The 288,358-nt window shown below is 42.2% G+C and overlaps 2 protein-coding genes across 4 annotated transcripts in view; one reads left to right on the top strand and one right to left on the bottom strand.

Moving 5' to 3' along the window:
• Nucleotides 1-46,968: 46,968 nt before the first annotated feature.
• On the top strand, nucleotides 46,969-276,327 carry MAST4 (microtubule associated serine/threonine kinase family member 4). 3 transcript variants are annotated; one of them, XM_056847860.1, is made up of 29 exons: nucleotides 46,969-47,097; nucleotides 77,987-78,061; nucleotides 101,015-101,046; nucleotides 199,699-199,787; nucleotides 205,522-205,591; nucleotides 208,661-208,681; nucleotides 211,476-211,554; nucleotides 219,677-219,834; nucleotides 222,468-222,543; nucleotides 224,726-224,935; nucleotides 231,315-231,416; nucleotides 234,257-234,389; nucleotides 240,440-240,507; nucleotides 241,327-241,412; nucleotides 249,868-250,076; nucleotides 251,080-251,218; nucleotides 253,112-253,244; nucleotides 253,997-254,162; nucleotides 257,930-258,031; nucleotides 260,298-260,420; nucleotides 260,660-260,772; nucleotides 262,035-262,147; nucleotides 262,497-262,729; nucleotides 265,454-265,654; nucleotides 266,950-267,179; nucleotides 268,093-268,215; nucleotides 269,903-270,039; nucleotides 270,786-270,967; nucleotides 272,288-276,327. In XM_056847860.1, the coding sequence occupies exons 1-29, from the start codon at nucleotides 47,047-47,049 to the stop codon at nucleotides 276,151-276,153; spliced, it is 7,320 nt and encodes a 2,439-aa protein (XP_056703838.1). In that variant the 5' UTR covers nucleotides 46,969-47,046; the 3' UTR covers nucleotides 276,154-276,327. The 3 variants fall into 3 exon arrangements, with proteins under 3 accessions (XP_056703838.1, XP_056703839.1, XP_056703840.1); XM_056847861.1 differs by lacking the exons at nucleotides 46,969-47,097; nucleotides 77,987-78,061; nucleotides 101,015-101,046; nucleotides 208,661-208,681 and adding exons at nucleotides 140,636-140,744; nucleotides 144,060-144,140; XM_056847862.1 differs by lacking the exons at nucleotides 46,969-47,097; nucleotides 77,987-78,061; nucleotides 101,015-101,046; nucleotides 208,661-208,681 and adding an exon at nucleotides 162,409-162,502.
• A 10,350-nt stretch (nucleotides 276,328-286,677) lies between these two features.
• Nucleotides 286,678-288,358, bottom strand: part of CD180 (CD180 molecule) — an 8,905-nt gene continuing 7,224 nt past the window's right edge. Inside the window, exon 3 of the mRNA XM_056848896.1 lies at nucleotides 286,678-288,358. This exon is cut by the window's right edge and continues 51 nt beyond it. Within this exon, the coding sequence (XP_056704874.1) occupies nucleotides 286,678-288,358 (1,681 nt within the window).

Genomic DNA, 288,358 nt, shown 5'->3' with positions numbered 1-288,358 from the left:
AGAAATGAATTTTGCCCTAGAGATTTTGCTTCATTAAAAAGGGTTAGACATATTTATGGAGCAAATGTTTGTGGATAGTTTTTGGGGAGCCTACATGTTCAGAGGAACTATATCTTTCAATATCAGTTGCTGGGAAATAAATCCTGAGCAGACCATATGCTGCCTCCCTACCATGCTTGTGGGCATTCTGGTAATGGGACCCAGTTCTGCATCCAGCATTTTGGACTGATCAGTAGAACTACTTTTAAATTATAGTCCTTTAAAGATGTTGCTGCTAAATGACTGGTTAACTTCTTGCCTCTTCATTACTTTAATACTACAATTGAGCTGGTAGGAAAATATTCTTATTTGGGGCAGAAATGGAGCATTACAACCAAGTTAAATTCTGTTGTCTGAAAATATTCTAAAATAGTCAAGGCAAATGTAATTCTTCTGAGAGAGAGAGTTATCTGGAAAAAAATGTTTTTGTTCTATGCTGCTGTTAATTTTAAATTAACTAGCTTTAAGACATGTACAATTGTTTTTTAATTATAGTATAGTGCCATCTGGTGGCTTTTCTACTTCTTCCACAATGCAGTTAAAATGGAAATCTGTGGAAGATCTTCATGTGTGCCGACAGTGTCTCTTTACAGATTTTTTATTTTGTCTTTGGTACTGATGGTTTCCCTCCTAGACCCAGCGTCTGAGTAAATATGATCAATATCTTGAACTGCCTATAAATGACTAAAGCAAGTATTTTCTGCATGGGTGACTGTATGGTTAATTTTAACTGCAGTATAGAGATACTGGAGCAGTTAATATTTCTTTATATGGGTGTGTGGACATAATATTGCATACATTATGAGTCTAATAAGTATTTTGAGACACTGTGCTGTTCGTGTCAAGAATTTTCTAAATTTCGGTCCATAAAAGTACACTGATGTTCAAGGTAAAGGAAATACTTTAAATGGTGAAGTTTTTACCTGTATTTGAGACCTGTATTTGAATCAGAGTTATGAGAAGGCATGTTTCCCAACCTGACGCTACCCATTTCTTGCCTCAGGTTGGGAAAATGTGAAGGATGCTTAACACCCCCTACCCATGTTCCATAGTCCCAGTACCAATGAGGATCCTGTGCACTTGAAAATTGCTGGAAGCACTGGACTCCAGACTCCCCGTGCACATCAAGTGCAGCTCTAAGACCTGGGCATTAAGGACTTTTTGCAAATAAGTCCACAAACATCTGTGAAACATTTAACTGCCTACTTGCCCATGCAGATCTACGTTAGACATTTGTGGCCTAAATGTACCAAAGATACAGTAGTTTTTAATCAACAAGGCTGAGAATCGAGGCTGTTTATAGGCGGGTTCTGAGAATTGTGACCCTTGGATGTGTTTTGCTTATTCTTCAAAAACCATTATATATTTTTTCCATGTGATTGCTGTTCCTCAAAGCAGCCATAATGTGGTCTGGCTTTATGTATGTTTGATCTGCTCAGCCACTATGCCATTCCATAGGGTAGGGGTCTCCAACATGGTCCCATGGGCGCCATGGTGCCCACAACACCTTTTCTGGTGTCCGCCAAGTGTTTTTAGGAAGTGGGTAGGGCCAAGAAGGGCTTTGGCCCAGCAAGGATTTGAATGGCTATTGGAGATTTAATTGGCTATACGGATTTTTTTTAAATGTTGCTTTGGCAGCAGCTGCCACCACAGCACAAGAATCTTCACTGTGTGACTGAAGTAAAGCTATGGGAAGCATTTTGCGGCTAGCTCTGCCTCCTGTGGCAGCCATTTTGTGGCTGCTGTGCCCACCATGCCGTTTCAAAATTCCTGGAGGCTCAAAAAGGTTGGGTACCCCTAGCTTAGGGAGTCTCCATGTCACCACAGTTTGTGATCTGAATAATCTGTATTTTGCATATAACTGTAGATTTGTGGAGCATCTTTCAAGCAGCCTTGTAAAAGCGAGTCACGATGTAAACAAGAAATTATTGTGATTCAGAATGGCAGTGTCTCAACAGTCTTACAAATCAATATCTTAAAGTTCTCCACACATGTGGCTCATAAAAAATACCTCAAAATCTGGAAAGCCCTGTAATCTCAGACCCCTTGATTTTTTCTTAAATCATAGCTATTGTGGAGTTGAAAACTGAAAAAAAGAGAGGAAAGGTTGGGAAGGAACTTGGCAGCTACAAAAGGAGTGGGCATAAGGAGGAAACCCACAGTAAAATTATGGCCACACTTCCATTGTTGGCATCCCTTCATTATAAATAGGGATGAAAGAGGAATACGGAAAAATGGTGATGCTCTTCTTATATCACTGGCTTCATTTGACACAGCTCACCAGTACCAGTTTTCATATCAGAGCTCAGCTTACAAACATCTGAAGTGGGAGCCTCTGAGCAAGCAATTACTTTATATGTTGAATAAGCATAGATAACTGCTACCCATCTGGAGCAGAACCATCTGTGGGGGGGGGGGAACCCCTCTTGAAAATTACTGATTAAAAAAAGAAAACAAAAGCCATGTCAAAAAATTATCCATTTATACTCCACCTTTCTCCCCAGTGGGGACCCAAAACAGCTTACATCATTCTCCTCTCCTTTGTTTTTCTTTTCTTTACAACAACCCTGTGAGTTAGGTTACGGTGAGAGTGTGTGACAGGTCCAGGGTCACCCAGCGGGCTTCCGTAGCATAATGGGCATTCAAAACTTGGTCTCCCAGTTCCTAGTCTGACTCTCTAATCACTGTACCAGCTGTCTCTTAGGAATGCATGCTCCTCTACAGGTTCCAGACACAGACAGACCCACCTAGCCTCTTTATCGTGACAAATGAAGAAGTAAACTATGGCTTTGCAGCTGAATTCTTCTCTTCATCTTTCACTAACAAGACATGCCTCATTAGTCTAATATTCAGAATTAGTTTAACTGCACATTCTTGTTTCTTTTGGTGTTGGCATTCAGTCCAAAAGGTAGCTGAGCATTTATGCTTGTAACACTGAATGGCTATCCTTAGTTCTAACAATAACCTTACAAAACCTGAAGGTTTTAACTAGTGGGAATAGAAGAGAAAATTGTAACTAACAGCCATTGACAAACCAAATCAAGGAGCTTTCGGTGGGTCTGTATTCCACAGTGAAAGCATATCCCTGTGCTGAACATATAGAGTTTATTTTTAAAGGACATTATTCACATAGGAGACTAATGCAATTCAGAGGCTTTAACCCAGCTACTCACCTGGAGGGTAACATTTATTTATTTGCTTATTTACAAGACTGCATTGGTGTAGTTTCTTTTTTATCAGAGTGATGAGATTGGGGTAGATGTCTTCCTCTGTCACCCTCCATTCTAATATTTCATGTTGGATTTGGTGAGTGCAAATTCCATGTTGAAAGATCAGCTACAGCAAAAGAACCAACAAGTCTCTGTCATAATCCCATAGGAGTTGGATGTCAGTATGTATAGGTGCTGGATAGAATTCCAGGTGCAAACATAGTGAAAGCCTGTTTGATTTAGCCTTAAATACCAATTACAATACTTGCCAATGCAGAGAGCTTTTATAATTAGCCTAAGCAGAATGAAAATTGTTTGAAAAACAGCCCTATCCATGTTCAGGTAAATGAAAAGCATTCTAAACAAAAGCACTACCCTTCAGGAGAGTTCAGGGTGGTTGGAGAAGCTCTTTCCACAGTGCGTGTGCACTGTGCATACACACTTATTGCCTCACAATCACCTCTTATCAAACAGATAAAAAAACTTTTGAAACCCCATTCATCCAAGGCAATAATTGACCTCTCTTTTAAACTGAAAGAGGAAAACACTCTGAAAAAGGAAAACCCTGTTTCCAGCTAAAGGTTCTGACAACATTATCCCCTTTTCCCTTCCTTCTTCTAGTAATACCTGGACACTTGTCTTGGTATCTTTTATAAGGTTAAGAAGAACTGTTTCATGCAAACTGTTTTCAAGTAAAAATGCATTCTAAACACCATCATCTTTATGTTTTTTTTAAACAGCTTGACAGCATATTGTCCCCTCCACCAATGCCATTTCGAAAATCAAGCAACCCTGAGGTTTCTTCTGGCCCTGGCAAATCACTGAAATTTAAAAGGCAGCTGAGTGAAGATGGAAGACCTTTTAGAAGAGGAAGCCTTGGAGGAGCTCTGACAGGTGGGTATAATGAAAACAGCAGTGAAGAGTTTGGTGTAGGAGCGCATACTTATCCTTAAAAATAGAGAGCTGTATTTCAAACATGCATTATTTAAAAGCCCATAAAATTGATGCTCAGATTCAGGCCACTGTTCTAGCTTGATATTTCGTCTCTTGTAATATAGCCATTGAGATGCCTTGCGGAAGGTATTTCCATGATTCTTTGTGAATCTCCAGGATATGGAAGAGGCATATTGTCTTTGAGGGCACAAGTAGGTGAGATGTTGGAGATCCATGACTGGTTCCTCCATACATCTGTTTTCTTGAAAAAGCAGTATTGGATGGCCCTGATTTGGATTGGGGCTGTAATGACATTGGGGTGGGTCCCCCCCCGAATCTCCCTGCCCCTTGAACTATTATGTTTAACGTTAGGAGCCACTTCTAGATCATGCCCTGCACACTAACATGGCTTCCCTTCTGCAGTACTCTTGTAAGTCGATCTTCACTATGGCTACTAAGAGCATTTTTGGGCAAGACACGCCATAGTCTTTGCTTTTTGTTTGGTAAAATTTGTTGCCAGTAAACGGCTGACGTTTTTGCATTTTGAGTGAACTGTTTTTTCAGGTTCACATTCTCCAAATCATTCATGACACAAAGCACTAATAACTGAAAGCACAAATCCTTATGCTCTCCATTCAATTTTTTGTATGTCTAAAAAGCAACATAGTTTTCTTAATTAAAATGATGATCTTCCAATAGATCATTTTAATTAGCTTTTTTCTCGGAGGTGGGGCAACTAGAATTATATAAAGTATTCAAATTGTGGATGTTCTGTAGGTGAATATATATAGCATTTTAAAGATGTTTCTGGTAAGTCAAAACATATTTTTCAACTGTATTGCAGCAGATGTTTTCATAAACCTTTCATTTGATTGATGTATGTCCTTCTCTAAAAGGGTGGAAGGAGCATATGAATCTAGTTCAATATATTATAACATTTGCAAGCGGAACTCCCTACCTTTACATTAATGCAAAATAAAGACAAAGTGGGTACCCTCAAGAAACTTGTGGGAATAGCTATCCCATTCCCTCCAACTTTGCTTCCTCCCTACTCCCCCTACTTCTCTCATTCTCTCCCTCCTGCTCCCTCCTGCCACCCCTTTTTCTTACTCTCTCCCCTCCATGCCTGTCACTTTATCTCCCTTTCTGCCCCCCAACCCATCACTCTCTCTTTCTGCACCCTATCACCCTCCCTGCTTCCCACCTGCTTCCTCTCGCCTTCCCACAGCAGCAGTGGTGGCACTCCCAGCCAACCACCTGCTTCCTCCCCCCACAGCAGTAGTGGTGGCAGCAGCTCCCCTGGAATCACAACAGATCTCCCAACTACAGATATCACTTCCCCTTAGGGTTACCAGCTCCAGGTTGGAAAATTCCTGGAGATTTGGTGGTGCAGGAGGGGAAGGGAGAGGGAAGCAACCTCAGCAGGGTGTAATGCTATAGACCTCAACTACCAAAACAGTCATTTTCTCCAGGGGAACTGATCTCTGTCATCTGGAGATTAGTTAAAATTCTGGTTGATATCCAGCCCTCACCTGGAGGTTGGCAATGCAAGTTCCCTTGGAGGAAATGGCTGCTTTTAATGGTGGAGTCGATGGCATTAGACCCTTCTGAGGACCCTCCCCTCCTTAAACCCCATCCTTCCCAGGGTCCATCCCTCAAGTCTCAAGGAATTTCCCAACCTGGAGTTGGCAACCCTATTGTTATCTGCCCTTCTGTCTTAAGCTTTCCGTCGTCTTCCCTTCTGTGGTCTTTCTCCACAGTGGGGACCAAAACAACTTACATTAAATAGTCTGGATAGCCCAGGCTAACGTGATCTTGGCAGATCTTGGCAGCTAAGCAGGGTTAGCTGTGGTTAGTCTTTTTATAGGAAGCCACCAAGGACGTCCAGGATTGCTACGCAGAGACCAGCAGTGGCAAACTACCTCTGAATGTCTCTTGCCTTGAAAACCCTATGGGGTCTCCGTAAGTTGGCTTCAACTTGATATACAAAAAACCAAAACTTTTGGAGTTGATGATGGTGCAAATGTGTTGAGTAGTAGCCACGAGAAGGCTGCTCACTTGAGTGGCTTGAACCTCCCCCTATTTGCAGGGTCTGTCTTAGTTAGTATGTTTTTTTTAATCCCACCTTTCTTCCAAGGAGCTCAGGGTAGCTCTTTACTCCTCCATTTTATCCTCACAATGATCTTGTTAGGTAGATAAGCGGAGAGAGAGTGACTGACCAAGCTCACCCAGTAAATTTCAGGTCCTAGTCCAGCATTCTAACTACAATGCCATACTGATGTAGTGTCTTGCAATCTTCCACAGGCTGTACTCTCCTGAACTGCTCCCCTCCAGGTTTTTAATGCTGCCACCAGTCTTCTCCTTCAAAAGAGGGGTATAATTTTTGCAGGCATGTTAGGGGAGGGTAGTTTTTGGGAACTGTCTGGGTACTAGGTCCAGCCTGCTTTCCTTTTGCCCTGGCCCCCATATATCAGTAATCAGTAAATAATTAAGCATCAAACTAAAACCAGGAGTCTGGTGTTGCCTTATTCCAGCACAAGCTTTTGTGACTCAGAGCTTGCTTCATCAGGCGTCATGTAGATGGGCTTTTAGAATGTATAAGTAATACTAGCTAGAGCGTTTGAATACAGGCTTACTGGAGTAACTGTCCTTAGGAATGCACTGTAAGCCTTCTCCATACCAAACTGCATTAGGGTAATTATTCAGAGATACACATTTCGAAAGACTGAACATGTGATTCTAACAGCCTGCCTGCATAGAGGAAGTTTGATTTCAAATAATGTTTATATTAACACAACAAAATGCCTGTTCTGTTGCAGCCCAGTGACCTGGAGCAATGGGTTGCCAACTCTGGCTTGGGGAATTCCTGGAGACTTCGGCATGGTACCTGGGGAGGAGAGAGAGCTCAGTGGGGGTGTTTATTCCATAGGAGAAACAATGCTAGAGCATCCACCCTTTGTAGCCATTTTAGAATTTCTGTTTCTTATAGATTCCATCCTCTGAAGCTGTCATTTTGTCCTGGTCACTGTTCTCTGAATAGTGTGTATTGGAGGTGGGGTCTGATTTGTAGGACGTTGACCAAGAAGGAGAGGGGAGTTACAGTCACAATAGCTAAATATAGCCTGTCCTCATCCTTCCACTTCTACCAGGAGAATTGTGTGGACAGAAATGGCTGTGTTGGGCCATTGATAAGTAGAATCATGTACAGAGTTGAGGACTAACCCTCCCGAATCCCCTAATGTGCAGCATAAATTGGAGGTATACAGATAATAAAGTAATATGTATAATAGGATCTAATGCCCTATGAAAATTTATAGGCAGGAGTTTGTAGAGTAAAACTTTAGTTTTCTCATAGAATATAATATGTTCACGTACATGAGTGATTTCTTATTAGAGGAAATTATCATTTTTAGCAAACAGATAAATTGGTTCCACCTTTAGCTTTCTTCCCTCAGTTGTTTCAATGGGGAAAGTTGTCTGTTCTCTGATAGTGGTGGAAGAATAGAAAAATTCTAGAGTCAAATTCCATATATTCTTCATTTAGATACACTCTCTGATATATTTAGCTGTCTGCCTATCTTGAAGCCAGCATTACTCTCTGGAGAGGAACTTGTCAATCATGTTACTATGTAATATTCATACATCCTAAATTCAAGAGTATTGGGAGACTGACAGCAATATTTAATGCACAGCGTGGGCAGCCATTTTGCTTTTGCTTTCTGCATTGCTGTTATTTTTTTTTACATTTGGCTTTATATGAACAGCAGATTCCAGTTTGAAATTAAGTACATTAACAGTAATTGATATAATCATGCTAATATATTATTATCCATGATTGAGCCAGGTTAAAATCAGATTCTTAATTTGTCTTTTATCAGCCTAAATACAGAAAATGAAACTACTGAACCCTTTCCCTCCCTGCCATGGAGGAGCAAAATTGGTTAAATGCAAAGCTCCTCTGCTGCAGTGAATGGGTTTCATGAGTTGAAGTTACTTCAAAGAGCGTTATACAATCGTTTGGGCTTGGGCTTAAATTGACAGAATCAAGAATACTCTACAGGCTTAGTTAGCTGTGCAGAGAGTGGAATTCATGATAGAAAATAATAGCTTTTTAAATGTGCTTGAAATGAAAGGCATGTGTCTAACCAGGCTGAGAAAGTGAACTGAAACTATGAATTTTCTTTCTTTCTAGTACTCATTGTAGATAATTATTTGAAATTGTTAAATTATTTTTGTGTTACACAAAGAATTGCCAACCTCCAGGTGGCGGTTGGAGATCTCCTGCTATTACAACTGTTCTCCAGGTGACAGAGATCAGTTCACCTGGAGAAAATGGCTGTTTTGGAAGGTGGACTCTATGGCATAGAACCCCATTGAAGTACTTCCTCTCCCGAAACCCTAACCCCTCAGGCTCCACTCCCCCCCCAAAAAAAATCTCCAGGTATTTCCCAACACATAGCTGATAACCCTAGTTACACACGTTTTTTTGTTTTACTTGCTCAGGTATTCCAGGCTAGACTTTTACTTGACCTTACATGGTTTCTGTTCTCCTGGAATTACAAGTGATCTCCAGACTACAGAGATGACTGTCCCTGGAGAAAACGATTGCTTTGGAGGGTGGACTCCATGGCATTATACTCTGCTAAGCCCCCCCCCCAAAAAAAATCCCACTTCCCCAGGCTTCACCAAATCTGCAGAGATTTCCCAATGGAGTTGGCAACCCTACTTAATAATGTTAATGGTGTATAGTGATTTTAGATAATCTGTTCTTGAAATAAGGTACAGACGTCTTGCTGAATCCTTTGTTGTCTGCATTCAAGAGCTGGGATCTTAAGAGTTTTATACATTAATCTTTTTGGTCAGAGTTCAGTCTCACATAGGCCTGCTACATGAGAAGAATTCCGAAGCTCTTAAAAGTGCTTAAAGTGCTCTCCTGCCTCCTTGCACTAAGATTTCCTGCTCTTTTCCCTGTGCGAGAGTGCCTTCCCTGAATTCTTTCTTTGCCTCTGGGGAGAGTTGACACCTTCTCAGTCTCTTTACGTACCACAGTTTTGTTCTTTTCACGGAGCATGTCCTCTATGCTCACAGCCCTCTGTAGAGAAAGGAAAAGGCAAAAGTAGTTAAGGAGAAAACATAAGAAATTTTATATTGTCGATTTATTTTAAGGCATGTTAAAGTGTGTGTGTGTGGAGGAGGTAGATTCTGTGAGCCTTTGGAATCTTTTAGCTGACAGGAATTAGGGTTGTAGCCCTGCTGCTGTTATCCCCTCATGGCTCAGCAAGTGTTCTGTAAGAAATATACCGTGTGTTGTAAATGCCTCAAACCTATGATCATTTGCTCTGCCTCCTTTGTTTGGGTATAGAGCATGAGGTGTCTGAATGCCTCAGATGTCACCAGTTTACACCAAAGGGCATCCAGACTGAAAGCTGTGTTTTTGGAGAAGGCACTGTTGGCTCCAACTAACAAAAAAGTGTCTTCGCTCATCTGCTTCTCCTCACCATGGAGAAGAGCAAGGTCTACTTCAGTTCCACCGGATCTGGCTTCAGTTCCTCATTGGCCTTTGGATCTATCACCTCTTGCACTCCCCACCATTCCATACCAATGTAGTAGTTCGGAGCCTCCTGCTAAAAAGGTGAAACCAAATATGACTATTCGAAACGCTCTTATGGTTTCGAATGGAAGCACAGGTGTTCACAATCCAAGGATTCACATAGGTCTACTAACTCGTCCAATTCTCTGTTGGAGACTTCCACGCTAGTTCTGAGGACTTCATCTTCATACCATGTCTGTGGTCCTATTTCTGATTTCTGTATCCAGTGGGGAGAGGCTCAAATCTGATATGCTTGTGAGGAATCCAGCATCAGCCGGTTCTGAGGGTTTTCATATTTCTCTTGTTCTATCCCCTAGGCCTGTAAGTTGCAGCTTGTCCTCGGCAGGTAGCAGGATGGGTTAAGGACCAGGCTGTGGTTCATTGTCTGGCTCGCCTAGATCTATGTGTTATGGCTGGCCTTACCCACGTTTCAGCCCTTTGATGGAGGACGCTTATCCTTGGGGCCCTCCTCTTCATTGTGATGTCAATTCATGCAGGGGTCATTGGCCTTCCCATGTGTCGCCATTCCAGTATGATCCTCAGTCCAGCACTGTCAAAGGTCCTGCAATTCTGGCATGACACAGACAGATGCTTTGGAGGGTGGCGAGTCTCTTGTTTGCAAACCAGCAGATCATTTGGATTCAGATGAGACCATAGCTTCTTAACTATCCCTGAGGGATAGTGCATAAACAATAAGTCTAAAATCTCTCTTCTTTGGCTTTTCTTCAAGTAGCTGAGCTGTATTGTGATTTTCTCACTTCATTCAGATGATGGAATCTCATCAGTTGTTTAATTTAACTGAGAATTTAGGGCTGAAGCATTTCATACAAGTTTTTTCCCCTTCAAAAATGAAAGACAGGCTAGGAATAACTGTAAGGATTTTTGCAGAGCATTGGGAAGATATTAAATCCTGCTCTGGAATTAAATGCCATAAGCTGTCACAGTGTAAACTCAAGGGTTGAAAGAAAAGGAGTAATGATGTGCTTATGCTAAAGTAAGGTTGCCAGCTTCCTCTTCGCCACTGGCGGGAGGTTTTTGAGGCAGAGCCTGAGGAGGGCGGGGTTTGGGGAGGGACAGACTTCAATGCCATAGAGTCCAATGGCCAAAGCGGCCATTTTCTCCAGGGGAACTGATCTCTATCGGCTGGAGATCAGTTGTAATAGCAGGAGATCTCCAGCTAGTACCTGGAGGTTGGTTACCCTATGCTAAAGCCCTGTTGCACATTTACAGGGATATGAAATATACAGTACTAGCCATTTTATGATAGTTAAATATAACCACATGTAAACGGTGGCCTGTCTGTTTAGGTTACTGTGTTATTTCTCGCTTGTCGGTCTGAATACCATTCTGACATAAATCAGGTTTATGGTAAATGTATTTTAATTTGCCATTGTAAGCTATCTTTGGGCCTGATTCTTAGCAAAAAGGTGATTTGGAATATTTAAAAAAATATGCTTATTTTATGTAGTTTACAGTGTAGCTATTGTTTTTCTATATACACACATGGATTGGTTTGTTTTAATAGGTTTGATTTTTATTTAGAGAATTTATAGCCTGTCTCTCGAGTCCTGCTCAAGACATTTTAAAAGTAAAAACATATACCATAAAATCATAATAAATATAATAACCATTATATAACCATTGAGCACCTTACAATTTCCATAAAATACACCCTAGTAAAAAGTTGCCTCCCCCTTAGTTACCGTATATACTCGCGTATAAGCCGAGTTTTTCAGCCCCAAAAATGGGCTGAAAAAGCCGGCCTCGGCTTATACGCGGGTCAATACGGGGGGAGGGAGGGAGGAGGGAGGAGGGAGGGGGGAAACTTACTGCCGCCGCCGCCGGGCCCGTGCCGCTTACTGCCGCCGGGAGCGGCCTGGGGCAGCCTCCTGCAGCCGCAGGATGGCTGCCCCGGCCCTTCCCGCACCCCCGCCATTTTTCCCGGGCGGGAGGGGCCTTGGGCAGCCTCCTGCAGCCGCAGGATGGCTGCCCCGGCCCTTCCCGCCCCCCCCGCCATTTTTCCCGGGCAGGAGGGGCCTTGGGCAGCCTCCTGCAGCTGCAGGATGGCTGCCCCGGCCCTTCCCGCCCCTTCCGCCATTTTTCCCGGGCGGGAGGGGCCTTGGGCATCCTCCTGCAGCCGCAGAAAGGCTGCCCCGGCCCCCCCGGCCCCCGCCGCCATTTTTCCTGGGCGGGAGGGGCCTTGGGCAGCCTCCTGCAGTTGCAGGATGGCTGCCCCGGCCCTTCCCGCCCCCCCCCCCCGCCATTTTTCCCGGGCGGGAGGGGCCTTGGGCAGCCTCCTGCAGCCGCAGGAAGGCTGCTCCGGGTCCCCCTGGGCCTCGCCGCCGCTTCCTCCCGCCGGGAGCGGCCTGGGGCAGCCTCCTGCAGCCGCAGGAAGGCTGCCCAGCCCCCCCCCCCGGGCTGCGCCGCCGCCGGACCCTCGCCGCTGGAGAGCCCTGTCAGGTAAGCCTGCGGGGGGGGGGGTGAGGGTTTATAAGCCGACCCTCGGCTTTAACACGGGTGCCTAATTTTTCCCCATTTTTGGGGAGAAATTAGGCACCTCGGCTTATACGCGGTTCGGCTTATACATGGGTATATACGGTATTCACACTGCTGGTCATGTTGGTCTTAAAAGTGAAACTGAAATTAAAACAGGTCACCATTCCAATTTATTGCTTTTATAAATTTTCTTGCCCTGATCTGGATGGCCCAGGCTAGCCTGATCATGTCAGACCTCAGAAGCTAAGCAGCATTGGTCCTGGTTAGTTTGGATGGGATTCCACCAAAGAATACCAGGGTTATTATGCAGAGGAAGGCCTCTGTTAGCCTCTTGCCTTGAAAACCCTACTGGGTTGCCATAAGTTGCCTGTGATTTGATGGCACTTTATATATACATACACACAGACAGACACAGGCTTTCTTGTCACTAAATCATTTGTCTTTGTTCCAAGAAATTTAGCGTTGGCAGACTCTCACTTTCTCCTACCCCTTGCCCTCCAGCACAGCTTATCTTACTGCTAACCGTCTCTGCTGCTCTTTCTTTTGGAACTGAAGCAAGCAGATTGTTACCCTTACAATTCCACCTTTACCCCAAGGATTTCAGAGTGATTGTTTTACTCAAAATAACCCTGTGAGTTAAGTTAGGCTGAATGTTGATGGCTAGCCCCTGGCCACAAATGAAAGCGGATTCTAGCAACAGCCTTTACAGAAATACTTTAGGCACTATCTTGTGATCTCTTGCAGCCCTTTTCTTATGGAAGATATGCTATATGGAAGATATCTTATGGAAGATATGCCATATACATATTATAGTATATGAGAGGTAGTTGTGAGTTTCCAGCATTGTGCAGGGGGTTGGACTAGGTGACCCTGGTGGTCCCTTCCAACTCTATGATTCTAGAGTAGCAGAATTATTATTTTAGAATACCATTCTACTGTACTGTCACTACATAAACATAAGTAACTTATGTAGGACTTGGCAAGATGCCTTGCCTGCAGTATAGGAAAAAGCTATGTACACTTAAATCCTACTGAAAACGGGGGGACTTCAATTGTGGCCCGGTGTAAAGACTTTGTAATGTATTGTTACTACAATAAATGTGTTTATTACATAATTTTATTCTTAAGAGTATATTTATTTAGAAAATTAGTATGGTGCTTCTCCAGACCTGCTCAAAGTGGCTCACAATAAAACAAAACCAAGAAAACACACTATCAAAACACACCATGCATTTAATATAAATAAAAACTCAGCTAAAAAGATGGAGCCTGGGTAAATAGGAACATTTTGGCCTGGGGGCTAAAGGAAAGTGGGTGCTCCAAGTCAGACCCTCTTCTCAGTCCTCAAGTGCTTTGTTGCTGACCAGCAGTGACACAGTTTTGTCTGGACTGAGCTTTGGCCCTCATCCATCCTGTTACGTTCTCCAGATATCTATTTAGCACTCCACAAACCCACCTGGCTCAGCTACTAAAAAGAAAAAGAGCTGGATGTCATAGTCACGTTTGGGATATCACATTCAAAATTTTAAAATAGTCGCAGCAGCTTGTCCATTTTGTCAGGCTGCACCAACTGGAATTCATCTATGCAACTAGGATTGGACTGCGCTCCAAATAGCATCCTGAGATTTAACCAAATAAACCATAGCATTACGTTGCACCGGGTATGATTCATTTGAGTCATAGAGGGCCTTCATGTTTTCTTTGTCAAAATCCTCAGGCCTGGGATAAGATCCACCAGCAGTTCTGAAAAGCTCTGCTGGATGATATTATGTGAATGCAATGGTGGCATTGAAGTGAATTTAGAAGAATTATTTTTCTCTGTTGTTTCATAAGCTACTGTTTTGTGCCTGAGTTTATTTCCAAGGAGATTAATCTGGGCTGTGCAATGCTTTTGATAGTGTATGGGTTTCTTTCCTCATTGCACAGCTTAATTGAATCAACAAGGCATCTAGTTACAATGCAACAGAACCAGGATTCCAGAAATTAGGAAACAGTGCAATCAGAAAACTGCCTGTAGCATGACATACCATAAACAATGCTGAAAGTGGATCACAAAGGTACAAGATAGTGCAGAAAAAGCAAGATAATTCAATAAACTAAAACCCTGTCAATATGTCTAACATAGGGAGCTGTGACTCTTGAAAGCTTATGCCCCAAAATCTTATTGGTGTCCCTGGTGCTACTGCACTTGAATCTAGCTGTCCTACCAATACATGTAATCCTCAAAAATGTCCTAGGTTTGTAGAAAAATCTGAAACAAAATGATAAAAAGGAGCTCCTGTAGCTTTAAGAAATTGATACCCTCAGAGGCTGTTGCTAGGTAACTAGGCAGCCATAACAGTATGGTTAGCCTTCAAGACCTGGTTTCTGTCAGTAAAAGGCAGGGCTCTTTCCAGGGCTGTTTTGACCTTTGAGGGAGAATTTACCAGGCTAGGCCTGGCAGCTGCTGCTTAGTAACTTAATACCATGCAACATGCATCACTGCCCCAGGACTGGCTGTTTGCTACTGCTTAACAGCAGCCACTCTATAGAAGCCAATGTGGTCTAGTAGTTAGAGTTTCAGACTAACATCTGGGGGAGCCAGTTATGAATTTACACTCTGTCATGGAAAGTCACTGGATGACCTGGGCCAGTCACACATTATCAGCCTAACTTACCTCACATAGTTGTTGTGAAAATACAGTGAAACTGAGGGGAATTATATAAGTTGCTTTGGATTCCCATTGGAGAGAAAGGTGGGGTATAAATGAAGTAAATAACAAAAGTAGGTGAAGATGATGGACAGTTAAAAGGTAGGTGGGTGGAATGGAGGGAGGGAAGCAGGGAAAGGTTAGGATAAGAAATACTGTGGGGGGATACAGGGGAAAGCTAGGTGTCTCCTGCAAGTCCTTGTAGATTCCCTACCATGACAAATGAGCCATAGTTTTGCTGAATAGAGGCTGCTTGGGAGGAGGGGAGAAAAAGTTGAAGATGGGTTAGATAAAGGTAAGTTAGCTAGTGGGTGGGAAGGAGAGAAGGAGCAGGAAAAGGGGAAAGTCTAAAAGGGCTTTCAAGGAAGAGGAAATAGTGAGGGATGACATGACAAGATGACATGATCCTCACTGTCAAAAACCTGTTGATAAATACAGTATGACTAAAAAGGCACAGCCCTCGTATACATTCAAAACAGAGATTGTCACAAGCCACTGACTCCATCCCATAGTTGCATCTGAAACCATACTGAAAGTGATTCTGGAGCAGATGGTATTGGAGGTCTTCCCCCTGTTTTTATTCCTTTGGCAGCCCATTCCTGAGCCTCCTGGCGGCTGGGGACGGTGTAGGAGAAGCTCTGCTGCGGTGCCTCTTAAGCGGTTCCCCGGCCACCAGGAGGCTTCAAAAAGCCTTTAAAAAAATTATCCTGAAAATGGGGCTCCCCCCCTGTAGGAAACAGCGAGGCTGCGCCAGGAAAAACCTGGCACAGCAAAGCTGTTCCCAGAAGGGGCGTTCCCAGCCTGGAGGGGCTGTGGAAGCTGTCTAAAATCAGCTCTGCCCCCGGGGAACCTCCCCTCCCCATGCCGGGACTGCATGCCTCCGCCGGGATGTACGCCCTGGAGAGACTGCGCCACCAGGGGAGCGGCATGCAGCTCTGCAGCACTCAGGCGCTGACAGAGCTGCCCCTGCCACCAGCGTAAGTGCCTCTTATCATGGCTTAAGAGGCACTTATGCTGGTGGTGAGGTCACACCGCCTCCTGTGCCCAATTGGCCATAAAGCTCAGGAATGGGTTGTTCATCTTGGTTCTTCTGTGCAGTCCCACATTGGGACTGTGCATGTGCAGGCATGCCTTCAACGGTTTTTTCCAGCTTTTTCCAGTTCAAATCCTCACTTTGCTATGAAGCTCATTGGGTGACCTTGGGCCAAACGATCTCTTAGCCTAGCACACCCTCACAGGATTGTTGTGAGGGTAAAAAAAAAATGAGGATAGACTGCCGCCCCAAATTCCTTGGAAGAAAAGTGGGATAGAAATGTGCAAAATAAATCATGCCATATCAGTTTTGATTTCTTCAGCAGGAAAAGTTATTGCAAAAGACAGCCATCATGATCAAGGATGTGGAGCACCTTTCTACCAGGAATGTGTATGAAGCGTTTGAGTTCAGAAGAAAACTGACTTCTAAGGGGAACTATTAATTAGAAACTGGACAAATTGAGGCAGCAGAAAGAGATGAGTTCTTGCCAATGGCAAAGATAGTGCTAAAAGGGGTTTTATACAAGTTCATGGAGTATAGGTCTATCACATTAGCCATGATAACCATGTAGAAAGCCTTGTATACGATGACATCCATGAACAAAGAGAAACTTATAGAATAGGAATTTCCTGCAGCCCACTGAGCCCCTGATGCTTAGCTCCTGGGGGATTAGCAAACCCTCATGAATAGCCTAGGGTTTCTGCGGGGCTGTGGTGGAAAAGGGGTATTGATGGAAATCATCCCCTGCCCCCACAATGGAAGTAATCTTCCATTGTGGAAAACGGATGGTAGAATATAATGTGTTACTGCATAGAAGTACAGTGAGGGGAAAAAGTATTTGATCCCCTGCTAAATTTGCCCGTTTGCCCTCTGACGAAGAAATGACCAGTCCATAATTTTAATGGTAGGTTTATTGTAGCTGTGAGAGACAGAATAACAACAGGAAAAACCCCCAGAAACCCAGAAGACAAAAGTCAGAGATTCGTGTGTATTATAATGAGTGAAATAAGTATTTGATCCCCTATCAACCAGCTGGGTTCGGGTTCGGGTTCTGCTGTTGACCGAAGCAATCAATCCATCAGATTCCAAACGAGCCACCATGACCAAGACCAAAGAGCTGTCCAAGGATTTCAGGGACAAGATTGTAGACCTGCCCAAGGCTGGACTGGGCTACAAGACTATTGCCAAGCAGCTTGGTGAGAAGGTGACAACCCTAACCCTAACTGTCAACCTCCCTCGGTCTGGGGCTCCATGCAAGATCTCATCTCGTGGAGTTGCAATGATCATGAGAACAGGGATGAAGCAGCCCAGAACTACACGGGGGGAACTTGTCAATGATCTCAGGGCAGCTGGGACCACAGTCACCATGAAAACAGTTGGTAACACTTCACTGGCCGTGAAGGACTGAGATCTTGCAGAGCCCGCAAGGTCCCCTTTCTCAAGACAGCACATGTACAGGCCCATCTGCAGTTTGCCAATGCACATCTGAATGATCCAGAGGAGAACTGGGTGAAAGTGTTGTGGTCAGATGAGACCAAAATTGAGCTCTTTGGCATCAGCTCAACTCACTGTGTTTGGAGGAGGAGGAATGCTGCCTACGACCCCAAGAACACCATCCGCACCGTCAAACATGGAGGGGGACATAGTATGATTTGGGAGTGTTTTTCTGCTAAGGGGACAGGACACCTTCACCGCATCGAAGGGACGATGGACGGGACCATGTACTGTCAAATCTTGGGTGAGCACCTCCTTCCCTCAGCCAGGGCATTTAAAATGGGTCAAGGATGAGTATTCCAGCATGACAATGACCCAAAATACACGGCCAAGGCAACAAAGGAGTGGCTCAAGAAGAAGCACATTAAGGTCCTGGAGTGGCCTAGCCAGTCGCCAGACCTTAATCCCATCGAAAATCTGTGGAGGGAGCTGAAGGTTCGAGTAGCTACACATCAGCCTCGAAATCTTACTGACTTGGAGAGGATCTGCAAAGAGGAGTGGGACAAAATACCTCCTGAGATGTGTGCAAATCAGGTGGCCACCTACAAGAAACGACTGACCTCTGTAATTGCCAACAAGGGTTTTGCCACCAAGTACTAAGTCATCTTTTGCAAAGGGATCAAATACTTATTTCACTCATTATAATGCACATCAATCTCTGACTTTTGTCTTTTGGGTTTCTGGGGGTTTTCCTGTTTTTATTCTGTCTCTCACCGCTACAATAAACCTACCATTAAAATTATGGATTGGTCATTTCTTCATCAGAGGGCAAATGGGCAAATTCAGCAGGGGATCAAATACTTTTTTCCCTCACTGTACCATCAGATGAACAACAGTTACAGGTAAGTGAAACTCTGTTTTTGCCATCTTTGTTCAGCATACCTGATGCTGGAAGCAAATGGGGGATGGCTGCTGCATTCCTGTTTTGCTTGGGGGCTTCCCAGAGGCATCTGGATGGCTGATGGTGGAAACTGGATGCTATTCTAGATAAATCCTTAGTCTGATGCAGCAGAATCTTCTAATGTTCTTTTGCCTTAGGGACTGAGTGCCATTTGCTAAGCAGTCTGTTTTGTTTTAGTTAAACCTTGAGAAAGTTGAGAAGTACTTTATTGTGTTCTAAAAGGAAGGACAACAGAATAAAGGCCCACTTACTGTGAAACTAAAAAAAATGCTTCATATTTTTACATGTTGACGTGCTGTTTTAAAGCAGTTCAAAATTCTGAGTGGACTGTGGTGTGTTTTAGTAATCTGTAGAAATCTTCACAAAAGTGACGAGCTGTTTTAGGTATTGTTTGGTGATCTTCTGTGGATGTATCAAACAGCGATACCTTGTTTTAATACTCTTTGTCCAGAATTCAACATTTCAGCTGTTAGCTTGTAATAAGCCATTTCTGAAGTCCCCCCCCCCCACTGATTGACTTTTGACAGTAATTGCAATTTAAGGGTTGGACTGAATCTAATTTCTACGTTTATTACAGATCATATTGAAAAACTAGTAGTCATTCTTAAAGAGCAAAGAATTAAAATAACACTAATTGTAAATGTTAACTGGGCAATTATTCCAAACTGCTGTGAATATTTTAGTACCTCAATAATGTGTGCTAGATGGGTTTTATGTCTGCACAGGAAGGGGAAGGGGCAGAAAGTGCTGAATTGTGTTAATGGGGTTTTGTACAAATGTTTCTTCTGCAACAGCCAACGACAGCATAATTAAGACAGCTGTAATTCTAGCTTTGATTGAATTATATCAGGTTTAATGGACAGATTGGGGAGGGGAATGTTCCTCTCTATTTTAAATCTGGCAAAGAAAGTAGCATTGTCCGTTAATTTTAACCATATGCAGCTGAGTAATACACTTTGACAGATGCTAATTTCCTTAAGTTGTAAGCAGCAAATGATGCATGAATTAAACAGCAACATACTTTTTTGTGCCTGCTGGTATTCCTCCCAAATCGGATTTAAATAAAGTTTCTTGATGTAACCACAAAGAAATAAGGTAAAAACAATTAAGCGTTACATAATAATGGGTTTAAAACCAGCCTGTTCTTTTCTTCTTGTATTAAGGCTAATCGGTTCGATTGTATTAGTTCTCCATCCATTGGTGTGAGAAGAAATATTAAAATTATACTTTTCACACTGTTCCATCTGGGACTGCAACACTGAAAGATATGCAATAATAAAATATAATTCCCTGGGGCTGTTCCTGGTCAGACTGTAAAGCAATTTATCCTCTTACTGCCCAAATTAAATTTATTTTCCAAGAGCCATGGAACAGGTAAAAATAGGGCCTGATTCAGCTTAAATAATATTTTTGGATACAGTTTTTAACACATTATTATACTTAAATATATAAGGGACAATTCATTCAAAGCTAAGCACTCTTTGTTCCCCATTCATTTCAATGGAAGAGTGAAACTATTGTATTTATTTAACATATTTATATCCCGCCTTAGCTCCTTAGACTCAGGACTACTTCCAACAAGTTGTGAAGACAAACACGCATGCACAAATAATGCTCCAGTAACAAGATAAAAAGAGCACACAGATTGAAAACACAGCCAAATCGGCCAAAATATTTTACTGTCTGCCAAATGCGCTCTGAAATTAAACTGCCTTTTATGCCTTCCTGAATGCAGCAAATGAAGATGCCCTCTGCACCTGCTCTGTTAAGCCATTCCTGAGGACTAAATCTAACACAGAGAATACTGTGACCCAACGGTTGCCATAAGGACAATCCCAAGAGACTGGATGAGGCTGCCTAAAGAATATAGCATCCTTTAATTCTGCCATATTCAAAATAATAGGGTTTAAAAGGGGTTGGCTTGGCTTGGATCATGTCAAAATGGTGTATTATTAAAACAGAAGTACCAAAAAGTAATTTTGTTTTTTTCTAGGAGGAAGCAGGTAAATCTCCCTTCAGCATTCAGATGGTTAGTCTCTTTGGTATTAATAGAGCGTCTGTGACATCTTGATCTTGGGTAGTCCTCACAGCTCATAGGCTCTCTCAGCTGAGTGGTGATGGAGAAGTCATTTCAGCAGAACCATCCAGCCTTGTTGGGCAGTTTTATAAGCATGGTCACACAGTGTTCTCTCTAGAATTTATCCAGTTTTCTTTATAGACCCCTTCCAGCACTCTGTCCTTATACTCTGCCAAAGATGATATAACAAAAAACGTAATAAGGCAGTCTCTCTGTCTGTTTCCTTTTTGCTTATTTATATTGGCTTGATCCTGTGGCGCTGTTCTGTCAGCACAGGAGCAACTCTTCTGGCTGACCAACTGTTTCGTTTGCGGTAGAGGAGAGGATAATTTCTTTTCATTTCTCCCTCTTGATTCTGCCTCCCTGCCCGTTCCTCTGGGTCCTTCAACCTGAAGGAGCAAGATTTTGGGGAGCAAAGAAAGCTGCAGTGAGAGAGGGGAGGCAGGGAAGTTTCACTTGTAGTAGAATCCAATCTACGGTGCCTAAAGTATACCATGAGTCTTTGCTCAAAGTGAGTCTTCGTTCAAAAAAATTCTAATTTGAAAAAGCAAGTAGCAAGAGGTATGAGAAGAAATGGGGAACAAGAATATGCTAATAGTAAAAGTACCCTAAGTGCCACAAACCTCTTAGGGCTACAAATCCAGTGTTCTGTTTTTATGAAGGCATTATGAAAATAATTGGAATTAAATGATAAAGCTGGAATCAAGTCCTAAATAAAAGAAAGCTACCTTAGTATCATCTAGCTGTTTTAAATTTCTGGATTGTATGGATGGGACAAGTCACTCCATATAAATGCACAACACTGGTCAGCTAAGTATACTTTACTTTCTCATCAGTTTCAGTGGTGGGTTTAATAAGCTACTTGCCCATTGGAAATTATTACTCTTGAGTATAGGAAAGGCTAACTTCAAGGCTACCAGAATTATCTTGGATTCAAAAGAATAGAAAGAGTGTGTGTTAAAGTGGCTTACATCCTGTTAAGTCAGTCCAAATTATTTACTTATTTTACAAAATGAATCCCCTACTTTTCTATCCTCATCAGGGCAACCAAGGCGGCTAACAAATGAAACAATAAATAAATAAAAGCACATCTTAAAAGCCATTAAAACCAACAAAAATACATAGTTAAAACAAAACCATAGCGAAAATACATACAAAAACATAAAAATAAAAACACTGGGCAAGAAGGAGGAATTACCAAAGAAAACAAAAAAGTCTTCACCCACTGGTGGAAGAGAGCAACAGAAGGGAGCAGATGAAAATCCCTGGAGAGTTCCAGAGTTTTGGTGCTACTACTGAGAAGGCCCTTTCCTGGTTGGATAGGTTCTTAAGGGAGGAGGTGGGTCCATTTTCTAATTAGTAGTTCAGTTTGCAGTGTGTTTCATTAACTGATATTGCAGCCTCTTAAATGTTACAGAATTCTGTGCCTTGATACTTTTTGAAAACTTCTTGACAGGTAGGTACTTGCTGCCAACTGCTGTTACTCAACCATCATGGCAGACTGGAGAAACTTCCAATCTTGTCCGAATGCGCAGTCAAGCTCTTGGGCAGTCCGCTCCTTCTCTAACAGCTAGTTTGGTGAGTTACATTTTCAAATATACGTTTGTTCAAGAAACTAATGTTAATATAACATTATGGCTAGGAGTTTATATGCACAAAAGTCAAATAATACAAAATGGTTTCCAAAAGCCACAATAATTCAGGGCCTTTTACATAACTGTAGTCGGTTACCGTATACAACGATACTAAACATGTTCAGTGTATCTGAATTATGTTTGCTGGGGGAGCTGTAACTTTGAATTGCCTTGCTTGTTTCCTATAAAATTTCAGCTGGAAGTATGCATTACAGTAAGCTTTTTCCCCCATTAAAGTAGTCTGTTTAAGAAAAAGAGGTAGGTCGTCAGGCTTTGTAGGGCATCCTATTATTCTTGTGAATAATTCTTGTGAGTTGCTTTTTGCATGTAACTGGTTTACTAAAGGAATGTGGTTTTACAGTGCATGGATTTGGAGCTCATTGAGTTAATGGGCAAAAGACAGCTGCATTGCAAGATTTTTTTTCTTAGTTTGGAATGCTTGAACACTAATAGGCCAAAGCAGGTCATGTGATAGGCCCAGAAGCTTCCAGATCCATTCCAGAGCCAGCGTGGTATAGTGGTTAAGAGCGGTGGTTTGGAGTGGTGGACTCTAATCTGGAGAACTGGGTTTGATTCCCCACTCCTACGCATGAAGCCAGCTGGGTGACCTTGGGCTAGTCACAGCTCTCTTCGAATTCTCTCAGCCCCACCTACCTCACAAGGGTGTCCGCTGTGGGGAGAGGAAGGGGAAGGTGATTGTAAGCCGGTTTAATTCTTCCTTAAGTGGTAGAGAAAGTCGGCACATAAAAACCAACTTGTATTCTTCTTCTTGTCTGCGTTTAAAGGGCATTTTGCCGCTGCTGCTTTTTCTGTCCCTTGCCCTTCCCCCGTGTTTGGCTAGTTCATTATTTTCACCCTGCTTGTGATGGTGGGTCAGTATGTGTACCTCACTTAATTTTTGCTTTCATGGTGCTGTTTTTGATTAAAATAAATTTGAAATTTGGCTGTCACATAAAATGCATTTTTTTGGTAATGACTTACTCTGTTACTATGTTGAAGAGCAGGCCTGGAGGTATATCCCTAAAAATCCTTGAAAAGTCTAGTTACTAGACCAAATAGCTTGACTTGATTTGACACAGTTGAGAAGTATTGATATTTATAACAATGGTTTGCTCATATTTATTTATTTATTCTAAATATTTCTATGTCGCCTTTCCATCCAATTCAGGGTTCCCAAGGTGGCAAACATTAAAACGTTTCAAGCATTAAAAAGCATTTAAAATCCAAGTATATGCATATTTAAAGCAAAACATAAACACATCAGAAATATAAACACATAAAACTCACCAATAGGGAGGAGGACTAATAAGAGTTTGTGAGGGAATGCCAAACAAAACAAAAAAAGTCTTTACCTGCTGGCAGAAGACTATGATAGAGGGAGGCAGAGGAATCTCTCTGGGGAGGGAGTTCCAAAGTTTTGGCACAGTGAGCAAGAAGGCACTTTTTTGGGTTACCACCTGTCTCGCCTCAGATGATAAAGGTACCCAAAGGTAGGTTCATATGAGTCTGGTAGGTTGATATGGGAGTAGGTGGTCCTTTAAGTATTACTGTAATGTATCTTTTAAGGTTTTAATGATGAAGATTTGGGAATAGGCAGCTGCATGTTTTACACTAAACAGTTAAAATATTGCAGACAATTAGAGTGGCAGGCATTGCTTTTTTCCAAGATGCATGTTTTTATTTACTTGTTAATTATAAACTACTTTATAACCAGGCACTGTTTAGCTGAGATTTATGCAGAATGGCAACTGGGAAGCTAATGGGCTTTTCAGGAGTCCCGCAACTTGTCATATGTGCTCTAGTAGTTTGCCATCGGTAAACCATTTGCTGTCTTGAGTCCCATGTATATCTTCCCTATCCCTCTCTTCTTGGATATATAGGCACCAGATCTGCATTCATCATCATTCATAGCATACAGGACACTAGCTTACCCCTCTAGTTTGCCAATATGACAAAGGCCAACCTTCCTACTTCAAAAATGTGTGGAAAGGAAAACTGCAGATAATCCTACACTAAGTACCTGAGAACTGATTCCCCAAGTACTCACACATATACACATACACCAGCAAGACAGTGCACCTTATTAGAGGGAGAAGAGAGGAAATGGAGAAGATTCAGGAGGGGGCATACAACCTTAAATAAGAGGGCTTGAGGTTTGAAGAGATCTGGGGATCAGTGCAGCTGAGGTCTGAGGAGCAGAGCAAGAAGCTGGCAAAGCAGGGAGATAAGCCTGCAGAATACATCAAGGGTTCTTAGAAGCAAGCCTGAGTTTTAACCAGCAGAGATCTGGACCGGAGATCTGAGAAACAGTTTCCTGGGGTTTGGGGGCCTTCTTTTATGGAAGACGGTCTCGGGTCCCGGTGGGGATTTGACAGTCCTGACTTTGAATTGGGTCAAGACGTTTGACTCTTACTTGCAGGTTAACTGCTGTCATACTTTGGCAGGAAAAATTGGGTAAATTACTTTGATTAGGCTACTGTGAGCCAGATCTGCATGGGCACAAATTCCCGGGAGGGGCAAAAGTGGTTTCTGAGATTAGGATTGAAGGCAAATTAAAGATTTAAGTGTCCTCCTTGACAGAGTCAACAACCTTTAGCTGGGCAGACATCTCCAGGTGTGTGAGGACATTGGGTGATGTTCTCACCATTGAAAAGTCTTTTGTCCTTGAGAAAGATATGCCACAGAGCTGGGGGAGATTGCACTTAATCCGCTTTAATTGCAGCAACACTCTCCCTCGTCCCTGGGACTCTCCAGTGTCATGGTTGAAGTCAGGAGCCTTTCTGAGACTCCCCAAGTTTTAGATACCCTGGTGCTTAGTCTCTAAAAGGGGGTGCCTAGTAAAACAACTAAGTCCAAATAAAAGGGGGGCTTCTTTCTGAGGGGTCTCGTCTGGAGGAGGGGGTGGGATCCTTACAATACAGCATATCAGAAATCAGCATACAGTTATCAGAAAAACTCCTGGAATTCTTTTTTTGTTCCAGAAGACCTCAGAAGAGCTTCTCTTCTTGTTCATTTATTCTATGTGTAAATAGACTGATTGAAATATCTAGAAACATTTGTTTGTGAACAGCCTGAGGAAAATGAAGGGTCTACAAGTAATCAACATGTCTTTATTCTACCATTTATTTATAATGATCTAGTTTCCTTCTTTAAAGTGTCTGGCTTTAGAGAGAATTCAGACAATTTCAGCCTTTCAAGTAATAACTCGAGGATGTGGGAGTCATTCACTCCTGTTCTGTTTTCCTGAGTTATTCCCCTTCTTCTTTTCTTTCTTTGAGTGTGTACTAGGGGCATGCAGCCCTCTCCAAAATCTGTATTTGTTGTATCTGGATATATTGGTATTCCTGATTTCCCGGATATATTGGTATTCCTGGATTCCAAATGCCGGCTCCTGAAATTCCCGATTAATCCCGAATATTTCTGAGATTGTTTGGGACCCATTTTTTCAATATCCCACCGATGTCCTTCTAGTGCAATTCCTTGCGCTGTTGTCCTGGGAGGCATTCCCAGGTCGTTCCGGGAGTGTGGGGTGTGTGGAGTTGCCTTTCAGCCTGGGAATGCCCCCTAAAGCAACGGTGATGCTGCACCACCTCTTTGGTGGTGCGCCATTGCTGTTTTCTATGGGGCTTCCCCCCACCATTTTCGAATTTTTAGAAATAACCCCCCTTTTTTCACCTCCCACCGGCCATTAAACCTCATGGGAGGCTCCACAGTGGTGCCATGGCCATGCCGTCCCGGTCCACTGCGGCTCTCAGGAATGGGCTGTAAGGGTTTTGCACCTTTCTGAAGCATTATGATACTTTGTTCTGCTTTCTATCACTTAGTTAACTGTTGCTGGACTTACATGCTTGCTATTATTATGACCTTGCTGTTTATGTGTCCTTGCTATTGATAGAAAGCTAAAATTGTGACATTCTGTTTTTAAAGAGGTACTCTTAGGTATTTCATTCTATACAAAATGATACTGGATGAATTTAATGCTGCTGTTTCGTGGAGTTTTCACTACTGGTTTAGGAGATATTAAATAATAGCACTTTTGAATATCTTATAAATAGCTGCTAAATTGTCATGTCTAGTCTAGAATGAAAATGTTTTCAAATGTAATGATGCTAATTAGATGGTAACTGCTAGTAATTGCATGTATTCCAGCATTATGTCAACATTGTCTTATTTTGTATTTCCCATTTAAAGAATCCATTATCTGCTTGACAAGTTACAAAATAATGGTGGTGGAGGAAAGTGCCATCAAATTGCAGCTGATTTATGGCAACCCCATAGGGATTTCAAGGCAAGAGTCGTACAGAGGTGGTTTGCCATTGCCTGCCTCTGTGTAGCAATCCTGGACTGCCTTGGTGATCTCCCATCCAAGTACTAACCAGAGCCATCTCTGCTTAGCTTCTGAGATCTGATGAGATCAGGCTACCCTGGGCCATCCAGGACAGGACACACACTAATAGCTTCAATATATTAGTACAAATATAACAATAGGTTTTTTTTCTTCTGGAAACATTAAATGTGAGATGTGTTAATTTTTATCACAATGTTAGCATGTAAAATATCATTTTCAGATATAGTGTTTGTTACAATCACTAACTACTACTATGTTTTTAAAAGTGTTTTAAATACTATTGAAAAACACTGAAAGTTAACAATGTCTGTGTATTCAACTGGGATCATTAAAATATTTACTGAAACCTTCTGAGTTTCATGACACTTTTTCCAAATTCTGTCTATGAAGCATGTGGTCCATTCATTCCTTTGGGACTTGTTGATGTTGTCATGATCTGTCAGAGTTGCTGAGAGCATCCTTTTGCTTATTAATCTGAGTCATTGAGACAAGGAACGTAGAAAAGTGAGGTCAGTGGCTTATACATGACTGGAATTCCTTTGAGACTCTTCAAAGCATCAGTGTAGTTTGACGATCAAATCAACAGAGTCTTTTAGACACCGTAAGACTAACATATTAGTTGAATAAGATATTGTGAGCTAAGATGCACTGCATCAGTTGCAAAATGCATCTTAATGAAAGCTTATGCCACAATAAATTCATTAATCTTTTAAAAGCACCACAACGTTCTTTTATTGTTTTAGTTGCGACAGATTAGCTTGGTTACTGCAGCAGAATTCGTATTTGCTGAAAGCGTTGCAAGGTTCAAGCTCAAATTTGGCTCCTTGCTTGTTGTTTTTAAAAATGCTTCATTTCTGTAGTTCATGGTGGCATACAAAGCATTGAAATAGCAACAGTTAAATATTAAAAATGTTTAACTCCTCCTCACACCTACAGAGCTGCTTCTCCTCACGGTCTGCCTGGTTAGAAGCCAACGGTTAGAAGTGATCATGTTTTTAAAACAAATTGAAAGTTTTCCAAGTTGACATTGGAAGATACCTTTTAACTTTCTTTTTTTTAAGATTATAGTTCTATGTTTGAAAATGAAAGTGGAGATTGTTAGGAATTTATAGTAATACGAGTTTTAAGAATTCAGCTGTTATGATGGAACTTTGTAATAATATAAAAAGACTTTTATATTGATTTGGTCGCAGAGTAGTGGGTTGGCAGGTGAGATCAAACTGTTTTCAGGAGCAGGGCTGGATTATTTTATTTAACCGATGTAGTAAATTACTACTGGAGTACAAATGTTGTGTGCAAATGGCATCCACTAGGTGGCATGAGAGCCAAGTCAGTTCCATATGTCATTTTATTGATGTTTGTTCTCCTTATTCTTTTACTAATTTTGTTTTTGCTTTTGTCAGATTGCAGTCAGGCTATAGTTACTGTAAAATACACAAAAGAGCTGCTCAATGTTGGAATTCTAAAAGTGTAGTTGTATTTTTTTGGGGGGGCAGTTGCATAAAATTATTTATAGAGTTTACAGGTGTACTAAAACATGTAGTGGCACAGTCAGTAGGAAAACTAAATATTCAATTTTATAGGTGCATTATAGAATCAAAATAAAAATGTAATTTAATATATACGTCGTTGGAACAGGTCATAAATTTAAATATGTTAGCTAATGAACACTGAAAGACGCTGCTTATTCAACTGGTTTTTTGTTCATTTTTAAATTTCTATTTTGATTATTAGAATTGTCCTAAATTATTCAAGGCAAGCCTACCGTCTGTGCAGAATCACCCAACTGCATTTTTCATAGATAAATGTATCTGTCTAATGCTAGCCTGATTGGTTTGAAGCACGCATATGATGCATATGCAAGATTTTTAAAAATTGTGTGTTTTCTCTCCCTGACCCGGTTCAGAATACTAAAGAAAAATACTAAAGAAAGAAATTTAATAATAAATGCCCACTTAAAAATAACAACCGCCCTGTTTAGATAGTATGATCTTTGGACTCAAATAAAATGAGTTGTGACAGTAAACATGGCTTCTGTGATCAGCCACTGTCAAGAACTGGTAAACAGGAAGCCTAATGAAGATAGAGCTCCTAGTGGAGAAAAGGGCATAGGGCCATATCTCTCATGACATTTCATAGTGCTAAACCAGTCTCTTTAGCTGTTCAAGTTGTTGACATATTTTATCTCTTACTTGTGATATAAAGGTCAACATATGTGATTTTTTTAAAAAAAGTGAATTTCATTACAGGGTTGTATTGTGGTGGTTAGGTTTGCAGAATTTCAAATGATAGCATCCTCTACTGTCTAGGTTCCAAGGGCCAAGCTAGATGTGATGGCAAGCTCGTGTCTGCCACAGGGACACTGCTGGCTTTTTAAAGCGGTTTAAAATGCCATGAGGAGTTGGCCCTTAGGTAGGGTTGCCAGGTCCCTCTTTGCCACCAGCGGGAGGTTTTTGGGGTGGAGCCTGAGGAGGGCGGGGTTTGGGGGGGAAGGACTTCAGTGCCATAGAGTCCAATTGCCAAAGCGGCCATTTTCTACAGGTGAACTGATCTCTGTCGGCTGGAGATCGGTTGTAATAGCAGGAGATCTCCAGCTAGTACCTGGAGGTTGGCAACCTTACCTGTAGGGCAGCAGGCTGAGGTGCCCTTGTTTCTCGGCTCAGAGGGACAAAGGGCATCTTCATGATGGGTGTTTCCTTTTCCTCTTAGCTCGGGAGGCAGGATCTAATATTTAAATTTTTCCTGGCTTCTGAGGGTAAATGCCCCCTTATGGCCAGTTCTGTTTCCTGCCTTGATCGGGAGAGCAGCCTTTCATAGCTCTTAGCTGCATGGGATTGGAAAAGCCTTATCTTTATTCTCTATTTCTCTCCTAATACTATTCCTTTTAGTTTTTTCTCTGTCCTTTAAGGTAAGAGTAGGAATAGTTTTAAGTAACAGAGCCCCTTCCCGCCAAAACAAAATGGCGGATCGGCAAGGAGATAATTTTATTGCCTTAGCCGATCGGGACCCTAGCCTACTAACGGCTACGCCTCAACCATCCGAGGCCATCCACCCCTCTACAAGTCAACAGATTGACTTGAGGGCAAAACCAAAAAAGAACATTGGCACAGGCAGCGGAGGAAAGCGCAAACGGGCTGTCTCGGCTGGCAACAAGCGCGCAAAACGCCTCGTAGAGGCAGCCCGCTCCGCAGCCGCGCCAAACGGAAACGGAAAAAAGCCTGCGGCGGCGGGCGGCACAAAGAGTCCAGCAGCGCCTGCTGCTTCCTCTGCCAAGCGTTTTCGGGCGCACAACTCGGAGACTGGCGGCTCGCCTTTGTCTCAAGATGCCCCGACTGTAGGCGCGGATCACGCAATGGCGCCGGACGCCCAATCGCAACAGCTGCTCAGGGAGCAGACCCAAGAGGCCGGCGGCTTGCACATGCCTCATGTCGTCTCGTCCTTAGGCGGCTCGCCTCTGAATCAAGGACGAGAAACATCAGCGGAGACTTCTTCTACTGGTAGGATCTCCCTTCCCCCATTACAAGACGGCGGGCTAACTTTTCTTAAAGCGGAGCTCTCTGCCCTTATTAGACTGCCTTCACCGAAGGTTTGAGAGCAGCTCAGCCAGTCCCTCATTTAACTCATGCCTACCCAATCCAGGGAATGACTAATCAGGGGGCTCTTAATCAGGCCTGTACCAACATGGGAACTCATTCAAGCCAAATCACTGCAGGGAATGAGGCTGGTTCCTCCTATGGGGAGACCAGATGGCCCACTAAGGCAGCCCTTAAGGACAGTTTTGTACAAAAAACTATGCAGGGGGAAGAGGAGGATGACTGTGTACTTAGCGGATGACAACAATGAAAGGGAAGATGAACAATTCAGTTCAGATGGGGAAGATATCATTGAACAGCCCAAGCAGTCCAGGGTTTTTAACACAGAGGAATTCCTTCTATTACTATCAAAGACACTGGCTGCACTTGATCTTTCAGATGACACTGAGTCAAGTACTCAGAGAAAAAAGGGAACAACAGAGTTTTTCCACATGCATGACACCCCTGATAAAGTAGTACCTGTACCAGAGTATTTTCTTTCCCTTATAAAGTCAGAATGGGAGAAACCTATGGCCTCCAAACAATGGCCTATAACATCAAAGAGGTTTTACAACCTAGATCAAAACACTTCAGATATACTTAAGGTCCCCCCGGTGGAAACACCGGTTACTATACTACACACATCAGACCTGGTTACAGAGGAAGACCAGACACTGATCAGGGATCCAGCTGACAGAAAGGCAGAGCTAGCCTGCAAAAAATCCCACGAGGCTTCAGCCTTAGCAATTAAGGCATCAGTGACTTCAGGACTGGTCTCCAGAGCCGCAATAATATGGGCTAGAAAATTAACACAGCTCATTCCACAGGAGGAAAAACAAGCCTGTGAGGGAGTGTCCAGAATTTTAAGAGCAGTATCATTCCTTGCTGACTCCACATTAGACACTATGACTTACGCAGCCAGAGCCATGGCAACCACAGCAGCCGCTAGGAGAGCCCGGTGGCTACGCCCATGGCAAGCGACACTCAGGTCAAAATCTGTTTTGATGGGTTTTCCCTATCAGGGAAAAAGACTCTTTGGAGACAAGTTAGACCCCATACTGGTGGAAACTAAAGATAAAAAGAAAGCAGTACCCAAGAGTCTCCAAAAAGAATTCAAAAATAACTCAGGTTACACTCCATTTCGGACTTACCACACACTGCAAAGATATAGACCAGACCAACGTAGAGGCCAATGGAACCAGAACCGTAACTCCTTTCGTAGAGGAGGAAGGTTTAATAGAGAAGCCAAATTCCACACATTCCAGGGCGACAAAGGGAATAAGCCCGGTCGCCAAACAAAACAATGACGCCACACTACAACCTGTGGGAGGAAGACTAAAAAATTATCAGACACAATGGTTAGCCTCACACCCAGACCAATGGGTGCTCAATATAATAACACAGAGCTACCAAATAGAATTCTCCCACATTCCAGCAAACAGACTGATTACTTCACCAACATCCAAAAACAAGGACAAACTTCAGAGAACCTCTCAATCAATACAACATCTGCTGGACATAGCGGCGATAGAGACAGTGCCTCTATCGGAACGCTCATTGGGAATCTATTCAGTATTCTTCACCGTTTCCAAGAAAGATGGAGGATGGAGAGCCATCCTAGATCTGAAGGTTCTGAACAGATTTATCCCACTGAGATGTTTCCGAATGGAGACACTAAAATCAATCACCGAGGCACTAAGGCCCAGGGACTTTTTAACGTCCATAGATCTTACTGAGGCTTATCTACATATCCTCATACATCCACAACATCGCCGATTCCTGAGGTTCCTATACCAAGGATCACACTACCAATTCAGGGCCCTCCCCTTCAGGTTAACATCAGCCCCAAGGGTATTCACCAAAGTGCTAGTTACTCTGGTAGCAGAACTACGCAAAGAGGGAATAAGAATACATCCCTATTTAGACGACATACTGATATGTGTGGATTCAAGACAGCAAAGCTCCCTACACACACAATTAGTGATAGAAAAATTGACAACACATGGATTCCTTATCAATTACAAAAAGAGCAAACTGGCCCCCTCTCAACGAGGGGGGCAGAAATAGACACTCAGCACAATACACTGTTTCTCACAAGAGAAAAAATCTCATCTCGTCCCTAGCCAAAAAGATCATCAAAACTCATGACCCTTGCCAAGTTACAGGGTCACATGGTGGCCTGCATTCCCACTGTCCAATGGGCTCGTCTCCATGCGAGACCATTATGGTGGTTTCTCAGACCCTACCAACAAGATATACAAAAGAAAAGGGATGTCAACATCCTTCTCTCCAAAGAAGCCAAGGACAGCCTAATATGGTGGTCGCACCAAGACAACCTGTCAAAGGGCCTCAAATACATCCTCCCTATTCCGGAACAGATTTACACCGACACTTGCACGACAGGGTGGGGGGCAACATTCCGCACACACATAGCCCAAGGCACCTGGACACTCCAGGAGCAGAAATTACTCATAAACGCCTTGGAGATCAGAGCGATCTACAGAACCCTGCAGAGCTTCAAACAACAAGCTCAAGGCAAGAACATACTGATCAGGACAGACAATGTAGCCGCCAAGGCACATTTAAACAAACAGGGGGGATCCAGATCGTCACTTCTTCACAAGGAAGTGTTACCAATTCTACAGTGGGCAGAGTCCAATCTAACATCAATTTCTGCAGAGCACATACAGGGAGTAACCAATGTGCAGGCAGATAGGCTCAGCAGGGAGACTCTCAGCGAGACGGAATGGTCTCTACACCCAGACATTTTCCACCTTATAACACAGAGATTCGGAACACCAATAGTAGACCTATTTGCAAACAGCTCAAACCACCAGATTCCACGTTATTTTTCCAGGTACAAACAAGCAGGGGAGGAACAGATGGATGCATTGACAGCACCCTGGCCCAAGGGAATGTTATACGCCTTCCCACCCCTTCCACTCATTCCAAGAGTGCTAAGGAGGATACAAACATTGAAGGCACATGTCTTGTTCATAGCACCATATTGGCCCAGATGCCCATGGTTCCCCACATTAATACAGATGTCACGCAACAATCTCTGGAGACTTCCAGACTCTCCGGGCCTACTGATACAGGGACCAGTTCGTCATCCTGAACCAGAATGGTTCAAAATGACCGCTTGGGTATTGGAAGGGGGAGATTGCACAGATTAGGTTACACCGAGGACATAATTAACACCATTCAGGCCGCACGCAGACTCTCAACACAGAGAATTTATAATTCAACCTGTAGGGCATTCACCAGGTGGTCCAGGCGCAAAAATATCAACCCTCTCAAACCTCGAAACCTAGGCATTCTCTCCTTTTTACAAGAGGGTCACAGAATCGGTTTAGCTACGTCCACACTGAAAAGACAGCTAGCGTCGATAGCTACTATCGTCCCAAGAGTAGCAGGGTATAAACTGGCAAAACATCCTCACATAAAATCATTCCTGAGAAACATGACTGTTATTGCTCCTCCTGTAAGACGCAGGTTCCCCACCTGGAGCCTACACACCGTACTGACTGCGCTCACAAAGCCGCCATTCGAATCTCTTGCAAAGGTCGGTTTGAAATGGTTAAGGATGAAAGTACTGTTTCTCACTGCTGTAACTTCGGCACATAGAGTCTCGGAGATAGGAGCTCTATCGGTTAGACCAGGATTGATCACATTTCACAAGGACAAGGTGGTTCTTAGGCACGACCACTCATTCGTTCCAAAGTGCAACACAAAGTTCCATAGAGAACAGGACATAGTACTCCCATCATTCTGTCCCAATCCAAAAACACCTATGGAAAAGACATGGCACTTGTTAGATCTCCGAAGAGCACTACATATATTCATATCTAGAACAGAGGACATCAGATCATCAGAATCACTGTTCATCAACATTTCACAACCAAGAAAGGGTAAACCCATGTCAAAGGCATCTATCAGTCGCACTATTGCCTCATGTATAAAGACCGCATATATGGAAAGCAAATTACCCGTTCCAGGAGGCATAACCGCCCACTTGGTTCGAAGCGCTGCCACCTCAACGACCTTCGACAGACAGGCTCCCATTGAGGAAATTTGTAAGGCGGCCACTTGGTCCTCCGTGTCTACCTTTGTAAGACACTACAAGTTAAACCTTTACTCGTCTGCAGATGCAGCATTTGGTAGACGAGTATTGCAAAGCATATTACAGGACGTCTAACCCTCCCAGGGTGAGGACAGCTCTTGTATGTCCCATCATGAAGATGCCCTTTGTCCCTCTGAGCCGAGAAAGAGCCTTGGCTACTTACCGTGAAGGCTTCTTCTGCTCAGAGGGACGAAGGGCATCTTGCCCTCCCAGACGTCAGTTAATAGTTGGGTTATAGCATTTCAATTAGTTGAAGTTCAAGTTTGTGTACTTAACATTACAGTTCATGAAAATACAGGTTACAATTTAATACCACATGTGTCTTAGCTTTTTCTACTAACCTCTAAGGCTTGGAAAGTTTGTAACTGGCCATAAGGGGGCGTTTACCCTCAGAAGCCAGGAAAAAATTTAAATATTAGATCCTGCCTCCCGAGCTAAGAGGAAAAGGAAACACCCATCATGAAGATGCCATTCGTCCCTCTGAGCAGAAGAAGCCTTCACGGTAAGTAGCCAAGACTCTTTCCCCTCCCCATACCTTTTAAAGTGCTGAAACATGCCCACCCACCCCATCCATGGCTGTTTCGGCATTTGAAAAGGTGTGGTGGTGAAACAAGAGCGTTTCAGCCTGCTGCACTGTGGGCCCCCCCATGACATTTTTAAAATCGCTTTAAAATGACAGCTGCATCCCCATGAGGATGCTGTCATATCTAGTTGGGCCCTGAGTAGCTAGCTTGAAAGGATGAGTCTGCGAGTGGTTGAAAGGAGAAATGGCTGGTGTGAGTGGCTGTGTGTGGTTTTTCAGTCACGCTACATTTTTTGCTATGAAGTAATAACCATAATCATCATTATTTCCCCTTTTTTTCATTCCCTGTCTTCCCCCCACTCTCCGTCTTTCAGTTTCTAGTACATGTTGTAGGATGTTGTGTCTAGTATGTTTAGTCATCTTGCAGGTGGCCACATACTTTGCCTTTTTCCCCTTCTTGAAGATGGGGTCAACAGTTGCTCGCCTCCAGTCTTCTGGTACCTCACTAGTTCTCCAAGGTTCTCCAATAACATTGGTCTCTCACATTGCTTCTTCCTGCTCCTAAATGCTTGACAGATATGTGAGAGCAGGGATCTCTTGCCCCTTTATTACCTGGAAGTAAGGTCCATTGGACATAGGGTTGCCAGCCAAGTGCTAGCAAACAGTGGGAACATTTGGGGAGTGGGGAACAGTGTTGTGTGACATCACAATGTCACTTCTAGAAGTGACACTCTAGAAATTGGCCCATTTCTAAGGTTTTTACCATAGATATAAACGAATTCCTAGAGTGTTGTGATGTCACTTCTAGGTATAATCTGGAAGTGATGTTGTGACTTTGTTTTCCATCTCTGCTTTTTGCTTCTGCCGGTGCGAAGAACCCCAGTAGGGTCTGCAGCCTGGGGAACGGAGTTTGCTTGCTGCCCCAAGGCAGATGGCTAGCCTATGAACACAGCTGGACTTATACAGGGTGAGTATCCCTTATCTGGACATCCAAAATATGGAAAGAAATACGAACATTTTGAACCGACATGCAGGCGATACTCACAGGCCCTCGCAGCGTGCCATGCTGTTTTCTGATGGTTCAGTGTAAACAAAATTATTAAAAATATTGTTTAAAATTACATTCAGGCTATGTGTATGAAGTGTATATAAAACATACATGAATTTTGTTTTTAGACTTGGGTCTCATTGCTAAGATATCTCACTAGGTATTTGCAAATATTCCAAAATATGGAAAGATCCAAAATGCAAATCACTTCTGGTCCCAAGAATTCCGGATAAGGGATACTCAACCTGTATCTGAGTAAACATGAATAGGATTGAAGTACAAGGCTATCTTTGTGACATCTCCTAGAGTTTGGTTGTAAGTGTGATGTCCCAACATAAATTAATTAATTAATTAATTTACTTACTTACTTTACTCTGCCGTGGAAGATTGCTGGATGACCTTGGACCAGTCATTCTTTTTTAGTCTCATCTACCTCACAGGGCTGTTGTGAGGATAAAATGGAGAAGAGGAGAATGATGGAAGCTGCTTTGGGTCCCCATTGGGGAGAGAGGTGTGGCATAAATGAGGTGAATAAATAATAAAGATTGTTTGGTGAGAGGGAAGGAAAGAAGGAAGCAAGGAAAGGGGAGAGGATTTGGGTCCTTTCAGGAGAGAAAGTGGATATAGGGAAAAATGAAATGATCCCCGCAAGTCCTTGTGGCTTCTCAGTTTGTACTGTTTATAATCTGAATTACCAGGCTAATCCCATTATTCCTGTGTGTGCATATAGTATAGCCTTCTGTGAGAAATTTCATGCCTGGGTGGTTTGGAAGGATCCAGGTGACAGTGAAAAGATTTTGTGTGGCTAATCATCTAAGTTTAGGGTGTAAATGTTCTTTGGATCTGTTGCATGTTTACTGTTCTGCTCCTACAGAGTCCTATTCACTATATAAAAAGGTAAAGGTCTCCTGTGCAAGCACCAGGTCATTCCTGACCCATGGGGTGATGTCACAACCCGACGTTTCCTAGGCAGACTTGTTTTACGGGGTGGTTTGCCAGTGCCTTCCCCAGTCATCTTCCCTTTACTCCCAGCAAGCTGGGTACTCATTTGACCGACCTCAGAAGGATGGAAGGCTGAGTCAACCTTGAGCTGGCTACCTGAAACTGACTCCTGTTGGGATCGAACTCAGGTCGTGAGCAGAGCTTAGACTGCAGTATTGCAGCTTACCACTCTGCGCCACGGGGCTCATATGCGCCACAGGGCTCATATATTCACTATATACAATGTCATGAATCATGAAAGAAAAAAAGTATGTCTATTTTACTTCTCCATGCTTTGGTTCTGCCTAAAGTACAGGGATCGATGTGAAGCTTCAGTAACTTTTTTGTTTGGTATGTGAGTTGTTGGAAGCAGGGTTAGGGGTACTGCAGGTAGCACATTACCTTACAGCTTTTAGGTAGAATTTAACCATAGTTCAGCGTTTAAGCTGTGTGTGTGTGTGTGTGCATGTGCGTACTTATGCTGTGAAACACTGTTACTTTGCCAAGATCAAAATTATTATTCTGTGCTGCACTTTTCGTTGGGAAGCAAGGTAATCTCTTAACTTCCAATTAAGGAAGACCATTTTAAATGTGGCACTTTCCAGTATTTTACAGATTTATGTGAACAGACAATCTCCCTGACCTTGTGATCTGTCCCTGGCTTGAAAGGCAGGACAAATGGCAGGATTGTGTAAATCTTATATGATTCAGGCCAGAATGGATGTTACGCTTTTTTACCAGCAAGGGAGAAAGAAGGGGTATTGTCACAGAAGGCTGAGACTGGCTGGTATAATAACACTGCTGATTTTTTCCTCAGAAAATGTAATGGCTAACCAGGCTGTAAGAATGGATAAAATAAAAACATTCAGGATTATTGCTGCTACACTGGCTATGACAGCCATAAATACAAACTTGGAGCTAGCCTGGATGAGAACTGTGTAAGCCATGTGCAGCCAGAGTAAAGGAACATCTTTCTGTGTGATTGATGGGATGATATATATGGAGACAGTTTACTGTATATCATATGTATAAGATTGTTAAACTGCTGCAACTAATGCAACAAACAATTTAAATTTTCCTGTTTTCTTTTTTCAAATGTAAATTATCAGTACCCTGATTCCCGTGACTCTTACATTATTTTGATGGATAACATTATACCAGTGATTAGATCAGGAAGAAATTTAACTCTCTGGTCAACAGGAAAAGATTAAAGAACACTTTGGCCGACTGAGTTTTAGTTTCAAACTGTGTATATATCATAATCCTCTGTAGACTAAAACCATAAACTTGGAATGATAAGTTGGAGCAAGTTGCTCACACATCCATCTGGTCTGTAATTTATTGTAAATATAATATGGTAAAAGGCCACTTTAGGAACTGAAATGCAGGACGGATAATAGTGGTGGTGGAGAAGCAAAAGCCGCCTTGTTGGATTAATTATATACTCTATTCAAGGGCAGTAATCTCTTTAATTCTAAAACATGCCTTGTAGCATTGTTATCTATGTCTGCTTTAGCATGGAGGAAGCCACTTCTAAGTGCAAAAATAGGACAAGAGCTTTCCTGTGACACATGATGTGGTAAATAGAGAGGCCACACAGAGGCCTGCTAAGCATGTAATTACAGTTCTTGCAGTAGTGGTCCTTACCCATGTTGTGAGGAGTACTGCCGACTTGTATTTGGTCCACATGTTAGGAGCAGGCCAGGCTATCCAATAAATTTAGATTCGGGTAACCTTTATATGGCTGTTTGCCACATTGTCCAGGCACAGGAACTACTTGAACACCACGGCATGTGCTTGGGTAAAATGTATGTGTAAGAAAGAAGCTATCATAACAGCTGGGCTGGCTCAAAGGGTATTCTGGCCTTGAGAGGTTCACGCCCTAGGGAATTACAGCTGGGATGGTATTGGGAACACCTGAAAATAATGAGGCCCAGGGTGTGAAAGAGGGAGGGTTTTTCCATGGAGATAAGCTCCTTTCGAGTTATCGTCTTGGGCTACGGGAACTGGCAGTAAGACCATATGCGATCAGTTTTGTTTTGTGAGTAGTTAGCACGGCTAGTTAATTGTTTTAAGTTTCTTTTTTATTGCCTGTGTTGGAATGAGAGTTTGCCTTTTTTTTTTACTCTCTATTCAATAAATTCTGTTGATTGGTTTGAGCAAAGGTGTGAGGCAAGTTTGTGCGTGGCTCTTACCCTCCCAGAAACGAACCTCAGGGCTGGAGTAGTAAAGCCTGAGTCCAGGCCCCTCTGTTTTGTCTGCAGAGGCTGGAACCCCCATACAGTATGCAACAGTGTACATTGCACCTGTACACAGGAAAGTACACAAAAGTACTCAAAAGTTGTATAGACTTAGGGCAAAAATGCATGATTGCTTTAGCCTCCTTTATTCCCTGTTTCAGCCAGGATTCAGCCAGGATCGAACGCATGTGTTTTCGCCGAACATGCGTTCCATCCTGGCTGAATCCTGGCTGAAACAGGGAATAAAGGAGGCTAAAGCGACCATGCGTTTTCGCCCTTAGAGTGGTTGATTGTAGCACTAATGACCAATATAAGGAAGAAGTTCGATAATAAGTGCTCAGTTTGTCTGAGGATTTGGCATATCTCATTGTGTTCATAATTCAGTAGAATTTTAAAGTAGCTGATTATTCACTGTAGCCTGTGTTACCCTTATGTGATATGTTAGGAATCTAATTTTCGCAGACAGTTGAACGTGGCACTTTCAGATAATATATTTGCAGAATAATTCCATGCGAAGATATGCTAGTCCAAGTTTACTGATTTTAGTAGCCTTAGACTGGAGTAACTCTACATAGGATGGCAATGTAAAGCATTTGTTTCTCTTTGTTCATTTGGCAAAGTTTTGGGCATCTTTTTGTAGCCTAGGACTTGATATTGTATTTCAGAACGATGGTTTAGCTGATTTTGTTCATATTTTTTAAAAATGCTCTCATACCTGGTCAGAATACATACGTATGTAGCTAAGACAGTAATTTTATTTTACTCTTTCCTCAATAGATGTAGGTTGCTCAGAGCTGTTCTTTTAACAGCTTCTTATTTCGTCCCACGTGTTTTTGCCTCCAGCAGGTACTTTTTTTTAAATGTATGTGCACTGCTTCTCAAAGTGATTCATTCTGACAGCAAATCAATACTTTTCCCTACTAGATTTGATGGTGTGATTGTCATAATCCACATCGTAGACTTTGTTAATGGCCAAATACTAACCTGTAGTTTTATCTCTTTCTATGGCCTTTGGTAAGAGATGTACCTTTCACCTCTACTGCAGAGTGTCTCCCACCCCCCTAGCGCTGAAGAAAAATGCATTGAATAGCTAGAGTTTCAAACACCAATTGTTATGCTACGGAATACTTTAATATACTCCTGCAATTACAACTAATGGAGAGTTTCAGCATCTACCAATTTCTTTAAGTTGCACATGCTTCTTTTACACTATTGAGCATTCTTCATGAGAGGTGACCCCTCAGGCATTCTTAGGCTGCAGTTCTGGGGGTGGGGGAGTGAAGCTCCTTATGAGCCAGTGTGTCCCTGTGCTAGCTTAAGTGCCCATTTAACCCAGGATAAGTGGCACTTATGCCATCACGGGTGACATTCATGCTGGTGCTGGGACACAATGCAGTGGTGTTGGGCTCAGGCACTGGTGCTGCCTCCTGGCAGTGTTCCAGTGGCGCAAGTCCCCGCGCTGGCATCTTGGGAGGTGTTCACCCAGGGAACACCCCCTCGCGCTTCATTGTTGCTTTATCACCTTTTTTGGTGGAACAGCCTCGCTGTAGTCAATGGGGGCATTTTCCTTTGTTTATTTTTTAAAGGGTTTAAATTTCTGTTTGGCAGCTGGGAAGCCTAAAGAAAGCGTATCTCTCCCCCTGCCCCGCCCAGGATTGTGCTGTTGTTTAGCCATCACCCTGTTATGGTGCCCATAATTTGATCACTGTAGACTGAAAAACCAGCATATGTGCTTTGACCATGATCCTAGCGTATTTGGTGAGATCTTAAATGACGTACACTTGTATGTTAAGCAATAACGTTAGATCCTTTTAGGCTGCAGTCCTGACTGTGCTTACCTGAGAATTCTGGGAGTTCTGAGAGAGCTGTGACTGGCCCAAGGTCACCCAGCAGGCTTCATGTGGAGGAGTGGGGAATCGAACCCAGTTCTCCAGATTAGAGGCCACCGTTCTTAACCACTACACCACACTGGCTCACATGCTTGTGTATAGGGGGAATATAAAACTGTGGCATTCTCATAAGCAACATGAGGATGCCTGCTAGAACTTTAGTGGAAAAAATTCCAGCACGTGGGCTGGTAGTAAATCACCTTTTCATTACATCAATATATCATACATTCCAAATTCTTCAAACAATTCAAACATTTGTCAAAAGCTCAAACATTCTTTAAACCTTCACCTCTTACTAAATCTTCAAACATTCTCAGTCTGACCTCTTACTAAATAGCTTGAACTGCAACCAAAAAGCCTATTAGAACACAGTCCAACTGCTGATGAGAACTGCTGTTCTCATCAGGTATGTTACATTTGACTGTTAAACAAAATGTAGACTTCCTTTTTCAACCAGAGGGGGCCACAATTAAGATAACTAAAAGTAACTGAAGCTCTGGCTGGACAAGTAATGCTTGATTATCTGTTAGACTAACAATCCAGTTAATATGTCAAAGGTCAGGCAGCATACTTAGGATGAATGTTTTGGTTGCCTTCCAGCATTATGGGAATTTTTTTGGAGGGAATAATACTTTTGGTAGTGGCTTAGTAAGTAGGGAAAGATCCAACATCACTGGTTGAAGACTTTATTTCTGATTTACTGTTACTAAGAGAGGACACTTATGGGGGTGTGTGATAATTTCAACTGGCTTGGTAGTTAGGTACATGGGATTTCCCTGAACATGGGTTTTGCAGACTGCAGTAATAACTAATAGTGGACAAATTCCCTGTAGCTTGAATTCTAATTGTGTTACCATTTATGAGCAACACCTGTGAATTTCTTCAAAAATTATTCTTCATTGAGTGGTCAAAATGGCTTGTTGGGGGGGATGTACACATCTTTACACTGCTGCTTGGCAATTGTAGTGTGGGTAACTGTGTGAATTTCCCCTTTCTTCTGTGTGTCTCATACATCACCAGATTTCTTGTTGTTGCCTCCTATTTACCAGTATGGAACTCCTCTGGGAGGTGGTGGGAGTACCTCTGGCAGCTTTAACATTTACAACATTTGACTTAGGAGCACTGTGCAGGTACAACAATAGTGTGTAATCTGCATTTTGGTTGACAATGAAATTATACATTCAGGGCCAAAATATATACTGTGAGCAAGAGAAATTGACCTATTTGGGGGGTCTGCTATCAACCGCCAAACCAGGCAGAGGACTTGGATGGGACGCTCCTAGACCAGATCACAAAGTTCTCAAAGAGACGGGACATGGTGGTCATGGGAGATTTTAATTACCCGGATATCTGTTGGAAGTCCAAAGCTGCTAAAAATGCAAGATCCAATAAATTCCTGACTTGTCTTGCTGACAACTTCCTATTCCAGAAGGAGGACAGGGAAACAAGGGGGTCTGCTATCTTAGACTTGATTCTCACCAACAGGGAAGAACTGGTCGATGAGGTTAAAGTAGTAGGCACCCTGGGTAGTAGTGACCACGTACTCTTGGAATTTACAATCTTGGGGAGAGGAAAACCTGTACGTAGTCAGACATGTAGGTTGGACTTCAAAAGAGCAAATTTTAACAAACTTAAACTTATGCTAGGTAGAATCCCATGGTCAGAAATACTTAAGGAGAAGGGAGTTCAAGAAGGGTGGGCGTTCCTTAAAAATAAAATACTGAAGGCGCAATCCCAAACCATTCCTATGAGAAGGAAAAATGGGAGGAGCCTAAAGAGGCCAGGGTGGCTCCATAAACAGCTTTTTAAAGAGTTGAGAAATAAAGGAGGGCCTTATAACCAAAGAGGAATATAAGCAAGTAACTAGTGCTTGTAGGGAGAGTGTTAGGAAAGCTAAAGCTCAGTATGAACTTAGGCTAGCAAGAGATACTAAACGCAATAAAAAAGGGTTCTTTTCCTATGTACAGAGTAAGAGTAAGAACAAGGACAAGATAAGCCCATTGTGTGGACCGGAAAGTGAAATTGTAACAGGAGATGAAGAGAGGGCAGAACTCCTCTACTTTTCCTCAGTTTTTTCTCGTGAGGGAAGTGGTTCTCAACATGGCATAAACAGAACATGTGATGAGGGAAGGGATTTGCAGCCTAGAATTGGCATTGGGGTAGTGCACAAACACTTGGTTTCTTTAAGTGAAACAAAATCCTCTGGGCCAGACGAATTGCACCCAAGGGTACTCAAAGAACTTACAGATGTAATTTCGGAACCTCTGTCCATTATTTTTGAAAAGTCTTGGCAAACAGGTGAGGTGCCAGACGATTGGAGGTGGGCAAATGTTGTCTCCATCTTCAAGAAGGGGAAAAGGGAGGATCCAGGTAACTACCGACCCATCAGTTTGATTTCTATACCAGGAAAAGTGTTCGAACAAGTCATCAAACAGTCCATCCTTGAGCATTTAGAAAGGATGGATCTGATCACTAAGAGCCAGCATGGGTTTCTCAAGAATAAGTCATGTCAGACTAATCTTATCTCCTTTTTTGAGAAAGTTACTACCTTGCTGGATCAGGGGAATGCTGTAGACATAGTTTATCTAGATTTCAGTAAGGCTTTTGATAAGGTTTCACATAGTATTCTAGTTGACAAATTGGGAAAATGTTGGTTAGATCCTATTATTGTTAGATGGATCTGCAACTGGTTGACAGATCGTACCCAAAGAGTGCTAGTAAATGGTTCCTTGTCCACTTGGAGAGAAGTGACTAGTGGAGTTCTCAGGGATCTGTGCTGGGCCCTGTGTTGTTCAACATCTTTATAAATGATTTGGATGATTAAATTTGCAGATGATACTAAATTGGGAGGGGTAGCAAATACGGTAGAATGCAGGATGATCTTGACAGGCTGGACAAATGGGCTAGAACTAATAAAATGCACTTCAACAAAGACAAATGTAAAGTTCTGCATTTAGGTAGGAAAAATCAAATGCATAATTATAGGATGGGGGAGACTTGTTTGAGCAGTAGTGTGTGTGGAAAGGATCTTGGGGTCTTAGTAGACCAAACACTGAACATGAGTCAGCAGTGTGATGCTGTATCTAAAAAGGCAAATGCAGTCTTGGGCTGCATCAACAGAAGTATAGTGTCCAGATCACGTGAAGTGGTGGTATCGCTTTACTCTGCTGTGGTGAGACCTCACCTAGAGTACTGTGTTCAGTTTTGGGCACCACAATTTCAGAAAGATGTAGACAAGCTGGAACGTGTCCAGAGAAGGGCAACAAAGATGGTGAGGGGTCTGGAGACCAAGCCCTATGAGGAAAGGTTGAAGGAGCTGGGTATGTTTAGCCTGAAGAGGAGAAGACTGAGAGGGGATATGATAACCATGTTCAAGTACTTGAAGGGCTGTCATATAGAGGAGGGTGCGGAGTTGTTTTCTGTTGCTCAAGACGGTCGGACCAGAACCAACAGGTTGAAATTAAATCAAAAGAGTTTCCGTCTAGACATTAGGAAGAATTTTCTAACAGTTAGAGCAGTTCTTCAGTGGAACAGGCTTCCTCGGGAGGTGGTAAGCTCTCCTTCCCTGGAGGTTTTTAAGAAGAGGTTAAATGGCCATCTGTCAGCAATGCTGATTCTGTGACCTTAGGCAGATGATGAGAGGGAGGGCATCTTGGCCATCCTCTGGTCACTAGAGGTGTGGAGGGGGGAGGTAGTTGTGAATTTCCTGCATTGTGCAGGGGGTTGGACTTGATGGCCCTGGTGGTCCCTTCCAACTCTATGATTCTATGATCTTATAAATGATCATTTTTGAACTCCATGGCATCATTTGGGGAGAGATGTGTTGTCACCTTCTGATTTAAGCTGTGGATTTTTGAGCCCCTAGCTTGGTTGCTCCAGACGAAAAAATTCCCACAGGAAATTTTGACAGTAACTTCTACGAAGTTTGTTGCACTAATAATTTTACTATAGCTCCCCACCCAGTAAGAATTAATTAAAAATATTAAACTTGTATGCAAGGCAAGTTTATTTAAATCATAGAAATAGTTGTCACATGGTACAGATAGCTATTTAATAGATACTTCAGTGCACCAAACGTTAATAATGGAAACAAATGTCTTTCACAATCTGATTCAGTAGACTGTGATTGATTTCAGCAGTTGATTGGAATCTAGACTGCTAAAGGGAAGCTTCTGGAAATGTCTAAAATGTGATACAGTGTGCACTATTCTTTTGGGAGCAAATCTAAACAGTAATTGGGAAGTCACAGTAACTGTTGCTAAAGTTTGCTTCTATGTAAGGGTTTCTTGGTTCCAGTCATAGAGCAGTTGTTGGAATATTTCTGTAACTGATATGTGTTGACTACATGTATTTAAAATTGTAATTTCTATACACACTTTCATATGGTGCTTGGAACCATCTTGTTCCACAGTGTTTTGCCCTACTCTGATAATCCAGTGGTAGTAGCGGGGGAATTTTGATAGTTGTCTGCTACATCTCCGCCTCTCATGCACCATTTTTTTCTCCACGTGCATTTCGCACTTTGTACTCAAATATTGTTTTGTCACCAGTGTGCTGTTTGATCTTAGTAACATCCATATAAAAGTGTGTATTCCCCTCTTACAGATGTGTGTACATTTTCATACTTGTTTAAAACAGTGCAAAGGCAGTATACTGGGAGTCATCTTAATGTGTGCATCAGACTGAAAACTATACTACCTATGTATACTAAACTATGCTAAATGTATACCACTCATAGTATGCTAGTAGTAAACTACTAGTTGTAATAGGGTACCATATTTGTCTTAAAAACTTGCTTGCTTTTTTCAGCACAAGTAGGGATACTTGTAGAGGGAAAGATATGTGAAGTAGCCCTTGAAATGGTATCAGAAGGGCAATCTTTAGGAAAGCTCATTAATATATTTGAAGGGATATCCTCTTGGTGGGGATTTAAATAAGTGATTCACCAGTGTTTGTTGTACAAATCTAGACAGATATGCTGAGCCCATTTTGAAGCACAAAATGCCATTGATTTAGTTGGTTCATAGATTCTTAAATCCCTAAGCAATTTTTAATGACATAGTCTAATCAATTGATATCAAGCCTAATAGCCAGATGACAGCTTTAAAAAAAAATCAATGATCGGGTTAACCTCAGCTGTACCGATAAGGCAAATCAAATACTATTCTCTCTTCTTTTTAAAATTCGTTTGTTCCAAAATCATGAAGCAAAAATGATGATATGGCTGTGACTTGACGGCATATTGCTTCTTGTTTTCTTTTTAAAAATACAATACACTTTCTCTGTTGAAACAGTAAAACATGGAAGCCTCTGAACGTATAAGCTGGTGGGGTAGGATGGTGTACTATTGCTGTGGTAATATACAAGCAACAAAAAAAACTTAATATTCATCTCCTGGCTGTCTTGAACTGAACTAAAATGAAAATGATCAGAGTAAATAAGTGGAAACAGAGTGTGAAATTATGCATGATGGTGGAAAATAGTATTTCTGTCTACTACTTCATCTCCTCCATATAGGTTAACTGTTTAACTAATGACTGCATTTTATCATATTTTATCAGATGTTAATACTGCTATGAATGTTATTAATATTTGAAATGCTTGATTATTTGTGGGCAAAGAATGTTTCCTAGGAAGTTAAACAAATTGGTATTCCGGTTGTTAAAAGGAATGCCAGTAGTGACTGGAAAGCTGCCTGTGGAGCTCCCGTGTTCTGCATTTTGTTTTCTTTGATGTCATTGAAACGATGAGAGCCAGACTTTGTTGTGCTGCTTGAATGACCAGCGTTGCTTCAGTTTTTCATGATTACTATCAGCTTCTACCTTCACCGAGATGTCATTGCTGATTTACTCAGACACTTTGACCTTCCAGTTTCCTCTCAAAGGCTTGACCTATAGTCCATGCTTGAAACTGTTTGCTGTCAGCACAGGATGCCGGGGGTTATTGTTTCTTGAGCGTAACAGCGCTCTTGCAGGATTTCCTCTTTTGAATAGCTACTCCTGCCTGGATAAGTGCGGTAGGTGTCTGGAGCCCACTTGCTGCTTTTGTATCACAGCACTGCAAGCATTCATGAGCTCAGAAGTTGCTGAGTGAATAACGGCAAAGTCAGCTGACTCTTCCTCTCCAATCAGATAAGCTGTGATGTAAGTGTTTAGCAGCTGCTAGGATCTGAATAAGTATACTGAAGTCTGAGGTAGTGCAGCATGGCTATATTGTTGTGGAAGGAATGAGGGAAGCAATGGACGAGTCCAGCATTCTGAGGAGGCGAGGGCTTCAGGTAGGATACGTACAATGAATTACGTTTTTTTCAGTGAAGAATTATGTTGTTTAAAAGTTTGCTTTTTGTGTAGCAAGCAAAAAAAAAAAAGGAACAAATTTGAAGTGCTGTGGCATGACACTGAAGTACAGGACTTATCAGAAAAGGTTCCCTTGTCAGAAAACTGTTTCCTTTCTCAGGTACCAGGAAATTTTTCTAGTAACATTTCCTTGAGTAAATTATTATTATTTTTTAATATAGTTGATGCTGAATATCTACAAGTGTGATACTAAGTTCAGTTTATTGATGGGACTGATCTATAAAGACATTTTCAAAGAAAATCTAAGTGTGGCACCATTCAGCATTGAAGCAAATATGAGCAGCTGTTCGTAATTCTCAGTTTTAAATAACACCCACTTCCCCCTGCCCCCTCCCACGATGTGAAGCTGGCAGTAATACTTGTTTCAAGAGGAAAGAACACACGATCTCGTGTCATTTATTTCCAGTTTATAGGTTGTGGAGGTATGTTCTGTTAAAATGGGACAAACTAGGCTACTGGGAATTTTCTGGGAATGTGAACAAAACTACTGCAAGCTTTGAATGTACTGCCAAAGTAATTAGTGTGCTTATCACTTAATATTTTTAAAGTGATTATATACTTTTTTGTTCAGGCATGTTGAGCTTTGCTGTTTGGACTTGTGAATGCCACAGGATTTTTTTCAAACTGTCTTAACAAGTTAGTGAATTGTAAAAACTCAACTCTGTATTTATATTAACTATTAATGGGTATAAAATTTTAAGCCAAAATTGAAATGCAGTTCTCCCAACTGAAGAGGGATGTAGTGCTACTTTTAAACTATTGTTAATGGAAGAATATTACTTAGGTCACTCATCTTTGCCTGCACTTCCTTCCCCATGTTTTCTATATATTGCTATTGTTTCAGTGTAGTACAAAGAGGTCTTGCATTTATCACCTTTGTTTCTATGCACGTCATTTGTGTGCTAGAGTTTTTAAACTTCACAACTTAAAACTGGTGTCTTTTTAACAAAAGATTTTTTCTTCTAAATATGAAGAGTGGCAGTTTTTACAGACGGACACAATCATCTCAAAGATAGTTGCTTAGCCATTTGAGGCTTTTTATTGACTATGTGATGCATTTAAAAACATTTTCTTTGTATTGGAGTTTTGGTACAGGAACAGTTCATAATAAAGACTGATTCTGGACTCTTGTATACCAAGTCATTGGTTTCCAGATAATTGTGGCAAAATTAAAACCTACTTACTCTATCATTAGGTATCAATAAGTTTCTTGAAAATAGGACTAAAGCATTTCAGGGGGATAGGTTTTTATATTAAATGAGTTTCTGCTCCGTGTAAGGTGTATTTCTGCATCTGATATATATTGAATACTTTTTAAAAAGACTTACAAAAACAATTTCTGTTACTAACTTGCTTTCGTAATAAGTTTCTACAATTGTATTCTTATTTTCCAAACATTATTGAATCTTTTTCTTGTATTTCTTTACAGCTGAGAATTTATCAAAATCAAGCAAATGTCAGCTGTCTTGTGCCTTGGGGAAGAAGGAGAAAAACTAACACCCCTAATATGTCTTCAGCACTTGCTCAAGTGTGATATTATTTTCTTCCTCATCTTTCATTCTTGCATCATATTCTGTGCATTCTGCCACCACCGTTCTTGTATTTAGCCCAAAGAGCTATGTGATTCCTTAAACTATTTAGGCATTAATGCCTAACATGTGATATTGACTTCACTGTACTCGATTGACTGGGGTAACGCTACCTTAAGAAGCCCTCCCACCTTGAAGTCTTACCATGTAGTCCCTTGTGGTTTAAAACTATTAATCTTAATAAGAACCTATTTGATAACCTATAAGATTTCTGCAGACAAAAGAGTGGATTGGCAACTGACCCTGATGGGCAGCAGTTAATTTTATGTGAGTTGGCAGGGCGGTCAGGACTAGTGTTATTAAGAGTTAGAAAGCTTGGGGACATTTGTAGTGCCCTGCCCATGTGAAATGTAACAGGAATTAAAGATGGAAGGGACGCTTGTGGATCAAACGTCTCTCCAAATATGAGCATAATGCTGTCAGGCAGAGGACAGAAGCAGACAGGCACACCTCCATCATGCCTGAATTGAGAGCCCCCCTCCAGTTTTCAACTAATACTATGTCTGATCCATCTGAGGGAGAACAGGGAACAGCTGGGCACCACCTTCACAATCCCTAAGTTCAACTTGGCTTAGAACCTTCTCTCTGAGGAACTCTTTGTAGTGAGCATTTTAATTTGTATTAGGTTTTGATTCTTGTGCGTAGCTTTGGAGGCCAATTTTGACTGAAAATGGGATGGAAATATAAACAATAAAATTAGACAGGTACCCTCGGAGTCTTGAGATAGTCATGTGCCTATATAATAAAGGTTGTCTGAAGACGCCAAACAGGAGGGCAGATGGTGAGAGTGCAAGATGAATTCATGCTGAAGCAGACACTGGAAAATTAGGGAGAGGGCTAAGCACCCAAACAACCAGAGTGGCCACATGGGTTTACAAAGCACTGGCAGAATCATTGTGGGAGGAGCCAGAAGGTGTGGCTTGTGCTTGATATCACCTCCGGCATTGCTACCATTAGGGGTCCATGGAAGTACTTTGTCTGTAGCCTTGGATTCTGCTAGGGCATTGCAGAAGGAAGACACTGAATAGGTTTGAAGTAAGTATGGTGGTTGAAGGGATGGTTGCTGCTGCTGCTGCACCTATATATGATGCTATCTGGTGGAACAGAAAACCTAGCAAACTGTGATTGTCTCAAGTCATAGTCTAGGTAATGTATTCCTGAGGGGTAGCTGTACAGGATGCATCTGAAGAAGTGGGCTCTAGACCATGAAAGCTTATGTTGGGGAAAATATTAGTTTTTAGGTGCTGTAAGATTCCTCTTTGCACTTTAGGTGTGGGAGATTCAGAACACACCTAAACAGTCCAGCACTTATATGCATCAGCCTCAGCCAGTGTTCTTGGGGATATGTGGCTAATGAGTTGCTAACTGAATCCAGTTGCAGAGCTGTCCAGGATAGAATGAGAGACTAGTTCTGGAGTTGTCTGGATGCTGTGCAAGAAACCATCTTGTTACACTAATTCTATGACTGGCTCCTATTCCATGTTCAAAATGCCCCTTTTGTATAAGGTTTTGGAATATATGCTGCCATTATGTGGGTTGCATCAGGGCTGTGTTTACCGTATAGGCGCAGTAGGTGAGTCCCTAGACTGAGCATCAGCCTCTAGGAGGTGCCAAGTTAGACAGAAGTTACTTTTTTTCTCCTCTTGAGGTGGTTGAGCAGCCTGTTGAATCCTGGTACCTTCTTCCCTTCAGAAGAAGGTAGCCTCATCCTCTCCTGGGGAGTGGGCTGGCTCATCATGGCAGGGTTGTATTTAGCCTCCTTCCTGGGACATCCTGTCAGCTCTGACATGGTAGCAGTGGCTCCCAAAAGAAGCAGCTGCTGCAGAAGCTCAGAAGAGGAGACATTGTGCTCCATTTTGGCTAGTTTGGAGTAGCTCCACTGGGGCAGCTGTGGTTGCTGCTGCTGGATTTCCCCACTGCTGTTCCTGTTGGGGTGGGTACATGCTGTTGAGGGCAACCAGAACAGCCTGGAGGGACTGGGGCAAGGCAAAGTGCAGGTAAGGTTGGCCTGGGCATGTTTGGCACTTCCTGGACATTGATTAATTTATGGAGTGCAGGCAAAGGGGAGAGGGACACCCAGGAATGGTTGGAGGAGGTGGTGGCAGGATGTGATCTGGCACTGGGGGCATAAGGAAGCCAGGGTGGGGTGTATGCAAGCTGAATTGGAGTTGGAAAATATGGAGCCTTTAGGACTGGCACAAAAAAATTAGAATGGATGCGTTTTATTTGATTATTGGAATTACCCACAAGGCTTCAAATAGAATGGAATTTGGGCAGAGGATAGGATCTTGTGGTTTCCTGTCATATTCTGGGATCGATACATTGCTCCTTTCAAAGCAAATCTGCAATTGGCTGAAAATTGTTTCACATAACCAGATGAGTAAGGAGTGAAGCTGCATGCTGTGTTTTATATAAATTCGAGTAATGATGACTATACTCCCTTTCACCCTTACAGCTTAAAAGAGATTCTGCAAAAATTTAGACAGCAAGGGCAGATTAAGATAATCAGTGGCTGAATACCAGTCATAGAACTTTTTCTCCATAATTTAGCACAACCTGAGCTGAGCCAGAATGAAACACTTTTTTTAAATTGAGAAAGCACTTCATGGCCAGGGATGATCAGGATTTTTTAAAATAGCTCTCCTATTAAGTTGAGCTTCTGAATAGCCCCAGTTGGCAGGAAAGAACAGGGTCCCGATTAACTCCAGAGTTGTTTTTGTAAGGATTCCCCAGGAAAATTACTAAAGTGACAGAGGTAGCCAGCAACTCTAAATACTTTTGAATTTGTAACTTTTGTGAACTTAACCTATAGAGATAGAGTGGCTTGCAAGTTTGAATTAACAAAAGGCATGAAGTTGTTATTGTGGTATAGCATCCTTAGCACAAGGTGTGGTGGTGGTTGTACTGGCGCTCTGGGGATGGGGGTGGTCTACTGTAATAAGGCAGGTGCTGCAGTCTTTTGCTGCCCATTGCTGTTGTACTTCCAGGCTGCTGCTGTTCCTATTAACCTATGAGCACACAGAAGCCTTTTATCAGTATTGGCTAACATGCCAGCTACGACCCTTCCTCAAAAAATGTGATCTGGCCTTGATGATTGCGTTAGATTACTGTAATGTGCTCTACCTGTGCCTGCCTTTGAAAACTGTCAAAAAAACCCTTTAGCTGATCCAAAATGAAGCAGTCAGGGTACTGTAGGATGCATTTGTGGTAGGGATTGTATTACTCTGGCACTTACTGCCTATTCACTACTGGGAACAGTTGAAAGTGCTGGTTCTTACTTAAATGACTTGGGGTCTGAGTACTCCGGCCATACTGTTCAGGCCACCAGCTAAGATCTTTCTCCCAATCCCTGTTCTGTGAGCCCTCTCCTTCAGTGGTGAGTTTGGTGGTGACCAGAGACAGCCTTTTCAAAAGTGGCCCCTGTCACATGGAATGCCTTTCCCCCCTTGAGGCTTGGCAGGTGCCTTATGCTACTCTCTTTCAGGCACCAGGTAAATGTTTCTTTTTAACCTGGGCATTTAATTAAGGGGAATTATCTTTTAAACACCCTGCTAGGCTGCTTTTATCCTGATAATTTAAACTATTCAATATTTTATGTCGGTTTCATGCTCTCGCTGGGTTTTCAGCACTGAGTTTTAATTGTTACCCATTATTGTGTGATTATGGTTTCATTATGTCTTATTTTTGTGAGCCACCTTGGGCAGGTTCCCTGGAAAGAGCCAGCACAGAAATTTTCTAAAAAGACAAATAAGTAAAACTGCACCCCTATTTTTCAGTGACTGTCATGGAATTCCTGTGGGCTCAGCATTGGCTGCCTCAGAGAGCAGAGCTGAGACTGGAACAGCAGCACCTTGATGTATTGGTTCATTTTTGGTATTTTTAATATCCCATTTGAACCAAGTGAATGTGGCCAGTTAAATACAGGCATCATTTTGAAATAATATATATGCATTGTCCACATGGCAAAAAAAAGGGGAAAAAAGAGAGAGGGACAAGCAGACCCAGGAGGAGGAGGAGGGAGGGGGGTTGGTTTTTATAAGCCGACTTTCTCTACCACTTAAGGGAGACTCAAACCAGCTTACCATCACCTTCCCTTCCCACAACAGACTCCCTGTGAGGTAGGTGAGGCTGAGAGAGCTCTAATAGAATTGTAGCTTGCCCGAGGTCACCCAGCTGGCTTCGTGTGTAGGAGTGGGGACACAAACCCAGTTCACCAGATTAGCCTCCGCCGCTCATGTGGAGGAGTGGGGAATCAAACCCAGTTCTCCAGATCAGAGTCCACCGCTCCAAACCACCGCTCTTAACCACTACATCAGCAGGTTCAGAAATCCAAACTGCACAGCCAGTGAGATATCATTATTCCTGGCAGAGTGGAGGAGGAAAATCGTGTTGAGTGACATCTGGTCTAAGATTGTTCTCCTCTTCCTGCAGGTATTAAAAGCCTGGGCTTGCAGCCTAGTGCCTGTGTTAGGCAGCGTCATCCATCAGGACCAGCCCAGTATTTGTGTGTGGTGTGCATGCTTTTGTTGTCTTGTATTATTTGTTGAAATTGATTGAATTTGGTGGTTTTGTGTGAACTGCTTTGGATTCCTCCCTGTGGGGGGGAAAGCACCATAGAAAACACTGTAAATAAACAAATGAATAAAATAAGCAAAATAAAACGTAAAGTTTTAATTTTGGCTTCCTGACACTTGTAGTGTTGACTTAGATGAGCACCGCACTCATCCTCTTCCTAAATGGATGACTCAACACAAAGTAAGCCAAGATGAATGCAGGGGCTGGGGGGACTGGTCTTCACCTGTTATATTCCCAGGGACTGGCAGCCATCATCAACCAACTGAACCCTTCAACCCATATAAGAATTTAACATGGTTGACTAATGATTCTTCATAAGTCTGGTGGTAGTTGGGAAGTTTATTTTCTTTCTGCCAGCTAGTTCTGTTCAGGGTAATTTGTATTTCTTGCTCTGGAAGAGGAGGTCATCTGTAAATTAGGTGTTTCCATTCCTCTTGCTTCTGGGAGGCAGGAACAAATTTTGACTTCCTGTCCCCTAGGGAAACGCCTCCTCATTCCCAGTTCTTTCCTACCTCGCATTGGGAGAGCAGGCTATGTCAGCAGCTCTCTGCTAATTCTTCCTTAAAAAGACTAATTTCTACTTTCTGCTTCTACTCTAAAATCTGATTCTATTTCTGTCATCCTCCTGTATCTGCTATCTGTTCTCCTGCTATTTAGATTGTGACTAGGCTGTTTAGTCAGGTTTCCCATCAAATCAAAATGGCAGACGTTCGTCCTGACGCCTTCATTGCGCAGGAGGATTTGGATACAGGCTTGCTTGTTCCAGCCCCACAAGCCCAGCATAAGCCCCCTGGCAGCCACTCCGGTGGCTCTAAGGGGAAGGGCAAGAAGAAGCAGGGAGACGGTTCTCTTAAGAGGAAAGGAGCCGACGCGGCTCAGGCTAAGGGCTCTAAAAGAACCCGCGTGCCTACCGCTCCCTGCTCTCTGGCCACGCTGGCTTTCGCCCACAACGAAGGGGTCAGAGGCCCCGACGGCCCCGGCAGCGCCACAAGCCGCACTCACGGAGAACACTACAGCCAGAAAGGCGCTGACTCCCTCCTCGGAGGGTAACACGCTTTTCTCTTTAGCCGCCATAGAAGCGGCGGGACTACTGTCCCTTAAAGCGGAGCTCTCTGCACTTATTAAGGACGCCTTCGTAGAAGGTATCAGAGCAGTGCAGCTCTCTTCCCCGACCTCCTCTATCCGCGACTCCTCTGAGCCTTCCGTCAGTGACCCTGGGGAGGGCCCCAGTTCCCAACCACCCCAAAGGGAGGGAGGGAGCCAGTGGCTTACCAAGGCAGCCCTTAAGGCCCCCCTGCCAAATCAGCCTCTGCCATGGTCACCTTTTCTCCTGCCTCCTTTGACGATGAGAGGGAGGCAGGCGAGTTTTTATCCGAAGGAGAGGACCTCGCCACTGAATTAAAACAACTTAGGTTATTTAGCCCTGATGACTATCAAGCATTACTATCTAAGACATTAGCAGCCCTTGATTTAAATGCAGCTCCTGACTCCCAGCCTCAAGAGAAGCAGCTAGGAGCCAAAGAGTTTTTCCACATGCACCTTGCCACTCCACATGTAGCCCCTGTCCCTGATTATTTTTTGACCCTTATTAATGCAGAGTGGGAAAAGCCCCTGGCTTCTCACCAACCCCCAGCAGTGGTTAAGAAGCTTTACAACATAGTTAGTAACTCCGCAGAAATATTCAAGATCCCCCTAGTGGAATCTGCGGTCATGGCTCTCCATACCTCTGACTTAGTCACAGAAAAGGGCCAGGGCCTTATTAGAGACCCGATCGACCGCAAGGCCGATCTGGCCTGCAAGAAGTCCCATCATGCAGCGGCTTGGGCCATCCAAGCATCCATTACTTGAGCCCTTGTCTCTTATGCGGCAATAGTCTGGACCAGAAAACTGGGACAACTTATCCCAGAGGATAACAGAAACGCTCTGGAGGGAGTTTCTAGAATTCTGAAAGCTGTGTCCTTTCTGGCAGACTCTTCTTTTGACACAATGGCCTTCGCAACTAGATCCATGGCAACTACGGCGGCGGCTTGAAGGGCACTGTGGATCCGCCCTTGGCAGGTGGAGCACAGATCTAAAACAGTTTTAATGGGGTTCCCCTTCCAGGGAAAGAAGCTTTTTTGGGAAAAGCTGGAAGAAATATTGGTCAAAACGAAGAACAAGAAGAAGGCCTTACCCAAGGTCTTCCGTAAGGAACAAAAAGGCTTTTCCTCCCAGGGTTCCTTTCGCACCTCCCACACCCTATCCCGATTTAGACCGGAACAAAGGAGAAATCAGTGGAGTTCCTTCAGGGGATCCTTTCGGAGAGGGGGCCGCTTCTCCAAGCCCCCCCGCTTCCCCAACTCGCAGGGAGAAAGAGGCGACAAACCTTTTCGTCCATCAAAACAGTGACACTTCCGTCCAGCCTGTGGGGGGCAGGCTAACTCAATCCCATCATCAGTGGAAAACCTCCCACCCAGATGCCTGGGTCTTCAACATCATCAATCAGGGCTCCAGTTGGAACTGGTCACCACTCCTCCAGACCGCCTGGTAGCATTGACACGCCCGTCAAACAGAGAAAAACAGCTCAGAATAGCAGAAGCCATCCGTCACCTGCTCGACATTCAGGCCATCGAGCCAGTGAGTCCACAGGAGTCCTCATTGGGAGTTTACTCTTATTTCTTCACAGTGCCAAAGAGAAACGGAGATTGGAGGGCTATCCTCGATCTCAAGTTCCTCAACAGACACATCCACAGGAGGCGCTTCAGGATGGAGACTCTTCGATCGATCGCAGAGGCTTTGCGACCGCAGGACTTCCTCACATCCATCGATTTGAAGGAAGCCTACCTGCATATCATGATCCATCCCCTCCATCGGAAATACCTCCGCTTCCGTTTTCAACACAGACACTACCAGTTCCGGGCACTCCCCTTCGGCTTGTCATCCGCCCCTCGGGTCTTCACAAAGGTCCTCGTGACCTTGATAGCTCGGGCATGGCAGAAGGGGATACGACTGCACCCCTACTTAGACGACATACTGATCTGTGCGTCATCAGGGGATCTTTGTCTCAGCCACACAATGATAGTCATGGAGCTTTTAGAATCCCATGGTTTTTTGATAAACAAGAAAAAGAGCCATCTTTCTCCTTCCCAACATCTGCTTCACCTGGGAGTCTACATAGATACAGTCTCCAATACTCTGTCGCTTCCAGAGGACAAGGTAACCAAGATCTCCTCTATGGCCAAGTTCACTCTTCTCTCCAAGTCATCTCACATTATCAACCTGGCAAAACTACAGGGACTTATGATTTCCACCATTCCAGCCGTACGGTGGGCCAGACTCCATGCCAGGACGTTGCAGTGGTTTCTTCGTCCGTACCAAAGGGAGATTTCATTCAGGTCTCACAAACGTCTGGTCCTTCCCAAAGCCGTCAAGTCGAGCCTTCAATGGTGGGCCTGCCCCAGCAGTCTTTCTCAGGGTCTTCAGTACATCATCCCTGCTCCAATCCAGCTGTTCACCGACGCATCCCTCACGGGTTGGGGAGCCACCCTTCTCAACCAGTCAGCTCAGGGACTCTGGAACTCGAAGGATCGGCTTATGAACATCAACGCCTTGGAAATCAGAGCCATCCGGATGGCCCTACAGCACTTTCATGCCCAGGTCAGAAACCAACACCTTCTCATCAGGACCGACAATGTGGCAGCGAAAGCGCACATAAACAAGCAGGGGGGGTCTCGGTTCTTGAACCTACACAGAGAAGCCAAGCTCATTCTATCCTGGGCGGAGGTCCATCTCGCCTCCATTTCCGCGGAGCATATCCGGGGGATAGTCAATACACAAGCGGACTGGCTGAGCAGACGGGCTCTGGACGAGTCAGAGTGGTCTCTGCATCCGGAAACCTTTCTTCTTCTTTCCTAGTGGCTGGGCTTCCCACAGGTAGACCTTTTCGCATCAGCTACCAACCACCAGCTCCCAAGATTCTTTACCCGTTACCAACATCCTCAAGCTGAAATGACGGATGCTCTACTATCTCCGTGGCCCAAGGTTCTCCTCTACGCTTTCCCTCCTCTTCCTCTCAACCCCAGAGTATTGAGACGAGTAACGCTTCTGAAAGCGTCAATCATGCTGATCGCCCCCTTCTGGTCAAGGTGTCCCTGGTTTCCACCCCTGTGGAAATGTCGGTCTGCGACCCCTGGCGACTCCCAGTGCGACAAGATCTACTCAAACAGGGTCCCATCTGCCACCCAGATCCAGGGTGGTATCGCTTAACCGCGTGGTCGTTGAGAGGGACCAGCTCTTACCCTTAGGCTATGACCCAGACATTGCGGATACCATAGTCGCGTCTCTACATCCATCCACGCGTTGCATCTATGGCACAACCTGGAAGACCTTCGTTAGATGGTGCAGACGCAAGCACGTGAACCCTCTAAAACCCCGAGTTTCTCGCTTGTTGTCTTTTCTCCAAGACGGACGTCTCCAGGGGCTCAAGCCAGCCACCCTATGCCGACAACTTGCTGCAATAGCCACCTTGGTCCCCAAGGTCTCAGGCATCCAGATCACTAGGCATCCACACGTAAAGGCCTTCCTCAGAGGGGTCAGTCTTTCCTCCCCAGCAGTGGCCCATAGATTCCCCACGTGGAGTCTCCATACGGTTTTATCCGCTCTCACCAAGACACCTTTCGAACCTTTACGATCTACCTACTTAAGGCATCTGAGAAAGAAGGTTTTATTCCTGACAGCCGTTACTTAGGCTCGAAGGGTCTCAGAACTTGGGGCTCTATTGGTTAGACCAGAATTATGTACCTTTCATAGGGATAGGGTGGTTCCTCGCCCAGATCCGTCCTTTCTCCCAAAGGTCAACACCAGATTCCATAGGGAACAAGACATAGTGCTACCCTCCTTCTGCCCCAACCCCCCAAAGAGAGAGAGTGGCACACTCTAGACCTCAGGAGGGCACTCAAAATTTACATCTCATGCACCGAAGACATTAGGACATCTGAGTCCCTGTTCATCAATTTGTCAGCCCCAAATAAAGGCAAACCCATGTCACGTGCGGCAATAAGTCGCATCATTAGATCCTGCATTTCTCAAGCCTATAGCTCTAACAGGTTGGCCGTGCCGCAGGGTATCATGGCCCACTCTGTTAGGAGTGCCGCTACCATGGCAGCCCTCCACCGACAGGCTTCCCTAGAGGAAATCTGCAAGGCGGCAACTTGGTCGTCCGTCTCCACGTTCGTTCGACATTATAAATTGAATGTGTTCGCTTCTGCAGACGCAGCCTTTGGCCGTAGGGTCCTTCAGAGCGTCCTACAAAATTCATAACCCACCTGGGCCGGGGACAGCTCTTGTAAGTCCCAGCTTACAGATAACCTCCTCTTCCAGAGCGAGAACGAGCCTTGGATACTCACTGTGAAGCCTCCTTCTGCTCTGGAATACGGAGGTCATCTGGCCCACCTCTTAAAATTTTGCATCTCAGATTAGGAATAGCTAGTTCGTTTGGGGATCTAGCAATTTTTTTCCTTATCCACAATTGAGCCACGGCTCTTAGTTGAATACTGTTACTAACACTTGCTGTTATTTCTTGCAGTTACTCTTGTTTTTTCTCTTGATACCTTCCTGTCTTAAAAAAAAAAGAGTTCAGGTGTGTTTTTATCCTGTTGCTCGGAAAGTTTTAAACTGAAAATGAGGAGGCGTTTCCCTAGGGGACAGGAAGTCAAAATTTGTTCTTGCCTCCCAGAAGCAAGAGGAACGGAAACACCCAGCTTACAGATGACCTCCGTATTCCAGAGCAGAAGGAGCCTTCACAGTGAGTATCCAAGGCTCAATTTCAGGCCCTCCGCATGGAGAACATTTAATCACTTCAAGTGTCAGTGTGCTTTCGGACATCACTGTGAACAGCAACAGAAGTGGTCAAATAGGAAGCATACAAAAGTGGTACTTCCTTCTGTGGGTTTAAATAGCATTAAAAGGTATTAGTTGCAAGTGAGATTATGCATTTCTAGTCGATCCTGCTAGACCGAGGACGTCAAGATTGCTTTGCCGGAGATTTAGTGCTAATACTGCAGATATTGTGAACAATGAGAGAGGGGGGGAGGGAGAGAGAGAGAGAGAGAGAGAGAGGTGGACTATAAATAACAAACGTCAATAAATATTGGGACCATCATTAAGTGTTCAGCTGTTGCAAAATGTGGTGGCTCATTTGTTATTGAGGGCTAGCCAGTAGGGCCATGTTACTCCTATCCTGACGTCATTTACTGGTCCAGTTCAGAGACCCCCTTCCTGAACTGGGGCCCACATACTTGAAGGATGACCTCTCTCTGCATATCTCTCTATGGCAGGTTCATTCTTCCCAGTAAGGTCTACTGCTAATGTCCCCTCTATCTAATGCACATTTTACAGTGGTCCAGGCGCAGGCTTTTCAGTGACTGCCCCATGCTTGAGGAACAGTCTCCCAGAAGAGGTTGGGGAGCTTCTACCCTCCCTTTTCCCATGGAAGCTGTAAAACAGAGTTATCCCAGAGAGGTTTGGCGGAGTCTGAATCAGAGACGTTTGGGGCAGTCTGCTTAGTGAGATATGAAGTGTTTTTAGATTGGTATTTTAGTTTGGTTGTAATGTATTTATATTTGTTGTTTCCATGTTTAATTATTTTATCTTATTTTTATATAATTGTTAACTACTTTGGGCCTGAGCTTTTCAGGAGAAAAATGGGAGTATAAATAGTTTTAATTACCGTATATACCCGTGTATAAGCCGACCCGCGTATAAGCCGAGGTGCCTAATTTCTCCCCAAAAATGGGGAAAAATTAGGCACCCGCGTATAAGCCGAGGGTCGGCTTATAACCCCTCCCCCCCCCGCAGACTTACCTGACCGGGCTCCCAGGAGCAAGCGACGCAGCCCTGGTGGCGGCGGCGGTGCACCCGGCAGGGGCTGGGGCAGCCTCCCTGCAGTTGCAGGAGGCTGCCCCAGGCCGCTCCCGGCCCCAGGAAGCGGCGGCGTGGCCGGGCGGGGGCCGAGGCAGCCTCTGTGCAGCCGCAGGAGGCCGCCCCAGACCCCAGGAAGCGGCGGCGTGGCTGGGCGGGGGCCGGGGCAGCCTCCGCGCAGCCACAGGAGGCCGCCCCAGGCCGCTCCCGGCCCCAGGAAGCGGCGGCGTGGCCGAGCAGGGGCCAGGGCAGCCTCCGCGCAGCCGCAGGAGGCCGCCCCAGGCCCCAGGAAGCGGCGGCGCGGCCGGGCGGGGGCCGGGGCAGCCTCCGCGCAGCCGCAGGAGGCCGCCCCAGGCCGCCCCAGACCCCAGGAAGCGGCGGCGCGGCCGGGCGGGGGCTGGGGCAGCCTCTGTGCAGCCGCAGGAGGCTGCCCCAGGCCGCTCCCGGCCCCAGGAAGCGGCGGCGCGGCCGGGCGGGGGCTGGGGCAGCCTCTGTGCAGCCGCAGGAGGCCGCCCCAGGCCGCCCCAGGCCCCAGGAAGCGGCGGCGCGGCCGGGCAGGGGCCGGGGCAGCCTCTGTGCAGCCGCAGGAGGCCGCTCTTGGCGGCAGGAAACGACGTGGGCCCAGCGGCGGCGGTAAGTTCCCCCCTCCCTCCTCCCTGTACCGTATTGACCCGCGTATTAGCCGAGGCTGGCTTTTTCAGCCCTTTTTTTGGGCTGAAAAACTCGGCTTATATGCGAGTATATACGGTAAATAAATGTTACTTCATGAAAATGGGATCAGTGGAGTCTTTTTGGGCACAGGATTCTCACAGCTCATTCCTGAGATTTCAGGGGCCAGGGACGGTGTGATTGAGGCGCCACTGTGGTGCCTCCAAAGCCGTTTCCCGGCTACTGAAATGTAAAAAAAAAGCAAAAAAGCCTTTTAGAGGCTTTTTTTTTTTAAATGGGACTTTTCGCAGAGATTTTTTCCATGAGAATTATAATTTGTAATACATTTGCATAGAAAGAGGTCTCAAATTACATATGCAAGCCTGTACTCAAAAGTAACATTTGTAGGTAGGGAAACTACATATGAAGCAAGATTTCCAACAACACTAGCCATTTTCATTCTGGGGTAAGGGCATCTTGCAAAGTGCTGGTATTTGGCAGGACCAAAATTCAATTTCCTGTCTCCCTGGGTGGGAAACCCACTAGTTCCAGTTTCCGTCCTGCCTCGTTTAGGGAGGCAGCTTCGTCGTTTGCTCCAACCTGTTTAGGACCTCATTTCTTCCTATCGATCCCTTCTTGAGATTTTTTCTGTTTAAAGTTGTCCTTTGTCTACTCTTCCTCCTCCGTCCTCTTTAATTACCCTGACTTCTCCCGAACTTTGTCTCTCATCTCCTCTTTTTCCTCCCTTCCCCGTTCCACTTCACCCCGCTGGGCAAGATGGCGGACGGAGACAGTCGAACTCTGACCTCCTCTCTGAGGAGGCCCGTGACATGGCCCTCATCGCCTCGACAGGGCGGAGTCGACGAGAAAGCTCCAACGGCTGCCTTTGTGGTACCGCGGAGCAGGGCGCCGAAGGACCCAGCCCGCCAAAAAAGGCGCGCTGTAGCCAGCTGCCCCAAAATGGCGCGAGGAGCAGTATGAGCCGTGGCAAGGGAGCGGAGCCTATGTGGCGCTCCGGGGACCATCTTGTTGAGAGTGCTGCGATTTCGGATCCAGACCACTCTACTGAGGGTAATGTAGTACATCCCGGGTCAAGGGAACCACTGTCCCGGCGGGAAGTACTTAACTTATTTAATGGGGTATTAGATAAGCAGGCTCAGATGATGCAGGCATTCAGGGATTCCATCTCCCCCCTTCTGCAGAGCGCAGAATGTAACTTGCCCTTAGTTCACCCAAACAGTGGGGAAGGTCAAACAAGGGGGGAACCTTCTGGCCCCCACTGGCGTACAAAGGCTGCCATGAAAGCCCATCCATGGGACCAGACACGTCTCCTCCATGATGACGCTTCATGTGGGGCGGCAGATTCCGAGGGGGAAAGCAGGGAAGAAGGAGAGTTTGATTCAGATGAGGAGTCTCTCATCTTGGAAGAGCAACAGCCCCTATTATTCTCAAATGAGGATTTTCAGGGACTGCTGAGCAAAGCCCTGATGGCACTGGACCTCAATGAGGATCCTGACGCTGCCTCAGAACCTAAGCCAAAATCGAGAAAAAAGAAAGATAAGGGATTCTTTCCTAGATCTAATACTCAAAGCTACGAAATACTTTTCCCAGAGTTTTTTGAGAACCTGGTACAGGCAGAGTTTGACAAACCTTTGGCCAACAGACAATTCCCCTCTAGCACCAAAAGACTGTATACCATGGTTCCATAAGCTATGTCGCTCTTTCAACTACCTTTGATAGACACCCCGGTGGCGGCGGTTCATTCACCCGATATTCCCGCTGAGGACGGGACGGGATCCATTAGGGACCCTCTAGACAGCAAAGCGGAAATCCTGTCAAAAAAGGTACATGAGGCCTCCTCATTGGCCATCCAGGCATCAGCAGCCACTTCCATCATGGCCAGAGCCTCCATCGTCTGGCTCAGGAAAATTGTTCAGCTTTACTCAGGCGAGAACAGAAAAATATCAGAAGGGCTTAATCAGCTCTTAAAGGCCGCTGCCTTCATGGCAGATGCCTCGCTGGACACCATGGCCTTCGCGGCCCGGGCAGCCTCATCTAATATAGCGGTCAGGAGGGCATTATGGATCCGTCCCTGGCAGAACAAATTTAAAACAAAAACCCTCACCATGTCCTACCCTTTTATGGGAGGAAGACTGTTTGGGGAAAGACTTGAAAAAATATTGATAGAAAACAAGGACAAGAAAAAGGTTCTCCCCAAGTCATAAAAAAAGGAGGGAAGACCATCATCTTCCTTTCCCAATTTCAGGTCATCCCATTCCCTTGCACGCTATAGGCCAGAAAAGTGCAGAGGTTCCTGGAACAACAGTAGAGGCTCCTTTCGCAGGGGAGGGAACAGGTTTTTTCGTCCCTCACAGGGACAACAACAGTTTGGCACAAACAAGGGCGACAAGTTCTCAAAATCCCCAAAACAGTGACGCCAGGCCATTGGCAGTGTGTGTGTGGGGGAGACTTCTGCTTTTTCATCACAAGTGGGCAAGGTCCTACACGGATGCTTGGGTCTCCCAGGTGGTCTCTTCAGGTTACCTGATAGATCTCACCAGCATGACAAAAGACAAATTGATAAAGTCACCAAGGCCCTTAAACAGGGAAAAACATCAAAGAACCATAAAAGCCATAAAAGAATTGATTCAGGTAAAAGCAATAGAAACAGTTTCTCACACGGAAGGGGGTCAGGAAACATATTCCATCTTTTTCACAGTCCCCAAGAAAAATGGGGACTGGAGAGCTATATTAGATCTGAAGCACCTAAAGAGATTTGTTCAGTACAGGAAGTTCCACATGGAAACCCTGCGGTCCATATTAGAGACCCTGCAAATAGGGGATTTCATGACATCCTTGGACCTAAAGGAGGCTTACCTTCATGTTCCTATTCACCACTCACACCACAGGTTCCTTAGGTTCTCCTATGCAGACAAACACTTTCAGTTCAGGGCGCTCCGCTTCGGTCTGGCATCGGCATCACGTGTCTTTACCGAGATCCTGGTGACCCTGATAGCTGTCCTCCGAAGGGAGGGAATCAGAATATTTCCATACCTGGACGACATTCTGATCTGCACCAGAAACGTTCAGGAAGCGAAGGCACACACGGACAGGACAATCCAGATCCTATCGGATCATGGTTTTCAAGTGACCCAAGAAAAAGCCACCTTACTCCAACAGAATTACAACACCTAGGAGTAATTCTGGACACACATGAGAATCTAGTAATTCTTCCATCAGACAGGTTGGCAAAGATCAGGTCCATGGTCCAGATCATTGTCAGATCCAAACAGGGCATAATCATGTTCCTGGCTAAAATGCTGGGTCTCATGGTTTCATGTTTGAGTTCCGTCCCCTATTCCATTCAAGGCCGCTTCAACAGCTTCTACAACCGTATCAAGCTCTCATTACGCAGAGCAAAGGCAAAACCATTCAATTAACACAGGAGTTCCGGCACAGCCTCCTGTGGTGGGACAATCACCGGAACCTCAACAAGGGCCTACAGTTTTCCATAGAGGATCAAATACAGATCCATACAGACGCCAGCCTAGAAGGTTGGGGAGCGACCTGCCACAACCACATGGCCTCTGGTCAGTCAGGGAGAAGAAGCTCCACATAAATCTATTGGAGTTCAGAGCCATACGTTTGGCCCTATTGTATTTCCAGAACATTATTCTCCACAGACATGTGCTAATACACACCGACAATGTGTCCGCGAAGGCACATGTCAACAAACAGGGAGGACCAAGATCCTCCAGGCTACACAGGGAAGCAGAGACTATTCTCTACTGGGCAGAGTCACACATAAAATCCCTATCGGTGGAACACATCTAGCAAGTCCTAGATGAGGGGGGAGTGGTCTCTCAACAGGTCTGTTTTCAAACAGATTGAGGTGAGGTTCGGCTCACCCACAGTGGACCTTTTTGCCTCAGAGACCAATCACCTCCTTCCCCGCTTCTTCACTCGGTACTTCCACCCGGAAGCAGAGTCCTTAGATGCTCTAATGTCTCCATGGCCGAGGGAAACTCTATTCGCCTTTCCTCCCGTTCCCATACTTCCAAGAGTGCTCAGGAAGATACAAAAAGAGAGAGCAACTGTCATACTCATTGCTCCCCTCTGGCCGAGGAGACCTTGGTTCCCCAGCCTAATAGAGCTGTCAGTACAGCTGCATTGGGAGTTACCAGCCATCCCAGACCTGTTTCACTAGGGTCCCCTGTTCCATCCCGACCCCCCTTGGCGTCGCTTAACCGCATGGAAATTGAGCGGAGGCGATTGCTAGACCAGGGTTACACTAAAGACATTGTTAACACCATGATTGAATCCAGGAAACCCTCAACCAGGAGGATTTATAATACTTCATGGAAAGCCTTTGTATTGTGGTGTAGGAGAAAGCACATAGACCCTCTTTCAACTGGGGATTTCCAAAATCTTGGAGTTCCTTCAAAATGGTGGGGAGCAAGGTCTTAAGGCCTTCACCCTACGCAGGCAAATGACGGCCCTTTCTACCATTCTAACCTCGGTAGATGGCACTTCACCATCTAGACACCCACACATTCTAGCCTTCCTCAAGGGAGTGGTACAAACAAAACCTCTACCGGTTCACCAGTTCCCTTCCTGGCGCCTCAACATAGTGCTTACGGCTCTCACTAGGCCACCATTCGAACCCATCTGGGAGATTCCCCTGAAGGTGCTGAGGATGAAGGCCATTTTCCTCACAGCGGTCACCTCTGCACCCTGAGTCTTGGAAATAGGGGCCCTTTCAGCACGCAAAGGATTTTGCATCTTCCACAGGGATAAGGTGGTCCTCAGACTAGACCCCACCTTCATTCCGAAGGTGAATTCTATTTTCCACCGCTCCCAGGAGATCCATCTCCCGTCCTTCTGCCCCAATCCCAGCCACCTTAAAGAGAAAGAATGGCACCACTTAGACCTAAGAAGGACACTCAAGGTGTACCTCAGACGCACGAAACCCATTAGGCGCTCCAACGCCTTATTCATTTCTCTGACCAATCCTTCAAAGGGGCAACAAATGTCCAGGGCTGCACTCAGCTACACGGTAAGACAATGTATTTCAGAGGCTTACAGGGCTAGTAAGATTCCAATACCAGCCGGGATCACTGCACACTCCTTGCGCAGCACAGCTACCTCAGCAGCCTTCGAAACGCAAGCCCCACTGGAGAAGATCTGTCGAGCGGCCTCCTGGTCCACGATCTCCACCATTATAAGACATTATAAAACAGACGATGCAGCCTTCGGCAGGAGGGTTCTGCAGCATGTCTTGGATCAATCTTAGAGCCCACCCGGGTGATCTAGCTCTTGGAGATCCCGCACTTTGCAAGATGCCCTTCCCCCAGAACGAGAACAGAGCCTTGTTACCATGAGGGCTCCTTCTGTTCTGGGGTCGAAGGGCATCTTGCCCGCCCAAATTCTAAATTTATATTATCCAAGACTCAATTGTTCTCAGTTCATAAGGGTGGGCAGGGCAAATGGATCGCTCCAAAGGGCGAGATTAGTAATTAGGCTCTCCTCTCGTCCGCCACCTTGCCATTAGTCTTCCGGTTTCTCCACATCTGGTTACATGTGGTTAATAGTTATTACTCTTTACAGTACCTGTTTACCCTGTTGTATTTTGTTGCTGTGGTTGTTATTATGCACTTACCTGTCTCCTTTAGCTCAGCGAGTCCGAAAACTGGAACTAGCGGGTTTCCCGCCCAGGGAGACAGGAAATTGAATTTTGGTCTTGCCTCCCTGGGCATGTGATGGTAATACCCGCACTTTGCAAGATGCCCTTCAACCCCAGAACAGAAGGAGCCCTCACAGTGAGTAACAAGGCTCCGTTCAGTTTTAAGAGTGGCTTGCTTCATTAGCTGCGAGCTACAGTAATACAATTACAAAGGGAGTACCAACGGGTGTGCTGTTATATACATTTCATTTGGATTGTGACCCAGTTTTTTAGTTTGTGAATAAGTACTCATTGAAAATAGCATCAAATGAAAATTGCTTTCTAAAAGCAACTTTATCACATACAAAAATATTGTCTAAAACAACAGCATTCTAGAATGGGTTTTGAAATAGGTTTAGCATGCCTGGTCTTAGTAATCTAGGGTAATTGCAAATCGAAACTCTTTCCTGGTGGGAAAGGAAGCTCTGCATCCTGTTGCTTGTAGTGAAATGAATTTTTATATGTTACTGGGAATACACCCATGATCTATGACTATATGCATCAGTGAAAAAAGGCTTTATATCTGAGGAAATGAGATAAGAGAAAATTCCAGTGCCTGTGTATGTAATTGTTCCTTTTGTTGATTTAATGCAGTATTGAGATTTTGTTGACTTAATCAGTATTTACCATGTTAATAGCTGGGTGAACAAAAATTGATGGAATAAGAAGGGAAATACTCATTAGACCTTTTAAAAAGGATAAAGATATTTTTACATGCAAGAAAATACTGAAATTTTTGGTAATGGCACAGAATAAAACTAAATGCTGTTTTCTCCTGCAGGCAAGAGGAAGGACTATTTAATAGAGATGTTCTGCATGGCTTTTTTTTTTGTAATGGGCTATACAACATTAATACTCTTACTTGAACATGCAAAAACTGATTGCATAGGCACATTCCGCAACAATAGTTGCATGTAAGAGTAAAGACTAATATTGTTCTAGTAAGTTGGATAAGTTCAATTTTCATTGTTTTATAGCTCTAACTTAGTTTAATTTTATATGATCCTATAGGCACTGTGCTAGTAGTGTAATAAAAGCATTTTATTTTGTCATGAAAATACCAACCTTCTGCATTACTTTGCTGTTATAACGCTTAAATAACAAAAGATTATTTACAAATACCTAAACAGATTAACATCGCAATCCTGAGGGGTCACGCCGGCTCCTATCCCCTTTCACCACCACCCCTTGTGGATTGCTCTGTAAATCGTTCCTTTCAGTTTACATTCCTGTGACCTCATCTCTAACTCCCCATAATCTTTAACCTGTGTTTGGTACTCACAGAATGAAAGCTATGACTCCTAGTTTATATTTTTCTAGCAAGGTGAGTCCATCTTCTTTCTGCATTTAAGGTGGCATATTGAGTTAATTAGTAATTTATTCCCTTTTTTTTGGCAGTTTCCCTATTCATGCTTCTTTTTGGCTCACTGCCTTTAGCATTAAAAAAAAAAGAACAGCATGCATATTGATATTTTTTTTTGCCTTGTAAGTTTAATCAGTTCTTTTTTAAATAGAAAAAACCGGGCAATGGCCTTGTGATGTCAGAAGGAGGCAGTCTTATCAGTGCTGAGTGCAGCTGGCTTCAGCTGGAAACTCCAACTAAAATAAAGAGAATGGGATTCCTATGAACTTGAAGATTATATATCTGAACAAAATACTATGAGTGCCTTTTCACAGTGGGCTCAACTGCTCAAATTATGTACATTGGATGCACTCTTATTTTCTGATTAGTTGCCTCTTCTGTTGGCATAACGCAGCACAGTGCATTTGCTTAATCTGTCTGTGTTTTCGAGGCATTTATCCATTGTTATGCCTGCCAAGCTATCTAAAAGGCCCTTTATTCTGTGAGAGTCTATCCTGCTGCTATTAAAGCTATAAAGTTGAATCTTCATGGAAGGGTTAACACCGTTTCCCATGGGGTCACTTGCCTCTATAGTCTGGTGGCCTCCTGTAGCAGACAAAAAAAAATCTGCCACATTATTAGCTAGAGTGTTTGGCATTTGGCCAAACTAAATGTCTGTAGCCCACATCGTACTTCTCATTAATGCCTTTTGATAATTGCACCAACATTTCTTGATAATGTTTTCAATATGTTACAAAGCTGACTGGTGTTATGTTTGGAAGGAGAGCATAAGCTTAATGTTCCTTCAGGTCAAATCCTTTAGCAAGCAATATGTCTCTCTAAAGAAATCCTGAAGACGGTTTGAATCAAAATCCATTGGATTCTTGGAGTCATAAAGAATACCATAGTTTGTTTCTTTTTGGTTATCCGCTTAATAGCTAGCTGTGCATTCTAAACAAATGAACCTGATCTTTGGAACTTAGCAATATTTTGATATGCACAATGACTATGCATATTGCTGTAGTGAAATTTCTCATGAGGGTCTGTAATTTCTTATAGTATTTATTTTATGGAAACTACTTAGATTGTTTTTGGTTTGGCAGGTTCTCAGAATGGGATAAATTTAAAAAGGGGCAGCCCATTCTTGAAGGAGGGTAGGGTTGCCAGGTCCCTCTTCGCCACCGGCGGGAGGTTTTTGGGGCAGAGCCTGAGGAGGGTGGGGTTTGGGGAGGGACATGACTGCCATATAGTCCAATTGCTGAAGCGGCCATTTTCTCCAGGTGAACTGATCTGTATCGGCTGGAGATCAGTTGTAATAGCAGGAGATCTTGTATTCGGGCTGTAAAAACGCGCATATTGGAGCACAGATCTAGGATCAGGCTACAGGTGGTTTCTGCCCCGGTTGTAGAACATTTTTTGCGCTTTCATCATAGTAAAAATGACCTCCGTTTTTTTGTGTTATGGAAGCTTAACCCCAAAAGGTTTAATAAGGAAGACAATGTTAGACTGTTAAGGCAAAAAGAATCATATTTTATTCACATTTTGAAAACAGTAGCCCCGTACGGCTTGAACTTAGAGAATGATCTTTCTTGTTTCCTGTAATTGGGTAATATGCCTTTAAGACGGGTCGATCTTGCAGCCGGCACAGCACAGATGTGTATTGTTAACGCTTAAGCCTTCTAGTGTGGATTGGTATTTAGGAAATAGGTTTCACTTTGCATACATGGCTGCCTTAAGGATAACTACCCTTCGTGGGAACTAACATGCATCCAGTATTTTGAAATTTAATCTTTAAGATGTGCAATATTAGAGGAATCTATATGTAAGTATTCTTATATTTATTGTATTTATTAAATGAACTATTTTTGTAATTTTATATTTGAAACATATTATATTTATTGCATTTTAAAATATTACATATTGGAATAGGAAGGACTGATGAAGAATTCTACCCATAAGAATTTGAAATGGCCGTATCCTCCATCACGTTACTCCTCTAAAATTGGTATTTCTGCTAGAATTGCACACTTACCTGCATGGGACTTATAGAAGAATGCAGCACCTTGCCAAAGACCTTGCATTTTTGTGAATTTTGTTAGTGTTTGTGTCACCATCCATGTGGACTTGTTTGGTTGTGCTTGTTATTTTTGTATGCTTGTACATAACACTGTATGTTTATATGTATAGTTGTATTTAAACACCATAGGATAAATATTGGTTGCACTTAACAGTAATTGTTATTGTACAATTTTGTCGCCCCTGTACTGATTTCCTAATCTCCTGATAGTAGTACAGTGGTGTCTTTTTCTCCTACTAGTACCTGGAGGTTGGCAACCCTGGTGGGGGAAAGCTCCTTTGGAGCCTTTGTGACCCTGCGCCGGCATAGGTGCCACCTTCTCACAGAATAAGGTGGCATCTATGCTGGCGCGAGAGCAAACATGCCGCTATCTGGCCGCCGCCGCCCCTGCCACCAGTACTGCCGCACCGGCAGGGCTTTCCCAGAAGAGAAAGGCTGTGCTGTTAGGGAGTGGCGTTCACGGGGTGGAGCTGCCTTTAGACTGCTTCCACAGTCCTCTTGCCCCAGGAATGCCCCCTTGAGCAGCGGCAGGGCTGTGCCACCTTTTTTGGTGGCACAGCCTCGCTGCTTTTAATGGGGCATTTCCCCCCTTTTTCCCTTTTTATATTAAAAAAATGCTTTTTACATTTCCATGGTGGCCAGGAAGCCTCTAAGGAGGTGGCTCTCAGCCGCTGCGGATCTAACCCCCCTTCAGGATTGCGCTCAAAGAGTAGTAAGTACACTCTGTTTCTATTACTTTCTATCTCCACAGGTAAACTCAAGACTAGGGTTGCCAGGTTCCTCTTCGTCACTGGTAGGAGATTTTTGGGGTGGAGCTTGAGGAGGGCGGGGTTTGGGGAGGGGAGGGACTTCAATACAATAGAGTGCAATTGCCAAAGCAGCCATTTTTCTCCAGGTGATCTGATCTCTATCGGCTGGAGATCAGTTGAATTAGCAGGAGATCTCCTGCTACTACCTGGCAGTTGAATATAAAGGCAGCACGTGGCTCAAAAAGATATATTTTTTAAAAGGAAAAATCCAAAAAGGATATTGCAATAACAATTATTTTAGTTATGAAAAACCAAAACCAAGCAACATAAAATAAATACGTGTTACATCACAAAATAGCCTTGCAGGGCTTAAGTCAATGCCTATAAAGGCAATAGCCTCGCAGGGCTTAAGGCAACGCCTGTAAAGGCAATCAGAATCAATGTAGCCAAACGGCTCAAATTGTTAAAAAATTCTCAATTAGAAATAATATTTTACAAATGGAACAAAGCCAATGGCTAACATCATAATAATCTACAATCATAAAGAATCACGAACAGTAGCAAAGCAAAATGGTGCAAAGTCCAAGAGCAGGGTCCGTCGCAAGGACGCGTTTCAAAAGATTCTTCTTCAGCTTGTCGACCCTAAAGTATTTAAAGGGACCATTGAAACGGTTCAAAAAGTTTTTTCTCATACAAACTGTTGTTCCAAAATAGTAATGTAAAAAAGAGCTTACCAATTTTTAAATAAAGAAATATTCACTGTCACGGGACTTCATTGCTAAATACATCCTGCAAGAAACAATATACTTTGGTAGGCTATATAAACATAGAGATGAACGGGATAGAACCATACAGAGAAATATGCCGGGTCTTACCCATTTTGAAATGTGAAAAGTTGAAGAAATTAACACTGTATGGAATTCAAATGAAGAGAACCTTCGGTGCTCAGTCTACACTCGTTCGAAATGGTAAGGTAAGGAAATACAGTCCTAAATACCTACAGCTGTGGTAGGTCCTGATAATTGGGAAAGTCATTAAAGGAACATGACAATTATAGGAAACAGGACAAATCGAATTTGGTGTTCAATCCGCTAGGGGTCATTGTTTTGAATAAGAAAATAAAGCGTCTTTCCTGACAGTTTAAAATCCTTTTGATGTCTTGGGTGTGAAAGGATCTGGGTTTAAATTGCCAAATGACAAAGAATTTGAGGTCCCGTTCACTATGTCCATGGCTTACAAAATGGCTGACTACGGGTGCCTCCATTGTCTTTAGTCTTATTCTTGTTCGATGTTCACCGATGCGAAGTCTGATTTGGCGAGTTGTACAACCAACGTACATTTTTGGCACTGGACAGGAACAAAGGAGGGCATATACGACACAAGATGAGGAGCAGTTGGAAAACTGCTTAAGAGTCATTTGAAAGACACTCTAGCTACCAATTAGATGCCGAGGTGCCAAAAGGGGTGGGAGCGAACGTGATAAATTCTTTGGAGCTGACGTCCTTCCAATTCAAGAAGGTCTTTCTGCCACGTATCTGTTTGGAGAATCTGAAGACAGCAAGGAAACACTCTCGCTGCTCTACCAAGCAAAACCATCGAGACTGAAGGGGAAAGACTACTCGTAGGATCAGAAGTGCGTCTCCCTTGTGCAACGGCCAAAACATTCCTATCACCTAGAATCAAACGAGAGGAGACGACGGATGGTCCGCGAATCAACAACACCCTGCTCGCTCCCTCTTTTACAGCCAAGCTAGAGTGCCAGTAAAACTTGATGGCTCTTTAAAACCACACTAATTGTTTTACAATGGAGAGAAGAATCTGCAGTCATTTAACCCCGGGAGGCTCCTGCCAATATATTTAAATAACACTTCTTCGATACTGGTGAATTTTTGGAATTTTTCAGAAATAAACATGGAAAAGGTCGATGAGAAGATACAGGAAATGCTAGCAAAACACACTGATGCCTTTACCAAACAATATGAGCAAGTATCTCAACAACTGGCTCAGCTAACCAGCATATTGACTAGTCTAACTCAAACCACTAACCAGTCTAGTCAGAAATTGGACATTTTGACAAGTGACATTAAAAATATGAAAGCTCAAGTTTCTACAGTGAAAACTGATATGGGAAAAATGGACATCTCAATTAAAAAGGCAGATCAAGAACAGAAAGATATCAAAAATAAACAGATGATTCAAGATAAACAAATCCAAGCTATGCATTCCCAACAAGAAAATGCCATGGACCAACTAGCTATGATGGAGATGAAACTAAGACAATCAAACGTACGTCTTCGTAATCTTCGAGAAGAACTGGGTGCTACCAGAACAACTATCATAAAATCATTGGCTGACCTGATTCATATAAATGAACAAGATCTGGACTATGCAATAAATAAAATATATAGGATTCCTTTACCCACTAGATTGGAGAAGACAAAGGCCAGGGACATTATGATCTCCTTCTATGACATCAGGATGAAAGATGACAAGATCCCTTGTCAGTGAAAGGAAACCCACTCATCATTCTTAAGGATATCCCACAGCATTTGATGTTGAAGAGAAATGACTACAAAGAATTTACTGGGACATTGAAGAAGAATAGAATAAGATTTTGTTGGATCTTTCCACAGGGACTTATTTTTACCTACAAAGAGGTCAGATTTACTATCACTTCACAGGAGGATGTGAAAAATTTTCTGAAAAATCATGAAAAGGATCTAGCTGGTCCTAACCATGAGCAACAACAACAAGAAGAGGAGAAAAAGGAGTTGGCCTTGACACTTGAGCAAAAAAGACCGGACTCTAAAAATACTAGAAGTGTTGGAAAAACAAAAACTCACAGCAAGAATAAAATTAAAAGGAAGCACGCGGTTCATGGGTGATAGAGAAATACGGAGGGCTAAACAGGGAATCAAATGATGCCTAGTGAATTTTGCTACTATTGATCTAATCCTTTTACTTTAAGAATATTTTAAATAGAAATTTGTTACTATATATTAAATTAATAGTAAATATGTATTAATTGTAATGAACTAGATAATTTAGTTTATTTAGTAACCAAGTTAGATGTATTTTTTGGATTAGAATTTTTACACAAAAGAGTAGATAAATTTATGGTAAGATGGAGGAAGTTGAGGGGGAAGTCTTATTTTAACATCTTTTTATTATTAGATAAAAATGCTTTTCTGCGATGCTGTTAAATTTTTCTTTGTATTATCTATGAAATGAATGTGTTGCTGAAAAGTTACCCAACAGTAAAAAATTGTGAAAATAATAAAAAAATTATGAAAAAAAGAGTGTAGGTAAATTTACCATCAATAGCTGTGACCTGTTTTGCTGGCATGCTAAAAGGACAAGCTGCACAGCCATGACATTTAAAATGGCCATGAGCCGAAATGCGGGATTTATCGGCCACCAAATCAGTTTTGATAAGTTGATCTCTTAGGGAGGAAGTTTTCCTTAAACCTAAAAGGGATGGCATGCTGCAGCCTGGTATGTGTTCAACAACATTCCAATGACGTTGTAAATTTTTTTTGATGTCATATGAGAGATGAGAATAAGTGAAAGATGCTGTCAAGCGCTGAGAGCCTTGTTTCGGTTTGGACTTGAGTAGGTCATGGCGATTGGAGGTGACTGCTCTCATATATGTGGAGGAAAGTACAGATTCAGGATTTGATCTAGAACGGAGTTCCTGTGTAAGGCTTTTAGCTGCTGGTATGAAGTCATCAAACGTGGTAGAATTGCGCATGAGGCGTAAATACTGGCTGTAAGGTGGGATGTAAAATGTAACCCACCGCCTTTGTCATATGGCTTTATAAGTATTGTATTCTGATCGGATCTAGATGTCAAGACATCAAGGAAAGGGATGGTGGTTCCATGAGATTGACCAGTGAATCTTAAGTGTGGATTCAAAGTGTTGATCCACTCAAGGATAATGGAAAAGGATTCCTGGGATTTGCATATTAAATACCAATCATCAACGTATCTACGGTAAAAAAGGACATGAGTGTGAAAGACTGAGTTGGAAGGGAAAATGTGATCATTCTCGAACTGCACCATATAAAGGTTAGCAACTGAGGGGGCACAAGCTGCCCCCATTGACACTCCTTTCACTTGTAGAAAAAATTGGTGATCATACCTAAAAAATTATGCTCAAAAATGATCTCAATTAATGAAAGCAAAAAATGAGTGGGTGTAGAAGGACTGGCACGAGTTGAAAGGCAAGTTTGAATAATAGTACGAGCTTCATCCAGAGGTATGTTTGTGTACAATGCTGCTATGTCCAAAGTAGCAAACACTGAGAGAGGAGAAATGGGTTGTCCTTCAACTTTGTTAATGAAATCCTTAGTATCTGCAATGTAGGAAGGAGTGTCAATGGAATAGGGATGCAAAAAAGATTCTATGTACTTTGAAGCTGGTTCAAAGATGGAACCTACTGCACTTAATGATTGGTCTCCCAGAGGGAGCAGAAAGAGATTTATGGATCTTAGGAAGCGAATGGAAAATTGGAATTCTGTACTGAGTAGGAACGAGAAAATCGGCAGTTTTTTTGTCTATATAATTCAATGCTAGACCGTCAGATACTGTAGTTTGTAGCAGAGATAGAATATGGGATGTGGGATCATTTTTGATTCTTTTGTAAAATGCAAGTTGCCTACGGTTCTCCTGATGGTAAGAGGAACAATCCAAAATAACCAAACTGCCACCCTTGCCAGCAGGTCTGAAAACAATGGAATGATCATTAGAAAGATCAGAAAGAATTTGTTGTTGTGCCTCTGAGAAGTTGTTATTTAATGGTCTGTTAGCCTTCCTCCTTTCCAATTTATCAATGTCTTTTAAGACGAGATGTTGAAATGTCAGGATATGGTGACTGGGATTTTTGGGAGAAAAAGTGGAAGGGGGCTTGAAAGAAGAAAAAACTGTAGAGGAATTTGGAAAAAATTATTTAAGCTTAATGATCCTGAAAAACTTGAACATATCTCTGCGGGTCTGGAATTTAGAATATTTAGGAGTAGGAACAAACCCAATCCCAAGGTTCAAGACTTGTTTTTCATCGGGCATGAGAATGCGACTAGACAAGTTCACAATTATGCTGGCTTCTTCTGATGGCCCCATGGACATGGAGCATAATAAAAATCCTTCCTGCCAGAGCGGAGGGAATAAGATGAGCCATAGGACCCCGAGGAAGCATTGGAGGAATCCCTGTCTGAAGCAGAGTCCTTTCTATACGATGGTTGGCGGAAGCCATCGCCACGGGGGCGGCGTGTGCCCTGTCCTATCCAATAATACACCCGATTCTGGGTGTAATCTTCTTGATCTCGGGAAAACTTCCTACTTTTATAAGATTCAATATTGTTAGCATAAGCATCCAGGTCTTGTTGTAATTTGGCAATCTGAGTGTTAAAAGTCTCATCTGGCGTAGACCCTCTAAGTTCTTCCTTCAGTTTGTCAGCATCAACCTTAGCAATTTCAGAAACATTTAATGATTCCTCTATGATAAGTGTCATCGAGTGAACATTTATTATCGCCCCCCCTTCAGCATTGCAGCCTTAGAGTTCTAGGAAGTGAAGCTAACTTCCAAGCCATATCCAGTGACTAGGAGTCAGGTGGCTGGCTTCCATTGCCCCTAAGTATATGCAATCCAGAAGGTAAAAAAAAACAGGAACAGGAATGTTTGTCTTATAGCAGAAGACATCACAAGACAGCTACACCATTCTGGATCTCATAGGCATTAGTCTCTCACCCCTTTTTAAAGGGCAAACTCCCCAGGGCTAGACAAAAAAGTATCCACCCCTTCCTTTGGGACATCAACAGTCACTGTCTTACTTGCAGGACTGGAAGATAGAAGACAAGGCATGAATGATGTCATACGCTGGAGCTGGGCACCTCTTCCTGAAGATAAATTTGATTAGCATTTAAGTTTAGATTCCTTGTTACAGTTGGGCAGACTTCCTGGAAAGGGCCTGGACAGCAGGGAAAGGTGTAACACACCTTTGAGGAAGAATTACACACAGAAAATATAAACTTTCTCAGACTTTGTTTAAAACTGGCTATTTGGCGAGCTTTACTAATTCCCCCCAAATGAAGTTTTGTCTTTTTGAAAATGGAAGATAGTCATGTTAAACTGGGCAAATATAAGCCTGGTTCATCATAGGGGATTCTTTGCTTTTGTAGGGTTGTGTCTATTTCTTGTCTGCATTCTGTTAAATGTTTTGTGCATCGGTAGGGTTGCCACTTACCCACTGGTGGTGGACAATTATCCACTGCCACAGCCTGGTGATGGGAGGGAAGGGGGTGGGCAGTGCTGTGTGTTCCACTATGTCTTTTCTGGCTGAAACCCAGAAATGAGTAACTTCTAGTTTTTGGCCAGAAATGACATCATAGTGTTGCATAATGCTATTTCTGCCTTTCCGCTTACCTCCCCCCCCCCCCCGCTCCTTGGCCATTTCGGTAAGCCTCCCACCAGTTGCCAGCCAAGCAATTCTATGCATGGGGGGGGGGGTAGGAGGGGAATGTGTTGCAGCACTGCATTGCTTTCCTCATTAATGTACTGGGAGGATGATGGAATGAGTCCACTTTCTAATTCAATTATTTTCATTAGGGGTACTGATGAGTGAAAAACAGCTCTAGTTTCTAGACTTCTGTCAAATCAGTCACACTGGGAAATTACATTTTGCCTGAGGGCTAAACATGAAGGATTTGTTGCTTTGTTTTGTTTCTTTGTTGGAAACAGCAGTAGTTTTATTTGTAGAGTCAAGTGCCAGTGATCACTTTGTTTATTTTTGAAGCCACCTTCTGCAACAAGCTATAGGAGGCTGTTGTGCATTAATTATGTGCAAGGATGCCCTTTAAATATTGAGCAAGGCTTGGTTAAAGAAGTATGGTTTATAAGATTTCCAGTATTTGCTGCTAAATAAAGTGTCAGAGTTAAGCGCTTAAATCACTCTCACTGAAACCAGTAAGATTCTTAACTCTGTATGGATTGTGCCCATAGTTATCTCTCTGTGATATTATAAACTGTGTATATATTTAGTATTAATAGTGAAAGTTTGTTTCATAACATTCTTATATATATAGTGCAAGTACACCAGTTAAATACTCTCCCTCTCCCTTCTCTGATCATTTCCCATTCCATCCCCTTGCCTCTTATATTCCATTTTCCCCTGTTTGTATTTTTCTTCCCTTTGCCATCTTGTGTTCACTGTCAGGAAGTGGCACCTCAGAAGAGTCATTTCAGCTCAAGTCGGCATCGCCAAAGGCTAGTGGAACCAGCAGCTACAAAAGTGAGTGGACTTAAGGGCTATTTGAAAATGCTGAATGGGTGGAAATTTCACACCTTTCATAATGTCTGCATATTTTACCTTAGCAAAAGTTACACTTATTTTCCTTGTTACTACATCACTGTTGTTCAGAAAAGGGTTTGATGTTGTATAAAGGTAAAGGTCCCCTGTGCAAGCACTGGGTCATTACTGACCCATGGGGTCACGTCACATCTCAACGTTTACTAGGCAGACTTTGTTTACGAGGTGGTTTGCCAGTGCCTTCCCCAGTCATCTTCCCTTTACCCCCAGCAAGCTGGGTACTCATTTGACCGACCTCGGAAGGATGGAAGGCTGATTCAACCTTGAGCCGGCTACCTGAAACCGACTTCCGTCGGGATCGAACTCAGGTCGTGAGCAGAGTTTGGACTACAGTACTGCAGCTTACCACTCTGCGCCACGGAATCTTTAAATTCAGAAAGCAAAGTAACTTCAGCGTTTTGGAAATAGAAAAACTGTGTCAGTGGAAGAAAAGTTTAAGTGTTTTGTAGCTTGTTTTCACTTCAGAACATACACTTTTTCTTTGGCAAACCAAATTTTTGAAATGGTAATTTCCATGTGAACAGTGCCAGTGTTGTGGAGTGGTGGGGGACATTGGGTCTGGCTTCAAGTCTACAATCAAAAGTATGAAGTTTTTAAAGGGCTGGCCTTTAGGAAGTCTTAACCTAAGCTTCCTCACAAAATAGTTGTGTTAGCTTCCCTGAGTTTCTAGGAGGAAGTGGAGGATGGAGGGCTGCAGAAAACCTGAATCGAAGGCCAATTTGCTGGGATTGTCCAGCTATAGGTGTCTGATTGAGGAGGGGGGCATGATTGCTCTCTTTAAGTATTTGAAGGTGTGAGGGTTCGTCTCCCCTGAACCACACAAATTTGCTGCCACCAATAAATATGAGGGTTTTTAATATTTCTTAAACCCCACGCCTTGTCACCTTTGTTTGTGTGAGGAGAAAGCTTCCCTTTCCTCCCCCCAAAATGAAATTGAGAGGCTTAGAGGCTGTAGCTGATTTTATAATAAGATAAATGGAAGTTTATTATTTATACAGAGGTAGATAGATTGATTGCTTTACTTCAAGAGAGGCACAAAGCTTTAATTGATTAGGAACAGTTCAAATCTTGAATGGTTACAGGCACAGTACTTAGTTTTCAGTACAGCCTCTTCAGGCTATTCAGTGAATATTCAGACTTTGTTCATTATACTCAGTGTGGACTTGGTTTACCCTAGCACAGACAACACCAGAGAGTGGAGGTTTATCCACAACCTTTCCCACTCCTCAGATTTGCCCACACCTTGTGGGAAACAAATCTCCCCCCCTGCCCAAAACATTGAATTAGGAGTCTCCCTATTTCAGGAGCCACCTCCCACTTTGTGACTGAAGAAAGGGTTTTCTCTCTCTACCCCAATCTTCCCTTTGTCACCACTCAGGTGTGGTTTATGTAAGCTAGGTAACATGTAAACACACAGGTTCTAAGAGTCTCAACACACAACTGAACAGTTTGGGAGCTCAGAGCCAAAAGATCAAGAACTTCTTTCTCCATCCAAGAAGCCTCCTGTCACCTCACCAGACTCCGCCCACTGCCTGCTGGCATTGGCTGACAGAATTCCTCAGCCTCAGAGTATACATTTAACCCTGTATCCTTCAAAGAAGGGCCATCACTTAGAGGAGGGTAGGGAGCTGTTCCTGTTGGCAGCAGAGGATAGGACTCGCAATAACAGGTTTAAATTGCAGGCGGAGAGGTACCGGCTGGACATTAGTAAGAGTTGTTCGACAGTGGAATCAACTACCTAGGGAGGTGGTGAGTTCCCCGTCACTGGCAGTCTTTAAGCAGAGGCTGGACAAACACTTGTCAGGGATGCTCTAGGCTGATCCTGCATTAAGCAGGGGGTTGAACTAGATAGCTTGTATGGCCCCTTCCAGCTCTATGATTCTATGATCAAATTAGAGTTTGTTCTGTCCCGGCAAATCAACCTTCTTTTTGGAAACATTCTTCTCACTGAATCACAGCACCTTCCTGCAACCAAAGTGAAACATGTGTAACTGAAATTAACTCACAGTCTTCCTTTGTTTATCTCTGGCCTTACCCTCCCTTTGTTTCATTTGTCTCAAATTTTAGATTATAAGTCCTGGGGAGGATCAGGGGAAAGGGAACAAATCAGATCAGCCATGTGTGTGACTTATCTGATCTACTCCCTTTCCCCTGGTGTGTATGGCCATTCTACCTTTCACAAAACCTTGTTGTGTACTAAGAGCCATTTTTCAGGTTGGTAATTTGTATGCTGTTTTGTGCACACTTGGTGAGATTTGGAAGAAACAAATTGAGTGTCTGTCATGATGAGCAAAATCCTTGTCAGCTGGAAGGGGAAAACCAATATTAGCAAAGCTTGCTGATAGCTCTCCCCCATCCCACTCCCCGTGCACCATACCATAGGCATAGTTTTGCACATACATGGTTAGCTTAACCTTTAGCTGGAATGAAGAGTAGGAAGCCTGATATTAAGATAGAACAAGCTATATACAACTCTGCATTTCTGAGCCATAAGGCATTACAGTTCCATGCTGAATTTTTTCTGTCAATATTTTAAAGGAAAGGTAACCTTTACTGATGCTAGTGTAATTTGGCATGTGTGTTAGAGTAGTACCTTAATAAGATGTGACCAGGATATGAAGGACTGTTAGTACATTTACAATGTGATCCTCTGCAGAGTTATTCTAATCTAAAGTCGCTGAAGTGCTAGTTTCTTAATGTTTTCCAGTGTAGAATACATTATAGTTGTGTAATTTGGATGTTCCAGAAACAGACCTATGGGAGCCAGTACTATATAGAAGTGTAATTCCAACCATTACTTGCCCTATCTAGTCTTAAATATCATAGTAAATTGGGGGAACACTATCCTAGAAAACTTCATCATCTGTTTTATCCTTTTAAAAGTCTTGGTTTCCATTTGCTGTAACTGAGTTCAAATAGGTGAATATTTTATCTAGATATTTATGTCTTAAATCATGTTGTAGATAGGAGTTATTGCTGGGAATGTGACCTGGCACAGTTTATGACTGTAAGATGTTGTCTTGATATCTTTTTGTGAAGTCAAAGCATAAATAATGAAGAATCTCTTGACTGGTTAAATTGGATTAGTCTAAGAAGATTTCTCACTGTCCTGTATTTTCCAGTCCACCTTGTCGTCTGTCATAGAAGGACACTGTAAGGTTATCGAGAAGCTTTAATTACTATAACTTTCTGGATTTGGAGACCTTGAGGAGAGGCCACACCGTCTCCTAGACTGCATTTTCCATCAGGTCATGAGAAATAAATGGATCTTTCCTCTGTTGGCTTGAAAATCCTTGCAGCAGCACAGATGTTTTATTTATTTAATTAATTAGAATATTTATAACCCGCCTTAACTCCATGGATTCAAGACAGCAAACAATGTAGTGACCAAGTTGCGAACACATAAATGTTTCAATTAATAATATACTAATTTTGAAGCGTTCACACTTAGATCACACAAGAGTAGAAATACACAGGATCACAAACTCGCAGTCAAATCTGCTGGGAAAAAATTCACCTGCCTCCAAATGCCCTCTGAAATAGGACTGCCTTACCAGTGGGAATTTGGTGGGCTGGGGAAATGGGGACTCTGTCGGCATGATGTAGGTCAGTTTTGAGGAAAACCTCTCTAAGAATGCTACTCTAAGAATCACCAGAAACTCTATGGTAAAATGTCTTTCTAAATATAGCAAGATAACCTTGCTGTGCGGTACCCAGTCCTTTGCAATGGCCTGCCAGAGTGGATGAGGAGGGCCCTCATGCACTCTGGTAGGCCATTGCACAGGACTGAGTACCCCATGGGAATGGCCTGTGAGCTCACTGGGGCTGCCTGAATAACGTAACTAGGGCTAGTGAGTATACTGGGAAAGGCAATTTGATAAGTATGAGGGTTCTCGGCAGTGACCTGTTGGAGCAATTGCTAAATAATACAACCTGCATGTTTTGAAGCAATAACCACAGTAGTTACTAATGTCTCAGTTTTATGTGTGTGTGTAAAGTGCCATAAGATGCAGCTGACTCGTGATGACCCCATAGGGGTTCAAAGCAAGGGACTAAGCAGAGGTGGTTTCCCATTGCCTACCTTTGCAAAATCTTGCTCGATGGTGTCCCAAGTGCCAACCCTTTTTAGTGCCCGAGATCTGACGAGATTGGACTATACTATACCACTCCACCTCCCGTCTCAGTTTTAGTTCAACCAGAATTATTTTTTTAAATTATGATTTCATGGGGAAGTCATTTTGAAGGCTTTCATATTCAGTTATTAAAAACAGTGGTGTATGAAATGTCTAGTTTGCACCACAGATTGAGGGAAAACTGATTTTGTTGTTGATGCTTTGTCTACTTATTTGTGTGTTAGAGTAGTTTTTTTTAACAAAAACATTCAGTGACTTGGACAAAAATAAACAAGAAAAAGGTAGAAACTATAAAATATTAATTCATTAATCACTTAAGATTACATGCCTGAAAATTATCTATTTGAATTAATAGCGTAAAGTGCTCATAAAATAGACTGTGAAGATTGCTGAGGATTTTCTTTTTATTGCTTGCTTGCACAAATTTAGTAAACTTGAGTATTTCAGCTATTTTCCCAGGATTTATTTAATCATTCTGACAGAGTTGGTGAATCGGAATAGGGGATTTTTTTTGTTATTTTCTATTCACATTTTGGCAGTTCTGTATAGGTTCCAACTTTCATAATGCTTAGATAATTCTGATCCCTCTAATGGTCCAAATACTATATGTTACAAGTGGGGAAACTCCAAGAACATGCTGAATCACTTCATTCCATCCTTTATCTCCTTCCCTACACTATTTCCTTTCTTTTCTTTTATTACTTGCTTTTCTTACTGAGACTCAAGGCCAGATTATACTATGTTAATCAAAGCAATCAATAGGATGATACATCTAATAAACAATGAATAAGACTAGAATTGCAGAAATTCGAAACAAGCTGTTGTCTGAACAAAACATGACATGTTAAACAATGGAGAACATGGTATTACATAAGTCAAAATCCAGTTCCTTTCCTAGACTAATCTGTTACGATGTAGCCTGTTAACATTATAAAAATGCTCTCCTGTTTTACAAAGTTTGCAAAATGCCGGGAGGAGGTCTTTCCACAGGATGCAGGTCACTACAGAAGGCCCACCTTTCTTCCCAGTGGGAACCCAAAGCAGCTTACATCATTGTCCTCTCCTCCATTTTAACCTAGGGTTGCCAACCCCCAGGTACTAGCAGAAGATCTCCTGCAATTACAACTGATCTCCAGCTGATAGAGATCAGTTCACCTGGAGAAAATGGCTGCTATAGCAATTGGACTCTATGGCAAATTATTTTTTAATTTGTTAGCTGCCTTGGTGGCCCTTGTGAGGGCTGAAAGACGTGGTAGAAATTTTGTTAAATAAAAATATTTTAGCAGCAATCTCTCTGCTTGGAGAGAAGTTGTTTTCCCAGCCTAGCTGATAGAATCCTCACCATTTGCTTCGAATAACTAGAGGCACATCTGCATGTCTTCCACATGTAGAAGAAGTCATCCTTATCTGCTCAACAAAACCAGCACTTACTACTCACAATTTAATAGATATTTCCTAACTTTAAAAAAGTTAAATGCCACCTTTCATGAAGTTTTCTCTAAAGGAAAGCTAGTTCCATAAGTAAATACATATTTACACTTTGTATCATCCTTATAATTACTTGTGTTTTTTTAACCATATCAACATGAAAATATAACAACTGATAGTTGATCAAATATGTGCCTGTTTTCCCCTGAGATTATTTGTGGACCACCAACTTGTAAAGGTATAATGGTACAAAGGCATTATGGTACAGAACAACTTTGTGCTTTCAAGAAGGATTGATGAAGGGAACAGATATAAATGAATCACAGTATGATAACTGGAAGGCACATCAGTTATCTCATGGCTGGTGTAACCACAGAAGCCCTGTGTAGATGTACCCATCTGCATGTTGAATCACTGCATGGTGAGGGAGAACCGGCAGAAGCATGCTTGTCCTGCCTGCTGTCTCCGCTGAGTTGTCTATGTGGTGAAAACTTGCAGGAAAGGAAGTTCCTCAGTATCCATGACAATGTAATTCTTTAAGGCTGCAATCCTAAAAAAACTTCCTTGGGAGTAAGGCCCATTGACTAAAATAATACAAAAATGATCCAGGCACTCCTGACTGGGACCAGGGCTCAGAGCTTGGTAGATAAAAGGACGGAACCAATATAGCATAGAATACAAGTACCGTATATACCCGTGTATAAGCCGACCCGCGTATAAGCCGAGGTGCCTAATTTTCCCCCCAAAATGGGGGGAAATTAGGCACCCGCGTATAAGCCGAGGGTCGGCTTATAACCCCTCCCCCCCGCAGGCTTACCTGACGGGCTCCTGGCGGCGAAAAGCGGTGCGGGCCCGGCGGGGGCGGCCTTCCTTCAGCCGCAGGAGGCCGCCCCAGGCTGCTCCCGGCAGCGGGAAGTGGCGCGGAGGCAGCGGTGCGGCCCGGTGGGGGCTGGGGCAGCCTTCCTGCAGCTGCAGGGAGGCTGCCCCGGCCCCCGCCAGGCTGCACCACCGCCTCCGCCGGGCCCGCGCCGCTTTCTGCCGCCGGGAGCGGCCTGGCGGCGGCCTGGGGCAGCCTCCTGCAGCTGCAGGGAGGCTGCCCCGGCCCCCGCCGGGCCACACCGCCGCCTCCGCCTGGCCCGCGCCGCTTTCTGCTGCCGGGAGCGGCCAGGGGCGGCCTCCTGCGAATCATTACTATGGCATCCGCCAAAGCGGCATTCGGCAGACGTATTTTACAGCACATGGTGGAAGATGATGAGGACTGAGTTCCCACCCATTATTTCATTGCTCTTGGAGATCCCAAAGATCAAGATGCCCTTCCTTCAGAGTGGGAAAGGTACATTGTTTACTCACTGAGAAGGTTCTTTCTGCTCTGAAGTAGAAGGGCATCTTGCCTACCCAGAGATGGCAACATCATCTTACAAGGGTGGACTGAAGCACGCCAAACTGGCCTATGGATTCGATCGGCCTAATAATATTGTAGCAATACATATAGAATGGTTCTAAGTTTGTGGACCCACGGGCAAGCGGCTCCAAGGGAAGGAGAAGTAACATTAAGTAAACACACATACACATGCTCTTTGGGTGTAAATGGCCACAGTTTTTATTGATCACAACAGAATGGAGCATTGGCGGAAAACATGGGGGCGGATCCAAGATATCGAGTCACCACCCTGTAACTCGATACACGTATCGAAAGCATCGATAAACAGCCCAACCACCAGTGGGCACAGCACCGGAGTAGCACTTATGAGGCCCCACCAGGACGGGCATCTCTGTGTGGAGCCAGTGCCACCTGGGATTGGAGCACCCACTGCAGGCCCCTTAGCTGGGCATTGTTGTTGTACTCCATCCCAAGACCCCTTATGGGGGTCCCCATAAACGGGAAGGAAAAGCACATCTTCCCTTCTTGGATCAGACCCCATGGAAAAACCCGCCCGAACAAACTGTGACAAAGAAAACAAACCACATAACCAGAACACAGGGAGGGTGGGTGGGTAACCTCGCTGTCCCGCTGCAAAGAGGATGGCAGCTGGGCTGCGCCGGCTTAAGTAGGCACAGGGAGGGGTGACGTCAGGACACCCCACCCGCCTTGGGAAGGGACTGGGAGAAACCGTGAGGCAAGCATGGCCTCGCGAGACGGCGGCAGCCCAACCCGAGGGACCATCTCTCCTTCCCCTGTATCCTGCCCGGTAAGTCCACAAGGGTGGGACCTGTTTATTCAGGTCCCCCTTTTTTGTGGACCCACGGGCAAGCGGCTCCAAGGGAAGGAGAAGTAACATTAAGTAAACACACATACACATGCTCTTTGGGTGTAAATGGCCACAGTTTTTATTGATCACAACAGAATGGAGCATTGGCGGAAAACATGGGGGCGGATCCAAGATATCGAGTCACCACCCTGTAACTCGATACACGTATCGAAAGCATCGATAAACAGCCCAACCACCAGTGGGCACAGCACCGGAGTAGCACTTATGAGGCCCCACCAGGACGGGCATCTCTGTGTGGAGCCAGTGCCACCTGGGATTGGAGCACCCACTGCAGGCCCCTTAGCTGGGCATTGTTGTTGTACTCCATCCCAAGACCCCTTATGGGGGTCCCCATAAACGGGAAGGAAAAGCACATCTTCCCTTCTTGGATCAGACCCCATGGAAAAACCCGCCAAAGAGCAGGGACTACCACCCTGCTCCCGCCAACGCTCCTACTGCTGTGACCAACAAAGTAGCGAGCCCCGAATATCGTGCAGCCACAGGTCCTGACCCCAGTCGGACAGGTGCACACCATCAGGGCGATACAGCACCGGCATCCTGAATGAAATTTCTGTATGGCGGATCACCACGCCTCCACACGTCTCCCACGGAGTCCACACAACGACAGCTTGCCGCACATATCACCTGGAGAAGCAGCTCTAGCTCCAAAATCCATTCCCGGGTTTTCCACCAAGGAAGCAGCTCTAGCTCCAAAACCCATTCCTGGGTTTTCCACCAAGTGACACCTGCCCACTGCCCAGAGGAAGGCAAAAACCCACAGGGCCCATGGCCAATTTGGCCTGTAGGAAAAATTCCTTCCTGACCCCAAAACGGCAGTCGGTGTTACCCTGGGCATATGAAACAGGAGCACTGCGTGATAGCATGTCACTGGGAGCCACCAGTAAAGCTGCAACCATACAGTTCCAGAGCCCGAGGCTGCACACAAGGGGTCCAGAACCTTCTCCAACTTAGAGCTGAAACGAGAGGACATGTTAGCGGATGCTTCCTGCAAGAGATGCGTCCCATAAACAGTGAGCACAGAGGATCCAACCATGGCAGCAGTATTCACCCTGGCAGAATGGAGCACCATCCACAGTCCAGGAAGGAAATCAGAAGGTTACATGACGGGAAAGGGTGTATGAGTGCTTGCCTGAAAAGACCATCCTGTTAAACCGTCAAAGGCCTAAGGTGGCACAAGATACTGAGGCCCATATTTAACGCCTTATCAACACCACAATCTGTTGAGCCCGAAGCTCAAGGCCAACGACCCCCATGTTCCCAACAGAACTGGTGGTCAGGTTCATGCCCATGTGCCGAACAGGGCACCCACCCCCACAGGCCCATAGGTCGCTAAGTGTGTGGTGGAAGGATGCATAACACCTGAACCAAATTAGCAGGAATGGTGTAGGATGACTGAGGAAACCCAGGGGTAAAACAGTAGGGCATATGTCTATAATCCACGGGAGCCTTAGGGAACCACACCCATGAGGGATACCCAAAGTTAGGCCATGCAGGGGGAGGAGAACCCAATAAGTTAAGTTTCCATGTCATCTACCATCGAAACCGCCCCATAAGTGGTGCTGCTAACATTTGGAAACTCAGGACTTGAAAGCCGTAATGCGTCCACCAGTATCATAGATGCCTGAGGTATGCCGAACTATAGAAGATAGGCTGTAAATAAGCCAAGCAATATTGACTAGCACTGAGGCTCGTGACCCACGCTTTACATACCCCACATAGAACATGTTAAAGGCCTTCAAGGCAGCCTGTAAAACGGAGATGCCCACAGGCACGGTCCTAGGAACCCGTTGAGTTTAAAAACAAGGGGGGGGGGTCGGTCCAAGACACACGGGGGTGAGGAATACGGAAAAAACCAGCTGCAGCTACAACAGAATTAAGTGAAACTGGTAATACCAGTTGCAGTGGGACAACCCCAAAGCAACAGGGAGAGGGCATCAATAGGTATGGGCTCAGGAACAGGATGGCCTAGGGTGGATGCGGCAACAAGTATTACAGTCATGCCCTTATCTGCCCCAAGTGCGGTGACACCTGCACTGGTTATAGTCCAGCAAAAACAACAACAAAAAACTCTCACCTGTTCAGCCCCCCCATGTCACCCCTGCCAGGCCTGCCAGTATACGTGTTGTCCCTAACCATGAGCCAACCCACAAAAGCCATAGCTTATTCCATTAAAGGTCCCACCAAGTGCACTCCTCATGTGAAACCCTAGCACTAAATGTTTCATCATAGTATCGAGTCACTTGCAGCTCACTTGCCCGTAGCCATTGCTCATGTGAATAGTGAGGTGCAATGCCCTTTACGGGCATGTGGTCTAAACCCTCCCCGTAAAGACAGTGTAGCCTGACAACCAACTAACTAAGGTACAGTCTGCAGTCTAACCATATCCTTGTTCTTACTTGGGCAAGAATCGGTTTCAATAGGAGTAAAAATTTACCTAGTCCCCTCTGGGCAAAATGAATGCCAGGTGGATCGGCAGCCATATAGGCCACTGCTGATGTTCTGAGGTGGAAGCTTGACTAGGAACCACGCTGCCCCATCACCATAGCCCCACATGTCCCTCCCTTCTCGCTGCCCATGCTGGCAAACCAGACACATAGGCCGCCGCTACGCAATGTCATCCCGATGTATGAGGGGGCGTTACCTGACTCCCTGGTCGTAGATGGGGGTGTGGCCAGCAAGGCCTCTAATGTCTCTCACGTGGCGGCTAGGCATGCCAGTTTGGTATAAGCCCCCAAAACACGGCTGCTGTGCGATGCTCATCTAAGGAAGTCCTTTGGACCGATTTGGAGGCATGTCCCCTAGCCCAAATTGCAAAGGACCCGAGACAACAATTAACCGCTCTTCTCAAGCCCAAATCATCCCGTCAAGGGAATGTGACTGGCCAACAGGTTACGGAAAAGTGGCTCTGCCCCCTTCTAATGTATCAGTTCTCAGGTCAGCAAATGCAGCACAGCAAAATGAAATAAACCAGCATTCTTCCCCTTTTTGTCCATCAATCCCAGTTCAGTTAATAGATCGCAGCAAAATCAAACAACCAGTGCTCACAGCAAAGTAAATCACTTACAATTCCCTTGCGATGGATGCAAGCACACGAGCGAAATGATGAAACAAAGGAGAGGGTTTCTTCTGTTTTCTGTTTGTTTTTTTTTTTTTGTTGTTTTTTTTTGTTAGTTAGTTTAAATGTCGGCTTTCTCTCCCACCTAAGGGAGAATCAAACTGAACCACAAATAGCTGCTTGTGTGGAGAATCATAGAAAAGTATAGTTGGAAGCGACCACCGAGGTCATCTAGTCCAACCCCTGCTCAATGCAGAAACTTCGCAACTCCCCCCCCCCCCAGCATCCCCTATTCCATACCTAGAAGATGGCCAATATGCCCTCCCTCACAGCATCCACTTAAGCTCACCGAATTTGTCATTGCCGACAGTCATCGCTGACAGATGGCCATCTAACCTCTGCTTAAAACCTTCGGGGAAGGGGAGCTTACCACACCCTGGGGTCCAAGAATGATGCATAGAAAAGACAGCATAGCAAAGTTAAAAGCTCACACCGTTGTGTTCAGAACTGCAGACTCTACAACCAAGAAAATACTGCCTATGATTGACAGTGGGGGGGGGGGAGGTTGCTGCCAGCAGCATAGCTTATTAACGCTCCCATTATGAATAATTTGCAGAGAAAACTGGAGACAGGACTGTATTAGCCTGTCTCCTACCATGTATCTGAAAAGAAGAACTGTAAAAAGTCATAACTCCCCTCCTGACGATTCATCCATGAGCGATCCCGGTACATCAGTTAAATAGGTTCCCCATTTCTCAGAGTTCAGTAATTACTAAGGTAGCAATGGTATGCACAGCCCAACTTCTACTACAAATAATAAAGGATTCAAAATCAAAGCAATCAAAACCCACACAAGCCACTCCTAAAATGTTCTCCTTAGTGGGCAAAACCTCAGAGCCAATAAATGCTCCGTAAACATCGGGCTGTTCAAGTATGAAAGCCAGCCCAGCAAAATTAAGCTGAATGCACCAGAGGACAAGCCAAGCTGTAACCCAAGAAAGTGAAGGCACCATACAAATTTTGGGGCAACGAATTAAGGACTGGCCTCCTGGATAGGCTAGAAGGAAAAATTGGCTCACGCCTCTGCATCATCTCCTGAATCCAAAGGCATAACCCATCCGCTCTTGGCCATCAGGCTGAGCCCCTAGTAAATATGTATAGTATTTTCATTATTTTATCTGGCCAAAGGCTGTAAATAAACTATCTATCTATATATATATCTATCAGTCTCAATATTTATTCATTCATATTTTAAACTCCCAAGCAATTGCACTATATTAGCAGATTGGATGAGTTGCCCAAATTAATACTTGATGCATGTGAGCCCCGAATAAATCTATATTGCTCTATTTGTTATCTATATTGTAAACTCCCATTTTTTAAAAATATATTTCATTTCACGTCACCTACTTGCCTGGTCCCTTTAACTGGAGATGCCGGGGACTGAACCTGGGAACTTCTGCATGCCAAGCAGATGCTCTACCACTGAGCCACAGCCCCTCTGGTATAAATCTGAGCCAAAATTCAGGGCAAGTGAGAATAAACCACTGTAGCAATGTTAAGTCCAAGGGAAGACTACTGCTGATGCAAACCTCCAACCCACTGCACTGAGATACAAATATAGAGGGGAGGGGGGAGTGTTTATGTCCAGCCCCCTCTTCGTAAGGGGATAGTAGCCAAGAGCCCTGAAAGAGCTCCACAGGTCCTCAATCTTAACAATTAGTGTCTCATATCCTGATGTATTTGGAACCCCACTGCGTGAAAACCTCCCCTTACAGAACATGAGAGGTGAGACGGGGAAAAAGGAGGGGGGCGGTTTTAACAGCCTGCCCGGAGAACAAAACAAAGCCAATGAAATTGCCCAGAGAGCAATCCCGCTCAGAAAATGGAAAAGAAAAAACATTAAGGAATTAGCAGCAACAAATGGGGGAGGGAGGCACACTGAACAAGCAAAATCCCAAGTAAATGCCCCGTATGCCCGGATTTCTAGGCGACCGGCTGGTCCCAGCGAAGTCTAGGCGACCGGGAGGGAGGTTTGCTAGGGGCTGGGTATGCATATGGCCGTTCACAACCCCGCGGCAGCTGCCTGGGATAGGAACGAAATCCCAGCCGGAAGGTGGACAACAAGCTGGAGAGAGCCCCCACAGAGAGAGAGAGAGAGGGGGGGGGGAAAAAGGGCGTGTGTGTGCAAAAAGGAACAAAATGGGAGGGGGGTGCCTGGAAGCTGCTCACCCGCACCGTGGCAACAACTCCGAAGGACCCCACTCCCTGCCAGAGACAGGGAACAAGCGGCCAAAATTATCCCCACCAAGAGGAGAGGAGGAGGGGGGGTGAGCCGGCCGCACGTGGCGGCAGTAGCCGGGCAAAAGAGAAAAGGGGGGGGGGCGAATTCCAGGCCAAAAACAAGAGTGGGTGAGGGGGGGGTTGCGTAAGGCCCCCTGCGCCGCCGCCGCTGTAGAAAAAGAAAGGGGGGGGGAACTAATCCCCTCAGAGTAAGGAAACCTGGACAGGAGGAACTGCTGGAAAGTCAGCTACTTGCCCAACCTTTTAACCTCGCTGTCCCGCTGCAAAGAGGATGGCAGCTGGGCTGCGCCGGCTTAAGTAGGCACAGGGAGGGGTGACGTCAGGACACCCCACCCGCCTTGGGAAGGGACTGGGAGAAACCGTGAGGCAAGCATGGCCTCGCGAGACGGCGGCAGCCCAACCCGAGGGACCATCTCTCCTTCCCCTGTATCCTGCCCGGTAAGTCCACAAGGGTGGGACCTGTTTATTCAGGTCCCCCTTTTTTATCGTTCAGTTTGTTGTTGTTTGTACTCCTTGTTTGTGAGTGCCTTTCCCTGTCTCTTGAGCTTGCTGCAGAATAACTGGAAGGGGAGGTGTTCCTCGCCAGGAGACAGGAAGTTGTTAGTTTAGTCCTACCTACCCCTAGCAATGGGTGAGAAACACCCAAAGATCAAGATGCCCTTCTACTTCAGAGCAGAAAGGACCTTCTCGGTGAGTAAACAATGTACCTTTCTGTTTGCAGAATGAAAGGATGGGAGAGGTCCGGGATCTTCAGTACTGGTTCTTGTGTTAGGGCATATTACAGCCTTTGAAGGCCTGCTCTGACTTGGGAAACCACTGGAGGTTGTTCGGCAACTGCTTCTGTGCCAGGTCTGTTAGAGGAGCTGCTATTGTAGCAAACCCTGCAATAGTACCCTACCAGAACAAAACCCTATTTGGAATAAAAAAATGTTACACTGTTTCAAAAATCAAAAATGTGAGAACATGCAAATTCTCACCAGTAAAGGTTGTTCTCATTTCTTTAAAAACATGTTCTTGGCTACTGCATGTTCTCTGTTTAGAAATCAGTGTGGCCCTGACATGCTGTATACTGGGTACAAGCTCCACTTACTTGGTGTTACTGTGATGATTGTGATAAACATCTGTGAAAGGTATAGTTTGAAACTAGCTCCAGTCAGGTTTTTAAAAGATTGAATTATTCCATGTAAGTGCTACTTATATGACTAATATTCTGTTCTGTGTTATGTTTAGATAATTGTAAGAAGGTTTTTGGATTAGACCACTAAATATTTGGGGGGGAAATATTCAGTATAACTGACAGAGCAATTTACAATGGATCTAAAAGCTTCCTCATATCCACATTAGCCATCTCTTTAGCTTTTTATGAACATTGTAGCTTTTATTGATTCCTGGGAATAGGACCCAGCAACAAGCAATAAAAGTCGATGGTACCTCTTCACTCCCATATAGTTTGTCTAGATCAGTGATGGCGAACCTTTTAGAGACCGAGTGCCCAAACTGCAACCAAAAACCCACTTATTTATCGCCGAGTGCCAATGCGGCAATTTAACCTGAATACCACCCCCAGAGGGGGCCCAGAGGGAGAGGCTAGGGTTGCCAAGTTCCTCTTTGCCATGAGTGGGAGGTTTTTGCGCCTGAGGAGGGCGGGGTTTGGGGAAGGACTTCAGTGCCATAGAGTCCAATTGCCAAAGTGGCAATTTTTTCCAGGGGAACTGATCTCTATTGGTTGGAGATCACTTGTAATAGGAGGAGATCTCCAGCTAGTATCTGGAGATTGGCAACTAGTTCCTTAGTGTTTTCTCTCTACATATCAAGACAAATGGAAAGGTGTTTGGAGGATGGCTTGTGGGCACTTCAAAGGTGGAATAGGACTGCACGCCCCTCCACCCGCACAGACCCAGAGGGCGCCGGAGAAGCCGCTGGAGGGAAAGAAGGAAGGAAGGAAAGAAGGGAAGGGAGAAGGAAAGGGAAGGGAGGGAGGGAGAGAAAGAAAGAAAAAGAGAGAGAAAGGGAGAAGGAAATGGAGCAAGGGAGAGAAAGAAAAGTAGGGAAAGAAAAGGACAGAGGGAGACAGAAAAAGAAAGAGGCCATTTATGTATGGGAGGTTTTGCCTTGGATTTGCCACTCGGTGGGGCGTGGCGGCGGCAGGCTAGTGAGAGGCGAGCAGGGTAGGGCAGAGGACGCCTCCTTTGCACCCACCGGCCAGCCACGCTCCTCCACCCGCACAGGCCCAGAGGGCGCCGGAGAAGCCGCCGGCCATGCCGAGTGTGGGCGCTCTGCTTCTGTTCCCCGCTCTCCCACCCACCTGGCCGGCCACGCACGCTCCAGTGGCGGCAATGTGGGAGAGTCCGGGGGCCACCGCCAATGATGTCGGAGGTTCCCCACCTCTGGGCTACAGCCTCCCCCATCCGGGGCAGGGCAGAGCCGGAAAGGCCAGTGGCTTGGAGGAACCACGCGTGCCGGCAGAGAGGGCTACGAGTGCCGGAAGTGGCACCCGTGCCATAGGTTCGCCAACACGGGTCTAGATCAATATTTGGAATTTACAGTAATTTACTGGTAATGGGCAAATGAATGGAAAGAATTACATTGCCTTATGGGTTACAGCTGTGGCTTATATCCTTTTCATCTGTAGTCTAGTAGGTGAAAGTCTTTCTTCTACCATCTATAAACACAAACTTAATAGCTATGCTGAAGTTCTGGTTTCTTAAAGGTAGAGAGTCCGTGGTGTTTTGAAATGTGTCAGATGTTGACACCTACTACATGATTTGTGTATACAAATACTCTTTTGTTTGTGAAATATTCTTGTAGCATTTAGGGAGCCAGACTGTGTGGCAGCTTGTCTGTACTTTATCACCTGTAGATATTTTCACAGAATTTTAAGAGAAATGTTGATGCATCCAGGTGCGCCTAATTTTAGTTGTGAATCTGCTGTGGAACAGATTCCCAGTATTTTGTGCACGCAAACAATCTTCTTCCCCCAGTCCAAGCTGAAAAAAAATATTCTACTCTTGTTTGAAAAAGCTGATTGAAAAACTGGGTCGGGTTTCTAACAGCGCACTCCCGTTGATTAAAATTGGAGTACATCTGCACAAGGTTTGCAGTGTAAAAGCAGCAGGGCCAAATATGTGTGGGGCCCCCTGATAAACAATCCCCTGATGCATGGGTGGAAAGAGAAAGAGGAAATAGCATTTGATTTGGAGAATGATTGTGCATCAACTGACATACAAAGTATGAAGGCAGTCAGGTTCTTTCCACAGCAGGGAAGAATCTCTTAAATATATAGGTAGATCTTAATATATTCTTGGTTTATCTTAAGGAAAGCATGTTAAACTCCAAGGTGCCTTGCTTTGTTAACTTCTGAAAAGTCAGCTCTATTAGTGGTTCTACTTAAGAATTTTTGAAGTGCGTGAATGGATGAACACACCATAGAGCAGTGCAAAAGTTGTCAAACTTTCCTTTAAGTTGTGTAGCTTGATTATTTGCATTTCAGATTTTTTAAAGTAAATTTGCATGCAATGCATTTAATATATTCAACACATACTATATATTATTGTTTATTTTGTTGCATGTATTTGGGTTTTGTGGCATTTTAGCAAATACCTGTTCCTTTTTGTGTCACAGTATCACAAGAGTCACTTCAGGTAGAACAAATACTTGAGATCATTTCAATGTGGTCTCTATGGCAAATGAAAAGTAGGTACATCACACACCTTTGATATAGGCTTATGTATTCTTAAAAGCCCCACAAGCTTTCATGTTACATATTAAATCCATACATATAATACATGTATGCAGGTAAGACTTCTGTTTAGTTTCGCATTCCTCACTGACCCCCCTCCTTCCTGTTCATGTTGCTGTGTTTTGTTTAATTGTTATTTTAATTTTTGTATGCACATGTATTAAAGCTGGTTTTAATTTATTTGATTGTTTGCCATTTTGGGGACCCTAAATTGAGTAGAAATGTGGCATAAAATATTTTAAATAAAGAACATTTAAAAATACAAATGTTATCACAATTTGCAATCAAGCTAGAACAACAGTAACTGAACAGAAATCAATGTATTCTTTGGTCACATTCTCAAAGAACCATCCAATTCTAATCAGTAGGGCTGTTGAATTAAAAAAAAATTCGGTATAGTTCGGATTCGGCTGAATTCGGCCCATTTAGATTCGGGATATGCCGAAGTCCGAACTCCCCCACTTCGGGTCCGTGCAATTCGGCGGGAATTCAAAGTTCGGGGAAAAAATTCGGCCGAATAAAGCCATTAAAAACACAACCGTGCCTTTCCGCTGCTCTGGGGGGGCATTTTTTGGGGTAGAGGTCCCAAACTTTCAGCGGAGCATCAAAGGACCCTTCTTGCCAGACCCCCCAAGTTTTGTAAAGATTGGGTCGGGGGGGCTGAGATATGGGCCCCGAAAGGGGTCCCCCCCCACCCTTAATGTGGATCTCTGAGCAGAGCTTGCTGCCCACGCACAAAGCTCCCAGCCCCAACAAACAGCTGATGAGAGCAAGGGCGGGGCAGGTGCTAAGATGTTTGCAAAGCAACACAACTGCAAAGCAACACAACCCTGCAAAGCAACACCTTTGCAACCGTGCAAAGCATGGAAAGGAACAGAGGCAGCTAGCTATGCATAAGGAGCAGGAGGGGGTGGAATTTCCCCTTTTGCATCGGACTGGGACCAGGCAAATGCATTCTTTAAGTCACCATTTGAAAACCAGTTTTGAGCAAGTATCAAAATAGACCTAACCGATCTTATGAATGAGGGAAAACCTGAGGACACACTGAAGCCCCCCCTCAAACCAGGGAGAGAGAGACTCGAGGGGACACATACCCCCAGGCAGAACGGGCGAAAGCCCCCTTTGGCTCCCCCACCCACCCACAGAAACTGCTCCCTCCCCACACACACACAGACTCTGCTTCCCCCCCACACACACACACAGGAGAAAAATTATAGATTAAAGCCCCCAGAGGGGTCTTACTGTGGCTGTCTTCTGTTCCATCAGGAGAGGTGGGAGGAGGACTGGGTAATCCAAGACGATTCCATTTAAGCACGGGACGTTTTGCTCTGGAGATGCATACAGGATCTGGTGATCCATTCATCCCAATAGGAAAAAGGGAAAAGGGGAAAGCCCATATCTCGGGGGGCCCTGACCCAATATTAACAAAACTTGGGGGGTCTCTTAAGAAGGCTTGTCTGAAGCTCCGCTGAAAGTTTGGGGTCTGTACCCCCAAAAATGCGCCCGCTGCAGCCACGGAAAGAGAAAAGGGGGGAGTCGACATTTCTGCCCCCACTGAACCCATCTTTACAAAACTTGGGGGGTCTCTTAAGAAGGCTGTCTGAAGATATCCTGAAGGTTTGGGGGCTGCACCCCCAAAAAAGCGCCCCCTGCAGCCACGGAAATGGAAAAGGGGGGAGGGAAAAGGGGTGGAGCCCATATCTCGGGACCCCCTGACCCAAAGTCTACAAAACTTGGGGGGTCTCTTAAGAAGGCTCGTCTAAAGCTCCGCTGAAAGTTTGGGGTCTGTACCCCTAAAATGCGCCCCCTGCAGCCACGGAAAGAGAAAAGGGGGGAGCCCATATCTCGGGACCCCCTGACCCAATGTTTACAAAACTTGGGGGGTCTCTTAAGAAGCCTTGTCTGAAGCTCCACTGAAAGTTTGGGGTCTTTACCCCCAAAAACGCGCTCCCTGCAGCCACGGAAAGGAGCGAATGTGCACAAGCACCCCCCCACACACGAGGATTTCTCTCACTCTCTCTCTCTCCCCGGCCCAGCTGCACATCAGCTGATTCCTCCAGTACTCAATCCTGACTGATTGGCCAGAAGAAGACCCAACTTGGCCACCGATTGGCCGGGGGAGGAGAATGCTGCTTACTGACGGCCCCGAATTTGCCGGATTTATTCGTGAACTCCCAAACTCGCTGAATTCGGCTCCCCGGTTTCCCGCCATTTTTTAGTTCAGTTCGTCCCGAACTAAAAACCGCCGAATCGGGAAATTCGGCTGTTTTTCAGTTTGGGCCGAACCGAATCGACAGCCCTACTAATCAGGGTTAGTGTTAGAGATTCTGGGGCCCTGCACAAATATTCAAGGATGAGCCTCCCTTCCCACACTCCATCTGTTCCTGTCTTCTGAACAAGATTAAAGGAAATTTCCAGCTTTCAAATACAACTGGGGTGTGTGTGTAGAAATAATATTTTTATTCTAAAATGAAGACATACAGCACTGAAGGATGCATGGATTTAAATAATGGTAAATACATTTTAAAGAACTTCATAATATGGCTATAAATACTGCAGGCTACAAGAGGCAAGACAATATTCATGTTCCTTCCTCAGAGACATTGATAAACATCTTGATACTCCTTGGAATGTTTTTAGCATACAAAGGGTATACATTTACTGAACAAATTAAACTTCTTTAGCTTAAAATGCATTATCTTACATTGAAGTAAATATGTTTAAAGTGGCACCTTAAAGACCAGCAAACATTATTTCAGCATACATAAGCTTTTGCAAGTCAGAGCTTGCTTCATCAGATGCATGGAATGACATCAACAGGACGCTATGCATGAAGCATATGTTCATTAGATGCAAGAGAAATCTGTTAATTTGTAAGATGCCAAAAATCTCTTGTAGTGTGCCCGGCCAGGCAAGCTACATTCTTGTCAACTGTCTAATCCTTACCAGAACAGATAAAGGTACTTGGCCAGTATCACTTGATACCACCAACCACATATCTCCTTCCATTTTCTTCCACCGCTACAGCAACTGTAGCTGAAATAGATCATGTACTTCTGTTTTCTCCTTCTTGGTCATACTATATCTTAGGAAGGATAAGCATTACTTTTCCCGCTATACATTGTCAGATATCTAGTGGAACTCTCTATAAGCATAATAACTCTTCCTTTCGCCTTGCAATCCTTAGTTTTCTACAGTTTAAACCAGTGGTGGGGAACCTTTTTTCCGCCAAGGGCCATTTGGATATTGATATCATCATTCACGGGCCATACAAATTTTTCAACTTAAAAAATAGCCAACCAAGCTCCAAGCAGGCAGCTGCACCAGATGACACCCACCCCCTGTGTGCGGGCAAGCAGGCAGGCATCCAGCCGGTGGCGCACTCTCCCACCTGGTGGCAGAGGATGGTCTGTTGCACCAGTTGGGCGTAGCCATTCAGCCGCATGCCGGAGTTGCTCCTGCTCTGCATGGTCGGGGCCGGATTCTACAGCCGGCTCCTGCTACCTCCGCCTGCAGGGATGAAATGAGGACACACTGGCTAAGAACTCGCCTCCCTGCGCATTCTGGCCCTGCCTCCTTTAACCCCTCCATTGTCGCCACTTTCGCCCCCAGCCCTCTTGTAGTACAGAACATTTCTCCATGGGAAAGGGTTAACACAGTTTCTTGGGCGGTCCTAGCAGCTCCATAGCTAAGGACTCTTCTGCAAGGGGGGGGAAGGTCCCTTTTCTCGGCAAAACAAACTCACATCTGCCTTGAATAGAGGCTATTCCTGTCTGCAGGAGGGGGGGCGGATCACCAGTCTTAGATCCTTCTGAGCTAGAGATCTGCCAGGAGCCATGAAGGACCAGACCAAATGATTTCGCGGGCCTTAAACTGCCCCTGGGCCTGACGTTCCCAATCCCTGGTTTAAACACAGTTCTGTGATTCTGCTGCCATGATAATAGGGTAACTTATCCAACCTGACTTCTTACACCTTGATGTAATAAAAACTTTGATAATATCTGGAGAGAGATATTTTAATTTCTGGACTGGGTATTTCACTGGTTGACTGAGCAAATCTAAAATAATACATTATGGGATCTTCAATACATCTAACAAAAACAGATTCAGATTAGTTTTATTTATTTTGCTGTCTTGTGTTTATTTTGTTGTTTGTACAATGTGAGTTTAAAACTAGGCTAAACATCTGGAAGGTTGCTTTAAGGAATATGAGGGGGACAAAAACATGAAATTAAAGAAATGTGCTTCTATCCTTGTAATCTTAGATTTGTGAAGACTGACATGACCTGAGAGTCCAGAAACAGTTAATGACGAAAGAATCATAGGCAAAATTTTGTATCTGTTTGCCATCTCCTCTTTCCTTGCTTCTTGAGACAAGATGAAATATGAGGAATAAATTATTAAAGATTGTTAAAAATAAGGATTTCTTCAAATATGCTAGAACCAGAAACTAAGCTAGAGAAACAACGGTAACACTGTGCAATACTGATATAAAAAGTATACAGAGAAACACAGACATAACAGAGAACTGAATTGTTCGCACTCAGCTTCACTACAGAAGGTGTTGGAGAGGGAGAGCCCTAATAGAATTGTATGTGTTGCGTTGGTGCAACTGAAGAACTATGTCATACCGGCACAGGATGCCATTTTAGCACTAATGGGAAAGAAATAGCAACAAGTCCTTTCCATGTCCTAGTTACATCTAGATTAGATTACTGCAATGCTCTCTACATGGGGCTACCTGTGAAAAGTGTCAGAAACTGGTACAGAATGTTGCAGCCAGGATGTTGACTGGAGTGGGTTGAAGGGACCATATCACTCCAGTCTTGTCCCATTCGCTGGCTCCCAGTTTGCTTCTGGGCACCATTCACGGTGCTGGCGTTGACCCTCAAAGCCCTGTATGGTTTGGGCCAACGTACCTGAAGGACCACCTACTCCCTTATGAATCCACCCAACCACTATGGTAATCTTTGAAGGCCCTGTTTCAGGTGCCCCCACCGTCTGACATTAGGCATGTGGCAGCCTGAGAGGGGGCCTTCTTGGTCATGGCACCAAAACCCAGGGAGAAAGTCCCCTTCTGTCACCATCTTCTAGTAGTGGGTTTGTTTTGTTTGGCATTCTTTCAGTGATTCCCTCCTTCCTAATATTTTAATTTTTGTGTTTATGTCTTTGTATATATATTTAGCTCTGTTTTTAATGGTTAATTGCTTTTAATTGCTTTAATGATGTGTGTGTTTTTGTTGGGGAGGTTGGTTCTAAATGGTGTTAAAATGGGATTTTATTATGTATGTTTGAATTTGTAAGCTGCCTTGGTGGTCCTTCTGGGGGCAGAAAGGCAGGGTATACATTTTGTAAATAAATAAATACTGTGATCTCTCAAACTTTCATGTGATATCAGTTGACATTCTCAGTTTTGGTAGAGGGGTTAATTAACCCCAATGTTTATGTGTTTGGATTTTTCTGCAAAAAAATAAAAATCAGCTGCAGAAAAAATCCTCTGTATCCATACATGGCCCTATCATGTGAATTGTTTGATCTGTACTCTTGAGCCATTATGCAGAATTAGATGTAAAGCTATTCTGACTGGGGACTGTTTTATGACAGCCTGACATTTCTTTCATAGGCTGGCTTTTTGAGTAGAATTTTCTAGCATGACTTGTAGCACATACCCACTGCCCATCCCTCTTATATATGGTAATCGGCAACCAGAAGTATTGCAAAATTCTCTGCGTGAAAATGGATATAGTCCATACAGTAAAAATATAAGAGGAAATGACCAAGGCAATCTGTGCTTTGGGTAACTACATCAAACTGTGCAGAAAAAAATAAACCGAATTTCCAGTAAATCTAAATCCATGAAAAAATGGATTATCCAGTAAATGAAAAATATTTTATTGCATGCTGTAAACTGATTATATAATTAATTACACTTTTCTTCATTTGCAGAAGGAGCTGAGTCTTCCAAGAAGAGGAAGTTTGTGAGTAGCTAATGTTTTTCTTTCATAGTGTTCAGTGCTCTGTGTGGAGCTTGACAGCTCTTCAATGTGTCTCTTTACTTTCAGTGGTTGATGAAATGAAGGTTAAATGTGGTAGTTGATTGGCTGTATGATGTTCACAAAGAAAGCTGTGATTGTAAATCTAAGCCCTTAGGTGCTTGTGCTCTGTGTAATGTTTCTATTGGTACTTCTTAGTGATCCTTTAGTAAAGGATGATTTGTGCTTTCAGGATACTATTAGCAAAGTAAATAAAAATATGCCTTGGGAGTATAAATTCTGTTATTTGAGTTTCATGAGTCATTGAATAAGTATCTGAATACTTTTGCACTTAGCTGGAGTTAATTTGATGTACATCTAGATGGCAATAGATTTTCAGGAAACGAAACATTTTGGATGATATAGATTACAATTTAATAGTTGATCAGTGAAATTATGGATTTTGCAAGCATGTTTTGTAAGCATGTTTTTTTAAATTGATTTGAAATAAGCGTATTTAGATGACCTCTTATCTTGCAGTTAGTTATATTGCATAGATGCATATGCTTTGTTTCCAAGGGCATTTTGAACTGGTATGTTTTAAAGTATGTGTTGCTTGTAAGTATTGTATCTTTCACCTCCTTAAGGATGTTTACGCAGAATAGTGTAGTCTTATATATTTATTTTTGGGATTATTTCTGTACCAACTTTCTATAGATCTGGTTCAAGGGGATTTAAAAAGTCATAACAATTGAAAAACACCAGTGATGAAATCAAAACTAAAAAGACTCAACTCATCACTGATGCATATTCTCTGCCTCTCTCTCTGTGACACCTAACCTTTTAATTAAAGTGGTAGTAGTTGTAATCTTACAGCTTTTTCCTGTATGGCAGTGGCCCTCTTTAGAACATTATACTGTTTGAAACAGTAAAGTTATCACTATTGTTTGAACTACCAACATTCTTGTCAGAAAATGAAATATTTGGGAGGGGGTACTGCAGACAAAGGCAGGGCAGGGGGTTGGACTACAAATATTAAAAACTGCATGCACATTTCAGAAACAGCAGCAAATAGAAGCAAGCTGTTGGTGTAAACAGCATTAAAATGAAATTTATGGATATGGGAATCTAAGTTACACGTGACAAAGAAATCCTTTTTGGAGTTCTTGTTTTGGAAATGAGTAATACTATATTTAGTACATTCGGCTAGTTTTTAGTAATTGTTCTTGTTATGTGTTAGAAGTAGAAAGTTCATCTTTGTATTTATGGGTATAGAATATCCTATTGAAGATGCCATTAGTGGGCTTCTTGATTTAGAAAGATGGTAAAAGGCTATTGTACTTGCGTTTTTGGTTTCAACAGATTCTCAAACTATCCTTCATTTCAATGAAAGGTGCCAAACGAAAAACTTCCCATGGCACTGTTTTGCTCTATTTCAATCTGTTTTCACACACTGAAAAATCAGGCTGTTGCAGCTTGGCCACATAATGATCATAAACCTCATTATGTGGTGGAAGGAAAGCAGCTGATATCATCAGATGAGGTGCTGAACAGAAGATTCCAGATGCATACAACTTAATAGGAATTGTTAAGCTTCTTTTTTGCTTAAGGCTTACTGTGACAGGTTGATAAGGGTTTGTAATTGGTCTCAATGATTTTGAGTGTGGATTATTGGATTACCTTAGGGAAGAAAAGATAAAGGTAGCAAATAGAATAGAATCTTGCTACAACCAAGCAATACAATAACAATGGGACAGTATTACATTTATGCAGAAGTCTGAATTTTCTATTGTTAACTATGTGTTCAGTTATAGAAGACTGACATCTATTTTAGAAGGAAGATTTGGCTCCAGGTTAAAAACAAATAACACATGCTTCAAGCAAATTGTCGAAAGAACATGGCAGATGTGTTTGACATTGCAGTATTGAAAACAGTGCTGAATAGTTCTCTCTGTCAGGTCTCTCTGTGTGTTAAGTGCCGTCAAGTCACTTCCAACATGGTGACCCTATGAATTAATGACTTCCAAAATGTCCTAATGTTAACAGCCTTGCTCAGATCTTGCAAACCGAGGACTGTGGCTTCCTTTATTGAGTCAATCCATCTCATGTTGGATCTTTCTCTCTTTCTGCTGCCTTCAACTTTTCCTAGCATTGTTGTCTTTTCCAGTGACTCTTGTATTCTTGTAATGTGACCAAAGTATGATAGCCTCAGTTTAATCATTTTAGCTTCTAGGGAGACCTGTCTAAAACCTGTTTTGTATTCTAGGAGGGCAGCAGTTAGCAAGACACCAGGTCCACTGTCTGGTATTTTTTATGCAAAGGAGCTGGTAACACAAATTTCAGAATGCTGAACTACACAACGTGGGTAGTATCTTCCTCTACAGATCAGGAGCCAAGTAACACCCCATAGAAGATAAATATTCTTTCATGTATTAAACAACCAATTATGGTTAAAATTTAAACATCTAATTTCAGAATATATAAAAAGGTGATTAAAGCCGTTTGTGAAAGAGTCACTGGAATGAATTTTATATCAGCTGACATTTCACTTGCTGCATTTCTGGGTTTGCCTGTTGGCCACCTAGTAATGTGTGGAAAAAAAGTTGAAGAGAATGAAGACTGCCCTTATTCGTATGGTTCTTGAACATAGCCTTGCCAACTTTCCATGAGTCACATGAGTAATATTCAGACTTTTCTTTTCCTGATGTGTTCTGTCTCTTTGTTGCCTGTATTTCACGCATAAGGAAAATATAACCAACTACTTCCCCATTTCAGAATAGATATGTGAATACTTAGATTCATGCAGAGATATTTCTCTGTGTTACTAAATGATTTTGGAGCTTAGGTAGATTGAAGAATGGATAACAAAAATTGAGAGAGGATTTCAAATGGAATGTCTACAAAATAAACCAGGGGTCCCCAACCTTTTTGAGCCTGTGGGCACCTCTGGAATTCTGATTCAGGGTGGTGGGTACAATCACAAAATGGCTGCCACAGGAGGACCACAAAAAGTCTGAGACGGAAGTCATACATAAGTCTAATTGTAACAATTTGATATTTCAGGCAAAAGTTCTATTTAACAGGATGCCTTTTAATTTTCACAGCCAACCAGAATCTCTGCTGGGCAAAAGCCCTACCTAGCCTCTCCACATTCTAAAAGCACTTGGCAGTAAGCCAACCTCCAGGTACTACCTGGAGATCTCCTGCTATTACAACTGATCTCCAGCCAATAGAGATCAGTTCACCTAGAGAAAATGGGTGCTTTGGCAATTGGATTCTATGGCATTGAAGTCCCTCCCCTCCCCAAACCCCACCCTCCCTAGGCTCCGCCCCTAAAACCTCCTGCCAGTGGTGAAGAGGGACCTGGCAACCCTACTTGGCAGGCACCAGGAAAGGAGTTGGCAGGTGCCATTGCGCTCACAGGCACCGCGTTGGGGACCCCTGAAATAGGCAATATATCTGACTATCAAGTGCTGAGAACAAGCCAAAGAGGACTGCTAGTACTTTTATACCCTAATTGTGAGCTTCCAGAAATGTCTGGGTGGTTGCTGGAGCTAGTGCTGAGCTTAATAGTCTTTGTTCTTAAATACTAAAAGAAAAAAAATGTTTTAGTTTTCCCAAGTGAATGAATGATGGAACTGTATTCTCTTCTACTTGTAAGTTTGAGTCTGGGCACCTTCAATTTAGTTATGTCAGATTTAGCAGCTAAAATACAGAAACAGACTTTGAAGATGAATCTCGTAGAAGAGTATCATTGCTTTTTGAACTAGCGCAGCCCATTTTTGTGCTAAGTAGTTTAGCAACAACACAAGGCTTTTCTTCTTATCAGCTTGATCTGCAGTTTATTTAATTAAAATGTTTGTATCCTGCTTTTCTCTTACAAAACTCAAAACCAAAAAAACCTAACGACTGTCTAAAGTCACCATATGACAATGAAAGAGAAGCAACAGCTGGGCTGGGGCTGAGCAGGTGGAAGAACTGAGGCCTTGGTGGAATTAGCCTCCCCTCTGTCAAACAGCAGCAATGAACTTCTTAAGCAGTTTTCTGGATTGGATTTTGAAAAGGGAGGAAGGGAAATTGACCTTGAAAATGCTTGCGTTCTATTCAAATGTGAGAGTTGATGGTCTGAGGACATACAAATTTTAAGTCTGGATATTTTGTAAATTCTTCTGCATAAGCATAATGTGTGTGCTCATGAGACACTTTGTAAGCTTTCCTCTAAGTGAACTTCTGTACAGCCCTGTGAACTGAGCTCCAGTGAACATATGAACATATGAAGCTGCCTTATACTGAATCAAGCCCTTGGTCCATCAAAGTTAGTACTGCCTACTCTGACTGGCAGCGGCTCTCCAGGGTCTCAGACAGAGGTCTTTCACATCACCTAGTTGCCTAGTCCCTTTAACTGGAGATGTCGGGGATTGAACCTGGGGCCTTCTGCATGCCAAACAGATGCTCTACCACTGAGCCGCAGCCCCTCCCAGTGGCAAAGGGTCTCCTCGGTCCTTCCTATCCTGTGCATTATAGTCCTTTACCTGAATTTGTATAGCAAAGGTTAAAGTTTTAAGGAGTGGCTGAGGAGACTATAACCTATATGACAGTTCTTGCAAATATTTTAGGTAAGATGGTTTTTATGCATATGTAGCTATGGTGAGGTAAAAATCAAATAATCATATTTACAGCTCCATTGCCTCACAACACACATAGAAATATAGCTGTACTGTGGCTGGAGCTGGCTGTTCAGTTTTCAAAGATCCGGGTTCCAGCAGAGATGATGTAGGTTTAAACTTTGAAAAGCACATACAATCGCATATACTTTGCAGCTGTGTGCTGTCAATTCCCATCTGCCAATTTCACCTCCTTCCAATGTTCTTCTTTAAGTAGCGGCTTGAAATACTCTGTGGCTGAACAAGCCATGGCTGCTTCTGTTAAATTGCTTTTTGTCAATTAAATGATACTTGAATTATTGTAATACTACAAATAACTCTTAGCAAAAAATGCACGGTGACAAAAGACATTTCTACTTTGGAACATACTGTCTAGCAATAAATTACACCCACCTGATTCTTTGGAGTAATATAGTCTGATCCAGAACATTCAAATTAACATGTCAGAAATTTCTGTCAGCCTGAAAGGGGCATCCTGGAAGCTAAAGAAAGAAGTGAATTTTTTTGGTACATATTCTGTATTTCTCAGTTAACTTCTTCCTTTTATGCAGTGTCCCTGGAGAAGTGAGTCATCATTAAGAAAGTACCCTGCGGGTAAAAGGTCTCCAGCAATCACTAACAAGACCCAATAGATGAACTTGACAAAAATTGAGCAGAAAACAGCAAGTGGGAAGAAGTCAAAAAGACTAAAGTGGACCACCTGCCGATCTTATTTTATATGGCACTTCAATTATGCTTTTTTTCAGTCTTGTTTTGTGTCTGGTAGACTGCTTCTACCTGTATACTTCTTGTCTTGTCCTCTGCCCTGACCTGTTGATCCTGCATTTTAAAAAATTTCAACTTTTCATTGTTTGGCTATCGCACTCAGAAGCAGTGAACAATAGAGCTACAGGAGAATTGGGTAGAACCGCATGTTTTATGGAAGGAAAGAGCAGCTGAAGTGATAAGTGAAGAGATTTTTGGTATGGGATTGTTTTCATGTTGAATAAATGAGTCTAGTAGTGTTTGGATTTGATACAATGAAACCGTTTAAATTCATTCAGACATCTTATGTAAGGATGTAATAATTTTACTAATTGTTTTTTATTTATATGTTGCCTTTATGTGGAAAGAACACTTGAGGCAGTGCTCCTAAGTCCTTGAAAGGCATAATACAATAATGCGTATGTGCCATGATTTCCCCAAGATTCTTATAGTTCTCATCTGTATGATATAGATAATTCTTCAGCATTGTCAGGTCTTGGCACCTTGCATGAGTTTTATTTTATAGACTATTTCTGATAGAAATATTTGTACTTCATCTAATATTATGTCAACCTTCGTGTTTATTTGTTTGTATTGTGTATTTCTTCTTGGTATTAATCCTAGCAAGTTATTATTTAAGTACTCCTTTAAAGCAAGGAGCACATTTATACAATATTGTCGAAGGCTTTCACGGTCAGAGTTCATTGGTTCTTGTAGGTTATCTGGGCTGTGTAACCGTGGTCTTGGTATTTTCTTTCCTGACGTTTCGCCCGCAGCTGTGGCAGGCATCTTCAGAGGAGTAACACAGACAGTGTTACTCCTCTGAAGATGCCTGCCACAGCTGCGGGCGAAACGTCAGGAAAGAAAATACCAAGACCACGGTTACACAGCCCAGATAACCTACAAGAACCAAGATTTATACAATGTTTAAAAATGAAGCAAAATGTGAATCATGTGTCTTATTGTTTTGGGGATATGTACTATAGTGAATATATTATTTGCATAGTACTATCAGTACGCGTGCTGCCTTTTTATTTACTTGATTTATACCCCACCTTTTTCCCCAACAGGGACCAAAGCAGCTTACATTTTAAATTAGGCAGTGACTCTTGACGTCTCATAATGTGACCAAAGTACGGTAGTCTCAGTTTAGTTATTTTAACTTCAAGAGAGAGTTCAGACTTGATTTGATGTAGAACCCACTTGTTTGTCTTTTTGGCGGTCCCCTGTATTCGTAAAACTCTCCTCCAACACCACATTTCAAATGAATCAGCTTTCTTCCTGTCAGCTTTCTTCATTGTCCAACTTTCACACCCATACATAGTTGTGGGTAATACTGTAGTATGGATTATTCTGATCTTGGTCACCAGCAACACATCCTTACACATGATAATAATTTCTAGTTCCTTCAGAGATACCCTTCCTAGTCTTAATCTCTTTTTGATTTATTGGATGCAGTCTTCCTTTTTGGTTGATGATGGAGCCCAGGAATAGAAAATCTGAACAATTTCAATTGCTTCATCATCAAATTTAAAGGTCTGTTATTCCTCAGTACTTTTGTCTTCTTTATGTTAATCTGGAATCCAGCTTTGGCACTTTCTGCTTTAACCTTCAGCAGTAGTTGTTTCAAGTCTTCACTGTTTTCTGCCAGTAATATGGTATCATCTGCACATCTCAAATTGTTAATGTTCTTTCCACCAATTTTCACTCCACCTTAATGTAAATCTAATTCAGCTGTCCTTATGATATGTTCTGCATATAGATTGAAAAGGTGGTGGTGTGGGGTGTGTGAAATACATCCTTGTTTAAAACTTTTGCAAATTGGAATTCATTCTGTTTCTCCATATTCTGTCCTAACATTAGCCTCTTGTCCGGAGTACAGGTTGTGCATCAAAACAATCAGATGTTGTGGCACACCCATTGCTTTTAAAACCTACCATAACTTTTCATGATTCACACAGTCAAAAATTTTGCTGAAGTCTATGAAACACATGAGAAATTAATGTGATGGTCTGATAGTTGCTGCAGTCTTTGGTGTCTCATTTTTTTGGGACTTGGGAAGTAGACTGAGCATTTCCAGTCTGTGGGCCATTGTTTTGTTTTCCATATTTGTTGGCATATTCATAAGATTTTGATGGACTCTGTTTCTGTGGCTTGGAATAGCTCTATTGCTATTCCATCAATATGTATCAAGAGTGCATTACAGTACTCTTAACTGGATGTGATCAGAGTATGGATCACCATGGCCAGATCACACTTTTTGAAGAAAGGCTGGAGCTGATAAAAGGTGCTGTGTGCCACAGAGGAGACTTGGTTCTTCAACCGTAGGCCAGGATCCAGTAGCACCCCCAAGCTACAAATCAGTTCCTTCAGGACAGGCTGACTTCGCAGTCCCTGAGCAGCTTCTCCATTGAACAACAGCATCTCAGTCTTGTCTGGATTGAGTCAGACCTGAGTCCAAATTGAAATCAGTCTAGATAATCCTATGAGCATCCCCCAGCACCACCTTCTGGAATTGGATGGTCAAGTAAGAGTGGAACCACTGAAGTACAGTGCCCCCTACTCCCTGTCTAGCAACAGGTCCAGAAGGATACCATGGCTGATGGTAATGAAAGCTGCTGAGGTCTATGAGAATCAACAGAGTCACTTCCCCTGCCACTCTCCTGGCAAAGATTATCAGGGCAACCAATGCTGTTTCCATCCCAAAGCCAGGCCTGGGTCCAAACTGAAATGGGTCTAGATAATCCTTGATAATCCTATGAGAATGATGAGATGGCAGGATTATTTTTGGTGGCAGAGTGCTGTATGGGTGTGTGTGGGGCATGAGAAGTCTAGAGAGTAGGAGATTGTAGTAGAGTGAGAGATGACCACAGCATTAACCAAGGGGGTGGACAGAAAAGGACATAATGTGCACTATTGTAACAAGGAAAGTAACCTACCTTGGCAGCAAGCTAAATATTGGGAGCAAAATAGAAAACATACAAAAACGAAGCTAGCAGCTCCCCAGACCCATGTGGCTGTTAGTCAGTATGGGCCCTTAGACCCAGAGAATCAACTGTTCCATTGTGGGTAAGGGAATGCAGGAAATGCTCCCTACCATCAGTGCCTGCTGCTGATTTGTGGGATCTAACCCAATAAATATAAAAGTTACTGGGTAAAACTTGACCAGAGAATATTCTTGATCACTGGAAAAGACAGTGGACATCAGCTTCAGCAGAAAAATTACATTATTGATAGTTATATGAATGTATATGAAGTTACATTAATTCACAAATCCCACATAGTACCAGTTCACCACAACTTGTGACCTACCAAGCTGAGCACAGCCCACCAGCTATTTATTGTTGTGTGATAGATTCTTGGCAACTGCCCATACTTTTACAGTTCTTGCTAGAAGCAAAAACAGATTATTGTGCTCCTAATGAGCCGCTGTATATGGCTGGTGGACTATGTTCACTTTGGTGGTCATACGTTCTGCAGGCCTGGATTGTGCAAAACTTCATTATGTTTCAATTTTATTCCAAACAAAATCTGATTAGAAAAGTGTTTTTAGTGTAGTTTTATAGCTTCAGAAAAAATAGGTTATCTCCGAAATCACCTTTTTACTTGTCATTTGTAAGCCATCTCAAGCAATGTGCATATTACAGTGAGATTTTTGTAGAGTTGGTGAAAATATTTCAAATATTAAAATTTAGAATGCAATAGCTAGAATTACAGGTGTAAGTAATTAGTTTGATAAGTAAGTTGACAGTTTAAAATTATACGGTAACTATTGCATTCTTCTCTTACTAAAGGAAAGCAGACGGAGATCACTGCTAGAAGACCTCTGTGAGCTGAAAGTTCTCATCCATTTTTATTGGATTGCTCATCCTTTTTAAAATGGAAATCAATGACATTAATAAACTCACTCATGGGTAGTTAATTTTCTTTCTGTTCAAAACATTGCCCTTTGGTAGAATAAGAATACCCTCAAGCCAGATGGTATATATCCCTTATATTTGCACTTCATTTTCAAATACGATCAGTTGTATATATTTTCCATTTTGAATATAGTGATGTTAACTATTCTGAGTACACTGCTTTATGACTTCAAAATATGCCCAATTATACAATTTTATGTCAATTGTGCCATAAACCTCCCACTATCTAAAACAAAGCTAAGCTTTATTTATTGTTTATTTCTAAATACAGACTATTCTCAGATTTTCTGAAATGCAAGCTTCCCCTTATCTATTCCTTCTCATTTTAATGTGTTTTCCCTGGGGATTACTATATTTCAGTTCATTTTTTGTCATAATTACTTGATTTATTTGCTAAAAACCATTGGTTTACTTGAAACCCTGCTCATCTGCTCATTGTGGCTTACTCCCAGGAAAGTGTTTGTAGGATGGCACTGAGAGTATCTTAACAGGTATGTATTCAAAAACTTTTATAAAGTCTTAAATATTAGTGTGAATAGGCAACAGCTGAATTATTAGGGATTTAAAAATACTATTTTGATGTGAATATTTGATTGAGATATTTCTTTAGCCTTTGGAATGTAGGACTCATCAGCATCTGGGTTATGACAGCCTCTAGCTAGTGTGAAGGAGTTTTTCAGTTTGAATTTGGGAGAGGGGGAAGAGAGAGTGACTAACTGGGATGCAGCAGTTATTTTCTGTGAAACTGGCAGGTTTAGAGGCTGTGATACTGTAGTAGAGCATATTTGCTTTCATCATATACTGTGCATATATTTGTAAATAAAGCAGATATTTCAAAGACGCTGTGTAATGTGATTTTTAAATGAATAATTGAGCAAAGTGAGTTGTCTGTATATATTCTCCATATAAATTAAGTGTCTGTAGCATAAGTTTTATTTTTAAAAAGCCTTTTAGGTGTCTTCTAAGCAGCTATCTCCCACAGTTTGGGGAAATATCTCAATATGGCATTAAATATTCACATTACTTAGACCAGCTGGCTGATTTGTGTCAGTTCCATCAAGCATTTTTGGGTAATCTATCATCTGACATGATACGGTCTAACCCAATATGTTGTTACTGCTGTAGTGGCCTGAGCTTTGACTGGAGGGTCTCACCTTCAGCATGCAGCAGTGCTTTTGGAACACCAGATGTAACACACAAATTAATTAAATACGAATTTTGATTGTCTCAAGAAACCTTGAGCTATCACAACCCACAACTTGGCCCAATGAGTCATTTAAGCAACAATTTAGCTGCCTAATTTTTTTTAGAATGGGTAGCTCCTACTTTTTCTGTAGGTAAAGCCCAGGGTTGCTTGAAGTTATTTATCTGATCAAGTTGAAAACTATTTAATGGGTGCTGCTTCTTTTTGGCTTTTTTCCAAAGGCAAACATCTTCATTTCTGTACAATTTAAAAAGAAGAAGAAGAGTTGGCTTTTATATGCCGACTTTCTCTTCCACTTAAGGGAGACTCAAACCGGCTTACAATCACCTTCCCTTCTCCTCCCCACAACAGATGCCCTGTGTGGTAGGTGGGACTGAGAGAGCTCTAACAGAGCTGTAACTTGCCCAAGGTCACCCAGCTGACTTCATGTGGAGGAGCGGAGAAACAAATCCAGTTCACCAGATTAGCCTCCGCCGCTCCTGTGGAGGAGTGGGGAATCAAACCTGGTTCTCCTGATCAGACTCCACTTCTCCAAGCCACCGCTCTTAACCACTACACTATGCTGGCTCTTAAAAGATATTTATTCTGGTAGTAGTAGGCAAAGAATAAGCAATTGTGCTGGTCCACAGAAATTCCAAGGCCAAATTTAAGTATCTTTTATTAGGACCAAACAAAGTATCACAAAACAGCAAGCAAGTTCTTGAGTTTTCCAGAATTTTTCATCATCCTGGGTGATCAAAACAAACAAGGAACCCAGAAGGAAATATACTTTAGGACCTGGTGGGGAATCCCTCAGAATTCAGCTTGTGGAATATTAAATACAATACTGGGTGTACTGCAGACTTATTCTGATTTGAAGTTGGTCCAAGTTTCATCTGGGGTAATGAAGCAAAAAAAAAAGGCATTCTTAATTTGAGGATATAAAAGCCAGCAGTTAATTAGTTGCCCCTCCAGTACTAAGCAATACAGGGTTTCTTCTATTTTACTTTGTAAGGAGCAGAAGAAAAATGGATAGTCATATCTTATTAGAGATGTGGTACTTTTATTCTTCCCTTGGTATCTTATTTCTCTCACAACTCAGATATATTTTGTTGAAGGAAACTGAGTTCTTAGAACTGTTGAAGTGCTGACTAAGAATATGTCTTGATTATCTTTCTCCTTTGATTCAAAATGGAGACTACCAATCATGGATGAAGGTGAATTGGATGAACCTGAATCCAGGCACATCAGAGATTATGTGAGTGTGTCACTTTTGGGCCCTGGAGTGGGCTTATTTTGAGAGCCAGCGTGGTGTAGTGGTTAAGAGCAGTAGACTCTAATCTGGAGAATCGGGTTTGATTCCCCACTCCTCCACATGAGTGGTTGATGCTAAACTGGTGAACTGGGTTGGTTTCCTCATTCCTACACATGAAGCCAGCTGGGTGACCTTGGGCTATTCACAGTTCTCTTAGAGCTCTCTCAGCCTCACCTACCTCACAAGGTGTCTGTTGTGGGAAGAGGAGGGGGAAACAATTGTAAGCTGATTAGTTTCTCCTTTAAAAAAAGGTAGATAAAACTGGCATGTAAAAACCAACTACTCCTATCTGAAGAGCTTGGAGCCTTGAAATTCTTCTGGAACTCACACTGTTTACTGATAAAAGGTTGAGGTGGCTAGAGGTGAAGTAAGAAATTGAGCAGGTCGTAATGGGCACAGAGTTAACATCTCTTGTGTTGAAATCCAAAGTGGTGTTTTTACTTCTAAAAGTTTTTTATATCTAATCCATATCCTGTAAAGAGATGATTTAACCATATGTTGCTGAAACAATGCATGCATTTTAACTTTATTGTACCACAAATAACCATGCCATCCACTTCTATTGTCATATCCTTCTAAATCCAATAAACAAATATTTTTCAAATCCATCCAATCTTTCAGCCATACTATAGCAGCCGCTTCAGCATATAACTTAAAATTTGGAAGTGAAAGTCTGCCTCTCTCTTTGGAGTCAATCAAGTACTTATATGCAATCCTTGGTTTCTTACCTTGCCAGATAAAATTTAATAAATCTTTTCTCCATGTATCAAAGTATTTAGCTTGGGATATAATAGGGAGATTTTGAAATAAAAACAATAGTCTTGGCAATATATTCATCTGAACCGTTGAAATTCATCCTAATAAAGATAAATGCTTGTTAGTCCAAATCATCATGTCTCTTTTTATTTCTCCCCACAATTTAATGTAATTGTTAAAGAGCATATCGGCATTTTTAGTAGAGATCCATATTCCCAAGTATTTCACTTTAGTCGCTTTCTGCCAATTTGTCAAAGTAGTAAAATGTTGTTGTTCTGAATCAGAAACATTCTTAAAAATTGTCTGTGTTTTCTCCTGATTGACTTTAAAACCTGAAACTTTACTATACGAATCCAGTATCTCTTTCAATTTAATTGCAGAGCGATTAGGATCATCCAAAATCAATAATAAGTCGTCAGCAAACGCTCTCAATTTATATTCCTGTTTACTTATTTTCAGACCGTTTATATCTTTAGAATCTCGAATCGTACAACAAAGACTCCAAAACCAAAACAAACAATAAAGGTGAAAGTGGACACCCTTGTCTCGTCCCTTTTTGTATTGTACAATCTCCTGACATTGATTCATTAACCAATATTTTCGCTTGCTGTTTGGTATATATAGCATCAATAGCTCTTCTAAATTTGCCTCCAAAATTCATTATTTCCAAAGTCTTTTTCATATAATCCCAAGATACCATGTCAAAAGCTTTTTCCGCATCTAGGAAGACAAAAGCTGCTTTCTGTTGAGGATTCTTTCATAATACTCCAAAGCATCTAAAAGTATCCTTACATTGTCCTTAATTTGCATTCCAGGAACAAAACCTGCTTGGTCCTCATGTATCAATTCCTTAATCATCTTTTTGATTCTAGATGATAAAACTGAAGCATAAATTTTGTAATCCACATTGAGTAACGAAATAGGTCTATAATTATTTACTTTTTCAGGGTCTCTGCCAGACTTGTGAATTAGTGAGATGAAAGCATGTGACCATGTTTCTGGTGCTATTCCCGTCTCCATAATAGTGTTGCATAACATCAAAAACGGATTCAATAGTTGATGCTTAAAGGTACGATAAAAAAAAGCAGTTATACCATCTGGTCCCGGAGTTTTATCTGTTTTTTGTTTGTTAAAAGCATCTTCTAGTTCCTCTAAAGAGATTGGCTCATCAAGGTGATTCTTTTGGGCTAATGATAATTTTTTAATATTTGTAGAGTTTAAAAAATTTTCCATCTTTTTTATTGATATTTCATCTTTTTGATATAACTTAGTATAGAATGAAACAAATTCTTTTTGAATGTACATAGTAGTGCACACCGGTCCATGTGCTGATTGTATTTTGGCTATTATCCTTTTTTGAAAAAAGTCTCGAAGTTGAGTTGCCAGAAGTTTGCCAGGTTTATTAGCCTGTTCAAAATGTCGTTGTTTCACGTATTTCAGGTTTTTATTCATTTCTTCAGAAACCACCATATTTAATTGGTGTTTTAGAGCCTTTATTTTTTCCAGAACTATATTTTTTTGGTCCACTTGTATTTCCAAAAATAAATCCTGTTCACGTTTTTGTAAATCCCAAAGTATACTGTTGGTATTCTATACAGATGTTGGTCATCTGTAGTTGCTGTTTCCGCCAGGCTGAGTTCTTCTGAATCATAAATCCTCTTACAACCGCTTTAAAAGCATCCCATACCGTATTTAAGGTGGTTTCTCCATTCATATTTATCTCAAAATAATCCTTAATCAGTTTAGACAAATCTTCTATAAGTTTCTGGTCTGTCAGTAATTTATCATTCAGTTTCCATCTAAATGCCTGTCGATTGTTCCACTCAAAAGTTAATGCATTATGATCAGAAAAAGTTCTTGGTACAATATGTATCTTACGTAATTGGGTAAAGATAGATTTACTTGCCCAAATCATATCAATCCTAGAATGTGAATCATGTCTTGCTGAATAAAAGGTAAATTCTTTAGATTTTGTATTCATTGTTCTCCAGATGTCCTGCAGGCCCAAATCTGTTATCATTTGAAAGAAGGTCTTTGGGAGAGTTCCTTCTCTTTCATTTTTGGCTTGAGTTTTCTTATCCAACAGAGGAGAAGTTATTCCATTAAAATCCCCCATCAACAAAATTTGATCTTGAGAGTATTGAAGCAAGATCTCATGCAATTGTTCATAAAAAGTAGTTTCCCCCTCATTAGGTGCATAAATTCCCACCACCAATGTTTTTTGACCCATTATTTTTGTCCTAATTATCATAATGCGTTCTTCTTCATCTTTATATACCAATTCTGGATTCAAACTAGCATGAGCATAAATAACTACCCCTTTAGTTTTAGTTTTGGACGATGTAATAAATGCTTGACCCAATGAGTTTCTTTCCAAATATTTTCTATCTTTTTTTGTAATATGAGTTTCTTGTAGACAAATCAAGGTATATTTCTGTTTTTGTAAAAATTTGAAAATCCTTCCTCTTTTTACCTTCTCATTTAAACCATTAACATTCCATGAAATTACTTTAGCCATGTTGATTCTCTAATATGAAATAAAAATTTTATAATCTGGTTCCTCCATCTGCTCCCTTCAGTGAAAGATCTTCTTGCTCTTCCTCCTTTTCAACCAATTCACTAGAAGGGACTTCAACAAAGTCTTTTTTATACTTCCTCCAAAACTTTCCGATGTCTTGTGGTGAAGTTATAGTTGTTTTAATTCCCTTATACATAAAAGTCAGGCCTTATGGCAGTATCCATCTGTATCTTATCCCATTTTTTCTTAATGTTGCTGTAAAGTCTTTAAAAATAGCTCTTTTGGCCATCAAATGTCTCGGTATATCTTTAAGTATTATCAGAGTTGTATCCCCTACTGTCATTGGCTTGTCATAATGAAGTTTCATAATGGCATCCTTCATCCTAATGTCATAAAAGGAAATCATCACATCTCTTGGTTTAGTTTTCTTTAGTCTTGCAGGTAATGGTATTCTGTAAATTCTATTCACTGCATGGTCCATCTCTTGCACATCAATTCCGATCAAATCAGCCAAGGTCCCTATCAATGTGTCTCTTGAATCTCCTAGGTCTTCATGGAGGTTGTGTAACGTAAATTAGATTCTCTAGCCTTCATATCCATTATGGCAAGTTGATCTTTCACTGTATCTTCCTGCATCAAGATTGCATCTATTTGTCTCTCATGGCTATCCACTTTTTTCTTGACATCCTTCTGATCTTCCATCACCTTCTTTAAAGAGCCATCCAATGTCTTCACATCTGTTTGAATAGTATTAACTTGAGTTTTCATTTCTTTAAGGTCTTCTGTCACTGCATCCATTTTTTGACTCATAGTCTGAGCCAAAGTGTTCATCATGGTAGTCAGGTGGTCCGTTTGTTTGGACATCTGCTCCTGTTGTTGTTTCAACAGCTGTTCATGTTGTTTAGCAATAGTCTCATTTTGTTTAGTAAACATGTCTTGTATTTTTTTATTTATAATTGTTTCCTGATGAGATTCTTTAGTTTTAGATAGTGCAGGCGATACTGTATGTAAAGAACCAGACCTTTGGCGAGTTGATGACATCTAAAACAGCTGATAATTTTTAGACCTTCAGCAGGATCCCTGGTAGTGGGTAAATTATTAGGGCATATCAACCAGATCCGCTGTAAAGTATTCAAAAAAAAAAACTTTTTTAAAAAGGTAGAATTTAAGTTTTAAAAATTTAAATACCAGTGAGTTTTTTTGGACGCTCTAGGTCGGCAAGTAGCAGGAAGTAGGAAGTAAACCGGATGTAGATAAGCCGCGGACCGTCTGTCGTCCTCTTTTTGTAGTTTGTACCTATTTGAATGGTACACAGGGACTCACTTCCGGTCCTATGGGCTTCTGATCTTTTTTTCTCCCGTCGACAGCAAGCTAGTCCTAGAGGTCTTCCGGAGCTATTTTAGCAGACGTGGCCGGCGGACCTTTCCAAGCCCGGAAGAGGTATGTGACCAAGGGGGAGGAGGGTTTTATTTCTCCTTTCCCCCTCAAACGTCACAGTATCTCATTGGTACTCGAAGTGTCCATCTGCAAACCCGATGTTATGTCTACCCAGAGATCAGTTTGATAAGGTCCTTGTTGTTTTATCTGATGAAATATCCAGACTGTAAGGTTTTCATTCAATGGGGGGGGGGGGGAGAGCGGCGAGGTTCCCAGTTATTTTCAATCCGCCAAGTTAAGCTTAATGCCCAGTAAAATCAAAAGCTTTCTCGTTACTCACAGAGACTTCGGAGAGTAAGGTACTTCTTATTAAATAGTTCATGAAGCGGTGATAGGTAAAGGAGGTCCAGGCTAGTAGCCAAAGAGGTGCTCACGGCGATGCTTTCTCCCCTCAAAGCCGAGCGGGACAGCGTCCACACCTCCAGGGAGGCTTAGAAAAGCTCCCTCGGAGAGTGCGGGAGTCACACCGCTATCTTCTGACAGCAGAGGAATTCCTGCACCCGATACACTGATTAGGGTCGGGTTGGAGTGTTTTTGACACCCCAAAAGAGCGGATCTTGGATTCCCTTGGGGAACTCTCCCAAGGGACTTGTGCCGGGACCAATGCAGTTACCGGAAGTCCCCTTACGCCGTCTTTCAGTGTACTAGGAGACCCAAATCAAAGTGGCAGTTTAAAGTCCTCTGTGGCTTGGAAACTGCTTTCTGCCTCGTACCACCTGTTCATCTATTATCAGTCTCTGCTTTGCATATGAACAATAAGTTACCTTGGATGATCCAGGGCTTGTGGGCCTATAAGGGTTAGAGATTTGCAGGTCTTAGCTGCATTTGAGGAGTTGCCCAATGTTCTTAATCTGACTTCTTGTTTAGCCTGTCTAAGCATTATGAACTGAGCTTGTATAAACTCTGCCTGTGCAAGTTCTGTGGAGCTAAATTAGGAATAGAACTTGCAAGATAGTGCAAGTTAATAAATTTCTTTGAGTAAAAACTGTCCAACATACAAACAACAAGATTTATATAACTATGCAGCAGATGTATTAGGATTCAGTTAAGTAACTGGTCATTGCTTGCTGCAACTTTGTGGTGAGCAAAGTCTTAACTTTTCTGGCCCACCAAATGCTGGAGTCTTCCAGTGCAGTCCTCTTTCTTAAAGGAATAAACTGGACATCACAGAAGCCAGGCTTTAGTTTGAAAAAAAAAAACACCCCTACAATAACAATACGAGTCCTTTAATAATACCATTCATCTTAAATTCCCTCCCTTCCAATTAACATTTCACTTGTATAAATTTCCCTTGCCTTATTTAATGTGATAAGAGCCCAGAATTTTATATGGCTCCCCAGAGGACAGACTCTCCTTGTGCTTCTAGCATCTATTCACAGACTTCACCCCTACAAGGCTAAACAAATAGCTTATAGGAGTTACACTAGCTTCTGTTGTTTATATATCTTGTGAGTGTTTATTGTGTTTAGCATTTTATTTTGCTCTTTGAAGTGGTTTGCAGTCTTGATGCAGATATACCTATGGGTTCATTGTTGGCACAGACGCAATTATTTTAGAGTACCCGCTGAGAAAGTGACACTCAAGTCCCCTTTCTCGAGGAAGTGTTGCCTCTCCGCATGTGGGGAGTGCATGTGGGGGTGGCAGGCACCTTCCTGCCAAATTCACTGCTCAGTTAGCAGCTTTACATTGATTCAGTTGTGACGTTATTTGTAATATCTTCTGGGGTCTGGTGTGTAGGATTAAACTTATCCAGTTAGCACATGGGAGACTCTGGCAGCTTCAGCAACAGGCTTCTTTATTTCTTCACAGTCACTTAGAACTACAGCCTACACATACAGAACTAGAATTCAGTGAGGCCCCTCTCATACAGATATTGATGCAGGAAACAAACTATTTTGTGAGGGGTCAGTTTAAAGGCATACATACATACATATGTGTGTGTAAAGTGCCGTCAAGTCACAGCTGACTTATGGCGACCCCTTATGGTGTTTTCAAGGCAAGAGACTAACAGAGGTGGTTTGCCAGTGCCTTCCTCTGCACAGCAACCCTGGCATTCCTTGATGGTCTCCCATCCAAATCCTAACCAGGGCTGACCCTGCTTACCTTCTGAGATCTGACGAGATCAGGCTAGCCTGGGCCATCCAGGTCAGGGCACAGACATAAATACATACATACAATACACACACAACTCAGCAATTTTACTGTCTTGAGAAAGAATACATGGGCTTGGTTGAATATTGGAACCTATAATGTGATACAGTGCAAAACACTTAATTTCTGTGTGATATGGTTGATTACCAGAAACAATCCACTATAAAAATGAAAGAATCCGTTGCAACTGCATAGTACTAGAATAAGGAATGGTGTGTGTTTATGCACACTCACAGTCTGGAATCATACATATGTTTTCCTGGCTGCTGCTCAAAAAATCTCCTATACTTGGGAAATTCCTGGAAATTTGGGGATGGAGCTTGGGGAGAGCAAGGTTTGGGGAAGGACTTAGGCACAGTATAATGCTGGAGAGTCCATCCTTGAACTGAGTAATTTTCTCCAGGGGAACTGATCCATGTAGTCTGTATATCACTTGTAATTCCGGGAGATCTCCAGCCCCCACCTGGTTGTTAGCACCCCTACTTATATTCAATTTAATTTATATGTGTGAAGAGGAAACATAGCCCATCACGCTATCTGATGCATGGTTTTGCTGGGCTTACTCTGAGCTGGAATTCTTACTTAGTAAGGAGTGTGTAAATAATTACCTTTAACATTTTGTGGTGTAACATGAGATATACATTTCTTTCAGCGACAGTAGTACCCATTTTCATGTCTTGGTTGCTTGCATTTTTTTCTACATCGTGTGCAATTACCTTAACTTTCATTCTCCTGTGTAAGTGGGTTAGTCAGGGAATGAGGCCAACTAGCCTTTCTTACATTGTGTGTATGTGTGACATCTTGCTTGGAATGCCTGTTGCTCTCTGCTTGTTCGAAAGTCAGTAGTTTAGCTGTGACCATATTTGGAGATTTCATAGTCCAAACAGTTCATACTACTTAAATGTAGATTCTTTATTACCATTACAGTTGATGTTACTTGTCTCAATAAGATGTTAAAAGTCTAACTTGAAGCTGCTCAAGTCTTTTAAAGCATTTACCATTCCCTTTAAAGTAATCAGATCCAAGCAGTTTCATTTCAGAGCTGTTCTTTAATGTTTCAGTGGAACCTCAGTTGGAGCTTATGTTCACTGAAAGCTTGCCAATATCCAGTTCTAGCTGGCAGTCAGGAACTAAGAATTTTGATTGCAAACTTGCTGTGTCTGACATTATACTACAGAATAAAGCACTTAACTAGGTGATGTCACCTGGAATTTCTGTGTGCAGATAAGTAAAAATAGTGTATTCCTACCAGGATAATTAAAACTCCAAATTCCTATTCAGATATCCTGAAATGTTGTTCCACATGCATATGCTCAATATATTGGGCATCTTCTTGTCTGGCACATTGTTGGACGGGGGAGACTTATCTTAGCAGTACTGTGTGCGAAAAGGATCTAGGGGTCTTAGTAGACAAACATTGAACAGTAGTCAGCAGTGTGATGCGATAGCTAAAAAGGCAAATGCAATCTTGGGCTGTATCAACAGAAGTATAGTATCCCAATCACGCAAAGTGATGGTATCACTTTATTCTCGCTTTGGGAGAGGAGGCCATCTTAAGAGTGGGTGTTTCCTCTTCCTCTTGTTCCGGGAGACAGGACCTAAATTTTTAACTGCCTATCACTGGAGGGAACGCCCCCACCCTTTTCATTCTTGTTCCTGCCTCATCCGGGAAGAACAGTGTAATCACAGCTCTCTTCCTCGAGCTATACAAGAACCTATCTAAACCTATTTTCTTATTCTTATTCCTATCTAATCTCTATTCTAACCTTGATCTATACTCTATCTTTATCTGTCTTCTGAGGCGGGGCAGAGAAAAGTTTTCCTTCCCGCCAAAACAAAATGGTGACGGATCGTCCCGATACCTATATCTCTGAGGGAGATTTGGACCCGGGCCTACTCCAGGCAATGCCAGTCGACCTGGATCCGCCTTCGGACAATCACTCCGGTGATTCAAAAGGTAGCAAACGTAAGAGAGGCTCATAATGGAAGCACAAAACGCCTCCTCTCTGCCGCTCGCACCCATGCGTCAGCTGCGGCTAAACCCGACAAGGGCAAAGATAAAGTCCTCCGGAACCGGGAACGGCCGGGGAAAAACAGCGGTTTCGGCCGTTATCCCATCTACAAGCGGACAATCCGCTGATCAGGCTGTAGGTGTCTCGCCACCAGAAAATCCCGGTTGGGCCGCGTCTGAAGCCGGTAACGTACTCCCCACCTTTCCCTCCCAGTCTGCCGCTGGCGAAATTGCTCTCTTGAGAGCGGAGTGGGCCTGTTCGGCTCCTCGGCTCCTCTGAGGTGTTATGACTTTCTCGCAGCTTCTCGCAGCTGCCTCGCTTGGTTGTTCTAACAGACACTTTATCTCGTGCATTCCTCTCCCGTGGGAAACTGAGTTACTATGCCAACCTGCCATATCAGCTATGCTAATATATATTACTGATTTGCGCCAGCCAGCTATTCTTGGCTTAGTTAGTTTGCAAGCACTGTTAACCCGTTTGTTTTTTCCAATAAAGTCAACTTGCCTTAGGACTACCTGTCTGGGTTTTTGCTTTTGGGGATTCTTAGGGCCAAGGGCTTACACTCGCGTTTCTAATCAAAGATGCATTTTCAGAGGGACTAAGAGCCGCACAGCTCCCTTCCCCGACTCCTTCTGTTAGCGGCATGCAAGCCCCTAATTAAGACCTTCGCGGTCTTCGGGGAAACGGTCAGGTGGGCGGCGGGGAACAGATCGGCCCACATACATCGCAGGAGGGCGGCAGTTGGCGTACGTTAGACCTCACCTAGAGTATTGTGTTCAGTATTTTGTGTTCAGATGCACACTTAGGTATAAGTTTGTTTTTATGGAAATTTCTGTATTCAGGAATGTGGAATGTCAGTTGGGTATCCTGCTTGACTATTTCTCTTGATCCATTTCAGAAGAAGGTGAAGAACTTTTTTAAAGCCAAGATTTTGCCAATGAAGACCTTTTTGAAGTGTTTTATTAATATCTGATTTGGTTTTGACAGATCTACTAATTTCAATATACTTTTAGAATTTTTATTGAGTTAAAATTCTCATTTGTACATTACCTTGAAAACTTCAAAGCATATATACATTTTGTATGGAGATTTTATTTATTTACAGTAGGGTTGCCAGGTCCCTCTTTGCCACCGGTGGGAGGTTTTGGGGGCAAAGCCTGAGGAAGGCGGGGTTTGGGGAGGGGAGGGACTTCAACGCCATCGAGTCCAATTTCCAAAGTGGCCATTTTTCTCCTGGTGAACTGATCTCTATCAGCTGGAGATCAGTTGTAATAGCAGGAGATCTCCAGCTAGTACCTGGAGGTTGGCAACCCTAATATACTGTGTTATAGTAATCTGAAAAATTGTTCCGGTGTACGGGCTCTGCCCTCCAGGACTCTTCCCAAGAGCCTCAACTCCTTTCCATTTCCCATGTCTCTGAAGAAATGGACAATACTATATGACATACATAGCATATTCAGACATTCACATACCACTGTCACCTGTGGCAGAGCTCGCACATATATTTCTGCCATTGCTTATTTCCTACATAGTTGGCACCTTTCTTTTCTTAAGACTATCATTCTTTAAGTCATTTGTCTATTTGTGTGTGCTTAGAATATATATATATATATATATTTACAAAAAAAACAGCGGATCTTATCTCTGTTCTCAGCCTTTGTATCACAGGCCAGTTGCTCAGCTTACATTACAGGGAAGTAGAAAAGAGCAAGAGTCCAGTAGCACCTTAAAGACTAACATAATATCTGAAAGGATATGAGCATTTGTGAGTCAAAGCTCAATACTTCTGATACAGCTAGAATGTGAATTCACTCAACCAATGGAAATAGCATGTAAATGTCAATACCAGGTAAATTACAATAGCAGGTATGATTGGATTAGGTGTGATATGCAGAAAACTAGTAGGCATGGAGAAATCAGCATTGGTAATGAGACAGGAATCCTAGGTCTCTATTCAATCCAGGATAATGCATTATCTTGAGCTTCATTATTAGTTGTAATTCAGTCTCTCTTTCTAATCTCCCTTTGAAATCTCTTTGTAAGAGAACTGCAACACTTAAGCCAGCAGGGAAGGTTGAGGAAGGAATAGCAGTTGCCTTGCTAGAGATGGGGAATTTGTCATTTTCTCCCTCCTAGGACAGCAAAGTGATTTTCTCTGGCATAGACATGCATGCTGTGCATTCATCAAGGATATTGTGGGACAATCCATCAGTACCACAAAAAGTAAACCCTCAGATGGTGGCTGATCTGGGCAAGTGTAGAGTGTCCAAAGGTGTTGAGAGTTGTACATAGCGCCTCTTTATTTTTACATGCCAGTGATGGCTTCTGCACTCCTTTATATGAAGATAGTATTGTGTAGTGGTTGAAGTAAGACCTGAGTTCAAATTTCTAATTTGCCATGAGGCATGTAAACCTTGGACCAGTTGTTCTTTCATGGCCTAACCTAAATCACAGGGCTTTCATGTGGATTAAATGGAGGAATGGGATAATGATGTATGCTGCTTTCTTAGAGGAAGTACAGAATAAAAATTACGAAAGAAATGAAATAAGTGATTTCTGGCATAGGTAACCCTCAGCACACATCCTTTAAGCCTGGTCTACATATGCAGCAGATTATGAGGTGGTAGAATGGACTGAACCACTTTAGATGGGGAGGGGGAGATTACGTTTTTCAAAGCTCTCCTACATTAAACTTTCTTTGTGAGTGGAAAACATGTGCTGCTTGCAGTGGGCTAGGCTAGAATATTTCTCCCTGATTTGTCAATGCAGGCAAAATAAGAACATAAGAAGAATTCTGCTGGATCTGGCCGGTGGTCCACCTGGTACAGCATTTCACACTCTGGTAAACTACTTGCCCTTGGGGTGGGGGGAGCAAAGAGGGCATAGAGACAAAAGCTTCCACTTGACATTGCCCCCTAGCACTAGTATTCAGAGGTTTACTGCCTCTGAATATGATATTCCTTTGGCTAGTAGCTGTTATGGATATATCATCCATGAATCCGTCTAATCTCCTCTTAAAGTCATCTGTGCTCCTGCCTATCACTACATCCTCTGGCAGTGAATTTTTCAATTTAATTACTCATTAAACTAAAGAACTGCTTCCTTTTGCCTGTCCTGAATCCACTGCATATCACCTTCATTGGGTACCCTAGTTCTAGTATTATGGGAGAGAGAGAAAAGGTTCTATCAACTTTCTCCAACCCATGAATAATTTTATAAATGTTTTGTTCTCTGTGTCATGTCTTTTTTTAACTGAAAAGCCTCAGATCTCTTTAGTCTTTCCTAATAGGCTGCCCTGTTCTTCTGTTTTTCCAGCTCTGCAGTATGCAATGAGCAGAACTCTACACAGTATTTTAAATGAGGGCTCATCATAGATCTGTTCAGGAGAATCACAGTATGGTGCTGTAGTATTTTCAGTATCTACGCCAGCATGGTGTAGTGGTTAAGAGTGGTGGACTCTCTGGAGAACCGGGTTTGATTTCCCCACTGCTCCACATGAAGCCTGCTTGGTGACCTTCAGCTAGTCACAGTTCTCTCTGAACTCTCTCAGCCCCACCTACCTCACAAGGTGCCTGTTGCAGGGTGGGGGAAGTGATTGTAAGCCGCTTTGAGTTTCTTTAAGGTAGAGAAAAGCGGGATATAAAAACCAACTCTTCTCTTTCTTCCTCTTCTTCTTCCCCTTCTTCCTCCTCCTCCTCCTTTCCCAGTGTGCAGTTTGCTTTTTTCAAGATGCCACACATTGAGTCAGCATTTTCATTGATTAATCTACTGCAACCCTAAATCATTTCCTCTCTGTGTCAGCCAGTTTACACCCCATTGTGAAGGCAGGAAAAGCCATTTAGTGTCAACTTTTGCTTAGCATCACTATTTTCCATTTTGAATGCTTAGAAAACCGTCGTTATAATTGTAGAGGCCTAGCAGAGACCATGAGAAACAAGGTGCACCTGCAGCCTGTTGCCAAGCAGATAAGGCTGTGCAAGGCCGAACCAGCATACCAGCCTAATTGGGAGATAGTTTTCATCTGTGAGAAATTGGGAGGGGGGAATGACTTCACTCTTCACTCCTGAACCCAATCCAGCTTGAACCGGCCAGAACCATCTAGAGGTTTCGGAGAATTACTGTTCCTGATTGGAAGTCAGGGGTCATCTGACTGGGATTCAGATTGCCATAAGTTTAGCCATGCTTATGCTATTCTAACTACTACTATCATCATCACCTGAACTGCTTTGGCACATTACTCTGCTCAGATACAACAATGCCGCAATGCAACTTCCGGTGCTGAGCTGGGCTGAGTGCTGCGTCTTCCCAGGGGCTCCTGGGGAGTATCCAAGTTTGCGTGTGATTTGGGGTGTTTTATTGCACCCCAACCCAGCCCTTGCAAGTGGGCTGAGAGGCAGGAATTCCCTGCAGCCATATATGCGGTTTGACCTCCTGAATACTCTGAGGTAGCTTTAATAAGCCCCCCGGAGTTTCAGACGTTTGGTCCCGTGGGCACGAAGGGATTGAAATCGCCAGCGCGCAACTTCGGCTTTAGACTCTACCCTCCAGCACCCTATAAACATCATAAGGACTACATTAAGATTAAAGCCTCACCTCCGGGCGCCCAAGTGAGTAGATAAGAATCCTTCGTCTTTCACTGGCGTCATCGAATAACAGGGGGTTGAAGAAAATATTCCTGGTAACCGTTTTTCTCCCTTAATTGAACTGGATGATTTTGTTGTATGAGATCCATCAGATAAAGCAGCAGGAGCCTTATCAAACTGATCAACTTAAATTAAAACAACGAGCTTGAATGATTGATGTAAGATCTGCCAATCCGACGCGTTCTTAAAGGAAGGGGAGGGAGGAACTTTTGAGAAGTTACATGAGGGAAAAAAAGGTCCTCCAGCCACGTGTACAACAAAGAGGATCCTTTGACCGGAAGACTCTGTGCTTTACCTCTCCACTGCTCTACAAATCAACAGGAAGAAGGTCGTAAGACCGGAAATTCGTCTTACTCGTGTTACACCAAAACCACTCCTGAAGGTAATAACCATAGAGAAGAGACGATAGAAGGTCTACGATTAGGTAATCCCTGGAATACTTCCTGGCTCAGCCGATCTAGAGCGTCTGGTAAAACTCGTTGGTATTTTTAACTTTAAAAAGTTTTTTTAAGTTTAAATACTTATTTTTTCAACCCGAAAAAGATATTAAGTTGGACAATAAAGTATTTTCTATTAACTACATGCTGGACTCCTGCTAGATGACCATCAAATTTTTAATAAAGTTACATACTCTGGAGCCTCTCCCTGATCTGGCTAACATAGCCCTGCTCTTATGAAATCAAAGGGAATTCTACTGAATTCAATCATGGAAAAAAAAGTACAGGACATGTTTGCTAAATATTCTGAGGCGACAATTAAACAATTAAAACAGATTTCTACACAGATGGCTCAATTGATTTCAGTGATGATGACTCTTGACCAATCATCACTGGTATGTAATCAGAAGTTGAATCTGGTTACAGAAGACATAAAAGTCTTGAAAATTCAAATGATGACTACAAATATGGACTTACAAGCAATGGATTCTTCTGCCCAAAAAGTCACGGAAGAATATCAGGATATAAAGAAGAAGACAGAAGTTCAAGAAAGTAACCAGCCGGCGACAAAGAGACCAGACATACAAGAAATGGACTTTTCATTTAAAAAAGACATGGAAGGACGTGTGGATACAAGGAAGAAGAGAGCAGATCAAGGAACACAGATTGAAGCCACGATGGGGATTAAGCCCAGAAAGAATTATTTTTGGATATGCACCTTGCCTGAGGAAATGAGAGAAAACAAAGAAATCTTGTTCCCATACCTGATTGACTTATTTCAGTTACAGAAGGAAGTATTAGACCATGGTTAAAGGATTGACTTAAATATGATTGCTGGATTGGAAGGCTTTGACAGTGTGGACGGGTGGCATGGCTATTTTAAATTTATGTTAAATGGAAAGGGACAAAGGTTTCAGAATAAAGGGATTAAATCATTTTAACGCTAGAACTGGTGGAGTTGGAGAAACTGGGGAAAAGGGGAGTATTGAAGGAATCATTGTGATAATGTACAAGATCTGGGAATAATGGAAGGCTACTTTTTATTTTGATCCAGAATGTAAAACTTTATAAAACATGAAACTTTAGAATGAAATTAATGTTAGGATCAGTATATGTTAACGAAGGCTAATAATACTTTATTAAGAGGTAGATGGAGGTGATGGGGAAGTTGTCATATTTTTTATGTTTAATGGTAATTAAGACAACAATCAATATAATTGCGATTGTGATATTATTTTTACGCTGTTGTCAAAATTATGGAGAATTTATAGCTTTAAAAAATCAATAAAAATTTATAAAAAAAAAAAAAACAATGCCGCAATGCAAGAAACTAAGGCCTGAACCAGCTTAGCTTAAGAGTGAGGAACTTCAGCTAAGTAGTAGAGTTGTAAGTATAACCAGCAAGACTTTGTTATTTTCTTTGCCAGTGTGTCTTTAAGATTACTGTACTCGCATTTTAATTATTTTCTTTTAAACTCTTAATAAACCTTTTCATTTAAGAGGTGGTTTGAGTTATTTGACCTGACTCGGTTATGTTACAACACGACTGGAGCTCTGGAGAGGGCGGCCAGTCGTGACCCATCAACATTTATTTAAAATTAGAATTTTTTGTTACCATGTGCGTCACCTTACACTTGCCAACACTGAACTTCATTTGACACATTGTTGCCCACTCACCCAATTTAGAGAGATCCTCCTGGAGCTCTTCACGATAGGGCTGTCAATTCGGTTCGGATGGAGCCGAACCGCAAAATGGCGGAAAACCTTGGTCCCAAACTTGGCAAGTTCGGGGGACCGCGGAAAGAATTCAGCAGGTTCGGGATTCCCCGAACCTGCCTTTTCCCGCCTTTAAAGAACTCTCTGGAAGTCAAGCAAGCTTGCCTTCCAGAGAGCTCAACCTGGCGGGGGACAGGATCGCCTTCCCTTTCCCCCCCAATCTCCCCCCCAATCTCCCGGGTGATCCTGGGAGCCCCGAGAAGGCGGGCGGGTGACTCTTTAAACTGATCCGCACTGCCAGCCATGGCAGCACGGATCAGTTTAAAGAGCCACCCACCCGTTTTCCAGGGAGCCCCGGGAAGGCGGGCGGGTGGCTCTTTAAACTGATCCGCACTGCCAGCCATGGCAGCACGGATCAGTTTAAAGAGCCATCCGCCCGCTTTCCTGGGAGCCCTGAGAAGGCGGGCGGGTGGCTGTTTAAACTGATCCACGCTGCCAGCCATGGGAGCTTCCCTGGGAGCCCCGAGAAGGGAGCCCTGGGAGCCCCGAGAAGGCGAGCGGGTCTTGGCAGCGCGGATCTGTTTAAAGAGCCACCCGCCCGCTTTCCTGGGAGCCCCGGGAAGGTGGGCGGGTGGGTCTTGGCAGCGCGGATCTGTTTAAAGAGCCACCCGCCCGCCTTCTCTGGGTTCCTTAGAAGGCGGGCCGGTGGCTCTTTAAACTGATCTCCACTGCCTTCTTTATTCGGCCGAATTTACTCGGGAACACGGAATTCCAAGCCGAATTCCACGAATCCGAATAGGGGAAGTTCGGAGTTTGGCATTGCCCAAATAAATACTGGACAAATTTTGCTGAATCTGAATTTTCCTGAATTTTTTTTTCAACAGCCCTACTTCACGACCCACTTTGGTTGTTACTGCCTTGAATATTTTGACATGATCTGTAGTCTTGGTCACTACGCTGCTCACTCCCAATTCCAGATCATTTATGAACAAATTAAATAGCACCAGCCCCTTGTGAGACTCTACTGCTTGCTTCTCTCCATTGTGAGAACTGTCCGTATATTCCTACTGTCTGCTTCATGGTGTTTAATCCATAAGAGGACTAGTCCTTTTACATCATGACCGCTCAGTTTACTCAGGAGGCTTTGGTGAGGTACCTTGTCAAAAGCCTTTTGGAAGTCTTAAGTATACAGATGTCTACCAGATTACTGTTATTTCTTGTTAACCTCTGAAAGAACTCTCGAAGACTAGTAAGATAGGACTTCCCTTTGCAAAAGGCATGCTGATTTTCCCTCAGCAGCTTTGTTCCTGTATTTGTTTAATTCTATCTTTAGTAACATTTTCTGCTAATTAACCTGGATTGATGTCATGGAAACTGGTCTGTAGTTTCCTGGATCCCCTCTGGACCTCCTTTTTAAAATCGGTGTAATACTAGCTCATTTCCAGTCATTTGGTACAAATGCTGATTCTGGCTGGTTTCCTCCTCTTGATATATTTGAAGAAATGCTTATTGTTCGTGTTGTTTTTAGCAATCTACTTCTTAAACTCTCTTTTGCTCGCCTTATTTTCAACCAACATTTATTTTGCTGGAATCTGTGTGGCACTCCCACCTGTAGTCTAAATTGGTACATCCCATTCTACCACCTTTCCATTATGTGATGTCCTCACCCCATGTTGATCTGTTCCTCTGCACAGCAAATCTGCAAGGCTGTGCACAGTATCAAGCATAACAAGGTAGGTTCACATGATGACTCATGTTTTCCGCAAGTTGACCTTTCATTGATTTCAATCCAGACTGCCCCTCCTGTGCTTTTTAAATGGTTCACTGTACATTTAGATCCTATTCACAATTAGGTCCTATTCACAAGACTGGGAGCATTTGTAACTAGTGCCATCTTATTGACTCTGATGGACTTAGAAGGCTATGACTCACTTTAGGGTGCAACAATGACTTAAATTTCTCTTTTTAAGAAAAAATATCAGGATAGTCTGCCTTCATTTCACCAGCCTAGGTTAAAAAATGTGTTTAAATGGCCTGGTTTAAATGGCCTCAAGTAGAAAGAAAGTCAACCTCCTTCAGTTATCACAGGGCAATAATTGACCCACTGCTAATTCTAATTTGTTTATATGTCCATGAGATTAATCAAATGTTGCGGGGGGGGGGGGGGATGAAAAAGAGAATCTGTATCCAAGCTAAGACTTTTGGCTGATTCAGTGTCTTTATCTGTAGAAATTGGCGCTGCCTGGTTTTGTGCAAAGTGTTTTGTGATCAAGAGGGCTGGAGAGATTTCTGTCAGTTCCCCATTATTGCTGCAGCTGTACATGCTGCTTCTGGTACCATTCCCAAAGCTTCTCCCCAGCCCTCAGGGGTAACTTTTTGAGGTGAGTAGGGGTGCTTCAGATTTTTCTTCTTTATTCATGACAGTAGTAGAGATGTAAATCTTCTGGACATTTTGAAGCCATGGAAAACCCTATTTAAAAAATGCTACTTACTAGCATCTTTATGGAATTTCAAAGTCTTCGTATTCTAGAAGCAAAGGTTGAATATACACAATACTTGAGAAAGAACTACAACCTGCTACAATTCGATGCTGCCTTAGAGCCTGTATCTTAAAGTATTGCCATCTGAGAGGTAAACAGGGTTGCCAGCCAAGCTCTGACAACTGGTGGGAGGTGCGGGGGGGGGGGGGGGAGCAGGGACAATGAAAGTGGATCATACTGGTGCTGCAATATCATTTCCAGTGCAAACCTGGAAGTGACATCACCATGTCAGGATGGCACTGTAGGTTTCACCTGAAACTCTATAGTTTACCATATATGGCACCATGTATGGTATGAGGCCTGGGGTGGAAGGTCACCTGTAGCATATTAATTGTTGTCTAAATTATTCACATGTAAACAACAAATATATCGTTGAATGTTCATTGCATATATCTACAATGTACATAGGAATTATCAAGCTGAAGTACTGCAGTCCCAAGCTCTGTTCACGGCCTGAGTTCGATCCCGACGGAAGTCGGTTTCAGGTAGCCGGCTCAAGGTTGACTCAGCCTTCCATCCTTCCGAGGTCGGTCAAATGAGTACCCAGCTTGCTGGGGGTAAAGAGAAGATGACTGGGGAAGGCACTGGCAAACCACCCCATATACAAAGTCTGCCGAGTAAACGTCGGGATGTGATGTCACCCCATGGGTCAGGAATGACCCGGTGCTTGCACAGATGCTCTTATGGAACTTTTTTTTTAATGCAATTTACATTTTGAGTGAGTAAAACTTCATTTTAAAAAGCTTTTCACTCAGGGTTTTTGTTTTGCTTTACATTTTAGGCTGTCAGCCCTAAGATGACCTCACACTTCAGGATATGTAGTGTTTGTAATGGTTTATGTTTACAAAATGTTAAGGATGATAGTTACATTGTCCTGTTTGTCTTCAGGGAGTGAGCGTGTTGTTCAGGGGATCGTTGAATATGGATACAAAGAGGCTGAGCTTTGCATGTAGTTCAGAAGTTGTGCGTTAAATGTGGAAAGTTTTGAGGTTATTCTTAAGACTGTCTTTTATCATTACCATCAACGTTTCTGAAGAATGAATCCCCCTCTTCTACTTTTCTAGCATCTTGCAAAAACAGGGGAAGTGCATAAGAAACATCTGATGTGCTGCACGTTTGGTATGCCAAACCACAACGCTTCTGAGGCTTGACATGTAGGTCTGTAGTAATTAAATGTTCCTGTGATATATCAATCATAGGTGTATTATTGACATCCTTTTGAATTGCACTGTGATGGGAGCATTACTTCCATGGCTTAGATTTTAGAGTGGACACTGAAGGCCAAATCATGTTGCTGCCTTGAAGGAGCACAAGGAATCACTGGCTTGACATCACAAGGCTGACTTTCTGGATATAGGAGGCTTTTATTCTATTATTTTAAAAATTATATCCATCTCTGAAACAGATCTATAGAGCTTAACATAAATCTCAGATATAGGCCATATTCTTGCTGTTTTTCATCCTGTTTAATTCTGTTTGATGTCAGTTATGTTTAGAGCTGGAATAATGCTAAAAGGTATGAGAGGCGGAATGTGACTGATGTATTGGCTGTTGAAGTCAGTGAAGCCTGACCTTTTAGGCAGGAAGGAAAACTGTAGCTCCTGAAGTCGCAGGGATTTGGGAGGGACTGAGGTCAGAGGGACTGAGCCCAATCTGTTATTTCTCTGTTACATGTCAGTTTACCCATTATGTCTCCTGTGTTCAGGCCTAGCTGGCAGACAAACAGAACATAAGTAAATACTGCTTATCAAGTACATTTTTAAAATGAGTATGCTGGTTGGTAGAGTTCAATCTTATTAAATCTTTCAGCTTTTCACTAGTTATGAAGACTAAATTTTTTGCCGAAACATTCTTTGTTTTTGTTGTACGGAGAGAAGCAAGATAGTAGCTAACACTCTTAGTGATACAGCCTAATTCCACTAAACCTCCTGACACAATGGCAGAATTATGATTACAGGTGGTAACAGATTATAGGTGGACTTTGGCTACCAAAGTTTCTGAAAGCAGGATGATAGATGGAAGCTGCTGTATGCATTGAAACTGTTTTTGAGACATTCCAGTCTCTGCTTTAACCTCACTGAATCACAACAGGTGACTGAAAGACCCCAGATATATCCATTCATTTGACTTGAATCAATAGAAAGGTGTACAGGTTGACATCCGATATATGGACTGACCCGAAAACCAGACTTTTTGAACTGACATGCAGGCATTACTCACAGGCCCTCAGCAGCATGCCAGTTTGCTTTCTGATGGTTCAATGTTCACAAAATTATTTAAAATGTTGTTTAAAATTACATTCAGGTTATGTGTATGAAGTGTATATAAAACATATATAAAACATAAATGATTTTTTTTGTTTAGACTTGGATTCCATCCCCAAGATATCTCATTATGTATATGCAAATATGCAAATATTCCAAATATTATGTATATGCAAATATTCCAAAATATGGAAAGATCCAAAATACGGACGACTTCTGGTCCCAAACACTCCAGATAAGGGATACTCAACCTGTATTAAAATTATGGGCTGAAATGCAGTAGAGGATTTCTGCAGATGGAAAGGGAAGGTGATTTTCTACTATTGCCCCAACCTGGTGCAGATTTCTGACACCCCTGCCCTTCAGAAACAGCGTGTATGGGACACTTTGGGCTGCAGCAGGTGAGGAAGTCTTGCTATGTAGGTAAAAATCTCTTTTGTCCATGGAAATAACTGGTGGATCTAAGCCATGATGTTGTTCCTGAGTTGAAAGAGTATAAAGGTGTTGCGAGAAACACTCTGTGGAGCAATTAGCACAGATTACCAAAATGCAATTAATGGCAAAAAAATACAGTTTACTTAGAAGTTTAATGTACACAGTTCTTTATAATCTGTAGTTTGTTTTAATTTTCAACATATTTGAACTATTCCTATTTTGTAGAAAGGGAATGTGGGTAATTTATTAAAGGTCACCCCTGGGTCTGTGCTTGAGGCAAAATTTAAACTCCAAGAGTCTTTATGCTGCATTGGCTGTCAATCTTCTAGTTTTGTGTAATTAATGGAATAGAACAGTGGTCGGCAAACTGCGGCTCGTGAGCCGCATGTGGCTCTTTGGCCCCTTGAGTGCCGCTCTGCCACTTGGTTCGAAGCCCCTGCTCTTGCGCCTGCTCGTGCCGGCAGCCGGGCTGCGCTTGCTCCCTTTGCGCCGGAGAGAGAGAGAGCGAGAGCGAGCGGAGGCGAGTTTCCTGTCCGGAGCCGGCGCGCCTGAGAGCGAGCGAGCGCGAGCGAGCGCAAGAGAGCAGGCAAGCAGGTGTGCTGTCTCCCCCCCCCCCCCCGTGGAGAATGGCCGGGGGGGAGCTCCAGGGCCCATCCATTGAAATGCGGGCCAGCACGGCTCTCTCCGAAACTGTTCTGGAAGCCGCAGCGTGCAGGAACGCTGTGGCGCCCTTTAAACCTCCTCTCGCCGCCTGTCAGCTGTTGGGCGGCGAGGGAGGGGGGAAGAGGAAGAAGCCAGCCATGGGCGTGCCTGCGTGAGGCGCGAAGCTTTCAGCCCTGCTGGGCCCCGCGCGTGCTCATGTGGGAGGGGAGAAAGGTGCTGTGTTGGCGCTCTTCCCTGCCACCCCCCTCGAAGGCCTGGGAGCCGCCTGAGGGGATCGGGGAGGAGGAAGGCGGCGAGGAGGAGCTGCTGCTGGAGCCTGGAGGCCTGGCCTTGTTGCCGCTGGCCTTGCCGCCCCCGCTGTCATCCCCCGGGCTGGGCTCGGTGCCACTGCCACTGGTGGGGGCCTTCGAGGGGGGCGGCAGGGAAGAGTGCCAACACAACACCTTTCCCCCCCACCGTGCGCACGTCAGCAGGGCTGAAGGCTTCGTGCCGCGCACGCACGCGGCTGGCTTCTTCCTCTTCCCCCCCTCTCACCCCCCAACAGCTGAAAGGGGGCAGGGAGGCCAGCAGCAACGAGGCGGGGCCTCCTCCTCCAGGCTCCAGCAGCAGCTCCTCCTCGCCGCCTTCCTCCTCCTCGTCCCCCTCAGGCGGCTCCCAAAAGTCCAGCTCCAGGCTGCCGCTGCCATCGTCCTCCTCCTCAGGTGCCTCTCCCCCGGCCGTTTTTGCCCGCCTCCTCCTCCTCCGGGCACTCGCGGAGGGCCAGGCGGCCCCTCAACAGCCGCGCGTCCGCCAGAGAAGGGCCTGCCGTCCCCCGCCGTCCTCCCTCTCTCCTTTTCCCCCCCTCTTCTTTCTTTCTTTCTTTCTTTCTTTCTTTCTTTCTTTCTTTCTTTCTTCCTTCCTTCCTTCCTTCCTTCCTTCCTTCCTTCCTTCCTTCCTTCCTTCCTTCCTTCCTTCCTTCCTTCCTTCCTTCCTTCCTTCCTTCCTTCCTTCCTTCCTTCCCCAGTTCCTTCCCCAGTTCCTTCCTTCCCCAGTTCCTTCCTTCTCTTTCCTTTCCCAGTTCCTTCCTTCCTCTTTCTTTCTTTGTGTCCCTCCCCCACCCTTCCTTCCTTCCTTCCTTCCTTCCTTCCTTCCTTCCTTCCTTCCTTCCTTCCTTCCTTCCTTCCTTCCTTCCTTCCTTCCTTCCTTCCTTCCTTCCTTCTCTTTCCTTTCCCAGTTCCTTCCTTCCTCTTTCTTTCTTTGTGACCCTCCCCCACCCTTCCTTCCTCCCTCCCTCCCTCCCTCCCTCCCTTCCATCCTTCCATCCTTCCATCCTTCCATCCTTTCTTCCCCAGTTCCTTCCTTCTCTTTCCTTTCCCAGTTCTTTCTTTCTTTCTTTCTTTCTTTCTTTCTTTCTTTCTTTCTTTCTTTCTTTCTTTCTTTCTTTCTTTCTTTCTTTCTTTCTTTCTTTCTTTCTTTCTTTCTCCGTCCCTCCCCTTCCTTCCTTCCTTCCTTCCTTCCTTCCTTCCTTCCTTCCTTCCTTCCTTCCTTCCTTCCTCAGTTCCTTCATTCTCTTTCCTTTCCCAGTTCCTTCCTTCCTTTCTCCATCCCTCCCACCTCCCTTCCTCTACTAGGGTTGCCAACCTCCAGGTGGTGGCTGAAGACCTGGCAACCCTAGCATCTCCCCCCCAGTGTACCTATAGTTTAATTAAGACTTAAAACTTTAATTAAAGTTTATTAAGTTAATAAACAGTGTACCTACCTATATAGTTTAAGTTTAAGAAATTTGGCTCTCAAAAGAAATTTGATATGGCCTCTTTTCCCCTGTGTTTGTTCCTCTCATATCTAAAGATATTTGGCTCTTTTGACATTTGGCTCTGTTGACTAATGAGTTTGCCGACCACTGGAATAGAAGATCTATACATTGTGACTTTGTTAGGTGATATGTTAACAAGATATTTTTAATAACAGGGAAATTATTATGCACTAATCACAATATGTGGTGCCAGATTAGAATTCCTCCTAGAATTCTTTTTGCTGTGGGGGACCATGGAAGTTCATAGCCACACATGTCTGTTAGATTTTGGTAGGGAAGATTTTAGTAAACTAAGAGGCATGATGAGAATCATTCCATGGGCAAGATTGCTGGAAGGGAAAAAGGAGCAAGTAAAGGGTGGGCTCTCCTAAAACAAAAGCTCTTGCAAGCTCAAGCTCTCCCTATTCCAACAAGAAGGAAACATGGTAGGATCCAAGAAGCCAATGTGGATAAACAAAGAAATCCATGTTGAGCTAAGGGAGAAAAAGGAAATGTTCAAGAAATGAAGCAAGGACATACCTTTACGGAAGAGTATCTGCGAGTTGCTAGGCACTGAAGGTCAGCCATCAGAGAGGCCAAAGTGAGCTGAGGGCGGCTTGGTACAGCAAGAAAAGCTTCTTTAGATATGGGAGGAGCAAACATAGGGGAAAAGAGGCCATAGGCCCACTGTTGGGTGAAAATGGAGAAACTGACAGAAGTTAGGGAGAAAGCAGAAAGTCTCAATGCCTAATTTGCCTCAGTTTTTCCCCTGAAAAAGAGAATGGGCTCATCTAGAAATGATAGAAGACAAGCCACAGCATCCGGGCTGCTGGTTGACATGAACAGAGAGGTAGTTGAGAAGCAGTTGGCTGCATTGTATGAGTACAAATCCCCTGGGCCAGACAGTATGTACCTGAGTGCTCAATGAACTTTGTAGAGAGCTTGCAGAGCTTTTGTCCATCATCTTCCAGACCTCTTGGAGGGCGGGAGATGTGCCACAAAATTGGAGGAGGGCTAACGTTATCCCAATTTTCAAAAAATGAGGAAGGATGACCCAGGAAACTACAGGCCAGTCAGTTTGACCTCTATTCCAGGGAAGATACTGGAGCAGATATTAAAGAGAGCCACAGATGAGCATCTGAAGGACAATTTAGTGATCCATGGAAGTCAGCATGGATTTGTCCCCAACTGGTCCTGCCAGACCAACCTTGTTTCCTTCTTTGATTGAGTGACGAGCTCACTGGATCGAGGGAATGTAGCTGATGTTGTTTACCTAGATTTCAGTAAGGCTTTTGACAGGGTTCCCCATGATGTTCTGATGGGTAAACAAGAGGACTGTGAACTGGACCCTAGGATAGTTAGGCTGATAGAGAACTGGTTGCAGAACTACACTCAAAGAGTAGTTGACAATGGCATTTCATCTGAATGGAGAGAGGTGTCCAGTGGGGTGTGCCACTCGAGAAGAGGAGCTTGAGGGGGGACATGATTGCTCTCTTTAAGTATTTGAAGGGCTGTCACTTAGAGGAGGGTAGGGAGCTGTTCCTGTTGGCAGCAGAGGATAGGACTCGCAATAATGGGTCTAAATTGCATGGGGGAAAGGTTGGATATTAGGGATTTTTTTTTTTTTTACAGTAAGAGTTGTTCGACAGTGGAATCAGCTACTAGGGAGATGGTGAGCCACCCTCACTGGCAGTCTTTAAGTAGAGGCTGGACTAGCATGTGTCAGGGATGCTCCAGGTTGATCCTGTATTAAGCAGGAGGTTGGACTAAATGTCCTGTATGGCCCCTTCCAATTCTATGATTCTATGATTATTGCCTCCCTTTATGTGCCACAGCCCTGACCTGGATGGCCCAGGCTAGCCTGATCTCGTCAGATCTCAGAAGCTAAGCAGGGTCAGCCCTGGTTAGTATTTGGATGGGAGACCACCAAGGAAGTCCAGGGTTGCTGTGCAGAGGAAGGCACTGGCAAACCACCTCTGTTAGTCTCTTGCCATGAAAACCCCAAAAAGGGGTCGCCATAAGTCGGCTGCGACTTGAAGGCACTTCACACACACATTATGTGCCACAAGCAAGGCATGGTTCTTAAAAGAAGACATTACATTTCATGGGTATCTGATGGCTAGGGTTGCCAGCTCTGGGTTGATAAATGCCTGGAGATTTTCTTTTATCCTTGTTTGTATGCTGCGTTTTGTGGTCCCGATGTAAACTTGTCCACAGCTGCAAGGTATACGATATACTCCTGCAGAGGTGAGGGGGTCTCTTTTGTCTTTTGCTGATCGTAGCATCTGTTGTATTTTCTTGGTGGGTTTAAACACCGTTTGTACGTTATGTTTTTTCAAAAGTTTCTCCATCCTATCAGTGATTCCTTTAATAAATGGCAAGATTTATTCCCATAGGAAAGGTAAAAGAACATGAAAGAAACTGCAGACTTGGCCAACCTGAGAAATCAGCAGTGGCTGAACATGGACTGACACAAACAGGACATAGGGTCTTATTCCAAGACACTGAAAGACTGGACGATTCTACCAACTATTTTGTCAGATTACACAGAGAAGCCATTGAAATTCATAAGCATCAGCACAACTTTAACGGAAGAGAGTTTAAGAGTGAATAAGGCTTGGCTTCCTGTCCTGAAAACCTCCAGACTAACAAAGACTACAGTCCACAATAGCCATGCAGATTAGCTTTGGATTTCACACATTAACAGATCACTTCAGGATACAATGGTTCCATATTAACATACCACACCCTCATTAGCACATTATCTTGATACTTACAGGACAATGATTAGCACATTACCTTTGATACTTTTTGCAGGACAATGATTCAGCTCAAACCCAACCCCTTTCTGACTATATATTACTCTTCCTACACACTTGACACTGAGAGACACTGTTCTTCAGTGTTACTCCTCTGAAGATGCCTGCCACAGCTACTAGTGAAACGTCGGGATACAAAATACCAAGACCACGGTCACACAGCCCGGATAACCTACAGGAACCCAGTGTTTCCCTTTATAAGGGGCAAGATAGCATGTCTGAAAGGGCATGGCCTAGGACAAATATTTACCTGCTTAGACAAACTTGTATCCAGCAAACTTGTGTGTTGTGACCTAGGGGGATTCTGCTTAATCCTATTCCTGACTCTCTTGTCCTCTCTCTTGTCCTTGGTCCTCTCTGCCAAGTTACTGAGTAAAATTTCATATAGTAAAATTTCAAGATGTGAGTGTTTGGGGGTTGGATGCTGGCAGACATAGTTGGATCTCTTATGCTTAGGAGTTAAGAGGCCAAACACTCTTTAAAACAGCATGTTGTGGCAGCTATTAGCCATTTTTTGTGTTTCAGAGTGAATTGAGTCCTAATGTAGAGCTGGAGTGGCTCATCTAATATGGTATGACATTCTGGGTTTCCTCTGGACACCACTTATCATAATCACAAAAGTCACAGTCACCAGTTCAGAAGAAAAGCTCTCTGTGTGTAAACTGTGTGTATATCACACCCCTCTCCCTGGGATGAAGGTGAAGATACTCCAAAGGAGTAAAGCAGGCTCAAATTCATAGAACTTCAGGGTCCAAGATGCAAATAAAACAGGACACTGAATGTGGATTTGTTAGTTGATCGTGTGTATACAGCCATGATGGCTGCAAAAGAGCAATAATCTCAGAGTATCTCCGGCTGCTTAATAATGTTCTGCATTAAAATATCTATGAATATTAAAAACAAACAAACTAAAAACCATGCTGCATAATTATACTGTGAAAAGCTTATTCGTTTCCCTTTCTTGCAGCTATCGTTCTTTGATAAAATATTTATAATATTTCCCTTTTTAGCAGTCAGCTACAAGCTTGCCCAAGTAAGGTGATTAACTTTCAATCATGAATTGGAGAACAGCAGTGCTTCAACGTCATCTGATCCTCTTTAAATCATAATAACATTTCCTGCATACAAGGGGAAGGAACACGTCTGATCTTGTGATTTTTCTGCAGAAAGAGAATAACGTTGTGGGAAAGGAGGATAGGTTGACCTAAACAGCTAAATCCTATTTGATGGGGTTGTAAAGGGTGGTGAATGTTAGGCATTTGCTAAGGAGTAACGTTTGAAATGTACATTGTTGCTGTTTTGTTTAATTTTATTCTAATAAGCCTGCATGGTGAGCGGACTTTTCATTCCTCAAAGTGAAAAGTCTGGGTGTCAGCAAGGCAAACTGCTTCTAAGGATATTGGAATTTATTAGCTTGATATGCAGACACGAAGCCTTCGTTCTGCTGGCAAAATCAGTGCAGTGAGCTTTGCGGCTAAACCTGGGGGAAAAGCAGCTGATATTTCTTCATGACAGCTAGAAGTGGAAGGACCCAAACTTGCAGCGCTCCCTCCCCAAGAGATTGTTAGTCCATTCCTTTATAGTGGCTCATTTGGGCTCTCTGTCATCACCAGGATGCTGCCACTGAGTGTGTGTCATGGTTACAGTAGAATGTGATAATGTAACAGCCATGAAAGCCCAACGGGAAAGGCTGCAAATTCCAGGGCTGACCTTGGAGTAAGTATTGTCTGCCTTTAATGTTTTAATGCTTTTCTGCATGGCACTAGCTTTTGTGCAAGCTGTGGTTATTTAACATGCGTTTGTGCTGACAGGCTCAGAGCACTGCAGCTTTTGGTTGCAGGAACATTTTCGAAATGTATTGCAGTTGCTTTCTGCAAACGTGTGAGTCTGAAGCCAGGAGATTGCAGCACATTTTAGATTAAACAATGCTTTGTATTTAAAGTTGCTGAATCTGAATGCATGAATCTAAGCTTCCTAAAAGCATACAACGAATGCTTCAGTAGGCCATGGTGTTTTTTCCCCCTCCCCTTCTCTGTTACTGTTTGTTTATCCCAGTGCTGCCTTTTTGAAAGGCCTCTTTCTCTGCTGAATAATAGAGCTCTGCAAGAGATTAGAGCATAAGAGGAATGCTGTTTGTGAAAATTCATTGCATATGATCCATGTTTTACTGAATAGCAGAATACTAGTGAACTGTATTGCATTCTGAAATTTCTGCTTGATATTCTAGTCTTTGCACCAAATATGTTTGGCTAGGCGCGAGCTTTGTTTACTTAGTACTCTTTTAGAGCTGATGGACTTATTTGAATGCGTCTTGTTTTGCATTTTGAAGGCAGCTACATAAAAACATGCATATTTGATTTATAGTGACCATGTTGGCCATAACCTCAGATTCAAAAACTGACAGCACAATTGGTTCTGAATTAATCAGCCAAAAACAAATATGCTTCTATCCCATACGTACTTGCTGCATGAATGTATGTGTATATGTTTGTGCATGTATGCACATATACATATGCATGCAGTCAGCATTCTTATAAATATTTTATTTTAATAGGGATTTCAGATACCAGGTCTGATACTTTGCTGTAGAGAACAGGTTAAATATAAGATTAGGTTGTTTTGCTATGAACCATTTTGCTAAGCCTATAGCATAGTATGGAATTATGTATGTTTTGTACATTATGCCATTTTCAGTAAATGGTAGCTGTTAGAAAATATTGATCCTGTTATCAAAAATGGCATTTTAATAGTTTTCAGATCTCTCATTAACTACAGTACAGAAACACTATTAATACATTCAGGTCTTTCCTTTAGAATTTAATGTAATGTAGATATATAATTTGTAGATAACTTATTATAAAAAGATGCATATTGACTTTTGGCTTTTAATTTGGATATAGTTATGACAAGTTTAGACTCTAATGTTGGTGTAGATGTGGAATTTAGAGACTGAGTAGAACTTTACCTTGTATGTCATATTATGAAACTCAGCCAGCACAATCCTAAGGGGGGAGGTAGTTAAGATGCAGCCAGGGACGGTGCAGCCACACCACCTTCTGAGTGGTTTGCTGCACCATGGCCAGCAAGCTGATCAGGCAAATTCCCCAACACCCGTGAAACTGTTGTATGCAGTTCCGCGGTTTGTGCCACCATTTTTGCTGGTGTAAGTTCACGTCGGCAAAAGGGGTCCCGGAGTGAAAGGGCCCAGGGACCCAACTAATGTCAGCCCTGCCCTGGGAACGCCCCTTTTGGCACTGGCTCAAGCTCCTGTGCTGGAAGTGCGCTGCCACCATGCCTGTGCTGGTGGCATAGCTCCACCTTTCCCTGGCGCTGGCATAAGTGCCCATTTAGATGGTGTGAGTGCCATTTACGCCAGGGCCATGCTGCCTCCTAAACCCATTCACCCTACCCCTTAGGATTGCACTGTCAGTTGTGTAAAGTAATCAGTTATGACATCTATTAGTTGCCACACTTTTTGTCTCCCATCATTACATTGTACAGCTGTTATGCTTGAATATTAACTTATATTGAACAATGATGTTTAATTACAAAGTCTGCAAGATAAGAAGTGTCCATTATTTTTCTTTACCTCTTCTGTCAACAATACGATAACCCTAACAAATTTGGTAATTTTTAATTTCCCTTGTAAAAATCAGCTGTCAAACTTTTGTTAGTTATTTTTTTGCTCCTCAGCCCACCTTTCTGTTTTCCTAATATTAATACTGAAATAGGTGCATCAGCAGAATTTTCCTGAAGAATGAAGTTCTTCAAACTTTGACTGTTTTTCCTTGGAGATTTTTTTTGACCAAATAAGGATGTATTCCAATTTTTTCAATATTTTATTTCTGAAGCAGAGCTATTCCTGAAGGAGGCCAGGTTCTTCTACGCTATTGCAGAAGGATGGGTTGCCTCTACTACTTCTTTCTCATTCTTTCTTTAGCTAGTTGCAGCTCATCTGTGCCTAGCTATCTTTTTAACCTTTGTTCAGAATAAGTTAAATTTGGGATTTTAATATTAGTGGTTAGTTTACTGCCATTCCCCTTAGTCCTTTGAGCTACCTAGGAGAGGCAGGATAAAATATTTTAAAATAAATAAATACCGTTCATGCTGTGGTCATGGGCGTGTATATAAAGAATCATGGGAAATCTTCAGTATAAGCAATTGGCATTCGATTAGAAGTGATTCGATGAAATTATGCCTCTATAAATCTAAAGTTTGTTTCAGTAAGACTGAATCATGAACAATGGCACAAAATTGTCCCTGGCACCATTTATAGTCATGAACATGATAAAAGTTTTACAAATATATGGGTCATCATATGTACCTATTTCAGTATTGCAGCTCTGGGGTTTGTCTGTGACTTGACAGTGTTTTTTCACAAATGGCACTTCTCAAATAGAACTGCATTTGGCTTCTGTCCAAAACACTAATCAGACTAATATTTTAATTTTTCCATTATTATTTTTTAGATTTTTCTTTTTTGTAATTTTAGAACATTCACAACTTTTTGGAAATATGTGTAAGTGGCACTTTTAAGGATTTTTTTTAATTCAGAGTTTTCTGTACACTAGAAAGCAAAATTTAGGGCATTTAGTTCACTTGAAATTGCTGACTTACTTTCAGTGTCAACTTATGTCTGCATAAGTTCAATCAGGTGCAAGCTTATGGAGCCGTCTTAATTTTTTTATCAGTGCTTGAAATATACCTGGGTTTCTTTAAAAACACCATTTGTTTGTATGAAGTAGCATTGTTCTGTGTTTTTAACTGTGAAGTTACTGTTAGGTATGGATGGGGGGGGGCAGTTAGGGAAAGCGTTTTTTCACAGAAGTGCCAAGCATGGAGGCTGCTACGGATTTCTCCCTTTTAGTCACGATCAGTTTAAATAATTTTAACAATTTTGGTTCTGTGTGAAAGTAGGAAATTGGTCGCCTTGTTGTCTATCTTTAAGGCCCAGCCCCCCAAAGTCAGTCATACTATTATATTTTTTACTGAGCTTCTGCTTACTAGAGATGGCGTTATTTTAACTTTCAGTCTCACCCCAAGAAGCCTGAGCCCAACCCCAACAAGCCCTTGCAGCCCATGCAGTCCTCTGTTCGCTTTTCATTTTTGGAGGTAAGCAAGTCAACTTCCGTTATTGCAGTTCTTTCTTCCACCTTTGGAAGAAAAAAGAAATAGTGTATAATTGAAACCTTTCTGCATGCATGCCCAGCTAAGCAAGTATGAGTGCTTCTAAAATAAAATTCCTTCCAAAGTAAAGCTTTTGTTTTGTATGCGTGGCAAGGTTCTACTTGAAAACTAAAAAAATAACAGAGATGGTCTTTGTGGATTAGGAAAATACCTGGTTTATTATTGATCTCCTAAAAGTGCATAACACCTTGCAATTAATGTCACTAACAGCTTTGTGTTCTCACTGGTTTTCAATATACCACTGAATGTATCCCAATGATTTGTGCCCTACTTGAAACCCTTTAGTTTGTTCTTTTCTCTCCTTCAGAAGTTATTCGACCCCTTGCCCAGGAGCTTGCTGGTCTTTTGGTGGGTTATGATTAGGTTTGCCAGTTCAGTATTTCAGTAATGGATTATTTACAACTCTTGGCTTTGCTTTTGTGGATTTCAGTATTTTGAAATTATGGTTTATTGGTTTCTGGTATGCTGAAGCAAGCGACAAGTTTTCAACATAAGCTGTACTTGTTAACGATCGTTTCAGCCCAGTTCTTGAGAATTACTCTTAAAATAAGGAAGAAAAGAGGTATTTCACACATGCGTTGTGATATAGGCATATCACTTGTTGCCTCATTGTTCATCTTGCAGCATAATGACAGGAACGGTCTCTGCTGCAATATATGTTATGTTTGAGGTAAGGAAGTATTTATAAAACATGCCATACGCCTAAAAGACTTTTAAAGGCCCAACTCCATTCTGCCTCATCAGGCTGCACTGATTTAACCAATCCTTCATCCCTTTTAGCCTCAGCTTTGTTAGTCTCCAATGCCAGAAGATATGAAAGTCCTGTTCATGGTATATGATCTGTGGTGAAGGTTTTCTATAGATAGATAGATGAATTCATTAAACTTTTATACCACTCTGTAGTAAAAGTTTTCATAGTGGTGTTACATACATGTAAGTGCTTATTTGATGTGTTGGTCATCAGATGAAGAGCAGCATACATGAACGCCCCAGGGACTGTTTGCTTAACATGACAAATCTTGAATCATGTCAGTTTGATGAAGTAAGTTAGCGATGGGGGTAGCATGCTAGCTTTCTTTCTCTCTTACATGCTATCTGTTGATATATACTTACAAAGACAATTTCTGCAAATTATTTCCAGAGTACAAAAATAAGCTCCAACCAGGAAAGCCATTTTAGAAACCCTCTCTAAGATACAATATACCGACAGATCTTAGTGGGGAAAAGTGGTATGGTGTCCTAAACCACCTACCTATCAACAAGGTAGGTTGGTACTATTACTCCAGGTACGGCTTTATGTAGTGCCACAGTAGGTATAGCTCTAATATAGACTGAGATGGGTCATGGTATGACTGGGGCAGGGACTACCACCTTGAAGTCATTTCACATGAATAGAATAGAATTACTTCTGCATGAACATACACTCTGTTGCTTGGGAGTGAATACTGGCATTACAATTAACGTGTAGCATCATGATATATACCTGTGCATTTGTTTATGGCTGGGCTGCCAGTCCCTAGGAAAGTACATCACCATAGAATAATATATCAAATAATTATTCCCCCCAGAAATAGATGCTGTTAACAGTGGACATTTCCGCACTATTGGTAAAAATGTTTTTGAGACATTTAATGAAACATCATCTATCTGTTTGTCTGCACCACTTTCCCCCCATTTTGTCTCCAAAACGTTTTTGAGTGAACAATACAATGTTGTACTGAAAAACGCTTATACAGCGATGAAAAATTTAAATCAAGTTCTAGGACGTCTTGTTCCATGGTGTGTACAAGTTCTACGAAAACCTTCATAAATGCAGTTAACAGATACACATTTTAAGCAAAACGACTTTTTTCAGAGAAAGATTTAATAACTGTATTATTTGTTTATTATTTATTTAAAAGTGTTTATGCCTCCTCTCCAGGAACCTATCTGAGGAAGATGACAAAATAATAAAAACAAAACATTAAAAGATATTAAAATGCAGCATTAAAACTCAGCCCATCATAAACATATAGGCCATACAAACAGATCACTGACAGCTTAAAATAAGTTTCCGGACTAAAATAGTATTAACAGATCAAATAGTATTAACTCCCTAATTAAAAAGTCTTAATTAAAAGCCTTGTTGAACAGAAACATTTTGGCCTGGCACCTAAAAGACAGCAACATAGGTGCCAAGTAACCTTCAAGAAGAAGGGTATTTCATTAGCAATGTGCCACTGCTGAGAAAGCCCTGGCTCTGCTTGCCACATGCCTTATCACTGAAGGTGCAGGCTCTGAGAGCAGGGCTTGTGAGGTGGATCTTAACTGGTGGGTTGTACGATATGGGAGGAGGGAGTCTCCCGAGTAGCCTTGGCCCCAAGACATGGATGTAGGGCCTTAAAGAACCAGCGCTTTGAATTGAGCCTGGATACAAATGGGCAGCCAGTGTAGATCGTTCAGTGCTGGGGTGATATGATCCCTTTATCATGCCCCAAACAATAGTCTGGCTACTGCATTTTGGACAATCTGAAATGTACAGACCATTTTCAAAGGCTGTCCCATAGAAATGCATTACAGTAATCTAACTTGGATGTAATCAAGATCATGGATCACAGTTTTTGAGAAACAGCTGTAGCTGAAATATCAATCAGGTAAGGGCGTGTTGAACTAATAATTTGGTAAATTCCTTGCGGAAAATATATCTCAACACGCAGCCACTGTAAGCAATCTCTTTTTGTATTTCAATACATCCAATTTTACAAAGTTACAAATTATACCGTTAGTGAAATAAAGCACACAGTAATATTTCTACATCCAAACCTTCTGTTGTAAATAAGGAATATTTCCACTGTGTAATTCCAGAACACTTTCACTATTAACTTTCAAACACCAAGGAATTGGAACAAACTATTTTTCCAGTTGGCTGCCGCAGTCCGCCGCGCCGCTTCAAGGATGCACTCACTGCTCCGGTCAGCTGACCACAGTTAACCAATCATGCAACGTCCTCCGGAGCTTCAGCGTTGCTATTAACTCTTGCTTGTACAGGAACTGCTGAATAAAGATGTATACTGCTCACAGAAGATTTGTTCCATCAAACACAGGTCACTAGGCGCAATTGCACCATAACGTGACAAGTTCCCGGTTTTTTTTTAATCTTGTTTCGCGGGTATAAATTTTTGCTTCTTCAGACTTAATTTATCTTGCATCTGACCGCAATTTCACAGTTCTTAGCAAAAGACTTGTAGCTGAAGCTGATAAGTCATTACATGCCACAGAAGAGATCTGGGCCTCCTGCGGTAGGCCAGGATCCAGCAGGCTTCAAACCTGTTCTTTCAGGGGGATTGCAGTTACTCTCCAGGACAGGCTGAATTCTCAGTCCTTGAGCAACTTTGTCATTGGTCAACAGCACCTCAGTCTTGTACAGATTGAGCTTCAGTTTATGGCTCTCATCCATCCTATTACCATCTCCAGGTACCCATTCAGAATCTCCGCAGACCCATCTGACTTCACTGTTAAGAAGCAATAGAGTGAGGTATCATCCACAGGCTGGTGGCACCTTACTCCAAATCCCCTGATGATCATATAAAACTATATGTAAGATATCTAATATAAAACATTATATGAAATGAATTTAAAAATACAGCGCACAGAACTTCAGTTTAGTATAGCAGGTTGTGTGTGTGTAAAGTGCCGTCAAGTCGCAGCCGACTTATGGCTACCCCTTATGGGGTTTTCATGGCAAGAGACTAACAGAGGTGGTTTGCCAATGCCTTCCTCTGCACAGCAACCCTGGTATTCCTTGGTGGTCTCCCATCCAAATCCTAACCAGGGCTGACCCTGCTTAGCTTCTGAGATCTGACCAGATCAGGCTAGCCTGGGCCATCCAGGTCAGAGCAAATGTGCATCTGTGTGTGTAAAGTGCTGTCAAGTCGCAGCCGACTTATGGCGACCCCTTTTTTGGGGTTTTCATGGCAAGAGATTAACAGAGGTGGTTTGCCAGTGCCTTCCTCTGCACAGCAACCCCGGTATTCCTTGGTGGTCTCCCATCCAAATACTAACCAGGGCTGACCCTGCTTAGCTTCTGAGATCTGACGAGATCAGGCTAGCCTGGGCCATCCAGGTCAGGTTTACAAAATGAGTCAAGTTGCTCTGGCACAAAGCATATTTGGAAGAAAGCGGATTGGGGGCAGTCAATACCAATAGGTACAATTCATACCAACTTGGTATGGCCAGAGGGTACTGCTACCTGTGCAAGACAGAAGCAAGAACAATGGCTGAGCCCTAGAATTTGAATTTATGGCAGAGATTAAGAGTTGATTTTCGTATGCTTTTACATTGGCAAAGAGCCAAATGGAAGGACACTGTCACCAAAGCTTAGTCTCTCCCCTCCCCAAATGCTGCATGGAAATACACTTTGAGGGTCTTCTGTACTCAATGGAACTTTTAATGAGAGCACAAAAAGCTGCAGCAAGGAGGAGGATGGAAAGGCCATGGAGCACATTTGCCCTTCACATGGCCACATTACATGAATCCCAGCCATAACTTTAATCATTTATGACTCTCTAGTCAATGATTTGTAGCTGAATGAGTGGAGAATTTCCATGGAAAAATTAGTATGCTTACCTAACTTCTCCAAATGGTGAGAAATTCCAAGGAATAGCACTTATCCAAGTTGGTTCTCTTGGGAGAGAGAATACTTAACATTTATGGTGTCTTTATAGTGTTTGGTTTATTTACAAATGTACAGTTAGGGCATATGGATGTCACTGAGGCACTCATATAGGACAATAGATCTGCAGCCTGTATCACACATACATAGAGACAGACAGATAGATAGATCCTGTGCCACAGTGTCCTTCAGCCAGCCCTCAATAGTGGCTGTCGGCTTCTCTCTCTCTGAGGACATTCACAGAGTGCAAATTAAACAGTAATCCTCAGCCCAGTACAATATTATGTTTGAGATAAGAAATCTGTTGGTATGTTTGAGGGTAAATCTTTTTTTAATCTAATCTACTCTACTCCCCTTAAATTTGTTCAAAGACCAACAATAATGCAAAACAAATAAACAGAATGGTCTGTTTTAATAGTTATGTACAGAATATTACAGACGTGTGTGCTATTAATAAAGTATAAATACAATTATTGGATAAATAATGAAATACAGTGGGTATAACGGAAGGAAGTTGTTCAAGTAACAACGAGAGAGCACAGGAATTAGTAGAAGAGCTGCAAAAAAAGTAAATTATCCAGAGGAGGGAATAAAAATAAAGCGGAATCTTGAACAGCCCTTCATCTGGGCTCGTTAGTATGTTTCCGGCAGAGAGAGTGGCGGTGGCCTTAATTTGAAGCAAAATCTTGTCAAACAAGTGCAAGATAATCTGTTAGTCCTACTGATCCCACAAAGCATATGTTAAAACGCTGTCTACCCAAATATTGTATTCCTACGTCAGCCTTCTGACAGAACGGATTCTTGTCTCAGTTTGGCTCAGGAGCAAGATCTTTCAGGACTTGATCCATAGAAGCCGCAGGATTTTCAGTTTGATGCAGGATATCTTCAGTCCCTCACTGTGGGCAAAAGCATTCGGTTTAAAGTGTCTGCCAGTCCAGAAACGGGGAAACTGTCCTGAGAGGAACCTAGATGTGGGAGTCGGAGTGAGAAGATGCTCTGTTTGCCTGTGTTCTCAGGCACTCTTCAGAGCTAAACCCCCTTAGCTTTAACGTTGTCCTCTTGCCTTTGGAGCTTATGAACCATACGGCCACCATCCTCTCCTGGCACTTAAAGAGGGCTAGATCCCAGTGAGGCTTACAAAGTAACCAGGGTGCTGTAATTGTTTTGTGATGTACAGATGTGCATGAAATCACTCTGAAAGACTGCACAAACTATGTAAATTACTTAGTTTTCCCTGCATTTTATTTCAGTTGAATTTTATACGCCTGCAGCTTGGCAGTGTGAGGCAGGGTAAGAAGTATATTGTTCTGATTTGTTCCATTTGTAAACTTAATTGATATTTGTACTTCCCCTCTATTGGATAGTAAATAAAAGAGGGGAACTAGCTGTTCAAAAGCAAATATCTTTTTGCAGCGATTCGTTCATTTAACAAAATATGCATGCCATTCTGATGTGTTCTGAAATGCGATCTAATTTTCTATTGTTCTGTGAATTCAAGGGGTTGAAACAAAATTAATTGACTAGTGCTCTAGTTAGTTCTTATTAATAGTTGCCAACTGTGCAGGAAATATAAATTTATTTTGTCCTGATCTAGACTAGCAACTGTTCTAATTAGAAGTGAGCGCCCATTGCCAGCAAAGGTTGCTATAAATTCCCTTTGTCAGGCTGATTCAGTATGGCCTGAAAACATCTCCCTGTCTTTCTCTGTACCCACTTGTGTTCTGTGTTTCCTCATTTGTTAGCTTGTTTGTCTGCATTGGTTCTTAGTGAACGAAAATGAAGAACAAAACATCACAGGCTCATTCCGTCTGGCTGGCTGATCTTTTGTGCAGTGCTTTCCTATAAACTGGTGCTGGTTTCGCCCCTATTCCCCATGTTGCAGTTGCACCCATACATAGGCTCTTCTCATGAAGTCCCATCTCTCAGACCAGTGCTTTTGCTCCCATTGGCACAAGTGATTCCACTGGTTCCTAAAAGAGTAAGGACTGGAAACTCCTGTTTCAAACAGATGGTTGTGAGTGGTGGAAATGACTTGAGGGGAAAGAGGAGCGCAGTAAATGTAAAGAATAAATGTAATCCCATGCGGTGCTAATTGCTTCCCAGTCATCCTCCACCATTAACACTGCTTGGAAATTTACCTGATTGTCGCAGCAGTTTCATTGAGCTGGATTGTCAGTGGTGAAGTGAGGACTGTCTGTATGAGAGTGGGGGCAAAATAGTAGTACAATGTGCAAGTGAAGGTTAGCTGCACATTGTAAAAAGGCTTGTGTAAAAAATGACTTGGAGATGGTTTATGAAGGTTATTTGGTAAGTATGGCGATGACACAGAATGCATGTATCAAGATTAAAAATTAACCACATTCTTCTATTGCTTTGGCTGCAACTCAGCGATAGGCCTTTCTTCTCTTCCCTTTGTAGGTGGCTGACTGCTAATAGTAAATTCTGTCATATATGGGACATAAATGTGACATAGTACAAACTTGGCTGAAATTGTGGATGTTTTCTCTCCCACTTTTTCTAGGATTGTCTTTAATGGTCTTCAGGTTTTGAAGCTTCAAGGATGTAATTGAAGAGATTTCATTTCCCTCTGATCTAAAGATTCAGTATTTTAAGAACTTTTGATCTATGGCTTAATGGCATCACAGAGGACTGTCAATAATGTATAAGAATGAAGTATAAGAATGAAGTTATTGAAGATGATTTATAAGGAAAATGAACAAAAATGCTATATTTAGCCAGTTACTAACCTGTATGCAAACTCTGGGCACGATTGTTGGCACCTTAATTGGGAATGATACACATTGTGGCAGAAAAGAACTCTGATTACTTCATTCTGGATACCAACAGACAAAAGCAGGGTTCTATTTCAAGTCTATATTCTGATCTAGTCCAGATGTTGGTCAGTGCCTTAGCATTAAATATAATTCTACTAAAGGCAAGCATAATGTTGACCCCCAAACAGTAAAGTCCACCAACTGTGTGTTATGGTCTGCGTGTCTGTGACTTATGGTGACCCCATTGGGTTTTTCAAGGCAGGAGACATTTGGAGGTGGTTTGCCATTGCCTGCCTCCACGTCATGACCCTGGTAACCTTTGGAGGTTGCCCATTCAAATTCTAATCATGGCTGACCTTGCTTAGTTTCTCAGATCTGACGAGATCATGCTAGCCTGGGGATATTCCCCTTTACCTTAAAGCCCTTCATGTTGCATTTATGTATAGACAACAAAACATATGGTTTAGGACAGTTCCACTCTAGCTGGTGACCCTCCTCCCATCCCTCCCCTTTTCTTTCCTCTGTTTTCCCCTCCCCCTTCTTTTCCCTTTCCCCTTCCCGCCTTTTTTCATCTCCTCCCTGATTGTTCTCCCCATTATTATTATTGGTATTAGTTTTATGGGGTGCTGTCTTGTATTTATATCTGGTCAGGATTTTAATTGTTAACCTATATAGATTATCCATTTTAACTGTACATTTTTAATATTGTTAGCCACCCTGAGCCGGACTCCAGTCAGGAAAGGGCGGGATAAAAATCAAATAAATAAATAAACATGGGCTTTTTGAACTCCCCTATATGGTCAGATAAGACTGTTGGTTTGCATTTGTGACCCACCAAATCAAACTTGTGTACGTTTAGGATTAAATGTGCATAAAAGGTCTCTTTTGCTGTAGCTTGGAATTTGTGAAGCCTGTCTCTGATTTTCAGCTTTTGGTTTGATATCTGACAAATCATTAACATGTGTTTTTTCTGTTGAATACTATTTTATGAATAATATTTAGATAATAGCAGCTATGAAGATATAAAAGCTGATCCTTGCAATCTTAAATAAAGCTGTCACTAGGAAATAATTAAATGTAACATGTCTTTGTGTGCCTGTTTTCACTTTGTAAGCCTTGTTTTATCATGCTTTTGTATATTTGTGAGTAAATGAATGTTTATTTAAAAGTTTTATCTTTCTGCAGCAGCTGTACTGTTCCTTTTCAAGGGGCCATGAGTAAATGAGGACTGAAAGGGAAATGTTGGTTGTATAACTATCAACTTCATATTTTTTTTTGTTTCTAGTATGTTTTATTTTGAAAGCTTTGGGTGGCAAGGATATAGCTTTACTGTTTTACAGCTTATAGGGAATGAACATCACTTCTAGTAGGTCAGAGCTTAAGTGTGCTATCAAATGTACAGGGCATCCTGAGTTACTTCAGGCTAAGCCTATTAATTTCTGTAGACTTAAATTGGAGTAACTCTGCATAGGACTGAACCATTAGAATGGTTAACTATGAAAATGGGTTGGCTTCATAACAGGCCTGAAATGTTGCTGCAGACAATATAAGTTTCAGCCATTGCTGTCTGTCCCTAATTCCCTTCCACACGATTCTGTGTCTAGTTACTCAAAATTCTGTATTCTCTACTAAAGAAAACACAGTGGTAACACACACTGATTGAATTTCCAGTTAATGCAGTAGATTTGCTTATTGAGAGCTGCTTAATATAGTAAGTCGGTAACTTTTGAACAGGTTTTATTCTGAAATTTTGCTGGTAAGTCAGGTGTTTGGAACTCAGAATGCATTTCCCCATAAAAGATGCATGTAAGAAATGGGATTACATTCCCAAGGTAGCCCACAGAAGCCTTATTTAACCCACAATGCTGATGAAATACTGTTTGTTTGCAGGGAGAAATAGAGGAGAACAATACTGTTGTAATACTGTGTAGTAAATAAACAAGATACACAATAAAATAATTGTAGAATATTAGTACAGGATGTGGCCCCAAGTGAGGTGATATCTTGTGGTGCCAGCATGGTTTAGTGGTTAAGAGCAGTGGACTCTAATCTGGAGAACCGGGTTTGATTCCCTGCTCCTCCACATGAGCGGCGGATTGTTATCTGGTGAACCGGGTTGGTTTCCCCACTCCTCCACATGAAGGCAGCTGGATGACCCTGGGCTAGTCACAGTTTTCTTAGAGCTCTGTCAGCCTCACCTACCTCACAAGGTGTCTGTTGTGGGGAGAGGAAGGGAAGGAGATTGTAAGACAGTTTGATTCTCCTTAAAAGGTAGAGAAAATCGGCATATAAAAACACCTCTATTTGTTGTTGTTGGGCAGGGCAACCTTGGCATAGGACCAGGTGTCTGGGCCCTTTTGTCAATGGTCTTAATGTCTAATCTGCCCCTGGCCACCCATTACCACTGCAGTGCACTAAAGGTCAAGGGAGAAAAGACGTTTTCACTGAACACTTGGGCAAGGTGAGGAGTAGGAGGGTCACTTTGCACTGCAAGGTTTGCAAAAATAAAATAAAAGAATCAGGTCTTTGTGGTCTCTTGATATTAGTCATCTGAAGTTAATTTATAGATATCTTTTTATCTCTGTGAGGTGTATCAGAAACGTTTTTGAAATGTCTGCAGATTTAGTAAGAGATTTTTTTTGCCTTTTCCTCTCATAAGGTGGTTATTCCCTGCATTTCATCCATGAGAGAATCATCTATGAAACAGCCTACTGGATTTTGGTCCTGCTTCATAGATTGCCTTTTAGATTATATCTTGAAACCAAGTTCCAAGTTTCTCTTTGAGAGGGCCCAGGCGGCGATGCTCTCTCAGGGGCAGGAGCTACTGTTTCTTCTACTTCCCAATAAACTAATAATCTGTTGGACTATGAAATTTTCAGGTTGGCATTTCTTTCTCCTTTTCCCCCCAGGATTCCCATAAATTGAAAATTATTCATGCACCTCCAGTTTTCAAGATTTCCAATTCTAAGTTTTAACTGTTTCTCCGAGAATTGCAAAACACACCTCTCTTTTTGTAACACTATCTCTAAGTATACTGTTGTGTTGGCAGTGGAGATAGCTTCCTTAAGTGTGCTTTTAATTTTCTCTATCTCTGGCTTCATAGGTTCAATTAGAAATTCAGTTTAGAAATTAGGTTATTGTTTTGCTTTATGAAATCATCTGCTCATAATTTGAGGTCAGTTTTTGTAAATTGGTTTTTCCTACCCAGAATCCCCATTGGCCATATTACCGCCTGTTACTGGCCTCCTCCCATTCCATCAGGCATGTCTCTTTTTGCTGTGGGAGGGAAGTATCTTTTAAGGTATTCTTCTTCTCCTCCGAAAGTACTGTTGAGGTTTCCCTTGTCCTCTTCTACCATTTTCAGATTTTTGGGAAGTATTTTAGGCACGTTTTCAAGCCTTTAAAATCAGCTGAGGGTGAGAGCATATTGTCTTTCTGGTGGTTTATTTGAAGTCCAACTTATATATTCTGCAGGATATTAATATATCCATGGATATTTGAATAAGGGTTTGGGCTCCATATGGTGTATGACCACAAAGCCATGTTCTTCTTTTCTAACCGCTAGGGGGAGTGACAGCATTGTGATTAGGGCAAAACCTTTTTTAAAAAATCCTTACTATAATATTTCCTCTCATGAATTTGGTTGGTCATATTTAATTTTCCGTCGTAAATTCAATTGCACTGCACTAGAAACATGAAATATAATTTCAATGCTTTCACAGAAACATATCCAGATATAAAAGCATATAATTTTAATTTTTCATTTTAAAGATAACCAGATGGGAAAAGATACAGCAATTATAGTTAACCACACTAACACAAAGGTGCTGTTAATTTAAAAAAAATGTTTCTAAATGTGTAATAATAGTCTACACATTAGACATTGGGGTCAAATAGTCTCCAATTGTCTAGCTATAATTTGAAAAGTAGATTTATTTGACAGTCACCTTGTGAAAATATTAAATTTATATTAAGAATTGTTTGTGGCTCAGGGGCACAGTTACACATATATGGATTTATTACATTTTGGTGCTTCCACTTCTCCAAGGACTTGAGCTCAGGGACAGTTACACATATATGGATTTATTACATTTTGGTGCTTCCACTTCTCCAAGGACTTGAGCTCAGGGACAGTTACACATATATGGATTTATTATATTTTTGTGCTTCCACTTCTCCAAGGACTTGAAAGTGGTACGTCTCTCTCCCCTCACCCCCATTTTATTTTCAGAACATGAGATCAATTAAATTGAGCGAAAGTGACTAATCTGGTGAGTTTCATGGTTGAGGAAAGTTTTAATCCTGTTCCTCCACTAAGTTCTAAATGCTTATTCATAAAAATTAAGGTAACTGAAAAATTCAATTAATTCATACCAAAGTTTGAAACCCAGTGCAAATTTTATTAGTCGTTTTGATCTAGTTATCACAATGGAGGTTGACAGGCTTCTGGGATCTGTGAAGGTTACCATTTGTATTCACTAATAAGTCACTAATTCAGGACACCTTTTCTTGGTCACAAAAACGTGGTCATCTGCCAACTACTTCAAAATAATTGCTAGAGAAGAATGATCTCTAATTTGCCATTCCTAGACAAGAGAGAATGGTGGCAGAACAGCAACTGGTTCTTCCTGGTGGACTCATCTGCTCTAGACTCCTTTCAGTCTGGCTTCAGGCCAAGCAATGGGGGGAAGATGGCATTGGTGGCTTTAGCCAGTTATCTCCATCTGATTGTACACAAGGGTTGTGCTTCTTTGTTGCTTTTACTGGATTTATGTGCAGCTTTTAATTCTGTGGACTGAGGTATCGTGTTGAGGCATTTGGAGGCAGAAGTGCTTTGGATATGCTTTGGATTGGTTAAAATAGTTCCTAATGGGCAGGTTGCTGTGGGAGACCTGTTATCATCAGTGCAGGACTTGTCTTGTGGGGTTACACAAGGCTAAGCCTTTATCCCCTGTGCTATTCAGTCTCTCTGTAAAGCCCTTGGGAGAAATCATTCATGATTTTGGAGAATATGCTGGTGCCACTTAGCTTTATAATTATTTATTCTTATTTATTTATGTTATTTATAGTCCACCTTTCTCACACGGAGTCAAGGTGGATTACACAGAGTATGTCTGCAGAATGGGAGTAATATGCATGTTCTGTCTAGCTCTCGAAAATAGTCGAGCCCTGGCTTTCTGCACCAGCTGGAGTTTCCGAATTGATTTTGAGGAGAGACAAATGTACAGTACATTGCAGTAGTCTAGATTCAGTGTTACTGTGGCATGGGTCCAGGGAGCCAGATCAGGTAAGGGCTATGTTAGGTTGAATTGGTAGAAAGCATTTTTTGCACCTGCATTAACTTACTTCTCCAGTGATAAAGTTGGATCCAGTATAACCCAAGGCTTTTAACTGAGTCATCAAAGTTCAGCTGAACTCTATCAAAAATGGGGAGAACAATGTACTTCAAGACCTCCCAACCAGCATTACCTCTGTCTTTTCAAGGTTTAGTTTCAAGTTGTTTACTTTAGCCTAGTAACCATAGCAGCCAGGCAGTTATTCAGAGCCACTACCACGAGATTTGGATAAGGATGTATAGAGCTGGGTATGGTAAGTAGATTGATGACAACCAACCCCCAAACTCCAGAACACTTCAACACAGTTACTACTGAGCCCCAGGCGGAACATACGTGTCACACTCACTCTGCAGTCATTCCATTGGTTCATTTCAAGGTACTGGTTATTACCTTAGTGGCCTTGGACAAGCATACCTGCAGAAATGACGCTCCTTCTATACTTCGCCATGATAGTTTCACTCATCTCGGCGTCACTCTACAAATGGATAAGATTGGCAGTTGCCTGGTCATGTGTTCTCAGTCGTGGCCTCCATCTTGTAAAATGGTTGCCTGAGGTGTGGTCATGAAGGCTTCCACCCTGCTATTATTCTGCAGAAGGGCATTCTTATGAAAAGATTAGAACAGTAGAAGAATGGAATGGTCCAAAGAGGGTGCTTTTATTATAGAATAGGATTGTAGTCCACCACAGTGATTATTGTCCTACTTTTACTATTTTGTCTTCTACCTTTGCAATTCCTCTTGTTCATGTCCTAGTACTGTAATCCTAGTTCTATTGCATTGTTTTTGGATGTCTTAGGCTGTATGAGTATGTTGTTTTTAGTCTGTAATCTGCCTTGAGTCTCAGTGAGAAAGGTGGGGGATATAAATAAAATAAATTGTAAAAACTGAACTGATATGCAAATCATATTCTCTGGTATGTCATATATGAAGAAAAATTTGCTTACTTTGGCTCTTCAGAGCGCACAGTTTGATAGAAGTTGTTGTAAGACATGACATGTTATGAGTGGACCAAATCCCCATAGCAACATGCCCCACTTCTTTATTGTATTTATATACTTTTGTAGTAGTATGGTCATCTGGAACAGTGTCTGTGAAATTAAAGCCATTCTGGGAAAAGAAAAATGGCAATATAATCCATTAGCTTTGGTGCTTCATATACTGCAGTTCCCAGGCAATTTTTGTGGCCAGGTGTTTGTTGTGCCACCCTGACCCATGATATTGTTGCTAACTATGCTGCTTGTGCTTGGCCTCTCAAAGTCCTACCATCACTGCTATGTTATGCAGTTCAGGGCTGTAACGCACATTTAAAAATAATGCTTGCTTGACAAACTCCAACCTGTTTATATCTCATAAAATGCTGAGTTCTGTTAGTATCCCTAATAACACCTGTAGAGTGTGAAGGTAAGTAGAGAGGGTAAGGCTGGCCAAATCAAATTACTGCTCTTCTATCTCCCCTTTGTCCTTGAGCAGAGATTGATGGGCTTAATCATGAACACTAAATATGGATATCCACAAACTGTTTCCGTATTATGTTCCAAATAGGGAGTTCCATAATTTTAGATCAGGGCAAACACTTCACTGCAAGCCTACTGGTTGCCTTTGAGCCCTCTGAAGGTGCATTCCACTGCTATCTGGATTGTGGGCTTTCTTACTATCATCAGCTCTATGGAACAGTATCCCAGATGAACTAAGGATGACCTCATCTTTCCTGGTTTCCCCCCTCCTATAAATACTTCAAATCTAAACCTTTAAGGGGGTTTTGGGACCACTTGATGACTTTATACTCTGTTAGGTTTGGGGGGAGTGATAAATTATAATGGATGTTATTTTAGGTTTCACTGACTGTTTTAATTTCTTGATGGGAGGATTCTTGTGGTTTTAAATGGCCTTATTTTTATTTACCTTGGGTTCTAGTTGCCTGGGAGAGAGGTGGATATATAAATATTTTAAATCAAATAAACAGCTTGCAGGTAAGGTTGTTGTATCTTGCTTTTAATTCTGGTTTCTCATAATTCTTATTGTAAAGTTATGAAAAAGTCTCATAATTCTTATTGTAAAGTTATGAAAAAGTCTCATAATTCTTATTGTAAAGTTATGAAAAAGTCAATTGGTGTAGAATAACTAATTCTGAATAAATTTAATGGAAGTCCACTAGACAGTGGGTGTTTCTTTCCATCTGCTGATATCTGTTATCTGTGATTAAGGAATTAAAAAATATTAATGAACTAGCATTCGGTCATGGATTATTCAGAAGGAAATTATTCAGGGCTGGTTCCAGTTTTGGGATGGCCCAGACGGACCGTACCTGGGGTCCCCTGCCCACTATTAGGTCATCCGTCCTGTCCATCCCCCTGTCTGTGCATCTTTCCTCTGCCCCTTGTGAGCTTTCCCAACACTTGCTCTCAACCACCTGTGTACCCTTTCCCTGATGGTGTTGAGCAGTGCATGGGAGTGCCCCCACCATGGCTGTAAGGAGTGCTACTTCTGTGACTATCTGTATACCCTTCCCTGGAGGTGTGGGGCAGGCTGTGCAGCCGGGAGCATGGGTGACACAGTTTTAACAGGCAGGCAGGGATGTTTGTGCAGGCATCAGGGGAAGTGTGTGGTTGGCGGGCTGGTGGCAGAGGACCCTGTGGGCTCTGGCAGCTGCCCAGCTCAAGATACGATGACACTGGCACTATTGTAGACTTATATTGTGTTAATACAATATTGTTGTGTTTGCTATTACAGTTAAAAGTATCATTTCGCTTCCAAGCATTTTGGGGAGGTGGATTTATGCTGTATTCTGTTTTATTGCTGTTGGTTGACATATTCTTCCCCTCTTCTTTTCTTCGCTAGTTATCATAAACAGCAGATGAGAAGCCTTTACCTTCATTATTGCCCCTTCAGATTGCTAGTGGAGACGTGTCTGCATGAGTTCTTATCAATGAAAAACACTGACACAGAGCTAGCATTTCATGGAGATGGCTAGGCAAGAACCGATTCCTCTGGCAGCTAGCTTTCAAAGTGCAGGAAATGTTTTGAAGAGCTCCAGGATGTGAATATTTAATTGCACTCTAAACTGGTACAGTCCAGACATAGGTTAACTAGCTGAAAACAGTTCGGTGAGAACTAAGGCTGTTCCTACAAAAAGAAAAAAGCAAGGTAGTACAGAAATTGATTTAGAAATAAGCAGGAGAACCACCTACCTGTACAAGAAAGATCTGGAAGAGTAAAAGAGACTTTTTTTATAGAAATAAAGTTCTATGTTGTATATTTCTCTTTGATTCACTGTGGCCAGGGGCTCAGTAGAAAGTATTAGTGTGAATGTACATTTGATATAGTATCCAGTTCTTTTCAGACTTCGATATAAATGACCTGCCTTGACTTTAAAAAGGTGACTCTTTCTTTCTTTCTTTCTTTCTTTCTTTCTTTCTTTCTTTCTTTCTTTCTTTCTTTCTTTCTTTCTTTCTTTCTTTCTTTCTTTCTTTCTTTCTTTCTTTCTTTCTTTCTTTCTTTCTTGAAAAACAGAAGAGCTAGTGGCACATGCAAGCTCAATATTAGTGTCAGTGAGGTGTGGAGGGGCAAGAATGAGAACCTGGAAAACAATGATAGAGCACAAATTGAAATAGGTGGAAGGATAGTCATGAAAATTAAGGGATACTTGTGGAGTGATGATAAGATCCGAACTTCTGGGCTGACAGAAAAAAAGGCGGGATTGATAAAGCAGAGAGGAAAGGGTTTTTCCTTTCCTCTTTTATACTCCCAACGGCCCTGTAAGGTAGGTTAAACTGGAGGGAGGGAGGGGGGGGAGAGAGAGAGACAGACAGACAGACAGACTTCATCCCGTGAGATTTATAGCATAGTGAGGATTTAAAACTCAGTCTGCCAGACCCTAATCTGACACAGTAACCCACTATATTGCACTGACTCAGTGGATAAAATTATGTTTGCCTCGGGACTAATGAGTGGGTGAAGTATCAAGGTGCTTGGAAGTGGAAGAAAGTATGGGGTGTGTAGCTGTATTCATTGAATAGTTTCTTCTGCCCCACCCTGATTATTTAAAAATGCTCTAGTGGGTGGGGAGTTCTAGTTGCGAGAAGGCTACTGTCACACTTTCCCAAGCATGATCTGAGCACCCCATCCACATTACTAGTGTCTAGGTCTTGCTCATTACAAATCAGGTCTCAGCATGTGAGCAGGATCAGTTCTGACTAAAAATTAGATATTTAAACTGATTTGAACATAGATTTTGCTAGTGTCACTTTCCTGTAGGATAATATGTAAATCCCCTCAATTTTTATTTTAAGCATGAGCAGAATGTGCTAGAAGTCCCCTTTGTAGGTTTACAGTAATATTAACAGTCTCGTTAAAAATAGCTCTTTTGGGGGTCAGGTACAAAGTGTAATGATAGAATTAACCATAATTGGATACATTGGTATTACTTTAGTGTTTGCACTGTTTTATTTATTAAATAGCTGCTGGGTGGGACCACAGTATCTGCAGGATGGGCAAGGGAGTTTAACTCACTAACTCCTTTCCCCCCAAGCTGTTTTCACAGCCTTCTTCCCCAGGCTTGACATTTGCCCATGGAAAAACACACAGGCAGCATAAAGATGCTTAAGGAGGAATTATTCATAAACAAATATTCATAAATTGTTGGCACTGCCCTCCAGTTTGGGCAAGATGACGTGTCCAGCTTTTCCACGAAACCTCTTACTGAGATCCTTGTATCCGTGATTATTAGACGGCTGTGAAAAATATTTAATTGTAATGGAGAGATGGAGGTTTTGTTTTGGAGGGGTATTACTTCTGTGGTAAAAGAGACCCCTGACTTCGTTTTCACCCCCTCAGTAATTAGAAAGATGAGATCAAAGGTGACAGGTTTAAGTCCTGGAAAAGTCTCTCAAAGATGAGCTCATTTCTAAAATTGCTTGGGGGTATAATCTTTAAGTGATCTTAAGTGTTGGTTCCTATTATAGAACAGTGATGAAAAATGAATGTTTGTTTAATGGTATTTCTTCAGCTGAAGTGCATGGTCTAGCTATGAGAGCCAAGATAACTATAAAAGGAAACAAAAATTGTGGCTCCCCCTTCTGTTTCATCTAAATGGTATCTCCCAAACAGATGACAAAGTACCTTAGTGGCTGAATCACACGTACAAGGACGGGGTTTTCAGTAGAACGGGAGGCTAAAACTATTGTAATTATTATTTACTGCTTGGCAACATACAGACCGGGGACTTTAGAGTAAAGTGGAAAGTAGTTTTTTGGAATCTTTGGAAAAAGAAAGTTGCTAACTGTTAAGGAAGTGTAAAAGACCCAGCTGCTTTGCTATGTTTGGAAGTGGTTCTTAAGAAAAGTTCATGTTTACATTTTCAGGAGGAGGGAAAGGATAATCAAACAGGATCACTTTCCTTTTTTAGTTCTTTTCTTTTTGGGAGAAAGAGAGGACGATGGATATGTCTGATCCAAACTTTTGGAGTGTTCTCTCAAACTTTACACTGCCTCATTTAAGGAGTGGAAACAGGCTTCGTCGAACACAAAGGTAAAAAACTGAGAAGGAAGCTTTTTTGTCTCCTTGGCTGTCATCTTTATGTTATACATTTCTAAAAATTTGAACAACAGTTGACCAACTACAGTAGTTGAGTGGCTTGAAATACTGGTAAATAATTCTTCTGTACTTCCTGCTTCATTGTTTTGAAGTTTCATGCTATTTTCACTGCTCTGTTGGTTTTCCTTTCTTCGGGGGTTTAGAGCTACCTTAAATACAGGTAGGGGAAGAGAGAATGAAACAATAAGAGTGAGATCTGGTTGTATAAAATTTCAATTAAAAATTCTGATATTTAGCCAAATAAATATTTTATAAAGAGCCCTCAAGATTTGTGTAATTTTTATTTTCAGAAGTTGCCTAAATAAATATTAAAAATAAAAACCTAAAATCTAGTTAGCTGCTAAATGTTTTGTTTTTCCTAGCAAAGTACTTGATTCTACCAGGCAGTTAAAATTGATAGAGAAAATATGACTGCTAAAAAGTTGTGATTTAGAGGCAGCATTGTGTAGTAGGTACAGTGTTGGACCAGGATCTGGGAGACCCAAGTTTGAATCTCCTGTCTGCTATGGAAGCCTGCTGGATGAACTTGGGCCAGTCACATACTCTCAGCATAACCTACCTCACAGTGATGTTGTGAAGATAAAATGGAGAAGGGGAGTACATTGTAAGCTACGTTGGGTCCCCATTGGGGAGAAAAGTGGGGTATAAATGAAGTCAAAAAACCCTACGACTTAATACAGTCATGCTAAGAGTGAACTGACAGAATTCAAATTGAATGCTGTTTTTATTTTTTTCTAAATTACTTCAAAAGTACACTAATTTGTGAATGTTTTGCTATAATTTGCATATGAAATGTGAAGATTTTATTCTTGGGCTATATCCATTTTAGTTAAAAAAACAGTGGCAAGTCAACACAGTACAAGAACCTGTAGATTCAGATGAGCATAACTGGTGTGTATTTGTCAAGATGCAGCTGATAGAAGAGGAATGTGTTTGAAGAAGCACAGTTCAGTTTAGGAAACAAATGCTAGCAACTCATGCTATGCCTCACATATACTTTAATGCGTAGTCTAATGTAGGTAAAACTTGGGTTGGATCCTCTGGAAGATTTCCACTGATTGGTGGGGGATTTTTTTTGCCAGTTCCCTCTTTCTACTGCAGACCTACAATTCTTCCTCACTGCTTAGGTGTTCCCTGTCCCCCAGGAGCAACATTTCAGGGAAGGGTTTTTTTTTTTTTTTGGCCTATAGTGAGGAAGCCCCACTTGACCAATGGAAATTCCTTCACATCAGTGGATATTTTCTGATGAATCCAAGCAAGTCACTCTCTCTCAGCCTCACCTATCTCACAGGGTGTCTGTTGTGGGGAGGGAGAGGGAAAGGTGATTGTAAGCCGGTTTGAGTCTCCCTTAAGTGGTAGAGAAAGTCAGCATATAAAAACCAACTCTTCTTCTTCATGTATGACAAGGCCAGAAGTTGTACGTCAGGATAGAAAAAGGGATATCTTGTTTTGCCATGTTTGTATGGGTAAAGGAGGTTTGCACCAACAGTTAGTATGTCAGTCTGCTCATCCTCACATACCGGTGCATTACAAGACAACTTGAGCAGCAGATGTAATCTTCCTTTCCTAGAAGGAGAAGTTTCTTTGCCAGTAACAAACTAAAGGCGTACAAGTTATGAGGTGAGCTATGGATCATGGCTTGTTAGTAATTCACATTTTCACTAGCTAAAGATTTAGCAGGTTCCTCACCTTCCCCTTCTTACTCTGTCCTGTGAAACAGGTGTTTTTGGGAGTGGGGGTGGGGAGGGGAGTTTTCCATAGTTTGTTTGAACAGCATGGGATGCAATGTGGTAGGAAGCAGAATCGTTGGAAATCTTGCATAACCACTTGTGAGAATGGAAGGAAGCTTAAGAGCCAGCTCTTTGTTTTTCTTATTGGAATGTAGAAATACTTTCTGTCCTTTTCTACAGCGGTAGAATCAGGGTTAGACTGTGGGCAGAAATCCCTGGTCTTGCTCGTAGGTTTGGCATGTGCCATCCCCCAAAGCAGGTCTACAAGTATAGGTTCCCATAAGAACATTAAGATGAGAGTCTAAAATTGTGTAGCTGTCTGACTGTATGCCTACTTTAATGCATTGCTGCATCATCTCTCTCAATTTCATTGGTGGAACAATTGTCTGAGATTGAGGGGGGGCACGTTTTGTTTTGTTTTTAAATCCTGTTTCCTGGGTGTTAGACAGCCACTTTAAATCTCATGGTTGCTAAAATCTGTACAAATTTAAATAGTGTGGTATATTAGGGTTTTTTATTTTTCTGAAATAAAAAAAAGTTAGCCATTGTTAAAATCAGTAAAGTTGTGTAGACTATTCAATAGGACCCTAACAAAATAAAAATCCATAGTACTTTGGGAGTACTTTGGGCAGACATGAAGGAGCTAGAAAAGATTCTTAAATGTAAGGGTCACTGGCAACCAAGATGAAGTTAATTCATGCCACAGTATTCCCTATTACTATATATTGGTGTGAAAGTTGAACAATGAAGAAAGCTGACAGGAAGAAAGTAGATTCCTTTGAAATGTGGTGTTGGGCGAGAGTTCTATGGATACTGTGAAAGGTCAAAAAGACAAGCATGAACTGTCCCTAGAAGCTAAAATGACTAACCTGAGGCTATCATAATGAGTCTTCTCATGAGAAGACTCACTGGAAAAAACAAGAACGTTAGGAAAAGTTGAAGGCAGCAGAAAAAGCGGAAGACCCAACATTTGATAGATTGACTCTATCAAGACCTGAGCAAGGCTGTTAACAATAGGATGTTTTGGAAGACATTAATTCATAGTATCACCATGAGTCAGAAGCAGTTTGACGGCACTTAACACACACTTTGGAAGTTTTCTGAAATCACTGGTCTGCTTTTCTGAACTAGATATGATGCAAATTTCACTATTGGATGCCTGGTGAGCAGCAGTTCTTGCTCTGAGGGGGAAGTCACCTTCTAGCTTGGTTCTTGGATGTTTCCCAGGTGCAACTTGACAGCGCTTTACACACACACACACCAGATGTATACCACAACTGGCCTTATAAAAATTGTCATGGTTCATTGAATTGTTAGGAACGTGGACGGAACATGGACAGTTAACAGTCAATATGACATCAGTCTTTATACACCACAAAGTAGGTTTTACATATAAGTGCTGGGTCAGAGAAAAGTTAGTGGGTGACAAAGTACACACTCTACATAGATGCTGTAAGTCTGTTTTCTTGAATGGAACAGAAAGCAACATAGCTTTTTGTTGTGAAAAAATATGCTGCTTAGAAACATACAGTTGGAACTGTTAAATGTTAACTATGCAAGCTATTAATAACCTGTTCTAATGTCACTGCAGAATGAGATCAATGCCAGAAGCAAGCAGTGTTTTTTATTATTTTGCATTCTAAAGTTACTGTTCTATATCCTTTCTGATTGGAGAAGGTTCATACAACATTATTAAGGTTTTAGAGCACAAAAGAATGTCTCTATTGGCTGAGCCAGTGCTGAAAAACAGTTCTTGGGAAGGTGATCACCTAGTCTACAGGTTTGTCCTTTCCTTCTGTGCTTCTCTTCTATTTGGGATTTATTTACCTGTGAAACTTCAGAGCCCTGGATCTCTGGAAGTTGCAAGGGTAAAGGAGTTCTCCTTGTGTTTAGCATGGTGGAGATCATTGCTCTCTTCCCATTTTCCAAGTCTCGGACCTTTTCCTGTATCCATTCCTGCTGCAGTCTCTTTGTTACCCAGAATGCTACTGTCAGAGGTGCCTTATGGTCACTTACCTTCTCTCTCTTCCTCTGTGTGCTATGAGGATTGGGCATTTTCTCTACAGTCTCTCTCCATCGTAGCTTAGAAAGATAGCTCGAAGCCTTTGCCCTACCTTTCCTATCTATTATGGAGTTCTTTTACAATAAAGAACTTCTATTTCTTTTCTAAGAGCAATGTGAACTCTTTCCTCAAGCAGACAGACTTTAGAATTCCACTGTGCAGAGACTTAGTTCAGCTTTCAGTATTTAATAAAGATTCGAGGCTATGTGATATGTAGAGATAGGTACATGCAGGGATACGTGTGTGTACGTACATGCGGGGATAGTTTCTGCTCTTGCATGAATACTATCAAGACTAACAACTGCAAACTCCCCAAGAGTCATGTGCCCAGATTCTTATCACGGCTGCTTCACTTTGAAGATTTCCCTGTCTCCATTTAACTGCATATAACTACAGGTAAGATACCTTTAATATATAAAGATAATTCACTGTGCTATGAACATCCTCTGGGCATTTTGTTTTTATAGTAATGTCTGACTCTACCACACGAGAAGACTGATCATTTATATCCTGTTCTTGCCACCCATCTCCACTTGCCTGGTTGCTATTGTGGCCCTTTCTTCTCTTCCCCTACCCAGGGAGAAAAGCAACCCCTCTGCCTGGTTCCTGAAATAGGAGGAGGTGTGCCACATCCATGTTGGGTGCCTTGTTGGAAGTGCTTTGTTTTCCAGCTAGAGGAGAGGGTAGCAGCATGAATTGCCTGACCAGGGCAGTAGTTATTTGTTGATGTGCTAATTACAGATTTTAATATAAAAACATAATTCTCAGTGCTTTCGCTGTTCGGTGGGTATTATATGTATCCTTCAAGTTCTTTGGCTGTGTTGTCTCAGAACCCTGCAGGCAGACTGGGAAGGAATTGCAAAGAGGATGGTAGGTCCTGAGGGCAAAAAAAAAAAAAAAAAAAGGCTGAAGGAAGATGACTCTTAATAAGCATGCCTGGGATGACAAATCCGAGCAAGGAAAAAAGGCAAGCAGCAAATGAAGGAAAGGAGGGGGGAAGGTAAGGAAGCAGGGCGCCATCGGAAAGAGGAGCGGAGATAAACTTCTTGAGGAAGCTGAGTCGGGGTAATGGTGGAAGAGGCTGAAGACAAAGGGGAAAAGCCCCCCCCCCTCCCAATAACGGCTCTGCTGCTGTGATGATGCAGACTATTCTGGGGTGAAATGTTTGGGGCAGAATATGTTGCATAGTGTTCAGGCAACACTCTCAGGGCTGGGGGCCACCAACAAAGTATTATACGTAAACCTTAATGACCTTCAGGGGGTGCACTAGGAGAGGTGGTCCCAAAGATACGAGGGTCCCAGACTTGTGTAATGCTTTAAAGGTCAAAACCAGCACCTTTTGCAGGCTTTCAAATATATTAATAGGAGTTTTGCAGCCTGTGCAAATTAGTTGGTTGAAGTATGTACTAGTCTGACATACCTAGTTCCAGAGGTCACAAAAATACGTAAGGGTCAAAAGCAGCATCTTTATTGTGCTTGTTTTAATTTGATCTATAAGTAACACAAAATGATTAATCAGTACTGTACCCAGTTTCTCTTTAGTTCATCAGAATTAATGTAGGGCAGCATAATCATAACTAGTCATATTTTGCCCATGTTGAAAACTTGATGTGCAAGTACTAAATCATTTTATGGTTTGCATGAGCCTAACCTGTAAATTGAAGTTGGGTCCAATAAATCAAAAGGAGATTTCTCATTGTAAAACTGAACTAAAAAATCAACCCTCTTGTACTTTAGGGAAAGAAGATGGATGGATGAATTTCATCCATTTAATAGCACTGGTAACAAGGATTCATTTTAAAGAAGAGGAATGAATTGGTGAATCTTATGCAAACTGGTTAAAAACTAGTGTGAATGAGAAAACAAATTTATTATGTTGCTCAGAATTACTTCTGTTGAGATATCTAAACTGTGATTGCCAGGACAATCGGAGGAAGGGGTGACAGTATAGCACAGGTTGATTACTCTGAAACCTTTCTTCAGTTGAACCACAAATGTGGCTCTCCAATCCTTTTCCGTAGATCCCCATGTGAAGGTGTAGCTTCCTGATACAACAGGATGCAAGAGATTTACTTTGGTACCTAGTGTGCAGACTGTTTGCAAAATCCTGAGACGCTTTTTGCGTACTGTAACACATTTCTGTTTAAGAATGCCATGTAGGATGACTGTAACATTTGCAGTATTTTAATTTTAACATGTATATGGTAGCTTTACATCTTCTATAATTTTGTGTGTTTTCTTGCTTATTGAATACATGTAGTAATAAATCATTCTGGAGGAATTTTTATTTGGAACTGTTCAAGAACTTTTTCAGCTGCATAGAAATCACAGAAAAACACAGTTGACTATTCCACGTATAATCAAACACTGGTTAATCTAGCTTTGACTTACTTGTGTCTGGCAGGTGTGCTAGGATAGGTGTGGCCTTTTTAAATAGCTTTCTTTGTTTCTGAGTAACAGTTTGTAGTTACTTGGCTAAGCCCATCAAACTATTATTTACATTAGGACATTTATTTTAAATAAACCTTTTTGATAATTTGTGTACCCTGTTTGTTCTTTGAATAGTATTGTCATAGAGTTAATCTAGATGTTTTGAAGCAGAAATAGATTTGATCTATGATCAGTTTATTCCATCATACTGATTTCTAATATTAATCAGTGACTCAGAAAGCACATGGTTTACCTTTTGGGGCATTAAGTTTTGACATGTTGCTCCAGCATTAAAAGTTCAGAGATAATATTCTTCAGTGAACTGAGTATGCTAAACATTCATTTGCTTTGTGATTGCTTAGACATGCTGTGGTAGAACAGTTTGCTTTCAGTCTGAATAAAACTGAAGGTTAAAACTACCTGGGAAGGTCTTAATTTCCTGGAAAAATAAGCTTGTGGCTTGGTTAAAAGAGCTGGAGAGCCGGTGTGGTGTAGTGGTTAGACTATCGGACTAGAATCTTAGAGAATAAGGTCCTAATCTCCATCCTGCCAGGAAAACTTGCTGAGTGGTCTTGGACCAGCCATACTCTCTCATCCTAACATACCTCTCAGGGATTCATAGGGTCGCCATGAGTCGGAAGCGACTTGGCGGCACTTAACACACACAGTCCTAAATCTCTTACTTGGAAATAAGTTCTGCAGTCTGAAATCAATGCAGTTTGAAATCAATGAATGATGGCCACATGGTTCCTGTCATTAATAATCCAAAAATGCATGAAAAAATAAGATTCCTCATTATGGAAGCAAATATTAAAACTAAACAATGCAAATCAAAGTAATTATTTGTTTTATTCAGAATAAAGCTCTATAACATTTAATTATCATTTTCAAATGCGGTTGAGATGATACTGCATTTTATGAACAGAAGAAAATAACTATTTACCTAAAAGGCAGAGGTTTTTCCAAATGTGACATTAAGAAAAAAAAGTGATAGGGGCTTCTTAAATTATCATCTAAGTTATAGTTATATACAGTTATATACTGTAAGAAAACATTTTTTGTGTATAGCCTTTTTAAAGGGAGATCGTCATACATTTAGTGTAGTTTTCATTTTGCATAAATACTATAAAACATACTTGTGGCTCAATCTGTTTGGTAAGTCGAATAGAGGTGAAGAAACTAAAATATAGTACAAATTATGATAGTGCTCTTCTAATGTGCAACACATTACACACACAGTCTGTCCCCTTACCTGAGGGATGGAGAGTGGTTTTGCTTCCTGTCTGCTGAGTCGGGAAACTGTGTAGTGTTGGAGATGCTGGCAGGAATGTGCTGTAGTCTAGGCTCACAAGTCCTCCAGCAGCAGCCAGCATGCCACAGATTTGTGTTGCTTCTGCCATTTGATGTACCCATGCAGCCTGTGGCCCTGCAACACGCGTATTTGTACCGTGATACAAAGCTGCCAACTTTATCGAACTTGCCGTATTGTACTGAAGGCATTAGCTCAGTGTTTATAGATTGTCTTGGAGCACAGGTATAAAAATAACTGCTTGTTTCAGAAATCATTCTTGAAGAAGTTACACAAGAAGTTAGCTTAGTGTGACCATTTAGTTCATCTAAGGCCAGCTGCATAGACATGAAAGGGCATTCGTCCTGGAATTCATTAAGCGCCATTAAAGAATGTATTTTTGGACATTTTCAGTAACAAATGAGTGCATTTATAGTGCTACTCTCTTAGAAACTCTCTTTATTCCTACCTACTCTTTCTTATTTTCTTTAGAGAACATTTTTTTCTATTTCTTCAAAAATGGCCACAGTTCCATATAACAGTGACTTTCAACCATGATTTATTCATGATGAGAACGTTTCCGAAGTCCTCAGGCTCCTGTGCTCCCAACTCCCCTTTCTTCGCCTGCTTGTGTGTGACTTGCATGTCAATGGTGGACAGGTTCCCAAGACTGTGCTTTATGCTGAATGAGTGGAAGAAAAGAGGAGTTGGTTTTTCTACCCCAATTTTCTCTACCTTTAAGAAACTCAAAGCGGCTTACAATCACCTTCCTTTCCTCTCCCCACAACAGACACCTTGTGGGGTAGGTGGGGCTGAGAGAGTTTGGAGAGAACTGTGACTAGCCCAAGGTCACCCAGCAAGCTTCATGTGTAGGGGTGGGGAAACTAACCCAGTTCACCAGATTAGAGTCCGCTGTTCCTGTGGAGGAGTGGGGAATCAAACCTGGTTCTCCAGATTAGAGTACACCGCTCTTAACCACTATTGTGGCAAACTGTAGTGCAGTAGACATTCTCTATTTGTGGATTAGTAACCCACAGTGTCAGTTATTCACGGTTTGCTAATTGATCACACGACAAAATCTTCATCTTGTTTTTACTCCTACTGTGCCTTCTTTGTAATCATTACATTGTTACATTTTGTGGAAATTTTTATTGTTGTACCAATGGGAAGCAGCCTCCCAGTATTTGTGGGTTCAGCCATTAGCCGTGATCCCAGGAATGGATCCTCCATAAATGGCAAGACTTCACTGTAGCTGTACACTCTGGATAACCTTCATTTCCTTGAGTCCCAGTGAGGAAGGCAGACTATAAATAAAAAAATAAAAGTTGTGAGAGAAGGAAAGGAGAGCACGTGACTTCAGAGGCGTTTTTAACAAACCATTTTTTAAAATGTCTGAAGACCCCTTATGTTTAAACACTATTATGACTGACTATTAAGTCAGGTGGGTTCGGATGATATCTGGAACTGTTAAAGCCTTTATGTTGAATCACTGAAATGAATATGTTTAAGATTTTGCTGATTTTCTGCTGTATGATAGAGTTAGAAATTTCCGTATAACCTTTCTTTCCCCTTTTTCCTGTTTTAAAAAGGCCCTTTTGTAATGTAAATAAATTTATCCCCTCAGAAAGATGCTCTGATCTGCCCCTCTGGTTTTCACTTGAAAATAGGCATCATATGATCTAAATACGAGAGAATGCATTCTTCTTAACTCTTTTATCAAGAAGAGGACTCTTTTAAAGTATACTGCAAAACACACACACACACAAAAAAACCTAAGCAGTGATTAAGACTTTATTTGGGGACTGATAACTTGATGTGAAGAGCCCTTCGTCCTTTTACTTGTTTCTTAATGCTCAGTTTTAAAAAATGTGTTTTACAATGAAGAAGCCTGTTCTTTAATCTGCTGTTTGTGTGTAATAATTATTTCACCTACCCTACCCTGTTCTTTAATCTACTGTTGTGTGTAATAATTATTTCACCTACCCTACAAAAAGGCTTTTTACAAACCTTGTGTCATTTACTATTGGCATATGATTATAGCTTTATATCACTGAAAAGAATCCATGTCTCCTTTAACAACACCATTTATAAATCTTACAGCAAAGTCCAGTTTGAGTCATATACTTTGACCCAAGGTTAATGTTTTAGCTGTATATATAAAACATATGAAATTTGCTTGTTCGATATGATTAAGAACTGTACTTTTTCTCATCGATTTGACTGTAGTACTTTGAAATCTTTATTAAATGCTTAATTGTCTTGACCATTTCCTTAATTGTACAATTTCTTTTAGAATTCAGTCTGTGCAAAATTGTTTCTGTGTTATTTGATGTGCTGTTTGTGCCAGTGAGTATTTAATTTTTTTTTTTTAAAAAATGCCGTTTAAAACAGAAAAGTAGTTAAACAAGATTTGTAGCTGTTTCTCATTCAGGATTTCACTTAAATATATGCCAAAGCACATGACTCATATCATGCCACCCAAAGATAATAAATAGTCCATCCTTCCATTACCAGGGGCACAAGAAGGGACACGTAGAAAGAGAAGACAGCTTTCACAAAAGTTTCATTTGACTTCAGGCTTGATGACTCCCTGTTTTTACACTCTGTCTGCCACTTCCCTATGCGAAAATGAATTTAGGATGATGTAATGCTATTCTCATCTGTGACTAAAGCAGGTAGTTCCAGAACTGAACAAAGATATGTCGCCATCCTCAATTTCCTCCTTTGTTATTGCTGCACACTCAGCCGCGTATTTCAGAGAATTGGTCATTAATAACAGTCAGGTGTTCATAAAGAACCAGAAACAGGAGGGAGACCACATTGTTTGGCAGGATTGTTACTACTTCTTTCTCTCTCGGTTTTTGTTGCATGGCAAGCAGAAATTCAAGATGTGAAGCTTCTTTCGAAGAATCACAGTGATGAAAGTTTCACCACTCTGTTCAGTTCTGTAACATTCTGTAACCATTCTGTAACAATTAAAGAAAAGTGTTCATGAAATGAAAATTGAAGGCTACTTTAAAGGAAACCCTGCCAGGGGAAGATGGCAAACACTACAACAGTCGGAATGTAATGACAATCCCCAGATATTAAATTAATGTGAACATGTGTATATTAAAAGTTTTCATTTCCCTCTTCCTTTTATCAAATCATAACGACAAAGCAAAGCATTTTAAGAGAAGAAAAGCATAACGTGTGTGTTTGTTCCTCATTAACATAATTTTAGAGCATTTATATCAATTACTATGATGAACTAGATTACTGATATTTGTCATCATTACTTACACAGTATCGTTATTATATACACACTAATATATACATATGTATGTATGATTGTGCTTTGCTGCATTGCTTAGTCATCAGTGTTTTACTTGCTGTTGCTCTTAAATTCTGCTAAGTGACTCTGTTTCATTTGACTGTAAATGTTAGTTTAAAAAGTTAAGCAGCTAAAATTTTTAAAACGGGGCAAAATTTTGCGGTTGTAATGTGGAATTAAGATTGCTGCCTTCTCCCGGCACACTTCCCAGACATAGACTGCTTAAGAGACCCTTCTTTGATAGGCAGGAAGAGGAAGTGAACAGTCAGAGATATGCGTCATCTTTTCTGGTAGGAGACATGGGTTGGGTTTGAACTGGTCTATGCTGCCCTGAAGTAATTATTACCCAAGATTTTTTTTTAATTCGTTGCTTAATTATATTCTAACTTCCATAAGGCTGGTTAAAAAGTTGGGCCTCAGATGGGTCAAGAGATATTTTAAGGCAATGTTAGTTGCCAAAATTTATGAGATCCCAGTTTGCTTCCTTCATGATGTATGCATAACTGATAAATAATATAAAGAAATTTTCTGTATTGTTAGGGGAGAAAGTAGGTCAGAGCAATATTAAGCGAACCAAAGGGGCTTACACACAAAGTGTGTACCAACATGAGGATTGTGGACTTCTTTGTATTTAAATCCAATAAGTGTTCTTTTATTTTGTGCTCCATGGCATCCAGTGACAGTGACAACGGACACATTTGATAATTGGAGGTTCACTTTATAAAATCTCAGATATGTGATGTAGTGGTTAGAGTGTTGGACTAATATCTGGGAGACCCAGGTTTGAGTCCGCACTCTGTCATGGAAATTTGCTGGATGAACTTGGGCCAGTCACACATTCTCAGCCTAACCTATGCTACAGGGTTTTGTGAGGGATGTAACACATGAAATGGCTCTCACTATCCTGGATGCTTCTACACCAGGGTGATTTTCCATGGTTGCTGATGCGATTCTGTGTGAAATCACCCTTGCAACGGAGATTCCAGTCCAGGGCAATCCATATATTGGAAGGCCTGTGCTGGAGACAATATATGATAGATGAACTAATTACCTTAAGAATCACCTGGCCACAGCTGACCACTACATCACATTTTTATCCCATCCTTCTTCCAAAAGAGCTCTGGGGAGTATTCATAATTCTTGTACCTTCTCCCCACCACCACGACACACCAACCCTATCAGATTATTTGGCACAAAAAACAACAACAACCTTGTAGGAATGAGGTGAGTCCATGGCTGTTGTGGCAGCACTGTAGGCCATGCCTTGACTCAAGCCCAACTGCTAGTGGTGCAGGTCCAGGAGGCAACAAATGCAGCCGGTTGCCTCCTGTGCCACTGGTGGCAGGGAGCAAGCCAGGTTCAGTGCTGCAGACAGGGGTTTCATTTAGACCCAGCTAGTAGTGGCTTAGGTCAGGAATGTGACAAGCATGGACCATCAACTCCCATGTGACTGGGGTGTAGATGTGAAGGCCTGGAAAATTCCAAAAACTCTTCTCCCCCCCGTTTTTCTGATGGGAAATTTTCAGGAGCACTGAAAAAAAATCATGAAATATTTTCTGTTCTGGGAATGATCGAAATGGTTTTTAAGATGTTTTGCATATTCCAAATGTGGAGCATGAAAATGTTTCACTGTGTAAGCTGCTGTACAACCTTAGATAATACCCATGTATACTGTAGAAATATGAAACATGTTTTAAGGATATGTTGTTTAATAGTAGCTAATAATAATACAATTTTATAAGCTAACATAAATTATGCATTTTATATTAAAGCAATAAAATAAGTTTTGTTTGATAGGAAAGTAAATATGTTTTCCCCATAGCTTTAAAATTTTAGGGTATTTTATATATCTCTACTGGGTTTTGGCTTGATCAGAGAACATGTTTGTGGAACATTCACCCTGCACTTAGCTGGCAGCCAGAGAGCCAAATTAGACATTTCTCTTTACAAGAATTGGCCATGGGGACTTGCAGATGCAGTACGGGTAGCAACACCTCTGTAAAAAGTTCAGATGGGCCTGATTCAAATGGGAACTATGATAGAGAGGAAGGGTTCTTGCATCTTCCCCTTGCTCCATGTTGAGCAGTCTAAATGACCCCGGAGCCAGAACAGTTAACATCCCCTCTGCAGCCCCCAGTCTTGGGCTGCTGAAAATGGTATGGGTGGGGAATCAGGAGCCCCTCCCCCCTGCACAATCTCCCCAATCAGAATTGAGCTTATCTGCCATTTTCACACAGGCATTGCCACCAGGGCTTGCAGCTGCAGTCTCCATGGCGAACCCTTGTAAAAAGTACTGTCTAGTTTGGCTCGGAGACTCTCCCTCCTTGAAGGAGTCAGTGGAACCATGAAGCAAAGGGGAGGGGAAATGTGTCAGCCCCTTCCTTTTCTTTTTCTGCCAGTGGGTGGAGACAGGCCCAGAGTCCTTTCTCAGTTCACCCTATTCCTCCTCCTGGAAGAGAGTTGTAACACATTTTTGGGTTCTGAGCTGCAACTGGAGGCCCCAATCTCTAAATCAGTAGCTGATGGGAAAAAAGAATAACAACTATGGAAAGCCAAAACATTTTGGAATACACAATTGAGTTCACGTGGCATATGGAGCATGTGTTGGAACTGAGAGTTAAATTTTCCCCGTGTTCTGTTTTGAACTCCTCCTTGGGTTGGTTCACAGTTGCTTTCCTACTCATATCGGTTCCTCCTTCACACTGCATACCACATCTAACATCGTAGCTGAGAATATATGTGGAATATTCCTGATTGAACAGAAGTTACTAAAGAGATAACATTAAAAAAAAACCCACAGTATTTTGTTTTCAAATTAAATGATATTTTTAAAGGTAGTATTTAAGGGGATGTTTTACCTAATTACCTTGGCGCAGCAGTGCTGGAACTTGTGAGCTTTTGGATTAAAGCTTGAAATGAATTGATATTCTGGAAAGAAACTAGCAATAGCAAGTAATCTTAGCTCTTTATTATTCTTCAAGATGAGCATTCATGAAAAGTAAACAGAAATCTTGCCAGTTGTGATAGCTGGAGATCAGAGTACCATCGGAAAACGCAATCACCTCTGAATGTCTCAAAACACTCAGTAAGGAAATGTGGCTAGTAAGGAAATGTGTGGCTAGAACATCCCAAGATTAACTCTAAAGCTTAATGGTGTAAACATCCTCATTCAGGAAGCCTTTTTCCTATTTGGAGAAAAATATATTCTCCAGGAGGAGATCCGTCTAAATGGATCTGTGGGCCTATAATGGCAGAGCATTATGTATAGTTCTGTAATTGTTTTTCCCAACTTGTTTTAACAGAAAGCAGCTGCAGGAACTGCAATTTAAAATGAAGAATAGTGTGGGAAGATAGAGGCTGTATAAGTCTTTCTCCTCATGCCATTCTTTTGCTGAATATTGACATCCTCAAGTTGCTTTAACCCTGGCTGAGGGGGAAAAACAAGTACTGTTAAATTTTCCACGGCAGGGTAAAGCTTTTACCATAAAAGTAACTGTGGGTGGAGATTTTCAGTGGGAAAATGGCACAAGTGATGTGAGTTTAAAAGCCAGTCATCCCTTTATATTGTAGCTCCATTACAGCATTATTTTTTTAAGGTTAGGGAAATATTGATGGAACCACACATTGTGTAGTTCCACCCAGTATGTCTTAGCTTCAGGGTGGGATTCCACATACAGATGAGGTACTTTATATTCTACTTGTTCATGCGGGCAGAATGATTATCTGGGCGAAGGGGTCTTCTGACTACCTAGCTGTAAAATAAACAGAAGCAAATGAGGCAAAGGCAACATTGCTGGGGAGAAATACTGTATATCTGTGCTTGCATTTCATTTAATGTGTTTTTCCTTGTGTGTAACAAGGGTAGGACGCATTTAGTCCTACTCCCTCCCCTCCTCTATGTAGTATCAGATATTTGGTTTATTGTTCAGTATCTTGATAACCTCAGCTGCCATTTTGAAAAGCAATAATAAAAAACATGACTGCAGCTGTCATAGATGAAGTGGATGTGTGGCAGAGAAGGTCTGAACGTGCATGGTCTGTGGGAACCCTGGAGAACTTGGGAAGGATTTTCAAAAATCCCCTGTGCTTATTCTACTGACTGCTCCCCTTTCTGAACCTTGTAATTTGCCATTCATCTGAGATGTATACAATTGCCCACACATAGGGTTACCATCCTCCAGGTGTGGACTGGAGTTCTGGAATTGTGACTGATCTCCAGACCCTACAGAGCAGTTCCCCTGGAGAAAATGGCAGCTATGAAGGGCAGACTCTATGGCATCACATCCCCACTGAGCTTTCTCTCCTCACAAAACTCTGCCTTCTCCAAGCAGTGCCCCCAAATCTCCAGGAATTTTCCAAGCTGGAGTTGGGAACATTAGCACACATGTGAGTAATGAACTGTACCTGGTTCACTAGGGTGTCGTTTCTGTTAGTCGTCAGAGGGTAGAATAGCAGCAGAAATATGCCTGTCGTTGGATCACTGCTTGCTTATTTGGGCATCAAGTTGAGTACACAAATCGTTTGTATTCTCCCTCCCCCTCCTTCTCCAAAGGCTAGCTAACCAAATCATGTTTGGCATCATGGGAGTAACAACGAGGAAAGGACTGGTAGCATCTCACATGAGTGAAGCATAGGCTGCTTTGTACTCAGTAGCTATGTGTCTTCTCTCTGCTTTGTTTCCATGCCCCTTCCAGAGGGATGCCAGAAACCGTTTAAAAGGGCATAGGCTTTTAAAATAGTAACATGAGGTTTTGAATTCAGATTCCATTTGTGTTGGATTTTGCACCTATCTTAATCTGGTCACAGTAGATAGTTATTCTAATACCCAGGTTGCTTTAGCAACATTTATTATCTGTATTAATCTCAGTTTCATTCTCCTTTGTTTACTTCCTGGGCAAGCTCCTCATGGTCTGCTCTTACCAGCTAATTAAAACTCGGTGTTTGGTTATATGATAGTATCTTTAATTTTTCATACCTTAAGAGGGAATGTAGGAACAATGCTGGAATTGGGGAGCAGATCAAGACATTTTCAAATCTAACACTTCAAACAGTTATGAAGCAATTACAGTGTAGCAAAAAGGCTGAGTTCAACTCACAGACTGTTTTTATTAGGCCAAGGAAAGGTAAATAAGATGTATTCTTGTTTATAAGTAACATTTATAAGTAAGATTCTTTGATTTTGTGAGTTCATCTACTTAGGACTTGTGTGTGGGGTTTGCACTGTCATAAAGCATAATGTGAAAGTATGGAGTTGCAGCATTCTCCCCATCTCCCCTAAGAAAGCCAAGCAAAACCAGAGGACTGCCTTCTCCATCCTTGGTAGTAAAATCAAACATGTTTCCCCCATAGCATGTCATAACTAAATAGTGATGCTTGCACTGTGAAGAACTGATTTTGTTGGGGAATAGGATGATGGATGGAGGCATGGGCATTCTATGAAAACAAGCAGAGGACCAGCAATGACTTGTGGAGGGCATCTCATTTTCCCCTCCCCCACTATTTTGACTTTCCCGACAGCCTCGCTCTTTTCCTTGTTCCTTTTCTCTTTCCTACCCACCAGCCAACCCAATTTTATCTGCTCCCCTGTCTTCAGCTTCCCTCCCACAGGCAGCCTCTGCCTGATAAAACTGCTTGGTGCGCACACTATATCCTCTTCCCCTCCTCCACACAGCCCCCAGGTCATCCCTTCTTTTTAATCAACCTACCTACCTTTCATCTGGCTTCCCATATTCAGCTATATTTATTATTTATTCATTAATATTCATTAATAACCCACCTTTCTCCACAATGGGGACCCAAAGCCGCTTCGATCTTCCTCCTCTCTTCATTTTACCCTGTGAGGGAAGAAAGGCTAAGGTGTGTAACTGGCCCAAGCTCACTCAGTGAGATTCCACTGCAGAGTGGTGATTCTAATCTAATCTGGGTCTCCAGATCCTAGTCCAAAACTGTAACCCCTCCCCCACACTGGCTTTAATGGGGTGGCTGCTGTTGAATGGTACGGAGCAGCCGGGCTGGGATTAGTCATGGAGGTCACGTGGCAGCAAAATGCCGAGTTGTTCCTGCCAGACATGGCCCTGATGAGTCCTCCCTCAAAAGCCAAAACACTGGTTCACCTCCCCCCCCCCCGCCCCAGTGTACCTTTTTTCTCCTCTGAGGCTGCGGCGTCTTGAGCTGTGGGTTATTTTCCTCCATCTTCAGGGTAGGCAGGACTAATATTTGTTAATTTTGCTAACTTCCTGTCTACCCTTGGCGGGAAAATAGCCTGCAGACCTCAGTTCCGTCCTGCCTCTAGGGGTAGCAGGTCGCAAAGGAGAGAGCTCCGTGCTTCTTTACTGTGATTAGGATCTATTCTGTTTTTCTGTGTGTCCAGTGAGTTCTTAGTCCGTGTGCTTGTTCCGTCCTCCGTTTTACCTCCCACAGTAGTTAGTCCTGTCTGTTTGTCCTCTGTGGTAGATTATTTCTTTTCTTTTCCTCGGAGTCTTCTCCGGAGGAATTTTCAAGATGGCGGACGCCATTGCTGAAAGGGAGGACGATCTCCTATCTGAGCAGGATTACCAGCGGGGGCTGGTCGCATCCGCCCTGAAGGAACTCGCTCCCCCCAACGACCGCGATTGCGGCTCATTAGGGGGAGAGCAGCAGCAGAGTTCCCCTCAGGGCGAGAGGAAGGAGCCGGCCGCGCCGAAGACAAAAAAGGCGCGAAAAGCCGCGGCCCCTCTCCTCTCCACTAAGCGGCGAAAACGCAGCTCGAGAGCCACAGCAGGGACGAGAGCCGGAAAGAAACCATCCGCCTCCTCGCCTAAAGACCGCAGGACCCTCCAGGCAGCCCCCGTGGTACCATCCATGGAGACCGCTTCGTCTCTCCTGCCGGGAGTTGGTAACTACCCCCCCCTTTTCAGACGCGAGGCGGGAGGCTGTTAACACAGGAGGAGGCTGGCGGCTGGGTGAACCTGGCCCTCCAGCGCCAGTGGCAGGCTTTTCAAGCCTTTCAAATGAGAATCCATCCTTTCTCCTGGGCTGGTCCCGTTGAGCCCCCCCTCTCTTTCTCAGCCCATTCTAATTCTACTGAAGTGGATGAGGGTTCTCCTGTAGTCCAGAGACCCTCTGCTATGGTCCAGGGACCTTCTGGCCAATGGCCCACCAAAGCCGCCTTAAAGGGGAAGGTGGGGGAAACCCTGCAGAATGATTCGCAGGAGTCACTTGAGTCCACTATGGATTCCGATGAGGAGAAAGAGGAGGGCAAGTTCGAGTCAGACAATGAGACGCCCCCTCCTGAAGAACCTCAGAGCCGCCTGTTTAGTGGGGAGGATTACCAAGGACTCCTAGCTAAGGCTATTCTGGCCCTTGATCTGAATGAGGAGGAGAGTGATCCCACTGATGCTCCTACTCCTAAGCTCAAACAAGGGGTGGCTGAGTGCTTTCCCAGAAGGCAGGCTCATAACCACCTGGTTCCCTTTCCAGAATTTTTCCTTAGAGCAGTTCATGAGGAATGGGACAACCCAGCCTCCAATAGGCAGATGCCCCCTAGTGTCAAAAAATTGTACAATCTAGCCCCTCATGCTATGTCTCTACTTAAAATACCACTGGTGGATGCTCCTGTGGTAGACATACAGACCCCGGGCCTTGTCCCTGAGGATGGGAAGGGATCACTGAGGGATCAACTAAACCAAAAATGTGAAGCCTTAACCAGAAGAGCCCATGAGGCTTCAGCACTAGCCATTCAGGCTAGTGCAACCACGTCAATTTTTGCAAGGGCTTCTTACTTATGGCTAAAAAAGCTTATCCAGTTGGTACCTCCAGAGAACCGTAGAGTAGCAGGAGGCTTGGATAGAGTCCTCAGCGCTGTCACCCTAATGGCGGATGCTTCTCTGGATACAATGTCACTGGTCGCTCGGTCCATGGCCTCCGTTACTTCTGTAAGAAGGGCTTTATGGCTTAGGGCATGGCCTGCGGATTTTAGGGCAAAGACCACCTTGATGTCCTATCCGATACAGGAGGGCAGGCTCTTCGGTGACAAATTGGATAAAATCCTTATCGAAACCAAGGATAAGAAGCAGGCCTTACCCAAGCAGATAAAGAAAGACTCCAGACCCTCTTCCTACCAGTCCTTTCGGCCATCGAGGACCCTATTCAGATACCGATCAGAGTACAGAAGGGGTTCCTGGAACTCCTCCTCTTGGCCCTTTCGGAGGGGAGGGGGAGGTAGATTTCAACGATCCAACCAGCAGTCCCGTCCCGACAAAGGGGACAAGTTCCCCAAAAATAATCCCCAATGACAACAGCACACTAGAAGTGGGGGGAAGGCTTCAGTACTTTCAGGAAACTTGGGCTTCCTCCTGCCAGGATCAGTGGGTTCAAACAATCGTTTCACAGGGATACCTACTGGAGTTCTCGTCTCAACCAAGGGACAGATTCGTTCTATCCTCCACTCCCTTCAAACTGGGAAAACGAAACAGAACACGCACTGCCATTCAGCACCTCCTACACATCAAGGCCATAGAGTCTGTTCCCAAATTGGAGAAACATCAGGGAACTTACTCGATATTCTTCACAGTCCCCAAAAAGAATGGGGACTGGAGGGCCATCCTCAGTTTAAAGTTTCTAAACAGAAGGATGGTCGTCAAACGTTTCCGCATGGAAACAAGTCCATTGTGGAGTCCCTCCGCCCCAACACATTCATGACGGCGGTGGATTTGACGGAGGCATATCTGCATGTGCCTATCCATCCATCACACAGGCGTTTTCTTCGCTTTGCATATGGCCACTCACATTTCCAGTTCAGGGCCCTCCCATTCGGATTAAAGACGGCTCCGAGGGTGTTCATGAAAATTCTAGTGTCAGTCATCGCGTCGCTCAGACAGGAGGGCGTCCAGGTGCACCCGTACCTGGACAACATCCTGATCTGTGCGAAATCCCAACCTCAGTCCAAATTGCACACAACACGGGTGATCCAAGTCCTTCAGGAACACGGTTTTCTGATCAACTACAACAAAAGCAGTCTCATACCTTCTCAATCCCTGATCCACCTCGGGGTCAAGATAGATTCAAGACACAACTGTCTATCCCTCCCCTCGGAGCGCATACGAAAGATCATAGGCTTAGCATCGATTGTAGCCAAATCACGAACATCCAGACTCATGAAGTTAGCCAGACTTCTAGGACTCATGGTATCATGCATTGCCATAGTGCCCTGGGCCCGCTTCCATTCCAGACAGCTTCAGTGGCAGCTCCGACCTTTTCAAAGGGACATAGCAAAGAAGAGGGACAGAATTGTTACTCTTTCCCTCGAAACCAGGAGGAGCATGTGCTGGTGGTCTCTACAGACAAACCTTTCCAAGCCTACTCAATACATTCATCAGGAACCAGTACAGATATTCACAGATGCCGGCCTGGAGGGGTGGGGGGCCTCGCTCAACTCTCACACCACACAGGGTCGCTGGTCAGAGCAGGAATCCTCCCTGCATATCAACCTATTAGAATTGAGGGCAGTCAAGCTCGCCCTGCGGGCTTTTGCTCCACTGATCCAGAATTTGCACATCATTGTGAGAACAGACAATATTTCCACGAAGGCTCACATAAACAAACAGGGAGGGTCCAGGTCATCGACCCTCCATCGCGAGTGAGAGCAGATCTTCCTTTGGGCTCAAGTAAATCTGAGATCCATTCGGGCGGAGCATATCAAAGGGGTCCTCATCCAAGTGGACCATCTAAGTCACCACTTCGTAGACGAAGGGGAGTGGTCCTTGGATCAGGAAGTCTTTCGGCAAATTTCAATCAAATTTGGCGATCCCGTAGTAGATTTGTTCGCATCCGCCGAAAACTTCAAGGTGCCAAGGTTCTTCTCCAGGTATTATCATCTTGCGGCGGAAGGCATAGACGCGCTTCTGAGCCCTTGGCCAACGGGTCTGCTGTATGCGTTTCCTCCCCTGCCCATTATCCCAAAAGTCCTCCGAAAGATCCAGACCGAAGGGGCCAATGTCCTCCTAGTAGCCCCTTTCTGGCCACGTCGACCATGGTTTGCGACCCTGCGCCAGATGTCTTGTCGGGAGCCGTGGAGAATTCCCTCTCAATGGGGGACTCTCCGTCAGGGTCACATGGTTCATGCAGACCCCCAATGGTTCTGTTTGACCATTTGGCACTTGAGAGCTCTTTCCATACGTAGAGGTCTTTGCGTGTTCCATAAGGACAAGGTGGTCCTTACCCCTGACCCTACCTTTACTCCCAAAGTAAATTCACCTTTCCACAGATCGCAAGAAATCAATCTGCCATCCTTCTGTCCAAAGCCTTCATGCCCCAAGGAGCGAGCCTGGCACTCATTAGATTTGCACAGAGCCTTACGCATCTTTATTAAGAGAACTGAGGGTATAAGAAGAACAGATTACATGTTCATTGGAATTGCTAACCCCAACAAAGGGGAAAGAATGTCTGCCACAACTATTAGCAATACGATCAAGGCCTGCATCACTGAGGCTTATAAGGCCTCAGCAGTTCCGATACTACTGGGTATCACCACTCATTCGCTACGTAGTGCCGCCACGACAGCGGCCTTTGACAAACAGGCCCCGTTAGAAGAAATTTGCTGGGCTGCAACCTGGGCATCGACTTCGACCTTCATAAAGCACTACCGAATAAATACTTGGTCGTCGGCCCAAGCGACCTTTGGTCGCAGGGTATTGCAGCAAGTAGCAGAGGAAGGTTCATAACCCACCCATCAGGGGAGCTCTTGTAGGTCCCACAGCTCAAGACGCCGCAGCCTCAGAGGAGAATGGAGCCTTGATTACTTACCGTGAGGGCTCCTTCTCTTCTGAGGCATAGGCGTCTTGCCCACCCGGGCGTGAACCTTTCCTTTCTTTTAGGGGAGTTGCAGTTTACAAATTTCAGTGATGGTTATCCTTTTAGGTTGTTCCAACATGCTTGTCCTGGAGTACCTTCTGTACCAAGGTCAATCTTACGAACCCTTTAGGTTCAAAGGGTTTGGTTCCGTTGTTGATGTTATCAATGTTTTTTCTTACGTGTTTTGTATGAGATAATTCTTCACTCCTGTCGTAATAGCTAGGCAAGACTGTAACTGAGGTCTGCAGGCTATTTTCCCGCCAAGGGCAGACAGGAAGTTAGCAAAATTAACAAATATTAGTCCTGCCTACCCTGAAGATGGAGGAAAATAACCCACAGCTCAAGACATCTACGCCTCAGAAGAGAAGGAGCCCTCAGAAGATTACGGTAAGTAATCAAGGCTCCATTCTTGTCAATTTCAGATTTTCCTGCAATTTTAGGGCTTTTTTTCAGATTTGTAGAAAGATCTTCTTTCTCTTTCCAAAGCCCCAGACTCCAGGTTTAAGTATTCACAGAAGGGGCCAGGTTGAGAATTAGATATATTGAACAGGTGTTGAAGAGCAATAGGAAAGTTTTGCAGAATAGAGGAAACCCAAACTGTTTCATCTTGAAGGCCTATCTGTACCTTTCTGTTTCCAGAGCAGGATCTGCATTGTTTCTACGTTGTATGTATTTATTTTTAAAATAAATGAGGATTCTGCTGGAGGTATATTCCAAAATCAATGTTTAACGGAGCATGTTAACTGCAATCAAGATCTCAGCAGTGGTGGAAGAGAGCCAGGCACTGGGAACAACTTCAGATTGGTTCTTGTAGGTTATTCGGGCTGTGTGACTGTGGTCTTGGTATTTTCTTTCCTGACGTTTCGCCACCAGCTGTGGCAGGCATCTTCAGAGGAGCAACACTGAAGGACAGTCCTTCAGTGTTACTCCTCTGAAGATGCCTGCCACAGCTGCTGGCGAAACTTCAGGAAAAAAAATACCAAGACCACGGTCACACAGCCCGGATAACCTACAAGAACCAATGAACTCTGACCGTGAAAGCCTTTGACAATATTTCAAAGTAATATTATTAGAAGGAATGCGGCAGCATTTAATATTTGCAAAAACTAGTCACCTTGCCACAAACACATTATGCAAGCAGGAGGTAAAGACTAATGGAAGCACCTGTGGCTAGTCATATTCCAAATCTGAAAAGTCAACTACTTTCAGATTTGCACATGTCAGTCACTGTTACGGGGCATATGCTGAAAATGGCAGCTTGTTACGCAACATTATACATTAAATTGTATTCACCTGATTCAAATGACTTGGTGTTGGTATAGGAAGCAATCCTCCACCAGACATCAGGGTTGTCATTGTAGGGGCGGGTGCCAAGAGAGAGAGGGCTTTGGCTTCATCTGGAATTTTACCTGAAGAAGCAAACATCTGCGTTACCAAAAGCAAGACACCTCAACTGTTACTTTCTCTATTTTTACCATTACCCTTTCAAGTTAAATATACTAAAGAAAAAAAATCAATCTACCAGAGCCTTAAAAAGAAATAAAATTATTCAAGTTTTTTTTTTCTTTCCCCCTGCTCGACTAGGAACAAGTGAGCAAAACTAGCAATCTCATTACCGGATTATTACTTTTAAAAACTGAACAATGCAGACAATTATTAACACTTTGAGCTATGGGTCACCTGTACTGGAAACTTAATGTTCATGAACCAAATGATATCAAGCATGGACGCTTTCGCAGGACGTTGTTTTCACGGTGATCGAAAGTTGTGTTACACATGACAACCGTTCGTGTTGGCTGCATCACTAATAGCACACAGAACATCAGATACAGAAAAGAAGAATTTTTTTTTAAATTTAATCCCCAGAAATGGCAAATAACCAAATCAGTCAAAAGGAAAAAAAGGAGGAAATAGGAGTGTGTGAACCAAAATCTGCCCTTTTCTTCTGCTAAAGATGGCCGAATGAAAAAGGTTACCGAATGACTGCAACAGTCAAACTAGCGCAAGAAGTCAAGAAGGGTGACAAAACTTAGATCTATACTACTTTTTAGGCTGACTGTGCAATCTTAAGCAGACGTACACTTTCTAAGTTCACTGAAACAAACAGGCTTAGAAAGATGCAATTCTGCTTACGATGTCACTGCAGAGAACATCAATTATGCGAGGAGTACAACTGTCTTAATTTCAGGACAATGGAGAATTGGGAGAGTTTTCAAAAGTATGTGCTGAATGACAATGGCCCACTGGGAGGCATCTTGGTGCTCTTATTGGCCAATCAGCCTCTGCCTGTGAGATAAATTAGGCTGAGAGTGTATAACTTGCCAAGGTCCCCCAGTGAGTTGTCACAGTAGAATGGGAATTTGAGGTCCTACTGAAAATCTAACCACTATGCCACCCTGGCTTTTGTAGGGTGGCTGCTGTTGAATAGTAGCAAACAGCCTGGCCTGGGTGAATCATGGAAGTCAAATGATAGCAAGTCACTTGGTGGTTGCTGCCAGGCCTGGCCCTGATGAGTTCTCCTTCAGCAGTCAATGTAGTCCTGGTAAACACCCTGCCCCCTCCTCCTACCTTTTCCTGATAAAAACCAAGCCTGCAACTCTCCTGGGAGCCTTGATGTGGTAGTTGATCTGGAGAGGCTTCCTGGGATACTTCACTACAGGAGCTTAATTGAGGCTGCACCCTCTTCCTCATCCAGGACAAAAAGCACTGTATTAAAAAAAAGAGATAAGGAAGCCAAAATATTCATAGAAAGTCATCTTTGAGAACAGGTTAATGAAAGACATGTTTAAGGACTTTCCCACCACTCAACAGTTGGGAGGAGGGTTTAGTAATCATGTGACATATGTCTTTGAGGGGTAGGTAGAAGGAGGAGGACTTGGCAAATTCCAGTAAAATGAATAGGAAGCAGGTAAAGAAAAAGCAATGAAAATCGATGAGACTTGGAAGTACCAAGGTTAAGAGGGATAGAAGTTATGAAAGGTCTGGGTTTAATTGTGGTGCCCTAGGCTCTTGGATGAAAAGTAACCTTTAAGATAAGTTATTCACCAAGGTTTCCTTTAGAGGCTGATTCTAAACATTCTGAGGTTTCTGTTTCCTGTACTTTTTATTATCATGCAACTGAAAATATCTTCAATTTATTTTTCAAGGGAATCCTACTCTGGAAATATTACCTCTCAGTCCCAGGGTATATATCCATTTGGGGCACAGTTATCTCATTACAAGTATGAAACACTATAATAAAGCAGAAATCTTGCTGACGTTCGAGAATCATAATTGCAGAAAAATATTACTTTACAGTGTATCATCTTGGGTTTCCCAGTATGAGTCTGCTGTACTTTATACTCCTCGTCACAGGCAGCACGTAGTGAGACAACCAGGAATGTACTTTTTTATTTTGCCAGTTTGAAGGGAATGAATTTCTTTCCTCTTTGTGTGTTAATGTTGCTTCTTGCTGTTAGTAAAGGCCTTCAGCCTTCTCACAGAAGAACAGTTTATAAGGTTCCTTCGATTGAGTTAACTGGTTTGAAAGCTGATTTAAATGTATAGTATACACATGCTAGTGTAACGTTTGTACTTAAACCAAATATACTCTTAATATATCACAACTTTAACTTCTATTACTATGTGTTTCTCTACACAGGGGTATTGGAGGAAGTAGCTTATTTCTCAGTGCAGTTCTTGTTCTTTGTGCTTCGCTGGTGTAAAGAGCTTATTTATTCAATGAAACGGTTATTAACAAGCTTGACTCACATAGCTTCTGGACCAGTAATGAGTTGGAATTTATCTTATCAATATCTTTGACCCTTGCGTGAGGTTATTGCTTCTTACGGAAAGGGTCTATGGACATTCCTGCTGTTTTAAAAGCAAAGCAAATGGTCTTTGTCATCACCAAACTATAAGATTTGGCATTAATTGCAGATACCAGCAGTTGAATGGGTAGAGAAACATTGAACTGTGATCTCTCCTGGAACTGTTGAGGGATATAATGTGCTCCTAATTATTAAACAGCTGTTTTTTGGGGGGAGAAACATGAATAGTAGAATAAGAAAAAAGGTCAAAAAGGAGGCCACGTTCTGTTTATAAACTTGAATAGCAGTTTTCATCAATTGCTTGCAACCAGAACACACAAATTTGAACACCAGCATGCCAATGCCACCAATCGGGTTTTTTTTTTAAAGCAAAATGTAGGTAAACAGCGAAAACCTTTTATAAACTTATTCTGGTAATGACTTCATAAAGGTGAATAATTATGAATTCTGTTTGTCTTGGTTAATGCTTATGGATGTGCATTCAGATATATCCGGTCTGATCCAAAATATTTCCAGAAATATTAGGGAATATCTGGGGCTGGCTTTTTAAAGATTGCAACAACCACCACCACTACTTCTCCTTCCCCTTCCAGACAGCAGGGGGGAGGGAGGCAGATCACAGGAAATGGGATCACACGTTAGGTGGAGCTCTGTCTGCCCAGTCACAATGCTTATGATTTTCTCATAGCCCTCCATGGATTCTCTAGTTTGTCATTGGTTGTGATGGGCTTGCCACATTGGCCCATGGTTCTTCTGGGATTCTCTGATATAACATTGGGTCTGGAAGGCTTCTTGATTGTGTTTGCATTGGGAGGCTTTTGGCCAGTGGTTGCTTGCTGTTGTGTATTTGGCTTATTATCTTCTTTGCTCTGGAGAAAGCATGGATTTTTTCCCCTATAGGAAAGAATGGAGATGGCTGGGGACATCTGGTTCAGGGGCCCATAGAACTGGACCCCGTGATACAACCAACTTGAAGCTTGTCTTTAGTGGGCCGGCAACACTAACTCTGCTGCAATGTTGATGTCATTTGCTTCAAAAATACTCCAGTCCCCTGGAAAGATTCTCCTTAGGGAATAATTGACCCGAATAATTTTGGAATTCCGAAAAAAAATCTCAATCCAAATACCAAACTGCTATTTGGGACCATAATGGTGATTATGCTTTCTCCAAAATCGGAATCCAAAAAATGCCAATTTTTTTCAGGTGCACATCTTGATTAATGCTTTAGGAGCAATAATAGAAAGGCCTATAAAGCATCAGTAGTAAAGATTCTCCTTTACCAAAGATGAGAAAAAAATGTTCACAAATAGTTGTAATAGGTGTCAATGAGCAAATTTTTCTGGAGGCGTCACTTAACTCAAGTGCTGCTTGTCAGAAATGGGGCATCTCATTTTACTAGTAACAGATACATTGAAGCGTATATACCTGTCTTGGCTTATCCAAAAAATATTCACAATTTCAGGGAAGTGTACATTAATCAGATTTTCTAACTAAAACGACAGACTGTTCTATCCCAATGCAAAATCAAAAGGTAACACAAACAAACTGTACAGGAGGAGGACTTGTTTTTGTTGTTCTAGTACAATTGAAACAAAATAAGATCAAATTCAAACTGGAATCTGAGGCAAACTTTTTTCATATTTTGTTTCCTCATCTGTAGAGATGACTCATTCCACTGGCCTATTCTCTTTGGAACATTTCTTTTCCAGTCTGAAAGTGGAAATGGTTGATATGCAGAGACTTGTCAACAATTACTGGGATGCAAACTTGTTCACAAAACGTTTCAGGATTTTTCCACATTAAAGTCTGATTGTACTGATTTTTCATGTATTCCTCACACATTGAAAAGGTAAAATTTGAATCATAGGGCATTTCCCTAACTCTTCTGGTTGCCATATGTGTTGTGATGCTAGGTTTTTTGCTGTGAAACAATGAAAGTTCATTCTGCCAGTCTGACAAGATGCATGACTTCAGGGAGACACAACTCTCCCTAGTTTCAGTGTACAAATTAATCAGTCTTACACTAGTAATAATATTTAATGATGCATTACTTTGATGAAATTGTAGATTCACAGTAAAATATTCAGATACTGAGTACAACAGAGTAGTTGGTGAAATGTCTTTTTGGAACTAGGATATATAGGTTCGTAGATTTTAAAAATCTACATTTGCCTGTGACTCAGTTGACCAATACTTTAAATAAATATTTTATGTAAGTAGACTAAAGCCAGTCATTTTTTCCTCCAATCAGTCATGCTTGGATTGTATTGCTGCTGGCTTTTTACCCAATTTTTATCACAACATGTGATGAGATTATTATATTTGTCTCATCTGGGTGGATCTGAATGATACAGGTAACTCCAGACTTGAGAATTTGACAATTACAAGCAGGAGTTGCAAATTATGTTAGAATAGTAGTCTTTTCCCAGTAATTTTCAGTGTTAGAATGCAATAAATATGAGTGAATGCTTGAGAAGTCTTTAACACTGAGGGGTAATGCAGGGAAATCAGCAAATAAAGCATGAGAGGAAAGGGTATGCAGTTTTTTAAATGTTTTTCTTTTTTTATTTCCTTCCCAAAAATACAGAATAAAAACAAAAAAATAAAAAAACATTATATACATAAAGTCAAAACAAAAATATAACAACAGTGGTGGTGGATTTAGACCTAAATGGTTTCCAAAATCTAAAAATAAATCCATAATCAGTTGCCATCTATATGCCATGTGTTCAAATATTGGTAGAGTTCTAAGGTCCTCAGTCCATTGATTTACCAGAGGTGGGCTTGATTTGATTTCAGTGATGCATACCCCGAGAGAGCAGCAACCTTTGAAGCTATTTAGCCTGAAGTCACATGGGATTGATTTTCCTTGATCACTTGGGTCCCAAGCTGAGAAGAGTTCTGTCTGTTTAGCATTATGGTTAGCAGAGCTTGTTGCCTCTCTGAAAGTTTCCTCCTTCGACTGCTGGTTAAGGGAGTAGGGATCCTACAGGAAGTCTTCACCAGAGTTACAAGCTAACCTTGTGGGTTGGAGCAATGTGGGTTGGAGCAATGCATCATTCCATTATTACACTGCCGGAATACAATATTACGTCATCAAGTATGCACTGAGAAGAGAGGGTGTGCTCAGTTCACAGATTTCAGCCACGATGAATGAATATAATTAGGTTGCATAAGCCAGGTATGTTAATGGGGCATTAATCTAACACGTGGACATTGTGTTAGTGGAGGGTACAATGCCATTTGAATTTTTTCCTCTGTCACGTAAATGCCTTGAGCCAGCCTTGTTGTGAATGAGGAGCAGGATGGAATGAAAATGATGTGGACTTTGGCACGGGACCATTATTATTCTCAAGCTGCTGGGTTTAGGCATGGTGGCAGCAAAATGATTGGGAGAGGCTAATGAAAACTGAGGATCTTCAGTTTAGCTGTGATTTGTTTTACATACTCGGGCACCTTATATTTATTTTCATTTTATATGCTAGGAGTAGGGTTAGAGACAGGTGAATGAAGGTGCTGAGGAGAAGATGGTAAAAATGGGACAAGCGAGAGAGAAAAGACAAATGAAGGGAAGATTGGAGATAAGAGACAGAAGCTGATGAGGCGAAACAGGATGAAGGAGGGTCAGACAGCCGTATGCTTAGGTCTGGTCTCAAGGGGTCCTTTTACAGATCAAAGCTAGATTTCCAGTAAAAGTGAATAGTACCTCACACACAATCCGAGGGGGAATACCAAGGTTTGACAGAAATATAGCTGTTACGTAGCTTATGCTTTCAACTACATAGATAAGCTCATTCTGCCTTACTCTGTTAAAAGAACTAGTAACTTCATTGACCACTCTGGGTATTTTTCCTTTGTGTAAGCCAATATTACCTTAAAAGGGAGACTTACCTTCATCTGTGTCATCACTCAATTACACAAAACAGCATATGCTTTTGGAACTTGTGTGGATTGCAGATAGCTAAAAATGGTTCTGAATGAAAAACTTGTCCAAATTTCAGCCTTTCTATAAGTTTTTTTTTCATATTATAGATTTTCTCACCTATTGATGCAAGTATTTGCCCTTACAGGCAAGAAGAGGTGTTTGTGTACTGTGAAATTAAGTTAGCTGAAAGTAACAGTGCAGTTAGCCATGCTCTGTGAATTCTTTGCATAATATGAATAAAATACTAAACATGCATGCCCCATTGGAGTTAAATTTTAACATTTGTATGTGGGATACATTGCTTGTCAATGTATGCATTACATGGATGATAAACTGAAAATACGATGTTTACTAAGGCAGGGCTTGGGTACTTTTTAATGTGTCCATGCTCTAACCGTATATATTTTTATGGCAGATTCATATCTCATAGGCATCCTTTTAATGAACAAATCTTTATTATAGAGTTAGACAATTCAATAAAATCTTACTATCACTGTATAATTTCTGAATCAACGAATTGTGTGATAAAATAAAACAAGTAGAGCAAGTTCTGTAATGTAGTTAGCCATTTGCATATCCTTTTAGCTGAATTTGTAATGTGCAAAATAGTAACGACAATTGATAAATGTCAATATGACTAGTTAAATGACTGAAATTATAATTTCTGAAAAACTCCTATGGAGCTGCATAGAAAAAAATGGTGAAACTTTGTTGAGCATGTGCAAGTGTATAAAATGTTTGCATCCCATCTGTTGTAAGCTATTGTCTTACATTTCAAATAATGTGGGACAACTTTTAGGCTACAAAGGTACAGTTAGAAGGAGCGGCCTCAGAAATTCCAGTGAACATGCAGCGCAGTAAATCCTATGTAGTGCTTGAATACATAAGAACATTAGAACAGCATGAAGGTCTATCTAATACAACATCCTGTTTCCTATAGTGGCCGACCAGAAGCCTTCAGGAAACACACAATTGAGTTATGCTGTTGTTGGTGCCCCTATCAGCTGGTATTGAGAGGCCCAGTACCTCTGAATGCTCAGATTCCCTTCCCTGGAGATATAATGGCTATTGTCTGTCACTGTCTAAGCTAGTGACAGTCACTACATCTTGTGGTAATGAATTCCAGAAGTTAATGCTGCAGTACTTTTTTTGGTCTTTTCCTAGTCAACTGCCTACAAGTTTAATTAGGTGACTCAGAGTTCTCACATTATGGGAGAGAAAGTTCTTGATATCCTCTGGGCTTATGAAATTGTTATTCAAGAAACACCATGTTCTCAGCCAGAGTGTGGTGGTGGAAAGTGCCGTCAAGTCACAGCTGATTTATGGTATCCCCATAAGTAGGGCTGTCAATTCGGTTCCACCCGAACCGCAAAACCGCCGAACTTCCCCTGGTTCGGCGGTTTTGCGGTTCGGATGGAACCGAACCGCAAAATGGCGGGAAACCGCGGTCCCGAACTCGGCAAGTTCGGGGGACCGTGGAAAAAATTCAGCAGGTTCGGGATCCGCCAAACCTGCCTTTTCCCACCTTTAAGGAGCTTTCTGGAAGGCAAGCAAGCTTGCCTTCCAGAGAGCTCAACCCGGCGGGGGACAGGATCGCCTTCCCTCCCCCCCCAATCTCCCAGGCGATCCTGGCACAAATCTGTTCCACTCCCCCGCACGCCTTCAGGGGGCCCTTTAAACAGATCTGTACCTTCCAGCTGGAAGATGCAGATCTGTTTAAAGAGCCCCCCGCGCGCCTTCATGGAAGCCCCGTGAAGGCCCGCGGGGGGCCCGAATTTTCCCCCGAACTCTGGATCTCACCCGAATTTTGGGGATCCGAAGCGGGGGAGTTCGGACTTCGGCACGGCCTGAATTTAAAAGGGACAAATTTTGCCGAAGCCGAACTGTACCGAATTTCCCCCCCCAACAGCCCTACCCATAAGATTTTCAAGTCAAAAGGCATTTGGAGGTAGTTTGGCATTGCCTACCTCCTTGTGGGCTGAGAAGTTCTGAGAGAACTATGATTGGCCCAAGGTCACCCAGCAGGTTTCATGTGGAGGAGTGGGGAATCGAGTCTGGTTCTCCAGATTAGAGTCTGCCACTCTTAACCACTATACCATGCTGGCTCTTTGAGCCACAGTAGCACAGAATAAAAAGCATAGTACCTTAGTCATGCCAGGCTGAAAAGTTTCATTTATATCCTGTTTCTTCTGATTGAGATGGACCTAGTTTACACATGCAAGGGAACACCATGATAGAAGATTAATGATGTTGAATGACTCGCATGCATCTGGAATGCTAGCATGGCAGGGAGAAAACGTCTACCACTTCCACCACTTCCTGTAAATAAAAAACCAGCGCAGCAAATTTATAATTTGGGGAAACATTCCAAAATGTGATCTTTCACCTCCAGTCTAACATCGTACATCCATTTCACCACTTCTTCAGTCCCTCTTCATTTGCTTACATGTGTAAGTCAGGCCTTAGCAGCTGGTTGATTTCAATAACGCTTCACAATGGGTATTTCTTTTATGAAGTGATGTTATGATTTTAGTTACAGTAAGCTGCTTATTGATGGATTGACTCAATAAAGGAAGCCACGGCACTCAGTTTGCGAGATCTGAGCAAGGCTGTCAAAGATAGGACATTTTGGATGATTTATAGGGTTGTCATGAGTCGGAAGCAACTTGACTGCACTTAACACACACACACACACACACAAGCTGCTTTAAGTGTTTCTGAAAAGGTTGGATATAAATGGCAAACTAAAAAGTAGATAATTCTTATTATTAATAGGCCTCTATCCAAGCTCAGGATAAGGTCAATCTCACTGTTAAGTTTTGTTTCAAGCCTCAGCCAAGAACCAGGATTGCTGTACATAAGAGAATAATTCCTTGCTTTAGGGGAAAAAAAATTCTGCTTAGACCATAGCAAGGGTAAGGTTGCCAGCAGCTTGGAGGAAAAAATGTCTTGTCCCTTCAATAGACACTTAATGGAATATTATTATCCATGTGATGTTATTTACCTCTATGCCATAAAGTTTCAAATGCACACATATTGAGGCTTTGTTAAAGAGGCAGGACATTTTTTTCTCCAGGCTGTTGGCAGCCTGATTAGATTAGATTTGAAGACTGTGTTGCTATTAAATCCCTATTTTTTTGGTGGGGAGGGGGGCTGTAAAGCACGACATTGGAGGGCACTTCCTACATACAAAATCTTTTCTTTAGTTGTTTTTCTTCTTGTGGAACTCTGAACAGAAATAGCACCAGGAAAAAAAGCTATTAAAACAGGACCTGTTTAGTGGGTGGATGTGTGGTTGGAGAGGTGTCAGATCCTCCCTCCTGCTCACATATGGTGACACAGTCACATGTAGTTATACCCTTATACCTGTCAGTACGGGTGTTTTATATTTCATGATTAATTTTTCTTTGGCCTCAGAGGAATGGTAGGGGGAAGAAGGGGAATGGAAGTATAGGTTAGCAGTAACTTTTCTAATTAGTAAGTAGTGCCTTCAACTGTGGTTGCTCTGAAGAGTATTGTGATGTGAACAGGGATGCCAAAGTTAGTGGGTTGTTGCAGGAAAATGCTAGATTTTTTAAAGGAGTTGAATGCTAGATTTTTTAAAGGAGTTGAATGCTAGATTTTTAAAGGAGTCGACATACTTTCTTTGTTACAAATTCCAGTGCTCTTAGGTAAGCTGTTATTGCTCCTTCTCATCTCCTTGTTGAACATATGAACTGCTAAGTAAAGTTTACTGTTCTGTGCAGAATTTGTAGTTGGCTGTCTGACATCTGTGCGCTTGCAAGGGCAGCAAAGTCCCAGGCCAGCACATTTCATAAATACATCTTAAATTAAAGTCATCCAGAGTAAACAAAGTGGATACGTCCCATGTCCTACAAGAGCCAGTGTGCTTCTCCTGAGGGTGTTCAGCTATATATTTTTCATATCAAACGATAACAGCTTTTCTCCCGCCAGAGTCGTTATGTGCCTCTAGATGGCATTCGGAATTTAAAATGGGCTTAGAGGAAGTTGTTTTCTGTATTTGCTCTACTACATTTGTAGTAGCTTTTCAAATACAAAGATCCATCTACTTTTTAAACTTCGGCATTTCTTCAAGCAGTGTGTTACGATTACACCAAAATTAAAGTGTAAACTGTAGAAGAGTGCAGTAGTCAGCACATGTGGTTAAAAGGTGCTGCCGTAATAGTTTACAGCCCCTATCCATCTTCGTTACAAGTATAAATATTAATAATTAAGGACGTTAAAATGAAATCATTATAAATGATTAAAACAGATGCCAGATTTCATGTGAAAAGCACATGAAAGAGTAATTGCTGTCAGTACATCCTTCTCACCCTGTTCTTTTTAGCAATTAACCTTTATTGCCTGTAATTTAGCCCTGTATCTATAGCAAAAAAAACTTCTCTGAAGAAGGGATGTTAATGGTAACGATGTCATCTCAACTGTTCATTGCGCGTTATCATGAAAGTTGCACTTAGTAGCACCATGTTGAAAAATTATTATGGTAATGTTGATTTATACATCCACTATATATTTGATCTGTTCCCAGTGAAGATCTGTATAACATGCAAGGTGTACCAAATGGGTCTTGCCCCTCTGATGGGGGGTCCGAGTTGTGTTGACCTTTTAGTTGATATGCTGAAGAAAGTAGATTAACCTCTTCGTGACTTTCTTGGTAAAAGCTAAATGATTACCAAATTGAGTATATCCTGGTACTTGAAAGACTCAATTTGAAGTGGGCAAAAGACATTTGGTGTATTAGGAATAGATTTCACTTTCAAATGAGATCTTTTTCACCAGCAGTAAATTAATGTTAACAGATAATAGGCAGTTAAATGCATAAAGTGTGCATTTGTAGCTGTAAGGACAATAATTAGGTTCCTATTTTAAAAACTTGAATAGACATTTTATATTTAAAATAAGCATAGGTGGTAAGACATCAAGCTCCTGCTGGTCGTAGGGAATTACCTGCTGACAGTGAGTGCTTCCTGCTATCTCTTAGCTGGCCAGCAGAAGGGAAAATGGTGGGAGATCGGAGAGGGGGACGTGGGCAGCATTCTGATGAGCTGATGTCACTACCCATGTTCCCAGAAGTGACATCAGCATGCCACCAGGGATGCTCTAGCATTTGGGCATAACTCTATGGTTAAACCATAGAGTTTTGCCCAAATGCCAGAGTGCCCCTGGCAATATACTAACATCACTTCCATGCACACAGGGAGTGACATTAGCATGTCATTATCAATGGTATTACATTGCTGGTGTGTGCCCCCCCCCCCCAGCAAGGTGTGTCTTCCACCAGTTGCCAGGGGGAACCTGGCAACCCTACTGAAGCCATAACGAAAACGAAGTAAAGCAAATTCTTCCAATTAATTTTTAATAGCAACTTAGCTATTTTTATGGTGTTACCGGTGTACTCAGTTTCTTAAAAGCTTCCAGCTCATAACTATTGCTATATCTATGGGAGTCTCATGGAAGAATAGCTATATTATTACAGATTCACAATTCAGTTATTCATAGTTCATTCTAAAATGAATTAATCAAGAAACTCACACTCTGTGTTCCTAAGTGCCAGCCCAGTAGGACTGAACCTAGAGATGATGTGAAAAATTGGGACAGATCCTTAGGAGAGTCAACCTGGAATCATAATGAACTGTGGGCTAGTTTCCATGAATTCCACTGGGACTGGAATGAAACTGCAAGTGGGAAAAAGAGTAGATGACCAGGTAGGGAAACAGGAAGGTTTGGAAGGAGAGAGGCAAGGAAGTTATAGCAGAAAGACAAACTGTTCTACATTATCAGGACTGGAAGCTATATAGGAAAGATCAGACTCTGGTTGGCTCCAGATAGCCATGATTGTAACTACTTACAGCTAGACCAAACTAGTAGGATCCATGGACAAATCAGTAGCTGTACCTAAGGGCAAACAATTCCCATTACCTCTGTAACATTTGTGGCATTCCTTATAAACATTGATGGTTATAGTGTCAACCCATAAGAATAATTGATTTTATAGTAGAACACTGGGGCAACTTGTGGCATTACAATATTTATTTGTTCATGTGGTGGTTCCTACATTGTGGAACAGACTATCTGACACTATTAGGAAGGCCCCTATACTTCTGTCATTTTGCAAAATGTGCAAAGCCGAAATGTCCAGGAGGAGTAAAACAGTGGTGTAATGATTTAGATCAGGAAGTACCTTTAGGAATAAATTCTTTTTTACAATCCCAGCCCAGCTACATTGTTTGTCTTACTCTTTGCTGCTAGATTCTGATGTTATAATGTATTGTAATCCACAGATTGCCTGTTATAATCATATTTTGTAATCCGTTTACTGATTGAAAAGTTTTTTTTAATTGTACTTGTAATCTGCCTTGGTTCCCAGCGAGAAAGGCAGACTATAAATGAAAGTAATAATAAATACTATAAATAACAACAACAGTCACCAGTGTAGCTGAACTAATAATGGTCCTGTGCAGTCACAACTCTTAAAATTGGGTACTGGGATAAAAATGGAATTAACAGTGCTTGTGTACTGCAGAGAAATGTGCTAAGATACATTTTTATCCTTAAGCACCTGCGTGACACATGGTTGGGAGCCCTGATTCTGACAGTGACGCTTCCATGAGCATGCATCAGTCCTTAATGGATTTCTCTCTATATACTTGATGTAATTTCTTTGGAAAATACCAATATAGCACCAATTTATCCAAGATGTCAGTTTCCATGAAAATTATGTTCTTAAGGTGCAACACTCTCTGAAGCTCTCTGTTCAGTCCTCTTAGTAGTATTTAAAGCCATCGGTTTGCATGCAATCCATATACATAATATGAAAGGAGTATGAGGCACTGTTGGGGTGGATTCAGATTGAACCCATGTATTACTCTTAGTTGATATAATTTTCCCTTTACAAATGTCTAAAGTAAAATCAGGGATACAAATTATTTAAGTATTTGGTCACAGATATGTTCATAACTCCATTAGCTTTGGTGACATGATTTGTGCATGTTATTTCAAGATGAGGACTGTATTTGTAGGTGCATTTGATTATAATTACAAGGCTGTGAATACATGTAAAGAAAATTTCAAAATCCTCCCTTTTAGTAGACATACAAGTTTACTATTCATGTCATAATTATCTGTAATGGAGAAAAATAGTGATTTGCGGTACTTGAGATGAAAAATGTATGAGTGAAGGAACACATTTATCTTTGTAGGATATTTGTGGTCTATTTACAAAAGGCACAGATGTGAAATTTGCCTCAATAATTAGATTTTTAATTAGTGTATCATAAGGTTGATAAATCATTGCACTTTGTGTAGTTGTGAACTTCATGCAAGCACAAATACATGTACTGAATGATGATTGTAAATTGGTGATCTGTTTTCTGACGTAGTTATATGTTACAAAGCTTCTATATTATATGAGAAGAAATTTCAAAGTTCAATAATGTGGCAATAGCAGGTGGGTGAGTTTGCTGGGTAGTATCTCTATTAAACTTGTGGGTATAATTAACCTCAATGAGGTTTACTGTGCTGGTGGAACAGTAGAACTCATTTTACTGGTCAGTATGGGTCTCAGCCTGTGTTTTCTGCATCAAAAGTCAGTGACTCCAAGTTTAATAGAGGATTGGAATAATAAAGAAACATATGTCTGAGTACTGTGAATAATAATGAATGATGCAGTTGTATAGTGTGTTACACTTCTCTGATTAAAATTTTTTAATTCCCTTTCTGTAGTTGCCGTACAAGTAACCGGAAAAGTCTGATATGCAATGGACAGTCTCCGGCTATGCCTCGACCCCATTCGCCACTTTCAGCTCATGCAGGTAATTACTCTCTGTTAAACTTTAATTAAAAATCTGTTTTATAATATTTCTTAAATTGTAATATTTCATTTTAGCAAGCTATCTGATATAATGATTTGGCTTTGATGTACAATTTTACTAAGTTTGACTGAGCTGGAGTTCCTTTGGAGAATTCTTATCTGGCACCAGGTTAGCTAACCCTGTCTAGAATCTTGGTTAGATACAGGCATTATAAAACACTATAAACTATCCTGCTGATTGCTCAATTTCAAAGTAGAAGGACTCTGCAAATAAGCATTTGAGTTCTATTACCCCATATCAAAGACCTGTGTAATGTTTACTATGTTCTAGCTCTCTGGTGTTATAATCTCTATTCTTGTTACCTGTTCAGGCTTTATCAGCAGCTTAGCTGCACAAACAGGCTACAGCGTGGGTTAAAGACAGCTTTTACTTAGAATTGTGCTAAAGTAGATATCAAAGAGAGCCAGTGTAATGGCTGAAAAGACTGAACTGTGAACCAGGAAGCTCGTGGCTTAGATCTCTTTTGCCACGAAGTCACTAGTTTTCTGACTTGGTTTCTATTGGTTCATCAGTAGTTTCATGGGGGAAAGCACAGATTTGTCGCGCAGTAGACTGGCAGTATAGCATAGCCACAAAAGGCTTGCTTATTTATTCAGAATTGCTTTTACTGGCCAAAATGGCTTGGCACAATCTTCACAGAACATATTAAGGCATTAGTTCTGTGTGTAAAGAGACAAAGACAGGTGGAACATTAGGCTTGAGGAATGTTAAGGTTTTATGCTGCAAGTGGCCTCTCCGGTTTTGTAAAAAAAAAGGGCAGTAAGTAACAGCCTACCCTAATAAAGTTTAGGTTGCCTGAAAGATTTATTGTCCAAAGAACCCTCTGGCAACCCTATATAAGACATAAGAAGAGGCACATTTGGAGATGTTACAGCAGGACGAAACACATTTAACTCATAGGAGTTTGAAGACTACAAGAATGTAACCCAAGTACAGTTGTCCACCTTCAAGTGGGGCATGCTTGGTAAAGTCAGAAGTAAGTAATGCTGTAGGTGGGTTTGTCAGACTCAGCACTGGTTCACCAGAAATCAGGCTACCCTGGAAAGGAGACCTCTATACATGGCCCCTGACCTGGTGGTAGCCAGTTTCTATTTTCTACATTTCCAGCAAAGTTAACCCTTGAGGTGAGCCAGGATGTTCCGATTCCCTTCGCTTTTTGCACTGCAACTCCCATGATCATCCTGAAGCTGATGGCCAACTTTGAGGCACATAGCTTTATATTCCAATAAGATACGTTTGCCACAAGCAAACAGCCATCATTGGTGTTGCAGATAGCTGGGGAGGGGAGTTTATGAAGATGAGGGAATCAGGACATCCTGGCCCAGGTTATTTTTGGCACTGAAACTCCCAACATAATCCTGAAATAGGTGGCCAATTTTCAAATGCTTGGCTTTATTGTCTGACGAGTTTTGCCTGCCACAAGCAGCAAACCTCAGGTTCCATTGCAAATAACACAGGGGTGGAGTGGGTGGTTCTAGAAATATAACCTAGGCCAGGAGTTCCAATTCCTTCTGTTTTTGTCACTGCAACTCTCACAATCCTCCTGAATGTGGTAGCCAATTTGAAACTGCCAGCTTCATTTTTTTTATGAGTTCTGCCTACCGCTATCAGAGAATGTTTCCATTGCAAATTACATTGAGGGGGGTGGTTTCTGGAGATAATGTGGGTCAGTGTTTTGGATACTGGATCCAAATTCTGCAGCTAAAGAGGAAAACACAGTATTTCTGCTGCCCCATGTGAATCCAATTTTTGTGAGAGGGAAGGTCTTCCACCTCAATCAACAAGCTGTATAACCTTTATGCCAAGATCACACAATACTTCAAAACGACTTTTTTTAAAAGCAGGATGTCCTAGTGAGTACCAGTTGTAGGTCAGGGGTCCCCAACCTTTTTGAGCCTGCAGCACCTTTGGAATTCTGACACAGTGTGGTGGCCGGAGCCACAAAATGGCTACTGCAGCTTACCTTCAGTGATACAGGGCAGCTGCTGCCAAAGCAACTTTTTTTTTTTTAGCAAATCTGCACTGCCAGCAAATCCCCAATGGCAAAAGCGACACCTGGCCACACCCACTTTTTAAAAACGCTTGGCGGGCACCAGGAAAGGTGTCAGTGGGCACCATGATGGGACCCCTGTTCTAGGTGATATGTAGTGAATCATGGTACTCGTATATTCTTCAGCTAATCGTATATTGTTATACAGAAATCACCTGGACGTTTCTTGAAAAATTGTTTTGTGGAGCAAGCATGCCTATTTCAAGTCTTAGAAAGTATAACTTCTTGAATGTCACCTGCATTATAACGTTCCTGATTACATCACAACGTGCTCTACAAAACAATAAAAAGGTCATTATAGTGCTTGTATGATCTGTGGCATTGATACTAAAATGCTGAGGGGCATTCTTAAGGCATCTTTCAGTTAGTGAAAACAAGGTTTCTGTCCTGTCAGTTGTATAATCTATCTGGAAGTTAAAAGAGCAATTATAATTAATCGCTAAGCTGTTCAGCATTAATACAGTGTTAGTGCTTCAGAAACACTTGCTTTTATAAACAGACAGGTTTTAAAATACAACCATAATCATAATATTTAATCAGTACAACAACATTTCTCTTCTCACAAGATTTATAGTTCTTGCCTTTGCGGCAGAGATGCAGGATTTCTAAAGCTAATTATTCTCAATGCTAACTCTATATATATATATATATATATATATAGAGAGAGAGAGAGAGAGAGAGAGAGAGAGAGGCTCCCTATTTATTGCCGTTAAATACAGTATTTTTTTAAAATGCTGATTATCTCCCCCCCAGTGTTAATTTGTCCTTGGAGATAATAGTATTAATTATCTTTTTAATGCCTGACCCCACCAATCAGGTTTTCTTTATCAGGCCGGAAATGTCAGTAGTAGTCTCAACAGCATATGAAGTACCCTAAAACTAAAACATGGCAACAGCCAGCAAATCCCTGAGAACAGCAGGGTTTGAGTAATAAGCAGGCACTGCACAGATGGGCAGAGAATTAACTGGTGCTAGTTATTCTTTGGAAGCCTCTCAGGCATTGACTTGCAGATGGGTGAATGAGTGCTGAGAGGAATGCTGTGATGAAGGTCATAGATAGGACTTCAGTTGTAATCTTTCTTGCTTTTCTGGAATGCCACGCCTCAAATCCACAGCAGTAGAATTCCTTTCCCTTTTTTCCCTCTGGGTTTTCTTGCACGGCTAAAAACATTTTGGTTTCTCTTTTCATGTGAAAATTAGGAGCAGAATGTTGGGTGAATCTAAAGATTTAGGCAGCATCTAGTTACTGGTAGAAACAATAATTTTTACAAGGAAACCAATATTTAGTTAAAGTAGATATTTTTGTTGTAAAAGAAGTGTTTTCTTCTTGGTACCTTTGCTTATCGTTTTCTGCTTGGAGACCTTCTATAATCATGACCCTCTTAGTACTCCAAGTAATTTCTTCCATTTTTTGCTGATCCCCCCCATACTATACCTTATTCACTGCCAGCTCTTATTCACTCTTCCATCATCTCAAAATGAACTAGAGGTCTGTATCCTGTAATTGGCACTTGCCCAGTACAGCAGGAATTGCCAATTGCTGATCAAAGTAGTTCTCAAAGTCTGAGGTAGGAGGTGGGCACTGTGTCAACTGCTATAAATTAGTCAGGTTGATGAAAACCAAGGCTGATTGTGAAGAGCTCTAGGACGATCTGTCTAAATTGAGTTAGCATGCAACATTGTTGCAAAAGTTCAAAGTGTGAGGTGATGCACACTGGAACAGAAAACCCCAACCTCAAGTGTATGTTGATAGGGTATTAACTGACTAAGATGGAAAGATGCCTTGGGGTCATAGTGGCTCTCCTGATGAAATTGTTGATTCAGTGTGCTGCAAAAAAGTCTGCTCCATGGTATTAGAATGGAATTAAAAGTAAAGTGGCCAATATTGTAACACAAAGCTCTATGGTGGCGCCTTATTTGGAGTACTGTGTGCAGTTCTGGTTGCTGTATCTCAAAAATGATATTGCAGAGCTGGGAAAAGTATCGAACAGGGAAACCAACCTGATTAAGGTATTGGAGTGCCCGTCCAATAGGGAAAAGCTAACGATTCTGGGACTTTTCAATTTAGAAAAGAAGGTGGCTGAGGAGGGACTTGATTGTGCAGAGACAGCTCAGGACAACCCAAAGAAGTTGATTTCTAATTGATTCAGGATGGACAAACTAAAATATTTTGTGATTAAATTGTGGAATTAACTGCCTGTGGATGTAGTGATGGGCAGTAGCATAGATGGCTTTTAATGGGGATTAGACACGGAGGATAGGTCCATCAGCGGCTACTAGCCATGGTGACTAAAGGGAACCTCAATATCCGGTGCTTTAAACCCAGTGCTGAGAGGCAATATTAGGGGAGGGCCTTGGCTTCTATGACCTGTATGTTAGCCCTCCAGGGCAACTGGTTAGCTGCTGTGTGAAACAGAATGCTGGTCTGGATGGACTACTGGTCTGATTCAGCACTGCTGTTCTTATGCTCTTAAATTCTGTAACTTGGTTGCATCCCATTGGTTCTTACAGAATTCTGAAAGTGAGAAGGAATCTTTCAGTTTTATTTTGTTTTAAAATTTTATTAATTTCTAGTTTGGTCATCTGTGTTCAATAAGTACTGTATAGTTTAATAGTTCAGGGAGTATAATACACTTCTGACTTGGCTTGTGGAAGAGAACTGGATATCAAATAATAAAGTAATTCCAACATAAATCTATCATGTACTGTAACATTATTTGTTGTCCTTATAATTTCCTGTTGCTCATTACTCTTGTAGGTAGACTGATAGTAATTTCTCACCTTTTTGATGCTGAATCTCGAGATCAGAGATACAAGTTGTGTGTCTGATACCTTTATCCACTTAAACAAATTTCTTCATTGTGTGTACTAAAGTGAGTTCTGATAGTTGGTCTCCGGAATGACTTTTATATATTTCCTGACAGGCTCCCCTGCTCATAAAAATAACATTTTTGGCTAGTGTCGCCTTTACATGTCCTCTGTAGTCAGTCCTCATTCTCTAATTACACATGCTGAGAGGCACAGGCCTGTTGAAGTATTGGTGAACTTTCCCTCAACAGCTGTCTGCCAAGCTTTGTCCGTGTTCAGCAGCAGGCTGAGTGGTCTAACAAGTAACAAGCCCCCAAAGGAAATGTCCTCTTCACAATGAGCAGTCACATCTTCATAGCATTTACAGAGATCACCTCTTGGTCTTAACAGTATTGGGAATTACTTTTCCATTTAATTTTCACTGTGTGCTTCTTGGCATATGAAACAGCATAAAAACACAGTGTAATAGACAAAGGAAATAGAACATAGAATTTTTGAAATAATTTATCTTTTTGCAGTGTTTTGTCATGGTAATGTCTACAAATGGTATTTCATGTTAAGGAAAGTGGGTGGACTGATTTTTGTTGCAATTATGAGAAGTTGGGGTTCAGTAACTAAAGAGCAGGATGCATATACTTAAGATGCTTGGGCTCAAAAAAAACCCAGTTCTAGTCATGGCTACTATGACAAACTGGGTTATGAAGTATAGTACATTAGATATGGGCAGAGCAATAAAAAAAACAGTACATGTTTGATGGCTTCCTTTTTAAAACTCCATTTACTGATTTTATTTTTCTTATTTTATTTTCCTAATAGGGAGCAGTCCTCAAGACAGCCCAAGAAACTTCTCTCCTAGTGCCTCAGCCCACTTTTCTTTTGCACGAAGGTAGGAAATATGTGTGTGTTTCTTAACATGTCATAATTACCAAGGGAAACCATGCTGTGCACATATTTGTTGATCATATGATTAAGAAAGTGATAAATATAACTATTTTTAATTAAAATGAAATGCAGTTAGTCTTCTTAATTTGTTTTGGTTTATAGTGCTCAGTTGTTGCAATACATAAGGTCACGTTTATTTAAAAATCAGACATGCTGCTGCTGTCAAACGATAAGAATTTGTTTTCCACAATACAACAACGGAAGACTGCTTTTCTGTAATCTATACAGGAAACAATATTGAATCTTGCACTGGATCATAAAGTAGCCTTTCTGATTTATAATAGCAGATATATTTAATACTGTTTTAAAACTTCTTACTTGTAAATTCGCTCTTGGAATGAAGTAATGGCATTTCAAGAGAAAGTTGTTTGACTCCCAACTGGGTCTGTCTAAAGTTGTACTGTGTAGCATTCAGCAGGTTCATTATGTATAGTACTGTGGGAGTTTACTACCTCAGTGATTCTCAAACCAGTCACCCCACATATTAAAAGGAGCCAGCTAGGACAGAATGCAGTGGCTGGTAGGGACACATCAAACGAGATTGTAGCTGCCCCGTCATTCTGCTGCATTGTTAATTAAGCTGCAGGCCTAGATTGAGACATCCAAAGTCTGCCATTTGTCAGATGCAGTCAACTGGTGAAGGTGCCTTCAGCAGAACAGAGACTAAAAGATCGAGGAAAAGGACGTCTGTACTAGGAAATTGGTCCTTCTGGAATAAGAACAAAAAGAATCTAAAGCTTTAAATAGAAGGGTGAAAATATTTTACCATGAAGCATATGTGTGAGGATTGATGTTGGTACAGTTCTTGGAAGATATATTTGAAATGGCACAATAATATCTCATTTACATAACTGACCTGTTTGGACAATCAGAAACTGTGGAACTGAGTTGACTTTAGATACACTGTGGGTGTGTTTGCAGGTACTTAATTGTAGTAAAAAAAATGACTAAGGACCGCAGTGATTAAAAATATTGTCGAAGGCTTTCACGGTCAGAGTTCATTGGTTCTTGTAGGTTATCCGGGCTGTGTAACCGTGGTCTTGGTATTTTCTTTCCTGACGTTTCGCCCGCAGCTGTGGCAGGCATCTTCAGAGGAGTAACTCTGAACGAGAGACACTGTCCTTCAGTGTTACTCCTCTGAAGATGCCTGCCACAGCTGCGGGCGAAACGTCAGGAAAGAAAATACCAAGACCACGGTTACACAGCCCGGATAACCTACAAGAACCGCAGTGATTGTTTTTCACTTGAGAGCCTGGGACTGTCTTTGAGCCTTGAGGGTCCCCAACAATCTCTTCTAGGATATAGAAAATAATGCATCATTTTTAATTGTGTGTGTGTTAAGTGCTGTCAAGTCACTTCCGACTCATGGCGACCCTATGAATCAGTGTCTTCCAAAACGTCCTATCTTTACGTCTTGCAAATTGAGGGCTGTGGCTTCTTTTGTAGCAGGGGCGGGGAACCTTTTTTACACCAAGGGCCATTTGGATATTTATAACAACATTCACGGGCCATACAAAATTATCAACTTAAAAATTAGCCGACCAACCCCCAAGCAGGCAGCTGTCCCAGATGACCCCCCCCCCCCACGCGCGCATGGGCAAGCAGGCAGGCATCCATCCGGTGGCGCACTCACCCACCTGGTGGCACAGGATGGTCTGTTGCACCAGCCAAGCGTAGCCATCCAGCCACACACCAGAGTTGCTCCTGCTCTGCATGGTCGGGGCTGGATTCTACAGCCAGCTCCTGCTACCTCTGCCTGCAGGGATGAAATGAGGACACACTAGCTAAGAACTCGCCCCCCCGTGCATTCTGGCCCTGCCCCCTTTAACCCCTCCATTGTCGCCACTTCCGCCCCCAGCCCTCTTGTAGTAAAGAGGGAATATGTTTCTCCATGGCCCGGGTGGGAAAAGGTTAACACAGTTTCTTGGGAGGTCCTAGCAGCTCCATAGCTAACGATTCTTCTGCAAGAGGGAAAAAGGTTCCTTTTCTCGGCAAAACAAACTCACATCTGCCTTGAGTAGAGGTGGATCACCAGTCTTAGATCCTTCTGAGCTAGAGATCTTCCAGGACCCACAAAAGGCCAGACCAAATGATTTCGCGGGCCTTAAATGGCCCCTGGGCCTCACGTTCCCCACCCTGTTTTATAGAGTCAATCCATCTCAGGTTGGGTCTTCCTCTTTTCCTGCTCCCTTCAACTTTTCCTAGCATGATTGTCTTTTCCAGTGACTCTTGTCTTCTCATAAAGTGACCAAAGTACGATAGCGTCAGTTTAGTCATTTTAGATTCTAGGGTCAGTTCATTTTCAGCCCCCTCCCCCCAAAAAAACTATCCAATGGTATACTGAAGTAGTTGAGCAGAGTTAAACTGAAAAGTGGAACTCAAAAACCTTTTAAAAAGTAGTTTCTAAAGCATGCACAGATTTCCAGGGTAGCATATAGGTCATGTTTAGGTGTTACTCCTCTTCCCCCCTCCCCAGTATGTTACACTGTGATAGAAAATGACCTCAGGTTTGCATGCTTTAACACAAGTAAAAGCTAACATACAAACTGAGAGATCATGAGGTTGTTAAAATATGTAAACTCCTTTACCTTGTTTTGTCTAACGTGTTCAATAACATGTTCAGTGATTGCTGGATGTGGACAGAGAGGAACAAGAGCCCAAGATAATAAAAATATAAGATTCGAATGTTTGAAATATGGAGTAAGTTGGTCTAATGATTTTTAATGAGTAGGGATTCAGGGGAGTAATGCTGGTGCCTGCTCAAGGCACTCTCATCTGCTTGCTGTTGCCCACATTGTTTTTTTCATAGCATTACCAAAACCTTCACTAGCAATACAGGTACGGCTTAGCAGCAAACTCTTGGAATTTGACCTAAGGTGAATAGCAGAAGAGAACAGCCTTTGAAAAAGAATCATAAAATGGGAATTTTGTTTGAACTGTGTATGCCAATTATGTATTTATATAGTTCTTCCACTTGTTTTTTTTTAACTTGCTTGGTACAATTACACGGCAGTCATGGGCACCGAAATGAGAGGTAAATGCATAAAATTCATAGCTTTTGTGGTTTATGTGTTTGCTCATAAATTTAATGTCTCGTTAGGACTAGCAACCTAAGCTCCCTGCCCACCCCCACCCCCAGTTTTTCATCTTCCAGGACACTTTGCCCAGAAGGAAAGGGAGAACACTGGAGTCGTTTTCCCTTTTTTTTTTTTTAATAATTATATAATTCTTTTTCGGCCACACACTCAAAGCAATATCCAGGTATACATTTAAGACTATAAATATTTAAACATTAAAACCAGCAACATTAGATTCAAATCATCAGCACAACACTACAGTTTCCAAAGACCTTCCAAATAGTTCAATCTTATACTTTTCCCCCCTAAAGACTGCTGGAGATGACACTTTCTGTTACTTATTTAGGCAGCCTGTTCCTGTGGACTGTGGTTGCCATTGAAAAAGCCCAAGCACAAGCTGAAACTGTTCCATCTCCCTCAGTGTTTAGATTGTAAATGACCCCTGTTTTGAAGAGTGTAGCGCCAAGAGAAGTGATCTAGAAAGCATGTAGGTCCCAGATCGTTGTGCTTTAAAGGTTAAAACCAGCACCTTGAATTGAACTTTGAAACAAACCAGGTGCTAGTTTAGATGTTTCAAGGTATCAGTAATGTGGCCAAATGTATTAGATCCTCTTAGCAAGTGGGGCAGCTGCGGTCTGTACTAACTGAAATGTTTTAAGTGGTCTTCAGAGGCAGCTTCTTTGATTGTTGGGACAATCAGGAGAACATCTCCCTGTGATCTTAACTCCCAGGCAGAAACGTATGGGAGAAGACAGTCCTTCAGTTACCCTGGTCCCAAGCCATGTAGGGTTTTAAAGGGCAAAACCAACACCTTGAAGTAGGCTTGGGAACAAATCGGTAGCAAGTGTAATTGCTGTAGTATTGGGGTCAAATGCTGTTTGGCTTGTCAGGATTAAGTTGTTCTGCCCTCCTTTTGCCCCAATCCCACTCACCCTCGATGAAGGAAATAACATTGTTTAGATTATACCCACACCTTAGTCCACTGACTAGCTGTATAGAATGACACCCATGCCTACAAGGAAGAACTTTAAAAGATACCAACAGCTACTTAGTTCTTTCTAAGCTTCTGTGTTCTGGACCTGTAAATCTGAGATCCCTCTTAAGTAGCTGTTAGGATCTTTTAAAAGTTCTTCCTTGTAGGCAAGAGTGTCATTCTATGCAGCTGGTCAGAGGGTATAATAACAGCTTATCAGTTGAGTATGGGGCCTCCAGAGCATATTATTGCACACTTATTATGGGGGCTTCTACCTCAGAGGTGTATACGTCTCTTCAGTTGGTGAACCCTATTTGTAAAGCAGCCACTTGGAAGTCTGTTGAAACCTTCACCAGATGTTGCATAAATACTTTTACTTCAACCGACACTTGCCAAATGAGTTCTCCACTGGGTGGTTGCAGATTAAATTATATTTTGGCCCATCCTTGGAGATGGACAGCTTGTCTACATCCTGACATTCATGGGCTATTCCACCTCTGAAGCCTGGAGAAAATAAATTTGTTCACTTACTGTGACATAAGAACCTTGGGGTGGCTTTTCAGGGACAACCTGCTTAGATCATAATAGGCTCAAGCAGTTTGCTTGGCAGTTTAAGAAATTATCAAACACCCTTAAAAGCGATTTCCCAGGTGAGAGTCTGAGGATCATCAGGTGAAGCCCATCCTTTTAGAGTTGTCAGAAGCCTAAAGACTTGCCTGCAGTCTTTGGGAGGTGCTTTTCCAATAGTCAGAGATTGCCCAACCCCAGAACCACTAAGAATTCAAATTCGTGCTAAGTTAACAAATTTCCCTTTTCCATTTGCAGCACAGTTGTACGAGGAATTGTTAGGTGATCTTTGTGATAATCTGCTGACTTTGCAGAATGGGACTTTCCTACTTCCTCCTCCCACTGAGTTTTCTGAATACGAAATTTTGTTTTTGGGGAAACCATTGGGAGCAGCATCAAAGTGGAGGGCTGAAGTGGAAGTAGGGAACTGGTGAAAATCACTGCTTCTCTTCTGAAGACTTTAGGACCGTTTAAGTCTTCGGAACTGTGTGGTTGGATGCATTTACATTTAGTGAACAATAGTACAAATAAATCAGTCTTTGTCGAAGGCTTTCACGGTCAGAGTTCATTGGTTCTTGTAGGTTATCCGGGCTGTGTGACCGTGGTCTTGGTATTTTCTTTCCCGACGTTTCGCCAGCAGCTGTGGCAGGCATCTTCAGAGGATTAACACTGAAGGACAGTCTCTCAGTGTCAAGTGTGTAGGAAGAGTAATATATAGTCAGAAAGGGGTTGGGTTTGAGCTGAATCATTGTCCTGCAAAAAGTATCAAAGGTAATGTGCAAATCATTGTCCTGTAAGTATCAAGATAATGTGCTAATGAGGGTGTGGTATGTTAATATGGAACCATTGTATCCTGAAGTGATCTGTTAATGTGTGAAATCCAAAGCTTTCAGGAGAGAAAATACCAAGACCACAGTCACACAGCCCGGATAACCTACAAGAACAAATCAGCCTTTGCTCCTGTTTACCCCTTTCTGCTCAGTATTTTTTTTAATTTGCTATCTAAACACCTCATTCACACATTGATTATTTTATACAAGTTGTTTTAAAGTGTCTTACATACTTATGATTTTGTCTCAGTTTCATCCTAATGTGTCATTTTGTAAATTCTTTTGTCAGATTCATGGATTATTTTTGTATAATTTTCCAAATAAGTAGTAAATAGTGATAATACAGTTGTCTTACATGGTCTAAATTTCAATTCCTCACAGGACTGATGGACGACGTTGGTCTCTGGCATCTCTTCCGTCCTCTGGCTATGGCACAAATACCCCAAGCTCAACAGTTTCAGTAAGTGAATTATAGATAATTATCTGTACATTCATATATATGTAAATATCAGTTGATTAAAATGTATTCTCTTATTCAGCCTTGTATGAATTTTTCAAAAGTTGATTTCGTCTAGATTTTGTATACTAAGAATGAAAGTTGCTGGCCATACATCAACATCTGTTTGGGAGTGTGAATGATAATGACATTTAGACTGCAAACATCTGTAGAAATTAATCATGTGTGCAGATGATGATGGTACAAACATTATTGTCTTTGACATGAGGTATATGCAAACTTAATGGCATAGCTTCATCTCTTTGTATATACTGGAAGCTACTAATCTCTACAAGTGGAGAACTCTGACTCCAGCTTTGTTCCTACATCGTATGTTGCTAAGATTTCCAGAATACATTAGCTTCCCTGGAGGAAAATAAAGCCCAGTATCTTGGATGGCTGTATTACTTTCACCGTAAAAGGACTGCAACCAGTGAAAAAGCCCGTGTCTTTTGTGTTTACAAGCCTAGATTTGTTGTCAAACAAAGTCCATCACTATGGATGAAATGTTAAGAACAAAAGAAAAGCCATGCTGAATCAGACCAAGGCCCATCAAGTCCAGCAGTCTGTTCACACAGTGCCTAACCGGGGCCTCTAGGAAGCCCAGAAACAAGCAGCGTTATCCTGCCTGCACCTAATATAATAGGCATGCTCCTCTGATACTAGAGAGAATAGGTATGCATCATGACTAGTATTTATTGTGACTACTAGCCATGGATAGCCCTATCCTCCATGAACATGTCCACTCCCCTCTTAAAGCCTTCCAAGTTGGCAGCCATCACCACATCCTGGGGCAGGACGTTCCACAATTTAACCATGCGTTGTGTGAAGAAATACTTCCTTTTGTCTGCTTTGAATCTCACCCTTCAGCTTCAGGAGATAACCCCACATTCTAGTATTATTAGAAAGCAAGAGAAGCTTCTCCCTGTCCACACCATGCATAATTTTAAAGACCTCAGTCATGTCTCTCCTTACCTGCCTTTTTTCTCAGCTAAACAGCCCTAACAGCCCATTCCTGAGCTGGGGGGCTGAAAGTTCTCTCGAGGCGGTGTGACCCCGCCGCCATTGTAAGTGGCCTCTTATCATGGAATATGAGGCACGCTGGTTGTGGGGGCAGTTCCATCGGCGCCTGGGCACCACGGAGCTGCACACCGCTCCTCTGATGCCGCAGTCTCTCTGGGACCTAAATCGCAGAAGAGAGATGCAGTGCCGGCATGGGGGGGGGGGGCATTTCTGGGGCAGAGCTGACAGTAGTCAGCTTCCAAAGCCTCTCCAGCCTGGGAACGCCCATCTCCAGCAACAGTGTTGCTGCATCAGGTTTTTCCTGGCGTAGCATCGCTGTTTTCTAGCGGGGGGACGGAAGCTCAGTTTTCTTTATTATCCTTTTTAAAAAGGCTTTTTTAAGCATTGTGGCATCTGGGGAACTTCTTTGGAGGCGCCAAGGCGGGGCCTCGGCTTAGTTGGTCCCATCTGCCGCAAGAATGAGCTGTTGGTGTTTTAACCACTCCTCATAGGGCAGTTGCTTTAGCCCCCTAATCATTTTGGTTGCTTTTTTCTGCAATATCCTTTCTTAGGTGTAGTGACCAGTATAGAGCATTCCAAGTGTGGTCTCACCATAGATTTGTACAAGGGCAGTATGATATCAGCAGTTTTATTCTCTATTCCTTGTCTAATTATGGCCAACATGGAATTTGCCTTTTTCACAGCAGCCGCACAATGGACTGACATTTTCATCGAACTATCCACTACCACCCCAAGATTCCTTTCTTGGTCTGTGGCTGCCAGCACAGATCCCATCAGTGTATATGTGAAATTGGGATTTTTTGCCCCAATATGCATCACTTTATACTTGTTTACATTGAATCTCATTTGCCATTTTAATGCTCATTCCTCCAGTTTGGAGAGATCCTTTTGGAGCTCTTCAGAATCTGTTTTTGTTTTAACCACCCTAAATAATTTGGTGTCATTTGCAAACTTAGCCACCTCGCTGTTCACTCTGAGCTCCAGGTCATTGATGAACACGCTGAAAAGCACCAGTCCCAACAAAAATCCCTGAGGGACCCCACTGCTCACATCCCTCCATTGTGAGAACTGACCATTTATTTATGTTAGGGTTTTGTTACTTGTGGACCCCCAACACATTAAAAATTGGGGGAGGGGGGTTGACTGGAATGGGGAGATAGGGAAGTTCCTGTTTTAACCAGTTTTAAAGTGAATGGGGGATTTCCTTGACTATGCAGAAGTTCAGTGTAATACCTAAAACCCAAGCTATCCTTGGGTCTTTGAATCAAATTGCTGATCTAAATTCAGTTTTTAGGAAATCTTGAATATTTTAAGTAACACTGCATTCATTTTTTTGTTTGCACATCTAGAAGTAACCCTAGTACGTATGTATCAGCCATTTCTACTTCTTTCCTTTACATATATTAAAAAAGGGTAAAGGTGGTCCCCTGTGCAAGCACTGGGTCATTACTGACCCATGGGGTGACGTCACATGCATATATAACCAGGACAATTACTGCTGTGATTCCTCTTGGGTCATGGTTATGTTTTTTATGTGATAGGTGTTGCTATGATGTGACAGCTTCTTTGCTCTGCCTTAAAGAAAGTACTGCACGTATTATTTATATTACATGAAAAAGGATATCAACCAGTTGGAGTCGATTGGGCAAGTGATCTATATTTCAAATACAATAATGATATTTGCCTTTTGCTTTCTGGGTTTCTTTCCTTTATTGCAAAAAACACTAATATTTTCAGGGGGAAAGTTGAAAAAAGATGTAATTGAACATTGCTATCCCAGCCATATTGTCAGTATTAAAATTTAAATGACTTCATTTTGGATGATGAATTAATATTAGTGATTTCTCCTTCTTCCGACCCCACCTTGCTTGTCAGAAGATTTACTTTGGTGGGGGGGGGAGTAAATTGTTGAGTCTAGAAAGAATTCCCTTATCACTTACCATAATTCACTTGTGGGTGTTCTATGCTGAACCTGGATGAAAAATAAATGCAGTGCTTCTTAAACTACACTTGAAAATAGGAACAGACACAGTTAGCTAATAAGTAATTGCTATGGCAACCTCCCCTGCATCATGGAAAATTTGTAGTGAAACTACCTGAAATCAAATTGAGCTGTATTTTACAACTGATTTGCAGTTTTCTATCCTCCTTTGAATAATCTGTCCTTCAATAATAATTGAGTGTGTGCATGTTTGTACAAGTATATTTTGACTGCATAATTGTTTTAATCTAGTATTTTAAAATTTGTGACACAACTACCACCGGCAAAGATGTTTAACACACCATGGTAGCACATGCAGGTATTACTGAGTGAACAATTTATGTGATATGATAGCTTTTAATTCTCTAAATGTGTAGATTTTTGGCTTATTGTTTTTATATCACCATCAGTATGCATGACATGCTTGGGACTGGTCCCTGTCCCTAAAAGTTTATAATCCAAATTGACCATCATACCACTGGATCCCTATATTTCCGTTTGATTCAGTATTTGTTCAGGCTTAGTATTTTTGAATGAGATGTATGTGTGTGCATATGCATACACCGAGAAAAGATGTCATAATTTCTGCTATTAGTAAAATTTACAAGCTGGAAGCCCACCCCGGGGGTGGGGGGTAGGTAATTTAGAAATGTCATCCCATACCCAAAATTACCTTGTCCAGATTGTCTAAACTTTCATAGGCTTGAGCAAGCTGATTTCCCCTCTCCCACCCCCTCCTTATCGGGGTATTTCTTTAACTGTTTTATCATTCCATAGGCCCCTGGAGCCTATGTGGGCTTCATCAGGCTAGTATTTTTTCCCCTTTGGGTTACTTTACAGTGACATATTTTTCTGCATACCTGATGCTTACCGGAAGCTTACTGGGTATGTCAAAGCCACTGCCTTGTCTGGGGTGGCTTGGTTTTGCTGCTTTTGTTGTAAACAGGGATCAGCCACTTCACCATTAGATATTAGATAGATGGGGCCTGTGAAGAATCGTGGGAGGTTGGAAATCGCCACCTCATTCCTCCAGATTGCCTCCTCCAGCATTCCTTAACTGCTTGGAAGCTTGAGCAGGCTGTTTTTTGTCCTCTATGACCTCCCTCCACGCACAAACATTTTCCCTTTTAAGTGATGCTTGGGTCCACTCAACCTTGCATCCCTCCTGGATTCTTTTCAGTCTTCATCAGGAAGTTTTTTAAAAAAGGTTTCCCCACCCCCATGTTTAGTTTTGGTTTAACTTACAAAGTCATATTTTTGTACAGACCTGTAAGTCTCCCCTACCCCAGTATCTATGTTGTGGATGATCCTGTTGAGTGACTTTTGTTATCTTCGTAGGGGCCAGCCAGTTTACTCTTAGATATAGTGTTTTGTTTTATCACCTTATTATTAATTGTATCTTTGGATTCAATTCGAAGAAGTCCCCCCCATCCAAAGAAAGCATGCAGACTGGACCAAATGTGTTTGCCCACTGTGAAGTTACTGGGAGAAGGGAAAACCTAACCTTGAAGCTGAGGCCACTGGTTAATGCTGGGCCCTGTCTTCCCGTGCTGGGTAATTAATGTCATTGTCCATCCTTACAGCATGGGAAAGCATTGTGCCTCATTAATGTGTCAATACATTACCTCCCCCCAGTGAAGACATTTGTTTCTTTTCCTTTAGTGATGACACTGATTGGCAAAATCTTACTGGTTCCTTAACATAATGATATAATCTTGCTCAGTATCGATCCCTTGGTTGACTAGGGTCATGCAGTGAGGAAGAAGAAGAAAATGGTGCTGGATGCAAAAACCATACCAACCCCAAAATTACACTTGGGAACTTTTTTGGAGGGTACTTAAAACATCCTGTTAAAAAGCCCAGTAAATCCTGGCACCAAAAAGTGTTGTGAGTGAAAATTCAGTGAAATGGTTTGGATCAAGACTAAATTTACCAGTGACAGAATTAAACTTTCCTACCTCCCCACTCCCACTGCAGGCAACTGATCTCCATGCTCCTGTTGATAGGGGCCCTGAGGAATGACACGAGGGATCTGCAGTAGGAAGGCGTAGTTAGTGGAAATTGCCACATTTAGGCTGGTTACATTAATGATTTAAACAGTGCCCTCCCCAGATAACATTTGACAATCTCTGAATAGCTCCGTCTTCCTTCACTGTAAGATGTGTTTGGATGGTTGAACAGTTGTAAATTAATATCCTAATGTAGAACCCAACTTCAATCATACTTATTTTGAAGATCAGCTGGAGCGTAGAAAATTAAGGAGAAATATGAATTGCATTCTGTCCGTTGTTGGATTGTTAATGAACTGCAACATGCTGCCATGTTCTCCTATAGTATTAAACCTTCTGAAAATGGCTTCGTACAAATTACTGTGGTTAGACATTAGCATGATTACAAGTTGGAACCTGGAAGGACTTGCGGGAGGCATCTCATTTCCCCTTCCCCCACTATTACCTCTTTCCCTTTCCTGAAAGCCCCTATACCCTCTCCCCTTTTCCTGCTTCCATCTTTCCTTCCGACCCAACAGCCAACCTACATTTATCTGCCCCTCTGTCTTAAGCTCTCCCTCCAGTAGCCTCTACCCAGGAAAACTATGGCCTAGTTCTGGTCCAGGCCCATTTGCATGGTAGCGAACACTTGTGGGGGGCACCTCACTTTCCCCTCCATTCTCCTCCTCGCACTATTTCCTCTTTCCCTCCTCCTGGCAACCCCCCCACCATTCTTTTCCCTTTCCTTGCCACATTCTCTCCTCAGCTACTCACCAAAATACCTTTTATCTGCCTCCCATCTTCAGCTATATTTATCATTTGCTTACTTAATTTGTATCTCACCTTTCTCCAAAGTTGAAACCAAAGTAGCTTATCTATTCTCCTTGTAAAAAGATCTGCCTTGCCCATTCACAGCTCCAATCATTGGATTTAAGTATCCTCAGATTTGGCCAACTTCATAATGAATATATAGACAAGTGGGGGCCCGTGAAAGTCACAGTGGGGGAATGCCATCTCTTCCTTGGGGGGGATGCTGCCTTCCCCTTGTAAGGGGGAATGCCCTCTCCCCCTCACTGCGGGGGGGGGGAGGAATCTCCCAGTTGGGCCCGGCTCCCTGCAGCCGGGATGGCTGCTGCTAATAAGAGCCAGGCTTGGCTGTCCTCTGAATGGTCTGAGGTGTTTATTGCCACTGTGGCACAGCTTGGGAGCCACTTCCAGCATCTACTGCTGCCGTGGCACTACCGGGCCCGGCTCTCTGCAGTGGTGGTGGCTGTCCCCAGAATGGCCCAAGGTATCCTGTGTTGCCGTGAAGACCGGGAGCCACTCCCAGCATCTGCCGCCAGTGCCTGGCCTTGTGGCCAACCCCACCTTGTAACAGTGGCAGCTGCCACTGCCATTTGGAAAGAATGTTGTCTGCGCACGTGCAGACAGCGCTCTTTCAAAAATTGGGGAGATTTAAACCTTTTTTTTAATTTCAGATTTTTCTACAGACCTAGGGGTCTCCCAAGTCTGCAGAAACATCTGTTAGTGTGCCCCCATCTGCGGATTTAGGTATTCGCAGGCAGGGGGCATACTTTGGAATTAGATATATGGATATTTATTTTCATAATAATCAGTCTGAAACTGTCAATGCAATACATTAAAAATAAAGAGCAAGAATAGAGAAAATAAAAGTAATGGAGGAGCTTTGCTCATTTTTTTATACAAGATTAAAAACAAAAACAGAGGGTGTTGTTTATAAGAATATAGAACCACAAAGTAATTTTGAAGAAAACAACTTCTAATCTTTAGAATTTATGAAGGTATTTGATTAGTGGGTTTGACTTGTGAACAATTGATTCAACACATGTTTGGAGGCCTTCACATCACTACTTTGGTATTCGTTGGAGGTCTCCTATCCAAATACTAGCCAGGGTCAGGGCTAAGAGTATGTAACTGGCCCAAGGTCACCCAGCAAGCTTCCATGGCACAAGTGGGGATTTGAACCTGGGTTTCCCAGGTCCTAGTCCAACACCTTAACCACTACAACACACTGGCTCTCATGAAAAGCAGTGTACAAACACAGCCCATTCCTGACCTCCAAGGATGAAAGTCCCTAGGAGGCCAAAAAGGGGCTGTGCTGGCGTTGGAGTCCCCTGTGCTGGCACCTGGGCTACTTACACTGGTGGGAAGGCCTGGATCCTGGTCTCCTGGCGCTGCCATGGCAGCGCTGCCCAGGGACACCAGCAGGGCCTTCCGCTGGCATCCCACTGGCGCAAAACCTCTCACCGGTGTCCCGGGGGGCATTCTCGGGACGTACTGGGGGGGGGGTGGAACTGCCAATAGGCACCTTCCTGTCCCCTTTCGGCCTGGCACACTGGTGGGGAGAACGGTTTTGCTGTGCCTGCTTTTTTGTAGGTGCAGCCTTGCTGTTCTCAATGGAACAAAATGCCCCATTTAAAAAGCTGGCGAAAGGCTTTTTGAAGCCTTTCGGCGGCTGGGAAACAGCTTTGGGGGTGCCGCTGCGGTGCCTCGGCCACTCTGTCCCCAGCCGCCAAAAGGCCAGGAATAGGCTGTTAAATAAATAGTAAGAGAGTAAGAGAGTTTCCTCAATTGGCATCAGCTGAAGTTTCCAAATTATCTCATAGACAATCCCAGGGAGAGTTCATTACCAGTGTCTAGCCCTGATGTTACTGTGACCTAGATCAGCATGGTCGATTCAGCTAACTTGAGGCAGGGAGCCAACTTCTGTGCTAGATATGTAGAAGAAGACATTCTTAGTAGCTAAGTTAACTTGTGTTTCCAGTAATGATGGATCCAGTATAACTCCCAGAGTGGATCAGGTAAGCCTCATAGGTTCCTAGTTTCACTAACTTTATCTATTTTAAATGCAAGTGGAAAACCTGCCAATGGAAAACTGTTTGCAAGAGCAAACCTGTGCCTGTACATTTGCATATAAAATAAGGATGTTTGTCATTGTATTTCTTTAAATGAATCCAAAGATAACTCTTTTTACTGTGTTCTGAAAACTTTGGATTTCTGAAAGCAATCCGTGCAGTCTTTAAGATGGCTTTAGGGCTATGCCATGAATTAATCTTCTACATGTTTTTTGCAGTCATCCTGTTCCTCCCAAGAGAAGTTACACCAGTTACCATACCAACCAACACCAGATGAACTGCATTTTTTGTCTAAACATTTCTGTGCCACGGAAAGCATTGCCAGTGATAGTAGATGTAGGACCACTCAAATGCGTCCACGATCAAGAAGCCTCAGGTGGGTTAACCTCTCTGAAATCAGAGATTACATCGGATTGTAGGAATCTGTGTAAATATGACTTTTAAAAATGTAATATAACTTAGTTTCTATTCACTGATGTGACTTACGGTGGGTAGGATCCAGCCAGCTTTTTCACTCCATCTCACCCAGTTCTTCTCCTTACTGTAGACTGCAACCCACATGGCTTTTGTACATGCAGATCCCATGATCCCCAGCAATATCCTGTTTGGGTGGTCAGTGGGACCCTGCTTCCTTTTTTACTAACAAGAAATGCTGTTTGGATCTCACCCAGTTGTATGAACTCACCCTATTTACTATTAAATTCCTAATTTTTACTTCTTTAGCATTTTGATTTAATAATTTAAAATATTCTTACTGTACCAGTAGAAATGCTTTCAAAATATTTGTGACAGTGGCTACATTTAGACACCTTCCTTAAGTGCAGTTGCATTTGTTGCAGGGCTTGTGCAGTTGGTTGCAAGGCTCTCGCATCTCTTCATTCTCCCTACCTTTACGCATGGATGATCATGGTTAACAACCAGTTACATGTAATATATGAATGCCTGTGTTAACTGGAATTGAGCTCCGTCCCCCAACTATGATTCTAAACCAGGGTTAAACCCTGCATTAGTACTCGATGTGTAATTTGAGTGAAACTTTAATCACAAATCTCGGTACTGAAAGATGGAAGAATAAGGTGTGAGGAGCATGTGTGACCCTGGCTGCAAGCTGAGTTTGTGCTTAGTGTTACTTCAACCAGTATAAATTATTCAGGATTCTTAACTTTACAGCAGCTATACTTTTAAAAATATTTTCTTCCTTTAAAGTTTGGAGTACATCATCATGATGAGTAAAAATGTTACCTTCATAATCTCTAGAGTATTGAAATGTTGTAAAGGATACTTTCTGAAAGAGAAAATCATAGGATTTTAAAAATCCAGTTCACAGATTATTTTTTAAAAACTTTTAGATATGGAATATACAGCAGGGATAGCATTTCCTTAAAGGCGAGCAATGTGGCCTTCCTTCCCCAATTACATGAGAAAAATTAAAACATATTCTGAATATGTTCCAGTTACAATGTATTATGGGAATTGTGGTACATCTCTTCAGTGAAACCGCAGTACCAGATGCTAGAGCAGTGACTTGTAATTTGTGCATGCCCAGACCAAGTCATTCATGTACAACAAACAAGCACCTGACTCCTAATAGATTCTTGTTTTATACCTTAATCTCCCTCAGCCATGTTGGGAAAACAAAATGGAATTGTGGAACTATGAAGTTCAGTTGCAATGATATCAGTTTGTTGTTAGGCCTCTACAAACACAGTATTTCCTAGGGGGGTGGTTCCTTTTTTACTTTTTGATGAACAGTGGCTTTTGGCAAAAAATGGGAGGGTGCCATTCTCTTAGTTTCTGGGAATGGAACCTCTCTAACATTAAAAATTCACTTCAGCGGTTTGAGTGATGCATTGAGTTTTAAACAAAACGAGTAATCTTTCTAGTGTTTAATTAATTAAACATTTCTGTCTGTGATGAAATTCGGTGTTACTTGCACAATTTTCTCCAGTCAAATGCTGTCGTTACATAGGCCATTACAGCCTCTGGCTGCAGCAGACATTAGAAGGAGATGGATGGTAAATAAACTCAAGCAGACATTAGAAAAAGATTTACAGTAGATGAGGATTTTGTGATAGATGCAATGTACCGTATATACTCGAGTATAAGCCGAGTTTTTTAGCCATGATTTTTGGCTTTAAAAACTCACCTCGGCTTATACTTGGGTCAATACGGTAATTCGCCTGCCGGGCCCTCTCCCAGCGTGCTCCCGCCAGCCAGCTGATGGGTGGGCTGTCCCGCCTTCTCCCCTCCCCACCCGATCGCGCCTTCTGCTCGGCGGCGGTGGCGTCTTCTTCCCCACCCCGCCCCACCCCACCTGATCGCGCCTTCTGCTCTTGTGCTCTTCCTGAGCTCTTTCGGGCCAAGTGCTCAGGAATGCGCTATTAGCTAGCTCCTGAGTTAGTCACATCTCCCACTATGGCAAGAGACCTCCAAGCAAAGGTCATTGTTGCCTGCTAGCAACTCAAAGGCTGGTGGGGGGAAATGAGGGAAATGGGGTGGGCGCATGGGTGATGTGCCAATGTGCAACATCACTTTTTGCCGAAAATCTTAAGTAGAGTCAAAACACCAGGTGTGGTGTTCTAGGATTTGCCACAAACTCTGTGGTTTCACCATAGAGAGTAGGTAAATCTAGAACATCACCCCTGATGTTATGACATTGCTAACAGTTTTTTGCCAGGAGCAGCACTGCATGCAAGTGTGACTCTGGCACCTGCCCCTGCCCCTTACATTTCCCCAATGTGACAGGAAATGACCTAAGCTCCCTAACTGATGAACTGTATAAAACAACCTGTAAATGTGTTTAAGCAAATAATGACCCAACGTTATTTAAAGCCAAAGGTGAGGAATTGCTTCACACACCTTCAAATTTTGTCAACATGTCAGTGTTTCAGTTTGCAGTTAGAGAGTATATTATACTAATGATGCTGACATTGCAAAAAACATAAATTAAAAAACCCATTTTCGTTTCATTCAAGGCGCGTTTCAATGGATATTTTGCTTTCCTTGCAGCCCTGGACGTTCTCCTGCCTGCTGTGACCATGAAATAATTATGATGAACCATGTATACAAAGAGAGATTCCCAAAGGTAATGAATAATATTAGTTGTATCCAGTATCTAACTTAACAAAAAGTCCAGGTTCTAAGGCACTGAATGTTCCTTTGTTATTTGGGGTAGATCAGATTAATTTACTTAAGGCAAAGGTTCTTCATCAAGGCATCAGTATTCTTATTTAAACATCAATTTAAAAACATTTATTGTCAGCTAGATAATTATGCAGTAGTGCAGCTGATCTGCTTTGGAAAAGAATTATGCTGAGAATTTGCTTGTCTTCCGTTACCAGGACTGAAGGGAAGGCACCCCGAAAGTGCCTTGGGGAAAGCACGCACGGTGCTTTGAGGGAAGACGCTTACAGTGTCTTGAGTTCCAGAGATCAATCTGAATTGCCCCAGTGATCTCTCAGTTTTATTAAGGAATATTACAATGGATAGCAAAGGTCAGTCAGTGATCACACAATGGAACTTAGGCAAGGCATACCACGATTAATGATTAACAAGATCAAGGCATAGCGAAGACAATGACACATTCCATAGGATGAGTGGATTACCCAAAACTAATCACTTTAAGGTTACTGAGGTAAGGAGGTCACTATACAGTCAGTGAACTTTGGCCAGGAGCATCTCAGAGACCCAGAATTTGTTATGACCAATATTTCAATATGGCAAGAATCAGGGTTTTGTGGAACCAATATTAACATGGCGAAGGTGTGCCCTGCCGCCAATAATTAATTAAGTTTCATAAATCTCTACACAGGACCCAAAATGCCCTGTTCGCACGCACCAGTTTTCATGATTTCCACCTTTCTCTGCAGCAATTTTTGTGCTGCAGTGAGGCAGTTCTACAGGGTACTTGACTTTCAGGGGGCATGGTCAGAAAAAAAAGATCCTACGAAAAACCCTACATGGAAGCCTGGTGAAGATTTGGCAGGGTCATGCACAATTCTTGGCACCTACTGAAATATTGTTTTATTGGGTCTTTTATAAAAGGAATATTTCTGCTGGTTTCACAGTCTAGTGTTTAAAATATTGTTTTTCAAAAGTTTCATTTGTATTGATTTTAGTGCAGCTGTTAGCTTAAAATATTCATAAAGTTTTACCTCTTTCTAAAGATTCATTATATTTTCACTTCTAATTATTTTTTTGGCATATATCGTGATGTTAGTCTGTCAAGAGCAGTAGAAAAGAGCAAGAGTCCAGTAGCACCTTAAAGACTAACAATATTTCTGGCAGGGTATGAGCTTTTGTCAGCTATAGCTCACTTCTTCAGAAGTGCTACTGGTCTCTTGCTCTTTTCTACTCATATTACTTTTCACATACGGTCTTGTAAAGACTGTAATATCAGAACTCAGGATTGTAGCCTATTGCGGTTGTACTCACTCTGGGGCTCGCAGGGAGCCACATGTACGATTACCATCCACTAAAAGAGCCACATGGACTTCCTGTCATGAGACCTGCACCTCAGGGAGGCTCACAAGTTACCCGTTCCTCCAGCAGCAGCATGCTAGGGACCACAAGCCCCACAGGGCAAGCCCCAGTTACCCAAAACCTGAGGCAGAAGCCACTTTGGGGAATGGTGCTCAGAAGAGCCCGGGTTGCATGCCAAGTGCCACATGTGGCTTCCCAGGCCACTGAGTGAGTATCACTGGTCTAAATATTGTTGAAGGCTTTCACGGTCAGAGTTCATTGGTTCTTGTAGGTTATCCGGGCTGTGTAACCGTGGTCTTGGAATTTTCTTTCCTGACGTTTCGCCAGCAACTCTGGCAGGCATCTTCAGAGTAGTAACACTGAAGAGACACTGTCCTTCAGTGTTACTACTCTGAAGATGCCTGCCACAGTTGCTGGCGAAACGTCAGGAAAGAAAATTCCAAGACCACGGTTACACAGCCCGGATAACCTACAAGAACCAATATCACTGGTCTATTGCAATATTTATTTATGTATCTTTCTGCTTTCACTACATTATCTTCTACCCACTTTCTGCATTGTTATATGTCATTCCTTATACAGTTTTTTGTTTGCATTATTTTCTGATTTTCTAACCGTAGTCCTATTGCGTTGTTTATTGGAAGTATTATGCTGTCTATCTGAATTGTTTTTTGTGTTTTGTAATCTGCCTTGAGTCTCTGCGAGAAAGGCAGGCTATAAATGAGTAAATAAATAATAACTAACATAACATATTTTGATTAAATGTTTAAAAATGTTCGTTCTAGGCTACAGCTCAGATGGAAGAACGACTTCAGGAGATTATCACCAACCATTCTCCTGACAATGTCCTCCCCTTGGCAGACGGAGTGCTTAGTTTCACCCACTATCAGATCATTGAGCTGGCTCGCGACTGCTTGGACAAATCTCATCAGGGTCTCATCACCTCACGATATTTCTTTGAATTACAGCACAAACTAGATAAACTTCTACAAGAGGTATGGATCACACAAAGGTTATCTAGAAATCACTGAGATGCCACTGTATTTTAAAAAGTATGTTAAACACGTGTTCAGTTCCATGGCTACTGAAGAAAACTTACAGTGGTAGCTCTTGATTCATTGCTTTGTAAAGCATTTAAACATATACAGTTATAACTTGAATGTTCCCGTTGTGTGCCAGATGGAACAGTCTTCTACTTCCCTCTGTTGTGAACAAACGAAATGTTATGTTCTAATTTAATCTTGTCGACTCTACTAAATATTTGGGTGGGCCAGAAAAAAGAAACAATACCAGAGGAGACTTGGGTGGATCTTGCCAACTGCACAGTTAGCTTACAAATCAGGTAAAAGAAGAAAGCAGACATGAAAAAAAGTTGTGGGTATCTTGTATCATAAAGCTTCCACAATTTTTTTAAAACATACAGTATAATTGTTAATATTCTCCCTTCAGAAATCTGTGGGACCTCTTCACAATACAGAGCTAAATTTTGAAGAATAGGCATACCGCCCTGCAACAGTCACTTCATTATGTCAAAACTACAGTTAACAGTTGCACATGGGACACCAGATTTGATAAGTGCCCATGACAGCAGAGAAGATACAGGACACATTCACCTTCCCCAAACATGACAGGTGATATGGGACCTACATTGTTTTGTTATATTAATTTTGTAGTCCTTGCCGAAGTGCTTCCTGCCGTGTTGCATGATGGCGTAGAGACGTGTTTGGAAGGGGGAAAACAACTGTCAACAAGATACCCATTGAGAATGAGTTGTCGATTGATTTAATAAGTTTCTTCACTTACCAAATGCTGCACTCGAGTACTTTTATTCTGTCCCTTTTCTTCTAAAAGCCCATTTGTCCTTTGGCAGTGTCACCTTCCACTTTGTAGCAACTTTTTTTTTTGCCTCATCCTCATAAGGCTGGGCACTTAACCTGCTATGGGTGCAGAACTGGAACCGGAGTAATGAGAATGAGAATGTGAGGCACAGTGATTTCTCCAAATCAATGAGCGCACAGCCATAGATAAGTTACTCAGGAGCAGTTCAACAAATATTACTCAAATTCAGAATTATATGTGTAGCTAAGTGTACAACATAAGGATTTTTTTGGAGATCTAATGCTTTTACTCAGTATATATTTTAATCCACTGCACATAAGTCTACATGTACAAGGTCTGAACACTTGACATCTTGATGGATTTGGGGTAATAGTATTGGAGCATCCCTGTACTGGAGAACAACGAGAGGACATGTCCCAGCTGTGGTTAGAAATCTGCATTAAGCGATCTCATACACTCAATAAGGCATCTCCTTAAATCCTTATAATGGGCCTTTCTCTTAATTTAATGTTTGATTCCATCAAGATGCTTCCTGGGGTTTTCATTACAGTTAAATCATTGTCCATTACACTGTAAGTACTAGCACTACTCAGCTTTTTAAAAATTTGTTTTGAAATGTATTAGATAAATACATGTAGATGGGCTGTATTTACCTGAAAGGATGACAGAATTGAATATAGGAAGACACCCCCTAAAATAAGTTATACACATAGGGCTTTTTAAATTACTGTGCATTCTTGTAGCTTGTATGCAAATATAAGATGACTTTATCTTTTTCTTGACCTCACACCTAGGAAAAAACCTATTCTTCCTTTTGAGCAAATAGAAAAACATAATTCACATGTAAACCTTTTGACTGTCTGGAAAGTTCTGATAAAGATGAGGTTCGCAGAATATGCTACATGTGATTTAAATATATCCCTGTCTTCTGCTGGTTCTAGAATAATATGAAGGAATACATACCTATAGTTGGTTGTGATAAACTGATAGCAAACAGAATAAAAATAGTGCTGCAGTTTTAAAGAGCATTTTCAGGAATAATTTTGGTGGTGCTGAATTATGGACGGCGTTTGGTTCTAAAGCACACCTGTATACAATATCCTTGGGCTCACACAGAGTTTTTATGATTTTCATTTATGTACCTTTATTCCCAAGTATGAAAACTATCTTTTGTGCTACCTCTTACAATGTTCAACTTAAGTTTAAATCCTTACAGGGATGCCTGCTGTTTGTTGGAACTAAATTGTGGGAACCCACTTTGGGTTTCTGATGATACATTCGTTGTCAGTTCCCAGCTGTGACATTCAGTAGATAGCCGTCTCCTGCTGCTTGGCACATTGTGATTGCTCTGCATGGCTAGGGAAAGTTATGAGGTGACTGAGCAGCTTGATTTAGCTGGCATTTTTTGTAGTTCTAAGGTCAAGGTCAATTTGAGTTTAATGCTTTCTTGCCGCACCTTATTTTGCTTTCATGGAATCTTTTGTTCATGTTCATTAGGTGCAAGGGTAAACCTTAGATAGAAATTGGGGTACATTCAGCATACCAATGTTATGTCATTGTCAGATATATCTACAACACATACAACTGATTCTTCTTCCATAAGCCATGCAATACTATACTGCAATAATAGATCAGTATTGTCTTTAAAGAATTAAATAATATCTCTCAATCTTAATATTTAATGTGTTAGCTTTTTATTGGTTTAGCTGCAACTCATGAGTTTAAAAAAATCTTATGAAAAGTAAATTTCTAGCCGTGTTTGTTTGATTCAGCTTTGCACTCATGAATATCCATCCAGTACAGTTGAGAATAAGGAGTGGATGCAATTTGAACTTTATCCTGCAGCTTCTATTATTCTAACAAAGAAGTGCCTTTTTGAGATAGGAACAAAGGAACGTCAATATCTTTCAGCCAAAAGAAGTAACATATGGCTTCTTTGCATTCATTAGGTCTCTGAGAGTCTGTTCTTTGTTACTAGACAAAAAAGTTTGAGAGAATTCAGAATACAATTCAGAAACTTGCAAATTCTTTCCCAACCTTTTTGAAGAAAAGTGTTCTTTTGTTCCTGTCCTTCCACATTATTATTTCCTTTTCTTTTCTGATTATCTACAGAATGTACCATTGCATTTAGTACTTGTAGCGCAGTTGCCTGCTGTCCCTCCCCAAAGTATGTATAGTTGTTTTTTTATTCCACAGAAAAGGAGATGAAATATTTACTTGTTAAGCACGTAGCTGAAAATGTAAAAGATATTTGCTCTGGTCCAGCAATGGCACGCTATATGTCAAAGCAAGCTTTTGTATATGTATCACATTGCCAGATGTGGTCTGTGGGTGCTGAGTGGTATTTTAAATACCTTGCTGTTTATATGACATTTGTGGGTCAAGCCTGTGAATTTACTTGCAGGGATAAATGGTTCATCCTAAGCATCCTGAAAGAAGGAAGGGATAGATATAATAAGTAGTAACTGATTTGCATCATCAGCGTTCACAGTGCTAAACACATTTATGGTAGGCATTAGATCCAGGCCCCCTTTTAAGCTCCAGAGCGGTAGTACATTAGTTTGTCGCAGGGGGCTGAAGTTGGTTCCCAGTTCCAAGTCCGTTCCCAGTTCCTTATTCACATTTCCTAGTTCCTGAATGATATTGAGAACAATTTAAAAGCACCTCACCCCAAAATAAAGTTTGGACCACCACATATCACACACCCCACATTCAGGGGACTGTGCTGTCCGAGTGGGTGCCTGGCTGGTCCATAGTCCAGTTCTTGTGCCAGCTGCTCCCAAGTGAGGTACCCCCAGGACAAATGCACATACAGATACTGAGGCTCAGCTGCACCCCACATCTTTGAACCACCCCACATTACACATCCCCACACTCCAGAGACTGTTCCCTGCAAGAAGGTATACAGTGGTATCTGGTCCAAACACTGGTTCTGGCACCACAGGCTTCTTTTTGGATGCCCTCCCCCCGAAATATTGCAAATAAGATTTGAATAAGGAACTGAAACAGTTGTGTGCCTTCTGCACCCCGAAATAAAGTTTGGACCACCTCATATAATACACCCCCACATTCAGGGGACTGTGCCCTCCGAGAGGTTACATGCTGGGTCCTGGTCCAAAGTCTGGTTCTTGTGCCAGCTGCTCCCAAATGGAGTGCCCCCAGGACAAATGCACAGACAGACACTGAGGCTCAGCTGCACCCAAAACAATCTTTGGACCACCCCACATTACACATCCCCACTCTTCAGACTACAGTGAGGCTGTACCACCATAAAAGGTGGAGCAGCATTTTGGGAGATGATACACAATGAAATAAGGACGATTTTACAACAAAATATTTCTAAAACTCCTGAAATGATGCTGTTAAGTATGATACCAGACACTATTTTTACTCATCGATCTTTTTTGATATATGCTACCACGGCTACTTGAGTGATATATGCAGCTAAATGGAAGACTGACGAGATACCGACTAAAAAAGACTGGATTAATAAGATGCTACAATTGACAGAGATGGCGAAACTTACAGCTTTGATAAATCAGACTGATAATGTACAATTTTGGGGGGAATGGGAGGCGTGGAGAATTTACTGTGAAAATCAATTTGCAATGGGTTCATTTAAAGGATATTCTTTGATTTAATCTCTTATATATACTTTTGTATTATGGTTATATTAAGGTATTTAACTAACATATTTTCACCAAGATAAGACACCTATATATTAATTAAAAATATGGGGATTGATTTTGTTAGCAAAGGTATACACAATTTATTTTTAGATGGAAGGGAATGAGGGGGAAGTCATTTTAAGTTTAATTATTATGATTAATAGCTTGATATTATTTGTATTAATTTTAAGTATGATGAATTATATGTTGATATTTTAAATGAAGAAAATAATAAAAAAATTAAAAAAAAGGTGGAGCAGCAACACTGCAGCGCAAGGAGTTTTCCCAGGGTGAAAGGAGTTAGTAAGCTGCCTAAAGGCAGCTCTACCCCCAGGAATGACTTAGGAACGCCTCCCCCCATGCCAGCGTGGGCTTTCCCTTCTGGGAATTCCCTGCTGGTGTGGCTGCGCTGGCAGTGGGGGCTGGCGCAACTCCGCAGCTCCACGACGCCAGCGTGATTGCCTCCAGGCGTAAGTGCCCCTTATCCCGTGTTAAAGGATTGCACGCTAAGTATCTGATGATGATTAAATTATTTATGTAGAGTTTTTATGTCTGGAAACCACTTTGAACTTGTTTGGGAAAGTGGTAAACAAATAAATAAATATTTCCACCTGTGGTAGCAAACAACTTGAGATGATGGCAATCACTTCCACCTCTTTATGAAACAAAGGTAAATCATCCCTCTTGAGTCCTCCATGATACTGCCATTACACATTTTAAACTGAAATCTGAATGCCAGTTTGAATAAATGTTGAATGGATTCATTCATATGTAAATCTTTTGCTTTTCTGGATAGTCCCTTAGTGCCACCCTTCAAAATATTGGTCATTGTTAAGATTATTTGGTCCCATACAGGCATTCTTCCACAAGGATTGCGATTGGTGCCTGGTTCAACTGTAGAACCTTTTCTAGTTTATCTCATACATTTAGGGTGGGAAAGCTGTAGCAATTCCTGGATGCATGTACACATTAATACAATACATGGACTTCCTGTTCCATTTCAGGAGGACAATTAAAAATGTGTACAAAAAATAAGGTACAACACCAGTATTGATACAGTAGTCTCTGCAGAACTCAGAACTAAAAATAGAATTTCTTGTCTGCTAATTTACTTGACAAGACTGTCACAATTCAGGTAACTACAGAAGATAACGCTGGACCATCTTCTGCTTTAACCTTTCTGTAGTCAAAATCTTGTGTTATTCAGTTTATCCTTCTGATGCAGAGGAAGCTGAGAAAGCAGATTATTTGTTCTGCTGTCAAATAGTAGCAATCTTTCAGTGTCGATGTAATTTTTGGATTATTATGTTCTTTTGAAGGGTTTCCCATTTGAAATTAATATTTCTGTCTGATCCCTTTTTTAAAGGAATAAGAGAAGAATTAGGTTTACTCTTATGAAGATCACAATAGCCCAAGTTTGATTCTTGTGTTGCAGTTTGGATCCAGGTTTATTTTAAATTTTAATTGGGATAAGTCATCTTCTACCCCAAATTTTGCTGGTGCCAATTTATTCCAAATTCTGCTGTAGTAGTTGAAAAAATTGGACCCAATATGTGCTATCTACTGCTGTTTCCTGCAGAGGTGATCACTTAACTGAAGTTCATTATAACAAAGCTATTTAGAGGTTTCCCTAACTTGTATGTTTGTTAACTGATGTACTATCTATATTGATTACCTCTGTAAGTAAGTCTCTCTTATATGAAACTTGTGAATACTGTTTTGTGCTTACCTGTTTAAGCCAGTTGAACTGAGCTAAGGTTGGGATAATATATAGTTTACTTATTTTATTTGGTTTGCCACAATAAAGCTTTTTCTGTGTCCATTGTTAGTATTAAGGCTCTTTTTTGACAGGCTCTTTTTTTGACAGGCTCAAGAAAGATCAGAAAGTGGAGAACTGGCATTTATTAAGCAACTGGTCCGAAAGATTCTTATTGTCATTGCTCGTCCTGCTCGCTTACTGGAATGCTTGGTAAGATGACCCCTTACTTTAATCAGTTTGGAAATTTGGATTGCTATGGAAGGTCAATTGAAAGTTTCTAGGAAGGGGCATGTTAAGCTTTGAATTGCTGTTTTCAGAATTAGGTACTACCAGTGGAGGACCAGTGAGAACTCACGGGTGGGGTGGAAGAAGAGTCTGATTACTCCACTCTCTCCCTCCTTTTTGTCTTTTCCGCTCCATCCTTGTTTGCAGCTTCTTGACTTTTCTTCTCTCCCACCCACCTGCATACCTGCCTTTTCCTGTTTCCTCTAGCTAGGCAGCTTCTTTTCCCCCTCACTCACCTTTTATGTTTCCCCATCTTCTGCCCCCCCTTTCTAATTTTCATCTTTTCTGCTTTTGCTCTCTAAAGCTTTATCTTCTTTCTGTCCTATCTTTTATTTTATTTCTGCTCACCTACTCCTCTCCCCTCCTAGCATCGGCTCTCTGCTGGCATCCCCCCCCACCCAATCGTTGGCTCTCTGCTGGCCTCCCCCCCACCATCATTGGTGTTCTTCTCGGCCTCTCCTCTATTGTCAGTGCTCTGCTTGTCTGGGTCCCCATTGTTGGTGAGGCACCCTCCCACTTCCTCACCTCGTTCGCCAGGTTATCACCTGCTTCTCCCGCCCCCCATCCTTGGCACAGCTCTTGCTCACCCACTCACCTCCCAACCTCAGCACAATGCCTGCTGACCCACTGCGCCACTGACATTTCAGTGCACAGTGCTGCTGCCAGGCTGTCTGAAGCCCAGAGGCAGCTATGCTGTCTGTGCTTGCACAAAAAATGTACCCCCTCATATTTGGGGGGGGGATATAAATCCCCCAATGTATTCTTTTATGGTTTTCACATTTTTTCTGAAAACCTGGGGGAGGGGGAGTGTCTCCCAAGTTTGCAGGAAAATCTGTTTTGTGTCAATGTGGCCCCAATCTGTGGATTTAGATAGCGGCTGATGGTGGCCACCCTTTGCTATTAGATATATAGATTTTTTAAAAATCTGTTTCATACTGGTACTATAAGCATTAAATCACAGTGGTTTTTTTTGTTGTTGTTTCCCCTCTCATTATCTGGGATGAACTTTGTGAAAGCTACACAAACAGAACATAAACATTTGAGATTTATGACTTTAGGCTTGACTGCACTTATTGTTCTGGTAGTTTGTGTGTGTGTGTATGGGAGGGTAGGTATAACATTTATTTCAGCTTTAGAAATGTTCAGAACTAGGTTTATGTTTTCTGCAAGCACATAAGGCTGTTAGGGCATCAGAGAGGGGAATTGTGCACCTTTACTTTATGCAATAAAATTAGATTACTATTACTACTTCCCTATAGTCAATTACTTCCCTGTAGTCAACAGATTTTGTGGATTATTAATACATTAAGATGCCTTATCCTGAGATCAGCAAAGTCTAATCTGACTGGCAGCCACTCTCAGATAGAGTCTCTTCACATCACCTGCACCCTGATCCTTTTAACTGGAGCTGCTTGGGATTGGACCTGAGGCCTTCTGCATGTAAAGCCAGTACTCTAGCACTGAGCAACCGCCCCTCAGGAGAGCTACCTACATTTTCTGAGGCAATTAATGTCTTGTGTCTCCTTATTTAATGGCTTTTGTTATAGGTCTAAACATTAGTCCACATTATTAAATTTACTAGAATTAGAACATTAATTTGATTGACACAATCTGTGAATCAAGTGAAGCGCTTAATTATCTTTAAAAGTTGCAACTATTGTGTAGAATGTAAATTCCTGATTTATATGTTTGTTTGGATAAATAAATGTTTTATTGCATGCCTATTATAACGTAGGGCCTAAGTTTCATCTTTATAAATCTTTGTATTGCCCAGTCCTGAGAGAAGAGCAAGTGGAAGTGCTGCAGGCATTTTCTACCATCTGAGGGGACCCACACAGCCTGTTATGATTTTGGGGGAACTAGGTTTGTTTTAAACTATAAACCTTCCCCTCAGTTACCAGGTGTTCTAAACGTAGCACGTGTATAGGCCTTGGGTTTGCTGCTGTGAGGTAAATTTTGTGGTGAGCAAGTAGAATAGGGAGATCACTGAGGCAGGAATTGCATGTAAACAACACAGAAGATGTATTTGCAATTTGGTTTCAAAGAACAGATCAGCAGCACAGGACTCCAGATAGAGGAGAAACCTGACTGAGGCATATAAATTTAGGCTAGTTACAGCGTTAGAGTATGACTTGAATTTTCTTTAATGCTTTTAATGCCTCCTGCCTCTCATTGCATGCATGTTGATAAGAGGAACAGGATGACATCATAAGGCCATTTAGTGATACAAAGGGCTCTTCAATGGCATTGACCTGTGTCCCATTCCTAACTGGCACACCTTCTGGTTATGTTTTCTGTCCCTGACTCTCTTACTCTGTAGCCTATAGCTCTTGTCCTGACACCAGTGAAATTACCCTTTGCCTCTCATGTCAGTCTGCTAACATGTCGGTCCCATGTTCAGTGAGCCTGGAAAGGTTGAAGTCCATGGCTCTAATGTGGTGCAGGCATGTTACAGTTCTGTTCTTGGTTCCTTGTTCTTGCTTTTGCTAATCGTTTGGAAGACTCTATTCCATAAAATTGTAACTTATTTCCTGCATTTTGACCGCTCTGGTTTTCCTTTCTTGCTTCCCACTATGGCCCAAATGACATTTGTGATTTCAAAATGGTTGTGGCAGTGGTGCAGTTGACAATATGTGATGCTGCTGACGATAAGTTTCAGAATGATTTTAATAGGGCTGACAACTAAATGAAGTGAATTGTTTCTTTCTATAGAAATGAAGCAACCAATCTTTGTAATAAATGTTTTTTTTTCCTTCTTCTTTCAGGAGTTTGATCCCGAAGAATTTTATTATCTTTTGGAAGCTGCAGAAGGGCATGCTAAAGAGGGGCAAGGCATTAAAACTGACATTCCTAGATATATTATTAGCCAGCTGGGATTGAATAAGGATCCTTTGGAAGGTATGGGACTTCCATGGTGCAATAGTCCATTCTTAAATCAAGATGGGGGGATGTTCTTATGTTGGTTGTCCTGTTCATTTCAACATTGATATGTTTTGCAACATCCTATACCACTTATTTATTAAAATATTTTATCCTTTTCTTCCATCTACAAGGGATCCTCAGAGTAGTTAACCATAATAATACTGTGCTAAAATTCAGTCCGAAAGTAATAAATAACAAAAAAACAAGCAGCTAGTAAGCTGTTCCATTTTTATTAGTTATTTAGCAAATGGCAAGCAGTATTAGAAACCACAAAAGGGTTTTAAAAATATGTGAGGCAAAAGGAAGGTAAAGCATACAGCCTTCATTTCAGAAGAGAAGGTGCTGATAAAAGGTGAGAAATCCAAGCTACTTATACCTATTCTCATTAAATCTTTAAAGAAGAAACATGCAGTAAGATACTTAACAGTTCTGTCAAAAGCAAGGTAAACTGCAAGTATGTTCAGGTCTTGGGCCAAGATAATAGGACCATATTGATTCAAGGTAATGCAGGAGCATGTCAAAGCATAATTGAATAATCTGGATAATTTTAATGTCATTAATTTAAAGACCCTGAAAAGGCTGGGCACCACTTATTAAGAACATAAGAAAGGCCCTGCTGGATCAGACCAAGGCCCATCAAGTCCAGCAGTCTGTTCACACAGTGGCCAACCAGGTGCCTTTAGGAAGCCACAAACAAGACGACTGCAGCAGCACCATCCTACCTGTGTTCCACCGCACCCGAAATAATAGGCATGCTCCTCTGATACTAGAGAGAATAGGTATGCAGCATGACCAATATCCATTCTAACTAATAGCCATGAATACCCCTCTCCTCCATGAATATGTCCACTCCCCTCTTAAAGCCCTCCAAGCTGGCAGCCATCCTGGGGCAGGGAGTTCCACAATTTAACTATGCATTGTGTGAAAAAATATTTCCTTTTATCTGTTTTGAATCTCTCGCTCTCCAGCTTTAGCAGATGACCCTGTGTTCTAGTATTATGGGAGAGGGAGAAAAACCTCTCCCTGACCACTCTCTCCAAACCATGCATAATTTTATAGACCTCTATCATGTCTCCCCTCAGCCGCCTTCTTTCCAAGCTAAACAGCCCTAAGCGTCCTAACCGCTCCCCATAGAACAGTTGCTCTAGTTCAGGGGTGGGGAACCTTTTTCCTGCCAAGGGCCATTTGCACATTTATGACATCATTCAGGGGCCATACCAGGTGTAGATCTCCCGGTGTGTGGGGGGGAAGAGGCTAGGGTTGCCAGGTCTCCAGCCACCACCTGGAGGTTGGCAACCCCAGGGGAGGCCACACAGAGAAGGCCTGCAGGGTGCCCCAACTCCCCCTCCCAGGCGGAAGGGCAGCCAGCAGTGGGCCTGAGCAAACGAGGTGCCAGGGGGCGCAGCCCACAGTCGATCTGCAGGGGAGGAATGAAAACAGAGAAAGAGGAGGAGGGAGGGAGAAAGGGAGAGAAAGGGAGAAAGAAATGGAGAGAGAGGGAGAAAGAAAGAAAGAAAAGGACGAAGGGAGACAAAGAAAAGGACGGAGGGAGACAAAGAAAGACAGAAAAAGAGGGAGAAAGAGAGGGAGAGAAAGGAGAAAGAGTGACAGAAAAAGAGGAAGAAAAGAGAGAAAATCCTTCCCCCCACACACACCCGCTGGCTCCGCGCGACCAGGCCCCAGCCTCCCCTGCCCCCCCCCCACACACACGGCGGCTCACAGAGCCCCGCGTGACCGGGCCCAGTCTCCATGCCCTCTCCTCCCCAGAGTCCACAAAAGGGCCCCCCTGAAGCCCGATCGGCTCCTGCATGCATGCTCTGCCGCCGGGATCCACCAGCCTCTTTCCCTCTCCCTCTCGCTGCTCAACAGTTGGCGAGAGGAGGTCCCAAAAAAAAAAAAAAAAGGGCGCCACAGCACCGCTGTAAGCCATGGCGCCAGAAACACTCTCTGGGAGGGCCACCCTGCGCCCCGCCTCTGCAGCAGGGGCCCGGAGATCCCGAGGGCCACAAAAAATGTCCTCAGGGGCCGCATACGGCCCCCGGGCCTGAGGTTCCCCACCCTTGCTCTAGTTCCTTAATCATTTTGGTTGCTCTTTTCTGCACCTTCTCAAGCTCTGTAATATCCTTTTTTAGGTGTGGTGACCAGAACTGTACAAAGTATTCCAAATGTGATCTCACCATAGATTTGTACAAGGGCAGTATGATATCAGCAGTTTTATTCTCTATTCCTCATCTAATTATGGCCAGCATGGAATTTGCCTTTTTTACAGCAGCCGCACACTGGGTTGACATCTTCATTGAGCTATCCACCACCACCCCAAAATCCCTTTCTTGATCTGTCGTTGCCAGCACAGATCCCATCAGTGTATATGTGAAGTTGGGATTTTTTGCCCCAATATGCATCACTTTACACTTGCTCACATTGAATCTCATTTGCCATTTTAATGCCCATTCTTCCAGTACGCAGAGCTCTTCACAGTCTGATTTTGTTTTAACCACCCTAAATAATTTAGTGTCATCTGCAAACTTGGCTACTTCACTGTTTAACCCCAACTCCAGGTCATTGATGAACAGGTTGAAAAGCACCGGTCCCAACACAAAAATCTGTCACATTTCCCAAAGCAGATATCGCTCAGTGAAAATATTTCTCTCAAAATGTGTAAATTCATTTAATTCTGAGGGTTTCTGGGGAGTATTGCAACATGAGAACCTCAAAGTAATTAAATTATATCCTGTTACCTGTGCTGAGTCTAAGGAAGAAAGGTGGACTGTAAATAAATAATTAAAGATGTCCATCCAACATTGAAACTTTTCAGAGAAATGTTTTTTTACCCTCATCATCAGGGAAGACAACATTGGTTATGCAGGTTTCTGTACTGCACGGCTTCTTTTGCTTGAGTAGTGAGACTGTTTGTGAAACCTAGGGCTGAACCTCACCTCCAGATTATGTATCATGCAAGTTAATGTCTCTAGTGGTAGTTATATGCCGATATATTTCATAAATAAAACTGTTTGAAAGCATTTCCAAAGACTGCCTCTACAGATAGGCACATTATCATCCTCTCTTCCTGTTCTTAGGATCAGTTCAGATCTGTATGATCTTATAGGGAAATAATAATAAATTGACACACCATGCCTAGATCTATCAGGGCAGTGCATTTTATTTAATAACTCAAGACATTCGTATCTTTTAGAATTCATGCTGCTTTCTCTGTTATGAAGTATAATAGTTCATTATGGGTACATTATAAGAGACATGCACAGTTCAGTTTAGTCAGCTTTCTAAAGCCAAACTGTGAATAAAACAATAGAAGGCTTAAATGCAAAAAGGCTCATTTTCAGTTGAAAGCAGGTTTGCTTCTTTACATCTCAATGGAACTTGGTTTCCATCAATTGTGTTTAGGATTGAAGCCCTTTACTTTTTATTTCTTTTTTTTGCTACAGTATCTTTTCTGCAAGTGAAATGATGCATGCAATTCTTGGAGATAATGCCAGATAAACCTATACTGTACTTGAAGCAATAGCACAGCAGATTCATCATTTACTGGAGTCTGGTCTCTGTATTTCAGAAAACATTCCCTGGGGAGAAATGTTTTCCCATGGCTTTTAAATTACCATCTTTACCTTTTTGAATCATGAGTCTTTAGAAATGGTTTAAATCAATGAAATAAAAAGCAGATGTTTAATGGTATTTAGATGAGTTTTAAAAAATGCCTTCAGGCATTGCAAAATGGTTCCTTAACTCCTTGCTTCAAAAGCTGACTATTGGTTTCATTCCATTACTACCTACTGTTTACAAATAATGTGTATTTCTCAGATAATGGTTATTTTGCAAAAATAATGTTTTAAACCAAACCATTTTAATTTTCTATTTATGAATATAATTTGTGGACGGAGAAGGCTGTCAAAACACATTATAATGGCTCAGTTCCTGCAAAGACAAAAATCTCTTTCAGCATTTTGATTATACAAGCCAATATTTACAATTTGCTAGTAAAGCTAATCCAAAGTTTTACCTTGCTGATAGAGGTGGTTTTAAGAAGTAAAATGCATTGGTTTTTATTTTATACACACACACACACACAAACCCTAACTGTATGTTAATGATTTCTTCTACACTGTTGCTTGTATGGAATGGTTCCCTTTCGATTTTTAAAGCAAAATAGTAATCTACATGCACATACAAAGGGATTTTTAACCCTTTTACTGTATATTGGCTTTTTTCCTAGCGAGTAAAACATCCCTTTCATAAAAGCTGCATATGAACAATGCAGTTATAATTGAAGTATTTAAATAGATAATTTGCTGAATCAGCATATAACGGGTGGAGGAAATACCTCCATGACTGCATCACTGGGACTGCATCACAAGTGATATCAAGATGCTTGTGGTAGCACGGCAGATTTGATGGGTCCATCAGTGTTGGGAACAGATGCATTACAGTTATTTTGTGTGAAGATACCATATAGCACAGAGATCAGCATCAAAAGGTTTCACTCACTAGAGTCAACTCCCCTACACAACATCCTAAATCCATTTCATCACTACAGAAGCATTTGCTTTGAAACAATCCTGCTCACCCTGGATTTGACAATACATTCTTGGGATGGGGAGAGGGGGTAAAGCTAACATATGCTAACAGATACGACCAACCAGCTTCACTTCTCTGACATAGCATGCTGCAGCAGGTAGCCATATTGATGTATGCCACTCTTGAGTCCTGTCAGACATGTGTATCTTGAGGTGTGAATGCTAGTTAATATTGACAAGAAAATCTTTTTAAAAACATCGCTGCCTTTTGTGGATAACACATACAGTTTCAACATATTTGGAAACCCATGTGAGCTATAAACACTATAATTAATTACAGATTTGATGGAAAGTTACAGTACTTGCAAAAACATTTGGGATTGTGTTGTATTCAGCTATTTGATCTCAAAAATTAAATCTTGTGTCTAATCAAACAGAGGAGGCATAAAATTTTCAGAAATAAATCCATAGATAACTAAAGCGTTATCTATTAAAAAGTTAAAAGTTGTGAAGGCCATTTGAAAGCTGAGAAGTGACATGCAACCTGAATTTCTGGGAATTTTCAGAAGCCAGTAGACATTCTGATCAGTTGCAAGTCTTAGTAAACTCCTTAAGTATTAAGGCAGATCCTATTAACCTGAATAGTTGTTTATGCATACGGTGTTAAACAAAGAAACCTATAAGACAGTTAACTATTCATATTTTAAGCACCCAGACAAGATTATTACTGTTTTTAGGTAAAACTAAGTAGCCACTAAGACATATGTAGTACATGAAATACTTGATTTTTCTATGTAATGTTTACCTAAGTCTCCAGGAGCAAGAAAATCTGCAGAAATGTGCCTTTTCTGCTCACAGAGGCCTTCTGTTTTAAGCATAATACTTATTTGGTTGCTTTAGAGAAAGTGTTCATTAATTAAAAAATAGTAGTGAAAAATAGTATTTATTTGAAATTATGCTAGACACTCAAGCATTGTCTAAACTACAGCTTTGACTTCGGAGAGGGGCTGTGGCTCAGTGGTAGAGCATCTACTTGGCATGCAAGAAGGTCCCAGGTTCAATCCCCGACATCTCCAGTTAAAGGGACTAGGCATGTAGGTGATGTGAAAGACCCCTGCCTGAGACCCTGGAGAGCCGCTGCCGGTCTGAGTAGACAATACTGACTTTGATGGACCAAGGGTCTGATTCAGTATATGGCAGCTTCATGTATGTTCATGTGAGACCCTGGAGAGCCACTGCTGGTCTGAGTAGACAATACTGTGATGGACCAAGGGTCTGATTCAGTATAAGGCAGCTTCATGTGTACAGTACTAACAAAATGTTTAAAATTCCTTTAATTTTGAACATAGTGGGACAGATGTTAAGCTGAAGTTTAATGTGCAATAATTCTCTGGAACCACCATGAGAACTAGCTATCTCCCTCGTATACTTTAGCATTTTAATGAGTGAACAAACTATATATTGAAAATAGGTTTTTGTCTTTTTTATTATTTGTAGAAATAGCTCAGTTAGCTAACTATGACAGTGGGACAGCAGCAACTCCAGAAACAGATGAATCAATTAGTGTAAGTCTTTTGTTACATTGGTGTATGTTTTATTGAACTGGGTTTAAAATAAATGATTGACTAGGGGGTTTCAACAAGTTATCTTGTAAGATTGCCCAGAAAATAGCTCATGTAATTTTTGGAACAAATTTTGTATCTGTTTCAAATCTATGTTGGGATTGTGGAATAGTCACTATCTTTGCTCTTATTGGATGCATTTAGTTACAATCAAAGTGTCCTTTCTTTTCATGGCACATTATATAAGTTGACTATTTAACAATAATGTAAAATGAAGTAATATATACAATATTGAAAGAGAGTGGGTGAAATGTAAGAGGATAGCTACTTGTGCTACAATTTTGCAAATGAATTTTTTGCAGTTTTCGTCCATTATCTCTTTAAAAAATGAATGAAAATTCTGCAATAGCAAGCAATTATATGATGACAAAAAATGCCAATCAATGTTAAGCCATTCACAAAATTCCGGTTCTAGACTTCGTGAAATACTTTGAAGTCTGTAAACAGTATTTGAAGTAAATATTTTTAGAGAAATTAGCAGATTTCTGTTGGAAGTTAAAAATATCCTAAGAAAAGAATTCAAAAGAATTGCATGTATCCCTGTGATGCAGATGATCAGTTGTACTCTTAATGTTGGTGCTGATGATACCTTGTTGAATAACAGCATGTGGAAAAGTCTGTTAAAGGCACTGTGTTTAGAACTTGTAACTGATTGGCAAAAGCTATACCACTGCCACCTCTTTATGGTTCCAACCTGTATTGCATATTATGATATTCTGCGACTGCTGTTAACTAGATCTCTTTGTTTTATTCATTTTGAAGAGTTCCAATACATCTCTTAAACTACGGCGGAAGCCTCGTGAAAGTGATTTTGAAACCATTAAACTGATTAGTAATGGAGCATATGGGTGAGTATATGAGCTCTCATCGTTTTTTCTTGATTGTCTGTATTTTGCTGTAAGGCAGTATATGCCTTTAAATCAGTATTTATATTCTTAATGTAATTTTATTTTTTCAATATGCACAAAATCATTTCTCTTTGAAAGAGAGCTAACCAAGTAATCCTGAAGGGGAGGGGCGAATGTCCATAGGAGCTACCATAAATGCCGGCGCAGGGGCACTTACCCCTGCTTTGGGGAGCCACGCAGCCGTGCCATGCAGCGTTTTCCAGATGCAAAGGGTCACGTCGGCGTCAAAGGGAGTAGCGGACTTTCTTTGACTTTAGTCAGGTCCTTAGGCCCTTTTGGCCCCTTTTTGCAGGTGCCGAGTTACACCTGCAAAAAGGCAAGCGTAGCCCTGTGGAATTCTATGGAGATTTCCACAGGGTTTTCTTCAAGATTGATTTTTCTTGCTACACTTGGCAGCAAGCTGCTCTGGAGGTGACGAGGCAGTGCCATCCCCGGCCGCTCCATAACCCCCCCCTTTAGGATTGGGCTGCCCAGATGTTCCTGTGGAAAGTAGGCATAAATAAATGAATAGGTCAGAAGACTAGATTTTCAACAACAGTGTTGTTTAAAATCTTAAATCTGTCACTACTTGGATAGCAATGAAAGAAATGAACATATATAAATAGATCTAAACAACAAACCTTGTAAAAATAGTGTTTTTCAGTCTTACCTGCTGCTTTTGAAATGGGGGTTATGAAAGGTACAATGGTAGCGCTACTATTATCTTAAATGCTGACATTATATGAGTCCTTTCTAAAATTCTATGCTTAAGAAATTTGAGGTGGAAAATCTTACTGATTTTTTTAAAAGGATTCCCAGTTGCCTTGGTTTTAATTAAATGTGTTAATTGACTGAGGGCATAAAAGGGCAATGTTTTGCTTGTAGATTGTTCTTTAAGACAGGCACTTTGTTTAAAACAGGGATTATCAATGCAGCTTCTAATGAGGCTTCTTATTTAAGAAAGTGACTATGAGCTGTAGCCGGTGCGGCTAAGAAAAAAATGTAGACTGGCTTGTGTCATTTTCTCTCGTGTGTATGTTGCGTGTGTGGAGATCGATGGTTGCATGGGCTCCACATCATTATTTAGGAAAAGAACCCTAAGCCCAGTGTAGAACCTCAGTTTAGAATAATTAAATGACAGTGTCTGGTTTTCATCATTTATTCCGGTAATAGTTATTAGCACTGAGTTTAAAAGGTCAGCATTTTGGTCGTCAGCATTGTTCTGTCAAAGAAATTACCTCAGTAGCTCTGAATTGAAAAAAGTAGCACATTAATACCTGAGTGCTTAAGAATTTTAGTATAATTAAACAATAATGCCTGTTTCTTTTGTGAATGCAAAGCAGTAAAGTGCTTCATAGGCACTTAATTTTTTTTATTACTAGTATAAACTGAAAATAAAGTTAATGTTGTTGTGCAACAATATTTTTTCTTTCAGTGTTTTCTAGGTCATTAATTTTCTGAGGTAACATAAATGAGCAAGCCCATGCTTACGGTTCATTGATTTATTTTCCAGAATGTCGTTGGGTATATTTTTATGATGTAGCTCATTAATGTTTTGTGTTATGGTTGTGTAACATGCTGTTCTTTCAAAGGGTATAATGAAAAAAAGTATTGTGATTGAGCAAGTGTATTTTTAGTGTTTTTGTAAACTGGTCAGTCTGCTTGTTTGATTCTGCTTTGGATTTTGGGGTCTTCATTAGTGAGCTAAAATGCTTTCTTTCAAAATATAATTATTTATCTTGGCATACTTTGGCAGAAATTTGTCAGATGTATTAATCTTGATGAGTTTAAACATGAACCTTTTAAAAGTTTCAATACGCCTTTTTTTTAGAATTCTGCCTTGTAATTGGAAGAGTAAATTCATTTGTGATGTAATTAAATGTCTTTAAAGAAGACGTGGTACACCAAGGAATGGATGGTTGGGAATATAGAAGTTAAACAAGCTGTGAATCAGTAAAATACCAGATGCAGGCCAGGTTATCAATGGCTTTGCAGGTTGTCTGTCTTATACTTTTTCTTCAAGTCAATTTTTTTGTTTTTGCTTGTATAATTGTTTCTCATTGCAAATGTAACATGTTTTCTGTCTCAAAATAGTTGTAAGCTGAAACAGAAGCTTCATTCACAATTGTTGCAGCAGCCTAATAGCCCATCAGCCCAATTTTGTAAAGTAGCTCAATCGCCGCTCCTTTCTCGTTTCTTTTTGGGTTACATAATTGCAACAGTTGTATGCTAGCGTTTGGAATCCCTTTTCACAATTCTGCAAATGTTAGTGACTAGCGGTGAAATGATAGCTTGGGGCAAATGACTTCCATAAAATAAAGAATTGATTTCTGTCACTTCCTGAAGTCTTGTTGAGGCTTGGTACGGTATATCCAGGATTTCCCAGGAAACTGAAAAAAAAATACTCCTGAAAAATCCCAGAAATATTCACGGTCTACTGGGAAAATTGGGAGCCAGCATTTGCAGGCTCCTGGGGACTGTTTTTCTCCCTCACCCTTTTCTTCCCTTAGTTTTTGTTTCCGGGGAGAATTCTATGGGCTTGCCAGGCTGCTTCTGTCTGTTTCAAGTTTCCTGGTCAGTTTGCAAGAGTTGCTTTGTGTTCCGTTTGCAGTTTTTACAGTGTTGCTGCTCACAGCTCAGTGTTTGGATTTGTTCTTTTGTGGATTCACATTAGTTCTGTTGATCTTGCAGTGCCATAGTGGCACTGGGTTCTTCTGGGCATTGTGTTGCATTGCTATTTGTTCTGTTGGGTTTGCAGATAACCCCTGCTTGCATTTGTTCTTTTGTCTGTGATTCTCTGGGTGCTCATTCAGCCTGTTGATCTTGCACTACTACAGTGATACTTGATTCTGTTGGGCATTCTGTACACTGCCATTTGTCCTGTTGGGCTTCCAATACCCCCCTTCGCGTGCTTGGATTTGTTCTGCTGGTTTGACATTAGTCCTGTTGAGCTTGCACTGCCAGAATGCCCCTGGGTCTGCTGGGCATTCTGTCCATTGCCGTTCATTCTTCTGGGCTTACAAAAGTGCCCCTCTTCATTTTCCATTGCAGAGATTCTTTAGTTTAAATCACAGAATCATAGAGTTGGAAGGGGCCATGCAGGCCATCTAGTCCAACCCCCTGCTCAATGCAGGATCAGCCTAAAGCATCCCTGACAAGTGTTCATCCAACTGCTGCTTGAAGGCTGCTAGTGAGGGTGAGCGCACCACCTCCCTAGGCAGCTGATTCCACTGCTGAACAACTCTTACTGTAAAAATCCCCCCCTAATATCCATCTGGAACCTTTCCACCCATAAACCCATTGTTGTGAGTCCTATCCTCTGCTGCCAACAGGAACAGCTCCCTGTCCTCCTCTAAGTGACAGCCCTTCAAATACTTAGAGAAAGTAATCATGTCTCCCCTCAACCTCCTCTTCTCCAGACTGAATATTCTCAAGTCCCTTAGCCTTTCCTCAAAGGACCTAGTCTCTGGGTCCCTGATCATCCTTGTCTCTCTCCTCTGCACCCGCTCCATTCTGTCCACATCTTTTTTGAAATGAGGCCTCCAGAACTGCACATAGTATTCCAGGTGTGGTCTGACCAATGTGGTGTACAACAGGACTATGACATCTTGTGATTTGGATGTTATTCCTCTGTTGATACACCCCAAGATGACATTAGCCTTTTTGCCAGTTCATCACACTGGCTGCTCATATTTAACGTACAGTCCACCCATACCTCAAGATCTTGTTCACACACTGCTACCCAGAAGGGTATCCCCCATCCAGTATGTGTGTTTCAACAAGATCTGAACATGCTGGAAAAGTGGGAAAAGATGCAATTCAACAAGGAGTTTGTTTGAGTTTGTTAAAGTCTTCGCTACTAAAATCTAACAGACATGTGTGGTTACGAACTTCCTTGGTCCCCACAGCAAAAAGAATTCTAGGAGGACATGGTCACTTCCTCCTTAGGTCCCCACCACCTTCACCCCATCTACCAACTCTTGCCTCATTTGAAAAAGGAAGTTGTCAGCCAGGCAGGTCAGAAAGTTGCGTGACTGTGGATACTTAGCAGACATCAGGGAAGGGTAAGTCACCCATAACTACTAGGTCATGTTGTTTGGATACACCATCAGGCTGCTCAAGGAGGGCAGCATCCACCTCCTCACCCTGGTCAGGAGGTCTGTAGCGGAGTCCAACCATAATACTGTTTGTCCTTCCTTCCCTTATTCTCACCCAGATACTTTCCACTAGGCTGTTGCCCACCTCCTGTATTTCCTGACAAGCAAACCCTCTCTTCACAGTGCCACCTCTCCTCCTCTTCAACCCTTTTGGTTTTTACTTGAACAACGCATATCCATTCACTATTACATTCTAGTCATGGGACTCATCCCACCAAGTTTCTGTAATGCCTACTAAATCATATCCCTGTGTCTGCATTAGAAGCTCAATCTCTTCCTTCTTATTGCCCAAGCTTTGGGCATTGGTACATAGATATCTGAAGCCATGCACCTTCAGCTCCATTGAACCTGGCCCTCCCAGGTGGGCCTCTGCTATTGAAATCCCTGTTGGTCACCTCCTTCCCCTTGTGGTATCAGTTTAAAGCCCTCCTGATTAATCTCCCCAGGTTTCTGCCAAACACATTCTTCCCCGACCTTGAATGGTGACATCTATCGTGTGCTAGTAGGTTGTTTTCTAGAAAACCTAGCCCATGGTCCCAGGATTTATCGCTCCTACCGGCACCACCAACGCAGCCAGTTGTTCACTTCCATTATTTTCTGTTCCCGTTACAGTCCTCTTCCTCTGACAGGAAGGACTGAAGAGAACACCACCTGCGTCCCCATTCCCTTCAGCTTCCTCCCAAGAGCTTCATAGTCAGCCTTAATGCTTTCAACTGTGTTCATGGCCGAGTTCTTCATTCCCACATGGACCATCACAAATAGATAATGATCTGTAGGTTTGATCAGTTTTGGCATCTGGTCTACAATATCTTGAGTCTTTGCCCCTGGCAAGCAACATGCCTCTTTGGCTAGGGGGTCAGGCCTGGACATTGCAAGGGCTTAGAATCAATTCCTGAGTTCCAGTGACACTGATTGCCATCTTGCTCAACTCCTTTGCTCTGAAGAGTCTCATTCGGGCAGTCAACCACACTGTTGTCCCTTTCACTGGTCTCCCCATCCCTATTCAGGGCATTACGGCTTCTGTTAATGATATCCTCCCCTTTCTTGATCTCATGGAGGGTAGTAATCCCTTCCTGCAGGTTCCAAACCTTCTCTTCTAAAAGCATGGTGTAGTGGTGAAGAGTGGTGGTTTGGAGTGGTGGGCTCTGATCTGGAGAACTGGGTTTGATTCCCCACTCCTCCACATGAGCGGTAGACGCTAATCTGGTGAACTGGATTTGTTTCCCCACTCCTACACATGAAGCCAGCTGGGTGACCTTGGGCTAGTCACAGCTCTTAGAGCTCTCTCAGCTCCACCTACCTGAAAGGGTGTCTGTTGTGGGGAGGGGAAGGGAAGATGATTGTAAGCCGGTTTGATTCTTCCTTAAGTGGTAGAGAAAGTTGGGATATAAAAACCAACTCTTCTTCTGCTGCTGCTGCTTCTTCTTCTTCTTCCACTTCCACTTCCACTTTTGACAAGTGAAGTCCAACTTGTCCTCAGGGAGGAAAACAAACATGGCCTTGCCAGCAAGCTCTGTCCCCTGCTCCTTCTTCCAGCCCAGCTGACTCAGTTCTCAGTTTAATATTAGTCCTGCTGGGCTTGCACTGCCAGAGGGCCCCTGGTTCTGCTGGAATTTGTACTGCAGTGATGCTCTGGTTTGATTTCGGTTCTGTTTGGCTTGGCACATTGGATTGTGGTCCTAGTGGGATTACTGGGTTCTGCAGTGGTTCTGTTAGGCTTGTTGTGTTGGTTCTTCCATGGGACGCATGAATCGACCAGTGATTGCTGCTTGCAGGCATGGCTTTTGCCTGGAAGCAGCTTGGAGGGATTTTTTTTCTTCTTCTTTTCCTCCATAGGAAATAGTGGAGGACAGCTGGGGGCACCTTGTTCAGAGGCCCATAGAATTGTACCTCTTGGTCCAATCAACTTGAAATTTTGGGGTGGTTTAAAGGACAGGCACCAGCAGCTCTGTTGCAGTTTTGGTGCCTATACGTTGAAAAACACACACACTCCTGCTACTCAGAAATTTTCCCCATACGGAATAATGGACCCAAAAAAATTAGATTCCTGGGGAAAAAATGAACCCAAATACCAGACAGGAATTGGAATTTGGGGATATCAGGAATACTGATATTTTTCAGGTCCAACATACCCAAATCTAAAAAACACAGAATTTATTTTTTGCACACCCCTACTGGGGAACCATCTCTTCAACAACACTTCTGTCTGTGGCGTGCACCTTATCTGAAAAGCAAGTTAATCAAATATGGTAATATAATGATCAAAGTGAGAGAGCGAAGGAGAAAAACAGCAAGTCAGATTAGCAAAGAATCAGCATTTGTTGAGGATGTGAGAAACTCTCACTGAGAAGCACTATTAATTTTAATGTATCTGATATATGCAACAATAAGAGCACAGAGCTTCTAAGAGGCAATCACACTGGCATTAAGTTTTCATGAAGACGTAGACTGATAAAAGGATTTCAAATAGGACTTTGTTGTCCAGCACCCTGACTTTCTTTCTTTCATCTCTAACCACATGCCAATTTGGACAGGACCATTTAATGTACAAATTCATGGTGGGAGCATCTCTGGTTTCTTCCTGTAGTGTTATTTCCTCCAAAGAAGCATTGTTTGCTCTGGCTTTCTATTGTTGGTATTGGTTGCTAGGGGACCAGAAGACCCAGTAGGATCTTGGTAGAGATTGTTTTGTTTGTTCCAGTAGGGTTTCTGCCTTATAGTATTTGTTCTGTAGCGCCATCTGCTGTGCCGTTTTGCTTTCACCTTATTAATGGGGGAGAAATAGGTCATCACCCAGAATCTTGATGAAGTGTGTGATATGTTGTATATGGCATTTTATGTTGAATTTTCATTAGGTTGCTTCTCTGCCTGGTACATAACTTGTTTTCTATTTCACACAATGAGTCTGAATCTCATATTCTAGACACAAAAATAAACTAATTGAAACTTGATCAGTAGTTCTTTCTCTCTCTCTCTACCCCTCTCTGTCATCTTACTATTCTTACAAATATACTACACTTGTAAAGACCAGTGTAAATATGATGGACAAAGAACGAAGAGGGGGAAATCAAAGGGGAAAGACTTGGAACTTTGGAGGCAGAATGGAGCAAACTGGAGGAATCTAAAGACAGGACAGCATAAAAAAATAGGGTGCCAATCTATCAAAATGGCTCCACCTTGGGCAAAGCATGGCTTGTTCTAAAGTATAAATGTGCAGGAAGTACAAAAAGGATGTGATAGTCTGCCTGAGGCAATGCTATCCTGATTTCAATATTATACAATCAGTTTTAGCTGCCATACACTGAAACGGAAATTCAGTTGACAGAGATGAAAGGAAAATGTCTCAAGAAATTAATCCTGCAGTGGTAATGAGTGAACTTTGACATGTGACTATATGAGAAGAGGCTAGAAAGATCAAGATGATAAATCATATTAATGATCCAGGCAACCTTTCAGCATTTTTAAAAGCTTGTCCTTTTTCAGGAAAGGGGGCACAAATCAAATAAATGACGTGTGTTTATTGGTTCCCATACACCTTTTCTTGTCTGACTCTAAACAGTTGCAAGGTTTCAAACAGCATGTGCTTCTCCATGATGTATTTAAAGTAGTACCTACTCATGTTTTTCCAGAGGAATCTTCTGTGCTCCTTTTTACTAAATCCTCAATGAAATAATAGCCGCTCTAACCAGTTACCGTTTTTATGATCTGTTCTATTTCTCAGCCTAGATTACAATAAAACCATTAATTGCTTCCCTACAGAAATTAATCAGAGGCTCATAATGTAGATAGCTGTTAACTCAGGATTGACTCAGCCACTGCTCATCTCCCCCAGCGCCAATAAATACTGTTCATGGGTCATGTCAGTGACTGTGAGTGTCATGTCTTCACAGTTGGTAAAGAGGAGCTGTCTACTCATGAAACTCCCATCCTTTCTCCTTTGTATGTCATGTATGATATCATCCTGAGAAATTAGGAATTGATTCTTAGTCATAAATAAGATGCACACTTGCAGAACAAATTATATCAGGATTAACTACAGCATTGCGCCATGTTGTAAAACCTTTCCTGAGTACTGCCAAATGCATATTATATCCATCGTAATAGGATTTTCAGCTGTTGATTAACTAAGGTGGTCTGAAAACAAATTCTGAAATTAACTATTCAACTGTTACGTGTCCTGTAGCACTTTTAAAAAAAATCTACAAGCAGTAATACAGTTCCATGCTAATGCCTTTTCACTTTTTCTTGGACTTTTTCAGTGCTGTTTATTTGGTGCGGCATAAAGAAACAAGACAGAGATTTGCCATGAAAAAGATTAACAAACAGAATCTCATTCTTCGAAACCAGATTCAGCAAGCGTTTGTTGAGCGCGATATCCTGACATTTGCAGAAAATCCATTTGTAGTCAGCATGTATTGTTCCTTTGAAACTAGACGCCATTTATGCATGGTCATGGAATATGTGGAAGGTACAGTGTTTGTTTTGCATCTGAGGGCAAACGCTTGATAATCTAAAAACAAAAAGGAGTTTTGTGGCACCTTCGACTAACTGATTTACTGAAGTATATACTTTTGTGGGCTAGACCCCTCTTCTTAAGATTCCTGCAAAGCTGGTGGATTTGCATAGAGAAAAATTTATAAACAGTGGGGTCAAAAGGCAATGAAATATAGAAGGTACAGTTTGAGTTCTGTGTCAAGCTCAGTTAGCAGTCATAACAATTCACCTATTATTGCTGGTGTAAACAGTCACAGTGCTTCTTGATAACAACTGATCCTTGCATAAAATTCTCACAGACTGCATCTTTTGCATTTAATTGCCATTTGACTTCAGTGTTTATATTTTTTTTGTAATCAATGTATACATATCTGACTATTGAAGGCACACTTCATGCATCTGGTGACGTGAACTCTAGTCTGCTAATAGACTGACCCTAAAGTGTCTTTTTTTGTTGTTGCAATAGACTAACATGGCTTCACTTTGGAATTTGTCACATAATAATGTAACACTGAGAAAATATTAATAAACTTTATCTACACTAGAGATTTAACCTTCCTTCCAGTGTATGCTGGGACTTCACAGGGAAGGATTCCTTTCTTCTCCAGATATTTCATTCTTACACTACAGCCATCCTTTATTGCTGGGCATTTATGATGAAATAAGTTACTTTACTTTTTGGCCACACTTAAAGATCTCTGTAAACTAAATGCTGTATGGCTTTTTAAAAATGGTACACACACCTAAAATGGCAGGGCAGTAATTTAGTTTATATATATTGCTGGATAATTAATAATATGTATTAAAATAATATTTTAATTCTCTATATGTATTTTCAGTTACTTTCCAATTTACATTTGGTTATTTACACCCCTGTGGGCATGCTGTCCATAATTACAGGTGCAAAATTGTAATGTACCATGTATTTCTGCTGTCTCAGTAACAAATAACGTGCACGAATGCTCTTTATTTTGTAGGTGGAGATTGTGCTAACTTAATGAAAAATATGGGTCCTCTGCCTGTAGACATGGCCAGGATGTACTTTGCAGAGACTGTTTTGGCTTTGGAGTATCTTCACAATTATGGAATAGTACACAGGGATTTGAAACCAGACAAGTATGTATATAGCTTGATACTGCAAGAAAACTTGAGTACAAGTGGGAATCCTCAAAAACCTATTCTCTCTAGTATCAGAGGAGCATGCCTATTATTTTGGGTGCGGTGGAACACAGGCAGGATGGTGCTGCTGCACTCGTCTTGTTAGTGGCTTCCTAGAGGCACCTGGTTGGCTACTGTGTGAACAGACTGCTGGACTTGATGGGCCTTGGACTGATCCTGCAGGGCCTTTCTTATGTTCTTATGTTCTAACTTGTGGGGGGCATCTTATCTCCCCTCCCCCACTATTTCCTCTTTCTCATCCCTGAAAGCCCCATAGTCTCTCCCCTTGTCCTGTTCCTTCTCTCCTTCCACCCAACAGCCAACAGCCCTTTATCTGCCCCTTCAGCTTCAGCTCCCCCTGGCAACCTTTACCTGGGAAAACTTTGGCCCAGTTGTGCTGGTCCAGGCCCACTTGCATGGTAGGGAACCCTCAAGGACTTGTGGGGGGGGGGCACATCACTTTCTCCTGTATCCTCCTCCCCACATTATTCCCCTTTTCCCTGCTCCTGGCAACCCCCATATCCCTTCCTGCCCCATTCTCTATTTCACAGCCATTCACCAACCTACCTTTTATCTGCTTCCCATCTTCAGCTATATTTGTTACCCGTTTACTTCATTTATACCCCCCACTGGAGACTTACATCATTCTCCTTTTTATGCTCACAATAACCCTGTGAAGTAAGTTAGGCTGAACGTATGTGACTGGCTAACATCACCTAGTGAACTTCCATGGCAGACTGGCGATTTGAACATGGGTCTTCCAAACTCTATTCTAAAGCTCTAACTGCTACACCACACTGACTTTCATAGGGTAGCTGCTGTTGAACACTAGTAAGCAGCCAGGCCTAGGTGAGTCATGCAAGTTGGGTGATATCGGGCCACCCAGTAGTTGCTGCCAGATCTGGCCCTAATGAGTCCTCCCTCAAAGGCCAAAACATCCCTGCCTCCTCTCCCTGCCTTTTACTGATAGAAACCAAGTCTAGAATGCTGTGGTTGCCTAACAACGGTCACTGAGGACTTCTTTTTCTTAAAGCCACAAGTGTTCCTTTTATGATTTTTAAACCCCCCCCCCCCCCATGTATTTCTTTAGATTTCAGATTTTTTCTGAAAACCTGGGGTGCTTTTCAGGTTTTGAAAGATCTATCTTGGCCCTTCATGGGTCCAGTTTTCGGATTTAAGTATCCTTAGATTTGGCCAACTTCAGTATGATATGATGAAAAGCTCCAGGCTAAAGTTACTGTTTTCATCTTACCACTGAGCAATTATTTTCTTTCTCTTTAAAATAATGCTGATATTATGAACATATTGGAGGTTCTTTATCGGTTATGTTTTATTTCCTGAAACAACACTACATTTCAACAATGCCCTGAAAAGGCAAACAAAATGCAGAAAGTGCACTTTGGTTGTTGAGGGATGGCAATATGTTCGTTCTGTTAGTTCTTATTTCTAAAGGTGCCCAAGAGCCCAAATTTGTCTTGTATTATCCTTGTGTAACTGTTGCCATCTGTGTGAATGCATCTTTATCCTGTCCTAAGTGCTGTTGATTTCTTTTTTATTTATGTTCCTAGATGGAAGGAACCCACATATCCCATTTCTTCTTGTTATGCCTTTTCTGAAATATTGTTCCCAATCTGTTTTATGCAACTAAAGTATTTATCAAGTGAAACATCTTCATTACTTTTGTATTAGTGATGAAGTTTATATAATTTTTAAAAATGTATTTATCTTGTTGGACAAAAATGGATATTGCTTAAGTCATAACTTATGGCTTCCAGAATGTGTCTTTCTTATGTGGGTTTTAAAATATTTCACAGGCCAGTTATAGTATTCTATTGTCATTCTCATTTACAGTTTATTGGTTACATCCATGGGACATATAAAGCTAACAGATTTTGGGCTATCTAAAGTTGGCCTCATGAGTATGACCACCAATCTTTATGAAGGTCACATTGAGAAGGATGCTAGAGAATTTCTGGATAAACAGGTAAGGAGACGGTTCCCCATTTTCTCCTCCATCTGTATTTGCATTTATTAATTTTACTATCAATTTAGTAAGAAGTGATAATTTAGATGCAAGTTACACTGTGTAAAAACAGAGCAGTTACTTTTTTATTTCTATACTTGTTTCACAAATCTGTATGGAAGAGTTACCTTTACTAGTGCACTGCAGATTGTTCCAGACTCTTCCCCTCCTCACCCCCGTTATGGTCTATTAGTAAGATGAATGATCTAATTGTGTGAAAGTAAGATTGTGAGAGAGACAAATGGAAAGTTGTTTTTATAAAGTATTCAAGAGTCTCAGCAGAGTACTTGTGGAACTCATGATGCATTGTACAATCAAGGGTGCTAAAAATCCTAGCTATGGCCCATTTCCCTTCAAGCATGCCTCATTACCATTTGCCCACAATCTGTTCCCTGTAAGAGTTACTTAAGGTAAAAACCATTGCATTTTCTTGTAAAAACAGGAACAATTCAATTGTGTATATTATAAATATATGTTATTTACTGTGACTTCATATCAATAAGCAGCCTATATGAAATACATGGTAATTTTAAATTTTTTGCATTCAATAGCTTCCCTTAGAAACATAGACACCCTCCACAATATATAAAAACAAATAAATTTTGACATTTTTTGTTATGGGTCCTTAGAAACATAAATAGAAATCAACCGACAGTGTTATGTACTAAATTACATTTTTTTTCTTTTTACCCCCCCCCCCATCTCATTTTTAGGTCTGTGGCACACCAGAATACATAGCTCCTGAAGTAATCCTAAGACAAGGTTATGGCAAGCCAGTGGACTGGTGGTCCATGGGAATTATCCTATATGAGTTTCTTGTTGGATGTGTGCCATTTTTTGGGGATACACCAGAGGAACTGTTTGGACAAGTAATCAGTGGTAAATATCACTAGGCTTTGGTTATCCTCAGATCCTTAAAACAATCTGCTCCAAGAACTGCCATCTGGCCAGCTTTAACACAGCTCAGGCAGGCCTTTGTTGCTACTAATAAAATGCTTGGGGGGTGGTAATTCTGTCTCTTCCATGTAAGAATCGCTCAGCTCCATATTTCTTTGCAGGACGTTTGGCACAAATAAAAAAAATGTAATTGGTCATGACAGCCAGCAAAATTTATAAAGCTTGAATCTGAACTTGTGAACTAGAACAGGACTGAATTCAGGAATCAGCTTTACATGTGCTGAGTGCTTTATAAAAATCAGATGTTCAACAGTCTCCTTCCTGGAGCTTATAATATATCAGATATAAGGAAGAGACTAGGAAGAGGATAGGTCAGTGCTGGAAAAGACAAAAAAAATGAAACAGAAGCTCTCAATAACTATGCAGGGAAAAGCATACTGAAAAAGGAAGAGATTAAAAACCTTTATAAAGAAGAGTGGTACACAAAGTAGGCAACAGGTGATGATCTACTTTTTAAAATTGGGATTTGGGGGTGGCATTATAGTCATTTTAGCCCTTATTTTAAAAAATCAGCAGAAAAATTCACGTGTACTAAATTTGCATAAATGGATAAATGCCTAATGGCGCAGTGCAGTAAATTAGCAGAAATGTAATAAAGCCATAAAACAAATGTTTCCAGAATAATAAATAATGAGAAAAAGAAGGATTCAAATGCAGTTCGCAGATTGTTAATGATTTCACTGGTGGTTGTTACAGTATAATGTTATTTCTGTAACAGCTGTTCTTCTTTCATTTAAAATTCAATAACCTTTTAGATCTTAACCTGCAGGCTGACCCAAAGTATTGTTATGCAGCTTGTGGCAAAACTAAATGATAATTACACAGCATCTATCACTATCCTACCTCCTGTTTCCATAAATTTTCCAGATGTATAGATGTAGATGGTCACTGTGCCAGAATGACATCTCTGTTGCTCGTTTCCCAATTCATTTTAAAAAATATGGTGGAAAGGTCCACTAGTTAATGGGGAAAGAGGCTGCAGTTCTCTGTGTGTTCATGTGTGGTGTTAGATCATGTTTGCAGATGCTAATGAATTTGCTTTGTAGGTTGCCTGCAATGTAAATGACCTTTTTATACAATATATTAGCTGTTTATAGATGCATAATATGCTGTTTTCTGACATGCTGCACCAACGCCTGATTGGCAAGGGGAAATCAAATGTTTAATTAACACAAATAGTGAATGCTGGTTTTGTTTTTCATCCCTTACAGCGGCAATGCATATTCATATTTTATTTTTCAACTTAATTTAAAGTGTTCCAGAAGCTGTAGGCGTGCAATCATAGAAATAATATGCTTTTAGTATAAGTTGAATCTTCAGAATAGAAGTTGCCCCACATAACTTGGATGTGCGTATAGAGCCTTCTACATTGGTTGAGAAAAGTGAGCTTTACTTTGCAGTAAGGGAGGATCTATAAAGAAAAATCTGTTATTCTCTGTACCTCGTGGTTTGTCCCTGGTAAAAAGTACAGCAGTTAACCAGAAGTTTTGGTCTTTCTTCCTGAACATGGTATGCTACTTGCATGACTAAATGTTCCATTATTTATTTTATTAATCTATTTTGTTTTACAAAATTTATACGCCTACCTTTCTGCTCTCATAAGGGCCACCAAGGCAGCTAACAAACATACATAATGAAAAAACACGTCTTAAAAACCACTAAAACTAACAGAAACACATAATTAAGAACAATTAAAACCAGAGCAAAAATACAAAAAACATAAAAACTAAAACATTGTGCAGGAAGGAAGTTGTAACACTAGGTGTTACAACAGCCCCAGGTTGTACTTGTGGTTTCTGCCACCTCCACAATTTTAGGAAAGAATTTGACCTTTTAAAAAATGCTACATGAGCCCAATTCTGATCACACCCATGGTGTTGAGGGACCAGGTGATCTTGTTTCCCTCCTGCGCCTTTTCAAGTACTGAAGCAGCCCCCACTTGGCTATTTTGGTACTTGAAAGGGTGGGGTGGGGACAAGATCACCTGGTTCCCCCACAGCATTTTTTAAATGGTCAAATTCTTCCTTATAATGGCAGTGGCGGTCATGGGTCGAACCTGTGTCACCCATCACAATTATGCCGCACTTGAGGGAGCGGCAAAGGAAACAAAAAAGTCTTCACCTCCTGATGGAAGATGGCAACAGAAGGGAACAGTTAAGTCTCTCTGGGGAGACAGTTCTAGAGTTTTGGTGACTCGACCAAGAAGGCTTTCTTCTGGGTTGCCACTCACTTAATCTCAGAAGGAGGGGGCACCCAAAGCAGAGGATGACTGCGGCAGTCAGATAGGTTCGAATGTGAGTAGGTGGTCCTCCAGATTTGCTGGTCCCAAACCATACAGGGCTTTAAAGGTCAGCACCGGGACCTTGAATTGTGCCCAGAAACAGATTGGGAGCCAGTGTAGATGAGCCAAGATTATAGTATTACAGGCCACACCAGTCAGCATCCTGGCTGCATTATTCTGCACCAATTGAAGTTTATGAAGACTTTTCAAGGACAGCTACACATAGAGTGCATTGCTGTAGTCTAATCTAGGTGTAACCAGGGCACGTACCACAGTGGCTAGATTTCTATGTGCATATCTGCAAATTAAGATTAGAACTATTGACTATTCAGATCTGCTGAGCAGTTTACTTATTTATTGTAGTATCTCTGAACCACCTTATCAACCCCATACATCCTCAAGGCAGCTTGCACCTATGGAAAAAGACCAGTGAAATCACATTAAAATAGAAATTGGTATCATCAAATGTGCACCAGTTTATATACAGTGACAATTTAACCTAACTGAAAAGCCTGCCTGAACAGAATCCTAGTTTTAATCCTTTTCCTAGATACCATCAATGAGGTTATCTCATGAATCTTCCACTGAATGGGTTCCACAAATCTGATGCAACCAACAAATAGGTCCTCTCTTGCATTGTTTCCCAGTCTAATGCTAAAGACAGTAGCACACAGAGCAGGGCCCAGATTACCTGAGTGTACAGGGAACATCACATGGGAAGTCAGGAACGAAAGATGTATCAACACCCTCTTATTATGGTAGTACCAGTATTCACTGCAAGCTTTCATAGTAAATAAAATAACCCTTTAATGTGTCATGGTCTCTATGTTATTTATCTCTTGCTAGATACAAAGGGTTGAGGATAAGATTATTGATTCATATCAATTATGCTCTCAATAACCCTGGGCAATAGGTTGAATGGAAAAATAAACTTATCCAGTGCCATGCTTTACGATTGAGCCAGGTTACAAACCTCTGTCTTCACTCTGAAAATTTGTTCCGTTTTGTAACACTCTGCTTGAAGTGCTTCTGTACGCATTGTGAAAGAAATGATGGAATTAGGGAACCAAAATACACTGAAGAACAAGTTGATGTTGCCTGTTAAAGAGCTGGTGTGGTGTAGTAGCTAAGAGAATGAAAATGAACTGTGGTTTGGGAGATCCCAGTTCATAGCTCATCTCTGCCACACATTTGCTAGGTGGCCTACACTTCATAACCTTGAAGCTGCCGTTCCTCATAACCTTGAAGACAATGAGGGGATGATGATAATAGCCTATTTTATAATACAACTTGCCAATGTGTATGTACTTAGAACAGTAACTTTGCTTTACTACTACTACTACGTAGTAGTAATTAATATTAGTAAAACCTATTTAACAATTTCAAAAATTGGGTGCCTCTTTCCTAGATGAGATCAACTGGCCAGAAAAGGATGAAGCTCCGCCTCCAGATGCCCAGGATCTGATTGCATTGCTTCTAAGACAAAACCCCTTGGAGAGGCTGGGAACAGGTTAGAACGCCTGGCTTGCACGTTCATCTTTGTCAGAATAACTGGAAATATTTATTTGGCTTGTTCTGGGCCTTTTCCTTGCCCGTGTTTGCTTCTGTATGTGAAATGCCTTCAGCAAAGTTTGAAGATTCATTGCAACAGGAGCATCTTCTAGTTTGTTGTGTTCTGCTCACACAGGGAGTAAAGTCATAAAGCTGTCATTTAACCAGACTCCATTTAACATGCTTTCATATACGCTTACGAACTTTTAATAAACAGCAGAGTCATTCTTCAGGAATATCTGTTACGTGTACGGGAAGATGCTAGAGCCCACAGCTCTGTACTAGCTGTGCAGATTATGAGGCTCGCAAATGACCCCCTGTGGGTAATCTTAGGCAACAGTGCTTCATTTACATTTACACATATGCATACACATGCACACAGACTTTTTCTGCTGAAGTGAAGGCAGGAACTTCTGCTAATTTTTTTCTAACATAAAATTTTTATTTACTTGTTTATTAAAATGTTTATACCCTGACTTTCCCTGGTGGGTCACAATTCCAAGATAAAACTGTACATAGCACAATAGAACTCTATTACAATAAAATCACACAAAAAAAATGCCTGCAGCTCAAAGCCCATTAAAAACTAAGAAATCTTGGTTTTTCTTTTCTGTAGAATCTAGATGCACACTTAACACCTTCTGTTATACAAGTTCTATACTGCTTGATTAAACTGGAAAGACCATTGTGATGTAGTGGAGTATGGGGAGTCCAAGGTCCAAATTCCTGTTCATTGTGAAACTCACTAGGTGACTTTCAGCTAGCCATTCTCTCTATGCCTATCTCACAGGGATGTTGTGAGAATAAAATGGGAGAAGGGAAGGATTGTGTATTGAGCTCCTTACAGGAAGGATGGAATAAAAAGGCATTACATAAATAACTATGCCACATCACCTTTCAGACTTTCAGTTTCAAAAGTAAGATGTTCAGTTTCAGAAGCCAAAAAATGGAACTCCGCCACATGGCTTCTGTGCCCCCGTCCCCATGCTCTGCAGCAGCTCTAGCTGGCCCAGGCCCTGTGAAATTTTATTATACAAAAGGAGGATTCTTGATTGACCCAGCTCTGAAACAATATCAAAGTAAGGCAGTTCCCCAACTTTTGTATGGGGTAGAGGTTTGGGGTTGGAGGGACAGTCTGGTCACAAAGCTGGAAACTATCCAAAATCACTTATCGAGGAGAATTCTAGCCTTACCCAGAGGCACCCCTGCAGCCCTGATGCGAGCAGAACTCGGTTTGCCCTCAATCAAGGCCCGTGTTCACTTAGCCCTGTTAAGATCTTGGAGAAAGCAAAGCAGTGACACCACCAATTTACATTGTAGGCATTGTTTTAAATTGATGATGCAAAATGATGCCGACAAGCTAGCCTGCTATAACATCCTGCATTGCTACTCCATATCAGGTGACACCCAGGCTGTCCCCATAGCAGGTGACACCCAGGCTGTCCCCATAGCAGGTACAACGTTCAGGATTGGGTGTTCAAATGTGATGCTGCATCAGACAGGCAATCAATCTCCCAGTCCAAATTCTCACCATGGTTTAAACAGTTTAAAAGGGATCATGTCAGAGCTTCATACCTGGTCAGTATCCCCTTCCATAACCTCAGAATAGCTTTTACCTCCCTCCGGTTTCAAACCATGCCAATGGCTTGGATAGCTGGATGTTTACTCCCGTACACTGTGGGCCTATGTATTTGTGGAGCCGCTCCAGAGAACCTAATTCATTACACCTTATTCTGTCCTCTTTTCACAGAGCCCAGTCTTAAATTTCTCAGAGCGTTTCTAAAGGGCCTAAATCTTTTTCCAGATCCAGAGAAGCTGCTCTGTCTCCTGTCAGACGCCAATCCTGATATTTCCTACAAAGTGTCACTCTTTGCTTTAGCAGCCAAGAAAATCCGAGCTAAAGCTGTTTTTAATCAGGGAACTTAACAGATTTAAATACTAGCTTCTTGGGGGTCAGACTGTTTTAAAGTTATTTCAGTGTTATTTTATGTTATTTTAATGTTATTTCAATGTTTTGTATGATAGATTGTGATGGCCTTCGGCCACAAACAATAAACTTTATATCACATACATGCAACCTAGTGTTGTCATTCACAGACTGTAGCTTTCAGTTATACCAATCTGGGCAATTTATTTTGGAAAGGCAATATAAACATTTTAAAACAAATGTAATTGAAGACTTTCTTTGTCAAAATAATCCAGATGGTTTCCTCTTGCTCCTCCAGGTGGTGCTTATGAAGTGAAACAACATCAGTTCTTCCAGAACTTAGACTGGAATAGTTTGCTGAGACAGAAAGCAGAGTTCATTCCACAGCTGGAGTCCGAGGATGACACAAGTTACTTTGACAGTATGTACTTTTAATAGTTACAGTAACAAAGTAGGTACTTTTACAGTATGTACAGTATAGTACTTTTAAGATAACCTTTATTTTTTAACTGCCCTGGGAAGGTGTTTTTTTTTTTTTTTTAAAGGCCTTTGGTCCCAAACAGGATTGTTGCATTTCTTTGTCAGTGTTTTTTTTTTATTATGTTTCATCGGGTTTTCAAGCTATTATAAATTCAGACAAATATTTTATGTGTTTTGTAGCTCGCTCTGAGAAGTACCACCATATGGAAACAGAAGAGGAAGATGACACAAATGATGAAGACTTTAATTTGGAGATAAGGCAGTTTTCCTCATGTTCCCATAGATTTTCAAAAGTAAGGAATGTTTACTTTTGCGTACAGTACGTGGTTCAGCTATTCTATACATTGCAGTGAGATGGAGGGGAGAAGCAAAGGAAAATTATAGGGGCTAATTATTGAGGCCCCTTTTTCACATATACGTATAGAACTTGAATGGCAACCGAAACGTACGGTTCTTTTTTTACTAGTTGCATGTTTCTGTAAGGGTCATTTCCTATCAACGTATTACAGTGTTTATTCAGCTTCCTGTGGGGCTGCTTGGAAAAATATCCAGAGCATGTTTCCTTCTGGAAAAAAAACCTCCCAAATGGCATTAAGCATTTTGGTTCCTTAGAACAAATACTATATAACATTCTTTACAGACTATGATTCAATGGAAAGTATTTTTAAAGCAGACATTTATATTCCCCTTCTCCATGTTTATCCATTTTCTTGTCTATAGTGATCCTTAATCCCCATTCCTCTGTAGAGACATTATGAGAATGAAGAAGTGGGGAAGGCAATGGAAGGTCTTGCTCTCCATGTAGTGAACTGAAACCTTTATCATGACTTGGCAGCAGGAATCCTATTCCCCAGCAGCAAGGAACATTAAAATCTTCTCTTTGCAGGCGGCTTCTGTGTATTTGCGAGATATTAATACAGAAAGAATAACCTGCTATCTCATAGTTTGACTTTTTCTTCAGTGCTGACAAGCTCAATATGCAGGTTGTTAGATAAACAATTGGATTTTTATGAGCAGTTTTGTTTGTTTTTTCCCCTTCCTAAATCTCTTTAGCCAAGTAATTTATTCTCATCTTCACGGTCAATTTCAGTTCACTTTTTTCCCTGTCTTTCTTTGCACCCCTGACTGATAGCTATTAAACGACTCACTGGGATTTGCTTTTTGTTTTTCGATGACTTTATGGTTAAGAAGCAATGTGAGGTGTGCATGGATTCTGTAATATACCCTGAAGCATCAGTAGATGGGGTTTGCAGCACCCATAGATGGTACAGTCAGGGTAGTACAAAATGAGATGAATTTATGACAGAAAAAAATGCCATTTGCTGTCCTGTTGCTTAGCTGAGAGACTCAGGAGAGCAGAATTGAAAATAATTTTTAAGAGCAGAGATAGAAATTCATTCATCATCTGCTGAAGGCCTTTAAAACTCCAGGATACTTGCCTATAAGTATTTAGAGCATGCAGAGCTCTGCATGATAAGTATTTTTCTGAAGTCCTTTAGATACAAACAACAGTTAGCTATCAACTTTGCCTCCATGCTTTTGCCTCCTCGCATAGGTTTTTAGCAGCATAGATCGAATAACTCGAAGTCAGACTGAAGACAAGGAGGCCAAAAATGTGACACTGACATCTGTGGAATCTTTAAGCTGGAGTTCAGAATATTCTGAAATGTAAGTATTAATTTAATAGTTGTGTTCCACCCAAGGCATATGCCGGTTATCCCATATTATCTTTCTAACATGTGAAACAGATGAGGCTGAGGGAGGAAAAATGACAGTCAAAGGTCACTCACTAAGCTTCATGAGCTGAACTTGGTACCCGTCCCAGTTCTACATGTCATCCGCTATACCATTCTTGTTCTTTTGTAGAGTAGAAATTTCTGTAGAAGCAATGGTTGTCCTGGAGTATTTGACAAATAAATCTGTTTACTGCGGTCTCTGTAAATCTTTATGTGCTCTTCTGGTTTCAGTTTGTGTGTACCTGATTAATTATGTTATGCAAATGTCATTTGAAATGCAGGCAACAGCTATCTACATCTGTCTCCTCTGATACTGACGGTTCCAGGCAACGTCACAATTCAGGATTGCTTCCAAAATTGGCCATATCTGCTGAAGGAGATCAAGATGAGTCCCTACGTTCTATCAGATCCCGTAAAGAACAAGAGAAGGCGACGTTTGTTAATGAGGAATCAGTTCAGGATGAGGTGGAAGTAACAACTCCAGCGAGCACTATAAGTAGCTCAACATTGTCAGGTAGGATGCAAACAGCAAAATGTTATCTACACTCAAAATGACAGATTCATCTAGATTTGTTAAGTTAGAATAGAGTGTCAGCTCTAGGGGAGATAAATCTTGTTCTCTCCAAATTCTGAGATCACAATTTTCATGAGTTTCAGTAAAGCAAGTTACTCCTCTATGAGAATACTGTTTTGAAAACCAGGGTGCTCTGTGTAGGAACTTCAGGACTGTTTAACAGTAGGTTCAGTTTCTCTATAAATGCTTGCCAGATCTGATTTCTATTGCAGAGAATGCACAACTTGTCCTTTCTCCTCATTTCATTTTTTCTAAACCAGAGTCATACTGTATGAAAAACTTGCTACAGATATTTCTATTGCATTTTCATTTATTTATTGTAGCCATTAGTCAAGTTTTCAATAAAACAAGACTCAAATAAATATGGTTTATGCAGATACCGTTAGTTCACATTGTCATAGATGTAAAACAGGCAACATACAAATCTGTGCCGGATTATATTTCAAACAGCCACTAAAAATTATTCTTCAAGGTAGTTGACCAAATTTGTGCTGACAAATTCCCTCTAAATCTATTGAAGCTGCAAATATTGTTGACTCCCCTTAAAGCAGAGTGTAAATTACTGTTTCTACCACCAAGCTCAGAAAAGAACAGAGACTTCCAGCCTATTCCTGAAAGGGGAAAATAAAATAAAAGGAATTTAAAATATAAAAGGAATGTAAAATATAAAATGCCTCCATTGAAAACATCAAGGCTACAAACATAAAAAAGGTGTCACAGCTACACCGTTGCGGGAAGGGGCGTTCCTAGGGGAAAAGGTGTTAGGAAGCTGCCTAAAGGCAGCTCCGCCCCCAGGAACATCCTGGGAATGCCTCCCAGGACACTTGCGTGGGGACTTGCACCACTGGAACACTGCCAGGAGGCAGCGCCTGAGCCCCGAGCCACAGCGTGGCATCTTGGCGCTGGAACGGATGCCACCTGTGATGGCGTAAGTGCCCCTTATCATGCACTAAATGGGCACTTTGGCGCGGGGTCACACCAGCTCCTAAGGAGCGTTGCCCCCCCTTTCAGGGTTACAGCCTTTATGTGAAAGAGTGATACATCAGACACAATATATGTCTTAGTTGTTAGCTTCTTCCCTTACCAACGTACTCTATTCTGTAAACTTGTGTAAATGTCTCAAAAGGCTTGTGCAGATGGAACCACAGTTAACCACAGTTTAAGCATTTAGAACCACTCAGTGATTCCCGCTTGTGTAGGAATTGTGTATGTTCTCAGGGAGTTTGTCATATTACCCTGACTTGCGCTTCCCTATACTCAGATTGTATTAAAATGAAATATTTCCATGTCACAGTTGGAGTTGCTTCTGTGCTTACATGGACAAATATTCTTTAGATATATGCATTGTCATGATGGCTTATTACTGTTGTACAAAACCATAATTGTATTCAGTAGTGGAAGAGTGCTGCTGTGAAAAAAGCATATTCTATGTTGGCCATAATTAGACAAGGAATAGAGAATAAAACTGCCGCTACCATACTGCTCTTGTACAAATCTATGGTGAGACCACACTTGGAATACTGTGTACAGTTCTGGTCACCACACCTAAAAAAAGATATTGCAGAGCTTGAGAAGGTGCAGAAAAGAGCCACCAAAATGATCAGGGGACTAGAGCAACTTCCCTATGAAGAGCGGTTAAAACTCTTAGGGCTGTTTAGATTGGAAAGAAGGCTGTTAAGGGGAGACAAGATAAAGGTCTGTAAAATTATACATGGTATGGAGAGAGTGGACAGGGAGAAGCTTCTCTCCCTCTCTCATAATACTAGAACGTGCGGTCATCTGCTGAAGCTGGAGGGTGAGACATTAAAAACAGATAAAAGGAAGTATTTCTTCACACAATTCATAGTTAAATTGTGGAACTCCCTGCCCCAGGATGTGGTGATGGCTGCCAACTTGGAAAGCTTTAAGAGGGGAGTGGACATGTTCATGGAGGAGAGGGCTATTCATGGCTACTAGTCAAAATGAATACTAGTCATGATGCATACTTATTATCTCCAGGATCAGAGGAGCATGCCAGTTAGGTGCGGTGGAACACAGGCAGGATAATGCTGCTGCAGTCGTCTTGTTTGTGGGCTTCCTAGAGGCATCTGTGTGAACAGACTGCTGAACTTTATGGACTTACAAGGGATCTTTGCTGTTAGATTCAAATATTGTAACCTTCAAATGTTACCATATTTTGTAATCATCTTATTTATTGGTTGAATGGTTCTATTGTACTTTTAATCCATCTTGAGTCCCAATGATGAAAGAAAGAAAGAAAGAAAGAAAGAAAGAAAGAAAGAAAGAAAGAAAGAAAGAAAGAAAGAAAGAAAGAAAGAAAGAAAGAAAGAAAGAAAGAAAGAAAGAAAGAAAAAACTGGTTCATTGTTGCATCTTGGTTAAGCTGCTAATCTTGGTTAAGAATGTGCAGTCTTAGCCATTGTTGGTGATAGTCAAGTTACTAACCAAGATGGTACTAGGATATCAAATCAAGAGCAATCTAGGACTACTAGTGTATGATGGCAGAGGGGTGCAGCTCACTCATGATCCCTAAACACGGTTAATAATTATATCAACACCAGCCCTAACAGTTTATTGAATTTATATACGACTTTATCAGAAATTGTTCCCTCAACTCTTGGTTGTCTTGTTTTTCCATTTTGTTCATCTCTTTTGTTTTGTGCAGTTGGCAGCTTTTCAGAGCACTTGGATCAGATAAATGGAAGAAGTGAGAGTGTGGACAGCACAGATAATTCCTCAAAGCCATCCAGTGAATCAGCGTCTCGTATGGCTCGTCAGCGATTAGAAACTACAGAGAAAAAGAAAATCTCCGGGAAAGTCACGAAGTCCCTCTCTGCCAGTGCTCTATCCCTCATGATCCCAGGAGGTAGAGATTATGATTATAACTATGAAATTGATACTTGTATTATCCTTTCCTTTATGCAGTGTGTCCTCAGTGCAAGTTTCCTTGCACCAATAATTGTCTCAGATTTCATTGTTTTTCTTGTAATTTATCCTAAGTCTGTAGTAGTAAAACAGACCATAATCTGTGGAACCCCTTGACATTCTTGTCACATTCCTGCAGATCAGAAAAAAAACATACTTGGCTTTCTTAAGTCATTCAAATTTTGAACGGGACCTGGTGGCTCCAGTGCATACATAGAGCTTAGCACACACAAGGAGCTTTGTGTTTTGTATTCTTTTTAAAGAATATTTTTCTATAAGCAAGAAAATGATCTGTACATGCACCAGGATAGTACTTCCTTTGCTCATGCACAGTATTTATAGAGAAGAACAGGAAGCTCTCACACGACAGACCTTTGGGTTGTTCCTTTAGCCTTGAAATACAAAGGAAAACATGAGCTTCCTCAGACACTTAGAGCACAGTGTACAGATATCGCCTGCATCTGTTCTGAAAATGTCATGGAGTGGAGCTATTCCTGATGGTAGAATTTTATGCAGAGATTCATGATTTTGCATTAGCCACATAATAGTCTGCTGTTGTTATCATTTTTTAACCTCTTAAGCCTGAATGGCCTATTAAATCTTTTTGTGTGTGTTGTGATTGAAAAAGGTCCTTCAGTGGCTATTTTTATATTGCACAATCACATTACTACACAGGGTGTTAAAGGCCATTTATGCATGGGAGGTTTTGACTTGGATTTGCCGTTCTCTAGATGCAAATTTTTCCCATCCAAATTCTCAAAACTCAAAAATAAGCTCCCATGTAGAGTTTTGAGAATTTGGATGAGGAAAATGTGCATCTAGAGAGCGGCACATCTAAGACAAAACCTCCCATGCATAAATAGCCAAAGGCAAACATAGCAGTGTAAACACATCTTTGTTACATGAATAGTCCTCTTCAGTTAAAACCTTTATTTAAGTCCAAACCTTACAACACTCCAAGTGTCAGTTTGTCAATGTCATAAAGTTAGAAATCTAGAAGGTAATATTTAAAAGAGCTGTACGAACAATGTTCAAATGTTCATAAACTTCTAAATTGGCATTTTTGTAACAGTAAATAAAACATACAGCTGTAAGCATTTTGGAAAATTTTCAGGGTGGGGGGAGAAAATTTCTTGATGTTGAGTTATATTCTGACATATCCGTATGTAGGCGCCAGTGTTAACATTTGTACACAAAATCAGAATGTGCTTTTAAATATTGGACTGTTTGTTCCAGATATATTTGGTGTGTCTCCTTTGGGAAGTCCTATGTCCCCCCATTCCATGTCTTCAGATCTATCATCCTCCAGGGATTCCTCTCCTAGCCGTGATTCTTCAACAGCTTCTGCAAGTCCTCACCAACCAGTCATAATTCACACATCTGGCAAGAAATATGGGTTCACTATCCGAGCCATCAGGGTATATGTAGGTGACAGTGACATCTACACAGTTCACCATATTGTTTGGGTAAGTGGAAAAGGGGTTCTCCCCCTACCCCCCAGCTTTTCTTGCTAACTGTGTTTGAAATAGTTAAGTTTTCCATTTACTGTATTAAGTATACATCAGATGATCCTAGATAAAAAAATGCTCATCTGAATCAAACATGATGGCGTTCTGGCTGAACATACTCAATTTTATGAAAGGAAGAGGGAAAATAACTTTGTTTTCTGTTGTTTCTTCTTTTTTCTTCATATAACTTGAGCTTCTTTTCTTGTCTGTTACTCAGAAGACTTAGTACTATCATGGATTGTGGACACATTAAATAATTTCTAACATGGGCTGCCCTTTTGTACTCAATTAACTTTAGGTTGATGCAGTAATGCCCTGTGATATAATAAGCCAGACTGCCAGACAGGTACATCCCCCAAAAGAACAAACCTCCCATTTGAAGTGGTTTGAAATGTGGATATTAGAAACAGAACTATTTTTCCTGAGTCAGTTTCTCCTTTTGTTTTTCTCTTTCATGATTTTAAATTAAAAAACTGGTTTGAGTATCTTGACAAAAAGGCATTGCTACATAGGCAGCAGATGAACAGTTTTACACATCACTCCTGTTGTTTCAAAATTGCATTGTCTCATATCTTAAAATGTTTGGATCTCCATTTAAAATGGTGACCTTCATTTGATCAAGAAAGTCACTTTTCAAGTTCTCATTCAATGATATCAAGAAGCATATGAAAGTAATTGAAGCTGCTCACATCTCTTGTACTTACTCCAGAACATAAGTGGTTTGAAAGCCGGCGGGAGGGGGGGGGCGTGAAATCCAACCCTCTTTATCCTTCTTGTGAAATATGGGAGGATATTATATTGTTTTCTGCTGTTATATTTTTTAAAAATAGCAGTGATGTAAAGATATTTCCCCCTCCCCTTTGGTCTCTAGAATGTTGAAGAAGGAAGTCCGGCTTACCACGCTGGGCTGAAGGCTGACGATTTGATCACTCATATCAATGGAGAGCCTATACATGGCCTTGTTCACACAGAAGTCATAGAACTGTTGTTAAAGGTATGTTTTTTTTTTTTTTTTTTTAATTATGCTTCCACCACAGTGTCTTTTTTCTTTCTTTTAAGAGTCACTATTAATAGAGGTGGTACCTTGGGCCCGTCTAGACTTGCATCTGTTTCACTCAGGGTAGATTATCGATTTGATTGCATTGGTAGGGTGCAGACAGAAGTCATGTGTCCTTAAGTTCATTTGTGCTGTTCTGGGGTTGTGGTCCTTAACTTTGACTCCTGCTTTACATCTCAAGATGCTCAGCTGGCAGGTACAATTATGAACATTAAGTTAAACTTGCCTGGTGTAAAAGTTATTTCTAAATATCAGCTCCAAGTGACCCTGGTTTCTGTTCAAATTGTAAATATGTCTTTCACGTTTTGCTCTCTTTTGAAACCAGAAGTGCTCTCATAACCTATAAATAATTCTGTTATTGCAACTCTCCTTTGGTTGCTCTGGGCATCTGTTGGTGGTTCTGAGCCATGTACATTTGGCTAGTCAAGTGGAAAATAGCTAGAAGCCTAAGGATTAATAAAAACCACTTAAACATAATAAAACTGAGGCCTGAATGCTCCCCTCGCAGAGATGGAGCAGGCAGGCATGCAGTGGCAGTAGAGAGGCATTCCCAAGTCAATGAAGAGAGAAATAGCACAAGTGTAATGATATAAAGCGAAGCACCCCTTGCAATTATCCCTCCTCTGAACTGTGTAATCATATTTCATCTTCATTCAGTGTTTCTGATAACACCTGACAAATGTCACTGCTGTATAGAAGGGGGTGTTCAGCAGCTGGTCCTTTCAGTCGCTCTCGTCTTTCCCACACAACGGACATCGCACTCTAGATGTAACTTTTTAGTGAAACTAGAAGCCATGTTACAGCAGAGCAGCCGAGATGTCCTTTCATAGCTTCTGAGTTGGTTATTGTGTAACAACGGTCTATAACTGCTTTTGGCACCGGGTACAGCTTTGCTTACAATTTCCTTCAGGTTTTTGCGGAAAGGGCTTAGGTGACTGTTGTAGATACTGCATCCGTCCACCAGATGGTGAAAAAGAATGTGGCCGCATATGTACTTGAGCGTGCGGCTTGAGAGGATAATCACTTTAATTTTTATCCATGAGCGAAAGAGAAGATATTAAACTTAAATCCCTTTTCTCAGAATATGTGCTCCTACCCTGATATTCTGTATTCTTAATCAGAAAACATATTGATAATATTAATGGTGCTGCTACTACAACATCTAGGTGAATATTTAGATTATAAGGCCAGAGATGGGGTTTCTATTTTTTAAAATCATTTGCATTTCCCAGTGAATTCAGATGCTTAATTCGTGTTACTATTATATGGTTTTTGTGGCTATTATATCACTTTTATGGAGTCGCACCACTCTGTCAGCTCATGGATGTAAAGGGCAGCTTGCCTTAACGTGCAAAACTCCCATTTGTGCAGAGCTTCACTGCAAACTGAATTAATTCAATGGAGCTTATTCCCTGGAAAGTGTTTTTTTTAAGGATTGCAAGCCATAAGCAGTGAATAGGAATAAGACAGATAGCTGAAGTGAGGTTGGGCTTAAGGACTGCTAGTGAAACTGACACGAGAGAAATGTTTTTTGCTGATAATTCAAACTAGAAACAGAACCCAGCATTGAAGTCTGTAGTAGGAACAGTAATGACTTCAACTTGGAACATTCTTATTTTGGCAGAGTGGAAATAAAGTATCAATTACGACAACCCCCTTTGAGAATACATCAATAAAAACAGGACCAGCCAGAAGAAACAGCTATAGGGGCCGAATGGTTAGGCGCAGTAAGAAAACCAAAAAGAAGGAGAGTTTGGAAAGGTGAGTAGTAGTTGTTTAATTATGAATAAGTTTCTGATGTTTGTCAAAATATGCTTCTTTGTCTTTAAAAAGTAACTCAAGATTCTCCTGTAGAGACGAGATGACATTCTGGAACATTTAGGATTGCATTCCCTCCTGTCAAAGGGGCATCCTTGCCTCTTCTGAAGAGGAACTCCCAATAATAAGAAATTCCCTGTTTTTCTCTCTCTCCCTTTCAATTTATTTCAGTTTTTTTTAACTATTTGTATGCCTGAAGTGAACTTTCATCTGGATTGTAGTAAATCTATTCTCTTTATCCTAATCTTCAAAATGGGGTATATGTAGAACAGATTTCCTGAACCAAGTGAAAGTTTCTCTATCAGTCTTACAATGTGTGCTGTTTTGACTGATATATGCATTGTGAGTCATATAAGATATACTAAATTTGTAAAATTTTACCGTGAACAAATGCTTCCTTCAGTTTTGTAATCTGAGTACAGAGTAATGGCATGTATTTGATAGACGTTGTAAGAAATTTAATTCTTGGTGTTTTTTATCTAAATGGAAACCATTTTCCCAGTTAAAAATGCAGTAAAATCCACATGGTACAAATCAGAGCATTGTTGTTTAAGAACAGTTTAAAAAACCGTTCTCACAGAATATGTAGATTGCTTGATGTCTGTTGAGATATCAAAACATCCTACTGTAGCCAGTGATATGTTGTCAGGTGTCTGTATTTGACAAAAGGTCTTCTATCCTCACATTAGGAGGAGATCTCTGTTTAAAAAGCTGGCCAAGCAGCCCTCACCGCTTCTTCACACAAGTCGGAGTTTCTCCTGCCTGAATCGATCGCTCTCATCAGGAGAGAGCTTGCCTGGCTCTCCAACTCACAGCTTGTCTCCCCGCTCACCCACACCAAGCCTCCGCTCCACCCCCGATTTCCCCTCAGGTGAGTGTTTGAGAATGGAGATACCACTTCAGTGTTCAGTTTGGGGCACTGCAATTTAAGAAGGATGTATACAAGCTGGAGTGTGTCCAGAGGAGGGCAACAAAGATGGTGAGGGGTCTGGTGACCAAGTCCTATGAGGAAAGGTTGAAGGAGCTGGGTATGTTTAGTCTGAAGAGGAGAAGACTGAGAGGGGATATGATAACCATCTTCAAGTACTTGAAGGGCTGTCATATGGAGGATGGTGCTGAGTTGTTCTCTGTTGCCCCAGAAGGTCAGACCAGAACCAGCGGGTTGAAATTAAATCAAAAGAGTTTCTGTCTAGACATTAGGAAGAATTTTCTAACAGTTAGATCAGTTCCTCAGTGGAACCGACTTCCTTGAGAGGTGGTAAGCGCTCCTTCCCTGAAGGTTTTTAAGCAGAGGCTAGATGGCCATCTGTCAGCAATGCCGATTCTATGACCTGAGGCAGATGATGAGAGGGAGGGAATCTTGGTCATCTTCTGGGCATGGAGTAGGGGTCACTGGTGGTGTGTGGGGGAGGTAGTTGTGAATTTCCTTCATTGTGCAGGGGGTTGGACAAGGGGACCCTGGTGTTCCCTTCCAACGCTATGATTCTATGATTCACTTGGAAGGAAAATAGGGGATTACTGTATGAGAACACAAAACCAATTGATTGCAGTCCTGTTTGCCTGTTTACACTCACACGGAGCTGATGTGTGGTCTCCTCTTGTAACTTTAGTGGAGGCAAGCAAGGCTGTTCTGCCCTGGGGGAAGTACAGAGTTAAACTTCCAAAAGGCAAAAAAAAAAGTGCCAGGTTTGAAGCCTAATCTAAGGGGGACAGGGCTAGTTGTTATATATTCTTAAACCAGCAAAAGTTGGTTCAATACAGGATGCTGCATTAGCTATTTTGTTTTTGCCTCATTGCAAAGAGAGCTTCATCAGAGTGTACAGAGGCTTAAGTTGACAAAAAAGTTTCATGCTCAGTAGACCAAAAACCAATCAAACTGTTAAAGCTTATGAAGGAGCTGCTTATATTATCCAATCATATCAAGTGTCATATGTTAGCTCTGAAAAGTTTCAAAGTTGCAGGAAGCCTGTGGTGGGTCAGCTAGTAGAGTTTGCTGAAGAAAAAATGTAGAAGTTAGTCAGTTCCGGAACATTTACAGCTGAAAAAAAGAGAAAGATCCTAAAGCTACAATATGTGATTTGTTAATGTCAAGTGCTTTCCTGGTCAACATGTTGTATCAAAGTGAAACCTTTCGTAATTGATTCATTTATATATGTGGAACCTAGTTAAATCTTATTTGTTTCTTTTGCAGGGACAAATTCTTCTCAGAGCAGCTCCCCAAGCTCAAGTGCCCCCAATTCTCCTGCTGGTTCAGGACATATTAGACCCAGCACCCTTCATGGTTTGGGTCCCAAGCTCGGGGGGCAAAGATACAGATCAGGAAGACGCAAATCTGCTGGTAGCATTCCCCTCTCACCTTTGGCGCGGACTCCTTCTCCAACGCCTCAGCCAACATCTCCTCAGCGGTCTCCGTCACCTTTACTGGGACACTCAATTGGAAGTGCGAAAATAACTCAGCCCTTCCCTAGTAAAATGCATTCCCCTCCTACTATTGTCAGACATATCGTTCGGCCAAAAAGTGCAGAGCCACCAAGGTCTCCATTGCTTAAGAGGGTTCAGTCTGAAGAGAAACTGGCCCCGTCTTATGGGACTGACAAGAAACACTTGTGCTCACGCAAACACAGCCTGGAGGTAACTCAGGAAGAGGTTAACAGGGAGGAGTCTCCGCGAGATGTAACCCTTCAGAGTCTGGAGGAAAATGTATTGGATGCCCCATCTTTCACACGAGTAAGGCCTGCAGAGCAAGGCTGCTTGAAACGACCCATTTCTAGGAAACTGGGCAGGCAAGAGTCTATTGATGAGCTAGACAGGGAAAAATTAAAGGTCAAAATAGTTGTAAAAAAGCAGGATCTGGCAGAGAAGCAAGAATATTTACAGAAAGCAAGCACTGTGCATGAACCTTCTGTTGAATCAGAGAACCCTGTTACGACATGCCTGGAGGAGAAAGAAGGCAAGAAAACATTTCAGAAAGCCATGGAAAGACCAAACCATTCTGAAGCTAAAATCGCAGCTCTGGAGACACACTTGGTGGGTGGCATGCTAAAAGATGCGCTTCAAAAGAACGCAAACATGAGATCAAATGATTGCACTGCTTCAGATGTACATGCACCGTGTCACGGCCCCCCACTTAATGAATTCAGTCATTTGTCATACGACTTCAAAAGAATTTCCCCTCCATGTACATTACAAGATGTACTGCCTCAGTCGTCTGACAAGATGCTGAATGGAAAGGGAGAAAACACAGATAAAACTGCGCCGACAAAAGAATTTGTCAAATGTGAAAGATTAGATAACAAGCTTGCAAATATTGATTATTTTCGGAAGAAAATGTCCTTTGAAGAAAAAGATGACAGCCCTTGTCCAGTGCTGAAGTCCAAATTGATGTCAAATATACATGAATGCCATCAGTTCAGTGTAGTCAGACCGATGAACGTTCAGCAGGATTCAAATTCATCATCTGACAGCTGGTCATATATCAGCAGTGCTCATTCTTCTCAGATTAGCTCAGTTTCTTTTGTTCCCCTCAAAGCCTTGAATAGCCGAGCAGACAGCGGCATGGAAAAACCCATCCTGATTTCCACAGAGTCCCCAGTCCGAAAGAGTCCTTCAGAATATAAGCTAGAAGGGAGGTCTGTGTCTTGCTTGAAGCCAATTGAAGGCACATTAGATATTGCTTTACTTTCAGGGCCACAAGCTTCCAAGGGATCTTCAGAAGTGTCTTCAGGTGCATTTCCAGGAGGCCAAAGTGCCAAAAACGAAGCTGCATGTCCCATCGTGCCTCTGTGCCAAAGTGGCAGCAGTGTGAAGGTTGAGCCTAACTATCAGAAAGAGAAGCCACCAACGTACCAGCAGTCCAGGTCTTATAAATCTGATCTGCTGGAGCTTCAGAGTTCAAAGTTAAACAAAAATATTCAAAACACATCAGCAATGGCCGTGGCTGCAGAGCAGCCGCTTGAAAAAACGGCCTGCAATCTGAGCATGAAATGTGGTCCACCTCTAAGGGTGGCTAACCAAAAGAAAGAGGTAACCCAGTTAACTGTGAGCGAGGCTAAATTGAGCAGCCTTCAAAGCCACGACACTGCTTCGACACCCTGCAAACCTTCCACAGCACAGGGCATTTCTGAGAAAGCCAAACGAAAAGAGAAGAAAGCCGCAAAAGAAGGGGCTGACAACCAAGTAAGGGCCCTTAGGAGTGACGACCTACATCCAGAGAAGCCAGAGGTCCCTGAGGACTCATCAGCAAAAAGGCCTGGTGCAGAAGCCCTCCCAAATCAAGACCCTAAACACATTCAGAGATGTTCCTTTGAGTCAGCCGCTCCTCTGCAAACACACGGAACAGCAAAAGGGCAGGTGGTGAGCTCAAGGGCGAAGCCCAAAGATGTGCTCAAGCTACATGCAAAGGAGGATAACAACACCACTAAACCATCTTCAGGAAGCGAGTCGGGCATGCAGAAAGCGAGTGCGCATTTCAGGTCAGAAACCTCACTTCCCCAAAAGTCTTTACAAACATCAGCAGATATAAATTCTGCTAAAATGGAAAAACTGCCGGTTGGTGTCGTTGTGCAGAAGGGCACCCCTCGAGAACCAGGGACAAAAGAGCAGAAGCCGTCCAAAAATACACAGCCCGCAGCTATGTCACCAGCTGGTGACAAAGAGCCCAGCATCGCTTCTAGGCAACAAGGTGGCCATTCTGATGTTCCTGCTGCAAAGGAATCTGTCAACAGGCCATCTGTGGTCCCTGTGTGTCACACCAACCAAGATAATCTCAGATCTGCATCATGTATGGAAAGTGGCTCTGTTAAATCCAGGCATGTGCCTGACGCCTGTTCCTCTAAGCCAAAACATTCTGACAAACTGACACCGGCACAAAAGCAAACAGCTACAAATGTGAAAGAGAAAGAAACCGGTGTTCAGGTCTTGGCAGGTTCTCGGAAGGAGGGGAAAAACATGGGTAAAACCGCACTGGATTCCTTTTCATACCCTTCAAGCTCTCAAAGAAAGCTAAATAATGAGCATATCCAGGTAGAGAGGCATTTAGTCATAGAATGTAGGTCAGAGCCCTCAATCCTAATCAATAGCTCCATGCCTGAAAAACAGCTCAGATCCTTCAGTAATAGCCACGCAGCGGCCCCAGAGAACACTAAGCATTTTCAAAGGCAAGAAACGGCAAGCTTAAGCGACCCTCTTGATCAAAAGCCACTCCACTCGCGCAGCAAGCAAACCGTGCCTCCGAAGGCAGCTGCTGCGAAAGATTGTCCTTTGCCAAGCAAGCACGTGGACAAGGGCCCGAGCCATCACGTTTCCTCTGCAGAGAAACAGCCTGAAGGGAAAAAATGCACAGACGCACTTTATTTTCAGAATGATTGCAGGAACTTGGATCCTACTCTTTCTTTTACTGGCTGTGATGCAAGAGGGAAAACTGCAGAAAAGGCCGTCGCAGGTAGCAAGGGCTCTCAAGACGTTAAAGGGAGAGGACACGCCAGTCAGAAACAGTCAGCCGAAGGAAGCAAGCAGCATGCCGCAAAGCATTCCTCCTCGGCTTCTTTGCAGAGTGGGTGTCGTCCCGTTACAGCCCTTACAAAACAGCTCGAGTGCCCATCCAACTTCCCTGAATGTAGACAGGAAGTCCTCGTTTTGCCTGTGACAAAGGCCAAGCTGGGGTCATCGGAACCAGTTGCAGTCAGTGGCAGGGAAGCAAAAAAGCCAGCCAGCTCTTCCTCAGCAGAAGGCAGAGCAGAAATGACTAAGAGTATCTCAGTGGTGGACTTACGCTCTGTGGCTTCACCTGCGGAAGAGCATGTCCCCACTTCAAACTTGGAGGGGGAACCCAAAAGCCAAGAGAGGCCCCAGTCTGCTAACACCACTGTGGACATGAAGGGAAGAGATCCCCTTCTGCCCCAGTCTTCTGCTGCAAGAAAACAGAATGTAGGTAAAGATTTGCCAAAGTCAGGGACTCCAGCTGACCCTCTCAATGCACTTTCATCCGACAAAGACTCTGCCCGGCAGAGGCGAGGAAAAGATGCCTCGCGGAGTAGTCCTCACAAAAAGCCCTCCTAATAGCAGAAGTTGCAAATAGGACTTCTTAGTGTTTTGTCTTACTTTCAGAAATCAGCACTGTGTAGTATTTTCTTGCAGGAAAACTTTCAGCGCTACTTAAGCAGGGTGTGTAAAGAGAAGACTCTTCCCCCCACCCCACCCCTCAAAATGCCTTCCCAAAATACAACCGGTTAAACTGTTACCACATTGTATTTGTACAAAAAAAAATACTTTTACAATTTGCGAGATGTGTTTGGGGGTGGGGTGGGATCCCCTGTAAATACTTAGGTAGTGTGTATCGTTCTGAATGTAGCGTATCCATATTTTGCTGCTGATTGCATTGTTTACTATATCTTTTCAATGATTGTTGCTTTGCCACTGATTTGCCATAATATGGGAAGAAGCAGACTTACTAAAGCTTTGGACCTAGGCTGAGCCCACATATTTACTGGTTTGATGAGGGGACAGGGTGGAGGCGCCCCGGGGTGGGGAGCCCCATTTGTAGTTATTTAAAGTTCTATAGATAAGATTACAATTAAGAAATAATAGTGGTTTATTGTGAATTGTTACGTGTGTTTTAAGAGCGAGGGGTTGAGGCTGTTGCTAGGAGCCATTTGCACCCTAAGTTTGAATAGGAGAGCACACTGTAGCTCTTCAGCACACAGCCTCTGCCTCTTGGTTAAGATCTGCCTAGTGAAGGGAAGTGTCTCCATTATCTTTCTCACACCATCCAGTTCACACCATAGTTTCCTGGTAATATGGAGTCTCCCTGTACAGCTAATACCCAACTCCTTATTCTAGGCTGAGATCGTAGACTCCTTGTGAATTCAGTTTCTACTGTCTTGGTTCAGGTCAGACTGGTTTACATTCAGGCCGTTTGTGTGGTGTGTCAAGCGCATGCAGAAAAGCTCATGGCAAAAAACTGCTAAGCCAGTTTACATGGACGTTAATTTGCTTCACTATCATGATAGGTAAACTTTATGCATTTAGTGATTCAGCTTTCTTTTCTATTTTATGACAAAAGTGGTGAAGTGGGGTGGGGGAGGGTATTTTTCAGCCTCACATCTAGATAAAATATCCACATCAGATAACATTTTAATACCCAGCTTTGGGGGCCTTATGTTGTAGATAAGCTTGCTGTTTTTAGCAAGTCATCTGAGGTTTCACATTCTTTTTGAAGTACGTTCAGTAGCTCTATACATTTCATATTGTGAACTTTATTTGTATGAAAAAGAAATAAATGTTGTAATTTTTTTATGACAAAAGGCATTTTTTTTGTAACAGAGGGACCTGTTGGAGCTATTTGGTGCTAGAATGTGAGTGTCTTTAAAAAAAATTTTTTTTTGCTAAGCCTTATTTGAATTTTGTGTATTACAGAATACTTTAAATTTGTCTGATTTCATTTGGAGCAAACATGTTTGGTTTGGTTTTTAGAACGTAGCATTCCAGGATGAGAAGTATGGCTCAGTGACTGGGATCCAGAAAATCATCTGTGGTTCCCCCCCCCCCCATACACACACACACACACACACTGTATTTCCTCACAAAAGCTAATTTAATACTGACAGTTCTGCGGGGGCTTCTTCCCATTTCTGTAAAGATCATCATCCAAGCACAGCAAAACTATGAACTGGCATGTAGGGTACATTTAAACTGTGCTGAATGCATTTCTGTGAGAAAAAGGACAAATCTAGTTGGGAATTTGTCCATTTTTTGGAATCTTTGCTAAGAAAATAAAATGACTAGCAAGTCTGTAATTTTCCATGCAGTTCTTAGTACTTTCATTTCCCGTCAATTTAATCACTCATGAATGATTAAAGCCAACTGGAGGAAAACCTTTTTTGAAGAGGGTGATCGTTCCATGGCTTGGTGAGACAGAAACCATTTCCCTGGGGACTTTACGCTCATACCCAGAGCTTGTTTAAATTGGGTTGCTACGTGTGCAGAGCACTTGCGCATACTGCATAGCTCCTTTGTGCAGGCAGAAGGCCAGTTTAAATCAAACACTGTGCGAGTACAAAGTCCCACAAGTGAATTATTTTGCCTCAGCATCACCTTTAAATTAAGCCTAAATCTCTGTGGGTTTTTAACAGTTGAAATAACCAAACACTAATGCACTCCAAAATCATGACATTTCTGTCTGGGAGGTATTTCCTAGTTTACAGCTCTTTGCTTTTAAAAAATCCTTCCATTTGTTTCCTTTAAAACACATCTAGCTATCTTGTTTACAAATGTCTCTTTTGTATGTATATTTTGTATAGTGCTTTATCATTTCTGCCAAATACTTGTTTCCTATTTTGAAAGTATATTAAGTAGCACCTGAGCTTGTATTCATGTCGTCCGTTTGTTGATGTTAACCTTATAGTGAACTGTTAGAGATCCTTCTATGTGTGTACTCAGCTCTTTTGTCTATCTTTGTGTGATTGTATATTAAGATGTTCCCTTTGTAGTACTTCCTACTGTAGATTAATGAATTATTAAAAAAAAATTAGGATCTGTGCAATAAAGTGTTTGCGTTCTTATTTTCTTTAAGAAGTTCCCAAGGATGTCATAACCGTTGGATACAGGAATAAAAATATTTATACTTATGCAGTTGAGGAAATATTGAAATAAAATTGAGCATGAAATGGAAACGGAGTTTGTTTCTTGAAATGACTTGCTTGAATTATCATAAAATATACACGGGCTAAAATGGAGTGAAAACCCATGCTGTTAGTTATTTATTTCACGGATGACTACATTTTTTTAATGCATCATATATGTTACTTGAACATCAACTCACACTACTGGACATTTGTATTGATTTGAAATGTCTGAGCTCCCTTTCTGACAAGCGCTAAAAGTAACATGCAATTAAAATAAAACCATATATAAATTGATACATAAAGAGCCCATTCCTGACTTCCTAGGACAAAAGTCCTCAGGAGGCCAGGAAGGGGCTGTGCCAGCATTGGAGACCCCCGCCGCAGCGCCCGTGCTACTTTTGCCATTGTGAGCGGCTCCAATCCTGGCAGGGAGGCCTGGACGCCAGTCTCCCAGCACTGCCATGGCAGTGCCGCCCCCTGACACGGGCTGGGCCTTCTGCCGGCGTCCCACCGGTGTAAAAGCCCACACCAGGGTTCCGGGGGTTATGCCGGCATCCTGGGGGCATTCCAGGGGTGGGGCTGCCTATAGGCAGCCTCCTGTCCCCTTTCGCCCTGGTATGCCATCAGGATGAACAGCGTTGCTGCTACTGCTTTTTAGCAGGCACAGCCTCGCTGTTTTCGATGGGACAAAAAGCATTTAAAAGGCTTTTTTCGAGCTTCCGGCAGCTGGGAAACGGGTTAAGAGGTGCCGCGGTGGCGCCTCCTCCCTACCATCCCCGGCTGACGACAGCTCAGGAATGGACTGAAAATCATCTAGAACTGCTGGTTCTCGCTCTGAGAGAGAAGGGCATCTATGATTGGGTGTTTCAGCATCGCTTGCTTCGGGAGGCAGGACCTAAAGAATTTTACTCCCACTTCCTGTCTCCTGGGAAACGCCCCCCTTCCTCTCCAGTTCTTTCCTGCCTCGCTTATCGGGAGAGCGTGTTTTTTCGCAGCTCTCTGTCTCAGCTATAGGAAAGTTTACCATTTTCTCCTTATTTTCCTTCTACCTTTCCCCTCCCCTGCTCTAAGTACCCCCAGTGGTCTGTCTCACCTCTATTTCCTATCTCTATATTTCTACCTATATAGAGGACTTTTGTGGAGGGGAGGGGGGAAGTTAGTACAGACGTTCCCGCCAAAATAAAATGGCTTCGGATCGCTCCGATCTCTTCATTGCCCAGGAAGATTTGGATCCTTCCCTTCTAAAGCCGGCTTCTGATAGAGAGCAGCCCTCCTGCAGTCAGGCGGCAGGCTCAACAGGGAAAGAGAAAAAAGATAAAAAAGCCGGGGGCAAGAAAAAGAAAGTCGGGTCAGCGCACGGCAAAGTGGCCAAACGCCTCCTCACTGCTGCCCGGATCCATAGACCCCCGAAGGTTTCAAAATTGAGTGCAGGTCCTCCTCAGCCTCCAAACGCTCAGGGACACACAGCGGCTACGTCCGCTCCGTTCCCAGCCGGCGCCGCGGAGCATACAACGGCCGAGTCCGTTCAGACTCCTAGGGGCGGTGTGGAGCACTCAGCGGCGGCTGCCGCTTCCATTCCACCAGATGGCGTCGCCTCGGCTTCAAGGGGGCCAGCAGAAGCCTTTACTGGTAATGTAACAGCGGCGGGCCCCCTGGGGGCGGGGGGATTAGCATTTCTAAGGGCCGAGCTGTCTGCGCTTATCAGAGACTCATTTGCAGAGGGTTTGAAGATGGTTAGCTTCCCCTCACCCAGCCCTTCCCAACGCGAGTTCTCCCAGGAGGTCTCCCCGCATAAACGCAGCGCTAAATCGCCTGCCAAGCGCGATATTGATCTGAGCCGGCATACCAAGCCGGGCCTAAAGGCGCCACAGGCATCCTCTAGGTGCACAAAGGAGGACAATCCAAAGGCCCTGTAGGCTTCTTCCTCTCGCTCCTTGCATGAGCCTGATTCCTCCCCCTTCTCCGATCAGGAGGAAGGGGGATAGGGAAAGGGAAGAAGGAGAATTCTCTTCTAGCGAAGAGGAGACAATCACAGAAAACAAGCAAAATAGGATCTTTAATGCGGATGACTTCCCTTCACTCCTAACTAAAACTTTAGCAGCTTTAGACCTATCAGAGGATGTTAACTCTCCCTCTGAGAAAAGGAAGGGGTCAAAGGAGTTCTTTCATATGAATGATGCTCCTTCCAGATGTATTCCTGTCCCTGATTACTTTACAGGACTAGTCAAAGCTGAATGGGCCAAGCCCTTGGGGGGGAAACGGGCCCCTCAAATCTCAAAAAAGTTTTACAATTTGGCCTCCGCCTCAGCCGAGCTACTAAGTGTATCACCTGTAGAATCGCCAGTTTCAGCCTTACATTCTGCAGATCTGGCCACAGCTGAAGGGCATGTGATGATTAGAGACCCTGTGGATCGCAAGGCCGACCTTGCCTGTAAAAGATCGCATGAAGCCTCGGCCCTAGCAGCTAGCGCTTCTATTACAGCAGCCTTAGTATCCAGAGCGGCTATAGTGTGGGTTAGAAAACTGGCACAGCTCATACCCGAAGATGATCGGAATGCTCTGGAGGGGGCGTCCCGAATCCTCAAAGCTGTCTCCTTCTTGGCTGACGCCTCTCTGGACACCATGGTTTTTTCCGCTAGAGCCATGGCTACCTCCGTAGCTGCTAGGAGAGCCATGTGGATCCATCCCTGGCAAGTTGGACACCGCTCCAAGATTGCCTTAATGGGGTTCCCTTATCAGGGCAACAAGCTATTTGGAGATTCCTTAGAGCCCATTTTAGTAGAAACTAGGGATAAGAAAAAGGCCCTTCCTAAGGCACTAGGTCGGGAGTATAAATACCACAACCAGACTTCATTTCGTCCCTTTCATGCAACGCCACGTTACAGGCAAGATAATAGGAGAGGTCAGTGGAACCCCCAACGCGGTTCCTTTCACAGAGGAGGATGCTATTCCAGGTCACCCCGTTTCTCCTCTTTCCAGTCTGACAAAGGGGATAAAACCCCTCGCCAGCCCAAGCAATGACTCCTTCCCTCAGTCGGTGGGGGGCAGGCTCGAGCAATTTTCGGATCGGTGGGCCTCCTCCCAACCAGATACCTGGGTGTTGAAGATTGTGTCCCTAGGCTATCAGATAGAATTTTTCAAGAACCCCCCAAACCGTGTGGTCCCTTCCCCACGTCCACTGAGCAAAGAAAAACAATTGAGAACCATGGCGGCTATACAACATCTAGCAGATATCCGCGCCATCGAAGAAGTCCCTCCCCCAGAAAGAGGATCCGGGATTTATTCTATCTTCTTCACCGTTCCCAAAAGAGATGGCAATTGGCGAGCCATACTCGATTTGAAATTCCTGAACAAATTTATCCATCGCAAGAAGTTCCGCATGGAAACGCTGAAATCTATCTCAGAGGCTCTCAGACCGGGAGACTTCCTTACCTCAGTGGACCTATGGGAAGCATACCTTCATATCCCGATCCATCCATCCCACCGAAAGTTTCTACGTTTCCAGTTTCATCGGCAACACTATCAATACAGAGCTCTTCCGTTTGGACTGACATCTGCTCCGCGGATATTCACCAAGGTGATGATAACTCTGGTGGTACTAGCCCGCGAGAGGGGCATCAGAATCCATGCCTATCTCGATGACCTTTTGATCTGTACTTCGTCAAGGGAACAGAGTCAAGACCATACAGCAGTAGTCCTACAAATATTAGCCGATCACGGTTTCCTGACGAACTTCGAGAAGAGTCAACTGACACCAGTCCAATACATACGACATCTGGGAGTCTACATCAACACCTCCAACAACCTCCTCATTCTACCAGAGGACAAGGTATCCAAAGTGTGCTCCATTGCCAAGAAAACAATGACATCCAAATCATCCAGACTGATGCTGCTGGCAAAACTGCAAGGACTAATGATATCCTGCATACCGACGGTGCAGTGGGCAAGATTGCATGCGAGACCGCTTCAGAGCTTCCTCAACCTTTACCAGAGGGACATTGCGAAGAAGCGCGACAAGCTACTGACAGTGCCGAAAAAGGTAAAGTCCAGTCTTGCCTGGTGGGTGAATCCCAACAGACTTTCCAGAGGCCTTCCATTCATCAGACCCACACCGATAGAGATGGGGGGCTACCTTGCTCGGCCTACCGGCTCAGGGAGTATGGACCTCCTGGGAGAAGAAGCTTCACATCAATGCACTGGAGACCAGAGCGGTGCTGAAGGCCCTAAAACATTTCTCGCCCCTGATCCAAGGAGCGGACCTCCTGATCCGAACAGACAATGTGGCCATGAAGGCACACATCAACAAACAAGGGGGATCCCGCTCTGCGGTAATCGGAAGTGAAGCCAGACTATTGATGACCTGGGCCGAAGCCAATCTGTCTTCCATCAAGGCGGAGCACATTCAGGGCCACCTGAATGTACAAGCGGACTGGCTCAGCAGAGAGGTCCTGAGCGAAGCCGAGTGGTCTCTCCACCATGAAGTGTTCCATCAAATCACCCTAAGATTCGGTCATCCCACGGTGGATCTTTTCGAGGCAAGGGGAAATCAACAGCTGCCAAGATTCTTCTCAAGATACAAGCAACTCGGAGCGGAACAGATAGATGCTCTGGTGACGCAGTGGCCCGACGAGCTCCTCTACGCATTTCCACCGCTGCCGTTGATACCAAGACTATTGCGTCACATCCGAGACCTTCAGGCTTCAGTGATCCTTGTGGCCCCCTATTGGCCTCGTCGTCCGTGGTTCCTGATTCTGAGAGAACTCTCCACCCAGGATCCGTGGAGACTGCCGGACAGAGAAGATCTCCTTCACCAAGGTCCAATTCTCCATCCCAACCCAGGCTGGTACAAACTGACCGCCTGGGCATTGAAAGGAACAGGCTCTTAGACCTAGGATATCCTCCAGATATCACTGAAACCATATTGGCAGCCAGGAGACCATCTACGGTCAGAATATACAATACCTCGTGGAAGGCCTTCGCTAGGTGGAGCCGCCGCAAGCACGTCAACCCGCTAAAACCAGCCATATCCAATATTCTTGCCTTCCTGCAGGATGGGCGCAAGCAAGGATTGAAGGTCTCTACGCTCCGCAGACAGCTGGCGGCTATAGCAACTATAGGGCCTAAAGTGTCGGGATTTCAAATTACCAAACACCCTCATGTTCAATCCTTTCTTAAGGGGGTTTCCCTCACATCCCCTCCTGTCACCCACAGGTTCCCGACATGGAGCTTACATACTGTTCTCTCAGCACTAACTAAGTTTCCTTTCGAGCCACTGCGACAAGCGGAACTTCGATACCTACGCATGAAAGTTTTATTTTTGACGGCCGTGACCTCAGCACGCAGGGTGTCGGAACTTAGTGCATTGTCTGTTCGTCCGGAACTTTGCATTTTTCACTCAGACAAGGTGGTACTCAGACCAGACCCGTCGTTCTGCCTGAAAGTAAATTCTAGATTCCATAGGGAACAAGAGTTAGTATTACCTTCCTTTTGCCCTAACCCAAAGTCAGTAAAAGAAAAAGAATGGCATTCCCTAGATCTTAGAAGAGCCTTGCGAATTTACATCAGACGCACAGGTCCCTTTAGGCTGTCAGACTCACTCTTTGTTAACATCTCATCGCCCAACAAAGGAAAATCCATGTCTAGATCAGCTATTAGTCGATCCATAGTTAGCTGCATCTCTCAGGCCTACAAATACAGCAGTCTACCAGTTCCTAGCAGAATCACTGCCCACTCAGTTAGGAGCTCTGCCACCTCCACCGCCTTTGACCGTAGGGCTTCCGTGGAGGAAATATGTAAGGCTGCTACATGGAAATCTATTTCCACCTTTGTCAGACATTACAAATTAAACCTCTACGCTTCGGCGGACGCCGCCTTCAGTAGGCGTGTCCTCCAGAGTGTATTGCAGGACGTCTAATCCCTCCCGTTTAGGGGACAGCTCTGGTAGGTCCCAATCATAGATGCCCTTCTCTCTCAGAGCGAGAACGAGCCTTGGATACTCACCGTGAAGGCTCCTTCTGCTCTGAGATACGAAGGGCATCTCCCCGCCCGGACGTTCTGCTCTCTTTACTGACAACTGTTCGTAGGGTTGCCGCAGCTATAGTTAGCTTAACCCTTAATAGTTACATAGTTGGCCTGTTGCCCTTTCCCCCAGGTTCTACACAGGTATAGTTGGGGGTACTTACTGCATTATTACATTTTCTTCTTTCTGATGCATAACCTGTTACCTGAGTTTGCTTCCTTCCTGGAGATGTATGTACGAACCCTCTAATTCTCAGAAAGTTTTGAACTGGAGAGGAAGGGGGGCATTTCCCAGGAGACAGGAAGTGGGAGTAAAATTCTTTAGGTCCTGCCTCCCGAAGCAAGTGATGCTGAAACACCCAATCATAGATGCCCTTCATATCTCAGAGCAGAAGGAGCCTTCACGGTGAGTATCCAAGGCTCATTTTGGAACAGCTAAGCACGTTTTGCTCAGTATGTTTTTCTGTCTGCTCTTATATCTTGTGAAGAACAAGTGTGGATGTGGTCCTTTAGTAACAGTACAAAGCATGTTGTCAGGGATCACACTGACCACAGGTCATGTATCCAAGTAAAATATATGAAGGCTCTAAGTATGGTTTATCTACACATTTATTCTGCAGTCTTAATATATTGGAATGTTAAAAATGTGGGAGGGGGCACTGAAATTGAGATACATTGTACAAATGAGCTCACAGTTTGTACACAAATAAATCTGAACAAGATACAAATTAGAGTTGCTTATAATGGACTTCTATAGTTGAGAAGACTACAGCAGGGTAATTGGGTAATAATCTTTTACCTATATAAAACAGACAAAACCACAAGACATTATGAACTGAAGAAAAAGAATGTACAGGTGTGTGTTTTTACCCCCAAAGTTTGTATGCACACACACAAGTGTTTGGTAACCTGTATTAATTAAAATAATGAATGGGACATTTTCAGTGCAAGGCCTCTGGAAGCAACAGGCAGACTTGTTGGTCACCTGGTAGAGGATGAGCAGGTGATGGGGATTCTTGTGTCACTTGATTATGACTTGATGTACGTACCAATTTTATCCTCACAATGGCCCTGTGAGGTAGGTTAAGCCCAGAGAGAGAGAGAGCGTGACTGCTCCAAGTTTACCTACTGACGAAGGCTTTCACGGTCAGAGTTCATTGGTTCTTGTAGGTTATCCGGGTTGTGTGACCGTGGTCTTGGTATTTTCTTTCCTGACGTTTCGCCTACAGCGGTGGCAGGCATGTTCAGAGGAGTAACACTGAAGGACAGTGTTACTCCTCTGAAGATGCCTGCCACAGCTGTGGCCGAAACGTCAGGAAAGAAAATACCAAGACCACGGTCACACAACCCGGATAACCTACAAGAACCAATTTACCTACTGAACTTTATTAGAGATAAGGGATTGAAATCCAGGTCTCCCTTGTCCTAGTCCAGTACTATAACCACTGTACCACAGTGGGTTCACCATGCTAGACAGGTAAACTTGACTAAATACAGCACACTGGCCAAAGAGTATTTATAGTTAGAGCTAGAATAGCCACTGGAGAAAACTGATCATCCTAATTTTCTCTCCTACTTTCTAGGGTAAATTACTATTTGCCTATTTAGTTGTCTGCCACACAAATGGCCAACTAACAGAGGGACTGTTCTGCATCTGCTATGGTTACAGGAGTCTCCTACAATACCACTGAGCGAAGAGAATGGATTTCTGTGGAATTCCATTTAGCATATGCAAAGTTGAATCTGCCTTTCTTTTCTATCTTGTGTACACTGCAGTAATCTTTGCCACCACACTATCTAACATCAGAACTTAGCATCCAACTTAAATGGATGCTATATTAATGTCAAGAGGGGAAGAAACAAAGCATTCCTTATAAGCTGCCTTGTAGTATTTTTTTCTCTCTGAAATTTAACTCTATCGTGCACCTTTGTTTTAAAGATCTCAAATTTGTTGGTACTTCCTTTTTAAAAAACGTATGATCAGAATTAAGGATGCTGCAATTACAGTTATTGCAACGAAGGCAATCAATATTATTTGTGCAGTGAGATGTCTGCAGGACAGATTTACAGAGGAGAGCTTAACACCATCTAGTGATTTGGGCTCCGAGCACACAGTCTTTTCAGAGTCCTCAATTTTATCTATGTTTTGCTTGTACCAAGTTGTTAATCCAATATTGGAACAGGTGCATTCCAGTGGGTTGTAACTTAAATTGATTACACTCTTGTCAGATAGGCTAGTCAACATATCACGTGGGATAATGCGGATCTTATTATTGGCAAAATTGAGATAAATGCTCCTGAGATTGGAAAAGGCATCTGAACTGAATGCAATAAGGTTATTGTAGCTCAGGTCCATGTGCTTTAACTTCCTGAGGGCATAAAATGCTTTGGTTTGTATAGCTGGCAATTCACAGGAAGATAAAATTAATACCTCTAAATTGGGCGTCTGCCGAAAGACATTGTCATTCAGCATTGTGCCGGATTCAAAGTTATTCCCATGCAGGTTCAGAACAATGAGCCCCTCTAGACCTTGCAAGATATGCTGAATACTTGGGCCAATCTGACAGTATGAAAGGTTCAGGGACTGCAGAAGATGCAGATTGCGGAAGGGTCCTTGGGACCCTTTAGTGGTGACCTGTGTGGAAGTGAGATCAAGGGTCAGCAGATCAGCACCCTCTTCAAAGGCTATGCCGTGCAACAAAAGCCGTCTGTTATGGCTCAGGTTGAGGTGCCGCAAGCTGCTCAAACCATGGAGTTCCTGGGCACAGCAGTCTGAACTTTCTACCTGACTGTTGCTCAGGTCCAGGTGCTGAAGCTTTGACAATGTTCCTAAGCATCCAGAGCCCAAATTCAGTTTCTCAGAATTATCTCTAATGAAGAGGTGGGTCAAGCTGGGGAAAGCAGCAGAACGGATGTCACAGAGGTACGTGAACTTATTCATATTGAGATTTAATTGCTTCAGCATATTCATCCCAACAATGTCAGGAGGCAACGTATCAAGAGAGGTGTGGGTCAAATCTAACTTTTGGAGTTTGGTCAAACACTGAAATGTGTCAGCTGAGATCTGACTAAAATGGTAAAACTGCAGATTGAGATCATTTGCAGAGATGTTGCAGACGTTTTGCAGCATGGGAGTGCTTATGTCTATTCTATGGTCCCAGTCATCGAAGCTCCCAAGCCAAAGAACAACTGTTTTGGCCCCTTGCAATCCTTCCAAGATGGCAGGAAGATGAGTGCAACCACCGAAGTTCAAACTGTAGAAAAACATAGAACTGAAAGCTCCTCCTTCAATGTGTGCAATATTATTCCCTTTAAGAATGAGAGTTAGATTGCTAGTTTTCTTTAGTACTGCTATATCTTTAGCCGATATTTCCTGTATGATGTTCATCTGAAAATCCAGGTACTTGAGATTCCTAGTGGGAAAGTCTGGTGGGAGTTCTAATGATTGGATGTAGTTGCTTCCCACTATCAGGGTCTCTAAGTTGCCAAGGTCTTGCATTGGGATAAACGCTAAACTAGTGAGTCCTGTTTGAGTTAGATCAAGATGTTTCAAACAATTGGGTCCAGTGAATGCTTCATCTGCCAGAAACAGAAGAAGATTTCCAGTCAACACAATAGTCTCC

Source organism: Euleptes europaea, chromosome 4 (genome assembly GCF_029931775.1).
Source record: "Euleptes europaea isolate rEulEur1 chromosome 4, rEulEur1.hap1, whole genome shotgun sequence".
Classification (NCBI taxonomy): domain Eukaryota; kingdom Metazoa; phylum Chordata; class Lepidosauria; order Squamata; family Sphaerodactylidae; genus Euleptes; species Euleptes europaea.
The sequence above is the reverse complement of the archived record's forward strand: the minus strand, read 5'-3'. Positions and strand labels throughout refer to the sequence as shown.

Coding starts and splice junctions, on each gene's coding strand:
- MAST4 (XM_056847860.1), top strand. CDS start 47,047: ATGAGGGAAGCAATGGACGAGTCCAGCATTCTGAGGAGGCGAGGGCTT. Junction 251,219..253,111: donor AGGGATTTGAAACCAGACAA/GTATGTATATAG, acceptor TCTCATTTACAG/TTTATTGGTTACATCCATGG. Junction 258,032..260,297: donor CTTGGAGAGGCTGGGAACAG/GTTAGAACGCCT, acceptor TTGCTCCTCCAG/GTGGTGCTTATGAAGTGAAA.